Raw genomic sequence first — 288,358 nt, 5'->3', positions numbered from 1 at the left:
CGTTAATTACAATATATAGTATGACTGTAAACCAACACTGTGAATAATGATATAAAGTTATGTTATTAGCCAATGATATGGTTATAATATCTAGTATGACCATAACACACACTGCGAATAATGATATATACTTATGTGTGTGTATGTTTTCTTATAGCAAAGCCAAATCGGGCTATCTGCTGAGCCCACCGAGGGGAATCAAACCCCTAATTTTAGCGTTGTAAATCCGTAGACATACCGCTGTTCTAGGGGAGGCAGATATTTATGTTATTAGCGAATAATCTTAATTATAATATCAAGTATGACAAAAACTCGCACTGTGGATAATGATATGCACATATGTTATTACCTATTAATAATAATTGTAATATATAGAATAACCCTAACCCACAATGTGAATAATGATATGAGGTTCGTTAGTAGGTAATAATTTTAAATATAATACCGAGTAAGACCGTAACCCACAATATAAATTATGATATCTATTTACGTAAGTAGCCAATAATGTTAATTATAATATCTGGTATGACCGTAACACAAACTGCGAATAATAATAACTAGTTATAATACTAGCCAATAATGTTAAATATAATATCTACTATAACAGTAAACCATACTAGGAATAATGACATATAGTTATGTTAGTAGTCTATGACGTGAAGTATAATATCAGGTATGACCTTAACCCACACTGTGAATGATGATACCCAGTTATGTTAGTAACTGATAATATTAATTATAATATCTGGTATGACCCAAACTGACACTACTAATAATGATATATATTTATGTCAGGAACCAATCCTGTTAAATATAATATCTAGTATTATCGCAACACGCACTGTGAATAATGACATTTAGATATACTAGAAGTCAATGATGTTAATTATAATACCTAGAATGACCGAAACCAACACTGTGAATAATGATATCTAGTTATGTTACTAGCAAATGAAGTTAATTGTAATATCTAATATGACCATTACCCACTCTTTGAATAATGATATCTAGTTATGTTATTAACCAATATGGTCAATTATAATACCTAGCATCATCATAGCCCATACTATGAATAATGAGATATAGTTATATTAGAAGCCAATAACGTTAATTATAAACTCTATAATGATCGTAACACCCACTGTTAATAATGGTATATAGTTATGTTAGTAGCCTATGATATAACAACACCTATTATGACTGTAAACCACACTGTGAATAATGATATGCAGTTATGTTAGTAGCCATTAATGCTAACTATAATAGCTAGTATTACAGTAACCAACACTTTGAATAATTATAAATAACTATATTAGTAGTCAATAATATTAATTATAATATCTACTATGACCACAATATAAATTATGTATAATAATATACAGTTATATTATTGGCCAGTAATGTTAATTATAATATCTAGTATGAGAAAAACCCACACTGTTAATAATGATATATAGTTATGTTAGTCGACAATAATTCTAATTTTAATATCTAGTATGTCCGTAACACACACTGTGAATAATGAAATGTAGTTATCTTAATAATCTATGATGTTAATTATAATATCAAGTATCACCGTAACCCCCACAGTATATAGTGATATATAGTTATGTTAGTAGCCTATAATGTAGCACACACTTCAATAATGTTATATATATTGTTATGTTACTAGCCAATAATGTTGATTATAATATGTAGTATGACCGTAACTCACACTGTGAATAGTGACATATAGTTATGTTATTAGCCAATGATGTGAATTATAGTACTAGTATATTCGTTACCCACACTGTGAATAATGATGTAAAGTTATGTTAGTAGCCAATGATGTTAATTACAATACCTAGAATTATCGTAACCCACACTGTGAAAATATCTAGTTTTGTTAATAGAAAAGGGTGTTAATTATAATATCTAGTGTAACCGTAATTATAATATCTAATATGACAAACACCCACATATTGATTAATGATATATTGTTGTGTTGGTAGCCAATGATGTGAATTATAATACCTATTATGGCGGTAACTCACATTTTCAATAATGATATATAGTTATGTTAGTCTTTAATGATATTAATTATAATATCTAGTATGTCCGTAACCCACACTGTGAATAATATCTATATATGTGACTAGCCAATAATGTTAATTATAATATGCAGTATAGCCGTAAACCACATTGTGAATAAAGATAACTAAGTATGTTAGTAGCCAGTGATGTAACTTATAATATCTAGTATGAACGTTACCCACACTGTGAACAATTATATATAATTATGTTAGTAGCCAATATTGTGAATTAAAATATCTAATACTGTGGTCACCGACACTGTGAACAATGATGTATAGTTATGATAGTAGCCAATGATGTTAATTATAATATTTTGTATGACCATAACCAGCAATCTGAATAATGATATATAGTTATATTTGTTGTTAACAACGTTAATTACAATATCTAGTATGACCATAACCCACACTAAAAATAATCATGTATAGTTATGTTATTAGCCAATAATGTTAATTATTGTATGTAATATTACAAAAACACACACTGTGAATAATAATAGGTATATATAATAGTAGCTATTAATATTAAATATAATATCTGGTATGACCGTAACCCACGCAGTGAATAATGATATATAGTTATGTTAGTTACCCATGATGTTAATTAGAATACATAGTATAAACGTAACTCCCACTTTTAATAATGATATATAGCTCTGTTAGTAGCCAATAATGTTAATTATAATGTCTAGTATGACTGTTACATACACTGTGAATAATGATATCTAGTTACGTGTGTAGCCAATTATGTTATTTGTAAAATCATATATGACCATAACCCACCCTAGGAAAAATGATATGCAGTTATGTGAGTAGCCAATAATGTATTTGTAAAGTGTTGTACGAGCGTAACCCTCATTATGAATAATGATATACAGATATGTTAGTAGCCAATGATGTGAATTATAGTACTAGTATATTCGTCACCCACACTGCGAATAATGATGTAAAATTATGTTAGTAGCCAATGATGTTAATTACAATACCTAGAATTATCGTAACCCACACTGTGAAAATATCTAGTTTTGTTAGTAGAAGAGGGTGTTAATTATAATATCTAGTGTAATTGTGATATATAATTACATTATTAGCTAATAATGTTAAGTATAATATCAGTATGACCGTAACCCACACTGTGAATAATGATATATATTTATGTTAGTAGTCAATAATGTTGATTATAATATCTTGTGTGACCGTAACCCACACGATGAATAATGATAACTAGTTATAATACTAGCCAATAATGTTAATTATAATATCTACTATAACAGTAAACCATGCTGGGAATAATGATATATAGTTATGTTAGTCACCGAGAATGTTAATTATAATATTTAGTACGGCCTTAACCCACACTATGAATAACAATATATAGCTACATTAGTAGCCAATAATGTTAATTATAATATCTAATATGACTGTAACCCACCCTATGATTAATAATATGCTGTTTTGTTAGTAACCAGTAATGCTTGGTCACTGGATACGTTATTGACTGATAAAGAATAGTCTGAAACTGTTGAATAGTAGCACGTACGATAATGAAGACCAACAGCGTGAAACAGTGGTAATGATATTAATCATGTGATAACTGACAACATGAACCTATTAAGTAAGGATATGAAACCAGGTGATAGTGGCATCTTTCGTTGGTAATAAATAAAGTACTTGCGTGAAATTATTATTTTCTTGCATGAAGTTTCAAATGACATGTGATATTTAAATTTCAGTTTTTACTTTTCTCTGTATATTTTTTTTTTAATGTGACGTTTAATATAGGTAGTTTGAACTTAAACAGGTATATGACGGTTTATGACTGTATATCTTGATATTAGCATCACATTTTCATCTGAATTGTCCCATATTTGTTCCATCTACAAAATTTTTCATTTATTGACCTTACGTGTTCACATGTAGTAACCTGCTTTTACCAACGTCTGGTTATCAAATGAAATTGCCTACATTTACTGACTTTAAGTAGTTACTCGTGCTTTGAGTTTTCAGAAATTATCTTGTCTTTTAAGATGTTTGCAATCTACTTTCACTTACTGTAATAAAAAAATCTTACAAGTCAGTTAAAAGCAACGAACAAAATAGAAGTTGCAAAAGACATGACAATATCTTAAACCCTTCATGTCACGTAAGGCAACTAGAAAAAAACAGCACTAAATTATATATTGATAGTTGTTGTTTTGAATTAAGCACATAGCTACTTAATGGGCTATCTGTGCTCTGTCCACCACGGGTATCGAAACTCGGTTATTAGCATTGTAAGTCCGCTGACATACCGCTGAGCCACTGGGGAGCTTATATATTGAACAATTTCTTTTACATTTCACACGATATTACGATGTAAATTTTGTGTCGTATTTATTATTGTTGCTGGTTTTTTAAATTCCAATTTGTTCAGTATTGGTCGTTTTCTTTATTTTCTGCTCCATAGTGGCACAGTGTTATGTCTGCGGAATTACACACTAAAAACCGGGTTTCGATACCCGTGGTGGGCGGAGCACAGATAGCCCATTGTGTAGCTTTGTGCTTAATTCAAAACAAACAAACAAACTTTATTTTCTTCCTTATTTTGGCAAGGGGAATGAAAAAAAGTTCATTGTGTATTACTTAAGTATGTGTACGCTTCGTATCACGGTGTCAGAACATTCGTATTAATACTCATACAATTTTTCATTACTCCGGTATTTCCATAACTGGTGAACTTACTCTAAATACGTGTAGAGGGTGTACGTTAGACAAGTTATAAATAGCTACTCAGGTAACGGATATTAAAAACAGATGCGATGTGAGTGCAGTTATAAAAACATATTTTTTATATTTATACTCAAGAATGTAACGGGTGTAAGCTTTAAAGTTGCATTATTAATCATTAGAGCGTTACCTGTACGTACTATTAGGTTCTGATAATTAGAGCGTTGCTTCCAACTCGCAATCACAACGTTAGTAAAATATGTACACAAATATCTAAAATTGTTAATAACTTTTATACTAAGGTGATTGCTTCTCATGTTTTATACAACAACCTAAACATAATTTTTCATTTTTCGTTTAGAAATTTGAATAAGAAAATAGTTTTCTATTCCCATGAAACGTTTAATAAATAAAAGTAATCGTTATCTAACTATTTAAATTTACTAACACAAAACATTATTCTATTGCTATGAGAAGTGCATGTCGTGGTTTACATTTTAATTTTGCTAATTAGGCCTATTTCACTTACACGATTGATAATAAGGCATAATTTATTACGTACGCAGTCGATAATAAGACCTAATCCACTAATTTACACTTTGCTAATTCGGCTTATTTCACTGCTTATTAATATATTACTATTAATTAATTATTACTATTAATTCACTAGAAATTTGCGTTTTAATTTCCATATTATTTATTTTACTGAACCATTATGTTCAAGTATTTCTTATCGTCTTGTTTTTGGCATTTTGCAATAACCAGGAATGTTTTATTTTAGAAACAGCTACTTGAAGTGCTCTAGTATTTTTGTTTTTTACAGACTGTAATCATATGTAATACTCTGTTTAGCACGAATCGGTTCAGTGCTGTTTCACTAAATCTTTTCTTTTAATCATATAAGCCCGAGAGTTCTGTCCTCACAGTATGTCATCACAGTTGGGAAGTTACCTCTCTGCAAAACTGTGTGTTTCTACAAAGAAAGAAAGAAATCCTCATTTGAAGTTGGTATGGACAAACGTATGGATATTTGTCGTGTTACATGTTGCTGCGTTGGTTGGTTTAGTACTATCTTTGACTGCACCGTGGAAAGCTTGGATTCTAGGTAAGTTCTGTATATAAAATCTAACCAATTACAACTACTGTAAGTAATAGTAATAAACAGCAGTAAACTATGATGATAAAATAATCTCCGATAGTAAACGACAGTAATGTCTAATATGACAGTAAACCACAGTAATCTCTGATATAGTAAATCACTGAAACCTGTAATAGTAAACCACGTAGTCTCAGGTGGTAAATCACAGTTATTTCTGGTAGTAAACAATAGTTTACTTTCTATACTTGTTTAAAATGTGTCTTTTTGTAAGAAATCTTTCGCTGAACTCTACAGATGTCGCTGTTTCTTCCAGGTGTGGTGAGTTCCTATTGCTCCGGACTAGGGGTAACAGCAGGCGCTCATCGCCTCTGGTGTCACAGAACCTACAAGGCCAAACTTCCCCTGAGAATTCTTTTAATGATTTTCAACTCTTTAGCTTGCCAGGTGCATAAACATGAATAGCAACACTTTCAATTGATACCTTACAAGGGTCTGTCGTATCTTGTAATAAAATGAAACAATTATTGATCTGTTATTCTTGTATCGATTAGTTATTGTAAGGGATTGATTTAAGTAATAGTCTTCAAGTATGCGGTTTATATTATTGTAAGAAATATATTTAAGTAATGGTCTCCAATTTGGCGGTTTATATTATTGTCACGGATAGATTTAAGTAACGGTCTTCTAGTTGGTGGTTTATATTATTGTAAGGGATAGATTTAAATTATGGTCTTGAAATTAATTGTTATAAATGTCCCCAGTATCGTTGCGTCATAGTAGATGTATTCCGTAAACACTTTTAAATGAACCAACTTCATAATTATTAATTAGAATTGAAGATAACCTGTTTTTGCTCTTCTTTACAGCATTCTTAAGCAACTTTTTTTCGGTGTGAACTGGAGGCTACAGTGTGAATCATCGCAATTTGTGAAACATACATTATCGGGCTTGTGCTCTATTTTATTATTTTAGAAACCCGAGCCGAAGGGTTTTCAAGGGTCGTATATTAACGTAATTCAGCTCATATGTTTGAGAGAAATTTAGTTCACGTTTTATTGCTGATAAAAAGACATTTTAAACGTAAGATTGGAAGAAAGATCGAGTAACTCGTGCGAACAACCTACTAAGTGATAATTTGGAGTTTATTTACTCATAAAGTAGTTCTTATTACAATTTACGGTAAGATTAGTTTTTAAAACGTCTTGATCTCTGGTGCGATGATTATAAAGTACACCAATTTTTAAGTAAGGAACATTTTAGTATTTAACTGTAGAATTGATTGTATCAGGCTGTTTCTTATGAAATGTCTGATTTTCATGTGGAAATTTAAAATTCGAGTTTTAGTGGCTGAAAAGAGACATTATCGTAAAAGTGTTTGAATAATACAGTTTACTGTCTGGTTCATTTCAAGTTTAATTTACTTTTCTTATTGCGAGAACTAATTCATGTTTTTATTGATTTTTGTCAACATGGATGAATCTGATATTTATGTACTTTTATTGTACGAGTTCAAGCAGCTCTGATATCAATCATACATCTGGTGTTGGTACAGCTAATGAACATACAGCACAGTATTGGTTTAGGTGATCTCGTTCTGTTGATATAAGCCTTCAAAATGAGCCCTGGAGTTACCCCTCAGATAGCCATTAATGAGGAATAATTAAAGACTTTAATTGAATGAGATTCCCAACAAATCATGACAGAACTTGTTGACAAACTTAATGTTCATTATTCAACAGTTTTCCAACATTTTGAAGCAATTCGTAAGGTGAAAAAGCTCGATAAATGGGTATTTCAAGAATTGACTGAAAACCATCAAAGGAAACGAGTTGAAATTTCTTCCTCACTCCTTACTGGCCGTAATAACGACCATGCTTCTTCATAGAATTGCCAACTGTGATGAAAAATGGATTCTTTATGACAATCAACGACGAGTCAGACAGTGGCTTGACTATGAAGAAGCACCAAAACCAGCTCTTGACCCTCACGGTCAGTGTTTGGTGGTCATCAGCAGGTGTGATCCATTATTGATTCTTAAACCCAGGATAAACAATCACAACAGAGAAATACTGTTGTAAACTTGAAATTATGCATCAAACGTTATCATGAAAACATCCAATAGTTAATTGCAAAGGACCCATACTGCTTCGTGATAATGCCTAGCCTCATATTTCACGTGTTACTGTCCAATAGCTAAACGAATTTCAGTTTCAAACTTTACATTATCCACCATATTCACCATGTATTTCCCCAACAGATTATCAATTTTTTAAAATATTTGGACATTTATTGAAGGAAAGAAAACACTTGCAAACCAAAAGTCAATTAAAAGTTACTTCAAAGACGTCATCCTATTAAAGGATGCCCGTTACTTAAAGATGGCATGTATAAACTTACAATTCGTTGACAGAGTCTAAATGAGCTTATTTTGATTAATTAAATTAAACATCAAAAAGACGTGCTTGTTTCACATTTCATTTAAAAATCTGACATTTCAAATGCAACAGTTTGGTAGTTACTTATTCATGTAAATATCACTCCTGAGTGAATTTTCTAGCTAAACCATTTATAATAATATAATCATTGTTCCTAGCCTCGCTAGTATGGTTTAAGTTTTCAAACATAGTAGAAAATTGCTGGTTATACCATTAAATTAGGACATTATCACAAAGTCTCTAAACTTATCACTTTAATATATCTGTCATTTTAATAACGTGTCGTGTATTAAATAAAAAAGTTATTTGTTGACCATAATACACTTATATCGTGTCTACGTAGTCGGCTGAGTTAACATTTGACCTTGACACACTTGTATCGAGTCTACGTAGTCTATTAACTTAACTGTTGACCTTGGCACACTTGTCTGTGTAATTTACTGAGCTAACTCTTGACTATGACAAACTTATATCATGTCTACGTAGTCTCCTATGTTAACTGTTGACATGACAAACTTATATCATGTCTACGTAGACTCCTGTGTTAACTGTTGACTATGACACACTTATATCATGTCAATGTAGTCTATTGTGTTAACTACTGACTATCACAAACTTATGTCTCTGTAGTCTACTGTGTTATCGGTTCATCATCACAAACTTCTACCGTTTCTATGTAGTCTATTGTGTTAACTGTTCATCATCACAAACTTATGTCTATGTAGTCTATTGTGTTAACTGTTGACTATGAAAAACTTATGTCTGTATAGTCTACTGTGTTATTTGTTCATCATGACAAACTTATCTCTATGTAGTCTACTGTGTTTACTGTTCATCATGACAAATGTATGTCGATGTAGTCTACTGTGTTATCTGTTCATCATGACAAACGTATGTCTATGTAGTCTACTGTGTTAACTCTTGATTATGATAAACTTGCATCATGTCTATGCAGTCTATTATGTTTACTGTTGACTGTGACAAACTCATATCGTGTCTATGTAGTCTACTGTGTTAACTGTTCATCATCACAAACTTATATCATGTCCATGTAATCTACTGTGATAACTGTCTATTGTGAGAAACTTATGTCATGTCAGTGTAGTTACTGTGTTAACTCTTCATCATGACAAACTTATATACTGTCTGTGTAGTCTACTGTGTTTACTGTTGACTCTGACAAGCTTACATCGTGTCTAATTAGTCTACTCTGTTAACTGTTCATCATGACAAACTTATATCATATGTATGTAGTGTACTGTGTTAACTGTTCATCATCACAAATTTATGTCTATGTAATTTATTGTGTTAACTGTTCATCATCATAAACTTATGTCTATGTAGTCTATTGTGTCAACTGTTCATCATTACAAACTTATGTCTGTGTTGTCTAGTGTATTAACTGTTGACTGTGAAAAACTTATATCATGCCAATGTAGTCCACTGTGTTAACTCTTGACTATGGCAAACTTATATCATGTCTATGTAGTCTCCTGTGATAACTGTCTGTTGTGAGAAACTTATGTCATGTCAGTGTAGTTACTGTGTTAACTCTTCATCATGACAAACTTATATACTGTCTGTGTAGTCTACTGTGTTTACTGTTGACTCTGACAAGCTCACATCATGTCTAATTACTCTACTCTGTTAACTGTTCATCATGACAAACTTATATCATATGTATGTAGTGTACTGTGTTAACTGTTCATCATCACAAATTTCTGTCTATGTAGTCTACTGTGTTAATTGTTGACTATGAAAAACTTATGTCTGTGTAGTCTACTGTGTTATCTGTTCATCATGTCAAACTTATATCATGTCTACGTATTCTCCTGTGTTAACTGTTGACTATAACAAACTTATATCATGCCAATGTAGTCTACTGTGTTAACTGTTGACTATGGCAAACTTATATCATGTCTATGTAGTCCACTCTGTTAACTGTTCATAATGACAAACTTATGTCTATGTAGTCTACTGTCTTAACTGTTTATTATGAGAAAGTTATATCATGTCTGTGTAGTTTAGTGTGTTATCTGTTCATCATGACCAACTTATGTGTTGTTACGTAGTATTATTTGGTAACTGTTGACTGTGACAAACTTATATCATGTCTGTGTAGTTTACTGTGTTAACTCTTCATCATGACAAACTTATATAATGTCTGTGTAGTATACTGTGTTTTCTGTTGACTATGACAAAATTATATCATGTCTGTGTAGTCTATTGTGTTTACTGTTGGCTATGACAAGCTTAAATCATGTCTAATTAGTCTACTCTGTTAACTGTTCATAATGACAAACTTATATCACGCCTGTGTAGTCTACCGTGTTAACTCTTCAGCATTACAAATTTATATAATGTCTGTGTAGTCTACTGTGTTTACTGTTGACTATGACAAGCTTACATCATGTCCAATTAGTCTACTCTGTTAACTGTTCATCATGGCAAACCTTTATCATGTCTATGCAGTCTACTGTGTTTACTTTTGACTATGACAAATTTATATCATGTCTATGTAGTCTACTGTGTTATCTGTTCATAATGACAGACTGATGTCATATCTACATAGTCTACTGTGTTAATTGTTGCCAATGCAAACTTAAATCATTTCTATGTGGTCTTCTGTGTTAACTGTTCATCACGACAAACTTATGTCTATGTAGTCTACTTTGTTAACTGTTGATTACGACAAACTTATGTCTATCTAGTCTATTTTGTTAATTGTTGATTATGACAAACTTATATTATGTCTATGTAGTCTACTGTGATAACTGTTGACTATGACAAACTTATATCATGTCAGTGTTGTTCACTGTGTTAACCCTTAATCATGACAAACGTATATCATGTTTATGTAGTGTACTGTGTTAACTGATGACTATGAGAACGTTATATCATGTCTGTGCAGTCTACTGTAACTGTTGATTTTGACAAACTTATATTATGTCAATGCATTTTACTCTGTTAACTGTTCATCGTGACAAACTTATGTCTGTGTAGTATGCTGTGTTAACTGTTGACTGTCAGACATGTGTATCCTGTCTAATAATCTACTTTATTATAATCATCGTGTTGGAGGGAATTACTTTCATTTACTTCCATTAACCTCAATTAGAAGTTCACATGTATTCCTCGTGTATTCAAATATTTTAGAGTAGACTCTTCTGTACAAACCTGTTAGGTTAATTATGAAACCTGTGTGAAATACCCATTGTGATCTACACTTATTACTTCATTCCAGATAGAAAATTCAATTAAAAAGATTTCCTGTGCAGACTTTCTTTGTTAACCTAAAGAAGACATAAGAAGGTGGAAACGTTCTTTTGTACTCTATTATAATTAAAGTTTCATATCATCATCCTGAGAATACATTTCGTGTCTTCAACAGAACGATCTTTACGAGTGGTCAAGAGATCATCGTGTGCACCACAAGTTTTCGGAGACTGATGCAGACCCTCACAACGTCAACCGAGGTTTTTTTTTTGCACATATGGGCTGGCTCATGTGTAAAAAGCACCCTGACGTACGAGAAAAAGGACGTACGGTTGACTGTAGCGACCTCTTACGGGATCCAGTAGTGAGATTTCAGAAAAGGTAGAAAACATAAACAGTAATTATTTTCATGTTATCAACAATAATTAGCCAACGTTTAAAGTTATTTGTTTTTATATAGTACGAAGCTACTCTGTTTCTCACAGGGATCAATCACTACATTCTAATTAATCCATTAGGCTTAACGCTGAGCCACCCAGTTTCAGTTAAATATTATACTACTGTGGTATAATGGTAATAACAGTATAAACAGAACAATATTTTAGTAAACAACATGACTAGCTATGATAAATATTACATACACGAATATGTATATATAATCTGTTATTCAGGATTGGTGACTTACTCTAAGAACTTTGTTTCCTTTACTGTGTTGAAGTTAATTAAATAACATTTCTTTATGTTACTGTTTAGTGATATGTATTTTGTTGATGTTACGTCATTATATGTATGTTGTAGATGCTATGTCATGGTATGTACTTTATTGATGTTATATCATGGTATGTACTTTGGTGATATTTTACCAGGTGATATGTAGTTTCCCTTACTTTGTTAATGTTATATCAAATGATAACTAATCAAAAACACTTTAGGTGCGAAATAAAAAGGTACGGCCAAAAAAAGATTAACTGTGCAACTTAACGTAAATTATAGTTGGCATCAAACCGGTAGTTACAGAATTGATAAGAATTATTACAGCAAGTGAGACCGCGTATGTTGTTCGAACTGGGACATGATGGTGGGTGAAAAAAGATACTTAGCCTGGCTAACTAATAGGACGTGATAGTGGGTATAACAAGATACACCGTCTGGCTAACTAATGGGACGTGATGGTGGGTACAAGATGACACACAGTCTGACTAACTGATGGGACACGATGGTGAGTATAACAAGACACACAGCCTGGTTAACTAATAGGACATGACGGTGGGTATAACAAGACACACAGCCTGGTTAACTAATAGGACATGATGGTGGGTATAACAAAATACACAGCCTGGTTAAGTAATAGGACATGATGGTGGGTATAACAAGATACACAGCCTGGTTAACTAATAGGACATGATGGTGAGTATAACAAGATACACAGTTTGGCTAATTAATAGGACATGATGGTGGGTATAACAAGATACACAGCCTGGTTAACTAATAGGACATGGTGGTGGGTATAACAAGATACACAGTTTGGCTAACTAATAGGACATGATGGTGGGTATAACAAGATACACAGCCTGGTTAACTAGTAGGACATGATGGTGGGTATAACAAGATACACAGCCTGGTTAACTAATAGGACATGATGGTGAGTATAACAAGATACACAGTTTGGCTAATTAATAGGACATGATGGTGGGTATAACAAGATACACAGCCTGGTTAACTAATAGGACATGATGGTGGGTATAACAAGATACACAGCCTGGTTAACTAATAGGACATGATGGTGAGTATAACAAGATACACAGCCTGGTTAACTAATAGGACATGATGGTGGGTATAACAAGATACACAGCCTGGTTAACTAATAGGACATGATGGTGGGTATGACAAGATACACAGCCTGGTTAACTAATAGGACATGATGGTGGGTATAACAAGATACACAGTTTGGCTAATTAATAGGACATGATGGTGGGTATAACAAGATACACAGCCTGGTTAACTAATAGGACATGATGGTGGGTATAACAAGATACACAGTTTGGCTAACTAATAGGATATGATGGTGGGTATAACAAGATACACAGCCTGGTTAACTAATAGGACATGATGGTGGGTATAACAAGATACACAGCCTGGTTAACTAATAGGACATGATGGTGAGTATAACAAGATACACAGCCTGGTTAACTAATAGGACATGATGGTAGGTATAACAAGATACACAGTTTGGCTAACTAATAAAACATGATGGTGGGTATAACAAGATACACAGTTTGGCTAACTAGCTGAAACTAATATCAGGAAACACGAAACAATTTTTTATTAGGAGAATATTATAAAATTTAACAAATTTAAGCTGAACAGTTTGCAACAAATAATTTATAATAATTGTTTACTTGTGTGATTATTTTGAAACTTAGAGCTAGAAACTGTTTATCTAGTTTGCTTGGCCTAACCAGTACTTATGTATCCGCACATGCTTTCACTCTATAATTTTGCTGTTCCATATCAAAGTCTTTTATTCGAGTAACGATAAACTAAAAATGGTCTACTTCTACTCTTAGGTAAAGCTGTAGTAAGTATTTCACACCGGTAGCTCACGTAAACGTGTGCAACTATTTAGATCCAAAGTGAGATGGATTTATTCAATAACTATGCATGTGTGGTTTATATTTAGACTAGATGTGACATGTAATTGTGGTTTATAAATATATATCAATATACCAATTTTGATAAATCTCCGTAAAAACTACTTCTGTTTTTCTGCCAGATAAAGGTTTCATACTCCTGTTAATAAGACACAGTGTCCTGCAGGTTATTTTGGCAGCACAACATACTTTACTTACTTTCCTGTGTTATTTCATTTTAACAACAGATTCTACATTCCTCTGGTCATTCTCTTCTGCTTCTGCATTCCGACCATGATACCAGTGTGGTTTTGGAAAGAACGTATTTGGTTCGCCTTTCTCACCAACGGGATCCTACGTTACGTTGTAACCCTACACTTCACGTGGTTGGTGAACAGTGCCGCCCACTACTGGGGAAATAGACCATACAATCGATTCATGAATGCGCGTGAAAACAAGCACGTGGCATGGTGGGCTCTAGGTGAGGGCTTCCATAACTACCACCACACTTTTCCATACGATTACTCCACCAGTGAGTACGGCTGGAAGCTCAATATTTCCACCATATTCATCGACTTGATGGCGGTGTTTGGCCAAGCTTATGATATGAAGACGGTGCCAGTTGACGTAATTCAGAAAACTAAGCTAAAAACTGGAGACGGAACACATACGTTTCAGTCTTAAATGCAAATGTAATAATAACATTAGTAATAAATGACTCTTGTTTATGAAATTGTCGAATAACAACGAATAAGATCCTTTCTTTAAATATATGGAGGGTTTTAGTTCAAACCAACTTTCAACTGTCTGCTACGTCCAAACTTTGATGTTGCAAGTCAATAAACATATATCTGAACCATGATTAAATAATATCCGACATAAAGAAAACAACAGAATTACACAGTAAGAAATACCATGTAACAACTATGACAGTAAAGGTGACCATATGACAACTACGACAGTAAAGATGACCATATGACAAGTACGATAGTAAAGATGACAACTATAACAATAAAGATGACCATATGACAACTGTGACAGTAAAGAGAGCCATGTGACGGCAATAACATTAAAAAGAACCATGTAACAACAATGACATTAAAGATTACCATCTGACAACTATGACAGTAAAGATGACCACGTAACAACTGACAGTAAGGGGATTATATGAAAACTATAACAGTAAAGAGGACCATGTGACAACTATGACAATAGAGATGACCACATAAAACTATGAAAGTAAAGTAGACCATGTGAAAACTATGACAGTAAAGAGGACCATGAGACAGTCACGATAATAAAGAACACCATTTTACAACTATGACACTAATGATGACATCTGATAGCAATGACAGTAAAGAAGACCATATGAGAACTACTACACAAACTATAATAGTAAAGATGGTTCTGTGATAACTATGACAGTAAAGATGACTAGCTGAGAACTGTAACAGTATAGATGACCATATGACAACTATGTCAGTGAACAGAACCATGTAACAACTATGACAAAAAAAGATGACCTGACAAAACATCTCTTGTGAAACTATAATATCCAAATCGTACACTCTTATTTCTAGGTTTCCAATATAGACCTAGTGTACGACGAAAACGGTTTCGACAAGATCATTTCTCACGAATCCACACTGATAGCGAAAAACCGATTAATTGCTCGAACAGAGAATATTGTTCATTCTACAACAAATCGTAGTATTTGCTGACAATCTTTTGAAATGCAAAATTGGCAGAGGTGGGATTCGAACCCACGCCTCCGAAGAGACTGGTGCCTTAAACCAGCGCCTTAGACCGCTCGGCCACTCTACCTATTTAACTTTCTTTTCTTACATCATATATTGTACTACTTTTCGCTCTACTACAATTTCTTTTGTTGTTTTTCAAAAACGCTAGTCATTTTATTCCTCTTTGTGTAAGGTAACTCCACACCCACTTTTTCCTAAAGATTTGCTTAATATGGCAAATCTTTTTACAATTTTGTGAAGTTTAAACTTAATGCATCTACATATTTTAAAGTTTCACTTCCTCAATTTGGTCAGGTTTTCTCTATGAATGTTTCTAAACTATTTATTTACATCTTGCACAGAATTACTTGACGTCAAGAAAGCTTGTATTACGCAACCATTGTTGTGAGCTTTTCTTAGGTAGGCAGAATTCATAAAAATTATTACGTAAGATAAGGCCAAGTCCAGCACACGAGACAAAACCCAATTACTTTACATCGTCTATACAGGATAACGTCTATTTCCATTACTAAATTCAAAAGTAATATATCAAAAACACTTCTTCGGTAATGAGACAATAAGTAACTTGTAAATAAACTTACTTACACAATTGCACAAATCGAATAAGTGAATACATCGGCGATACCTCTCTCTGCTCTCAGTGATAAGACATTTCTGACACTTATTGAATAATCCGAATAATACGCCATTACCTGAAATGATCCAGTTCTCATGACTCGTGTTTATATCGTAAACTTATTTCCAGATATATCACAAACTGTCTACATCATAAGAAACTTTCTAGATATTGTGTCGTAATTACTTGTAGCTACCCGTAAGGATAATCTAAAGTGAAATATGTAGTTTACGGCACTGTGTTTCTTTCAATTCTGTCATTTAACTATTTCTCATTTTTCTATTTCACTGACCATTTTCCTCATCGAAATCTTTCTTCTGGGTTGGCTGTTTACAGAATCTTCATACATTGCGTCTACCACACTTCTTAAGTACAAGCATCTACTTTAACACGACTATAACGTTTATTAAGTACAAAGTATTAGTACAAACGACTGTCAAGCCTCCTTATCTGTATAATATTTGTAACGACCACTGTCTTGTCTACTTTCGTATGAAGACTTAGTAAATAAGAGCGTCACACCTAGTTTTCTAGGTAATTTTAATAAAGACGCCTATAACGTAACCTTACGTAAAAGGTCCTACTATAGAATAATGATTCTCGTAAGTCTTCTTAGAATCGAATGTCTCACCTACATAATGTCAATAACCGAATCGTTTTCGCATCTGTGTTTTGAACATAGATTAAACTGTTTCAGAAAGAACCTACTAGTTCTAAAGTTGTTCTTACATTTGATAAATCACTTAGTGATGAATCGATATTTATATCAAATAATAACTAGAAGAGCGAAATGTTTTTGATTAATTACTGACCACTAATTCCTTTGACGACGTTTCTAGCAACTCATTCTGATCACAGCAACAGGGTAAGTGTGTATCGTCATGTAAATTGAAAGGTCAGATGAAGTATTATACAGTGGTAAGAAGAATATTTTCAACCTCCACGTCGACACACAATTTTGGGAATATTTAACCAAACAATGGAAATGAGTGTTACGCAGCTAAATTGGAAAGTGCGTTCTAGAGATTAATAGTATATCAAATTCTCCAACGGCCGACCTCTCGATCACCAGACAGGCATTATCATCACTACGACGTCCCCAACCTAAGATACAAAAAATGACATAATACCAAGCCTTAAATATGTTATACGTAGAAACAACAAGCTATAAAATCCAGCCTTTAAAAATCAATCACGTATGACAACAGTAGTATAAAACCAAAGGAACTATAGACCAACCACGATAACGAACTACCGTTCAGCAATTATTTCACCACGTCTCTTAAGAATTTAACTAAACACACCGGATGTTGTCTTTGTATTACACGTTAGACACCACGATTTATTGGGTTTTTTTTTGTACTATATAGTGTTATGTGTGAAGGTCAGGAAATAATATTTTGTGACGAAAGAAATTTGTACAACACAAGTACCTTCCATTTGATTTGATCTCAGATTGAAGCATTATTCTATATAGTAGCATATCTTCCAAATGATAAAAGTGTTTTCAAGCCGTTAATTTGTATTCGTCTTTAGTAAGTTATATCAAACCAATCTTAGAGCCTCACTAAGTCTTTAAAAAACAGGTCGTCACTTTTAATGGTGATGTATTCTAACATTAAACGTGCAGTGTAGTTTGCAGAGCTAAAATATTTCTTGTGAAACTATAATATCCAAACCGTGCACTCTTATTTCTAGGTTTCTAATTTTAAATTAGCGTAGGAAACAATCGGTTTCGCCACATTCAACTCTTTTAAAATCACAGCGGTTTGACCAGTAATGCTACGTACGTAAAAAGTATTAAGCAGTTGAAGTGAAATATGTTGTTTTCTGTCTAGGTGTATGCGTATAATGTTTTCTACGGTTTGTGGAGGAAATTTATTGATGTTGATGAAGTATTGTTTTATTTTGTCTAATTCATCGTTAATTTTATCTGGTGAGAATAGTTTAATGGCTGTGTTTATTTGGTTTCTTAGTATGTTGAGTTTTTGTTTGTTTCATATGCTGAGTCCCAAGGAATGTATAGTCCAGTATGGGTGATTTTTCGGTGGATTTCTGTTTTAAATTGTATGTCGGTTCTTGTAGTTTTGAGGTTAAGAAATGATATTTGATTGCTTTCTTCCTGTTCACATGTGAAGTTGATGTTGGGATATATAGCGTTCATGTGATTGAAAAAATTAAGTGTGTGTTCTGTAGATGTGAATCCCGCAACCGTGCCATCTACATATCTGTACCAGTATAGATGTGGATGTAATCCTGTGTTAATTGCTTGTGTTTCATCTTGTGTCATAAAAATATTGGCTAGAACTGGTGATACTGGGTTGCCCATGCTTAGGCCATTTTTCTTTCTTTGTGAACCTGACGATGACCGAAGAAGGTCGAAACGTTGTTCGCTCTTCTACGTAAAATATTTTTTCAACCCTAAACGAGCCGTTTTTGCATATATAGTTCTTTGCAAGTGGGTTTTCTCGACATCACTGATTAAGGAAACAAATATTTTATCATTACTTATAAAGCATTTTTAGACTGTTATCTATAGTTCTAGACTATCTCGTTCAACACAATTTTTTTCAGTGTGAAATCCTGAGATTTCGTTTAATTAAATAATAAGTATCTAAACATAGTCTCTGTGTTTGGAATTTGTAGATATTGTTTATGTAAAAAGTAGTAACTCCTCCATTATAAGTACAATATGGTTAATATTAAACGAGAAGCAAGAAAAGCCCGACTGAGATTGCTTTTATAGAATTTTGAGTAAAGATGGTAGCTGAACTGAATACTTATTGTTTATTCTTTTATAAAAATATTTATAATCCTCTGACACTGTTAAATCTGTAAAAAAGTGACCAAACTCACGCTAGTTTTAAAAAAAGCGTTACCAACTTACATGAAACTTAACTATGACCACACAGAAGGCAAGAGTGGAACATATAACCTCATACATGCAGGAGAATAACTACATTTAGTTTCGGCTCGGCATAGCCAAGCGTGTTAAGGCGTGCGACCCGTAATCCGAGGGTCGCGGGTTTGCATCCCGGTCGCGCCAAATATGCCCGCCCTTTTAGCCGTGGGGGCGTTATAATGTGACGGTCAATCCCATTATTCGTTGGTAAAAGAACAGCCCAAGAGTTGACGGCGAGTGGTGATGACTAGCTGTCTTCCCTCTAGTCTTACACTACTAAATTAAGGACGGCTAGCACAGATAGCCCTCGAGTAGCTTTGTGCGAAATTCAAAAACAAACAAACATTTAGTTTCTTAGTACTTGATTTGTCTTTGTAATGAAGTAAATACAGCTAGATTAAAAAAACAAACAATTTGTTAATATGTAACAACAGAAATCCAATATAAAAATTTCCAACAAGTATAATACAAATTTTATTCATTTTAAAAAAACAATTAGTAAACCAAGGCTTGGCCAGGATTAGGTACAAATATTAATAAACAACACAACATAAATATAAATGTTAATAACTTTACTAAATATTAAACGAATTAGGAAAAAGAACTAGTACAAGAAAACACACAGAATAACACAACGTTATAAAATTAAACCACTTCTCAAGATTGGGAAAACTATCGAACAATAATTAGCAATAATTCTTTCCAACTAATATTTGAAAATTAATTCCTTTTCGTAGGCGAAAAGGGCTTTTTATTTATCGGTTAGACCACGAGTTTACATCTTTTATGACGAGTTAATAACCATAAATCTACATAATATTTCATATACTGATATATGTAGGTCACCACTAGGGAAAGCTGGTGTCAGTTTCTTGTCCCAAACGTACATTACAAAATCAGCGTGTTTTATCTAGGTAGAAGGTAAGTTAGCACTTTAATACATTTAAAAATTCTTAGATGAGTTAAATGATAGAAGGAATAATAAATGGAATAATAAGCAAAATCATCACAAAATAAAATAATTCGCAATCAAACGTTAATATTATATAGCAATTAAGCACGTCTTTTGTGATAAAAATAAGTTCTAAAATTAACAATAAACCATTTATATACCTCATAATTTATTAATTTTTATATTTTTTGTAATTACATTTATCGTTACTGAACATTAACCATGTAGTACAACTACAAGTACTATGGAGATGTATTTCATGAGTTTCTCACCTCCTTGTATTGCGGTTACTGAAAACCATCAGATGTTGAATTTCAATAACCTTTGGCAACTAGAGAAAGAATGTAACCCCCTCTTACGTTTAGTTATACAGGGGAAACGATAAAGCAGTAACGTTGTTGTCTAATGTGTGCTTAAAAAAAAAACTGTAATTATTTTCTTAGTTTTGCTTGCCACAGATTTCAGTTAACACTAACAGTAGGCTAGATTATTTGACAAAGAATTTTAATATCTTTCTCTAATGTAAAACATTTTAAAAAGTATTTGAAACCTGCATCGCAATATTTCCTGTAAGCTAATTCTCAGTAGTTTTATTAAATGCTCTTAACAACAGTAACGTTTTACAGTTTATTGCTTTCTATTACTTACAAGTAACTGGCTCGCCATGGCCAGGTGGTTAAGGCACTCGACTCGTAATCCAATGGTCACAGGTTTGAATCCCCATCACACCAAACGTGTGACAGTCAGTCCCACTATTCGTTGGTGTAGCCCAAGAGTTGGAAGTAGGTGGTGATGACTAGCTAGCTGCCTTCCCTTTAGTGTTACACTGCTAAATTAGGGATGGCTAGTGCAGTCAGCCCTGGTGTATCTTTGTACAAAATTCAAAAACAAGTAACAGAATATTCAGTATTGTTAAAAAAATAATCCTAAGAAAATATTTTGCAACATGAACATTCTATTTAGTGAATTACGTTGAGTCAGAAATACCTTAATTTTTATTTACAGTTACTTACAAGTAATTTTGTGAAATTAATTATATTCTTTGAGACACTTAACCTGAAACTTTTTCATATAATTTCCTGTCTTGAACGTAATCCAAAAACAATGAAAACATTCATTTTGATATTAAGTCTACTTGAGATTGTTTTAAAGAATCGCATGAAGTGAAATAAAACCTTTCGAGCACTGTTTACATATAATAATGTGTTTTGATATTTTACTAACCATTAGATACAATTTACTTGAGTGATTCATAGGTTTTCTGCATTATTATAATAAATTTTCTTAGTTTACTGAATTGTAATTTATGCTCTATTAAATCGAGGTTTATAAACATTTGTTGTACAACATCTGAATTTTATATAATGTAAATTCAAAGCATTCATATTTATTTCTTTTCAACCAGGAAACTTTAATTTGTGTAGAAAATGGAACAATCCATGATTCTTAAGTCTTCACAAAGCTAATCCTGATAACATTCAAATTTCAGATCTAAATTAATGTTCATGTCTTACAATAAATGCTACAGTTTTAGAAAATAAACTTATCAGTGGCATTAACATATGTCACTCATCATAAGTCCAAACTCAATGCTGTTTCTCTCTATCTTATGTATACCAGGTATTTCTTTACTTTTATTGATTTAAAATACTGAAGAAAGCTAAGTTTTTGGACACAAATAAAACAGTTGTTGTAAGTGCAGATTTCCTTCACCAGTAATCCTGTCCTGTGTGCTACTGTTGCATTTTCTCCAGGACAAAAATATTTCCTCATCTCTTGACTCAAAGAACTGAAAACTCTTTCTCTCAGTTTTTATTTTCTATTGAACCAGTGAATTCTTTGATCTTCTTATTTGTGTTGTTAAGTTTGAAAATATGTCAAAATATCACTCAATGAAATCATCATAGTTGTGTTTAATACTAGTTTTTGCCAAATGTTGGTTATTTTTCTGCTGATGTTGGGAATATATGGTCTGCAGCAGTATATGGTTTTGTGATTTTTTAATTCATGGGATATATTTACTGGACTATACATTCCTTGGGTCTCAGCACATGGAACAAACCAAAACTCAACACACTAAGAAACCAAATAAACACAGCCATAAAACTATGCTCACCAGATAAAATTAACAGTGAATTAGACAAAATAAAAAGTAATATGTTTAATACTGTTATTTTACATGTTTTTATTGCTGAGACACTTTTATTTATCATAGTTCTTGTTATTTGTACTTAATGGTGAGATGTTAGGGTAGGATAGTTTATTATAGTAACAGGATCATTAGTCTATTGAATAAGATGCCTTAAGATTTAATGGAAAGTTTAAGTATTTCAATAATAAGGGGTAGATTTGAATATTCTTTTATGTATAGTTGCTTAGCAACAGGCCTATTGTCTTAAATTATAAATACACTTGTTAGTGAACATAACTAATTATCTCAAGAACATTCAGTTCCTTCCCTCCTCTTTGTAATGAGACAATACTTGAAATATTAAACTTTTCTGGGATGGAAATTTTCAACTGTTTGTGTTTGAACTCATTACTACTTTGATCAATAGAAATCTTTTAGGATTCATCAGTTACTTGTTTAATGCTTTTTCCAATTAAACTTTCATTACATTTTCATTTGACAAGCCAAACTACCTTCTTCTATCATACTAGTATTCTGTGTATCAATCACTTACAATTGTGGTACAGGTTATCACAGTCATATACTGCTCTTTCAGTAATTGTTTTGTCTTTCTTTTCTTCAAACTGTTCTCGTTTCCTTTTGTCAAAGTGCATTCTGACTGTTAAGTTATGTTAGATCCACACTTTGAAGGAATAAATCATTATTCTTATCTCATTACTGTTGTCAGATTTCCTATAACTTATTAATCATTAGGCCTTTCCTTCCTCTGCCAGTTAATTTTACTTTGGCCTAGATCATTCTCAAAAATTTTTCTCATCTTCTCTTTCTTTTCCCACTCATCTAACACCATTTATATGATTATTACTAAATCATCTGCTTGCTGTATTCTCTACATCAATGAGTTACAAACATAACTCAATAATCAACAGTTTTTAACTCTCTCATAATAAAAAAGACTAAACAATCATAACATAAACTGACTTATAATATCTACACTAAACAATCTTTTACATCATGATAATTTCTAAATGTCTTGTTTCCTCATTTCTTTAGCTGTCTAATCATCTGGTTATATGTAGGTACTTGTGAACTTGATGTTGAACCATTTCTTCTACTACATCATTGAAGAAATTTGAATTGGTGAATTCACCAATATTAAATGTACGTAACTTAATGTAAGTTGACAGAAGACATGCCAGAAAATTGATACAAGTATGTGTAACCATTAAAATTGAGTTTATCTTATAACAAAGAAATTCTGTTAACTAGTATTAATATAATTCTGCAATAAAGAATATGTTGAGAAATCTCACTTCAGCTTGTGTGAACCTATATTCTTGTATTAATGGTGTACTTTCAGTATAAATGTAACTTCTAATTAAGGTTGGAAGGATTTCATTGATACTATGTGTTCTTCATTACAGTTTGGTGTGAGTGGATTACACCATGAGTACTAGAAATGTACATCAGGAGATACTTTTGATCGAGCCGTTTTATGGTGGTTCTCATAAACAACTTGTTGATACCCTAGTCAATGATCTTGGAAGTAAAGCTGCATTATTTACACTTCCTGCAAAAAAGTGGCACTGGCGAGCTAGAACATCAGCTTTATATTTTTCTCGTGATGATTCCAAAAGGACACAGTTTTAGGTATAGCATTATCTTATAAACATAATCACCTAAATTAATCATGTAGTTGTGTGTTATTGATTGTACATTTCTTATGAAAAGTAATGGTAAAACACTGTGATGCCTATATGTTAGAGTGGTGTCTACTTGCAGGTAAAGTCATTTTCAGGCTATAAATTATAAAGCTAGTTTGATTCCACTGTAGAGAAATACATTGCATATCAAACTTCATCCTTTTAAATCATGTTTAAAGTTTCCTAAATAAGGTTAAAGTTCTAGACTGCAGTGGCTTGGTAGTGTATGTACTATGTGCTATAAAAATAATTGCTATGCATTGTAAATGACTAGATTATAGACCATAAAAAATAACAAGTCATGTACTGGTATCCCCACATTGTAATATACCCTAACCTCGAATTTCATAGCTGACTGAATTAAAATAAATTAGTGAAATCAACCTTAACCAGCAAAGAGGCAGTAAAGTGCAGTTTAACCAGTTAATTTCCTTTTTTAGCAAATCAAAATTAAGATGAAATGAATCTGTGGAGTATTCATAGAATAATTATTGGTGAAAATCAATTATATCAACACATTTAATATATGCAAAAGCCAGTGCTATTTTGTGACACTACATTCCAGCAATGTGTTTTATGTCATGTTGCTTACCAGTAAACATATAACCTGATATTTTTGTTAGCTTATATACTAAAAGTTTAAAATGAAATGTATAGACCAGAAAACTGGATAAATATATGTTAATTTCAAAATTTAGGTTTCTCAAATGTCATACTTTTACAAAACAATTCGGTACTCTTGTATCAAATGTCATACCTTAACACAAACAACAACTCTGTACTCTTACATCAAATATCATACCTTCATAAAACCAACAATTCTGTACTTTTTCATTAAACATCATACCTTTACACAACTAACAACTGTGTACTCTTCCATCAAATGTCATACCTTTACACAATCAACAACTTTGTATACTTACATCAAATGGTATACCTTTACACAATCAACAACTTTGTACTCTGACATCAAATGTCATACCTTTCCACAATCAACAACTCTGTACTCTTCCATCATACATCATAATTTATATACCTTTATGTCATACCTTTACACATCTAACAACTCTGTGTTCTTTCATCAAATGTCATACATTTATGCAATTAACAACTGTGTTCTTCCATCAAATGTCATACCTTTACACAGTCAACAGCTGAGTTAACTTCCATTGAATATCATACCTTTACACAACCAACAACTCTTTACTTTTCTGTCAAATATGCCCCAGAAGAAGCTCAAATCTTGTTAGAAATCAGTTTTGTAACTTCTAGGAGTTACTTTACTCCTGCTTTAGACAGGATCACTGAGCAGAGATTATCCAGATTGTCTCTCTCTGTGAGACCAACAAAGCAGTTTTGTATCTCAGTGAGTTGTTGGCTGCTGCTGTTGTTTAAGTTGGAGAAAAGATATTCCTAGAAAATGTTGATATTTTCATGGTTACCTACAGAACATCATGTGTTGGAGTTGAGACAGAAACATGAAATATTCTCTTTCTGTCTTCATCATCATTACTGTTATTGTATACACCAACATAACCATCACTGTTATCATTAGTATCCACCAACCTAACCATGACTATTATTGTTAGTATTCACCAACCTAACCATTACTGTTATTGTTATTTTATCTACCAACCAAACTGTTATTGTATGTTCAAGCTATGTCTATAATTGACATTAAAATGTTATTTGTGTTACTGACAGAATCTGTCTCATAAGCCCACTGTTTCTCTTTGTAAATCTCTATAACTTTTACAAAAACTTCTTCAATTTGATTATGTCATGATGTTTTGGGTAAATTGGAATTGATTCATTATTCCAAAAAGCTGTGGTCTCTAATCACAACCTTTGAATTTTCATGAATTGTCTTCTTTATTGTTTTGTGATGATAACAACAGTATAGTTCAGCATATTTTGACCAAGCAGCCAAACATTACAGTTTTAAATAATACACCATTACAGCATCAATTTGTGACAATACACGATTAAAGCATCAGCTTGTAACAGTACTCTATTACAGTATCACTATGTAATAATACACCATTACAGCATCAATTTGTAACAATACACCATTACAGCATCAGTTTGTAACAATATGCTATTACAGTATCACTATGTACAATTACAACAGAAAGTGTTCATACCCCTGCGACATGAGTAGTTTTTTTCCTCATAACTTAAAAAGTATCATGATTAGGATAATGACAGTATGGTGTATTATAAATATTATACTAACACACATCTACATAAATTTTTATGTAAATTGATGACAAATAAACTGTTTATAAACAAATAACCAAACATAGGAGGGGCAGAAAGTGTTCATGCGTCTACTTTAATGGTCACTTGTGTAGCCTTTCAGGTGAATTACTTGGCGCAATCTCTCCTAATAACTGTCCATGATTGTTTGACAGTACTCGACTGGTATTTTCTTCCATTCTTCTTTACAGAAGGCTCCAACTCTTGCAAGTATTTTGGATGATGCTGATGAACTCTGGTCTTCAACTCATGCCAAACGTTTTCAATTGGGTTGAGATGTGGTAACTGCGATGGCCACTCCAGAATGCTTATATGGTTCCTCTGCAACCAGGATTGCACATATTTTGATGTATGCTCATGGTCATTGTTGTGCTGGAAGATCCAACAATGCCCAAGCCTCAGGTTCCGAGCATCATTCTTGATATAAGTGCTTAATATATCAATGTACACTTCTTTTTTCATGATTCTGTTGACACAGTGAAGGCTGCCTACACCAGAATAGCTGAAGGAACCCCATAGCATAATTAAACCACCTCCGTGTTTAACTGTAGGGACAGTGTTCTTTGGAAAATTTCATTCCCCCTTCTTACAGAAAATATAGCGAAAATCATTGTGGCCAAAAAGCTCGATTTTAGTCTTGTCTGACCAAAGAATACTCTTCCAATAGGTAAAAGGTTTATCTACATGCTTTCTTGCATACCACAATCATGCTTCTAAATGAACAGGCTTTAAATATGGAGTCCTACGAGAATGGCATGCTTTGAACCCAGAAGAGCATAACATGTTCGTAACTGTAGAGGTGCTTACTTCAACCCCAGTTTCTCTTACAAGTTTCTGTATGTCATTATGTGTTAAACGAGGGTTCCAACTAACTTCTATAAAAACCTTCCTCTCGGTTCTCTCTGGAATTTTGGTGGGGTGTCCAGAACAAGGGAGGTTAGCAGTTGACCCTGTGAGCTTAAACTTGGCAATTATGCTTTGAACAGTAGATTTTGGCACATTAAGTTATGTAGCAATACCGGAAAGAGACACATGAGACTTGTATTTTACAATAATTCAGTTTTTTAAATCACTGGACAGTTGTTTCCTGTTCACCATGATGGCCAAGCAAATAATGATGGAAATGGCTCTAAATTGCCAGAAGTAAATTTTTTGCTGGCTAAATTCCAATAATTATGAACCCAGTGTCTAGTTCTGGAATGGTATAATGTAGTTTGTTCTCCAAACTGAAAATTTTTATGGGAATATCAGTTTTTTTCACATGTTCTGAAATGTATGAACACTTTCTGCTCCTCCTATTTTTGGTTATTTGTCTATAAACTGCTTATTTGTTGTATAATTTACAAAAAATTTATGTAGATGTGTGTTAGTATAATATTTATAATATATTATACGTCTATTATTCTAATCATGATACTTTTTAATTTATGAGCAAAAAACAACTTGGGACGCAGGGGTACGAACACTTTCTGTTGTAACTGTAATAATACACTATTACAGTATCACTTTGTAATAATATGCTATTGCAGCATTCACTTGTAGTAATGTGCTATTACAGTATCACTATGTAATAATACACCATCACACTATCTGTTAGTAATAATATGCTATTACAGTATCACTTTGTAAAAATACACATTACAGCAACACTTTGTAACAATACACCATTACAGCATCACTTTGTAACAATACACCATTACAGTATCAGTTTCTAATAATACACCATTATGGTTTCAAGTGAAATGAAATAGAAGAATTCACTTAAGTGCTTATGTACCCTTACAGAAAGTTTAGAATCTATTATGCAGAATATTCCAGAAATTGGGATGTTTGTATAAAAAGTGAAATCATAGAAGATTTACATTGGGATGTTTTTAAATATTCTGATTAAGGTACATATACATATTTTTTTAACTTTCCTTTGTTTAGAATGTTTCTCACTGTCTTTGCCTTTAACTGATTTATTTACTTATGCTGGCTTTATCCAATGAAAATGCATTATGCTGTCATGTAGTACCTGTATTATTTTTGTTACATTGTGCTATAAAGATTTTCAAAACATTAGACCAAAGCTTTCTTTTTTGTTGCTGTTGTTTTTTTTAATGTGGTTTTCTGTGATATTTGTTCTTTCTACTATTTAAAGAAGATACAACCTGGTGTTTGTGACCTTTAAGAGTTTTGGATATAAAACTGAATTTTCTTTATCATTTTCTGCTTATAATTATTCATACAGTGTAGTAATTAGACAATACCTAATTGTAGCATACTTTGAAACAACTTTTATAATCAAGAAACATATTTAGATTTAAAAATTTATTGTGTTTCACAGTAAAGTCTCCAGTATATGTCTGTCAGTAACTTGTGTGCTTTAATTACTTCAGAGTGCTGTTTGCGAGTTCGGTGCTCAATCTAGCAGAACTGGTGGCTCTGCGACCTGATCTTCTGCCACTAAAGAAAATACTTTATTTCCACGAAAACCAGCTGCTGTATCCAGTTCAGAAGGAAAAAGAGAGGGATTTCCAGTATGGATATAATCAGATTGTTTCTAGGTAGGAAACATGTTTTGGTTTGAGTAAAAACTAATGGAATTTTTTGTGGCTAGTTTGTTTCTATATACAAGTAAAAGTAGCAGTAGTGAAAAAATACAACAGTGAGGTTTACCAATTCATGTGTCAAGACTGCATTAGTGTATACATAGGGCAAACAGGACATTCTTAAGATATGGAGAGGTCAATTCCATCCCACCTTAGAAACAACACTAGTTTCATCCAGAATATGCTACAAATCTGTGAAAAAGGTAAAAAAATAAATAGCAGAAGTCTAAAAGAAAATCCAGAAAAAGTTCTAAATGACCAAACCAACTGAAGGTCCTCCCCACTTTACTTGAAGTTACTTCTGGTTCTTCGGTTGAACTTATATAAACCTGTTTATAAACCATTTCAGAATGCACTTTATGATGTCTTTACTGGGGAACCTGTGATTGGGAATAAATGAAGTTTTTGAAACTACAGTTGTCTTGATATATAGCTCAGGATGGTTGGTATGGATATTAACAAACTTTCTTTGTTAACCTGAAGATGATCTAAGAAGGTAGAAATGTTGTTCTCTGCTTTATTAGTAAAAGTGTTAATACCTTACCAAACTAGCCATCCTGAGATATGTTTTTACTTCAAGTGGGTTTATCATCATCACAAATTACAATTGTTTTGTTTTTCTTCAATTCTGTAAAATGTTATAGCATTATTATAAAAACTAGGATATCTAACTTTAATGCACTAATACTATTAAAATCATGGCAGTGCAAAAATTTTAATTACCAATATCTTGCAGTGTCTTTCTAAATCTGTCAACTTGAAAAACTTGAATGATTAATAATTTTGTAAACATACAAAATATTATAAATCACTGACATAAATGGCAGTTTAGAAGTAACACATTAAAATGACTAGTATGTTTACATAGTACAGTACAGGCTTAAAACAATTGTGAAAATACACAGACATGCTGAAAACCTAATAAATAAAAGAACTCGCTGTAATGGGTGTTGTTTAAATGGCACATGATAATCAACAGCTGTTTGTTTTCTGTTTTAGTGCTTCCTAACTGGGAAGATCTGGTAATAATTAAACAGGTGTTCTATTTGTATAAATACTTAAACAACTAAAAGTGTTGCATATTGTTAGACTGTTATTGGTCCTTGTTTATAGCTAAACAATTAAAGGTATCACACATTGTTGAACTGTTATTGGTCCATGTCTATAGTTAAATAATTAAAAGTATTGCATATTGTTACTATTGGTGGTGAAGTCTAGTAAAATCTGATACACACTGTTAAATAAACAGACTATTCAGCAATAGAAATTAGTGAATTTTTCTGATTGTTTAATCATAAGGCTCATAAATTAATTACATCAATTATTTGTATGCGACATATATAATTGGAATTATTTCAAAATAATAATCATAAACACTAATTTCTATTAACTGGTTACTTTCATGATATCGGTTTAATCATAATTTTAATTCATAATTATTATATGACACTTAAGTGATGTAACTGGTGTCAATAGGTAATTGATTAGTTAACTTTATCATAAAGTTCTAATTAATAATTAATATTTTCTTTGAGTAAATGACAAATATTAACTTGTGACATTTTTCCTATTAAAACAATCTCTCCTTAAGTTATGCATGTAATTAAGAGTTTTTTAAGGACTTACTTACTTAACTGTAAATAGAAAGATAGGAATACAACCAATAAGAAAATAGTGTAAGCTATTTATATTTTACAGTACAATACTTAATTTTAAAATTTATCATATAACATGACACATCTCTAAGTCTGTACCCTATTTGTAGATACTTGAAATTTCTCGAATAACAAATGTTTAACTTCTACAGGAGTTTTAGTTTTACTAAACCTTCACAAATGTAATAAATATAAACCATAATTAACCTTTCTGGAGTTTTACAGTTACATTAAAGCAAAATTTCCCAAAAACTTGTATGTTTGGCACACTATCACTGTGAATTAATTTTGTGATTTTACTTTTATTTTTTTGAAGTAACTTGAGAGAAAAAGATGATGTTATACTTGTTGTTCAAAGTTTGAATAGTTAATTTATTATTTAGCTTTTGTTTGTATTTAGTTTTAAAATTAAGATAAATTTTGTATTTGATCTATTGTTAATAGACTATAAGGTAGTTCTAACAGTGATATATAAGTTGTCTGTTACAGTGGTTACAAATACTTGTGTGAAACTTATAACCTTGGTGGTGGGTGCATGTGTCTAATACAGATCATAAATCATTTAAACTTTAATCAATACAAAATAAAAATAGTGAGATAGATGTTAAAAACATCTTTCTTCATAGCTTCCTGTCATACAATTGTTGTCATAAGACATAACTACAGGAGGCTTTACTTGTAACAAGTTATACAAATGTTGGAGAAGATAAAGTATAATTTAGGCCTAGTTCCAGCTTTCTAAATATGGGATATTTTAGTAATTAACATTTGAAATTAGGCTGAAAGGATATCTCATCTTAAAAATGTGAGTAGCCTATGAACTCCAAAGTTACACAAAATGATTAAAAGTGTATGCATGATAATGTGGAATAAAGAAGTTTAAAAAAAACCATTGTTTTCACATGTAGAATTATCTCATAAAAATAAAACATGGGTGTATTTGTTATTTTAATTGTATATAGACAGCCAAGAAGATCATTTATTTGTTCTTTGTTTGACTAAAAGTTGTTGTAATGGTTGATGTTTGTTGTGTGCAGCAAACAGTGTGTTACTTGTGCAACAATACTATAATTGTGTAAAGTGAACAACTATTTTTCCATTTAATTGCTGAAGATATAGTTAATTACAATTTAACCAAACAATTAATGTTACTTATAATATAGCTGATGTAGTACCAAACCCAAACTACACAGACTGGTTTTTCTCAAAGGAATATGTCAGTCGCTAAAAAATCTCATTAAGCTTATTACAACGTAGGTTCTTAACTGGGGAGGCTATAAGGGCAAAACTTGTTATGTGCTATAATTTTATGGGATTGTGTCTGGATTTGAAGATAATGAAACAATGTTAAGGTAGACATTGAAATGGTATGTGAAGAATGTACAATGTAACTTCTCATTTTAGATTGTAATAGTATTCACTGTTATTTTATCCGTTACAAATAACACTGTCACTTTATCAACATTAGAATATATTTTGTGTTGAATATTTTTAACAGTGTTTCATTTAACATTGTCTGTAAAATATTTTGATCATAGTTACTTGTTATAATTATATAATAATTACTTGTTATATTTGACAAGAAGACAACTGGATTGTGTTTATTTTAGATAACATTTGACCATTATTGTTATGATGAATACATCAAAATCATCTGCAAAAAATATAAATTTTTGAGCTCTAGTTTAAAAGGTACATGTTAGTAGTCAATGCCAGTCTTAAATATGTTAAAAGTGTTATCAAATTTTCATTACTGGTCAGTGCTTCTCTTAGATATATTAGAAGTGTCACCATGTATACACCAGTTGTATTAAGTATATTAGAAGTGTCACCATGTATACACTAGTGGTCGTTGTTAGATATGTATTAGGAGTGTCACCAGGTACACACTAGTGATTATATTTTACTTTTTGGTTAAAGATCATTACATATATAACACTAAATTAAGAAACTTTAGTAAAGAGTGAAAGTTTACTTACATCACTCATCAAAAAACCTATTCCTTAAATAAAATATTAGAATCCAACAGACACTTTAGAATAATCATATTAACATGTTTGTAAAGAAAGATTATAACATATTACTTGTGTATATAGACTGTGTACATATACAGATACTTCATGCTAGCATTGTAAATTTTATACTTAAGATTTTATTCAAAAAATATCTAATATTTTCTAATGACTATTGAAATAAGTATTTGGAAATTCTTATATTTAAACTTATTAATGTAAATCATTTATGTGATATTTTTTGCAGTCTTGTTGCAGACACTATTGTTTTTAATTCTAAATTCAACCAAGACTCATTTCTAGCCACCATCTCTTCATTCTTCAATAAAATGCCTGATTATCGACCTAAAGGGATACCTGAGGAACTGAAGTACAAATGTCGAGTGATTTACTTTCCTCTAATGTCCACTAATATGCTTTATGGTAGTGAAGGATCTACATGTGTTTGTAAAAAACACATACCTTATAATGACTCTGAAGTTATTGACACAGGTACTGTCTGTCTACCAGAAGAAAATCCTAACTTTGAATGTTGTTCAGATAGAAAAGAATGTTGTTCAAAGAAACAAAAAGTAGACACAGTTGAAACTGTGCTGGATGATTTTCACGCTAACACATCAATAAACGAGAATCTTTTTTTCCAGTATGCTAACAAATGGGGATCTTTTCTCTGAAACACCAAACAATGAGGACTGCTCTAAAACAACAAATAATGTGGCCCTTCACATTAACACACCTGTTAGTGTGAGCCCTTGTTCCAACACGCCTGTAGTTACAAGTCCTGGCGTGCAAACTGTTAGTTGCAGAAAACTCCATATTGTATGGCCACACAGATGGTGAGTTTTGATACACTTCAAACACTGTATTTTGTATTATATAGTCATACAGGAGACAAGATTGTTTGAATGTATAGGATATAATTTAAGCAGTGAACTTTGTATTATATAGTCATGGAGAATATAGGTTTTGGTACATGTGAAACACTTTGAACAATGAACTTTATATTAAATGGCCACACATAAGGTAGGTTTAGATACATTTGATGCACTTTAAAAGTGAACGTTGTATTATATAACACAGAGGACATAAGTTTTGAGGACATCCAAACTTTAAACTGAGTAACGGAGGATATCAAGAATGTTTTAAACTGCCTGGGTTACTACGTTTGTTCGTATGTTTTGCTGCATAATAAAAATAAAAATTTATCATTGTCTTCATCCCAGTGTAAATAAATAATTATTGTTCTTGCTCACTGTGAAAGAGTTATATGATGTTGTATAATTATAAAAGGTACAGTAACAATACTGACAGGAGGCTTATAAACACTTCTAAATTGTGTTATTTATATAAAGAAGAGTCTCCTTATATTTATATACATATATAATAGAAAATTAGTGTTCTCTCTGGTTGTATAATTATAAATGGTATAGTAACAATACTGACACGAGGCTCATAAACATCTCTAAATAGTATTATCTATACAAAGAACAGTCTCTTTCTTATACATATATTTATATATATATAAATAATAGATACCACTATGTAACAAAATTTTTACTTTTTCTTGTTCTTGGGCAGAAAGTGTTATTTCCCAATTGCTTATACCTAAAGTAAATGGAAAAGACCTATTTTTCTCTTCAAACTTTGCTTTTCTGACCTGGGAGCATATAATAAAAACATGATGTGAGACTATATTTGGGGGCTGATACGTGAAAGTGATTTACATTACAGTCACAAATCTCGAAAAACTACTCACTTCTCAACATTTTTGTATAACTTTAGTATAAACACATGTAAATCTTGATTCATATGTTGTTTTATTCAGACCTTATGTAAATGAAAATGTGCAAATTTACCCGTTTTTACATACAAAATAGGTTAATTTCTAAATTTCATTATCCAGATCACAAAAGCAAAGTTTAAAGGGAATAATGGCCATTTTCTGTACTTTTACAACATAAGCAATTAAGAAATAACACATTCTATCTAGGAACAAAATTTGTGTTACATAGTGTAATTAGTGTTCTCTCTCATTCTGAAAGTGTTAATATAATATAATATTGTTATATAATTATCAAAGATATAGTAATAATACTGATACGAGGCTCATAAGCACTTCTAAATAGTATTATTTATATAAAGAAAGTCTCCTTATATTTATATATATATATATAAATAATATTAGGTTAAGGAATAATTTGTGAGCGTTTTTAAATAATTTCATTCAAGCATTACATGCAAGACTATACAATACTTCAATGCATGAACACATTACACCCAAAACATTTATTATGATACTTTCTTTCATGTAATACCTAGGTATATAGTATGCATTGTTTTAAACGAAATTGCAAGAAATTAAATGCGAAAAGCAGATGGTGTCGAAAATGCTTGATTTTGTCCATTTGACATTCCATTTAATGAGCTGAAAATGAAAGCAAAAATTAAAGACATATGAAAATCAAACACACCATCTATTAGAGCAAAAAATTATCTACCAAATGACATGAAATATTTTGCTAAAGCGTTTCATTTATGAATATATTTTGTTAAGTTGAAAAAACGCTCACGAATTATTCCTCAACCCAATAGATAATTACTGTTTACTCTAATTGTGAAAGAGTCGATATAATATGATGTATAATTATAAAAGGTATATTAACAGTACTGACAGGAGACTCATAAACATTTCTAAATAGTATTACTAATATAAAGAATAGCCTCTTTCTTATATTTATATATATAAATGTTATGTATATATCAGTTTACAATGGCTGACTCAGTAATGTGTCACTTGAATCTACTATTGTGTTTATTGTAACAACATATGTTTATATGTCTACAAAGTGATCATTCAGACTATGTTATTTTCTAGGGAACATGACAAAGGACCAGAAGAATTTTTTGATGTAATTTTCCAACTCCACAAGGATAATTTGCCATTCGTACTATCAGTCATTGGTGAACAGTTCTCTAGTGTACCAGGTATTACATTGTTGAACAGTTTTGTAGTGTCCCAGGTATTATATTGAACAGTTTTGTAGTGTCCCAGGTGTGACCTAGTTGAACAGTTTTGTAGTGTCCCAGGTATTACCTTGTTGAACAGTTTTATAGTGTCCCAGTATTATATTGAACAGATTTGTAGTGTCCCAGGTGTGACCTAGTTGAACAGTTTTGTAGTGTCCCAGGTATGACGTTGTTGAACAGTTTTGTAGTGTCCCAGGTATGACCTTGTTGAACAGTTTTGTAGTGTCCCAGGTATGACCTTGTTGAACAGTTTTGTAGTGTCCCAAGTATTACATTGTTGAACAGTTTTGTAGTGTCCTAGGTATTACATTGCTGAGCATTTCTGTAGCGTCCCAGGTATTACCTTGTTGAACAGTTTTCTGTTTTATTGTCTTTAGTAGTTTTTTCTGGACATTACCTGTTTTATATTATTTAGTAATGATTTTCATTGATGATGATTGCCTTCTGTTTTGTGTTATTTAGTTCTGATCCTCAGTGAGTAACTCTTACATTTTGATGATGAGGTATTTACTGCTTGTTCATATGAAGATCAAAACAAGTTAGAATTATTTTTGCTGTTGCTACTCCATGATTAACAAAGTGACACTACAGTTGAATTTCCAGACTGTAGACTTGTCTAATGCTTTTGAAACAACCTCACTGAATGTGTAAACTAAATTATTAACATAACTTGTTTTGTTTCTGTCAATCATTCTACTTAATAACACAAAGTATGAATATTTTATAACAACTTATAGCAACTTATTTCTACAAATACACAATATTTTAAGTTAATATGTAGTATACAGTTTTTTTTCTAATAATTATTAAAAACTAGTATAAAGTTGAAAAACTAAAAGGATTGAAATTTGTTTTGAAAGATTCTAAACCTTTAAGAATCTATATAAAATTAGTCTATCATTACTACTTTCAAAATATGTTACCTAAAGAAGATAAACTAACATTTTCAGATATCTTCCAAGTAGCACAGGATTCTCTAAAGGACAACATCAAGCACTGGGGTCACCAGGATTCTAAAGATGCTTATTTCTCAGTTCTGAGATCTGCAGATGTTGTCATCTCGACAGCTCGACATGAATTTTTTGGAGTAGCCATGTATGGCAATAAGCTATTTTTCAGTTTTTAAGAATAGTTCCAACTTATGAATATGTTTAGCTGGAACAAGTAAACAGACAGGTAGTATTGAATAGAAGACTTGTTAATTCTCTCTAGATATTCTGTTTAATTAACCATGAAACTATATGTAAGTGTTTATTTTAGTAAAGTATACCTTCATGAAAGCTAGAATGACAGCCTTTCTGAATCAGACAAGTTTTTTGTTTGTTTACACATTAATACATATTGTTAAGTTGATCATAGTTTCAGATATAGTGACATAACTAATTGATTGTTCAGGTTAGGTTCTTGGTTAACAATTACGAGTGCTTCCATTTTTCTTTCACTGAGCCTGTTATTCTGAAGAAAGTCATGTAATAAGTTGTTTTGAAATGTTAGCATTTTTATATAATTTTGTTCTGTGGATACCATAAGTTTACTACAATAGTAGTGGCAGTTTGATATTTCTTTCTTAGAAACTATACATTAGTACATGGTATTGTTATTGTGATGATTCTTTGTTTAATACCAGTATCTGACACTACATGGTATTGTTACTGTGAGGATTCTTTGTTAATTCCTGTATTTGACAGTACATGATATTGTGTGATTTGTTTGTTTTCCAGGCTTGAGGCTGCTTTCTGTGGTTGCTATCCTTTAGCTCCTCGACAACTTGTGTATCCTGAAATTTTTCCAGGTAAGTAGTACCATGATAATTCTCATACACTTGTTGACATGTATAAGAAAAATTATCATGTACTGGATGGTTGTTGGATGAACTGACTCATCTTAAGAAATGTTGGTACATTTATTTTTCTACCTAAAACTAAATATTAACCACCAGCTGCATCCTGTTTTATAAAACTGTACTGTGTCTAGGATAAACCTCTGTCTGGATTTCTTTAATATAGATATAAATAATAGAAATGTGGGGTTTTTAACTTTACACACTAATTTTCTTTTTCACATTTCATGCTCTTTGGACTGCATTCTGTTGGTAAATTGTAACATTCCTTACTTATCAGAAAGCTCTAGTATCAGTTCTTTGCTTATGTGTACATTTAGTTTAAGTAAAATATATTTTTTTTCAGTGTTGGTTATGATATTTAGCAGATATTTTAATGCCAGTCACAATGTTTGTTGATTTCTTTCACATATTCTGACATTTATTAGCTGGTGGTGTAGCTGTTGTGTTTAGTAAACTAGAACTATATAAAGGAATTATCAAAATCAATGAGGAGGAGTTCATACTAATGGAATACATGAGTTTTAACATTTTATATTTTTCAACACCAACTTATCCTGTTAATTATTCAGAGAAAACAGTGAATGAGCAAGTTATTCTTGTTAGAACAAGATGTTTTGTGTACAGTTTTTGTTAAATATTTGAAGTGATTTTATCTTCTTAGACAAGTGCCTGTATAACACAAAGAACCAACTACTTAAGAAGCTCCGAGATTTTTGTTGCCACCCAGACATCCCTAAAACAAAAATGCAACAGCTAATGGTGGGTATTGCCAGTTGTGTACATAATACAGACATGTTTAATAAACTCCAGAATCACTGGAAATATGAAGCAGGTAAGTAATTTTTTGACACAGTTCTACTGAAGGACAGACTGTTGTAGTTACCTGTTAAAACTAATGGGCTTCTGTTGAAAGTGATTTACACATCTTTTCTTGAGGTGATTCTGACAGAAACCTGTAAATGTACACAGTTTTAGTAATGATGATTAGACAACTAAACAGAAATGCCAACTTTGGAATGTTGTAACTTCGTCTTAATTTTAGTTCCATTATCCACTGCATTTCATTGTCAAATTTTCCAGCTTTTTGTGTGCAAGTCAAAAAAACCATTCATTAGTCATCTTTGTGTAATACATTAAAAAAGTATTCTAATATATTGTTTGTTTTTCACCATTACTCAGGTTAGTGTAACATATTAAAAGTGTTTTAATATTAGGTTGTCCAGAAATAAATGTTGTTCTTGGACTGTGAAGTTTGGAAAAATATAAACCAGTGTTGTACAACGTGCTTTAATCAAAGTAAGCATCATTTGCTTCAACATATTTTTGCCAGTGTATAATGATGCTGTTTATGCACCTGCTGTGGAAATCAGTTTCTATGGTCAGTGAACCTCCTGAAAACTTCTGCAGCTGCTTGGTTTTGAAAGTGTTTATTGTTCAAAAGGTTTTCTAAGTGCTTGCAAAAATGAAAATCTGTTGAGGAAAGGTTTGGGGAATTAAGATGAATGAGACAGAACCTCAAATCTCAATTCATTCAATTTTTGGAGTGTCACCCTTGACAGGTCTGTCTCATAATGCCAATTTTGTTGATCTTCAATCAACTAATGCATAACCTACTTATCCACATTTTTTATCTTCTCAATTGCACTCAAGTGATTGGCAATGCTTGATTTGCTTGTGCCTAGCTTTTCTGCAAGCAAGGGTCTGTCTAAACTGCTTTCCTTAATGTGTTTTCATCTACAGATGGCTTCTGTCCATGACCTTAGTGATCTTCAAGACTTTCATCTCCATGTCAAAACCTTTGGAACCAATACTGAACTGTATGTTCAGCAACAGATCCATGAACAAATGCTTGGTTGATGTTCCACATAGTTTTGGTAGCTTTTTGTCCACGTTTGAAGTCGTAGAGGAAAATGAGATGAAAGTTCTTATTGTCCATGCAGTCTTGGGGGTGAAAAACTTACTCTGAGTAGAGTTGAAACAGTAGACAATTAAGATTCCTTGTAAGCAACAAACATTGGATTAAATCAACCAGTGATAACTTACTCAATATTCATCTTCTAAATGTCATCGTGAGAATTCAGACCTTTATTTCTAGACAACCTAATATATTGTTTTTTCCACCATTAGTCATCTTTGTGTAATATGATGGTTAGTGATGAGGCTGTTTAATAACTACTGAATTATTATTTCTTTCATGTATATCTGTTGAGACACAGCTTTCAGATGTCTTTTGTCTTGATCTTGAAGTAAACTCTTCCCTCAGCAACCTAGGCATATACTGAATGAAACCACACAGATCAAGTTGTATTTGAATAACATGATGGTGTAGAGATATAGTGGATTAATGTTGTTTAACCCTTTCGGTGCAGTTTGCAACTGCAGTCGACTTGAAGGCTCAGCACGGCAGGCGACCTTCCTTTATTCCTGTTATGCTTATGTATTGAATTTAACATGTATAGTATTGGGTATAATCACTGAATATTTCAGGGACTCTTGTTGAGTTATTGCCGAGCTATCATGCTTTTAGTACTGATACTGTACTTAGTTGAAGTATCAACCATACATATTCAGTGCCATGCCAAACATTAAAAGTTGTTATTCAGTGCTGAAAGGGTTAATTTCTCAATAACTTTCTTACCAAGTTCTGAGCTCCATCCAACTGCTGATTTTGATTTACCAGAATACTTGCTGCCACTGTTCTTCACTTTCTTTTTCTTAATTGGTTGTAAAATTTGTGTTGAATCTGCCCAATCCTGATGTAACAAACAAAGTACTAGTACATGATACAGGTGTAAGCAAAGAGAGGTTACATTATCTGTGAAATAGCTCACTGCACAATCTTATAGAATTTAAATGTTTTTCTTCTGAAAAAAATTGTTAGAAAAGTAGTTTTGGGTTTACTGCAAGTTTATCAGAAAGTGAGGATTCCATGTATTATTTAGCTTGTCCAATATTCTGTTTTTTGTTTAGTAAAGAAAGTATGGAATCAGCATTGAAACGTTTGAATAGACGTTGGAACTGTCTTTAAATAAAATGTTTATTGATTGCAGACTTATGTATGGTAAAGTTTATATTTTGTTTGTCTTTATTAAAAAGGGAGGCATAATTATCAGCATTTATATTTCAGGTGCAGTTGAACAGATTTACGTGGTCGCATTTGAAGAATCAGTACCATGACCTGTTTAATGTGTAAATAGAATATATTCTCTTAATATGTGTTGGTCTTAAGCAGTAAAACAAAGGGAAGTGTTGAAGTTCTAACTAGAAAAGTATTTACTGTGTCAGTTTTATTTTGATGATATCATGGACTTGTACACTTTCTAATCATCTTTAGTGATAAATTGTTCACAACTGTATGAATATCCAGGAAAATTGCACGTTAAGAATTAGCACATTGGATAAGGATCCACCAAAATGTCAACTGTTCTCTACCATTTCAAGAGCATGTTCTTTAATAGTTTAACTTTACTCCCGAGTCTAGAAATGAAATAATTATTTGTATAACTGGTACATCTGAAACGTACTTCCAGAAAGACCATGTAAAACTTACTTTCACTGTTATTTTACATCAAACCATTATGATAAAACACTGATTGTCTTCAATATAAATGTTGCCTCAGCTATCATGGACCCATCTCCTTCAAAGGATGACATGATATTGTTTTCAATATGTTTTTTAAATCAAGTTACTTACAGGCACCTATGCTGTAAAATGGCCACACCAACCACAGGTAGACCTGATGATGAACTATATTTGTCTCTACATGCTGTGATGGATACCATACTGTTCAAACAGTTTTAAAATTAGTCAGACAGACATTTGAACTACAATCATGTAAAAACTTTATTTATAATATTCTTTTGAAGGGAAACCTTCTCAGTGCAGCAATTCAAAAAATTTTCACGTTCGATATACTTTTTGGGGCTGTGTAATTTCATTTATGAAATACCCTCATTTAATGACTATACATTAAGGATGGATAAAAAAAACACTGTATGAACTTGTTCTGTAAGTAAACTTGTACAACTGTTTTACTTCAATAAATAAATAAATTTATATAGATAACATCACCTGTTAAAACATAAATATACATATTTCTAAATAAAGCAAAGGGATAAGAAGAGTTTCTTCAATAAATATGGTATTTTTTCCTCCACCCCCCCAGTTGTGTTGGTTAGTAAAATATTGATGTACACCTTTATATAGCCTTACACCTACTCACCAACAAATGGCTTAAGAAATGCCTTAATTTATTAGATCAATCACAACCTTCATCACATATTGAATTACAAATCCTTGTTGTAAGCCTGTAATCTCACAACAGTCACCAGGAAGTACAGATAATTTCAATCTTTGAGGGAACAAGTTGTATCAGAGAAACCAAAATATTGATGTAATAAACTGTTAAGGTATTCTCTCTTAATCTCTGCTTCAGATCACAACTGTACGTATTTTTCCATGATGAACCAAACATGACCCTATTAGTTTTTTTACAAAAAGGTAAAAAAATTACTTAATAAATGTATGTAATGGCTTAGCTGCTTAATCATGCACATGGTGGTTAGAGAGAGACAATCAATGATCTCTATGACACTTGTTAGAGGTATTTAAACAAAGAAAGAAAGCTTCTTTTTATACATAACATTAAGTCTAGTCCTCATTTTGAAGATTTGGTATCCAGAAGTAAAGAATCAGGGGACACTCACTGACCCTGAGGCAGTGGCTAATGGTGAAACAGAACATCCCATGTCATGGCTTTGTCATTCTCACAGATAACCATTCTCAGATGTTCACCAAGACTAATCTTCTTCACTCCCACACACAGTCCAGCTGCGACACTGTAGAGAACAGTGTGTACCTGTTAAAATAAACCAGTTTGTTTAACAGCCATAAAGGGGGAAACCTACTTTTGGAGATGGATCTGCTCAAACCACAATTATTCTCCATACATTACCCATTATTATGTTTCACATAAAATACATTATTCTACTCACATCACCAGAACGTTTCCAGTCTTGTGAACCACCCATTTCATGGCACTTTGCCAAACGGGGATATCTATCTCCTGCATCTAAACACAGCTGCCCACTTAGCCTAAGATCACCCTTCTCCGTCTCTTCCCACAACTGAAATAAAATAACATGAATGTTCAGTTTATAATAATGAAGATATTTACATATATTCTATCTTTAAGGTGATGAATCAACAGACCAACAGTATGTTGCATAACTTTAATCTACACAGGTTTAATAAATTAATAAACTAAAATAGTATACTTTCAGATTACAGCAGATTAAATTCAATATATGGTTTTCACTGTTTACGACTAAGTAAATGTAAATCAACACATTGGCTATGCTTACCTGTCTCTTTATGTGGGTACATTTCTGTAAAATTAATAAAGTTCCTTTTGTAGTCACATCTTCTTCTGACTCAATACACAGATCTGTTCCTGTCAGTTGGATCTAATGGAAAAACTTGAGTGAGTTTCACACATGGTGACTGAGAAAGGGTGTGTTCATAAAGCATTCAATACTGCTACAAGACTTCAAGTACATATGTAATATAGACTGAGTTATAAAACATATGAACTTATGGGGAAGGTCAAGTAAAGAGTCGTAAGTGCAACAAACAGATTAGCTACCTCGAGGAAATATTTTAAAGTATATCTGGAGTGTCAGAAAATATTTATGGTGGTAGTTGTAACCAGTCATGAGTCAAAGGCCATGTCACCACATTTATAATTTTAGGAATATACATAAAAACTGGTATTAAACTAAAGATTGTGTTTAAATTAAAGATTAAAATATCTACTTTTGTAAGTCATGTACTATGTTGACTGCAACACTGGTTCAAATTCCATGTTTGTAATGTCAAAACAGAAAGGATACAGCTTTGTCTGAATTAGGATATCAATACTGATACCCTGTCTTTTCTACATGCTGAGCTATCACTTTATTTAATGAATCAGACAGTTGCCCCAAATCCATTATATACATGATGTGAATAACCATTTAGTAATTTTCTCAGCTGTTTTTAAACATTACAGCATCCCTCTTTCTAGATAAACCACTGAGCTGTTAAGTTGATTATTTTGTTGTATTTTTAAATATAGATACAGTTTATTATTAAACTTGATAAGTTATAATAAAATTTTATGGTATAGACTGTGTATATAAAACCTGAAAAAATTTTGTTTCACATCCTCCATGTGCAAAAGTTTTTAAGGCTTAGCAAGCTGCAATCAGCAGCAACCAAGTACAAAGGTCATAACTAGAAGAGATAATTGTATGCTTTATATCTTAATTTACTGTTCTATGTTTTAAGAAAAACAAGTTTAATAACTTATTAGTAAACAGTAATGTATAATAATTGAAATTTGACTGTATATTGCAAAATACTAGATCAGTTTTATATATTCTTGGATATGTAATACGAGGGCACATGCACTGCATCATTGTAACTGTATAATGTTAATCAAGTCAATATAAAAAAAAATGTGTATAAAGTTAAGACATTGAAGCTAAACATCTGTGTTTCAGTTATAATTTCTAGTCATTCTAGAACAAAAAAGCCTAATTTTGTTATGGTTATTACATCTTTCAGATCTGCTCAACACACAAGTTATGACAATAGACAAAATATAAATTTTCTTAAACAAACAAACTTAGCTGGAGATTATAAAGATTTTAAATGTGGAAGCTGAAAATTTTCTGATGTCAAAGTATTTTTAATCTTAAAATAAAAGTTACTCAAGTAATATCTGTATGATATATATATAATAGAAAAATTAACATGGTTGGAAAAACTGATTCTAAACTCATTACATACAGTATTAGATCAAACCAAATGTCAGAAAATTTTTTTCCTAGTCTCTCCATAAACTATCAAATTATGTTCAAAACAAACCATCCTGCAACTAGAAGAATTTCAAACATATGTTTTCATTTCAACATCTACAGCAAGCCAGTTAGTCCATAAATATTTCTTTAAATTTCACTTCTCACCTGGTACGTAGAAATAGTTACAGGTTTTGCTCTTCCCCTCAATATCTTTTGTTTTTTTAAGTTTTGTTAGTTCTACTAGCTTCATTCTTTCTTGTTCTTTCTTCGATGGTGGAGGGCCCAACTCAGGGTACACATTTTTCATGTACCAGTCAAATGACTTACAGTGAAGGTTTTCTCTAAGTTTCTTTCTCTTGCTTACATCACCATAATCCTTATTTTTTGCATCTGTTCTAGTCTGTAAGTAATACTCCTACAAAGGGAAGAGAGAACATCAACACGGTGAGCTACATCTGGTAATAACAAATTTTTAAAACTCCAAGCTACTCACTGATTATATGTTATGAAGTAAAGTACACTCTCTTACTTTGTAATCATCCATCCATACATGGGCAACACGCAGAGAATTTTTGGTTAATGTGTCTTCCCCACTTGGAGCGCCATATGGTCGTCTCCTTCGAAACACGTGACCCACTCGAGAGCAAGGTACGATTTCTAGCTTTCCTCCACACATCCAGATCTAATAGGAAGGATGAATCAGATCAAAATATTAGCTAGAAGCCATCTCCACATAACCACAGTATCAGCACTCAAAACCACACATACAGAAGATTGTGTGTTTGTTTTCTTAATTTCATGCAAAATTCCTAAAGGGTACCCGCACTATTCGTCCCTAATTTAGCAGTATAAGACTAGACGGAACGTACCTAGTCATTACCACCCACCACCAAATTGTGGGATTGCCCATCATGTTGTAATGCCTCCACCGTTAAAAAGGGGAGCATGTTTGATGTGATGGGGGGATTCAAACCCATGTGCCTTAATCACCTGGCCATGCCAGGCCTACAGAAGACTAATTACATGATCAGAAATGGGGCATGAACTACCTACAACACACACACAGATCTTAAGTTACCATAACAAGAGAAATGTTACCCTGAAGGAAATTTCCAGGTTTTCACCTCCCCAGATGTCCATGCCACCATCATAGTCACCTAGTTCATGAAAATACTTTCTATCAATAGCAAAAAGACCACCAGCCATTGTAGGAGATCTAAACAAATATAAAAAATGTTCCTTGAACTTAACTATCTGCACATGTCACAAGGTTTTAAAAACTGATATTCAAAATAAGTACTTTTTATTTAGCAAATAGTAAAGCATGAAGTCTTACTTAGTAATGCATATTTTATTGGTACACAAGTTTTTAAATTTATAAGGAAATACCAAAGGAAATTCTGAATTTCAGCTAGTGTGAAAACTGACATTTTATCTTTTATTCATCACCCCTCCAATAAGTACAAAACTCAACGTAAAACCATCGTTACTCAGACAAACTACAACTTTTAAAGCTTTCAATTCTGTTTGGTTGTAAGGCCATAAAATAGAAAAATCTGACTTCCTACCACACAAACCTGTTGCATTCTCTCTTGCAAAACTTGTTAATAGTTCTCTCTTATGTTTAATCCTATATTAAGTATAACTAGCAGAAAGCCACAAATGAAAAAATGCTTTATTATATTATATTACTTTCTGAACAGGGAATTGTTATTTTCCTGTTAGTATAAACTTCATTCCCATGAGAAAGATAACTAGCATGGATGAATTTGTAATACTTCATCCCACAGTTGTGATAGTTAGAGTAAATTGTCTTCTGTGTTTTTTGGGACATCATTTAATTGAATAAGTTTAGTGCATTACTATGATTAATATAAAAAAAGGTTAAACATTATCAAAAAAAGAGTCCCAAGTATTTAATTTCTTGTTTTTCAGGTATATTCTTTATTAAAAGTAACTTAAATGTTAAAATAGCAATTTCTTTAAGTTAATTAAGGTAAAATAAATGTTTCACACAGCACATGTGCAAGCAGCTTGTACTTAGTGTAAGATGAACTCCACTCTCTTCAAGTGATCAACAAATTACAATGGTGCTAATAGCAGTAGTTAAATATGGTTCAAAGATCAATAAAACAATTACTTAAATATAAATAGATATATGTTGTTACAAGTCAATTTTTTTTTACCAACTTTGTATAATTAGAGTAGAGAATTGTTTCGTTGGTTTGGAGTTTTATGGTGCAAAGCAACTAGGCTCTCTGTGCCAAACATTTGGTAAAAAGTTAAAATTATTACATTTGTAAAAAGGAATCAGGATAAAACAAAACAAAGTTTAATTTGTGAACTAAAAACATAAAAAGCATCAAATCCAATTTTTATATTTAGTCAACAGCAGTAAGAGAAAAACTACAGTAATACAAGTTGTAAAGGACTTTCTGTACCATAATTTTAATTATCATAACTCGCCAGAATGACTAACGGGTAAGTTCAAACATCAGTATTAGACACCTGAAGTTGGCCTTTCCAGTCCTGGTTAAGTTATTTGATGTTACGACCATTTTCTAATTTCAAATTGAACAATACTTTAATTCATAAAAGGGAATCACATTAAAAAAGATCTAATTTATAAATTAAAAACTTAAATAGCATTAAAAATTAATGGCCTTTAAAAGAACTAACAACAATTGTAAGGTGGAAAGTGTCACCATTGCCAATAACACTGTCTAACGTTATGGATAATCCTTGGTTCAAGACACGTTTAAAATGGCACTGTCGTTGAAAGTCGAAACAACAGCAAGACAGTAAAATGTGGCTTATTATGACCTGACTGTTACACAGACAACACATTGGAGCATAAATCCCAGACAAAAGAAAATGATGAGTAAAAAAACTGTGGCTAATGCATAGTCAAGTTAGAGCAACTTCCTCTTTCCGATCCTTACGGAAGCAAGATAGCCAAAATCCAGTGGAGAGTTTTATCTGTAAAAGCTTGTTTTCACATTGTTCACTCTAGGTATACTGCCAACTGGCATGTAGCTGAGCCATGAATAAAGAACCATAGTTCATGTATGGAACAGGCACAGTGATGATAGTGCCAGAGCAGACAGATTTAGCTGCAGTGTCAGTGAGCCTGGATAGAAGTAGATGATAAAGAGAAATGGGCGTATAATTCGGCAGAGAACACAGAAACTAGAGGGGATTCTGTGAGCAACCATTGAACCACAACAAACCATAGCAGAGCCCACAAAATCACCTGATTTTGAATCATCTGTATAAATAGGAATGGAAGGATGATTTGGAAGATGTTCAACAAATAACAGACAGTATTTCCAATTAGGAGTGTCTACTTTTCTCAGATGACTTAAAAAAGGTCACATTTTGGGATTTTAATAAGCCATGGTTGGATGGGCTGACCAATGGATACAGCAGTGGTATCCAAGGACAGACCCAATTCACCCAACTGCATCTGGATACAAAGGCCAAAAGAAACAATGGCTGATTATTTCTTGTGAAAAAGCATGGCCCACCGAGGAAGGAAAATACAACCCCAGGTTGGATGCTGTGGTAAGGATCAAAGTTTCAAATCATACATTAAAGACAATTGCAAGTGGCAGAGGAGGTCCATGAGATTCTGTGTATAAGCTCTGAACTAGGGAAGTGCGAAAGCCCTGGTGCAGTGTTGAAGTCCCTGATGAAGAATGGGGTCCAGCATCTTCGAAGCTGAGGCCCTGGCAGAACCATAGACCAGTGACCCATACTCTAGCTTTGATCGAATAAGAGCACAGAACATCAATCTGCTCCGCAAGTGTTGTCAGAGAGGACACATGGAGGATTGTCAATGCTCTTGCACATTTGACTCATAGCTGCTTGATCTGTGGTACAAAGGTCAGCTTATGATTAAAGATAAGCCACAAAAACTTGTGACAGAACTTCACCAATATGGAGTTCGGGATCAAGTTGAATACCTCGTTGGCAGCAAAAGTGCAAGCAAATGGTTTTAGAGAGAGAGAAATTAAAGCCGTTCGCCATGGTCCGCTTCAGTACACGATTGAGGGCAGTTTGTAGCTGCCGCTCAATATATCTCATGTTCAACGACTGACATGAGATGTGAAAGTCGTCGACATAGAGCCCGTTTGCAACAGTGAGAGAGAGTTGTTTAGAGATGGCATTAATCTTTACTCTGAAAAGCATGACACTCAAAACACAGACCTGAGGGACTCCAAGTTCCTGTAGAAAAGAACAGAAAAGTGTCAAACCTACACCAACTTGGAATTGCCTGTCCATTAAAAAATTTTGAATAAAAAAGAGCAAATGACCATGTAACATATGAATGGAGGCATAAAATGCCATATCTTCATGTAGTATCATTATCCTTCTCAAGGTCAAAGAATATTTATACAAGATGTTGTTTGAGAAAAACTTCTCTGATTGACGTTTCAAGTTGAATCAGGTGGTCCATAGTGAAGCACTGTCATTGGAACACACTCTGGGTGGCTAAGAGGAGGTTGTTTGATTCAAGGAACCATATAAGATGAGCATAAACCCTCCTCTCTAAGGTCTTATCTAGACAACTTGTCAAAGCAATTGGATGGTAGTTTGAAGGAATTTTGGGATCCTTCCCAGGCTTAGAGAAAGGTAGGACAATAGCCTGTTGCTAGGCATCAGGGAAAACATCCTCCTGCCAGATCCAGTTACAAACAATCAGAAGAATAGCAAGAGAAGCAGGAGATAGATGGTCTGATCGATGTACTGCCAGACCAATGAAGTGCCAGTTTCAGTTCCACCAGTGTAAAGGGGTGATTACAATCATAGAGACAATCAACTCAAAATAAGTGGTGATCGCTCTGCCTGAGTCTTGATGGCGAAGAAGGTGGAAGATGAAGCAGAAGTGCTAGATACCTGGCAAAAGCTTTCTCCTAGAGTATTGGTAATGCTCCAGGTATCAGCTACTTCCTGGCCACCAGAGAGCAGGTTGAGAGGTGGACAGAATTATACTGCTCACTAAACATTTGATACTTGTCCCATATGACTTTGGAAATGGTGGTAGATGATATGCTGGTTGTGAACTTAATCCAAAATTTCTTCTGGTTTTGATGTCTTACCTGCTGAGTACATGGACAGGCCTGAGAAAAATTGATGTGGTTCAAGTGTGTAATACCTACAAAAAGTATCCCAGACCCATTTCTGAGCCCTACTGTGGCATGCATGATTCCATCACAGACGAGGATATCGTAGAAAACATGTCAAGGCTTTAGGAATATATTGAGCAGTTGCCTGTATAATAGTCAGTCTCTGCTGCCATGCAGTCATCTGTTGATGGCTTACAGATGACGATAGGATTAAATTCTCTGAGAGCAGTGAAAGAGGGCCAGCTGGCTTAATCCAGCTTCACCAGGGCATGCTAGTCTGGTAGCATCGACCACGGCCAGTCTGTCTCAAAATTATAGGAAAATGATCACTGCCTCATGGGTTATTGTCAACCCTCCATAAAAATTGTGAGAATAGTGAAGGGGAGCAAATTCAGAGTTTAGTAGCAGTAAAGGACTGACTAGGTACATGAAAATAAGTATAAGAACCAGTATTGAAAAGAAAAAGGTTGTGATCAGAGAATATACACTCTGAGGTGCAACCCCTCCCATCAATATCAGTACATCCCCAGAAGGGATTATGTCCATTAAAGTCTCCCAGGATTAAAAATGGACATGACAACTGTTCAAGGAGAACATCAAGGTCTGATTGATCATAGGTCTCTTCAGGAGAGAGGAAGAGAGAACAGTGATGGCTATGGCTTCCAAGAGTGTGTTGAGTGGAAGGACAGCGTGGGCATATGCTGATCAACCAGCAGTGCCACCCCTCTTTGCACTCATCCATCACACAGTTTGTCATATCTATTCAAATAAAACTGCTGAAAAGTGACTGTAGCAGCAGGTTTCAGAAATGTTTCCAGTAATGAAAGACGTACATGATGGAAGGAGGCAATCAATGCTTTGATGTCATCCAGATCAGAAAGTATACCTCTACCATTCTATTGTATCAAGGTAGCAATTTTTATTTATGTATAGATGAATTGGGTGGAAAGCCAATGTTTTTGACCATGTCTTTTTTATTTATTCAAGTGAGGTCTGTTGACTTCCATGGATCCTGCCACAGGTTGATTGAGCAGGTCTTGGTCGTTGGAAGAGGATTCCAACGACTGAGGATGTGAACAAATGATCATTTTTGAATCTAGCGGCAGGAGAAGATGTACCTGAGGAAATGCCCATACTCAGAACCAAAGGAAGTGGATCTTGGAGTTTGCTGGAATGAATATAAGAGACAGAGATTGGTGTTGATGTTGATTTATCAACTGTTTTAACCATGAAGGTCAAAAGACTTTTCAGATGGTTTGAGAACGATTCTTTTGGAGGTACAGAGAAATCCATCTACGCTCCCACTGTAGTAGTGAAATGAAGTGCAGCAACTTTCGAGCCTCAGGGTAAGTAATGTTTTGAATCATTTTCAAATGCTGCTCCTCATTTTCTTCCAACTACTTGGGGCAAAATTCGAAAATAGGATGGGTGAGAGCCATTGCAATTGATGCAACGAGGGTCTGTTTCACACTTGTTAAGCATTGTGGTCCTTACCACTGCAATGAGCACACATCAAGGAACATCAAGGAACCATGACATGATGTCTTTGAGTGACCAAACTGCTGACAATGGAAACATCTGAGGGTTTGGAATGTATGGCCTACCTTACAATTTAGGTTACCTGCCTTGACAGTGGCAGGTGGACATGACGATGTAAAAATTAAAATGAGAACATTGGTTGGCATCATAATCCCATATTTGCAAGTGGAGATATGCCTCACTGCAGAAACTCCTTGGGTGGAGAAACCAGCAAGAATCTCAGACTCGGGGATATTCTTCAAATCCCTCTCAACAATAACTCCTCCTGACAAATTCAAGTTAGCATGAGGCGTAACCTCAATGAGTATATTTTCAATCGCCCTTGATTATAACAGAAGCCCAAAGTCACCAAAGCAATACTTTGCAACTGACTTTGGAAAGCCATAAGTCCCTTTGGTCCCTTCTGAATAAAAAAGGGAGACATTTGCCCTAAAGGTTTGTCTGAAAAATGTAATATGAGAAAATGAGGTACAGATGTTGAAATTGCTGCTCAGAATCATCAAAATGTGGTCATTTACTTATGGACTGTTTTTTTCACTATTTTATATGGAGGATCCAGTATAAAAAAAAAGGAAAGTTTGGGCACCCACAGACCCCACCCACCATTTAGCCCTATGAGGAGACACGTGACAATGCCATGGTTTCATGAGTACTATACCCAACCAGCAGCATCAGATGCAACGTCCACAGCACCTGTTGAGAACATCCAACATTGGTACTTGGTTGACCCTAGGGGGGCCACCCCAAGGCCACCCATCTACAGGAATTCAAGGCCAAAATGGTGCATTAGGGTTGGACCCTTCAACCACCCCTTCAAGGGTCATCATGCACGGAAAACACATGGATGGATGTTTAGATCCCAGAGGAGGTAAACTGAAAGAACAGAACCTTCCCAGGGAGGTCCTCTCACCAAGGGGTAGAGTAGAGAAAATAAAAAGATAGTTTTACTAAAAAAAAAATTAAATATATTCAGGAGGTTTCATGAGAGGAAGGTAAGTAAAGTATTTTTAATCTCAACATGAACATTACTTTGTATAATGACTATTTAAGACAAATACTCAACATATTTATGTATAGATGTTTAAGTTTACTAAAAATACTTCACTACAAAATACATTTTTTTGTATGTTAACTGAAAGACTGCCAAACTTCATAAAGATATACACACTCCTTTGACACAACTCTAGGTTATGACTGGCTAGTTCTCAAGAACAACTCATACTGAACATCCGGTTTGTGCGACATCAACATCTGAGCCTATGTATTTCACACTTATTAAACATAACCCTTTATTTTCCCAAAAAAGAACAATCAACTATGCAAAAGTGCTTGAGTTTTGAAAATATTACAAATTTTGTAGGTGAACCTGTGTACTAACTACTTAACCTGAATTCACACTACACTGAAAATCGTATCAAAATTATAGAATTAACAAGTACAAGGTCACATAGTTGGTCAAGTTGACCAAACCATGTTGGTGGGAATTATTAACTCTCTCAACATGGTTTATAATTCCCACCAACAGTAAGACTGTACAGATATGACTAAGAAATGAGTAAACCAATGTACTGAACTAAATTATGTCAAATTAATACCTAGAAATCTATAGCCTAGAACACACTGAACTGTTATTTTCAGTCTTAATTGAAGTAATATCTTGTAATCTTAAGTTCCAGAGATTCAAGTTAGTCCTAAACCCATATATTGAAATGAAAATGCAAAATAACCTATACAAGTTAATTCAGTAAACACTGCACTGTGATCTACAAACAGCATTACCTTAGAAATGTTATTAGGACTACAAATTATCATACATAAAAACATCTGTATGGCTATATTCAGAATCATGCTTCTAGCTACCTTCAGTGAGAAAAACTTTATTTGCCACCAATCTTCATAAAGAACAGACTGGTGGCAAGAAGTTCTATTACTCACCACCCATTTATGGAAGGTTCATCATACAAATTGTAGTCAATCACCCATTTAGTTATAAATAATCATCCAAGTTTATTTGAGAACCACAAGTAGGATGTAACATCATATGAACTATTTAAACAATAAGTTGTGGCAGGAATCTAGGTTTAAAATTTTCAGGCCTGAAAGACAACCTGGTGTGGAAAAATGTTTGTTTCTAAATCTTAACATCACACTCCCACCAAAATGAAGTTTATAAAGAAGTCTAAGTTATTACTTCATTAAAAATTACTCACTTAATAGGTTTAATAAAATCTTCTTTATTTTTCAGTAAAGACAAGGGTACCGAGTCCCACTTGAAGTGGAGACCCCAGTTAAATCCTCCACGAACTAATGGTGATGCAGAATACTCAAAAGTGTCAGCATTAATAATGTCAATGATTGGACAGACAACTGTTGTACGATTGTTGTCAATACGTTCAAGAAGAGGTTCCAGCCAGTCCTTGTTGACTTCACAGTGACTGTCGAGGAAAACAACTACCTAAGAATAAAACAGTACAGTTACAGAAGTACAAAACTGTGTCTAAATACCGATAGAAACTCACCCAATGACTACAAAATGAATCAGTCGAAGAAAAAAAAATGTTGGTATTAATCCACCCCTGTTAGTAGACATTTTGTTGATTTAAAATGACATGAATGACACTGGAACTGGTAAATGTCGTATTTACTTAGAAAAATTCAGTTAATACATTTTTTGCTGATATTTTGTGAACATATTAAACATCACACTAAAGGACTTATCTGATTATAAACAAATTAAACAGGTATTTCAATTGGTTCTAATCTTTTTTTTTTCTTTTCCATAAATATCAATTCTCCATAAAGTGTAGCTTCAAAGATATCTTCTTTCACACACTTGCCCAACGTTCCAACACTAAGGACTAAAATGTAATAGAAAAATTGTCACAAAAAAAACAACTTATTCAGCTGAATAAAGAGTTAGTAGCACATGGACAATGATGAAAAGCATGCGATTCTTAAAAATAATTCAATTACTTTTTGTGTAAACTTTAATGTAGCCTTAGTTTCCATACAGCACTGTATATATTACTGTTAGACAATTTAACTAGTAAAAAAACTAAATCAAACCTGTATGAAGGACATGAAAATTATTATTGTAAAATCATACTTCAGTGTAACTCATTTATCCCAAACAAAAATATTCATATATTCTTCAGCTTCCACAATATACAACATGCTGAGCATTGTATACATGGAAGTTCTATTACATCTTACAAGTCTGATGGCAACATGTTAAGTGTCGTTTTACATACTTCTACATCATCCAGTAAGCCTATGACAATATTCCAAGTATTGTTGCACACAGTACTACATTATCCAGTAAGCCTGATGACAATATTCCAAGTATTGTTGTACACAGTTCTACATCATTCAATAAGCCTGATAATAATAATATTCCAAGTATTGTTGTACACAGTTTTACATTATCCAGTAAATATGATAAAACAATGGATAATTGAATTGAGGCAAAAGTTTATATACTAATTAGTCCATTGTTTAATCAGAAGTGTTTTTCACTATATTTATTTCTTCTTTTCACAACCTTTTTTTTGTCATTTAATCACTTTATGATGAAGAATTATAAAAGTCCCCAAAATTGTAAAAGTTAGTCAGTCTGTCAGCTACAGTCAATTTCACCAAATTTCCTGATACAGCAATTTAGTTCCACTTTTTCTCCTATAGAACTTCCTCTTATGTTTGCTTGTGCTGATTTTAGTTGAATTTAATCACTACCATAGGCATAACTAGCTCAAAGTTTAGCACTTTTACTGCTACAGACATAAACTGCATTTGCACATTATCAATCAATGCCTATGAAAGAAATAGTACAAATCTATGCTTTGGAATTATTATAAAAAAAACCTTTGTTAAAACAGACTAATCAAGTAAAGTTAAGCAAAGAACAAATATTTTGTATTCCTGTCTTAACAGCTAAAATTAAAATGGGCAATGCTAGGTTTCACACAACCATGTAAAAATCCTGCACATCATGCAACACCTGAACTGTAGCAACCAATATTAATTGATGAACAACAATTTGCCCAAAATGTGAATTATTGTCTAGAATTGTTGCAGTATAATTACTTTGAAAAAAATGTGGAGGAGCATAGAAAACCACAAACAACTGAAGATAAAGGAGCCACAAATAATTGAGTCACTAGTGTGAGAGAAAGAAAAAAACTAAAAAACAAATCAGAACATAAAGGGTTACACAATTCAAAGAAGTGATGACTGATAATTAACTTAAATATTATCTTTGAAATTAAGAAATTAAGGCTAAGATAATTATAAATTAATTATACTGTAAATTCAACTCTTAAAAAGGTTGTAGCCTGTACACTTTGACCTACTCAAAATGTGTATCAACTACTTGTTCTACAACTGTTTAAAATTACCATTTTCTAAGTCTCTATGCAAATCACTTACATCGCCTGTTGCTTGGTATGTCCCATATGTTCGAGCCCTTATCAATCCTTCTCTCGATCGGGTTTTCAAAAGTCTTACCTTGGAGAAAAGATTAGTCTTGATGTATTTCTCCAACTCCATGTTTAAAGTAACTACAAATAATAGATGAATATTAGAAACAATTAATAGTAATAAATTTATTTAACTACAACTTGATCTGGCAAAGAATGGATGATTTTTGGTGTTCAATTACATTTGTCAAGTTTGATCTAATAAGAAATACAACAATGGCTAGCTTTTTCATAACAGTGAACCTGACAATGACTGAAGAAGGTCTAAACGTTGTTTACTCCTCTACATAAAAAATTTCTCAACCAAAACCAGCCGTTTTTACATATAAATAAATGTATTGCTTTTCCATACATACTTGTGAACTGTTACATAGTTTATATACCCACTAATGTTTTTTCTTTGTACATCCATTATGTATCTGGTTCAATTCTAATGTTATTTTTTAATCAAGTCTTGTTAATGAGTTGATTAACGTTTCACTTCTATCCACTATGCAAGCTAGAATGGTTTCTCAACCTGACTATTAGTTAGGTAAATGTCAGTAGAGTGTATTATATAATAATTCTGTTTTGTATCTGTATTCTTGCAGATACTTCTTTATTCTGAAGAAAAACAATCAGTAACTGTTCCAGTTAGGCTTGAAAAGCATTTATAAAATTAACAATGTTGTAATAGAACAAAGTGAACTAAACGATACATACAAGTGTTGAATATCTTATATTAGAGAATATGTTATTCTCTATTTGCCATACCTATGCTTCTTTACTCTCCACACTTTAAGTGAAATAAACAGTTCAAGTGCTTCCAAACAACATTCAATAAAAATAACCAATAGTAGTTTAAATAAAGAAATTAAACAGCCACAAAAAATTAAATTAATAATTTTCAAATATATACAAACATTTAATAACTTCAACACAGTACATACACCATTAACCTCACTAAACATATATATATATATATATACACACACACACACACAAACATTAATAACTTCAACACAGTGTTACACTAGCCTCACTGAATACATACATACAAACAACTTCAACACAGTATTACACTAACCTCACTGAATATATACTGGGCTTCCACTAGAAAAATAACTCTCTTAGCTACTGTGGCTAAACAAAGTAATTTTCTTTTAGCCACAGTGACAGTTGTTTAGCCACAATTTTAGGTCACCAAAAACTGTGTGGTGCGTGACTTTTAATATGCATCAATTCCATCCAGTAAAAAATAGTTGTAATTATGTGAAAATCTACAAAACATTAAGTTTTGTACTATTTTTTTATTCCCTAGCAATCTTCCCTGCCAAAAAACAAACAAACAAAATAAACATGATAAAGAGAAAAACAAAGAGATACATTTCTCAAAATAACACAGAAACAAAAAAAATGACTTAAAACTAGAATACGTGTGCATTTTCTTATAGCAAAGCCACATCGAGCTATCTGCTAAGCCCACCAAGGGGAATCAAACCCCTGATTTTGCATTGTAAATCCATAGACATACCACTGTACTAGCAGGGGGCACTAGAATACGATAGCATGACTAGTAAGTAGATAAATCCAATGGCAGCTCTTCAGCCAAATCATTCTCAACAGAAGATGTGGTAGAAGTTGACACCTAAGGTTCCAAAGCACATTTTTTCATCAGGGAATGGTACTCATGCCTGTCTTTGTGAGTGACCCAGTATCTGAATGCAGAGTAGAAGTTAAAATGATCTAAAAGATTGGACTCCATGGATAAGTTCAGTAACATTTCTGTCTTGGCCACCGACAGACTGCTCCTGGCATCTGTTTTGATGCTGTTGTACCTGCTAATTCCTCGATCACAGTCAACAGATGTAACTGGAATTATTAATCCAATTGCTACAAGCTGAGACAGATTTGGAAAAGTTTGATGGGTCTGGTGGATGTATTCCTTGTGGAAGTTCTTCATGTTTCTGTTTTTGTGAGCATCCTGTTCCATTATGTTCCTTAGTAGCAGCCATTCAGTCAGTGCCTCATCCTCATTAACAAAAGAAGAGAAGTGCTGTATGAGTGTCTTCAGATCATACTCATCAGATACTGCTCTGATGGGCTAAATATTGAAAAAAATGACATGATGTTAGTGTCTAGGAATGCTACTTGTGACCACCTCTTCAACAAATGACTCAGCAGCTGATCTGTACTTTTCATGTTATCAATATCTTTGATGTCATGGCCTCTGTAAGAAGTGTAACCACTGACATCAGGAGCTTGTGGGAGTTCCTTCAGTGCAGTCTGTGTATAAAGATCAGGGATGTGTACCAGCGACTGAATTGACCCATCAATACTTGCTTCAGCCTGATCATAAGATAAATCAGCTCTCTGTAGAGATGTTAAAAAAATTCCAAGAATACCAACAGGGTCAGCCAAAAAAATGTGTCATCAAGACAAAGCTCTAACATGACATTTGCTGGACTAGACTATGTAGCAAGGCTAGGCCTGGAGTACCATGTTCCATTACTAGGACCTGCAGGCAGCTTATCACAGGTGTAATACAGTTGATTAGTGCTTAGACAGAATCATTAAAAGAGAGCCATCGTGTGAAGAACACTTGCTTGATTTTGTTGCTTTTCTCTCCATGCAATGCTTTGCTCTCTTCCAAAACCCGACAAAACTTGGGAGAATATTTCAGGCTTTTTGCAAACTGGTTCAAAACTGAAATGTACTTCACAAGGTATGGCACCTGGTTTGCTGCCTTTTCAGCTGCCACTGTAATCTGTGTGCCAAACAATGAATTGTTATTATCCAGGGGCATTCCTCCTTAAATTTTGTAGCAATACCTGTTTTAATTCCCACCATGACATTTTGCACCATCAGTGGCAAGTCCAACCAAGTCAACATCAAACAATCCTCAATCTGTCATGACTGAGTGCATTGTGTTGTAGATAGAATCAGCCCCAGTGTTGGTCAGCTCATGCACAGCAAGGTATTGACTTATATCAGGTATCTTTCATCATTAGGTGAGGTTACAAATTATCAGTATAGAGGTGTTTCCTGAATCAGTTGCTTCATCTGCTTCAAGAGCAAAAAATGGGAAAGGCGATGCCCGAAAGTCTGCCTTGATTTCATCCTGAAAAACATGATTTAGGGCATTGTACATATCATCCAGAGACTGGCTGTGGGTGTATATGTAGTTCTCTGTTCCACTTTGTGACTGAGTCTGTAGCTTCTTTAGAGAGGTCACTCCTTGTTAAAAAATATATAAGAACTTGTGTTTTGAAATAAGACCACCAATTAAAGTAATAAACAAAGATATTTGGAAGAGTTGGCTAGCTACTTAATTTTTGAGATATTTTCAAAATGTTTCACTTTTAGAATATTGTCAAATTGCCTTTTGTTTTAAGAAAATACTGTAAAAAACTAAAAGTATCTTATTAACACTAGAATGAAGAATATTCTTACACTGAATACTTGTAGTGAAAGGAGGGAATGAAACTTCACAGTTGGGATGGCTTACTTTGTTTGTACAAGTAATGTGGCCATCTGTGTCTGAGTGCCACCTTTACACCCCACATACACATTCACAGCAGCAGTTGTGATGCTACTGCACTGCGATGATCTTCTGACCATACATGCTTCACAAAATCGTCTTTTTTAGGCTTAGTAGCAGTTTTCCCAGTGGTAGCATAAATATTTGTCTTGTTGTTGTTGTCCCTGCATAATTTGAATGAAATGTCTTTTGTCAGGAAACATGTTCCAGCCAAGGAAACTGTGAAAACCAAGTTTCTTTAACAATTTTGTGAAAATTGAGGGTATATTTTTTTTTCACACAGAAAGTCTGATCATTGCTGCAAGCTTCAGTTTCTTCAAAGCTGTCTTTTCTTTTGGAAGTGAATTTCCCACCATTAGCTGATGTTGTTGCTTCGATCTTCTTTTGAAAAAAACTTGATATATCTAACTGTTTAGACATCTTTTTATCTGATCTATTGGGTTGAGGAATAATTCGTGAGTGTTTTTTCAAGTTAAAAAAATATATTCATAAATGAAATGCTTTCGCAAAATATTTCATGTCATTTGGTAGATAATTTTTTGCTCTAATAGATGGTGTGTTTGATTTTCATATGTCTTTAATTTTTGCTTTCATTTTCAGCTCATTAAATGGAATGTCAAGTGGACAAAATCGAGCATTTTCGACACCATCTGCTTTTCGCATTTAATTTCTGGCAATTTTGTTTAAAACAATGCATACTATATACCTAGGTATTACATGAAATAAAGTATCATAATAAATGTTTTGGGTGTAATGTGTTCATGCATTGAAGTATTGTATAGTCTTGCATGTAATGCTTGAATGAAATTATTTAAAAATGCTCACGAATTATTCCTTAACCTAATAGAAGTTGTCATGATCTCAATTCAAACACATGTCATACGAAACTTGGGATTTCCACTTTGATACAGACCATATGTTGGTTTGACAAAAGTCAGGTTTTCTCTGATTACTGTTTGTGTACCATGGGCAGAATCAAACATGTAGCATAAGAAATGAAAATAAAAGAAATCATTAGCACAGCTGAGTAATAATTTTTTTTTTTAATTTAATTTGTTAGTTGTCATATCCCTGAAATCATAAAAATACACACATAAAGAAAATATAGATTACAGTCAGTGGTAGTTTTTAAAAACGTTTCTTGTTTCTTCAACTCACTGAGGGGCGCCTCTGGTCATGTGTCATCATTAATGGCATGGGTGGCGATAAAAACCACGAAAAGGTGTTAAGACTGAAACTTGAGTAGAATAAATAAAGGAAAACCATCCAAGACTAAAAAATTATCACCTTTTGCCACTGTGGTGAAACCAACACTAGATTTGTTTTGCCACAGGCTGTTTCTTTTCACCAATGGCGATGTGGCTAATGGCTAACGGAAGCCTAGATATATATACAAACAACTTCAACACAGCATTACACTAACCTCACTGTGTATCTATACACACACACACACAAACATAACTTCAACACAGTATGTACACCATTAACCTCACTGAATAAAGATTTTACTAGAACACAGACAATCCTGGTATAATATAATGTTGTTACACTTGATTTAAAACCTGCTTCATATGGGATCTTGAAATCACATTAAAAAAGTATTAAAAAATAGAAAAATTATGTTTAATCATTTTGCCATAGCACATATATAATAACAACTAATGCCAAAACACTAGTTCAAAGGAACATTAAACAGTCATTCAAAGAAAGGTGAACTATCTGCTAATTGTGATTTGTACATAGCATACAGAAGATAAGCTTTCCTTCTGAATCTTCTCCTTTGTTTAATATTAATCTTAAAAAGGAAACTGGTGTGCAATAATGTCCTAAGATTTGGTAAACAGGAATACTTACTGTTGCTACTGTTATCATCTAGAAGGATGACTTCATGAAGAAGGTCTGGTGGAGACCTGTCAAGTACACTGTGGACTGTACGAAGTAGTGTAGACAATGCTTCATTGTAAAAACATATTATAACACTAGCAGAAGGAAGATTTGGTGAATATGACTTGGATTTACATCTGCAAAAAACAGCATAAAGAATCTCTGAAAATTAAAAATAACATTTCTTATTTGTAATTAGAACTTTGTTGTTTTTTTATGTTTATTATTTATATAATTTACAAAAGCTTTTGCTACAACTTTGTTACACATATTCTATCTTATAGCACTCAACTTTACAAATATTACTTACAAGAAATGCCTTGTATCTGGTATATCCCGGTGGTAACCTAGACGATTACTGATGAGAACATTGAAGGCATGATGACGATATCCTTCTTCTTTAACCTGCTCATCTTCCTGATTTCTCACAACACCAAACTGCAACAAGTTTACCAACTTCAAACCATCAACACTCCCAATCTTCAAGTCTTTGTTAAGTTGCCTTTTATCATGGTGATCCTCAAACAAGGGATTTTTATAATGAGGCACTAACCTCTTTTTAAATTGTTGCCTTGACAATGAAATGCTTGGTCTTTTACTTTGTCCAAAATCAGAATATAAATAAACTATCACAGCCCAGATAAAAGAGGTAAGTAAGATACCCAAAAAGAAAGACCTATAACGTAAAGCTCCCATATGGCAATAAAAGAATCAACATATGATTATAAAAAATAAAAACTGGATCACAGATAATAGTCATCTAAAACAGCCCCTCTGAACACATTCACAGCTGAAGTTACTGCCAGCCATCTAGAACTGCATTTATCATGCACGTTTCTTTCACATAGACACTTCACACCTTCCTTTGTACTTTTAAAGTTCCAGGTCTTGATGTTGTTATACACAGAACAAAATTCATGCTGCTGTAAAAGCAAACAAAAAGGACAAATGTCACATAATCTTTATAAAGATTTGAAATCTACTCAAAATAACTACACAGAACAATAATCCAGGTTCATGTTCTGGTAATATTCTCAAGATAATAAAAATTTAAAACATAAATTACAAGAATCTATTAAAAATACACCTTTAAAAGAAACAAAAGCTTATAATTGGAATTTCTTGTGCTGACATAGTTTAGAATATAAAACAAACTGTGCATAGTTACTGTTAAAGTTAAGCACCACAAACTTTTGCACAGGTTAACATCTAAATTTAACATCTAAATTACTATTACCACCACAAACATCATTTGTCTTTCACATTAAAGCTTAATAACGTGTTTCTCAGATAATAAGACCTAGTGTGATTTTTGGAAATAGTTTTAATATAAGCCCTACCCTTAAAATAAGCCCTAGTTAAGAGTGGCAGGAAGAGGAAAGAAATAAAAAAAATTAATTTATTAATTAGTTTAATAGTTAGTTAATTAGTTTGTTTAAGTATTAATCAGTTAGTTTAATAGTTTAATAATAGTTTATTTTAAATGGTTAGTTTAATAATTTTACTTTGTAACTTCATTTTTTTAATATATCAAAATAAGACATCCCCCGAAAATAAGCCCTAGTGTCATATTTTGGAGTGAAAATTAATATAAGCCCTGTCTTATTTTCGGAGAAACACGGTACACTAAAAGAACCTGATCAGGTTACTACTTTCACATCAGAGCTTATATTATCTCATTTTTATTGAATTTAGCCACCAATACTTATCTCTCTCCCTCTCTAAAAGCTTGCAACATATTAGTTAGTTTTGGATACAAATAGACATGCTAAATCTTTTTTATTAATATACATTGTTTATTGTTGAACATAAAGCTACACCATCAAGAACCTGTGTTTTACCTACCATGGATATCAATACCCAATTTTAACCATTACAAGCCTTCAGACATACTGATGAGCTACATAGTATGTATTCATCAACCATTTAAATTTACAATGTATGAGAAAACTAAGTCTAAATGGGTGAGATTTCAAACAAGGATTCTCCATATTTCCATGAAGTACAAAAATGATTTTTGTTTGCCTTAAGAAACATTTTTAAAGGTTATTTTCTAAAAATTCCTTCCAAAAATACACTTAAAAATAAGTACACGTTTATTTTTCTTGGAAGTGAAATGATGGCTAATGTCACTTGTGTATAAAGAACTTTAAAATTAGACTCTGAATTTTATAGCTTTTATATGATCTCACAAAAAATTTGAAATGTAGTTGGACAACGTTAAATTTTTTACAGATTTTACAAGAAAGTTATTTGATACATTAAAAAAAGTAACTTGTGTACTTTCCCCATATAATTGTACAAACACAACTAACAAATGTTGAATTGGTTTCATTAATTTCATGTATAGAATCTCACGTCAAATCTCTATGCATAAACTGGTATGTAAATTACCAGCGTAAATGCAAAACGTAAAAGAAAATGGATGTAATTTATGCAGTGTGTACTAATATTAATTTTTAAAAAGTTCCAATACACTAACGTTACTAGTCGTTAAGCTAGTCAGACTCATTGACCTTGCTTGCCATAACACTAGTTATTTCTCATTTTAATAATCAGGATCAGAGCTGTACTAGTACTACCAAGATTAAAGCTACGTTCCTGTTACTAATGTTACTGTTTGAGAATAGCACGAGCATCTATTAATCTAATATTCGTGCTAAGGCTCTATCTCACTTACAATTGTACTCAATCAGTAACGACTTATTTTTTGTATCTGTATCCTTTGTTCAACTATGATTAACCAATACAGTAAATTTCTGCATCGGAGAATAAACTCACACAATCTTTAGTACTTACATTACAATTCCTAACATTTTCCAAACATCAATTTTTAAGTACTCACATCATATTATCACGCCACTCAGCGCTTTGAGCGCTCTCTCAAATAATTAACTTGTAATTGGCGAAATATGAATAAGTAATTACAATCAGTTCTTGAATATAAATACATTGTTGGATTTTCAATGTTGATTTGTACTAAAATGTTCTTTATTTTAAATATTTGTGTACTTGATAAATTGATAATTACTATTTTTATGTTGGTACATAGGTGTACATCACTTGACAGAATTGATAGCTAACTTTATGCTTGTCTGTGAATCACCACTATTACGTGCACACCTCGTACATTATTGATTCTTACACTCAAGAATCGTCTACACATCTTAAAAACACATGGAACTTGCGCAATATACAGGCAAATAGAAAACTACACTGAAACAAACGCAGGCACTAAAATAAATGTACAGCAGAAAATCTGTTATAAGATTTACAACGCTAAAATCCACAGCTCGATTCCTAGCTTTGCATTAAGAAAAACAGTCAGTAGTTTAAAAAGGTTAAAAAATGAAAACTGTTGATTAGCTGTTAATTAGTTAGTTAGTTATCACCATTAGATTCCATCTAGGAACATAGGGCCGCAATCGCTTGTGGATTCTTCAACAAGTATTTAAGTGAGTAGGTTGTTAGCCCACTGCACCGAGCCGTCCCTAATTTAGTAGTGTAAGACTAGAGGGAAGGCAGCTAGTCATCACCACCCACCGCCAACTCTTGAGCTACTCTTTTACCAACGAATAGTGGAATTGACCGTAACATTTTAACGCCCCCACGGCCGGGAGGGCGAGCATGTTTGGCGACCCTAGGATTACGAGTCGCACGCCTTACGCGCTTGGCCATGCCAGGCCCGTTGATTAGCTGTACCATATTAAATATATTTAACAAGTATATTAGCTTGGAAATGGAGGGTCACGGTTCGAGTCCCTATATTACCAAACATGCTCGCCCTTTTATCCGTGAGGGTGTTATTATATGACTGTCAATCCGACTATTTATTTGTAAAAGAGTTGGCAGTGGGTGGTGATAACAAACTGTTTTCCCTCTAGTCTTTTACTACTGAATTAGACTTTACGCGATATTCAAAGCAAACGAAACAATACAAAGGAAGTGTTTCTAAAATAGTTATTCACGGTTAAGATATTACACTTTCTATGCTTTTTCGTAAATCTATGATGAAATGCACAGATAACAACATGTCATAACATGTGATCACACGAGTTTCATCCTAGTACAAGCTCTACATAATTACAGCAAATATTCCGAGCATTTTAAATTGAGTGTATTCAAAACAAGAAATGTAAGTAAATTTGAAATGTTATACAAAGAGATCTATATATTTGAGTATGATTATTTCCGTTAGATTTTATTAAAAATACACTCTTTATATATTACGTTACCAAATTATTCACTCTTTTATCTGCTTGTTGTCAAGCGTAAAGTTAAACAATAGATTATATTTGCTGTGCTTAACATAGATATCGAAACAAGGTTTTATCGCTTTAAAAGTTTAGATTCACCATTCAACCACAAGGGGAAATATCCACTCTGTGTGCTCGAAGTTTCTAGAAACGTTGTACGAAAATATCAAGTCAGATCACGTGGTAAACATATATACAAAACAGTTATATAATATATTTGTCCTGGGAAATAATAGATCACTACAAAGATATTTATCATATTATTATTATGTTCTAAAGTTTTGGCTTGTTTATTTTGAGAAAATGTGATTTTATACTTATTTATGGATATAAAACATTACGCATGCGTAAAATTAATTTAACCATGTGGTAGCACATTATTGGTAATAGTGGGTAGAAGAGAAGGCTTGCTAGAAAGAAGTATAGCTAGATTTTAAAAAGAAGAGTTGTAGGTATTTTCACATTTCAATTTTAAACCGTTTGGTTTTATTGTTTCAGAAATTTCGTTAATACCGCAGTTACTCGAGATATCCAACATGGTAAGAGTTACATTTTTAAAAATATTCACCTTTACTTAAAATGCTAAGATATTTCAGTGGTGCAGAGAAAAATTAAAGTGGAAAATGACGTGAGAAATTATTATCTTTAGACTTGAGTACTGAATGTTGTATACATACATTTACAACAAAATGTTTTAGATGAAATGTATATCACTGACACGTGCTTCCTCAAAATTAGAAATGTGATGCCATTTTCCAAACGGAAACTGAATGTTGATTAATTGTAAGGTTTTGGATGGTACTGGTATTTCTCTCTCTCTCTACGTGTTTAGGTATATAAATTTGTATACCCAGAAGGGTCAGGTACACTAGACCTCTTCCTCCTTACTTTACATTGTTTGAGTGGACTTACTGATATATTTAAAGTAAATACAGAGGTCCAGAGTGATGAGCATAATTCAGGCCCTATTCAGGGCCATTGGTATATTCATTGGTAAGGCCCTATAATTGAAAAAAGGCGGGGTCTTCTTTAATGTGTGGTGGCGTTGAAGATATTTTTAATCTGATTTTAGGTTCAGAAATATAAGGTGCACGAACTGAGCTTGTTAAAATGTATTTCTACTAATATTGTTACTAAATCAGTGTTAGTAATAATAATTTCAAATTTACTTGAAACTCAAGTACTGTGAATATGATATACTTTTATTAATCTTATTTTGGAGTGAAATGTAAAAACAGACATGAGTGCATGCATTAGTTAATTATATCAGTAACAGTTTTATATATGTTAATGTACACAAATATGATTTCAAATGTTCACTACTTGTAGAGATCTTAGATTAACTGGACTTCAGAACATGTACATTAAAATACATGTCAATTTTTTTATTGTACCTTTTTTTAACAGGCAGGTATTGGCAGGCGTCTTATTCCATTAATGGATAGGATTTTAGTTCAAAGGTTTGAACCAGAACTGAAAACAAAGGGAGGCATCATGATTCCAGAAAAAGCTCAAGGAAAAGTACAGAGTGCAAAAGTAATAGCAGTTGGTCCAGGTGCTCATAATGAGGTCAGTGTTATTTGTTACTGTTAACAAGAAATGTTAATGAGAAATAATAATTGTAGCTAACAAATGGGTTTTAACAAACTTTTAATTTGAAGTGATACTCACCAACACTTTACATTTAAATGTGGAATTAAAGTTTTAGTTTTAAGAGAAGTAAAAATTAAGACTGTTTGAACCATTGAGGTCTTTCATGAACTTAAGAAATATTTAAACTTGTTTTAATTCCAGTTGCAACTTACCTGACTTGAGGTATAAATAAGTGAATGTAAAAAAAAAAAAAACCATATCTTGACTCTTGGAGCACTGGGAAGGTAACTCCTTAATAACTAAAGAACAGTAAATTCATAAATGTTACAAAGTATCTTATTCAAGCCAAATATCCAATGGTTATCTTTTTAGCCCTCTTGTGGCAAACTGAGAGCAGGTTAAAACAAACTTCTTTTAAAAGCTTGTAGAAGTATATTAATTTTTCAGTACTGAAAATGGCAGGTCACTAGTTTCATTAAATCTTGAATATTGCTCGAGGATAAGAACAACTGGTCCACTACGGCAACATCAGTCATGAAATTAACAGCAATTAAATCTCGTACCCATTTCTTGTCTTCAAAGTTCATGTGTAAATCTGGTTCCCTGTGGCTGTATCGGTTATGGAATTCACAGTTGCTGAGCCTAATATCTGATTACTGTCTTCATGGCACACGTGTAATAGACCAAGAAAATGCTGCAACAAACTATATGTTTATAAATATCTTCATATAGAACTGAAGTGGAGAATTGTGTGTAAATTAGTTTTAAAGAATGAATCTCTTTAAACTGATATTTAAGTTAACTATATTTACATTTTTATACAGCAACTGTTGAGAAAACAAGTGTAACTGATCATGTTTTATTATTTAAGTAGACATTTTAACTTGTTTTGCAGAAAGGAGAAACAACTCCAGTTAGTGTTAAACCTGGAGATAACATACTTTTGCCTGAATATGGTGGTACTAAAGTGGAAATTGAAGAAAAGGTGTGTGTTTAGTTATGTTTTGATCGACTTAAGTAGATCTATATTAATAACACTACTAGGTCTATAATTACTGACACAATTTCTGTTATCTCCCTTAAAGATAGAAGGGACATTAGCTAGTTTCCAGTCTGTCAGTACTTGTCCATTATTCAAGGACTTCAAAAACAATTGTGGCAAGTGTCTCAAACATCTAGTTCTTGACCTCCTTTAAAACCCTTAGGAAAGTATCTTGCCCAAGGGCTTTATGATTCTTTAAAATTCCCAATTTTATGTTAACAAACTCAGAATTTATGCAGATGTCTTCTTTCCATCTATCAAATGAAAACTGAAGTAAAAACAGAGTTTAATAACTCAGCCATTTCATTATTATAAGATACAAGCCTTTCTGTATCGTCCTTCAAAGATACTGACCCTATCCTAACATTTTGTTTACTCTTAATTTACTTAAACAAATCCTTACTATTAATTTTTGTTTGTAGCAAAGTTTTTCATATATTCTTTTGGGTGTCGTAATTTCCTGTTTGACCAACTTCCATAATCTTCTATAATACCAGTCAATATACATTTCTTAAATGTGTGATGCTTTTTCTTTCATTTCATCTCTCACATTCTTTGTGAGCCAACCTGTTTTATTTTCCTTGCAGATATCCTAATCTTTCTATAAGGAATTTTTGTTAATAACATGGAAAAAAATATTATTGTTGCTATTATCCTTAATATTCTCAACTTCAACAGGACGTAACTCACACTTTACGTATAGAGCTGCTCTTATTCGCTTTCATTACTACTCTGTCTCTATTAAATAGCTGGTAACCATGTATTTCAAAGAAGTTTCTGTCATCAAAGTCATATACATTTAACTATGCTTCAGATATTGCCATTATATCAAGATCTATTCCTACCAGTGCCTTTAGTTATATTTTATTTCTTCTATCATTTCAGTAGTATACAGTGTTCATATTTGTTTCTGTCTAACTAGTTTAATACTTATTTCCTATGCTGAACTTTCCTTTACATTATGATTTTGTTTCATTTAATTTCTTTTCCTTCATTGCTATCTAGTCCTTGTTTAAAACTTCCCTTACAGCTGATTTAATAGCTCTTACAAATACGTGTAAACCATCCATTTCGAAAAGTTTCCTCCCCTGACTGAACAAACTGATCCCACAAGTCGAACCAGCTACCTTGCTCATCCTTGCATATTAATTGCAGCCTGACGTTTACATCTAGTGACCTACTCAAAATTTCATCTCCACAAATAATTCATGGCAGTATCCCTGACACAGTTAATTTATGGCCTTCGTTTTTTTCAATGCTTTTATCAACATATTTTAGTTGTTAATTAGCTCCTCTTACTTTATCTTCCCTATATGATTAACTGCTAAGTGCACAACAAAAACTGTATTGTTGCCAGTTCCCTTCATTGTTATATCTTCCATTTGTGCACTGAGGTAGTATAGTCTGTCTTTTTCTCCCCATTTACCCCACATACTGTGTCAAGGAATCACTTAAAACTGTAACCTCTTAAGTTCATAATCCATATCCTTGTCTATTCCTTTTTTTTTTCTCTTCCTCTAATAGTTCCTTGTCTACATCAGCCAAAAGCTGAAATCCATTACTCAACAGAATAGGGTCTTTACAATTAAGTTCACTACTTTTAAACCTAGTACTGTCATTTATAACTTCCTGAATGCCACTGTTAATCTTAGCTGATGTTTGCCTTGCATGTAAAAACTTAAGCTCCTCTTTTAGTCCTGCTACCATTTCCCACAGTCTACACTTCTCTTTACTTCCTCCCATCAGTGTGGATTCCTGTGCATGGTGAGGGGATCTCCAAGGGAAGGTTCTGTTTTTTCAGTTTACCTTCTCTGGGATCTAAACATCCACTCACATGTTTACTGTGCATGGCAATCCATGAAGGGGAGGAGAGGATCCTGGTGGTTGAGGGGTCCAACCCTAGCACACCACTTTGGCCTTGAATTCCTGTGGACAGGTGGCCCCCTTGGGTCAGTTGGCTGATCCACTTGGGCTAGGGTCAAACAAGTACCAGTGTTGGATGTTCTCAACAGGTGTTGTGGACATTGTATCTGATGCTGGTGTTAGGGTATAGTGCTCACGAATCCTGGCGTTGCTGCAGTGTCCTTGTTTGACATTGTAGTGTGCCCCTCGTAGTGCTGCATTGTGGGTGGGGTCAGTGGGCATCAAAATTTCCCTTTCTTTATTATGGATACTCCAATTAAAAATCTTAATAAAATAGTGCAAAAACAGTATAGGTAAATGACAGTGTTTTGAAGATTCTGAGCAGCAATCCTCACAACTTGTTGTACCTCATTTTCTTATATTGCATTCACTTTCAGACAAATCTTTAGGGCAGATGTCTCCCTTTTTCATTCAGTAGGGACTAGAGGGACTTGCTGGCTCTCCAAAGTCAGTAAAGAAGCTTTGGTGACATATTGGTGGAAACATCCACATCTCAACACAGTGAACTCCTCTTGTATTCAAAGGCAATTGGGGATATACCTATTGAGGTTACACATCATGATACTTTGCATTCATCAAGAGGAGATTCTTGCTGGTTTCTCCACCCAAGGAGTTTCTGGAGTGAGGCATATATCCACTCTCAAAGATGGAATTATGATGCTGACCAATGTGCTCATTATTACATTTACATCACATCTGCCTGCCACCATCAAGGCAGGTTATCTTAATTGCAGAGTATGGCCATACGTTCCAAACTCTCTCTGATGTTTGTTGTCAGTGTCAGTCACTCAAGGACATCATGTCATGGTTCCTTGACGTGTGCTTGTTGCAGTAGCAAGGACTATGATGCCTACCAGTGTGAAACTGACCCTCATTGTATCCATTGCAATAGCTCTCACCCATCCTACTTTTGTTCTTGCCCTAAATTCTTGGAAGAAAAAGAGGTGCAGTGTTTGAAAACGATTCATAACATTACTTATCCTGAGGCTCGAAAATTGCTGTCCACCAACTCATCTCAAACTAATGCTGCTGCACTTCGTTCCACAACTACAGTGGGAGTGCAGACAGATCTCTCTGCCTCCAAAACAATTATTTTCCAAACAAATGAAAGTTCGTTGACCTCCATGGTTAAAAAAGTTGAATTAACTTCAACACCCAGCTCTGTTTTTTACATATATTCCAACAAATCCCAAGACCCACATCCTTTGGTTCCAGGTACAGGCATTTCCTCAAATACATCATCTTCTCCCACCCCAAGATGCAAAACATTTGTTCACGTCCTCAGTCATTGGAATCCCCTTCCAACAGCAAAGACCTGCCCAATCGACTCAGGGCAGGATCCATGGAGGTCGAGAGACCTCCCTCGAATAAGGACAGTAAAGAAAAACGATGTGGTTGTAAACAGAAGAGTTCTCCACCAAATTCACCTACACGTCATTAAAAATGGCCACCTTGATACAATGGAACTGTCGAGGTTTACGTTGTAATCTAGATGACATCAAAACACTAATTGCTTCCTACCATCCTGTATGTCTTTTCTTACAGGAAACATTTCTGAAACCTGCTGATACAATCACCTTTTGGTAGTTTTCTTTGTACAGAAATGACAGGCTGTCTGATGGATGAGTGCATGGAGGGGTGGCACTGTTGGTTGATCAGCATGTGCCCACTCTGTCTTTGCCACTCGACACACTCTTGGAGGCCGTAGCCATTCATGTTTCCTTGGATCATGCCATCACTGTTTGTTCTTTCTACCTGTCACCTGGATACACATATGATCAATCAGACTTTGATGCTCTCATTGAACAGTTGCCATCTCCCTTTGTAATTCTGGGGGACTTTAATGGACATCATCCCCTCTGTGGAAGTGCAGATATTGATAGGAGAGGTCACTTTGTAGAGCGTATGCTCTCTGATCACAACCTTTCTTTTTTCAGTACTGGTTCTTCTACCTAGTCAGTCCTTTACTGCTGTTGATCTCTCAGTTTACTCCCCTTTATTATTCTCCAATTTTTCATGGAAGGATGACAATAATCCATGAGGCAGTGATCATTTTCCTATAATTTTGAGAGAGAGTGGCCATGGCCAATGCCACTCAACCCAAGTGCCCCGGTGGAAGCTGGATCAGGCAGACTGGCCTACTTTCACTGCTCTCACAAAACTTGATCCTGCCATCGTCTGTCACCCATCAATAAACGACTGTGTGGCAGCAGTAACTGACTGTATTATACAAGCAGCTGCTCAATGTATTTTTAAAACTTTGACACTTTTTCCACTATATTCTCTATGGTGGTGGAATTCTGTCTGCCACATGGCACGGAAGGCTCAAAAATGGACCTGGGATACTTTCTGTAGATGTCCCACACACTCAAACCACATCGCTTTCCAGCGGGCACATGCTCGGTGGGTAAGACATCAAAGCCAGAATGAATCTTGGATTAAGTTCACAACTGGCATATCTTCTACCACCAGTTCCAACATCATATAGGACAAGATTTAAAAGGTCAGTGGGCAATACAATTCTGTCCCCATCTTGATCTTACTCCCTGATGGCCAGGAAGTAGCTAATACCCAGAGCATCATCCATACTCTAGGTGAAAGCTTTTGCCAGGTATCTAGCACTTCTGCTTATTCTTCCACCTTTTTAGCTATCAAGACTCGGGCAGAGCAATCACCTCTTTCCTTTTGAGCTGATTGTCTCTATGACTGTAATCCTCCCTTTAAACTGGAGGAACTCAAACTGGCCCTTCATTGGTCTGGCACTGCATCTGTTGGACCAGATGATGTACACTATGACATGCTGCACCATTTTTCTCCTGCTTCTCTTGATATTCTTCTAATTGTTTTTAACTGGATCTGCAGGAGTATGTTTAACCTGATGCTGTGCCAGGCTTTTGTCTTACCTTTCTCTAAGCCTGGGAAGGATCTCAAGATTCCTTCAAACTACTGTCCAATTGCTTTGACGAGGTGTCTCTGTAAGACCTTAGAGAAGAAGGTCAACACTCATCTTGTTTGGTTCCTCAAATCAAGCAACCTCCTTTCTCCCACCAGGTGTGGGTTCCGATGACAATACTCCACTGTGGACCACCTGATTTCACTTGAAGCATCAATTAGAGAAGCCTTTCTCAAACAACATCTTGTATCAGTATTCTTTGACATTGGGAATGCTTATGATACAACATGGAGGAATGGCATTTTGAGAGACCTCCATATATATGGGTATGTGGCCATTTGCCCAATTTTATTAATTTTTAAAGGACAGGAGATTCCAAGTTCATGTGGGTTTGACACTTCCTGCTCTTTTCTGCAGGAACTTAGAGTCCCTCAGGGCTGTGTTCTGAATGCCACACTTTTCAGTATAAAAATTAATGCCATCACTAAACAAATCCCTCCCACTGTTGCAAATGGGCTCTACGTCGAAGACTTTCACATCTCGTGTCAGTCATCGAACATGAGGTACATTGAACAGCAGCTACCGACTGCTCTCAATCATTTACTGAAGTGAACCACAAGAAATGGCTTTAACTTCTCTCTCTATAGAACTGTTTGCATGCACTTTTACTGCCAATGGGGTATTCACTCTGATCCTGAATTCCATATCGGTGAAGTTGTGCTGCCTATGATTCCTGAGACAAAGTTCTTGGGGCTAATCTTTGACCATAAGCTGACCTTTATTCTACACGTCAAGCAGCAATGTGTAAAATGTCCAAGAGCACTGAATGTTCTCTGTGTCCTCTTTTCCACCACTTGGGGAGCATATCGATGTTCTGTGCTAAAGATATATCATGCTCTTATTTGATCGAAACTCGACTCTGGCTCTGCACTTCCACTATTCAGAGCTTATACATAGTCTCATGAACCTTCTTTGCATTTCCACTATTTGCAACTGTCTTCACTACATGCTTCGAAACTTCGTTCCTTACCAAAGCTTCCCACCTGGGGTTGTGTTTTTCTTCCTCAGTAGATCATACTTTTTCACAACAAATGATCAGCCATTGTTTCTATTGGCCTTCGTATCCAGGTATAGTTGGCTTGGCATGCCCAAGCGTGTTAAGGCGTGTGGCTCGTAATCTGAGGGTCATGGGTTCGCATCCCCGTTGTGCCAAACATGCTCGCCCTTTCAGCCATGGGGATGTTATAATGTGACAGCTAATCACACTATTCGTTGATAAAAGAGTAGCCTAAGAGTTGGCAGTGGGTGGTGATGACTAGCTGCCTTCCCTCTGGTCTTACAATATTAAATTTGGGACGGCTGACACATATAGCCCTCGAGTAGCTTTGTGCGAAATTCAAAAGCAAACAAACAAAACGAACCAGGTGCAGTTGGATGAATTGGCTTCTTACAATCCCCAAATGTGACCTATCTTTAAGTCACCTGAGAAAAGTAGATACTCCCAATTGGAAATCCTGTCTGTTATTTGCTGAACATCTTTCGAACCATCCTTCCATACCTATTTCTACAGATGGTTTGAAATCAGTGACTGTGTGGGTTCTGCCAAGGTTTGTTGTGGTTCGGTGGTTGCTCACAGAATTCCCTCTACAGCTTCTGTGTTCACTGCTGAACTGTATGCCATTTCTCTTTCCCTGGGATCACATAGAAGCTAAGCAATACTCAAACTACACTATTTTTACTGACACACTTAGTTTTCTAATAGCCCTGGAATTGCTTCACATTAGTTCTCACCCTGTTTTCACTGATATTTAAAACCGACTGGCCCATTTCTCTTTAACATTTACTTCTTTCCAGTTTTTCTTGATACCCCCTCGGTGTGGATTCCTGTACGTGGTGAGGGGACCTCCCAGGGAAGGTTCTATTCTATCTGGTTACCTTCTCTGGGATCTAAACATCCACCCACATGTTTGCCGTGCGTGGCGACCCGTGAAGGGGAGGAGAGGATCCTGGTGGTTGAGGGGTCCAACCCTAACACACCACTTTGGCCTTGAATTCCTGTAGACGGGCGGCCTTTGGGTGGCCCCCCTTGGGTCAGTCGGCTGGTCCACTTGGGCTAGAGTCAACCAGTACCAGTGTTGGAAGTTCTCAACGGGTGTTGTGGACATTGTGTCTGATGCTGGTGTTTGGGTATAGTGCTCAGGAAAACCCTGGCGTTGCTGCATTGTCCTTGCATGGCTTTGTAGTGCGTCCCCTTGTAGGGCTCCATGGTTGGTGGGGTCAGTGGGTACCGAAAATTTTTTTTTTTCCTATGGATTCTCCTCCAAAAAATTTAAATAAAATTGTAAAAAAACAGTCAATGGGTAAGCAACCACATCTTGAATACTCGGAACAGCAATCTTCAACATCAGTAACACACGTACCTCATTTTCTTATATTACATTCTCTTTCAGAAAAACCTTTAGGGCAAATGTCCCCTTTTTTTATTCAAAAGGGACTAGAGGGACTTGCTGGCTCTCCAAAGTCAGTAAAGAAACTTCCGATCTGGTGACATATTGGTGGAAACATCCACATCCCAACACAGTGAACTCTTCTTGAATTCAAAGGCAATTGGGGATATACCTATTGCGGTTACACCCCATGCTACCTTGAATTCTTCATGAGGAGTTATTGTTGAAAGGGATTTGAAGAACGTTCCCGAGTCAGAGATTCTCGCTGGTCTCTCCACTCAAAGAGTTTCTGCAGTGAGGCGCATCTCCACTCGCAAAGATGGAGTTACACTGCCAACAAATACCCTCGTTTTAACATTTACTTCACCACGTGCACCTGCCACCATCAAGGCAGGTTATCTCATTTGCAGGGTTAGGCCACACATACCAAACCCTCTTCGATGTTTCCAATGTCAGAGATTCGGCCACTCAAAGACATCTTGTCGTGGTTCCCTGACATGTGCTCGTTGTGGAGGCAAGGACCACGATGCCTATGACTGTGACATGAACCCACATTGCGTAAACTGCAATGGTTCCCACCCTTCCTATTTTCGTTCTTGCCCAAAATGTTTGGAGGAAAGAGAGGTGCAGCGTTTGAAAATAATCATAACATTAGTTATCCTGGGGCTCGGAAATTGCTCTCCGCCACTCCATCTCAGACATATGCTGCTGCAATTCATTCCACACCTACAGTGTGAGTGCAGACAGATCTCTCTGTACCTCCAAGAGAATCATTTTCAAAACAAATGAAAAGCCTTTTGAACTCCATGGTTAAAAAGGTTGATGAATTGACTTCTACACCCATCTCTGTTCTTTCCATATATTCCAATAAACCTCAAGATCCACGTCCTTCAGTTTCAACTACAGGCATTTCTTCTGATACATCTTTTTCTCCCACCACAAGAGACAAAACAATTATTTGTTCTCATCCTCAGTCACTGGATTCCCCTTCCAATAACAAAAACCTGCCCACCCGACCCAGAGCAAGATCCATGGAGGTTGATAGACCTCCTCCGACTAAAGACAGTAAAGAAAAAAGACGTGGTCGGAAACCGAAGGGTTCTCCAGCCACTTCACCTACCCGTTCTTAAAAATGGCCACCTTGATACAATGGAACTGTCGAGGTTTACGTTCTAATCTGGATGATATCAAAACGCTGATTGCTCCCTCCCATCCTGTTTGTCTTTTTTTACAAGAAACATTTCTCAAAACTGCTGATACTGTCTCCATTCGGCAGTTTTCTCTGTACAGAAATGACAGGTTGTGTGATGGTCGAGTACGTGGAGGGGTGGCACTGTTGGTTGATCAGTATGTGCCCACCCTGTCTTTGTCACTCAACACACCCTTGGAGGCTGTAGCCATCTGTGTTTCCTTGGGTCATACCATCACTGTTTGTTCTCTGTACCTGTTCCCTGGAGAGACATATGATCAATCAGATTTTGATGCTCTCGTTGAACAGTTGCCATCTCTATTTCTAATCCTAGGGGATTTTAATGGACATCATCCCCTCTGGGGAAGTGCTATTATTGATGGGAGGGGCCGATCTGTAGAGCGGATGCTCTCTGATCACAATCTTTCTCTTTTCAATACTGGTTCTTCCACTTACTTTCATGCACCTAGTCAGTCCTTTACTGCTATTGATCTCTTAGTTTGCTCCCCTTCATTATTCTCCCATTTTTCATGGAGGGTTGACAGTAATCCACTAGGCAGTGATCATTTTCTGATCCTTTTGAGAGAGACTGGCCGTGGTCGATGCCACCCTACCCGCGTGCCCCGGTGGAAGCTGGATCAGGCAGACTGGTCCACTTTCACTGCTCTCGCAGAACTTGATCCTGCCATCGTAAATCAGCCATCAATAGACGACTGTGTGGCAGCTGTAACTGGCTGTATTATACAAGCAGCTGCTCAGTGTATTCCTAAAACCTTGACACGTTTTCCACAATATCCTCATCCGTGGTGGAATCCTGCTTGCCACTTAGCACAGAAGGCTCAAAAGCGGGCCTGAGATACTTTTTGTAGATATCCCACACTTTCAAACCGGGTTGCTTTCCAACGGGCCCGTGCACATGCTAGGTGGGTAAGATGTCACAGCCAGAAGGAATCTTGGATTAAGTTCACAACCAGTATATCTTCTACCATCAGTTCCAAGATCATATGGGACAGGATTCGAAAGGTTAGTGGGCACTACAATTCTGTCCCCCTCTTGATCTTACTCTCTGATGGTCAGGAGGTGACTGATGTTCAGAACACAGCTAACACTCTAGGTGAAAGCTTTTGCCGGGTATCTAGCACTTCTGCTTGTTCCTCCACCTTTCTGGCCATCAAGACTCGGGCAGAGTGATCACCTCTTTCCTTTCGAACTGACTGTTTCTTTGACTATAATTGTCCCTTTACCCTGGTGGAACTAAAAATGGCCCTTCATCGGTCTGCCAGTACGTCTGTTGGACCTGATGATATTCATTATGACATGCTGCACCATCTATCTCCTGCTTCTCTTGATGTCCTTCTGATTGTTTTCAACTGGATCTGGCAGGAGAATGTTTTTCCTGATGCCTGGTGCCAGGCTATTATTTTACCTTTCTCTTAGTCAGGGAAAGATCCCAAGATTCCTTCAAACTACCGTCCAATTGCTTTGACGAGCTGTCTCTGTAAGACATTAGAAAGTATGGTTAATGCTCGTCTTGTTTGGTTCCTTGAATCAAACAACCTCCTCTCGCCCACCCAGTGTGGGTTCCGTCGACAGCACTCCACCACAGACCACCTAATTCGTCTTGAAACATCTGTCAGAGAAGCCTTTCTCAACCGCCAACATCTTGTATCAATATTCTTTGACATAGAGAAGGCTTACAACACAACATGGAGGTATGGCGTTTTGTGAGACCTCCATACATATGGGTTACGTGGCCATAACATAACCACGTTATAAATATGGATCATGTTTATCAAAAATTTTTTATTGGACAGGAGATTCAAAGTTCGTGTGGGTTCGACACTTTCTCGTTCTTTTGTACAGGAACTTGGAGCCCTCAAGGCTGTGTATTGAGTGTTAAACTCTTCAGTATAAAGATAAATGCCATCACTGAACAACTCCCTCTCACTGTTGCGAATGGGCTGTATGTCGACGACTTTCACATCTCATGTCAGTCGTCAAACATGAGATATATTGAGCGGCAACTACAAACCGCCCTCAATTGTGTACGGAAGTGGACTCTGGCGAACGGCTTTAATTTCTCTCTTTCCAAAACTGTATGCATGCACTTTTGCCGTCGACGGGGTATTCACCCTGATCCTGAACTTCATATCGGTAAAGTTTTCCTGCCAGTGGTACCTGAGACCAAGTTCTTGGGGCTTATCTTTGATCGTAAACTGACCTTTATACCACACTTAAAGCAGCTTCGGGTCAAATGCACAAGAGCACTGAACATCCTCCATGTTCTCTCTTCTACCAGTTGGGGAGCAGATCGCTGTTCAATGATAAAGGTATATCGTGCTCTTATTAGATCGAAACTCGATTATGGATCAATGGTCTATGGCTCTGCCAAACCCTCGGCTTTAAAGATGCTGGACCCCATTCATCACCAAGGACTTCGACTCTGCACTGGGGCTTTCCGTACCTCTCCAGTTCAAAGTATATACATTGAATCTCATGAACCTTCTCTACACCTTCGCCGTTTGCAACTATCTTTACAATATACTTCAAAACTTCATTCCTTACCAAAGCATCCCACCTGAAAATGTGTTTTCCTTCCTCAGTGGGCAGTACTTTTTCAGAACAGACGATCTGTCATTGCTCCGTTTGGCCTTCGCATCTGGGCGCAATTGGATGAATTGGGTCTGTCCTTGGATAACATTGCAGATTCCACAGGTTGGCCCATCCCACCATGGCTTATTACAGCCCCCAAATGTGACCTTTCTTTCAGTCACCTAAAAAAGGCAGATACTCCAGATTGGAAGTACCGTCTTTTATTCAATGAATATCTTTCAAACAATCATTCAGTTCCCATTTATACAGATGGTTCCAAATCAGGTAATTCAGTGGGCTCTGCTATGGTTTGCTATGGGTCAGTAGTTGCGTGCAGAATCCCTTCTACAGCTTCTGTGTTCACTGCTGAACTGTATGCCATATCTCTTGCCCTAGATCATATTGCAGCTGAGCAGTACTCCAACTGCACTATTTATACTGATTCGCTTAGTTCTAAACTTGTCTTCGAATCGCTACACATTAGCTCACATCCTATTCTCACTGATATTCGAAACCGACTGGGACATTTCTCATTAGCAGCTACTTCAATCCAGTTTTTCTGGATACCAGGCCATGTTGGTATTCACGGGAATGAGCTTGCAGACATGGCAGCTAAATATGTCTGCTTCAGCACCATCACTCCTATGCCTATTCTGTACATGGACTATGGTGTTGTCTTCAAGGCTCGGCTCCGTGCCAGCTGGCAGTCCACTTGGAGTGAGTAACGCGACAACAAACTTTTTCAAATCAAACCCAAAATTGGACTTTGGCCATCGAGCTTCTGTAAAGTTCGGAAGGAGGAAGTTGTTCTCACTAGGCTACGCATTGGTCACAGTTTTTTAACTCATCATTTTCTTTTATCTGGAACTGATGCACCAATGTGTAGTTTGTGTAACACTCAAATCACTATCAGCCATGTTTTACTTTCTTGCCACCGTTACAATTCTTAACGACAGCAATATTTTAAACATATTTTTTCCCAGGGTCAGTCTGTAACATTGGACAGAGTTATTGGTGATGGTGACTCTGTCCACCTTGATAATGTTTTTAATTTTTTAATGGCCATTAATCTTTTTTAATCTCATTTAAGTGTTGCATATTTATTCATTACACCTTTTTAATTGTGGTTCCTTTTTTACGGTTTTAATCTCTCTCATTCAATTTGACATTGGACAGTGGCCAGAACATTAAATAACTTGACACCAGGACTGGAAATGCCAACTTCAGGTGACTAACGCTCCTGTTTGAACTACTCGTTAGTCATCCTGGCGAGTTGTTATTATACTTTTGCTGCATATCATTTCACACTTTTACTACTTAACTTTTTAGTACTGGCCATATTGACTCATAACCCAGAATCAGGACTGGAAAGACCAACTTCAGGTGACTGACGGTGGTTTTTATACTTACCTGTTAGTCTTCCTGGCGGGTTACGATCATTACCATTCTGCTACAGGTAGTTCTTTACAACTTTGTTGACTGGATGTCAACATTGGTTTTTACGCCATTTTCTGTTTTAATTGCCGTTTTGCTTTTAACTTCAATTACTTTTACAAATTTTACTCCATTTACTTGACTTTTATCTTTTTACTGGACATTTGGCTACTCATTATTACGATTTTGCTATGTGTCTTTTAAAACTTTTATTCTTTTACATTTTGATAATAGCTGCTATGACACATAACCCGGGAACCAGGACTGGAAAGGCCAACTTCAGGTGATTGATGGTGGTTCGTGAACTTACCTGTTAGTCTTCCTGGCGGGTTATGATCATTACCATTTTGCTAGAGTAAATATCTTACAATTTCTTATACTCTGCCTTCTATCTTAACATTGTAGACTAGGTGTCAACATTGGTTTTATACTTTTTTGTTTTACCTTCATTTCCATTTATGTCTATTACTACATTTATTTATTTATTTTTTTACATTTTTACCGAATGTGTGGCGCAGATAGCCTCGCTGCTTTGTGCCATAAAACACTAAATCAATCAATCAACATGGATACCAGGCCATGTTGGTATTCGCAGGAACAAGCTCGCCAACACTGCAGCTAAATCTATCTGCTCTGGCACTATCACTGCTGTGGCTGTTCCATACATGGACTATAGTCCTGTATTCAAGGCTCTGCTCTGTGTCAGCTGACAGTTGACTTGGAGTGAGCAACATGAAAAAAAAACTTTTCCAAATAAAACACTATATTGGACTTTGGCCATTTTACTTCCATAAGAATCGGAAAGAGGAAGTTTTTCTAATTAGACTACGCATTTGTCATAGTTTTTTAACTCATCGTTTTCCTTTATCTCAAACTGATGCACCAGTATGTTGTTTGTGTGACACTCAGATCACAATAAGTCACATTTTACTTTCTTGCTCTCATTATGTTTCTTGTCAACGGTACCATTTTAAACATGTTCTGTCACAAGGTTTTTCCATAATGTTAAGACAGTGTTATTGGTGATGGTGACTCTGTCCACTGTGGTAATGTTTTTAGTTTTTTAAAGGCCATTAATCTTTTGAATGCCATTTAAGTTTTTAATTTATATATTATGTCTTTTTTAATGTGGCTCCCTTTTAAAAATCACAGTTCATCTAGTTCAATTTGAAATTGGAAACTGGCCGTAGCATTAAATAACTCAACCAGGACTGGAAAGGCCAACTTCAGGTGACTGACGGTGGTTTTTGTACTTACCTGTTAGTCTTCCTGGCGAGTTATAACTAGTTTTGCTACAGAAAATCCTTTTCAACTTGAATTACTGTAGTTTTTCTCTTAATGTTGTAGACTAGATGTAAACATTGGTTTTATGCTGTTTGTTTTTTTTAACTTTATTTTGGTTTACCTTAATTTCCTTTTATGAATTTTACTAAATTTACTTTTTAACTTTTTACTGGATGTTTGGTGCAGATAGCTGTAGCTGCTTTGTGCCATAACACTAAATCAATCAACCAACCATCCAACTTTTATTTCCTCAATGTCAGTTAGGATAGTCTCCAATCTGCAACCTATGCATATAAAATGGACATCCTCACTATTAGCTTCCTTAAAATTACATAGAAATCCAGATTTCCCAAATAAAATCCATTCATTGGACCTATTGTACTTAATAAACTGCAGATGCTCAACCCCCAATCTAGTCTTAATCCCTGTATTTGCAGAATTTCTATAAACACTCAATACTGTGATTAAATACCGGTAGTCTGTTGTCAACAATTTATTTATTAAATAAAAAAAATTATTTAATTTGTCTCACAATCTCACTGCAAATTGAATTATAACTAAGCCTAAACACCCATTATCTGTTCCTAGCCTAATTTAAAGTTATACTAAATGTTACACCACTGAAATCTAACTTAAAAGCTTATACCTACTATTTTAGTTCCCTGTTTTACTAAATCTAGTTTTTATTTTGCTATTGAACTCTAATTTCTAAAGATAAAAATAATAAATAACATTAAAAAATCTACAATGTTATAAGAACTTAGCTTTCTAATGTTTAATTATAAGTCTAAACTGTCATTACACATCCTGTGCTGTATATAGTCCAAGTCTTGTAATATGGCTCACCCCTCATGCTTCTCATTTAGTGTTGTCCTGTCTTCTTGTGTATTACAAAATTTACTGAGTTTGTAATGGGACTCGAATCTCTTCAAGTTAATTTTTCCATTATGTATGGCTACTTGCAGTTGTTTCTGATATTATTTCTCACTACTTTCTCAAGATCATTTTACTCATTTTGGATTAATTCTTCAAACAAGGTTGTCATGTTAATACAAATTGATTGTTGTGACTTGTGTATCTTTTTCTTTCTGAACTGTTTCACCTCAGATAAAGAATTTTTGTAATTTATTATTATTGTAAATTATTTGGATTTGTACCTTGACAGGTTTTATCTCTCTATCATATGGACTGTTCAAAAAGGGAATAAGGTATTCCTTTCTAAGATTTGCTAAATTATATCTCATAGTTGTATTTGTTTGAAGCTGAACTCGATTGTGATCGATGTTATGTAATTTGAGAATATTTTGAAACTTATTTTTTGTGATGGCTCAAGATGAATTTTGTTTTTTTTTATAAAATTGATCATTCTCAGTCAGTGTTGTTACTTGGAGAGCAGTAACGTACAATTTTCCCATTTTACTCTTTTAGTTGTAGCCTTTAGTTTTATCTTTGAGGTAGTTTGTTGATTTCTGTTGGAAAATGTCTGTGTTGTCCTTTATTGAATTAAGTTGAATATTTTCCAAAGAGAACTAATTTAAAAGTTCTCTCCATTCTGTTTTAGTTTTCCTACCCAAACATGACAAGTCACACCTATGTCAGTGAATATACCTATTAAGAGAGAAATCTTAAATTGTGTACTATGTCTATTCACCTCTGATTTGAAATCAATAATGGGTAAATTAATAAGAATATGAGGGAAAATTGGGGTTCCCATTGTCAAGTATGTTTTAATGCTAAGTGTGTGAAGTGAAGCAGATATTTGCTTTAACGGGGTTGCTATGATATGCTTATTCTAAAAATAACTAATTTTGTTTTGGTCTCTTATGCATAACAGGATGAATATTCTAGTTGCAGCTATATATGTTTTTTTGAAATGTTGAATGTTTATATTTGTATTTTGTTATTACCACGTCAAGCGTTGGCAGTCAAAAAAAAATGAACAATTATTTATGGAAGTAGTAGATTAATAAATAAGTATATTTAAGGTTGGTTAATAAATACATTTAGGTTGATGTACTGTTGTTGAAGGCCATTGGCAATTTAAACTATTTTAATAGAAAAATCCTTAACACTGGGTATATTCAATATAAAGGACCATAAAGCAGAAATTAAATTTAAGAAAAGTGTTTCCAAACCCCTTGTGAACATTGAATCCAGAATTTATAATGATGTCAATGTTATTTTAAAATATCCATATAGAATTATATTTAAGGATAAGTGTCTTTTTTTCTTTGAGTATTGTTAGGAGAGAAATGTGCATCCAAGGGATGCATATAAGAACATTTTATACGTCCTAAAGCACATGGGTACGAAGTTCACATTAAAATAAATTATAAATTAATTCCTTTTCATCTGTTTAGCTATATTTGGAATTTGGTTTTAGAAAAGTGTCAAAACTGTTCAAATTTGATATGGATCAACAAAGAAATGAGTTGTTTTTTTATTTGTTTGTGGCCAGTCTTACCTATCTAATTTTTCATTTCACTTGAGTATTGAGTATTACTTCCATGAATTCATGTTGCAGGGTTTATCAACTTTTAAATTAAATGTCACTTTAACTTGTTTTTATAATGCAAACTGTGATTAAGTGCTTGCTTGTAAAAACAAAAACTTGTTTAATGATAAATAATTTATTTGATATTGAACACAACTTGTATCTAATTACAGAATTACATACATTTTTAAATAATTGTCATTTTGCACATACAGTTTAAATGTTCAGGTTAGAGTATTAGCAGTCTATTTTATATTACAAATTATTTTTGTGTTTATTTCTTGTCAGATAATTGATTACAATACTTTCAGTCTTCTTTGTTTACATATGTAAATATGTATTTCTAGTGTTTCTGTAATAGTTCTATCATTTTTCAGGAATTCTACTTGTTTCGAGATGGTGACATTCTTGGGAAATGGGAGAGCTGAGAGGGAAATTGTTTATTTTTGTGTTTAGGGAATCATTTTGTAGTGAATATGTTACATTATAGTGTTGCTGGTTTTTCCTAAACTTGAGAAATGATAGTAAAACTTCCATTGTCCACTTTATAAACCAGATTCATAGAATGCTTTTCTTTTTGGACCATAAATTGTATTTTTTTCCACTATGTACAATATAGAATAAATGAGCAATGAATAAAAACTAATTATCTTTGTCAATAATATTAAAAGGATGACAACAATTTAATGTAATGTTTAACATACTGGGATCTTGAATACATTTAAAAATGATCTAAATCACTTAATTAAAACTAAGAGTCTAGAGTGCTATAAGCAACACCTTCTCCAAACTCCATCATAATTTAAAGTTTTGAATGTCCAACCTACTATAAACCTGAAGTGCTCCAACCATTGCTTTACCAACGTTTGTCGCTGGTTAGGGTATAATCCAATTATTATATGCAAGATTTACTACAGTATCCATGTGGTATACTGTATAAGACAAGGACATATTGGAGTTTATAATATTTTAAGTGTGATAATGTATAATGTTCCAAAATGTTAGCTGCTTCTGTCAATTTTTATCTAAATACAACATCTCTTGACTGATCACATTGGCCTGAAATTTTCTGATGTTCATGATATTTTGCTTTTATATGGGTTGTGGTCACCAGAGGAGAACATGACACTTGTTTCATGCTTTAAATCAGAGTTTATATATGGTTCTAAGGTATTCCTGACCAATGATCTTTAAATGTTATTTCTAGAGTATCTTTATTGCCTAGAGTTGCATAATATTTAGTGCACTTCCCAGATTCTTTCAGTGAATTTCAAAGCAGGACAGACCAATCTATTCTGTAAGTACTTTCAAACATATTTATCAAATAACTGGTTCCATTTTTTTTATATCAACCAGTTTAACACTTGAGGGGCTACTTACTGTTTTTAGGCAGGACTTGTTTCTAACTGCATGTAGCTAGAGTATGTGGTTCTTATAAGATTTAAATTAATTGAATGTTGCATTCAGTGTTAACTGTACATAACATGCAGGTACAGACTGGTTCTTATAAGGTTTTACATTAATTGAATGGGGACTTTAAAACATCTATTAATGTTTATTCCTGCCAATGTCATATTTCTACCATATATGTCACCTTATATTAAACTGTGGTTGACTTAAAAATATTCTCTACAAATAAACTGACAAACTATCTTTCTTCATGGTGAACTTATCTGTAAATATATCATGTGTGACTTGTGATCAGAGTACATCTCACTGAGTGTGTAACCATTCATAACTGATGCATCATTCAGTTCACCTTTGTACAGTCTGGTCCTAACCATCTGTATACTGACACGGGATCCAGTTTCAGCCATGTCTAGCTTATGGAATAGCATTGTGAAGGCTAGTTCTGACGAGTTGTGTCTGGTTATTGTTGTTGGTCATAAAAATTTACAGATACTGGTCATCTGTTTGTGTTGTGATTGACCTTGTCCAGATGTGTGACATTGATTTGGAAGTAGTGCCACATTTATGCTAACTGTACTTGTAACCAAATTGTAATAACCTGCTCTGATTGGCTATTTTTCATTCATTAAAACATTATTTCTTTACTAAGGTCTAGACATTGTCAACAAACAATTTGAAGTACTTTAAATTCTGTGATTGACTTTAAAAGAGACAAGTGAGAGAAACTCGTACAAGTCCACTGAATATAGTGTAGGCTTAGAAGACCAGTTTTACATACAAGTCCAATCATCACATCTGGTTTGGATAACAATAAATACAGGAGAGTTGATTAAAACATTAGTTTTGTTACCATGTTGAAATTACATATTGGTAATGAAATAAGAAACATTTGAACCAAATACTCTTGTAATGGTTGATATTATCAAGTGTATGTTTTGGATTTTTCGTTAAAGATTATTAAGCCATATCGTTCCACATAATGATATAAACAGTTATTTCTTCCACTTTATTAGCTCATTGGTTACTGATATCAGCAGTGTAAGTACTGAAGGGCTGATCAAATAAGTGACTTGCATCAGTGTAAGATCTTGTTTTAAAGACAATTTCCATTTTTAATCTTTTTTAAAGAATGTTTTTGACATTAGTTATTTGATACTGCTTATGTTCATAGTACAGAAACACAATTATTTAAATTAGTCACCAAGGAAAAGATAAAAACAACTAGGAACGATCTAAAACCATATTCAAGTTTTAAATATATTTTGTTAATTTGTTATATTTCAAACTCTTATCGAGTTTTAAACATTTTATTAAAAATACTACGATATTCTAACTGAATTTCAGACATTTTTCAAACTATTAAATGCATGAGACTGACGCACTGTCATAACTGACGATTGGTTAGCCAGTTTCAGTAATGTGTTGGATTAGATGTAACCTAAATTTTTACTATACGATGAACGTTCTTGAATTATTTAATGCATTCCAAACTAATTGAGTTAATGTGTGGCACCTTAACCCGATTTCTAATGTAATAAATATTGATGAATAGTATGAGAGTTAATATTTGCATCTGAATGAAACATATTTATCTCAGCTGAATTCAAACACAAACACCTGAAATAAACATGAAAAAGGAAGAAATCACCATGATATATTCATCGGCCAAAGAATTCACAGGTCAGACATATTTTTGTTACTCATAAATGACCTTCCTCGAAATGAAGATCTTTATCTTTTTACAAATCCATCATAGATTAATTTGCGATAACAAAACGGCTCACAATCGTGTAAACTTTGAAGATTATAAAAGTAGAGTTTGTGGAACGTGGTAATTTCTTTCCAAAATCATGAAATATAAGTAAAATGCTAGTTTCTCATACAATCATAAACGGTTTTACTGTGTTTAGACTTGTTAATACTTTTAATAAAGTTTTCTTAGAAGCATACTCTGCGTATTATCTACTTACTAATTATATAACTGCAGTGACATCAAAAATTACATTTCATATACGATTCATTGAACGTGAACTCTACATACAAAACGACCTTTGTTCCCTGAAATAGTTACGAAAGAAGAATGTCGAATTCTTCAATTTATGATCAACACATCATTCTGAAAAGCTATTTCAGAATTTCTGAGATATTTATTGCTTTTCCTGTTTTATAGCTTAGCAGTTTCAGGGAAAAGTATGTAAAATAGGGACATTTCACGAATTTACCAAAAACTATTCTTCAGTTTGACTTTGAAAATTGCAAATACTAATTCTAATTAAGTATAGATTGAAATATTAAAATCTGTTTTAAACTGCCTATGAATTCGAATTTGTTCATACTTCAAAAGAGATATATGAGCATCTGATTGTAAATGGAGTACTAAGGCCAATGATTTTGAGGCATAATGATCATCGCAGATGTTTAGTAGAAATTATCACTATTACGTAGACAACTCATAATGTACCAAAAAGAATCTCATTTCAGATATTTATTATTCATCTGTCTTTAATGTAGGTAAATAGTGCGTTTCATAAAATTCTTCGTGATCTTGGATTGGCCAATGAGTATGGACAGACAAATCTTAATCAACAGAACTGTTTCGATCGATCCTTCAAAGTTCTAGTAAGATCTTAGCTGTGCTTGCGAGACAGAAATATGAGCGTATTAAACCCGTTCTCAGTTCGTTTCTCTGAAGCTGAGGTTGCTATTAGAATATTCAGGAAGAAAAAATACGACAATAACTTTAATCATCTTACTCAAACATCAATTGAATTTAAATAGTACTGGTACACGTGAAACTTTACAATAATAAGGCGTCCATTTTTACACGAAGTTTCCTAAGAATTGGTATACATCTTTCTCTCAATAAACCATCACCTCGACCAGTAATTAGGAAATTGTTCATGCTTAATTTGCACACAAAAGAGCTATTAGTAGAAGTAATTTTTCAATGTTTCAATTGTGTTTATAACCCCGTTTGTCTTTATTGTAGTTTTTCTATTTCCATCGTTTAATCATTTGTCATCTCTTTCTTCTTAATGGTGAGTATGCATCTTCTCAATATGACCAACCGCTTGTTTTCTATGATATAAATTTTTGAAATAGCTCGAGAAGAGAAATATTTATTTTTTCCGGTTTTCTCTTACTTTACTTGTGTAATTGAATTAAAACAAATCGTGCTGTATCAAAACAGGATTCACGAATAACTTATGTAACAATGAAGTGGCTAAAGAAACTTACTGAAATTATGTAATGGGAGTAAGAAGGAATGTAGAACACTTACTCTTCTTCTAGCGTGCGATAAATATTGATCCACGGCTGGCAACTTCACTGTAAAGAATTCTCATTATTCTTACAAAGATAAGCTAAAACTTTAATGTACGTGTATGAGATAATGATAAATTAAATGTCAATAAACCGTCTTCTTCATTTGCATATATGATTACAACTTTTTCACGTAGATGTGTGAGGTATCTTGACGCTTCGTAACTAGGTTTTCTAGGAGAGCTGCTCTCAAATGTCAAAAAAATATTATGGCATGTTCGTTATTAGTTTCTCTGCAATGTCGTGTATGAGCTTTTTATGTTTTTTTCATTTTCAGTGTAAAGTTCTAGGGAAGACCTTTCACAATTCTCATTTCTCTTTTGCAGTGCTTATTTTATATTATGTTTTACTGGAGAGAAGTGTATGATGTGAATAATTTTTCTCTTGTTATATTCGTAGACTGCAAGGTCAAAATCTGACGTTTTTAGAAACTTGATACAAAATTTTATGTTGATGAGTTTAGGGACTAAATTCGTAAAGTATGAGAAAAGTAGGGGGCGTAGCTCAAGTGGTAGAGCGCTCGCTTAGCATGCGACAAGTACAGGGATCGATTCCCAGGGATTTCAAACGTCACTTTGCTACTAACTTACAAAAATGCATGAAGGAAGATCAAGAATCTTTGAATGATTCTCCCCTTCAAAATTATATAGCACATGAGTGACAAAGAAATTGCAAAATATGACTTTCTAGAGTAAAAATTATTTTCCTATATGTTAAAATAAATAGGTCATTCGAGAGAATACATCGAATTAAAGAAATATTTTGAAAATTAACTCTTGCGATTGAAAGTAAAAGGACGATTTCCTTTTCTTTTACTTTCAATGATGTCATTAAAATGTACACCATTTTTCTAAACACGAGCAAAAACATTTAACAAGGCAATAAGAATAACACATCACTGATTAAACAATTTTTCTCTTACACCTGAAACGATGTTTTCAGTGGTACTAACTACCTGGTACTCTGTTGATAATACAGTGTAAGTCGTGAAGAAAACTTAAAAACATAATATATCTCTATCAAAGAAATCTGTAATGTTATTTAGTAGTATCAGTGAATCATCAAATGCGAGTACTAGTGACATAGAAAAATAAGTCTTCACCGAAAACAATGGGAATCCAACATTTAAATACTTTTTAGACCATATTTTTTCTTTACTCATTAGTAACATTTTCGAAATGAAGATTTTTATCTTTTTACAAATACAAAATAGATTAATTTGCGATAACAAAACGGCTCACAATCGTGTAAACTTTGAAGATTATAAAAGTAGAGTTTGTGGAACGTGGTAATTTCTTTCCAACATCACGAAATATAAGTAAAACGCTTGTTTCTCAAACAATCATAAACGGTTTCACTGTGTTTAGACTTGTCAATACTTTTAATAAAGTTTTCTTAAAAGCATAGTTTGCGTTTTACCTACGTACTAATTATATAACTGCATTTATATCAACAATCACATTTCATAGGCAAATCATTTACAGTGAACTTTAGATACAAACGATCTTTGTTCTCTGAAATAATTACGAAAAAAAAGGTTAAATTCTTTACTTTATGATCGAGACGTCATTATGAAAAGATATTTGAGAATTTCTAAATTATTTATTACTTTTACTGCTTTATAACTTAGCAGTTTCAGAGAAAATTAAATAAAACACGGGACCTTTCACAAATTTACCAAAAAATTATTCTTCTCTTTGACTTTGAAATTTGCAAATACCTATACTAATTAAGTACGGTTTCAAATATTAAAATTTGTTCTAATTTGCCTCTAAATTCTCATTTTTCATACTTCTAAAGAGATATACGAGCATTTGATTGTAAATGGAGAACTAACGCCCATAATTTTGAGGCATAATGATCATCGCAGATGTTTAGTAGAAATTCTCACTATTACGTAGGCAACTGATAATGTTCCAAAAAAAAATCCCATCTCAGATAGCTATTGTTCATCTGTCTTTAATGTAGGTAAAGAGTACGTTTTATAAAATTCTTTGTGATCTTGGAAGGTGGTCTCAATTTAACAGACATCAAGATAAAAATGCGACGTTTACGTTAAAATGGTTCTTCAGATCAACCGATTACAACACGTCTCCATTTCTGTTTATCATCTTTGCTCATCTTTTAGACAAGTATGGCGATTTAAATCTTGGGTATGACGTGCGATATTGTGACATTTACCCACAACATATGTGAAACTGTTTTCCGGTAACCACTGTTCTCAATGTTTTTGTTCCCAATATGGAATTAAGTACATTCTATAGTAAAAATTTGACTCGCGCGGGACTGATTCGCTTAAAGGACTTCACTTACGAATTTGTCCCTCGTTGGCTTCCTTAAAAGCTATTATCGAGTTATGTCAGGATGTATCTGAAAGTGTTCTACCTGTTAAAGTCAAACGGTATTACAAAACGTTATATGATGCTATTCCAGAAGAATAGAAATACTTAGTTGAAAGAAAGATTCCCCCCAATTACAAGTACGACACAATTTACTTTTGAGGTGTTCGATTCAGATGGCGAAAATGTTATTCACTTGATCTACCTGTTAAAAATAATTATTATATCAGAATTTCAGCCCCGTCACAGAAGAAATTACTGCTTGGAAATATATTTTAACAGACACTAACTTGGAAAAAATACATAAATATACTTGTTACCAATTTAAGGGTTTTTGTCTTTGCTGATGTAGATTATTTGTTTTGTTACAATGTTTTAATGACGAACAATAAACTTGTTCATATTCAAAAACACGATACCAGTTTATGTTCATTATGTGGTAAACACACCGAAACAAACACTTATATTGCCTGTGTCCAATGGTTTATCCCTTATGGACATTAGTTTTTGATACTATTTTCTTTATCACTCAAAAATCAGTACCAATTAATCAGAAACGGTGAACTGTTGTACAGGGCTCCCTAAACGGAGTGCGAAAAGATGAAAACCTACAATGTATGTTTTTGATTAGCTAGATATTGTATTGTGACTGTCAGTTAAATTTGTTTAGCCAAAAATTATTCATTTAAATCTGTTATCCTTTTACAAGGCTCAGTTAAGAAAGTAAATAAGTTTGGATTATTCGAAATATTCGTAATAATATCGATGTTTTATTTAAATTTTATTCTAGACTTGCTTGTCCTTGTTCAGAACGCTGTGTGAACTATGTCCTTTGCTGTGAACTATTACAGGTAGTGTGAGGTGCATCTAATTATACAGAAGTTTATTTGATCTTTGTACATGTCTCGTTTGTAATGTATGTGATTATGAAGCCTCTTCAAGAGGATTCTTAATAAAAAAAAACAAAGGCAGTGTCGGTAAAGTTAACTCTCTCCATAATGTGTCAATTCAATAGATCAACCACAGGCCTATTTTTACTTGTATGTAGTTTTAATATTATAACTTTTAATATAATATGCATTTCTTCTCAACTTTTGCAGTCTTTTCAGTTGAATATTTTTACTAAAGATTTTTCCGTGAATATATCAAGTATATGTTTTGAATGGTCTGTATGCAGAGTTAATTTTATGTTAACTTTAAAATACTTTTCTCTTAAAATACTGTTTTATGTAATTTTTAGAGGGCCTGGCATGGCCTAACGCGTTAATGCGTGCGCTTCGTAATCCGAGGGTCGCGGGTTCGCGACCGCGTCGCACCAAACATGCTCGCCCTCCCAGCCGTGGGGGCGTTATAATGTGATGGTCATTCCCACTTTTTGTTGGTAAAAGAGTAGCTCAAGAGTTGGCGGTGGATGGTGATGACTAGCTGCCTTCCCTCTAGTCTTACACTGCTAAATTAGGGACGGCTAGCACAGATAGCCCTCGAGTAGCTTTGTGCGAAATTCCAAACCAAACAAACAAAAACAATGTAATTTCTAAAACCTCCTAAATACATTTCAAATGTTTGTTTTCAATAAAACTGTATATATTATCTGTTATTTTCTCTACCCTAACTCGTAACTGACTTTTTAACGACGAAACAAAATTGAAATAAATCTGATTTACTCATTTTTACTTCAGAAAATAATCTGAAACTGTGACATGAAACTATCTTCGTTTATCCTAAGTAGTTTTAAACCCATAACAGTATATTACCTTTTAAACCATATATAACAACTATTGGTGCGATTATAAGTTATAAATCACTTGGGAAACACGAAGGTTATACTGTGCTATCGACTTACATTGCTGAAGAGATACTATTATGTATTAGGTAAGATTTGGTGATAAGCAAATGCACCATTTTATGTTAGCTTTATGATTTTGGTTTCGCTTAACTGTTAGTCACTACGTGGCGCTCAAGTCAAGGAGGAGAAATTTCAGAGCAAGCATGTCGTTCTCGGTGTAAAACATCCATTTGTCAACAGCAGTGTCGGTTTATACCAGTTAAAACGATAACATCGAATGAATATCAATATAAGGGACATAAGTTCGTGAACATCGATAAAGTGTTTGGTTGATTAACTCTGTGTTGGTGTGCATATCTCATTACTGTGATAAACTAAGCCAGACGTCGCCAACGCGGCCTGGAAGTGGGGAGTAATCGACAGGATCTACTGAATGTTATGTGACATTCAACACGTTCATTACTCTGGGGCCCGGCATGGCCAAGCGTGTTAAGGCATGCGACTCGTAATCTGAGGGTCGTGGGTTCGAATCTCCGTCGCACCAAACATGCTAGCCCTTTCAACCGTGGGAGCGTTATAATGTAACGGTCAATCCCACTATTCGTTGGTAATAAAAGAGTAGATCAAAGGTTGGCGGTGGGTGGTGATGACTAGTTGCCTTCCCTCTAGTCTTACACTGCTAAATTAGGGACGGCTAGCACATATAACCCTCGTGCAGTTTTGCGCGAACTTCAAAAATAAACAATCATTACTCAATCATTGTCGCCAATCCACATAATGTAACCATCAACTCATCCGTTCTAACGAGAAATTATCATATGTCCAGCTGTACTGAACTATCAGTCCATTGTTATATAGGTTTACCGTGTTCTGTGAGAAACAGTCAATGCGTGGGAGGTATGAAGCTCGTCTAATCGGAGCCGACTGTCGTACAAGTACAAAATATCTGATTAAGAGTGATCACTCTGGAGACATATAAGTTTAATATGTATCTATTATTTGCATGCCTTTGTTAAGGTAATAATAAAAGGTATTAGTGTGTTTTTATAATCTGTTGTTCTAGTCCACTGGTTCTTAACCTTGTTGGAGGTACTGAACTCCGGCAGTTTCGTACCTGCATTCACTAAACCTTTCGTAATTAAAAAATAAAATTGATTTTTTTCAAATTCAAAACATAAGTAGATATTTTATTAGTGCACAGAGTGAACAATGCATCAGTTGCACACAATATCACTGTGTTCAAAGAACAAAACTAACAAAACATGCATTTCACACAAAAACAAAAACATAACTCAATGAATATTTACTGCAAATCATTGTGACTTTTGCTGTTGCCTTTCAGAGACAAGTTCAGAAATGCGCGGCTTCACCTTGGCAAGTGCCACTCTCATATCATTTTCGCAACAAAGTCTGTTCCTTTTCTTCGTTTTTACGTCTACCATCTCGAAAAGGATTGCTCGCAAAGGTACGTTGTAACAAACGGTATAAGCATCTCAAGGACTTTCTTAGCAATAAGAGGGTACGCTACGATTTGGTGATACCAACACGTTGAGAGAGTTGTTGTTCTGAAAAGTTGCTGTTGAACCTGGCTCTGCTGAAGTTCAATGATTTCGGCAAGGTATTCATCATTGACATCTGCTGTTGCAGCACTAAAAGTGAACGGCTGTCTCACCATGCTGGATATGACTCTCTGGTGGGGAAGTATCCGTCGAGAGACTTTGCGAGCTCATCTAAGTGCATGGCAATTGCTTGCTTCAGTTCCCCGGGTACAGAAATGTCTCTGATTTCAGACACATCTTCGATCTTACTTACACTGGCGTCCAGCAGGGGAAAGTTTGCCAAGTTATCATTCTCTGTTCGTCGTTTGTTGACCCTACTGCCCCGCATCTGTTGATTGACAGCATTGAAGATATCGGCCATGTACAATAAAATGAGAATGAACTCAGATTTTTCGAAGCAATCTGGATGACAATGTTGGTGCTTTCACAAAAACAGGACTAATTCCACACGCATGGCAAAAACACGATTCAGCACCTTTCCCCGGGATAACCACCGAACGTTAGAATGGTACAGAAGTACCTCGAATTCAGAGCCCATTTCATTACACAGCTCTTTGAAGATGCGGTGCTTCAGGGCACTATTTCGCACAAAGTTCACACATTCCACTACAATTTTTAATACTTCTGCCAGTTTTGAAGGCAAGGTGTTTGTTGCCAACACATGCTTCTCAACAATGATGTGTGGTGCATCGGCTTTTTACTAGCGCACCAAAACCAGAGTTTCGTCCCAGCATGACTGGAGCTCCGTCAGAACAAACTGCAGAAACCATATCCCATGAAACATCGTTGTCTCTGAAGAAGTCATCCACAAGTTTTTTCACGCCGGCTGCCTTAGTTGTTGTTGTAAGAGGCTTACAAAATAGAAAATCTTCTTTTATCTCGTCATTCTTTACATAGCGCACGAATACAACAAGCTGGCTTAGATTGGAAACGTTGATGGTTTCGTCGAGTTGAAGGCTGAATTTTGCTGGGCTTGAAATAAGATCTGCAACTACTTGAGCCAAGATGTCATCGCTCATGTAATCTATTCTGCTGCTGATGGTGTCATTTGAAAGAGGGGTTTGGGATAACTTATTTTCAGCAGCTTTTCCCAGCATAATATTCGCCATCTTCAATGCAGCTGGTTTTACAAGTGCTTCAGCAATGGTGTGTAGTTTGCTCTGCTTTGCGATCAAGTACGCAACTTTGTACGATGCTGTTAGGATCGGTTTGTCGATGGGTACAAAGCCGAGAACAAGCAAAGTAGCCTTTTCATCGAACCTGGCTCTCTTTACCTTGAATTCAGCAGGCGTTGTGTTTATTGTATTTTCCATCTTTACGCAGCTTTAGGGAGTGTTCTCTTAGTTTCGCAGGTGCTAGACAAGAATTGCTCAACTTGGCATTGCAAATCATGCATTGAGGACGCTGACTCCCATCATGTTCGGTTATACACGTGAATCCATATTGTACGTATTCGTCCGACCACTTTCTGTTTTTGATCGACATAGTTAGTATGAAGGGATTGAAAGATTAGGAAAAAAATCACGAATGACGCACGATTACTACAGTCACAAGTCGACTGCTAAGCGCGCGAAGTTTCCTGCAGCACATATATTAAGACCAAGTGATGTGACATGATCAGCTGCAGCCAATGATGGTCAAGTGGAGCATGACGTCACGAATCATACGAGTGGGGTGAACGGAACAGACACACACACAGTGTGCGTGTCTTAATCTCCGCCGAACCGCTGAGACTGACTCACTGAACCCCTGGGGTTCGATTGAATCCATGTTAAGAACCACTGTTCTAGTCCTAAGTACAAAATTTACATACATCACGAACAGATACATGTGTTCCTCATGGAATATTTTTTTATATTACTATTTATTTCACTTTAACTAACCTAAAGAGGGCTCTACTTTCATATTTCAGTTACTTTTGTAATTATAGATAAAGAATAAACATGAAATAAAGTACTTACTTGAATATTCATTTCTATTAATTATAGATAGTATAGAATTAAACATGAGAGACCTATTAACAAATTCTGAAAAAGAGGGTGTGACAGGTGGGTGTGGAAAGAAAGATGTGATTTTCTGTTTGATGTAACCAAAAAATAAATAAAAATAGAAGGCTATAAATGTTATGATTTGTCTGAGCAATGACGATTTTATAGTGAGCAATTTGTATTTAGTATCATACTTATTGGAGGGTTGGTGGATCAAGCACAGAAGAGAAGATACACAGGTAAAATGTCTCGTGACACACTAGAGCTAATTTGTGATTTTTTAAAATATTGTTGTACAAAATGAAATACTTTAAACTTGTTTACTGTTGAAGTATGGATTATTTGCTAAGGTTTTATTCTATATTTATTGAAATAATTTAGACAAAAAGTAGATAAAACGTCATGACATGCGCAGTACGAGATGCTCGTGAAATTAGATTAAAACATATATCACTCGTGAACTGTTTTATTCCATATACGACCGCATCAAAATATTTGTTTTCTCTCTTCCACTTCCTTGAAATTTCATTTATTTCATTTGTAACTGAGTTCACACTTTCATAACATCTTAATAATTAATTAGATTAATTATCGGTTCAGTTAGTGATACCTAAAGAACGGCATTGCCCGTAGCGTTGTATCGACAATAGTATATATATATATTAAAATATATATACATGGTGTCCCGAAACTGTATAAACATTTTGAATAATTATAAATACAGTGTTTAGTAAGATGTATCTAGGTTTTATAATCCAAGTTTAAGAAGACAAGTGTAGAATCTTTTGAGTTATCGCAGGTATTCGAACTGACGACCGTTCTGATCCAGGCACTACTGATAACGCGGACAGATGTAATTGCAAACTTCCCGAATCATTTCATTTGGAATTTGGGTGCATTTTCTTTCAATTGCTGCTCTCAGCTCATTAATTATTGCAGGTTTTGTGCTATGAACCTTATTTATGACGTATCCCCATAAAAAAAAGTCCAGAGGTGTGAGGTTTGTTGAACATGGGGAAATTCAGTGCTATCTCTTTGCTCAATTCATCTGTTTGGCAAATTTTAGTCAAGATAGGCCCTCACATTACGATGGTACTGGGGAGGTGCTCCATCTTGCTGGAAATAAAACTCCTCATCTCCAAATTGTTCTCGAATGTGTGGAATGACAGATTCTTGCAGCAAGTTCAGATAAACGAAACCAGTGACTGTGTTATCGAAAAATAATGGATCAATTACGCCCAAAGCTGATAATCCACACCACACTGTAACCCCTGGTAAGTTTACGTGGTATTCAACCGTAACATGCGGTTTCTGATGTGCCCAGTAGGTACAATTGTGGCGATTAACTGAGTCATTTAACTTAAATGTGGCCTCATCACTCCAGACAATCTTGTTTGGAAACTGTGCATTCTCTGCAGGTTGTGCCTAGTACTACTCACAAAATTCAACTCTCCAGTCAGAATCATCTTCACTAAAGATGTGGACTAATGCCGGAGTAAAACTTTTCCAATGACGCGCTTCAACATGCGATGGACGCTCGATTTGGGGATTCTTATCTCACGGGGTGTTTGCCGAACTGAATTTCTTGGAGATTGGTGGAGACTTTCCAACAGCTCTGCTTCTCGTATGAGACTGGTGGACGACCGCGGTCTTCCAGAACGCCCTTTATGGACATCTTAAACAGTTTCATTTGTTTCTAACTTATCTCTGATGCAAGTAATGGTTGGTAACGTTGGTGGATCTGTTTGAAACTCCCTTCTAAACTGTCTTTACACTTCAGATACGTTCTCACAATTCCAGTAACACTTTAAAATAAATTTCCTTTTCTCAAAGCTTAGTCTTTTTTCCACCATTACTTCATATCAGTTGCGCCTGTAAAAAAATAAAGTTTGAGTGAATTATAATAATTCAAATTGTGTATACATGTGTTTGGGACACCCTGTAGTTAACTTTTTGGTGATTTTACCTTCAACACTTTTGAGTTACCCTATACCCGCCACCAGTATCATGGTTCGTGAATCTAGTAGAATAGAGACAAGAGTGAATTATTGTTGTTAGTATTACATTAAAATATTACCCAATCCCTACTATACCTTAATCCAGCACTGTAAACCACGGGTGTTAAAATCTGATATTTATCGTATTAAGCCCACAGACTTATGGTGGATATTGTGCTTTATAATTTATCTTTCTTTCTGACTATAAGGTTTCAGAAAAGAATTACAGATATGATGAAAACGAGGCTGCTGTTCTATACGTACGTGTGTGTGTGTGTGTTTAACATTATTTGAATGTTTAATACATAGTACAGAAATAGCAGGGACTATCGACACAGGGTATACAACAAAGCACTTTCGCCATCTGTAGATGTTTTAAAAACTACAGAATAACTATTTTTCTTAGATGAAATAAATTATAGCGAAATATCTTAAAACAGTTAATTCTTTACTCGCTAAAAGAGAAAGATGTTAATACATATAGAGAACTTGATAAAACAAACATAGGAATACATCAAGATGTCTTCTGTAGTTTATGATTTTATTTGATATCTCTCTCTTGTTTTTGTTTCTCTATTATATTTGGTTGGATTTATATAAAGTTTCGTCTAAAGTATCATGTTATAGTTTGTTTTCAGTGGTGTGAGTGTGCAGACATACCGCTGTACCACTGGGGGTCTCACTGACTGGTTAATACATCAGAAACATTTTGACGTATTAACTATTACTAGTGTTTGAGGAGAGACCTCTTCAACACCTGAGATGACATATGTAATGTGGCTAACATATATTCTCCTTTACTTTCAATTACGGGTTATTATCATTACCATAACATGAAAAGTATCCAAACATTGATATACTAACTGGAAATAACCAGTCTTGGGATACAAGAAATTCTATGAACTGATTTCCCGGTTTTGTTAAACTGAAATCAGTTTTCAAGAACTTAGAATTCATTATTTACATTTGCCATTGTCACTTTTCATATAAATTTTTTTCTACTGTTACTATGTCCACTACGATACAAACATTGATGTTTAGAGATACAAGATGTCAAACAACATGTTAACAAGTATTTGTGTATATGTTCATTATATATTTGTACATCAGTTCCAAGAAAACATTATTTTAGTTTCACAAAAAATAACATTTCACAAAACTATTATAAGCGTCTGCCATTTTTAAAACAAAATTTATAAGCTAGTAAACTTTCTATATAAAATGTTATATATTTATAAATATTTTAATTCCACAACAAGTCTATTTTGTCATGTTTTCAGCTTCAAGGTACCAGGGTATTTGTTCCCATAAAGATGATTCAATATGTAAACAATTTAAAATATCATGCAGTAACATAAAATTAATTACTAAACCAATCTTGATTCGCAACTGCCTGTGATTTGTATGATTGGTCAGTAACAATCAGTGTTTTCTTTTTACTATGAATTAATCTGTTCATTATTTTGAGAATGTTGTCACCTAATTATATTTATTATTGAAACTTCACGGTATAATGTTATAGGTATCTTTAAGTGTTTTAAAAATAGACACTGGACAAATAAAACAACAAACATGGTTTTAATTTCATTGTTCATCCAGAATATCAACAAAAAATATCCACAAGTTGCGTAGCCCACAGTCAGTATTACATATCAAGACATGAGTGTTTAAGTTACATCAAAAAGGTTCTATTGTTGAGTATCGTGTATTATAAACTTATATACCTTGTTTTCTTCTCTGTAACCCGTAAGTGTAACCGTAAAACAAAAGCTTCAAGAACTGGAAACAATTTTTGATACAGACCCAACCAACCCCATCTAAAACAATACTCTATCCCAGCCCACAGTTATTATTATGTATATAAGCTAGTATGTGAAACATAATATTAATATATAAACTATTGTTAATGTGTGAACTACTGGTAATTTAATAACCGTGTTTGTCAAAATGTTTTTATCATTTCATTGTCAAACAGGATCAGTAGTTCACTAATATAATATAACTTTTGTTATAACTTGTTAGTGTTGAGTAATTTTAACATATTAATTCCACTTATATCATCAACATATTATCTCAGAAACTGTACGTATACTTAGCAGCTTGTAGGTGGTACTTGTTTGATAAGAAATGTGAATATTTGGATAGAATCATACATTAAAAACTTTACTATAATATGGTCTATAAAAGAGAAATGTAGATGTAACGTCACGTTAGAATATAACCGTTGTGTAGGTAAACAATTAGATCTAAGGTATTCGACTTGTAATCTGAGGATTACGGGTTCGAATCCCTGTCACAGAAAACATGTTCACCTTTTCAGTCGTGGGCGTTATAATGTGAGTGAATCCCTGTACTTGTTAGTAAAATAATAGCCCAAGAGTTGGCAGAGAGTGATGATGTTGTCTTCCTTAAACTACTAAATTAGGGATGGATATGCTAATTTTGCAGATTTACAACGCTAAAATCAGTGATTCGATTACCTTCGGTGGGCTGATGAGATAGCCCAATGTGGCTTTGCTATAAGAAAACACACATTCATATAAGGACGGCTAGCTCAGATAGTCTTCGTGTAGCTTTACGCGACATTTGCAAAACAAACAATCTAGGTCTAACACCAATAGATGTGGTAAAACGTTATCAAACAACCTAACAAACAAGTTGATTCTCGTCAGGTAAAGAACGATATGATGTCACTGTGACTGAGGCGAAGCTATTATTGGTGTGAGTTTCGTACAAACGGTATTTTTACAGTAGCTTACAGTAAACACCCACTTCAACTATACCGAAATAAAGGTAGAATATATGCTTTACAGATTAAGGTATACCAGTGATATTGCGGTAATCGATTTGGAGAAGTTTGAACTTTGCTCAAAGTTACACGAGGGTCATTTCAATAGCCATCTCTTATTTAGCAGTGAAAGACTAGAGGAAAGGCTGCTTGTCATCACCATCCACCGCCAACTCTTAAGCATCGCTTTTAGTGATGAATAGCTGGATTGACCATAATTTTATAAGGCCTAAATGGCTGAAAGGGCAAGTATGTTCGGTGGGACGGGGATTTAACCCGCCCCCCTCAAATTGGTAGTCAAGCTCCTACTCATCTGGCCATGCAGGACTAATATAGTGTTAATGAAGGTATACCAGTGATATAGTGTTAATGAAAGTTGTTGAAATTGTAAAATAACACATAACAACAATATAACTGAAAGTAATATATATCATGGCCCGGCATGGCCAAGCGCGTAAGGCGTGCGACTCGTAATCTGAGGGTCGCGAATTCGCGCCCGCGTCGCGCCAAACATACTCGCCCTCCCAGCCGTGGGGGCGTTATAATGTTACGGTCAATCCCACTATTCGTTGGTACAAGAGTAGCCCAAGTGTTGGCGGTGGGTGGTGATGACTAGCTGCCTTCCCTCTAGTCTTACACTACTAAATTAGGGACGGCTCGGTGCAGTGGGCTAACAACCTACTCACTTAAAATACCTGTTGAAGAATCCGCAAGCGATTGCGGCCCTATGTTCCTTGATGGAATCAAGTGGTGAATGAATGAATATATATCATATAAAACAATAAGTGATAATTATTAACTGAAAGTGAGGGTAATAGTTGATATAGAAACAACTTTAATAATGGTTTTGATGTTGATGTATGTTGTTTTGTTTCTTAATTCAACTACATTTAAGAACTATCTCCATCTTAAAAAGTCCTTCATCTGAACACATCATCATAATCCACGTACATGATTAGTTTCCATAACAATCACACACTTTACCAAATGTAACAAAGTCCTGGTGACATCAAACTACATACTAAATACCAAATAATGTTGAAATATAGCTTTGTTCTTACTGTAAAACTCTAACCTTATATTCAAGATGCTGATTTGGTTATTCAAAATTATTTTAATATAACATTCTAAACCCTGTGTATATTACTAATAAATATAAAATGTGATCATATTAAATTATCACACGTGAACAATTTTCAATATTTCAGTAAATGTAGAAATGTTTTTTCTTGTTCAGTTTCTGTTAAATAATAATAATTGAATATTGAATGAATGAGGTAGGATCGACATGTTGCGAAGATTTAAAAGCTTGTTTGTTAGAATCTTTTAAAAAAGCCTATCTAATAAAAGTAAAACTATACAAAGATACGATCAAATGTAAGTTATTTAGTACTTTATACATTTAGTACATGGTTGTATTTAACTTAGCAAATATAAAGATATTCATCATATTGGTTAAGAACATTGTAATGAAAATATATCAGACAAATTTCAGACAATTTTTTTAAACAAAATCCTTACCATAATTGATGTTTTATACTACATTGAATCAGATATTACTGTTACATCTTTTAAATGTGTCATTATATATGTGATCTGCCTTTACAGGTAAAACATACAGATAAGTTATGACGGTAAATATTTTGCATAAAGAAAGCTAAATAATTCTACTTTGGAACAAACAAACAGAAGGACCTAAATATAAGTTTATTTATAGTTATTTATATATACACAAGATTACACACATAAAATTTTAATACATTTTTGGTTATCTCGATTTTCATCTTTGTCTCACATCTGTAGTGAAACAAAAGGCTGTTGCAGGTTGATTGTGAACTTATTAAAACTTAATATTTTCATACACGGTAAATATATTTCTGATAGATACCTCTTCTCATATGATGTTTTTTTTTCGTTCTGTTTGTGCCCGCCACCACTTCTGAAAGTCCCACCCCTTACTTCTTCTGTCGCAGCTGCTTCCTAGAAAAGAAGTACCAGAAGTGGGAAGGAAGGGTGGGAAGTGTGAGTCGAGGTATCAGTGTAAGAAATTATTACGATATCTTACTTAAACTCACAGTGATTTGGTTGAGGAAACAGTGTATAATTTACCCAGATGAGCACCCTTCGAAAAGTGTTCAAATTCATCTCTGTGGAGTGTGACATCTCTAGTCAGAGGAACACACAATGGAAGGACACAATACTCATGAACCAGGTACAGTCTTCGCCCATTTTGACAGTATGTCTCACTCAACTGGGTGTTAAAAAGAGAATGACATCCTTAATTGTAGATACGATGGTTGGTTCACCAAAATTAATCAGCATCTCTATGAAGTACTTCTGACATGAGATGAAGACATAAAATGTAAGGAAGTAAACAAAGAAGGATCAGTAAAAGACAGGGTAATTGTGTGCTGGATAGTTGAACTGAACTAAATGGATCAGCTTTTTAGGCATTCAAAAGATATGCCACAGTTTGTGAATCTAGACGAGAACAAGACATATGGTCGTGGAATTTTAGTTGGTTTAAAAAAGAAATCAGTATGTATGCAAATATAAGTAAAAGAGCAAAAACAAGAAATGCATCAGGAATAGATCAATACAAAAGGGACTGAGAAAGAGGGAAAAGAGTTTGCATGGAACATACATGAGACATTTTGCCTGCATAATGAGAGGATGGTCGAATACTGTTCTCAATGGGAAGTTCACAAAGCCAAAGAAGTAGATGGACATAAACAAACAAGCTGACTTACTGCTAAATTTCCTATTGAAATCGAAGGGATGAAAGAGAGTAAAATAGATGGAAGTGAAGTCGCAGACTACATAATGGTGTTCACTGATATATGAGAAGTGGCTGTCATGTCATCAACACGTAACTTTCCTTTCCTCGCCACTGTTGAAATTTCACTTATGTGAGGAAATTCTTCTCTCACAAAATATAGAGAAATAGTAATATTAACTTGTAAAAAATATAAGTTGAAAAACAAAGCACAATTTTTTAAGTTTCAAGAGCGCAAAATTATAGAGGGAGCTAGAAATAGGAAGTTGGTGTCTTCTCAAATTATTGGAAGACATACGCTGTATTATAAGAAATTTCCTAAGTTAAGATGGCAATTGCCTAAAGAGCAAATATCTAAGGCAAACGAACAGAGAAGATGGCTCATCTGTATTAAAAGGTTTGTCTTGTTTCAGAAGGAGCTGTACCAGCCAAAGAATATCCGAGTCAGCTGAAAACTCCCTTCATACCATCTCCTGCGAGTTGGTTCTTTGGAGATCTGGTATGGAAATTAGGTGGACCAGTTTAGATGTATTGTATTAGCTAGGGTACTCCCCACTCAATCATGGGAAAGAAGGTGAACCACTTTAGATGTAATATTTTAGCTAGGATGTTTCCGATCCTACAATGGGAAAAAATGGACCTATTTAGATGTATTGTGTTGAAAAGGATGCTCCCCACCCTATCATTGGAAAGAAGGTGGGCCAGTTTAGATGTATTGTGTTGAGAAAGATGCTCCCCGCCATATCCTGGGAAAGAAGGTGGACTAGTTTATATGTATTGTGTTTGCTAAGATATTCCCCTAAGATATATAGGAAAAAAGGTGGGCCTGTTTAGAGGTATTGTGTTAGCAAGGATGTTCCCCACCTTATCCTGGGAACGAAGGTGGACTAATTTATATGTACTGTGTTTCCTAAGATGTCCCTTCCACCAACATGGGAAAGAAGGTGGACCGACCACCATATCTACAGTTAAGAATGTCATTTTTACACCCAACTTAGTGACCCGTACTTTCAAGATTGGAGAAGAAAATACCTAGTTTGTGCGTTATCTCACTAGTGTGTTCCTCCAAGAAGAGAAGTCACACTCCAAACACATCCTGAGGACACTTTCCTAGAAGTGCTCGTCTAAGTTCCTCCACCAAGTCAATATGAGATTCTCAATGTGATTCCTGTTATCATGTGTATTTTGGTAAGATATCGTATCAATGTTAATATTTCCTTACACTGAAAACATATTTCCGATAAATACTTTACTCTCCTCACACTTCCTGTTTCTGGTGCTTCTTTTCTGTCAACTTTGAAGACTGTGTTCTACTTTAAATAGGAAACCAGCTGTCAGCTGTGACAGTAGAGTATGTTTTAGTGAAGCGTTGTGCTTGGTTCTTTACATGCTACAACGCAGCAGAACCAAGTTGAAACATGGGTGAGAGTTTCAAGGCTTGTACGAGCAAAAATATTTTTACATATTGAACAAGAATAGCTGTTACGTGAGAACAAAAACATATTCTATCGAAAATATTATGAAACTAGATATTTTTTTACTATATACAATAATCTGGTATAACTTTCCATGTGTGTATAGTTTTAATTTTGTTTCAAAACAGTGCCTAACAAACAATTTTGAGAATCTTATTACATTATTTTTTCAAAATAAAGTTTCTGTCAGCTAATCAAACATTTCCAATATTCTGAATTCATCCAGTTAAATTAGCAGACGAACAAAAATCCGTTTTCTCCTTCGTCTCTTGTTATAGTTTCCACTAACACTTCAGCAGGTAAATTTGAAGTTAATTATGTTGTAGTATATTGGTAGAATTCTGTAAATCAAAACAAACCATTAAATATAAATATAACTATGCAAATAAATCTCAACATTTAACATGGAAAATTGTAATGTACGTAATATTTAAAATAAATCGGGAATAACAACTTTATATCAAGTACAAAATATCTGAATAAAAATGTCAATAAATAATTTATTGAAAAATATATTGAGATATAAACATTTTGCAGGTATAACATCGAATAAAATAAATGATACGTGTGTTATTTTTGTAGTAAAAACAAATATAGTTTCCTTTTTACAAAACTTAACAGAATTCCGTAAATATCAGTTTGAATAACTAGTATATTTTGTTGTTATTTATCAAACTGTCTAAACCTATATTCCTTATTTAAAGTGGCCCGGCATGGCCAGGTAGGTTAAGGCGTTCGACTCGTAAACTGGGAGTCGCGAGTTCGCATCCCCGTCGCACCAACCATGCTCGCCTTTTCTGCCGTGGGGCGTTATAAAGTTACGGTCAATCCCACTATTTACTGATAAAAGAGTAGCCCAAGAGTTGGCGGTAGGTGGTAATGACTAGCTGCCTTTCCCTCTAGTCTTACACTGCTAAATTAGGGACGGCTAACGCAGATAGCCATGGAGTAGCTTTCTGCAAAATTCAAAAACAAATTCCTTATTTAATTTCTTAATATAGAAGAACATTCATTTCTCATAACGGGAAAGGTTTATATGTTAATCAAACAAATTAAATTATTTATATTATTAATTATGTTTCTCTCAGACACAAACCTACTTATAACAACCACTACAAGAAGTAATAATTCAGTATTACAGTCATACTAAGAACCACTCAACAATAACATATCGTTACGTCACATGTTCATGTGTGAATGATAGTGTAATTAATTCATAACAAGTTAGTGTTGAATATCTTGTTTGTTGTCAACATTATTCGTACCTGTTCTTCTATTATTTAAATAGTTAATGTTGAACTTTGACTTCATCCGTAGCTCTTCAGACTGAATACGAGAAGTGGCCGTCATAAACAGGAAACAGGTGAACGGACGGACAAACACTACGGTTTACGATATATGTAAAACAAGTAGTAAATAATGTTCTCTGTTTAATCTGGATTGAATTTCATTTTCTTTATGATTTAACACTAAATGAATGTCACAAAATTATAAATTACAAAATATTTCTGAGTAAAGCTGTTGATATACATTTAGAGTCATGCTTTACTTAATGTTTAATATTTAATGTAAAAGGTGTGCACTAAAACTCTGAAAGTTACTCACAAGTCGTGGTCGTTGTTCAGATCAAATTCTGTAATATAATAAAAGAAAAAGAAAAAATATTATTGTGAGTAAACCAGTAAGAAAATTGAGAACGAGACATGAGTAATTAGTATGTGAAGAAATGCTAATTAGTTAACAAGTACAATCATAGGATTTGGTCAGGTGTTAAATATCAATAGGTAGATTGTCTACTGGAGAAACTCGTCAGAGTTCACATGTAAACAAACATGAAAGTATTGATTGGTTTTCATTCTTATTTGTGACAGACACTGAATGAACATTACAAAATTATAAAGTCTAAAGTATTTCTGAGTAAAACTATTCGTATACATTTAGAATTATGTTTTACTTTTAAAGTTTAAAATATGATTTGTGTGTGTGCACTCAACATCTGAAAGGTGTCACAAGTTGCAGTAAGATAAAAAACAGGTAAGCGGAAAGATAAGTTTAAAAAAGCACAGATCAATACGGTGACAGGTAATTGCTTTTTTTATAACTCACAAATTATGTTTTAGTTCCAGATTAGTTTTCACCCCATGCCATGCACATGGGATTTCTTCTGACCATTAACATCCGAATTTATCTTTCTTTGTTCGTGGCTTCCCCATATTTTCACGTATGAAGACTGTCAGGCCTGTTATTGACAAAACCAAACGCCATCTAGTAGTAAGAGATAATAAAATATGGAATTGTTCATGAAAATAGACAGAATAGTTGAGTAACTCATAGTTTACATTTATAAACCAACATTGTAAAGAAATAGGACACAAACTTTAAAATATAAATATTCTTTATAAAGCTAACACTGATATGGCTTGTATATTAGTTTTAATTATTTCGAGACACCTTGTACTTTAGATTTAATAATTTCTAATCTTCTTTGTACTTTGATTTTATTTTATTTCTAGTCAATAATGTACTATTCTTTTAATTATTTCTACTGATTCTTGTACTTTAGTTTTAATTATTTCTAGTAATCCGTGTACTTTAGCTTTAATTATTATTAGTGATCCTTGTACTGTGGTTTTAATTAACATTTGTTTAATTAACATTATGTCACAAATCGGTATTCACTTTTGTTGTTAATAAGAACTATGTGCCGCATATCGGGACTCACGTTTGTTTTTTATAAGATCGCTATGTCAAACATCGGTATTTACGTTTGTCCTTAATAAGAACGTCTTGTTACTTTTCGGGATTGATGTTTGTTTGTAATAAGAACGCTATGACACATCTGTATTCACGCTTGTTTTTAGTAACAACGTTATTTCACCCATCCGTATTTACGATTTGTTTTTATTAACAATACCGTGTTATATATCGAGATTGATGTTTGTGTTTAATAAGAACGCTATGTCACACATCGGAAATCACGTTTGTTTTTTATAAGATCGTTATGTAACACAATAGTATTTACTTTTGTCCTATATAAGAACATTGTGTTACAAATCAAGATTAATGTTTGTATTTAATAAGAACGCTATGTCACACATCGATATTTACGTTTGTTTCTGATAAAAACACAGTTACATATCGGTATATTCGTTTGTTTTTAATAAAACGCTATGTCTCACGTTTGTTTTTAATAAAACGCTATGTCTCAAGTTTGTTTTTAATAATAACACTGTGATGGACATCGGGATTTACGTTTGTTTTTAATAAGAAGTCTTTGTTACATAATGGGATTAACGTTTGTTTTTCATAAGAATGCTATTTCACCCATCCGTATTCACGTTTGTTTTTAATAAGAATGCTATGTCACACATCGGAATTCACGATTGTTTTTGGTAAGAACACTATGTTACACATCGGGATAACCGTTTATTTTTAGTGAGAACGCTATGTCATACATCGGTATTCTCGTTTGTTTTTAAGAAGTACACCTTGTTACAGATCGGTATTCTCGTTTGTTTTTAAGAAGTACACCTTGTTACAGATCGGAATTCACGTTTGTTTTTGATAAAGCGCTATGTCTCACATCGATATTCACTTTTTTTTTAAAATAAGAACACCGTGTTACATACTGGGGTTTACGATATTTTTCAATAAGAACGCTATGTACAAATTAGTATTTACGTTTGTTTTTAATAAGAACACTGTATTAGTTTTCGGGATTGGCGCTTGTTTTTGATAAGAACATCATGTTATATATCCTGTTCACGTTTGCTTTTAATAAGAACACCGTACTACACTATTCGGGATTGATCTTTGTTTGTAATGAAAACGCTATGACTCATCTGTACTCACGTTTGTTTTTAATAAGAACGCTATGTCACACATGGGTTTCACGTTTGTTTTAATAAGAGTGTGTGTTTTTGAATTTCGCGCAAAGCTACTCGAGGGCTATCTGCGCTAGCCGTCCCTAATTTAGCAGTGTAAAACTGGAGTGAAGGCAGCTCGTCATCACCACCCACCGCCAACTCTTGGGCTACTCTTTTACCAACGAATAGTGGGATTGACAAAACTATGGGATTGAGCGTCACATTATAACGCCCCCACGGCTGGGAGGGCGAGCATGTTTGGTGCGACCGGGATTCGAACCCGCGACCCTCGGATTACGAGTCGAACGCCTTGACACGCTTGGCCAGTTTTAATAAGAACACCGTACTGCATGTCGAGATTGATGGGCTTTTTTTAAACAATAAAGCTATGTGACACATCGGTATTTACGTTTGTTTTTGATAAAAACTCTGTTACATATCAGGATGCAGGTTTTTTTTAATAAGAACGCTATTTCACATACAAGTATTCACGTTTGTTTTTAATAAGAAGTCTTTGTTACGTAATGGGATTGACGTGTTTTTTGTTTTTTTAAATAAGACTGCTATGTCAAACATCGGTATTCACGTTTGTTTTTAATAAGAACACCATGTTATATATCGATATTGATATTTGTTTTTAATAAAAAAGCTATGTAACACACTTGGATTCAAGTTTGTTTTCATAAGAAGGCTATTTCATCGGTATTCACGTTTGTTTTTAATCAGAACCTCATGCTATATATCGATATTGATACTTATTTTTAATAAGAAAGTTATGTGACACATCGGGATTCACGTTTGTTTTTAATTAGAACTTCATGTTATATATCGATATTGATACTTATTTTTAATAAGAAAGTTATGTGACACATCGGGATTCACGTTTGTTTTCAATAAGAACGCTATTTCATCGGTATTCACGTTCGTTTTTAATAAGAACGCTACGTCACACATCCGTATTCACGTTTGTTTTTAATAAAAATACTGTGTTACATATTGGGATTATATTTGCATAAGAACGCTGTGTTACAAATCGGTACTTACGTTTGTTTTTAATAAGAACTCGATGTTATATATCGGGATTAATGTTTGTTTTTAAGAAGAATACTTTATTACAGATCGGAATTCATGTTTGTTTTTAATAAGAACACTGTGTTACTCTTCGGGATTAATGTTTGGTTTTAATAAGAATGCTATGTCACTTATGGGTCTCACGTTTGTTTTCATAAGAACGCTGTGTTACATAAGAACATTATGTTATGTTTTAAATTTACATGACGTTTTATTCGTGGTATTCTGTTAATACTGGTCATTCATTAACCAAAGTCAATAAGTCATATAGACAAAATAAAATAAAAGTAACAACGAAAACTTAACTGAAAAACAGAAAAGAAAATAGACGACATATTGTGTATTCGGGTGCTGTGGAAGTATAATACTGTGAGTGTATTTGTGAAACAGAAATAAAACATCTTTGAATTATGTCACTAATCGGCATAACTCACACCCCTTTGTCAACGGTAATATTTGATATAATTATCGAAAGTATAAATCCCCTGTAGAATGTGTAAACACGAAAAGTGAAATTACATCCAAACATCGAGGCATTACATAAATTAGCACAACTTAGTCATTTCGCTCTTTCTTGGTAACAGGTACACAGTAAACTAATATATACGCGCACTCACACTCCAATACACCGTGGGAGGTAGATTAAACATCCTCGTGAAATTGTCATTGACGTATCGTCTACAACGTATTTAAATTCAGCATAACAAACCACCCGTGTCGTTCTAATTGAAGGAGCCTTAACCGTAACGATGTAGAGTAAAACACTTTCACCAACTTTTATAGGTTAGATGGAATATAATTAGGTGTTTGTGTCAGCAGCGATCTACAAATGGGAGCTATTTTCATAATTAGAAATGTGCTTCAATTGCTACAAAGTGTTCCCCGTAGTGTATTTGTTCCCGTGATCAATGCTTCGTACCTGCAGCACGTGACATCTCGCCAAAGCACTAGACCAAAGACAAATAAAAATCGCTTTATAATCTTGCCAGGGAATATTCATATGATCACCAGCGTATTTAGATTCACGATGTAATAAAACAAGTCCTCTTTAAATATTATACTTAACATACCTTCGGAGCTATGTCTATTTTAAATTCATACTTCCCAGACAACGCTAACAATAAACAACAACAAAACTAGTTTGTTTTGCACCGATTTTATTCACTATAGTACTCTAATTTCATTATTTCTATTCCTCTCTGCCAGTACACTTGTGTTGATTGTAGGGGGCTCTTTATCGTGCAGCCAGTGTCAATTGTAGTATTATGTAATCTGACCATAGATTTGTTGCGTTTTTTTTACCATTTACGGAGTATATTTCACTCCAATAATTTTAATGTTTACTTTCTTCTAACTTGATTTCTTGTTCTGATTGAAATATTTCTCTTTTTTCTGCTTTGAATTTTCTTCAATAGCGACATTTTTTAGGTTGATTTAAACTACTTGTTTATAAGTTTAAATTGATTTTTTTCGACTGTTCTTGTTCCGTTTGTTGATTTAACTTTTGAATAACTATGTTTCTTGAATCTGTATTGTTTCCTAGTTTTCCTCAAATGACTATGTTGTTTCCCAGTTTTTCCTCAAATGACTATGTTGTTTCCCAGTTTTTCCTCAAATGACTATGTTGTTTCCTAGTTTTCCTCAAATGACTATGTTGTTTCCTACCTAGTTTTCCTCAAATGACTATGTTGTTTCCTAGTTTTCATCAAATGACTATGTTGTTTCCTAGTTTTCCTCAAATGAATATGTTGTTTCCCAGTTTTTCCTCAAATGAATATGTTGTTTCCCAGTTTTTCCTCAAATGACTATGTTGTTTTCTAGTTTTTCCTCAAATGACTAAGTTGTTTCCTAGTTTCTTCTCAGATAGTTACATTGCTTCCCATTTTTTCTTAGATGACTATATTATTTTCCAATTTTTCTCAGACGACTACAGGCCCGGCATGGCCTGCGTGTTAAGGCGTGCGACTCGTAATCCGAGGGTCGCGGGTGCGAATCCTGGTCGCATCAAACATGCTCGCCCCTTAATCCGTGAGGGCGTTATATAGTGACGGTCAATCCCACTATTCACTGGTAAAAGAGTAGCCCAAGAGTTCACGGTGGGTGGTGATGACTAGCTGCCTTTCCTCTAGTCTTACACTCCTAAATTAAGGACGGCTAGCACAGATAGCCCTCGTGTAGCTTTGCGCAAAATTCAAAAACAAACAAACAAACAATTGTACCAGATTACGAACCATAAGGAACAACGTTTTAGTCTGTGACTATCCTGCTTCAGTTGCGAATATTTGATTCCAGTTTTACGGTTAACAGTAGCCATTTAAGCGGCGGGAGCTACGGACTAGTTACTCTCCCTCTGATCAGCAATAGTAAATTATAAAAGGCTCTGGCTGACCTCTGATGTCACATAAGGAGGGGTTTTTCACACCTGGTAGTCTAGCCCTTATCGCATAAGGTGTGGTTTACGATAAACATACCAATCTAAACGTCAACAAGATATTATAGTGTGAGGCTAAAGTTACGATATATTTGGTACTATAGACGCATCACGAAGACAACTAAAATCAATTTAATTATTGTTTGCATCTGAGTAAGAAACAAAAGTAAATTATTGTTTTGTTTAAATTTCGAGCAAAGTTACACGAGAGCTATCTGCGTTAGCCGTTCTTAATTTAGAATTGTAGGACAAACAAACATATTCGTTCTTTCAGCCGTGCGGGCGTTATAATATGACGACCAATCACACTATTGGTTGGTAAAAGAGTAGCCGAAGAGTTGGCAGTGGGTGGTAATGACTAGATGTCATCCCTCTTGTCTTACACTGCTAAATTCACGCTACATGTTACAAGAAGCAAAATAAAAGAAAACGAATTCTTTAAAACTGTTTGTAGGAGGACACAACGATCAAAGTAACTAATAATGAATGGAAATTGAAAATAAAAGGTTTGTAGCCAAGTAATTTACGTTATTGACTCCCCGGGTCTAAGTAATAGTACTAAGAGTCCATTGAGGTTGATAAACACTCATTTGCTCTCATTAGACCCCCTTCACTTTACACACTAAGTGTACAGAAGCCAACCTAACTCCACTATCGACACTTAGTGGTAATGATGAACAAGATATGATAACGAAATCCGAACAAAAGGACGACAAAGCAAGAAACGGGAATACTTATACGTTAAAGTGAAGGTCCCTAATATTTACTGATTCCAGCAGCGCGATACGAAACAGATGTGAAGCATTTTTTGGCGTCGGAAACAATCGAAAACCGAATACCAGGTGAGATTGGCTGTCAGCGGCTCCGTCTAGACTCAGCGTGTAGCGGGAACTTATTTTCTCACGCACTTTTACTTAGATTTCAAAAGTTCAGAGTTGACTTTTACTTACTTATGTATTAATCTTTTGCACTTATCAAGCGCTAACTAATTTCCAAGCAAACCTTTTAAACTTATTTTATGTATGGATCGAAAAGGTGTTTCATTCCTGGAGGATTTGGACTAGTATTTGTCGAACCCAAACTTCCAACTTCGCTAATACAGAAAGTCAGCTGAAGCGCGCACGCCGACGTACTAGAGGCAAACTCAAGAGCGCCCTCAACATTCGCGATAAAGGTCCTTCCATCAAACAGTTATCACAGCCAACCATCTGGTACTAAAGTTATCTCTCGCGCCAGCGGTGTATGCTTGGTCTTTGTTCGAGATGATCTCTAACGCAGTAATGTTAGCGTTGGAACAGTCGTAAAGACAGAAAACATAATAGGCCAGGTACCAACGATGTCAATGAGCGATAACGCACCCAGGGAAGACACGGTAATTAAATAGGGGCGAAATCTATACAGCAATAAAAGCAATCATGTAAATTGATAGGCCATCTGCAGGGAAAAGCCTGACCTATCGTTCGATCGCATAGGATATAACTAGTTCCCAGATCTATTGTGAAGTTTTATGATTTACACTTCCAAGACCACAGACCTCTAAAACTCTGTAAACAGCTCAATCCGTTTTGTTTGTAAAACGTAAAGAGTCTCTGTAAATATTTTCCATGAGAAATAAGTAAACCCACTGTTAAACCTTGTCTGTCATATAACCCACAACTGACGCTACACTGAGTTATTAACGACACCAAATTTACACAAAGTGGGATCTTTACACCTAACTGTATAAGTTGTGTACCACTTTTACGAAATAAGCACACATTATGTGGTTAACAAATTAAACTTAGGCCTAACAGTCGTATAAATTCCATCAACATTTATTACTAGTTGTTTGAGCTATAACAGTTTTATACCTCAAAAACATAAGGATTGAAAATAGCCTAATAGTTTGCGTGTTCGGACTGTAAATCCGAATGTTCATATCACTGAATCACGCTCTATAGTTTTGGCTGTTGATGTGCCATAAGAGTGACAGTCAGATTTCACTATTCCGTCATACAAAAGTAATTCAGTTTGTGAGCTGCCTTTTCTCTCGTCGATTAGAACCAAATTACGAACAGCTATGCGCAGGTAGTTTAGCGCGAACTTTCCGGATTAAAAACACCAATAATTTAAAAATAGATAAAGCCAAAACGAGCTACTTTAGTGTACTACAATCATTGATTCTTTTTATAGGCACTATTACTGTTTCTTAACATAAAAATTCAAAGTAATGTAGACACAAACCCAGTAGTTTCAAAAACAATTTAAAAGTTACACTTAGAAAAGCCATATTTTTAGTCCTTATAAGGATTTGTGTATATGTATAAATTATAACTATTTGGCCAGTATTATTACATATACATTCTTTTTTACAAGCAGGGGTCATTCCTACAAGAAACACGAGCATGAAAAAATAAATTATTTCGATCGAAAGCGTAAAAACTTTAATCGTTTATAAAGTTTATTTATTAGTAATTTGAACTTATTCGAAAAGAGTTAATACAACTGTGTCGTATAAAATAAAATGTGTATTAGTATGTTCATTACACATTGATGGATTTTGTTCAGATCAATCAATGAAACCATCTGGAATTGTATTTGACTTAATGTTTGTTATCGTACCATTTATTCTGTTTGAAAAACGTTTCGTTCAAAAACCAAATGAAACAATACCGGGTCATTACCGTGTAAACTGGCACAGATAATACACACCATACCAATAAACAAAGAACATTTTATAACAATAAGTTTATGGTGGTTAAGGCTTCGATTGACAAGGGCCGTGCTGGTAGTTATTGTTATTTCTTAGTAATCAAATAGAACACTGTAGGTCGCTCCCTTTTGGGTGGCAACGGCATCTGTCGGAAGCTTTTGTCTGTCTTGTCGCCAAATAGGCTTTTGTTTGACCTGAAAATGACCCAAAACAACAAAACACTGCCTCATATATATTCTTTCTCTTTCACTTATATTCATTACTGTTACATGTCATGTTGTGATTTTTCTTAAAAATTGGTCCTTAATTACATAAATGCACAGATTTTGTTAATTCGTTAAAAAGACAAAACAAACGCCAAATGAACAATATCTCATTGTAAAGAAACAGAGTCTATTACCCGAAAGTTTAAACATATAGTATTGAGCCGTGATTTACAGTTCCTTGAGAAAAAAAAATCAAGAATATGCCAAACAATATTTTAGGCGCAAATCTACCCAATAGGCTATTTGCATTTTGTCCACCAAGGAAAAGCGAAATTTGGAATTTAGCATTTTAAGTCCTTAAACTTATACTGACTCACTGGGGATAGGGATAAGAGGAAAGCAACCGAAGTCGCGAAAAATATTACATCAGTAAATATTTTAGTGTTACTTAAAGATACCTTTCTCTTGGTAACTATTGCAATTACTCAAGACGTGTCAACCAGTGAGTCAGAGTAAGTTTATGGATTTACTATTTGAAATACAGGGTGCGATTCCCTATGGAGGACAAATTACAAATAACCTGTTATATACTTTTGCACTAAAATAAACAAACTGAAGACTCGTTAATTAAGAAAAGCTGGCATAGGATAGAGAAAGGGGAGAATTTAGATATTTAATATCCGCTATATTATTTCTTTATTTCAACCACGTTCAAAGCTTGGATTCTTTAAAAGGAATACCGTAAGTAGTTCTGATACATTGATTTTGTTACAATTTGTTTTTAGTTTCTAATAAGCACCTTGAGAATATTTGTTAGTTTTGTTGAATTTCGCGCAAAACTAACCTATGCCTATCTACGATAGCCGTCCCTAATTTAGGAAGAACAGACCAGAGGGGAAGTAGCTAGTAAACATCACCCACCGCCAACTCTTGGGGTTACTCTTTGCCAACGAACAGTGGTATAGATTGTCACAATATAATGATTGGAAGTGCAAGCAAGGTCTGTGAGAGTATTCATACCTTCGACCCACAGATCGCGGATCGAGCGTCCTAACCACCAGTCCGTGCCAGCGCCTCCATAACATATTGATAAATCTATGCATAACAGACAAAAACGTTTCTATTTAAAATTTTTGTTCATTGCTTGTAAAACAAAGTACGTAACAGAACTTTGAATTACGTCGTCGGCTTCTATAACTTTTTCTTTTCTTTCAGACCACCTCTTTTTTTAAAAAAAAACAAAACAAAGCAACACCTTCATGGTTGGCTCTTTTCTCTGGTTGTGGAATAGGATGAAACACTTCGGAGCTGAACGTGTGAATATCCACTGTAACGCTGCAGCCATTTGCAGCAGAAGTGTCATCTGTCCACTCTAGCTGGCAGGTTGAGAGGTTATGCACATGATTGTCAAGTATACTTCAACAACCTGATCTATAATTCTTTTCGGTTTAGTTTTATGCAACTGACGCCATCAGAATCACGTGTCCATGTTGTGGCAATTAAATCCTCATGAGAACGTGACCGATATCCAGGTTTTAACACTCATCCTGGTTTTGGCTGTTGAGACTATGAAAAGTAAACAGAGAACCTAGTTTGGTCTCCGTACACGTTCAGAACAGCTGACTGTCAGAACTTTTCTCTCATAATCTAGGTTATAACTTCAATTTCAGTGTAAAGAAAAAAAAGAAATGAAAATACTCGAGTGAAGCTGTAGAACTTATATTTTCTCTTTTCTTTGTTTTTAGGGCTTTAGTTTAATTTGAGAATGAACACAGAAGTAAAGAGAACAACGCATGTTTTTGTCACATGTTATCCAATAAGGCAGTTTGACAAGGTAGCAGTTAATCAAATTTATTCTTGCTCAGAAATAAAATTTAAACCTTTAAGTTTTTTCTACTTCATTTAAGTGCGTATCGAACTTCTTGTTCTAAAGGAAACAGTCGACGTGTTGGTAAGAATATCATATTCTTGTTACAGTTCACAAGCACATGAAACATACTCATGTAACTGTGGACGTTACTTGAATAATTCTGTATCAACATCTAGACTTTCATCTTATAAGTTTAGGAAAATCCACGACAAAACATATACGTTACTATGGGTGTTACTTGAATAATTCTAATTAAAGAGGGCGGTTGAAAATTGAATGACGACTTTTTGTTTAGTAAAGGCCTCTGTGGTGAGGATTTTTTTCAGTTTGATTTATCAAGAAGACTTTGAAAGTAACTCTTGAGAGATGCAAGGATTATGAAAAACGTATTCGTATTTTTTTCTTAAATGATAAGAGTTTTTAGTGATTATTATTAGAATATATCTATTTCAATAATGACGAAACTGAAAATAATGCTTTTAATTTTAAACAATACAAAACTCTAAGTGTAATCAAGCCCAAAATATCTGCTCTCTTAAATTTTGACTTTACCTTTTACTGTCGAAACGTGCATGTTAAATACGTTGACATGCCACCAGCTACTAATAACTTAATGTTAAACCACTATGGTTACGTTCATTATTGTCCTCCGTTAGAACTGGTATTTTTTGTAGGTCAATAACTTTAGCATCCGGGTGCTGGCATGTTTAGTTACGGGCATTAAACTCGCGATCCTCAGGTTGCGAGACGAGCGCCTAATTTACTGAACCATACTAGGCCCAGTCTCTGACTTAAGCACTGGCCACGAAAATATAACGTATAAAAATGAAGAAATGTTAGCGCAATCTATGCAGTCGGTCCTTTCTTCTTTAGGGGTAGGCCCGGCATGGCCAGGTGAGTTAAGGCGTGCGACTCGTAATCCAAGGGTCGCGGGTTTGCATCCCCGTCGCACCAAACATGCTTGCCCTTTTAGCCGTGGGGGCGTTATACTGTGACGGTCAATCCTACTATTCGTTGGTAAAAGAGTAGCCTAAGAGTTGGCGGTGAGTGGTGATGACTAGCTGCCTTCCCTCTAGTCTTACACTGCTAAATTAGGAACGGCTAGTGTAGATAGCTCTCGAGTAGCTTTGCGCGAAATTCAAAACAAACAAACATCTTTAGAGGTAATTTATAAGGTGTTTTAGTTTTCTGCTGAACCAAAAACTAAAAACACAGCTACAGCTGTCGAAATATTTACGGTTTTTGCTTTTTTAATATGATTTATCATATTTCTTTACTATCTCAAACATCAAACATTGATTATTTTAAGCCTACTTTTTTTCATTGCGCTTGAAAATCGTATCACAGATATCGCAATATAGTTGAAGAAATGCAAGAGTTGCTAATAGACAACTAAGATTTAAAGTATCTCACCCTAACCAGAGAAACTTTCGTTATCTTCTCCCTGCTTTCAAGTACGTTTCACTTTATCTTTTCCCCTCTCTCTCTACTCAAGCCTTGTACACAAGAGACAAACCTTGGTACAGTCATTTGATCCCCCCTACGCGGATCTCTTCCAAGACACCTAACCCTGATCAAACATACTAGTAATGGACAAAGTGCATCCGAACGGTGTGTCAACATCGTCTGCACCACACTGATGGACCACTCTGCGTGATGGCAAGTCACGTGATTAAGGTAAGTTTACCAAGGCAAGAGAGAGATATGTTCAATATCTCCCTTTTCGTTCTTGACACTCTAAGCGACCATGGAACGTAACAATAGTTTTATATGGAGTCTAAATAGAAGAAATATTATGAATCTGTTCTCTTGAGAAGCAGTTGGACAGAAGAAAAATAGAACATTTGCTACGAATGTTTTCTGCTCCTCATAAGTAGAGAATTATTCCCCAAAAATAAAAGTTAGAACTTCAGGCATTGTTTAAAAAATCTGTCACGCAGTATTAAGATATAACACGCTCATTTATTGAAGAAGACGGCTTTTATAATATTACATTTAAATGTTAACATTACTGTTGTGAATGTTGAAACTTACAAGTGAAAAGAAAGAAGCACAGAATGTGTAATTGCGTTGAATGTTTGCATACTGTGCAGTATCTGTATTATAACACGTTTTTACTAATTAAATATCTCCATGGTGTCCATAAAATCTGGAAGCATGGGTAATTAAAACAAGAAGTTATGTATTGGAACTACAATCCTTTGACGTGTTTTCCTCCAAATTTAGGTGAAAATAAATATAATAAATAAATGTAATAAATAAGTATATTAAGGTCATAATAAAAAAAACAACAAAATTATTTCATTTTCCTACGTCTCCAGACCTTATGCACACCATGTAGTACCGTCTGTGAAACAACGGGCAAGGAAACGGTCTTTAATAACGATGCTACTGATGAACGTTATTTCAGCAGACTAAATATAACATGAGGCTTAACTTAGATATCCCAGGATATATTCGTAAGGATACGAATAAAAGCAACTTAAACAACTAATTAAAAACAACATACTTTATTATTATTACTTTCGTTATTTATATTAGTGACACGTATTGCTTGAAACTGTTTCCACCCAAAGTCCAGCACTTTAAACCAGTATGGACACGATAACGTGAGGTTGTTTTTTTTTACCGATATTTTTACCTCATAAAATAAGGAAACCTACAACTTCAGTCAGTGTTTTATTTTATTACACTTGTTTGCACTTCTTTCAAGAAAACAAATAATTCTTGTTGCACTAAAGTGACTAAACGAAAAAACGTTATTCTAAATGTAAGTAAAATCGTCAATGGAAAATATTTATCAAATTCTACCTACAAGTTACACAGGTAAGTTTTCGGTCCTTCTAATTATAGCAGAGGAAAAGCACAGTAATAATAATAATAACTTTGAATTAAGCTTTACTAAACAAATTTAATGTAACATTATTAACGTTGACTAAAACCTTATCGAGTATTCTAATTAGAATATTTTTAGCAACATTACGTGTTATAATTAACACTGACTAAAACGTTATCACGCATTATAAATAGAATGTTACGTGTTCTTTATGGATTGTTTGATTTGGTTTGGTTTGAATTTCGCACAAAGATACAGAAAGGATATTTGCGCTAGTCATCCCTTATTTAGCAGCGAAAGACTAAAGGTGAAGGTAGCTAGCGATCACCACCCCTCGCCAACTCTTGGGCTACTCCTTTACCAGTGGGATTGACTGATACATTACAACGCCCCCACAACTGAAAGGGCGAGCATGTTTGATGGGACGGAGATTTGAACCCGCGACCTTCAGATTGAGAGTCAAAAGCTCTAACTACCTGGCCATGCCAGGCTTTGTAGATTGTGATAAACCTTGATTAAATTACAATTAAACCAGCAGTTGGGTATTACCAACATTAGCTAAGAAATGTCAATTTTTATCAACTTTGACTATGGGCTTTTCATAGAAAACTGTAGAAAAGATTAGTTTATTGTTAAGCCTAAAACCATACAACAGACTATATGTGCTGTGTCAACCACGTATGTCTGAATCCGATTTTTAGTATTATTAGTTTTCAGAATTAGCGCTGATCCACTGTGGGAAGCGCAAAAAGGCAAGCTAAAGTGTGTGTGTGTGTGTGTGTGTGTGTGTGAAGGGGGGGCAAGATTTATTTGACTGAACGATGTTTATTTGAAGCCAATCATAAAGCTGCAGAATGGGCTATTTGTGCTTTGCTCATCACGAATATTGAAACCCGGTTTCTAGCGTTTTAAGTCACCGAACGAAGAGAAGAAAGATCCAACATGGTCCCATTATAGCCGGGTTATAGGACTTGCCTTAGAGCTAAAAAGCTTTGGGTTGAATTTTATCCATTATTTTGTTATTTCTTAGATTAAAGTTTTTAATTGTTATGCATTTATAATAAAACAGACTTAAAAGTTGAGGCCCGTAAACCCCCGGTCCCCACTTCCTACGCCACTGTATTTCTAAAATATAAAAAAATTAATTATGTACGTATTTAGAACTAATACAATATCTCGGTTTTCACATGTTTTGTTTTTAAATACTTACATATGCATATTTTTGTCAAACTTACCACGTTCAAACGTTTAATATATATTTTTAAACTCGGGAAAATTAATAACTATACGTCCTGGGTTAGAAATACATTCCTGTTATTTGTGTACATTAAATATCTTGCCCACCTATATGGCCAGGTTTTTAGACCGTTTGATTCTGAGGCTCGCGGGTTCGAACCCTCGACGCATGTCACATGTTCGCACTTTTAGCCGTGGAACATATTATTACATTAAGGTCAATCCCATTATTCGTTAGTAAAAGAGTAGCACAAAAGCTGGAGTGGGTGGTTGTGACTAATTGCCTTCCCTCTAGTATTTTATTGTTAAATGAGGGACGGCTAGCACAAACCCCACCCGTGTAGCTTTGCAAGGAGATCAAAACAAAACCAATTTGCGTATCTAAATGCATAACAGTGAGACATAGTCAGTAGGTCGCTTCGAAAACATCAGCCTGTGTTCCATTCACACAGAAATGGTAATCATCATGGCCGCAGAATCCAAGAGGAATTATATGACCTAACAACAACGACAAAAAAGGAAAGTAGTAACGGAAACTGATGGTCATCCAAACCAGCTGACCAAACTCCAAGTTCTAGAGCAAGAAAGAGACCCTGTTGATTTTCCCAGGTCGTTACGACCTACACCTGATGATTGGATGATAGCGGCAAAGATCGTTAGCTAAATCTAATTCTTCCTTCAATTCCTTGACGGTTTAGATTTGTTTTAAGCAACATGCTGTCAACTCTAGGATTTTTTTTTGTTTCACCATCGCTTTTATAACAATCCCTAAATAGAAAGAAAGCGTATTTGACAGAAAATAGAACTCACAGTCCTGGCACTCTAACCACCAAATCAAACTAGGTTACAGATTTCTAGTAGTGCTGTGACTCCTTCACTACAGAAAAAAGATAGATATTACTGTAATAGATATTCGAAATATAATTTCTTTATATTTCTACTGGATATAATTATTCTTACTTTTCTACATTTGTACTACAAAACGAGAAAGCTTGTAAGACTGTTATTACTTTTTATGTTGTTTTCTTTATTAATTGCCAGTTTTCTCATTTCGAACGTGTTCCAATCCCTATGTGTTGGTAAAAGAGGTGTAATTAATCTCTTATACGTCCCTGATTTTATATCTTAGCTCTAGATAAAGAGGTTTAATTAATCACTTATAAATCTCTGATTTTAAACCTCAACTGTGGGTATGGAAGATCAATATGTCCCTAAATTTACCAAACATTCCATCAAGTAAAAAAAAAAAACTTGATGGTTAATCATATTATATAATTATAATTTTTTTACCATCACTGACTAACCCTTATCAAACATGATCAAATTTCATATACAGTTACGACAGAAAGTGTTCGTACCCCTGCGTCGTGAGTAGTTTTTTCCTCAAAAGTATCACGATTGGGATAATGAAAGTATAGTATTTTATAAATATTAAACTAACACACATCTACATAATTTTTTATGTAAATTGAACGACAAATAAACTGTTTAAAAACAAATAACCAAACATAGGAGGGGCAGAAAGTGTTAGTGCGTCTACTTTAATGGTCAGTTTTGTAGCCTTTCAGGTGAATTACTTAGCGCAATCTCTCCTCATAGCTCTCCATGATCGTTTGACAGTACTCGACTGGTATTTTCTTCCATTCTTCTTTACAGAAGGTCTCCAACTCTTGCAAGTTTTTTTCGGATGACGTTGATGAACCCTGGTCTTCAATTCATGCCAAACGTTTTCAATTGGGTTGAGATCGGGTGACTGCGATGGCCACTCCAGAACGCTTATATGGTTCCTCTGCAACCAGGATTGCATAGATTTCGATGTGTGCTTATGGTTATTGTCGTGCTTTCCCTTGCCAGTTTCTGTGTGTCAATACGTGTTAAACGAGGGTTCCTACTAACTTCTCTGAGAACCTTCCTCTTGGTTTTCTCTGTAATTTTGGTGGTGCGTCCGGAACGAGGGAGGATAGCAGTTGATCCCGTGAGCTTAAACTTGGCAATTATACTTTGAACAGTAGATTTTGGCACATTAAGTTGTGTAGCAATACCGGAAAGAGACACACGAGACTTGTATTTTACAATAATTCGATTTTTTAAATCACTGGACAGTTGTTTCCTATTCGCCATGATGACCAAACAGATAATGACGGAGACGGCGCTAAATTGCCGGAAGTACATTTTTTGCTGGCTAAATTCCAATAATTATGAACCCAGTGTCTGGTTCTGAAATGGTATAATGTTGTTTATTCGCCAAACTAAACAAAATTTTTACGGGAATATCAGTTTTTTTCACACGTTCTGAAATGTATGAACACTTTCTGCTTCTCCTATGTTTGGTTATTTGTTTATAAACAGTTTATTTGTCGTTTTATTTACATAGAAATTTATGTAGATGTGCGTTAGTATAATATTTATAATACAGTATACGTCTATTAGCCTACTCATGATACTTTTTAACTTATGAGCAAAAAAACCACTCGGGACGCAGGGGTACGAACACTTTCTGTCGTAACTGTAATAAACCTAAACGTCTTCATTAGCAAGGAAAACGCTTAAGTTGATTAAAGTATCACCTGGCTTGCAAAAACTACTGTTACATAGTTCATTAAATTGATGTTTTAAGTGACATCCAGCTTTGAAATGTTATCAAAAATTAATACATGGTATTTATTTTGGCGACCAAATGTACGTGTAAAAGCAAAGTTTTCTAACTAAGTATCATACTATATTTGTGAAGACCACATAATCACGTCATCATAATCAAGAGTAAATATAACACTAATATGAGATGATACAAAATTAAAAAATATAAGTTTAATAAATTAACACATCTACGTTAGACCTGTAACTATGATTTAGTCTCTGATTATCAAACTTTGATTGTAATGCGTATAGAAAAAATATATATATCGATTTAGTGGTTAAAATGTCCAGATATTTTTCCGAGCGTTTTTCCAGAAAGTGCTCTAAAACGTCTGCCCTATCTAGAAGAAACGTTTGTAACTTTACACTGCGCTTGTCATTTTTTCTATTATGTAAAAAAATTATGTCAAATGGTTTTCAAGTGCAAGAGCTGTATTTGACTGTTTAGAATCAGTTTACTCGACAGGTCTAATGCCGACATAGATATTTATATATATGAGTTTAAACAGCATGATATACACATCAACTATTCAAACTTTTATTATTATTATTGAGCGAAGCACTTATATCAAAGCGTGTGTACCTGAAGTTATACGGTACAGTACACTTGCCTAGTAGGGCAGTTTGCTTATAGCAAACAGAGTGAATAAAAATTGAACTCTAGACGAAAACCATTCGTATTTGTCTGGATAGGGCTAGATATCAACCACCTGGATGAAGCGTAAATACGAGCAACAATGACATCAAGCGTCTCTGGAGCAGACGAGAAAAATCAACATAAATGAAAAGGCTGTATGGAAGTCATACTTCAATAATATGTCTACATTTACCTTCTTGTAAGTTGAAGTATTTCTCCCAGTTTTCAATAGCCTTCTGATTCTTTAAATAATCATTTTCGGCTATTTTAGATACAAAGCTACTGTACATGTTCTTTAAAAGAAAACAGTTTATGTTTATAGATTTTATTGTAAGTAGAAACTTATTGATAACTTCTGGAGAGAGCAAATCTAAAAACATTGTCAGACTAAAAAATAGCTTAGTGAATAATGTATGTAATTCTTATACACGAGCCTCACTGCGAGTATAAACTGTCATGGAACAAAGACTTACAATGAATACAATGCATTAAACTATTAGTTGTGTACTTTTGTTGTTATCGTGTTTCCGGGCGTAATCCCAAAACATCTTAAGAGATTCAACAAGCTTAAAAACTTTAGATTAGCCTTAAAATGATATTCTATAGATTAAATAACATTAGTCGTTTGTCATCAGTTAACTGGAATGTCTTAGTGAAATATGAATGGAAACCATTGTTAACGTGAATGAAATTCATTGGTGATTCACCAGAGGTAAGTCATGGTTTACTAATCTGTTTACTCTCTTCTGTCATGGTACAGGTTATCAGGACGAAGGAAACGGTGAGGACTTGATATATTAGGTTTTCAAAGTATATTTTGATACGATTCCACATAAAATGTTAATTAAGTATATTATATTACACGTTACAGGTTTTAAACTAATTAAGCAAAGATAATGGAGGCAGAAATACTAGAGGTGGAATTGGGGAATGAAGATTGCCACCAGGTGCTTTCACATCAACAGGTTAGTCGATGGGTAAGGGACGTATGCTCCTTGTAGATTAGAATGGCGCGTGCCTACAGAAAATTTTAAAAATAAATAAATAAACGTAAAGTAATGAATTAATATATGTTTGTATACCTTAATTAACTTATGGTTATATTCATTATGGGAGTGTGCCCACACGTATTTTTTGTTTCAAATATCGCCCATTGGAAAGTGATTAGGTATCATATAAAAGCTGTAACTTGTAATAAAATAAAAATTAGTTAATGAAATCAGACCAGTGCATGTGAGAGAGCAAAATGAAATCTGGTCAAACTAAATTTTTGGTGTGTACAAAGGTTATTGCTTAAGCTTTTTTTTATTAATATTAATAACATTCATAAGGGGTGTAATTAGTAAATTAGTGAAGTTGTCTGATGATATTACACCCCTGTGTATTGAGGTGTTGCAAAGTCATTTGGAACGATTGATAAGTAAGGAAAAATAATTTGCAAATAACCTTCAGTTACAACAAATGTTGCCCCCGCTAGTACAGCGGTATGTCTTCGGATTTACAACGCTACAATCAGGGGTTCGATTCCTCTCGGTGGGCTGAGCAGATAGCCCGATGTGGCTTTGTTATAAGAAAACACACAACAAATGTAAGGTAATTCATTTGGAAATCAGAATTTAGATTACATATCTATTATAGGTGACAGCAACTCCGTACGAAAACTGAACACGCAGCGGTGTTACCAGTAATAGTAGAAAACCAATTAAAAGTTACTGTATTTATAATACAAGGTAAAGGACTAGAAAATATGGTTTAAAAAACAGAACAACAGATAAAATAATGGGACTAAAAGAATAGTTAAGGTCGTGTGAGAACAGGATAAAGCATGTTTTTTTTATTGGAATGTTTGCTGTCAACTCTAGCGGCTGAAAAACATTTGTCTGGTGTTTTTTCTATAAATCGCCAGAAGGAGGTTTTTTCAAGTGTAACGTTAAGATTTCTTTGAACTATTTCAACGTTCTCAAGTTGTAATGATTCAGCATTGTATGCGAAAATTGATTCGGATGACTATTCGGATGAACTATTTCAACGTTCTCAAGTTGTAATGATTCAGCATTGTATGCGAAAAGTGATTCGGATGACGTGAAAATGTTAATATGGCACATTTCAAGGAGACGGAGTGAGATTAACTGTTCATTCCATTATTTTGTACCTTGTAATAATAAAAGTGTCTGTAAAGCTCATACGCATACTACACAATGGTTTTAAATATTAGTGAAACTTCTAATTTGACCTGTATCAGTCATGATCTTTAGAGAGAACTAAAATTTGAAGTTTGTTTGATACTAAGCTTATTGTGTCTGTGTGTTTTCTTATAGCAAAGTCACACTGGGCTATCTGCTGAGTCCACCGAGGGGAATCGAAACTAAGCTCAGCAGTGGACTATCTGTAACCTGCTTATCACGGGTATCGAAACCCAATTTTTAACGTTAAAACTCAAACTTACCGTCTAGTCACTGTGGGCGTCTCCGTTTGACTTTACTAAAATGTGTCTGTTTGTGTGGGTATTTAGAAGTAAACACAAAGGGCTATCTATGATCTGCCCACCACGATATCGAAACCCGGTTTCTAGCGGTGTGAATTCACAGACATACCGTTGTGCCATTTAATAAAAGATACAATTTCGTATCCTTAACTTTTGTACTAACTCTACACGTGTTTTAGTCCTTCCCTGAATAGTCAGTGGTCAGTTGTCAAACTTACAATGCCAAAAATTCGTGTTTTAGTTTCCCGCGATGAACAAATCGCACTTGGTCCATTGTATACCTTAGCCTTAAGACAATCATCACCAATACGCATATTAATTTTATTATTATAAAACATAGACAAACTTTAGCTTTAGAAAACAAACAAGTGCGGTACCTAACTTTATGCGTATGACGTTCATAGCTACTATCGCAAAACTCTAACAGCCGAACGAAAAGGTTCAAAAAAATTTCTGCAACATTAAAATTGTCTCCATCAGGATAAAGAACGTTTTTCAACACAAATCTTATAATGACATTAACTCTACCTATTCCTGGCGGTGCCGAAGTTACGGCATCTGTACACACACAGAGCGAGGAACCGCGGCTCCGGCGAGCAAATATCAAATCAATCAACATCAGCTATGAAATGATGAAACGTTCCGTAATGTTTGCCTAAGCTGATGAAGTCCTTCGGGTAGGCGGCTCCAGGACTGGCGAGCAAACAAAGGAATATCGTAGAATCTGCTCGCTGGAGTATACAATGTAACATCGAATTACTGCCGCTTCGCTAGTCTTCTCGGTAAATGGAGTTGGGTGTCTACTGAGACAGCATTAAACTTACCTTATACAAGTCGCTACAGCTACAGCACGAATCTTCAGAGTCCTAAGTCGAAGGAGAATGCTAGTTTCTCAAAAATCAGAAAAGTGTGCTACAGCTTAGGTTTTCAAACTCACGTACTTTCGTAGTCAAATGGACTAACAGCTTATTACTGGTCTGTTGGCTGTAAATGAAATGCGAGCATTTTCCTAAGGCACTGTAATAAGTAATTTCAATACGAAAGACCTCTTAATGGGAAGGCTATTTTGAAAGCATTTTTCTTGTTCCCTTTCGCGCATATTTTACTGGAGAGAATTGTACATAAAATGATATTTTTCTCATCAGTTTCTCTAGTTCTTTATTTTAGCCATAAAAAGAAATGTTCCTAATCATATAGACCGAGTTAAATAATGTAATAAATACAGTTAATAAAACATATAATTAATAGCTATGTATGGACATGCACTTATTCTTCAGACATTCCTTCTGTACATTTTATGTAAACCCAGCACTTAATGGCATTTACCTACTTGAAGGCCAAACCAATCATTGTTATTATACATTGATTATTAGTTATATATGTAGAAGGCTTTACTAACTGCCAATGAAACATAAAGCAAGTTTGTCTTAAACATTACAGTAAGACCCAATTATGCCAGTTCACCAGTAGGTACAGAAACACCAAGACAGCTTCTTCACAAAATGATGTACAACAATTTGATTATACCAGTTCACTAGTACCTACAGAAACACTAGAACTGTTTCTTCTGAAAATGATACACAATCACTTAATTATACCAGTACACCAGAAGTTACAGAAACACCAGAACAGTTTCTTCACAAAATGATGTACAACAACCTAATTACAGCAGTTCACCATCAGCTACAGAATCACCAAAACCGTTTCTTCTCAAAATGAGATACAATGCCTTAACGCAAAATTTATTAAAAATTGGGCTGAAAACTACAAATAAACTGCAACAGTATCTGTTGGCAATAATTTCAAAACTAAAATCTTATATTTGAGGGCAAAATACAACAATTTTAGCTTGCATTCCTTTCCTTAAAAATTAAAAAAAAATTCTATTATAGGTCGTTGGAGACTTCAAAGGTAGTATTTTAAATCACTTAATACACACAATACAAAAATGTAGTATTTATACATCGTTTAATAACACAATACAGAATATGAAGTATTTTTCATCCCATAGTACATGCAAAAGAGAATGTGTAGTATTTTTGCATCACTTAATATTCACAATAAAGAATATGTGGTACCTTTACATTTACTAGTACACACAGTACAGAATATGTAGTATTTTACCTCACTTAGTACACAAAATACATAATATATAGTATTTTAGCCCACTTAGTACACACAATACAGAATATCTAGTATTTTTACATTATACACACAATGCAGAATATGAAGTATTTCACATCAAGTAATACACATATTTGGTATTTTCACAACACTTAGTATACAAAATACAGAAAATTCAGTATTTCACATCATTTCGTAAACATTACACAGAATAAGTAGCATTTTTCCATCATTCAGTGCACACAATACAGAATATGTAGTATTTTTACATGTACACACAATAGCGAATATATACTATGTTTAAATCACTTAGTGCACACAATGCAGCATATGTAGTGTTTTTATATCACTCAAGACACACAAAACAGAATATATATTGTGTTTATGTCACTTAGTACTCACAATAAAGAATATGTAGTATTATTACATCACAATACAAAGTATGTAGTATTTTACATCACTTAGCACACACAATACAGAATAAGTATTATTTTCAAATCACTAAGTACAAACAATACAAAACTTTTGTATATTTATATCACCTTGTTCATACAATACAGCACATGTAGTACTTTAGGTTATTCAGTACACACAATACAGAATACATAGTTTGTTTAATTTACCTAGCACTCACAACACAAAATGTGTAGTAATTTTACCAATCTTAATATACACAATTTAGAATTTGTAGTACTTTTACATCACTTGGTATACACATACAGAATATGTAATATGTTTACTTTACGTCGTACACAGAATAAAAAAATATTTAAGGTTTTTACATCACTTACTACATACAATACAGAGTATATTCTACTTTTACTTCATTTTGTATACACAATAAAAAATATGTTGTATGTTTATACTGCCTAGTACACCGAGTATAGATTATGTAGTATTTTTAGATAACTTAGTATACACAAAACAGAATATGTAGTATCTTTAGATTACTTAGAACACACAAAGAAAACATGTAGTACTTTTATATCACTTAGTACACACAATACAAAATATGTAGTGTTTTTAAATTACGTACCACACAAAATATAGAAATTTTAGGATGTTTATATCATTTAGTGCACACAATACAGCATATATTGTATTTTTAGGTCACTTAGTAAACACAACACAGAATAAGCAGTATTTTTGCATCATTTTGTACACAGAAAAATATATGTAGCATTTTTACATCAATTAGTACACACAATACAGAATATGCAGTATTCTTCATCACTCAATACATACAATATAGAATATGTACAGTATTTACATTACCTAGAACTCACAATACAGCATACGAAGTATTTTAGTTCACTAAGTAAACACAATACAGAATATGTAGTATGTTTTATTTACCTAGTACTCAAAATACAAAATATGCAGTATTTTTACATATCTTAATACACACGATACAGAATATATAGTATTTATATGCTGTATATATTTTTACACACTTAGTACACACAATTCAGAATATGTAATGTTTTTATACATAATACATACAATACAAAATATTTACTATGTTTATATCACTTAGTACACACATTAAATAATATGTAGTATTTTTGCACTACTTAGTACACATAATACAGAATACCTAGTATTTTTACATCACACAATACATACAGTACAAAATGTTTACTATGTTTATATCAGCTAGTTTCCACAATAGAGAATAAGTAGCATTTTTCCATCATTCAGTACACACAATACAGAATATGTAGTATTTTCAAATCACGTTGTGCACAGAATACAGAATACGAAGTATTTTAGACCACTTAGTACAAATATTACAGAATACGTTGTATTTTCCATCACTTAGTACACATAATACATAATATGTTGTATTTTTAGATCACTTATTACACAGATTACAGAATATATAGTATTTTTACATCAGTTAGTACATGCATTTCAAAATATATTGTATTTTTACATCACTTAATAAACACAATACAGAATATGTAGTATTGTAGATCACTTAGAACACAAATTATAAAATATGTAGCATTTTTAATAACTTGGTACACACAGTACAGAACATGTAATATTTTTATATTAGCTAGTACACACAATACATAATATGTAGTATTTTTACATATCTTAATATACACAACATGGAATATGCAGTATCTTTATATCACCTAGTACACAATATATGAATATGTAGTATTTTTAGATCTCTTAGTCCATACAATACAGAATATGTGATATTTTTACGTCACTTACTACACACTACACAGAATATGTAGTGATTTTCATCACTTTGTACACACAATAGAGAATGTGTAGTATTTTTACATTATTTAGTACACACAATACAGAATATGTAGTGTTTTACATTACCTAGCACACACAATATAGAATATGTTGTATCTTTACTTCAGTTAGTTAACACAACACAGAATATGTAGTATTTTTTATCACTCAATACGCAGAATACAGGATATGTAGAATTTTTAGATCACTTAGCACATCCTTCAGAGAATATGTAGTATGTTTACATAATCCGGTACACACAATACAGAATATGTGTTATTTTCACATCATTTAATACACACAATACAAAATATGCAGTATATATATATATCACTTAGTACAGAATATGTAATATTTTTAGATCATTTAATACACACAACGCAGAATATGTAGTGTTTTGCATCACTTAGTACATAAAATACAAAATGTCTAGTATGTTTACAATACCTAGTACACACAGTACAGAATATGTAATATTTTTACATCACTTAGTACACACAATACACAATATGTAATATTCTACCTTACCTGGTACACAGTACAGAATATGTAGTATGTTTACTTCACTTAGTCCACACAATACAGAATATGTGGTATTTTTTACTTACAGAATATAAAGTATGTACACACACACAGAAATGTCAGAATATGTGGTAGTTTAGATCACTCCATACGCACAATACATAATATGTAGCATTTTTAGATAACTTAGTATATGCATTAGATAATATGTAGTATTTGTACATCGTTTAGTATACACAATACAGAACATGTAGTATGTTTACATACTCTGATAAAGACATTACATAATATGTAGCATTTTTACATCCCTTCGTACATACATTACAGAATAAGTAGTATTCATATATTATATAAAACACACAATAAAGAATATTTGTTATTTTCACATCACTTAGAACACACAATATAGAATATATAGCATTTTTACATCGCTTCGTTCACCTAATACAAAACATCTGGTATTATTAAATAACTTAGTGCACTCCATACAGAATATTTTGTATTTTTACAACACTTCGTACCCACTATATAGAATATGTTGTATTTTTCATCACTTAGTACACACAATACAGAATATATAGTACTTTTACACAACATAGTGCATGCATTTCAGAATATATAGTATTTTTATATCATTTGGTAATCACCATACAGAATATGTAGCGTTTTTTATCACTTAGTACATACAGTAAACAATGTTTAGTACTTTCACATCACGTAGTACACACAAAACAGAATATATAGCATTTTTACATGACTTGGTATACACAATGCAGAATATATAGTTTTTATTTCACTTAGTACACACAATACAGAATATTTATTATTATCACATTAATAAGTACACACAATACACAATTTGTAGTACGTTTATATCACTCAGTACTCGTAATACAGCATTTGTTGTGTTTTTGAGCACTTAGTACAGAAATTACAGAATATGTGGTATTTTTACAACACATAATACACACAATACGGAATATTTACTATGTTTATATCACTCAGTACTCGTAATACAGCATTTGTTGTGTTTTTGAGCACTTAGTACAGAAATTACAGAATATGTGGTATTTTTACTATACATAATACACACAATACGAAATATTTACTATGTTTATATCACTTACTTCGCACTATACAGAATATGTAGTTTCTTTGCATCACTTAGTACACACGACACAGAATATTTAGTATTTTTATATCACTTATTGCACTCAATAGAGATTATTGATTATTTTAACCTTACTTAATACACATAATACAGCATATCAAGTATTTTTAGATCACTTAGTACAGAAATTACAGAATACTTAGTGTTTTTCATCACATATTATATACAATACACAATATGTAGTAGTTTTACATCTCATAATACATACAATACAATATATGTAGTATGTTTATATCACTAAGTTCACACAATACAGAATAAGTCACACAATACATCAATACAAAATATATAGTATTTTTGCATCATTTAGTACAGATAATACAAAATATGCAGTATGTTTATGTCACGTAGTTCACACAATACAGAATATATAGTATTTTTAGATAACTTAGTACACACAATACAGAATATGTAGTATTTTTAGATCACCTAGTACACACTATACAGAATATGTAGTGCTTTTCATCATTTAGTATACACAATACAGAATATGTGATATTTTTAGATCTCTTAGTACACGTAATATAGAATATATAGTATTAGCCTTGAAAATAAGTTTGTCTTACTCTAAAGTTAAAACATAATTTAATCTATACTAAATAACTTTTTCTTTCCTTTTCGAAGCAGTTAGTTTTCTTAATAAAAAGTAGGAATTATAAGCATAGAGTAATACCGAGACAATAAGCTATGGTTATCTTTCCTACCGTCATTCTTTTCTTCACATGCACTATTTTAATTGGTTTCATTATCCAAATATTTCTTACCAGTTTCCCTCAACTTCTACCAACCTCTTACGAACTTTCACATTCATTTGTTATGGTAGCTGTATTATCAAAAACACTGCTTGAACTTTATCCACAGCAAATTGAAAGTTGTGCAAACATTGAGTGTATATATCCTCATGTCTGATACCTCTAACAACATACTTTTAAAGTTGTAACTTTTTATATTACCCGATATAAGATAAAAAAGGTATTACATTATAATAACAGGTAAGTAAACTAGTCGTTGAGAGACTGAGTAAGTTACAATAAATAGATTTTGAAGTATCACCATGAAAGAAAGAGAACAATTCATGTCGTCACGTTCAGTCGTTATCTATACAACGACTTTGCATGCTAACATTATCCTATTGTATAGTTTCAGTTGCAAACGGCTCCTGGTTAGGATTTCATGTATAAAGCACGAAACTTTTCTCTGCACGCCTTTCATAATCAACATAATATACGAGGGCGACAAATTCTCAGGTTTAATTTCAACAGTGGGATCACACAAAAATCCATAGATGCTGTGTCTCAATACCCCCTTCATTCTCCAACTGTTTGAGGTATGTGATAATTGAATGGATCTTTCGTGAAAGAAACTTCTCTGTAGGTGGCTATTGTATCTGTATTCATATAGTGATTCTTCTTCAATGTGTTTTATACTGTTGGCTGGGGCACTTAGATGACTTTTGCCATTGATGTTTGGGTTTCTGGTCCTCTCCAGTTACAATATGATGTTTTATCCTTACCACGATTGAGGTGTGACTTATTGCACGTCTTTTTTCTCGATGGTTTTGGTATATCTAGTTGATCTATATTTCTTTGTTTTCCAATGTCATTAAGTACAGCAGATGTATACACTTTGGAAATTCTAAATTTTTAACGCTATCATTATTTTGCTTGGAAAAGGGCTGCTACACATCCTACCCAAAAGTGTTAAATTTTTGGGAGTATTACACTATCAAACTGATACCAGACAATGTCATAATATATTTCTAATTACAATGCATTCCATGGTAACCTTATATCAGGTGTGGATGTTAGATGACTTGCTAATTTTCACATTCCAGATAGTTTTACTATTTCGTACTCGCAATTCATAACTTTTATTACTTTTTATTAATCAGTTACTAGTCTTGTTTCATTATTAAGTGAATCGGGGTTTAAAAGTATAATATGTTAGCTTCAGACACATATTCATAATACGCTCAACCACTGCCTAAGTTATATTTCGCAATGGTTGATAACTGCTTATTTCACCCTTCTGTAACTAGTATAGAATATATATTTTTTTAAATATGTTCGAGTAATTTTCATAAATTTTCATGCAAGTGTTATACTTTAAATATGACATTCTCGTAAATTTAATGTACGAACGTCATTGATATGCACTTTACTAGTTCTTTTGCTTAGTTGCATACTTCAATAATTAACCTACCCGAAGTTTTTACCGTTTTGACCTTATATCTGTGTCTGAAATATGGGGTGGGGTATGCCCATGTCAAGGTGTGACATGAATAATTTTATAGCTCAGTATCAGTTAGAACTCTCCCTTTTGTATATGTTATTTAGAATTTTTATTGATGTAGGAGATCTAAGTATTGTGGGATATCACATTAAGAGGCCAATCAAATTGTGCCTAAACAATAACGTAAATTGCGGTGTCCAGCAACAGTTAAATAACCATGGCCAACGCTGACAACGGAAACAGTTCCAAGGATAGCGCAGGACCTGTAATATTGTGATAGAACATGATTAACTTCACGAGAAGTTAATAAGTTGAATAATTGAGAGTTACATCTAACGCCATCAAACTTTACATTTGACTTTTATTTTAGCGCGTTATTCACATGAATTTTGAGCAGATATATTATGAAGAACGTTTTGCAGTTAAATGGCATAATATCTCATAAACGGTATCACAAAGAAAGATAAACTTGTACAAGGATGTCAAACATATCACGCGGACGCAAATGCCTAAAATTGTCAGGTATTGACATTATGGACGTCAGTGTGATTTATTAGCCGATCAATCTCAACAGTGTCGAGGAGATTACAGCAACAATACGCATCTCATCTGGTATGCGAGGTACTTCTTAGATCCATGAGGAATTGAATTGTACAAAACTTCCCACGGAACAAGCATGAATTCAGGTATGGTCACAACTAGGGATCCACTGGTGTTAGGTCCAATAAAAGAGGTGACCACTCACAATTACGGTTACAGATATATTACTTCTATCTGAAACTGCTCTTGCAATAGATTTCACCTGGCTAGTATTATGTAGAGAGAACACTAACAATTGTGGATGGAAAATCATGGTGTTTATCGCATTTCTTTGGTGCAGTGAGGGAATCAAATTGTTTGTGAACATTGTATGGCACTATGAACGTTTGCAGCAGTCCATGAGCTGATGAATGTCCAAGAAAGTACGATCCAATAACAAAGTCACCTGTAAAATCACACCACATTACTACCTTAACATCGTGGAAGTATGTGGGAAATGTTACATGTGGACTAGTTTCCAACTATATAATGCAGTTGAACATGCTGACACTTCAGAAAAGGTGAAGTGTACTTCATCAGTCTACAGGATTTTGGCAGGCCATTGGTCATCTTTTTTCAGTCTCGCCAAGAGCAAAGTAAACACGTCGGGTTAAATCCGTTTTATTCAGTACTTGGACACGATGCAGCTTTAACGGAATGAGCAACATAACGTGAACTGTTCTTCTCGTGATGGCAAGTGTAGCCTTTCTTCTCAAGTGTTATTTATTATGTGGTATTCCCTGAGAGCTCTCTCGATGTTGCATCTTTTGGTGTAAAAACATTTCACTATTTTCCCCCTTTACACACACGCTTGTCAGTTTCATGTTGGACGAGTTAGCTACACTGCAGTCGACAGATGCATTTATACCCTTAGAAAATATGTGAAAGAAACCATTGTGGCATTCCTAGTGGCAACATATGACAACCGTAGTGTTTGCATTTTCATAATTGTCCTAATAATCGTGTGCAACACAAGCATCCTCTGATAAACCGTTTGTAAGATATAAAGAGTTGAACTTAGAAAATTTCTTTATAGTTATCCTGTAGCGAAAAAATAAAACGTTGTTATGTATTGATAAGACGGCTGGTATGGGGATTAAAACTTAAATTAAAATAAAGTACAGAATAACGTTTCGACCTTCTTAGGTCATCATCAGGTTAACAAAGTTTGCATCTGATAGTTGCTGGGAACAAGAGTGTAAAGAGGTACGAGATTGTAGGGGGCGTTGCAGTATATGTTAGGTTATTAATTAATATAGGTATAAAGGTGTTCTTTCATATTGGTTCACTTTTAGTTTGAGTTGTTGTATAAGTAAGGCTTTTTTGATTTTGCGTTTGTTTGTACTTGTTTTCCTACTTAGTATCTGGGTATTTTCTATGGTTATGTTGTGCTTATTTGGTTTGCAGTGTTCAAAAACGTATGAAGGTGTTTTCTTGTGTTCTTTGAATCTTTGAGTCTGGTTTACATCTTTTTGTTGTCTCTCCAATATAAAAGTTGTGGCAGTTCTTACATTGTATTTTACAAATAATGTTAGTATTACGTTTGTCAGTGTGGTTTTTGCATAGTAGAGACATTAGTTTGTACCCGGTTTTTGAACAAATGTAGTGTTTACTGGCATGTTACTTCTTGATGCAAGTGTTTTTCGAAACGGTGGCTATTTTTCGCTAATATCGGAAATATATGATATGTAGCAGTTTTATAGTTTATTGTCTCTTTGAATTTATTATCGTTTGTTTGTTGTTGACTGTGTTCTTGGTCTAGGTGAGTATGTATAATTTTTCAACGGTTTTTGAAGGAAATTTGTTGACGTTAATGAAGTTGTGTTTTATTTGGTTGATTTCATCATTAATTTTATCGGGTGAGCATAGTTTTGTGGCTGTGCTTATTTGTTTTCTTAAAATATTGTGTTTTTGTCTTGTTTCATATGCTGAATTCCAGGGAATGTATATTCCGGTATGGGTGATTTCTGTGGATGTCTGTTTTGAACTGTGCATCGATTCTTGTAATCTAGAGGTTGAGAAATGCTATTTAGTTAGTTTTTGTTTTGTTTTTTCATGTTCACAGGTGAATTTAATGTTGGAGTGTAAAGAATTAATACTGTTGAAAAGCACTAACTGTGTGCTCTGTAAACGTGAATTCAGCAGTTGTACCCTCAATATATCTGTACCAGTATAGTTATGGAAGTAAGGCTGAATTGATGGCTTGAGATTCAATCTTTGTAATGAAAATGTTGGCTAGAACTGGTGACATGGGATTGCCCATTATCAAGGTATTTATTTGTAAGTAGTTTTGGTCATTGAATATAAAGGTAGTTTTGATGGTGATGAATTCTATAAGAGTTGTTAATTGGTTGCTGATAATGTATATTAATGATGATGTTTATCTTACAGGCTTCGGTAGTTGAGACTTCTGTGAAGAGGAAGATTACATCAAAACTGGCCAATGAGGCTTTATGGTTCAGTTGATCAAGGATTTGGATTTGGATTTGTTTGGAAATTTCGCACAAAGCTACTCGAGGGCTATCTGTGCTAGCCGTCCCTAATTTAGCAGTGTAAGACTAGAGGGAAGGCAGCTAGTCATCACCACCCACCGCCAACTCTTGGGCTACTCTTTACCAACGAATAGTGGGATTGACCGTCACATTATACACCACCACGGCTGGGAGGGCGAGCATGTTTAGCGCGACGCGGGCGCGAACCCGCGACCCTCGGATTACGAGTCGCACGCCTTACGCGCTAGGCCATGCCGGGCCTAGTTGATCAAGAATAGACTTAAAGTTAAAAGTGAGCCGGCTGATGATACATAGTAGAAAAGAGCCATGCTATGTATTTACCAAGATTGTAGTTCAATGATTCATAGGTTGACATTATGGGTCGTAATGGACAATTGGGTTTGTTCGAGGTGTCGTATAGTCCTGGTGTGCATGGGTCAGTCTTGCGTAGGTAAAAATAAAAGTTTTCTGAACTTTTTTGTTTATTTTTTCATGTGTAGTAGCATTTTGTTTAATTGGTTTCGTGTGTTTTTGTTGGATTTGTGTGTATTAGTTTAAATTTGTTTGTATCTGATAAGATGTTATTCATTTTTTAATGTACTTATTTGTGTTCATTATAACTATTGCATTGGCGTTAGCTGCTTTTAGAATTTTGATGTTGTCGTCTTGTTTTAGGTTGTTTTTAGAATTAATATCTTTCTGTGTAAGGTTTCTTTTTAGCTTTCTTTTCTGTGAAATTATGTTGATGGTTTTGTGTGAGAATTCTTTGAAAAAGTTGTTTAAGATACTGTTTTGGGACGTTTCGGGGAAATAAATACTTTCAGTTCTACCTTTGAAGATAGAATGTTGGTTATCGATGGAATTGCTGTCAAAGTTACCTTCTTTCTGGTGACTGTTTTCCATTGTTTAGTTTGTGTTTTCGATTTGTGTATAATGGATCACTCGTCTTCTGGCCAAGTTTTCCAGACAGTCTTTAATTTCGATTGATGGAGTACTTCTTAGTATTACGGCGAACTTGAGTCCTTTGTTGAGTAGATGTATCTCTCCAGTGCTTAATTGTTCATCGCATCTGTTAATTATGAGATTGGTTGATGGTTCATCGTGTTGGAGTCGTTTTCATTGTTGGCACCTAAGTTTATCTAGTTTAGTTTTGTTGTGGCGGATCTTATTTTCCTTGTCGTTCTTGCTGTCGATTCGATTAGTGTTACATTGTATGAGTGCATAAATGTCTGATTGAATGCAGAAAACCAGATGATGGTCGAGAATCTTTTTGTTGTTGTTGTTTTTATAAGTCATTCAGTTCTTTGTATTTTGAGCTTAATATAGCTTTCAGCAGTTTTTCCTGTAAGTTATGAATAACGTTTGTACACTGATTAAAATTCTTGGATACTTTTATTTTCGTAAAACAAAACATAATAATACTGACCAGAAATTTGTAGTCCTACAAACACCATAATAGAAATACACGCAGAAACGTCTTCCATATCAATTATCGGTAAGAAAGATCATTTAAATAAATATATATTTCAAAAAGTATGTTGTTGTTGATTATAAGAAATTGATTGTTTCGTTATCGACAGCTATAAATAACTTTACCCTTCTTTTGATCAAAAGTCAGACGAAAATATTTTGTTTATAAAGTATAATTTTGTGAATGATACCGGAATAAGTTATTCAAAGCTGAAGAAATTTTGTTTTCATTGTTTCCAAATATTTGTGTATAGAATGACATACGTGTTGTTATTCCTTTATAATGAAGCACATTCACCTTTAAGATATCATTGACAGAAAAAAAAAAACTTTAATTTTGTTTTAGTATATGATCTGATAAGAGTGAAATTTAACTTTGGAACAAAGTGTTAACAAAAAGTCTACAGATTTACAATTTACAGGATATACAAGGCATCCTATATATCTCAGTCGGAGAAGGAAAATTCCTCTCAGTTATTGTCAAGAGCTTGAATAACTACATATATAACATATTTTGTATGCAAACAAAATAGAATTAGGTCAGAAATTTCGATGAAACGTAAATAACAGAGTAAATAATTGAAAAGTCCAGTACATTTAACAAAAAAGGAAAACATTTTATTTCTTTTATCAAAAGTCCTACAAGCTTACCGAGCCTAACTCACAAATAACACCAAACTATCACTTATTTGATTTCCTGTTAAATTTAAGATACAAACTCAAAGCTGACATAACTCACTTTTTCAGTAGTTGATCAACAATAGTGTAACAGATTAATCGGCTGACAGATTAACTAACAGCAATTTTGTATTATTAAAATATTTTTTACCAATTTTCAAGAAAATTTGAGGTGTCACGTCAAGTCCAGATACTCAAGAAACGAATTTTCCCTCCTTATGGATTTGATATAAGAAAACACACACACAAACGTCTTCCCTTTAGTCTATTAATTCAACTTTTGGGGAGAGAAGGCTAGAACAGATAACCCTCGTACAGCTTTGCACGAAATTCAACAAAGCAAATCCTTCGATCAGACTGGAAATTATTATTGTAAAACACAACAAAAAAGACTATGTGTGTTCTTATTTGACAGTTATCTAGGTGATGTTTTCACCTCTGTGTGTGTGTGTGTGTGTGTGTGGATGTTTCTTTGTCTGTTTTCCAGCAAGATTTCTCTAAAACGGCCTAATAGATTTTAAGGAAAGTTGGTATACGCTTGTATAATGATCCAGCTTAGAATTGGTTAGATTTAGTAGGATCATAATGACAGCAATGTCACGAATATGTAGAAAAAATAGACCTTATTAGTTAACATAGGGACCGTTTTTCACTCTGTTTTTATTCTATAACTCAGTCAAAAATGATTAGATTTGATTAAAATTGGTAGACATATGCAGAATATTATTACTTATTGTCCTACCAAAAATAACCTGCGTCCATTCATTATCACGTATTTCTTTTCGCATTGTTAATGTTTTTACTTGATCTTCTCAGGGGTTTTCCGCTAGTACAACGGTAAGTATACGGACTTACAACGCTAAAATCAGGGGTTCGATTCCCCTCGGTGGACTCAACCCCATGTGGTTTGTATATAAGAAAACACACATATCTTCTCAGGGACGTGGTTTCGGTTCTTTCTGGTGAAATAACCTTTAAAAATGACAATAGTCTTAACTTCTAGATTGCTTGCTTTAGTGTAAAATTATAAATAAACTATCTGTGTTCTTTGCAATCTACAAATTCTAACCATCAGTGTTTTAAGTCTGTGAGCTTACCGTTGAACTTAAATTTATGATATATGACTACGAAATATTCATATATAATTGATAAATCTATAAGAGTTATTTATAAAATCTGTGTATATATATATAACGAAAATTATAACTACAAATTACTCATCTGACTTTGGCTTTGTTTTTTCAGTCTTACTTGTTGCATTGTTTATACGTTTTCATTGTAAGGACACCAATTTTATGAAAAACTTGTCGAGATATTGTAATTTATATGCAACATACTTTTTTTCTATTTACTACTCAAGTTCACTGACAAAAAAAGTTGTTTAACTTAGCTACAAACAGCGTTACCCGTGATGTCAAAAAAAGACGGCGGTTTGTGGTTCTACCTCCATCAACAAGTGAAACACACTCTCCTAACTTGATTACTTAAAGGACATAATGACCCCCTGACCCAGCAAGGCCATGCATCAGGTAACAGGCTTACTTTGACACCAATTTTGTAATGAAAACTGGTCACCCAGAGTTTAGTTACCTTTACAAAAAATACGATTTATCTATACTTTCAACCAGAAAAGCAAAAACAAATATATTAAAATGTTTGTTTTTGGTGCTTGATAGCGGGCTATTTTTTTATATTTTTCCAGAATACCTTGAAAATTCATCTCGGAACATTCATATTTTAATATTCTTCAGGAGGAGACACACACAACGGTACATGCATTATACAATATACAATTATACACTAATCGCTCATATTTACTAAACGGATTTCAAAAATTTGAATAGTTATCAACTACGCCACTCCTACCGATACATAACTGGTAAAATATCTAGTTAAATGCTATTAAACAATCTTAGCAGGCATCTAGCTATTTATTTATGTGTTCGTTTTGGTAACTGTTAGTTCCTGTCTGGTATTTGTTACTAAATAACCTTTACGTTACGATAAATAGTTGGTACATGTTAACGTATGCGAGTACTTTTGTTAAAAGTGTTTAAATTGTTGGTATATGACAGCTACATACCAGTTTAACTGATAAGTAACGGAAATTTAATACATGTCTGATATTTTATGGTACTTTCATGCTGTAATTTGGTAAGTGCCCAACTTACGGATTGTTTGTTTGTTTTAACACAAAATTACGTTGTCAGCGTCCTGTCCACTTGAACGAAAAGTATTCAAAATTTTAACGTTCTAAGTTTATAATCTTACCGCTGACATAGTGGGGGACTTGAATTTATATTATATGTTCGTTTACAGTGCTGTAAGAAGGAGTTGCAATATGGGACTAGACATGCAAGTTTTACAATGAGATATTCAAAGTATAATTAGTATAATAATACTGTTTACAGTTGCTATACAAGTCAAATATGTAAAGGTTCCGATGTCTCTGGTATATGATTACTAACTTTTTAATAACGTGACTTTCTGCTACAAATCATTCGTCTCAGTTAGATTTTTGTTTCGGTGTAGAAACAGTCAATAGTTTACAAATTGATTATTTGAAAAACAAAACAAAAACTCCTTTCTCGCATTTCTCTGATTTATATTGGATGAACTCTTGGTGCAACTCCGTTTAAACCACAGTATATAAAAATAGTTTAGACTTACTTCAGTTCATTAAGCCTTTTCTTGCGTGAAACAAAACATATAGAGGCATACATCTGAATGAAGTAATGATATAAACGTGCCTTACTAAAGAAAAAAGAAAAATCCTCGTATACGTTGCACGTAGGATTTGGTTTTGTTTTTTGATGGTCCTGCTTATGTGATTATCGGCTCGTGCCATCTGTCGCCTTTTTTTCACGTGCGAAAAATTAACATTTATGTACGTAGCTCTGCCTTGCTCTCGGTGTCAACTCGAAAAGTCCTACTGCCTTTACACACGTTCGAAGCTAGGAAACGATGAATAAACCACGACAATAAGGGACAATAGTATAAATGACAGGGGAGGGACAAGAGATTTTTGTAAGGGTAATAAAATACCAGGAAAGGGGCAAAATCCTCTCTCGAATAGCCTGCAAGTTGTTCTGAATGTCTGTTTAACTGTGCATGTGCTGGAGAAGAAGTTTCTATTATCTTATTAACAGCATTAGACAAAATTTAAATATCTGGATAAAGTACTTAATTAGCTTAAGAACTAATCAGTTTCTTCTGCTCTAGTATTCAATGTTCATTATTTCTGCAAAACGTCCAAGGAGGGAAAAAATCACTACGAACAGCTTATGACGTATACTTCTGATCAGATTTAAAATAGAAATATTCATTATAAATTAAATGCTACTGTTAGTAATTCAATGGCATACAGATATCCCAGTAAAGGAGACATTTAAATGATTCATATATATCGCAAAAGTACTATAATATTTAAAATATCTTCGAAATATCACTTGATAAAAAATAAATGTTTCCACATTTGTATTTCTGTATTTACAGCGAAGATAAACGTTATATACTGCTGCCCATAAATTTTGCACTACTGATTAGAAGGAAGGCAACCAGACAACATTACTTTACCATCCATCATCCATGCTAAGGGTTTGCCCGTCACGTCGCTATCATGACAGATGCACAATATAAAATGAGGGGAATATATTTCATGACATCGCGAGGATTCAAACCAGGTTTGCGAGATTCGAAACCTCTACCCTAGGAACAGTGCGCGAACAAAAATAAATATATGTAAAAGATAAACATTGTGTTTTAGTTGTTGAGCAAATTTATGAATAATAGTTTCTTTCTTCCCCCATATACTTTAATTTCTTTGTAGGGTGTGTGTTTCCTTATGGCAAAGCTACATTAAGCTATCTGCTGTGTCCTCCGAGAAAACTTAGACCCCTGATTTTAACGTTGTGAATCCGAAGACTTACCGCTGTCTAAGCGGGAGACTTCTTTGTAGAGTTATATTTCTGAAACTATTAGCACAGTGGTGTACATAAGGTAAAGGCAGTGTTTCCCATACTTTTAACATCCACGCTCCCTTTAATAAATATGGTTCTTTGCTCTCCCCTCTTTTGTTTTTTAAATGAGAAAAGAGTGAGTTAAGTGATGAGATGTAACACATGGATACTAAGGGCGTAGCGATACAGCGATACGATACGATTAACGTATCGTGAAACTGTGATACGATTGTACTGACACTTTGTCCGATGTAATTTGTGTATCTTCACAACATTTGACAGTCTCTCAGTAAACATATTATATATTTTACAGAAAAAATCAGAATTTGTAATAAAGTGTTTTTACTAAAACAAATTAATGTTTTACAAAATGGAGGCAAAGTACTCATCGCTTCGAGGGAAAAGCGATTTTAATGATAAAATTATAAGCACTTTTTTCCATCTAAAAATTCACGAATTTATTTTATAAAATCTCTAAAACCTCCGAAACAAATTTCTAACCTTTTCTTTTTCTCGAATCTCCATGTTTTCCACTACCCTAATTTTATGTGAAACTGGTCAATTTGACCAGTCTTGTAACCATCTTAAATATACAAAATAAATTACAATTATCTTTTTTTCTCTTTCTAACTATTCAGATTGAAGCAAGAAAATAACTTAGAGCACATAATATTATACACCTGTTTCGTATTAAAGTTTATTGTCAAGACTGTCAAACTTTATAACAAACTGTTGGTAAAACTTTTATCTAGGTACGTATCGTATTAGCTCCAATGAATACCCATTAAAATGCTATACCTGTTATAATAACTACTTGTTAATTTCATTAATAAAATTATATCAAAATGCTATTCACTTTACTATAATCGCTCTTGCACTTCTTCCAAGATATCATTTGCGCCCTACACTTTGGAAAGTATATACTTTAAAACAAGGACTTTTGATTACTCTACCAGAAATATTTCCAGCAGTATAGAAGCACTGCATTCAAAAATAAGATTCACATATAGTTTGAATTTCACGCAAAGCTCTACGAGGGCTACCTGCGCTAGCCGTCCCTAATTTAGCAGTGTAAGACTAGAGGGAAGGCAGCTAGTCATCACTACCCACCGCCGACTCTTGAGTTACTACTTTACCAAGGAACAGTAACATTATAACGCCCCCGCGAATGAAAGAGCGAGCATGTTTGGTGCGACAAGGATTCACTAAGATTGTAAGTCAAGTGCCCCAACCACCTCCCCAAACTAGATTACATGATGCATACGACATAAACTATGCAAGTATATGTTTCATAAACATGGGCATTATTATCCTTTATTATTTCATGTTTTATATGTATTTTTGTCAAGTCAATGTAAAACTAAAAAATTTGTTTGTTGGTTTTTTTAATTTCGCGCAAAGCTACAAAAAGGCTATCTGCGCTAACCGTCCCTAATTTAGCAGTGTAAGACTAGAGGGAAGGCACATAGTCATTACCAACCACCGCCAATTCTTGGGCTACTCTTTTACCAAATAATAATGGGATTGACCGTCACATTATAACATCCCCAAGTCTGAAAGGGCAAGCATGTTTGGTGTGACGGGGATTCGAACCCGCGACCCTCAGATTAGGAGTCGACTGCCTTAACCACCTGGCCATGCCGGCTCTAGTAACAAACTAATAAAAGCTGTTTAACACACATGTATTGCACGTGACGTTTGCAAAATTTGATGTTTCAATCAACGTCGCCATAGTGGACGTCAAGCATTCCATTCAAGACTCTTAAAAATAGACAGAATACATACGTGTACAATATTTTACAAACCTTGACTTCACCTGCAGCGAAAGATACAGATCCAAAACTATTCAGTTTCTGGGTATACATGAGTTACAGTGGCAGACAAGACGACGTTAGAAGACAAACTGACGTACAATATAGCGAGTAAACTGCAAGCCATATGACACGTAACTGTTTATTTTTATTTTTTACATCAGTGTAATACCAATATATTATACAGGAGTGTGTTGTTGTTTTTATTTGTTATTAAGCATAAAACTATACAAAGGGCTATCTGAGCTCTTCCTGCTACATCTATGGAAGTCCGGTTTCTAGCAATATATGTCTGTGGGCCGAGAGTGTATTTTAGGTATACTTTTACAAAGTCTTCCAATCATGCATGTCCAACAAGAACAAGCTTGTCTACCATGGAAATGACATAATCTCTTCACTTACATTTATATCTCCACTCCCTGATTAATTATTATTATACACAGGCCTGCGAATTTAAACTTCATAAAAGATGTTTTGATTTTAATAACTGGTTTTCCATAATTCAGCAACACAGATTTTAAATTTTTTTTTTTCTTATAACGTAAGGATTCTTTATAAATCAGGAAGAAGAAAAACTTATTTAGATCAAGTTATTATTTTGTTAACCGTAATGAACATTTGTTATTGTTATGTTTGGGGTATGGAATGATCGATAAGGGTATTCACGTCGCGATTGATTTGGAGAAATTAATAGCCAGTGGTTGTCAACATTTTAAAGTATAACAAAATGCGATCCGATTTCAATAAAAGTGATTCACTTATGTAAAAGTGCATATGAACTTTTGTGAAAAATCTGTACGTGATGGAGAAAATTTGATATCGTTTTCTGATTCATGGTACAGTAATTACTGTAGGACATATAGATATTTGAGGGCAATAAAACAATCGCGGACCTGTGTTATCAGAGTGAGGATATCTGATTTAGGTTCTCACATACATTGAAATTGATCGAATCATAACGGGAGTGGCAGCTATTAATTATACAACTTCAAGCAAGTTATGAAATTTCCTCGATAAAAACAGCAACGAAACCTTTTTTTTTTTTACGTTTATCGACATCGATAGAATTAGTGTGAAGGTAAAAGCAGTCAGTCATCTTTCCTCAGTCAAGGCCATGGTGGCCCTCTTTAGTCACACCATGTATGAAAGTTGTAAACAACAAAATACCTACCGTCTTACAACGATGGTGAATGTGTTGATTGATTTAAAGCAAAACCTCGTAGAATAATCTGCTCTTTTTACCGCGGGGAATCAAACCCCGAATTTAAATGTAAACTCACCGCTGTTCCACCTGGGGACAGGTGTAATTGTCCTAGTTTAAAATCCACATTTATGATGCATCATTCAAGGCATTGCAGTATATTAATACTAACTAATAGGGAAGGTCAGTGACATTGAAGGCTTGGCATGGCCAAGCGCGTAAGGCGTGCGACTCGTAATTCGAGGGTCGCGGGTTCGAGCCCGCGTCGCGCTAAATATGCTCGCCCTCCCAGCCGTGGGGGCGATATAATGTGACGGTCAATCCCACTATTCGTTGGTAAAAGAGTAGCCCAAGAGTTGGCGGTGGGTGGTGATGACTAGCTGCCTTCCCTCTAGTCTTACACTGCTAAATTAGGGACGGCTAGCACAGATAGCCCTTGTGTAGCTTTGTGCGAAATTCCAAAACAAACAAACAAAACAAACAGTGACATTGAAAACAAGGTTATTTCATTGCTAACACAAACTACTCTAGAATGTCCATTAGTCATTTGCACAAAGACCCCGAACCAATGGTTAGAAAAAGATGTGCTGTAAAGGTCGACAGATTGTACTTATAAACCAACTAAAATAATAAAATACACTTATTGCAATGTTTCGAGAAAAGTCTGTTTATTGGGTGGTGGCCTATATTACCTTGTGTTAGGGCGCTCGGCTCACAACTTGAGGTTCGCGGGATCGAATGCCAGTCACATCAGACATACTTGCCGTTTCAGCCGTGGAAACGTTATAATATGACGGTCATTCCTACTATTTGTTGGTAAAAGAGTAGCCCAGGAGTAGGTGCTGGGTGGTGATAACTAGCTGCCTCCCTTCTAGTTCTACACTGCAAAATTAGGGACGGCTAGCGCAGATAGCCCTCATATAGCTTTGCGCGAAATTAGAAAAGAACCTAAAAACAACAAAATTATGGGACGATAGTATTACTGTTGTGACACCACATCTAATCCGAGGTTAAAGGCTAAAAAGGTCGTGAGGTTTCTAGTAAACACTCTTCATTCGTTAGTAACTTAATACTGTTCTAACATCTAACCCAGTCCGTAGTTAAAGATTAAGAGTAGACTGTTGTTACATTTAATCTAGTCTGTAGTTAACGGTTAACAATAGACTATTGTTATATTTAACATAGTCCATAGTTAAAGTTTAACAGTAGTACTGTTGTAACATTTAACACAGTCTATAATTAAAGGTTAATATTAGTACTGTTGTTACATCTAACCTAGTCTGCAGTTAAATGTTAACAGTAGTCTTTTGTTACCTTTAACCTATTTAGTAGTTAAACGTCAACAGAAGTAGTGTTGTGACATCTAACCTACTCAGTAGTTAAGCTTAACAGTAGAATTGTTGTAAAATGTAAAGTAGTGTCTAGTTAAATGTTAACAGTTGTACTGTTCTAACATCTCACCTAGTTTGTAGTTAAAGATTAGCATTAGTACAGTTGTTAAATCTAACGTAGTCTGTAGATAAAGCTTAACAGTAGTACTGTTGTAATATCTAACCTCCTCTGTATTTAAAGGATAACAGAAGACTGTCGTTACATCTAACCTAGTCTGTAGTTAAAGGTTAACAGTATTACTGTTGTTAAATCTAACCTAGTCTGTAGTGCAATGGTTCCCAAACGTTTTATGCCTCGCACCCCTAAAACAAATTTAATATGTTCTCGCACCCCTCACAGTAATTATTTATTTAAGAATAAAGGTGAAGGTGGCCAAAATAAATTTTTATAATTAGTTTTAATGATATATAAACGAAACATTTGGAAAAGATAAAAACATTACAACCCAACTAAAAGTTGCATAAACCCTACATGGCCTACAAAAAATAGATTTTCATCCATTAATGAAATGAAATTTCTTTGAATTTGAAATGTTCAAATGTTCATAAACCAATTTAAGTTTAATGACTGTTTTGTTCCTGTTTATTTCTTACGAGGTTTTCAAAGCGTGGCACTTTGTTGCTGATAGCAATATATTTTTGAATATATAGGACAGTAACCTTAATATAAACAAAAACAAACAACTGGAACGCTATCTCCAAGCCCGTTCCATAGCCTGTTGTTACATTTAATGAAGTCTCTATGTAAAATTTAACAGTACTACTGTTGTAACATAAAACCTTGTCTGTAGTTGAAGATTAACAATAGACTGTTCTTATGTTAATCTATTCTGTGGTTCAAGATTAACGGTACACTGTTGTTACATCTAACGTAGTCTGTAATTAAAGATTAACAGTAGTACTGTTGTGGCATCTAGCCTAGTCTGTAGTTAAAGGTTAACAGCAGACTGTTGTTACATGTAACTTAGTCAGTAGTTAAACGTTAACAGAAGTACTGTTGTAACATCTAACCGAGTCGATAGTTAAAAGTAAATAGTAGTACTGTTGTAACATCTAACCTAATCAGTATTTAAAGATTAAACCGTAGACTGTTGTTACATTTAACCTCATCTGGAGTCCAAAGGTTAACACTATTACTGTTGTTACATCTAGCCTAGTCTGTAGTTAAAGTTATCAGTTGTACTGTGTCTACATCTTACCTGTCCGTAGTTTAATTTTAACAGTAACACTTTTGTCACATTTATCCTGGTCTGAAGATGAAGGTTAACAGTTGTACTTTTGTAAAATATAAATAAGTCAATAGTTAAAGTTTAACAGTAGTACTGTTGGAATATCTAACCTATTCTGTAATTAAAGATTAACAGTAGACTGTTGTTACACTTAACCTAGTCTATAGTAAAAAGGTAAACAGTAAACTGTCATTACATCTAACCCAATGTGTAGTTAAAGGTTAACAGTTGTATTATTTTTACATCTCACATAGTTTTTAGTTAAAGGTTAACAGTCGTACTGTTGTAAAATTTAACTTATTATTTAGTTAAAGGTTAACCATAGACTGTTGTGACATCTAACCTAATATGGAATTGTAGGTTAACAGTAGACTGTTGTTACATTTGAACTAGTCTGTAGTTAAAGGTTAATAGTAGACCGTTGTAACATCTATCCTAGTCTGTAGTTAAAGGATATCAGTAGTACTGTTGCAACATATAACCTAGTCTGTAGTTAAAGGTTAATAGTAGACCGTTGTAACATCTATCCTGGTCTGTAGTTAAAGGATATCAGTAGTACTGTTGCAACATATAACCTAGTCTGTAGTTAAAGGTTAATAGTAGACCGTTGTAACATCTATCCTAGTCTGTAGTTAAAGGATATCAGTAGTACTGTTGCAACATATAACCTAGTCTGTAGTTAAAGGTTAATAGTACTACTGTTGCAACTCCTAACCTAGTGTATAGCTAAGGGTTAACAGTTGTGCTATTTTTACATCTCATCTAGTTTTTAGTGAAAGATTAACAGTAGACTGTTGTTACATTTAACCTAATCTGTAGTTAAAGATTAACTGTAGACTATTGTTACTTTTAACCTACTCTGTAGTTAAAGGTTAACAGTAGACTGTTGTTACATGTAACATTGTCTGTAGTTAAAGGATAAGTTTAGTACTGTCGTAACATCTTACCTACTCTGTATTTAATGATTAACAGTAAACTGTTGTTACATTTAATGAAGTCTCTGTAAAATTTAACAGTACTACTGTTGTTACATTTAACATAGTCTGTATTTAAAGCTTAACAGTAGTACTATTGTTACATTTATCCTAGTCTGTAGTTAACGTTTAACAATAGTATTGTTGTTACATCTAACCCAGTCTGTAGTTAAAGGTTAACAGTAGACTGTTTTTACACTTAACTTAGAGTATAGTTAAAGGTAAACAGTAGTCCTGTTGTAACATCTAACCTAGTCTGTAATTAAAGGTTAACTGTACACTGTTGTTACATTTAACTTAGTCTGTAGTTAAAGGTTTATAGTAGTACGGTTGTAACATCTAACCTAGTCTGTAGTTGAATCTTAACAGTAGTACTGTTCTTACATTTTACTTAGTCTGTAGTTAAAAATTGACAGAAGACTATTGTTGCATTTATTTTAGTCTATAGTTAAAAGTTAACAGACAACTGTTGTTACATCTAGCCTTTTACTGTACTTAAAGTTTAACAGTAGACTGTTGTTACGTCTAACCTAGTCTGTAGTTAAAGGTTAAAAGAAATACTGTTGTAAAATCTAACCTAGTCTGTAGCTAAACAGGGTCGCGAGTTCGCATCCCCGTCGCGCCAATCATGCTCGCCCTTTCAGCCGTGGAGGCGTTATAATGTTACGGTCAATCCCACTATTCGTTGGTAAAAGAGTAGCTCAAGAGTTGGCGGTGGGTGGTGATGACTAGCTGCCTTCCCTCTAGTCTTACACTGCTAAATTAGGGACGGCTAGTACAGATAGCCCTCGAGTAGCTTTGTGCGAAATTCAAAAAACAAACAAACTGTAGCTAAACGTTAAGAATAGATTATTGTAATATCTAACCTAGTCTTTAGTTAAAGGTTAACCGAAGACTGTTGTTCCATCTAACCTTGTCTGTTGATATAAGTTAACAGTAGTAATGTTGTAACATTTAACCTAGTCTGTAGTTAAAGGTTAACAGTAGGCTGTTGTTACATCTTACCTAGTGTAGTTAAATGTTAACAGTAGTACTGTTGTTACATTTAACAGTCTACAGATATAGGTTAACAGTAGTACTGTTGCTACGTCTAACCTAATTTGTAGTGAAAGATTAACAGTAGACTGTCGTTATTTACCCTATTCTGTAGTTAAAGGTTAACAGTAGACTGTTGTTCCATCTAACCTTGTCTGTTGATATAAGTTAACAGTAGTAATGTTGTAACATTTAACCTAGTCTGTAGTTAAAGGTTAACAGTAGACTGTTGTTACATCTTACCTAGTGTAGTTAAATGTTAACAGTAGTACTGTTGTTACATTTAACAGTCTACAGATATAGGTTAACAGTAGTACTGTTGCAACGTCTAACCTAATTTGTAGTGAAAGATTAACAGTAGACTGTCGTTATTTACCCTATTCTGTAGTTAAAGGTTAACAGTGAACTGTTGTTACACTTAACCAGTCTGTAGTTAAAGGTTAACAGTAGACTTTTGTTACATCTAACCTAATCTGTAGTTGAAGTTTAACAGTAGTACTGATGTAACATCTAGCCTAGTCAGTAGTTAAAGGTTAAAAGTTGTGCTGTTGTAACATCTAACATGTAGTTAAAGGTTGTAATGTTTTTACATCTCACCTAGTCTGTAGTTAAAGATTAACAGATGTATTACTGTTATATGTAGAGTAAAATTGTAACAAATCACTGCTGTTATAACGTGTAAATGGAAATAAGAACTTGTGCTCAAGAAGAATAGTTATTTTATTTCATTGTTGTTGTTGTTTTACATTAAATGCAGTCTTGGAAAAGAAACTATAATTTACTTCCAGAATAAAGAGAAATATTTTGAACAATTGGTATGCCAAACATAAATAGTTCTATAATAAACATTTTACAAGCGTATCGTGCAGACTGGTAGATATCACAAATTAAAATATAAACATAGATGCTATAAAATTGTCCTAATACTAGTATTTAAAACAATCTATGCATCATAAATTTTAAAAAGATCCTAAATGTCGATAAACAAATCAAAGATACAATTTTCAACTTATTCCGTCTTTTTTTCTTCATAATTCACCGTATTCTGCAACTGAATTCACCTTACTCTGGAACTGCTTCTCACCTTCATTTCATACACCCTTGTGCAAATTAATTGAAACAAATGGTCATTTTACAATATTTTCAGCATGGAGGCCGATGTAAGCTCGCTGGACCCGCTGATTTCCTTTAATAGTCATTTTTTCACACAGACGGCGTCATTAGCTGTGTTTTGCAGTACGGTCGATCTATTTTTGGAACATATGAAAAAAATTTGAGGAATACTACGTCATTTGAAATTACGTTAGAAGGGCAAGGTGACCAGTCAAAAAAACAACTACTTACCAACTCAATGAAGAAAAAACGGTATCAGTGGGGTCTGAAATACAAAAACTGGACGCAAGAACAATGGAGGAAGGTGTTATTCAGTGACGAGACTCATTGCTTCGTAAGGGTCAAAGAAGTCTGCATGTTCGCAGATCTCCAGGTGAGAAACTTCGAGAACCTCACATTAATCAGTTCGTAAAACATCCCTTGAAGAAGATGTTTCAAAGCTTTTTCAGCTACTATGGAGTCGGAGGCTTACATATCGTAGAAGATATAATGCAAGGACCACAGTACATCGAAGTTTTGCAGAGAAGAGTCGTTCCAGAATTGAAAAAGTGATTTCCAGATGGATCAGGTATTTTTCAGCAAGATCTGGCTCCGTGCCACACATCGAAGCTTGTGAAGAATTTTATGACTACAACGCGAATAAAGGTGCTGGACTGGCCTGGAAACTCTCTGGACTTAAATCCTATTGAAAATCTTTGGGCGATTTGTAAAGAAAAACTTCGGCGAAAAGACTGTACTACGAAAGATAAGCTAATTGAGGCCATAATTGAGGTGTGGTACCGCGATCCAAAAATTAGTAAAGATTGCAGTCAATTAGTGGACTCGATGCCAAGGCGGATTAATGATCTTCTGAAAAATAAAGGCGGTCATATCATGTATTAAATTGTGAGTAATTTTTGGATTCTCAGAAATAAAACGCAAAAAATTGAAAAAATCGTAATTTTCCATCTTGTTTCAATTAATTTGCACAAGGGTGTAGTGAAACTGGATTTTTTTTTTGTCATTCTCTGATAATCCTCTATCATATTTCAGGGCCTCCACAAACGATCTAAAACTGTAAAAAAATTGCAAGCGATTTCTTGTAATAACGTAGAGTGGAAAGCAATTGCTTCGTGCACAGGGTTCCGTTAGTTACAAGTACATTACCATAGTATTTAAGCCTATTTGTAATTCAATAGCGTATCTACAACAAAATAACATTCAATAAAGTGCAAAGAGATATGCTGCGTTAGTGGTAGCGGGCACCCTATAGACATGGATCAGAAACATATGTTAGCGCCATCTACGGGTCACTGAAGTTATTTATCCATTGATTTATTATGGTCGTACAGTCAAGTTTTTATTAATGGATTAGCTTGGCATCGTTACAACCATTTTATATCATCTCATTAAGCCGCCTAGAAATAAGATATTGCAGTTTTCTGAAATTGCGTGTGCTCGAAAGTGGACGTAAACATTATCATGTGATTCGTTTACACGTTCGATGGTCATCTATAAATTTAATGAAAACAGCGAAAATGGTAATACTACCAACGTTCAGAGAAAAGCTTACATTTTAGCTCTTAATGACATTGGTCTAAGTAATTGTTAGAAAAAATATAACCGTTCATGCTGCTACTATTATTACTTAGAAAGAGCTTAAAAATACTTAAATTAGGTCTTCGATTATTCTCACAAAACAAACTAATGTCTTCGTAACTAACGTGTTTTGATTTTTTACCTATTTGTTCGGTAAGTATTTGACTTGGATGGCGAAACCTGTTTGTGATCTAATATTAATACGCATCAATTTATTTTCTCGCGTAATTCGTTTTCCTTTTTGACGTAGTGATGTCAACAAATTCTATATCCGTGTAATATACTTGCTTGACTTGGGTTTTGATTTATATACATTTTCAACTGAGAAAGACGTTGTAATAATTAGCACCCAAAATCTTAAAGAACAAGTGGAAGCAAGATGTCGTGCCTTGTTTGAAAGTTGAAAAGTAAGCTACGTGGCTCAGCGGTATGTCTGCGGACTTACAACGCTGAAACCGGGTTTTGATACCGTGGTGGGCAGAGCACAGATAGCCCATTGTGTAGCTTTGTGCTTAATACAAAACAACAGTAAGCTACGTTCTTAGTGCATTTATGGTATTCTGACTAAATAATAAACAACAGATCTGGAAAGATTATTTCTTATAACAGAAACTTGGAAAAGTTTCAGAAAAAGTTGGTGATTTTGAAACCAAAAGATGAGAGAACACCATAATCTTAACCATAGAAAGCCATACATCCAAGACACCGATAATCATACATTTTAGACATATCGTTCAAACATTAGTAGATTTAAATAAATGATATCGTATTGCATCGTATATTCTTTCAAGTTGTGAAAACACACGTCAAAGAGAAGGTTGCGTCTCTAATCTACCTTACCTGGAGTTGCAACTGTATTGTTTGTCTCCTATCCTGTTAAAACTCCTGGACAGTATGATAATCGAAGCCCTGTTAATTCTCTAGAGTACAGACACGTCTGATGACAATGCTCAAGCTGTGCACATGCACACAGGTGCTTCACTTTCTTTCCCTATCCAAGACATCATTGTGGTCGCCTCCTTTCTGTATTAATAGTCTAACTGGTATCCATGATCAATGTATTATGTCATTTTGGGTTGTATGGGACTTTGCAAAATTACAATTTCTGATAATACTTGAAGAAGTCCGACTCTCGGGCTATTCTGAACCTACCAAATAGTGGAAAATTTGGTAAGACATTGAGTCTATCTAAGACTGCCTTGAAGTGAATTACACAGCCTCAGATTGAGTTGCTATGTTTATGGTTACCTTGTGATTCCTCGTTGGCTCACCAAAAACAAACAATTCTATATTTAATTGTTGAGGTTTGTAGCGGTCATTCTTGAATATGCTTGCTGCTACGTGTCTAATTCCTATGTAGTATCTCACTGATTCACACAGAGAAAACCTTTAGATTCGTGTGAAAGATCTGTCACAAACATGTCTGGATATACTTGGCCATGAAGGTTAAGAAAATCATTTCCATCTGCAAGTACTGTGCAGTAATATTATATTTTCATTGATCCGTGTTGTACATATTTGAAATTGCCTCTACGAGTTACTCTGTTTTTCACTGGGTCAGATGCTCTGATAGATTTTCAATCACAAAGACGTTAACTTTAAGGATTATCAAGAATTATCAAGAGTCATTGTGCTGCTTTACTTGGAAGTAAAGTGTTCCACACTACTTCATATTACATTTTTTTAACTTTACATCGTTTCATCTTTACATCACACACTTGAGGTACCAAGGAGATCCTTTCATGAACAACGGGTCTGCTAGGTAGGTAAAAGAAACCATTGTCTGTAAAAGTGCAGACATAGTCCTTCGTCTGGTTGAATGCAGGAAGTTATCTCGGGGAAAACAGAATGACAAAAAAAACTCTTAATAAACGTTATTTACTGTCCATTTTGATTCTTAATGATTCATGATATTCCTAGTCAGTCGCTACTCTCAACAGTGTTTACTGCAGCACCTTGGTTCGTTCCAGATAGAACATCAACCACTCTTTTTGGCGAAACAATGGTACCAACATAGTAGATGGACCTCATTGATTCAGTCTTATCCAGACATGTTTCACAGTACCTCTGTCAAGCTCTGGGAATCATTATTGATAAATATCAGTAACCAGGATGTTACATGAAAACCTTCTAAAGGAGTTTTATTATCCATCTTGAAGACTTGAGATAACGGCCTCTTGTTGACACCTTTCTTTCAAAAATGAAAGGCTCAAAGTAGCTGATGTGATAAACAATTCGTACAATGCATATGGTATAACATCATTTTACACGAGAGAGAATATAATGATTCCTTAGAATGACTGACTCTCCGTATCTAGCAGGAAAGGATCTATCAGGTTCATTTGGAGGTTCTTCATCTGTTACATTAATCTCTTCACTCAGACCAAAAGTACGTGTATAATTGCATTTAATAAAGAAATCAAACACTGAAAATATACCAACTTTGTGAGCCTAATAACTATAAAATAATAAAATATTACGAATTATAAGCTTTAAACTTAATGTATTATATTGTCAAATATAGGCTTAAAACACAATATAGGACGTTGTCTAACGTAGACTTCAAACACTGGTAGTATATTATCGAATATGAGCTTAAAACACAGTATAGTATGTTATCAGTTATATATTTGAGGCAAATGGCACTACAATGATGCTAGCTTAAAGTAAGTTTAACTTCCTAACTTTTTTGGTGCAGATAGCCTAGTTGCTTTGCGCCGTAAAACACCAAACCAACCGACCAGCCTAGCTTTGTTATATATGAGACAGAATTAAAAGCTCGATGAACGAAGAGCATGTTCTTATTTTCCATATTCAATAGTCATGGAAGAAACCAACAAAACCAATTCCACGTTGGTATACCAGCAAGTTAGAACAGAACAAAACCAACACATCGTTAAAATGCAAATAAATCAAAATAACAAAAATCAACTTATCATTAATACGAAAAGAAACTCAGCATTCAGGGAAATGGTATTTAATACACAGAAATGGCAACCAGAGCACACGTTAGGGCAAAAGTTGTATTAAGTTAGTGTGTACAGAGACATGAAACAAACAATTTATAACAGTGTGCACAAGAAGTTAGTACATTGTTTGAAACCAACATATTGTGAACAGCAGTATTTTAAATTATTCGCCTATTTTCGCCTAATTCCACCTGAGTGCCCGTTCATTTTTTCAGTTGTTATTACTAACTCGTGTTTTTAATGCTTTCTTGTACGGTAATTATTCAGGGTTTCTAATGTTTTGTTGTAATTATCTCGTCACATTAAATTCCTAATCGATTTTTTTTTCAGGTAACGTTCATATAGTTTTTCGTGATTATTAGCTGTATCCAAAAAGATATGAATCTTTAACAGGTTTTGGTTTAGTGTTTATTAACATTTACATTTGTAGAAAACATTTACCGAAGTGTTAGAAGCTAGGTATCAGTCCGATAAAGAAAATACAAAGTATTTTTGCCTATCAGACGTCTGCAGATGTAAAAGTAAATTTAATAATTGTGCACATTTGTACGGTTTATTATAGTGTCTACTGTATTACACTTTTGTGTAAATCGAATACACTGATACCCAACTATAAATTACTTAATGCGTTGTTAGACTACTAATCTGTATTTTCTAATATGAAATAAGTTTAAAATCTGCCTGGTTAGGAAAAAAACATGGTGATTTTTTTTGTTTTTTTTTTTTACAGGGCTTCTATGGTGCATTTTCTTGTATGTAGGTGGAGCCTTTCGTTTAAGCAACCAATCACACCGCACATCACAAATAGTATAACGAGAAAAACATCATGCTCTGAAATATCCAATAATATTCCCTTTAGATGTATCATATACAACTCTTACGAGTTGTTACAATTATTTGTGACGCAAACTTCCTAAATGTTCTTTTCTACTGAAGTTATACTTTACGTTCTTTTGAAAAGTTAAACATTGTAAATGTACTTTATACGACATAATTACTTGCATCCTCAGTGAAAATAACCTATATCTCTTTATATACAAATACAGCAAATACCTCATGACGAAGGAATATCAGTAACATACATTATACAATTTATATTATTTACAAAACGTAAAAATAACTAATGTATGAAATAATATTTATTGTGAGATAAGAATGTTACAATTCTACTTATATGGTTTCAGAAGCATACTAAATGTACAAATAATGATGTAATTAAGACAGTAATATACTAAATGTACAAGTAATGATGTAATTAAGACAGAAATATACTAAATGTACAAGTAATGATGTAATGTAAGGCAGTAATATACTAAATGTACAAGTACTGATGTAATGTAAGGCAGTAATATACTAAATGTACAAATAATGATGTAATTAAGACAGTAATATACTAAATGTACAAGTAATGATGTAATTAAAACAGTAATGTACTAAATGTGGAAGTCAAGACATAAGTGGGACAGTAAAATACTAAATGATACAGTGTTTTAAGTAAGGTACCAATGCTGAATATTAAAATAACAGACTAATATATTTCAAAGTTTGTAAATATATATAAAAGAAAAATGTAGCCCATATCCTGTTTTAAAATGTAGCCCATATCCTGTTTTAATAGGTGAAACTTGCTGTCATTCACGTGATATATTATACTAAACTAAAGAGTATTTGTAAAATGGTAAAATTGTAACTGCAAGCTTGTGTTCATTGTATGCCTCGTTTTGTTGTTGTCCCTATAGTGACGTCATCTGTTTATTTCATGCTAGTTTCATCGGGTTATTCATTATACGAGTGAAGACTGTGTGTTCCAGATGATGTACAAGGTGTTCAGAAACTGATGGAGTTAACAGAAAAAAGGATTCCGTTCACTGTGTACATGTGCTAAAGAAAGAAAACATATAAAAAGAGATAAGCTACTTTCGTATTTCTGATATTTTTGTAAATTGAAATTAGTTCAATCATATATTCATTAAAATCGAAAAATATGATACCAGTGCTATAAATATGTTACACAATGGGTTATCTGTACTCTGCTCACTACGGGTTGCACAGCCGAATTTTTATCATCGTAAGCCTGAAGACCTACTGCCGCTGAGCCATGGAAAAATTTCTTATTAGATATAGCACACGCTTTTTATGGGTTTTTTTCTTCCAGTAAGTACCAGATATCCTGGTCCTATATTAGTGAGAACGCCATCACGTATTATGTGATTTACAAATAATAATACGTAGTTTCAAAATTGCCTTATCTTCAGTAACTGCTGCCTTTGTGATAAAATACAAGTTACGTCTATGGTTCTCTAGGAGTACCATGAAATTTCACGGAGCTTCTGCGGTACATCTTCTTGTTCATGGACGGAGCCTTCTAACAGAAACATTGTTCGTCAGATTTTTTAATAACCAATTACAGCTCGCGAGACAAATCGCATTAGGAAGAAATACCACGTAGACATGCTATCCTAGTCAAGCTTTAGTTTGTATCGCGTTATGCTACTTGCTGTACAATGCGCGTTTCAAAATTAAAATTAGCCGATTGTGTTGTTCGGAGAAAAAACTACTGATACAAGCCGTGACATTTTGATATGGAATAGAGCATTTCCATCTCAGAAGAAATCCTACAAAGTCACCTGTTTTTAGGTCTCGTGTTTAGAAATGTATATATTTGCTGGAATGTTTTATAATCTTTGTTTTCAGGAATTTCTTGTACTTCTTTTTCTCTCACATATATTGAGGAATAAGAAAAAAGTTATATTTTCAAGTTAGTGATTGTATTTTTTTTTTTATCACATCGCTATCTTGACAGATTCTTCCCTGGCCTACTACAAGATTCTATGTCAGGAAATCGATAATCAATGAAAGACTAATGCAGATGTTAGTGGCTCGTGCATATAACAGACCGTCTCTTTTCACCTTCTTACCATTCTCTTTGTTAACCCTGGATATATAGGGGCGTGTTAAATATAGTCCGAAGTCCATGAGCAGGGACGGACTATTAATGAACGTGAGAAAAGAATTAGTACTTTAAACGAATTTCTATTCCAAACCCACACATTTGTTCAGTATTATTCTTTTTTTTTTTTCACTTCTGTGCGTAGCATTTAATTTCATACCCTTTGTTTGTATACCAAAGACAAACAGTTTGGCCGTGAACGGATATTCGGAAGAATAGAGATAGCCATACAGCTCAAAGGTCATGTATAAACAGAGAGCTATATCATAGTCAAACCTTGATGAACCTCACGAATGCAACTCGTTCGTGCTGCATTTCACGTGCAATTGAAGTGCTTTGGTTTATCAACGAAGGCAAAAATGAAAACGTTTGTACCAGAAACATCTGAATGGGATGGAATCAGATGTAAATACGAATTATTCAGAGTGTTTACTTGGGTATTTAAATGTACATAGGACTTTATTGTTTATTATTATATTTTTTATTATAAATAGTGTTTTACACAGTTAACTTAACATACATGTATCAGGTCATCCCTTAGGTAATGTCCGATTTTAGGTTCTGAAAAAGAGATAGGATTTCAAACACTTTTAATGTTACTTAATCAGTAATGTGTGTTCCATTATTATTAATTATTTCCTGCCAACGATTCACAAGCTTCTAAATATCACTTCTATAAAATTCTTGTACTTTGGAGGAAAATAATGTATAGAGGGTAGTTTTGATATCTTCATGTGTTCCAAGCTCTTTTCCAACAAGATAGTTCTGAAAACTTCAGCATAGAAGATAATCAGATGGGGCAAGGTCTGTAGAATAAGGAGGATGTGGAAGTTTTTCCCAGGATAATGCACGGCCCCATGCAGCAAGGATCACATCTGCAAAGACTGAAGAGCTAGACTTCTATTGTCAACAGTTAGAGCGCTTGAATGTTGCACTGAAAGAAAAAAAGTGTTTTGTAATCGTTACATTGAATGGCAGCAACTCAAAGTGGATCACACCAACAGTATCCTGCCAAACGCTTAACAAGACTTTCCTAGGGAGGAGGTCCATTTTGGGCTGTGCTATAGCCAGGTTATCTGCACTGAGCCATTGTCTACGGCGCTTAACATTTTTATAAAATATCCATTTTTCATCTCCAGTCAGTAACTTGTCCAAAAAAGGTGAGTTGCTTTCACGAGGTTGCAGAGAAGTGCAAATGTCCACTCTTGCTCTAAGGTTGGCTTCTGTCAAATCATGGAGGACCCATTTTCCACGTTTTGACATCTTTCCAAGCTGTTGCAGATGACAGTGAACTGTTAAATGGGTTGTATCAAGCTTCTGTACTAGTTATTCAACTGTTACAGCACAATCTTCATCAAGTGCAGCCAGCAGCAAGTCAGCATTAAACTCAACAGGATGACCTGAACGTGGCGCATCACTTAAGCTGTAGTCAGCTGATATGAACTTCTGAAACCACCTTCGACATCTTCTTTCATTGAGAGACTCTGACCCATAAACACCTTGAATGTTTTGTGTAGTTTCTGCTGCAATATTGCCGTTTTTAAACTCATAAAGCATAATATGCCTAATGTGCTCCTCAGACACATCCATCTTAAAAAGGGTTTATTTGATTCATGATCTAAAAAAGTGGAATTAGATTAGTTTCTTTTATTTGTCTGAACATTTTTATATACGTCTTACTACATATTTTGGTCATTAAAGTCTTCTACAAAGATAGAAATGATGATGCACTTTCTGTAATAAATTTCCGGACATTATTTATAGGATGACCTGATGTTTAGGACTAACCTAAATATCCTGAGCTGATATGTTATTCGAATTAAGGATGAGCACTGAAACCATCTTTAACTGACGAAATAATGCATTATATCTTTTATAATTAGAACTGTAATAAGGGTATACATACTCATTTCAAAGTTTATTTTTAATTGCGTTTTAGATATACAGTTTTCTCTGACCAGATGCTAATATTCATTTGCTAGTGATATAGAATCAGCTAAAGGTCTTCAGTTTTGAGCCCAAACCATTGCAGAATAAAAAGTTTAGCATAGGACTCATTTCTACTTAAACTGTTACAAAATGTTCCTAATCAAAAACAAGTAATCCAGCGTGGCCAGGTAGTTAGGGCGCTCGACTGGTAATCTGAGGGTCACGGCTTCGAATCCCCGTCACACCAAACATGTTCGCCCTTTCAGCCGTGGGAGTGTTATAATGTTACGGTCAATTTCACTATTCGTTGGTAAGAAAGTAGCCTAAAAGTTGGCGGTGGGTGGGGATGACTAGCTGCCTTTCCTCTAGTCTTACAGTGCTAAATTACGGACGGCTAGCGCAGATAGCCCTCGAGTAGCTATGCGCGAAATTAAAAAAAAAACAACAAAAAGAAAACAAGTACCGCTTACACTAAATTTTGTTAAGAACCTAAGATCAGCGTGTTGAAAATCGAAAAGAAAAAACTTAACGCTTGCGCACTAACAACTTGTATTTCTATATAAGTTGAATCGACTTCTTCTAGACCTGGAAATAAATGGATACAATACAAAAGTATTATTTTATTTAAGAGCGTATACTATTTCATACCTTTGTGTGTTAGCCATCTATGTGCCATCTCTAATGAAACGAATTATTCCTATAGTATGTCAAGGCCCGGCATGGCCTAGCGCGTAAGGCGTGCGACTCGTAATCCGAGGGTCGCGGGTTCGCGCCCGCGTCGCGCTAAACATGCTCGCCCTCCCAGCCGTGGGGGTGTATAATGTGACGGTCAATCCCACTTTTCGTTGGTAAAAGAGTATCCCAAGAGTTGGCGGTGGGTGGTGATGACTAGCTGCCTTCCCTCTAGTCTTACACTGCTAAATTAGGGACGGCTAGCACAGGTAGCCCTCGAGTAGCTTTGTGCGAAATTTCCAAACAAACCAAAAAAACCTATAGTATGTCACTACGTATACCTACATGTAAACCGCCCCTGGTGGCTTAGCAGTAAACCTGAGGGCTGACATACGTTCTCATACGTAGCTTTGTGATTATTTAGAGTATTTATTTGGGTATTTAACTGTACATAGGACTTTATTATAAAGATTGTTTTACACAGTTAACTTAATATACATGTATTAGGTCATCCCTTAACTAATATCCGATTTTAGGTTCAGAAAAAGATATAGGATTTCAAACGATTTAATGTTACTTAAACAATAATGTATGTTCCATTATTATTAATGACTTCCTGCCAACGATTCGCAAGCTTCTGAATGCCACTTCTATAAAATTCGTGCAGTTTGGAGTGCTGATATACGTTATCATACATTGCTTTGTGATTTACAAACAAACCAATAAGATATCACCGAACACATTAACATTTAAAATAATAGGTTTGTATGTTCGTTTTTTAGCGCAAAACTACCCAGTGACCTAACTGTGTTATTACTCACAGAGAAGAATCGAACCCTGGATTTTAGTGTTGTAAGTCCGTAAACTTACTGCTGACTCAATGGAAGGGATTACAGTAATAATAACGATGAATTAAAGTTATAATACTAATTGTGAAGACGAATGTACTAGTGGGATAAACTGATTTAAAAGAGTGATTTATAAAAACAGACTGAATCATACAAATGGAGTCTTACTGAACTATTTTAACCCAAGTTAACCTCTAGAACAAAATTTATTATTTCTTCAATTTCTCAATATCTTCATATTAAGTTGTTCGTTGATATAAATAATCATGCATGTTGGACTTTTAAAAGTTTCGTTTTAATTACGTATCTTTAGCAATACAAATCAATGTGAAATATATTAAATAAATTAAGAAGCCGAAACCAAGAATACAGGCAGCAAATAACTAAGTAAAATAATATTCATAACAAAACTCAATATAGAAGTGATGTTGAATATGTTAATTGAACTATACAATAAACAAGAAATAGAGTGATAATTAAAATATATCTTTTATTCCCCTTGTTCACAGATATAAGAGCAGCTTGGTTGAAAAGATAATGAAACGGCATAATTATATGTAGTGTAATAGCTAAAGATAAGACGTTAGTGTTGTATTAAAAAGGTTTAAAATGCAGGGTACCTGTATCAGTGAACAATTTCTAGTTGACACACTGGCTAGTTAAGAAAACCAGGAAAAGTTTCACAAGTTGATATAACCTTTCAATTTTAATGCTTTGTTCGAATCCTTTGATAAAGCTATTTCGTATTATAGTTAGTGAGAGAGCAGTTAATTTGAATACCATAAACTCTGTTTCAACCCGTTATAACAAGGAGGCAGATAAGAACCCACATAGTTATAATCATCACAGATAGAACCCACACGGCTAGAACCCTCACATATATAACCATCAGAGATAGAAACCACATATCTAGAATCCACTCACTTATAACCATCACAAATATAACAAATATGCCACACAGATAGGACTCATCTTAAAATATAACACACTTGTCCATAAGTATTTGTTCTTACATTAAAGTATGATAACAGATGTCAGTCCCCTGGTTCTTGTTCTTACCTTAAAGTATGATAAATGATGTTCCAACCCTAAAATCTTCAGGTGTGTCTCTAACAGGCAGTTATCACCCATTTGACACCAAAATCAACTCCTCCCACGCAGCCTAGTTGCTTCCTGATATCTTTAGGTTCGAAACAGAATATATATATATACATGTACCCCAATGAACTCTGATTCTTTGTTAAACCGGAGGATCCCTTTGAATCACAACCTCTACAAAATATTAATAATAAAACTTGGCAATGTATTAAGGGTAACATCGAGCAATATAATTAATGATAACACCAGGCAACATATTGTTTGTATTCTAGCAAAGGCACAATGAGCTATCTTCTGTGTTAACCGGTGGAAATCGAGCCCCAAATCTCAGCCCTAAGTCCGTAGACTTACTGCCTTTCCATGGTGGATAACAACAGGCAAAGTATAGCATTAGATTCATTTACCTCACAACTTATTAGTTTGACAAAAAGCACTTACTCAGTCGCGTAAAGACTGAGTCCTGAAAACTCGTTACATAGTGACAAAATAACATAAAATCAATACCGTTACAGGATACATTACAATACACTTAAATATTTCTCTAAGTACCGCTGACAAAACTCTTATCATAATGACAATTCATTTTTGGAACTATATAATAAAAAAAATATATTTATATAAGTATTTTTTGTTGTTGTTTTTACTGTTTCCTCTACTAGTTATGTCAAGTGTTTGTACGTGCTTTTACTGGTGTGTTTTGTTATTTACACCTACTGGTTATGTCAAGTGTCTATGAGTGTTTTTCTTGTTTTTACTGTTTCCTCTACTGGTTATCTCAAGTGTTTGTACGTGCTTTTACTGGTGTGTTTTGTTATTTACATCTACTGGTTATCTCAAGTGTTTGTACGTGCTTTTACTGGTGTGTTTTGTTATTTACATCTACTGGTTATCTCAAGTGTTTGTACGTGCTTTTACTGGTGTGTTTTGTTATTTACATCTACTGGTTATCTCAAGTGTTTGTACGTGCTTTTACTGGTGTGTTTTGTTATTTACATCTACTGGTTATCTCAAGTGATTGTACGTGCTTTTACTGGTGTGTTTTGTTATTTACATCTACTGGTTATCTCAAGTGCCTATGAATATTTTTGGATAACACGTCCCCTGCACGGAAGTTATACAAATTCGTGATTAGTGAAATGTTATCTTAGAATATAAAGAAGTTGGATTTAAATAACTATAAAAACCGTAAAACTCAAAATTAAATCTTTGCGTGAACCTTCCCATGTCAAGTAGGATGAAAATCAATCAACAAAAAAAAACACAAAAAACACTAACACACAAAATTCAAAACTGAAAATCTCTACATATCTCCACATGGACGTAATGAACCTCCATACCAATTTGGGTGAAGATAAATCCAAATTCTGCGAAAGAACTCGACACTACCGACCTACAAAATTTTACCATATACAAAAACAACGCAACACTACCGACCTACAAAACTTAACAATCTACAAAAACAACTCAACACTACCGACCTACAGAACTTAACAATGTACAAAAACAACTCAATACATAAGATCTACATAACTGAATTATATACGGGAACAACTCAACACTACCGACCCATAAAACTTTACTATATACAGAAACAACTAAAAATATCGATATACACAACATTAGCATATACAGAAACAACTCAACACTACCGACTTACACAACTTTACGATAGGAAAAGACAACAAAACGCTGTGGACATGCACAATTTTACCACATACAGAAAACATTCAGCACTACCCACCAACACAGCTTTACTACATATAGAAACAGTTAAACACTACAGACCCACACATCCATAGCATATAAAAAATAACTCAACAATAACGACACACACAACTTTACTATGTTACAGAAACAACTGAACACTACCAACCTACACAACTTATCCATATACATAAAGACGCAACACTACCTACTCAAATACCTTTACCATATACAGAAATAAATTGACACTACCGACTCACACTATTTTACCATATACAAAAACAATTCAGTAAATATGACCAACACAACTTTACCATATATAGGAAAAACTCAACACAAGATCCACAACACAACTTTACCATAAACAGAAAAAGCTCAACAAATCCGACCCACACAACTTTATACAGAAACCACTCAACACTATCGACCTACCCAACTTTATCATATACAGAAACATCTCAACACTACCGACCTACACAACTTTATCATATACAAAAACAACTCAGCAACTCCGATGTACACAACCTAACCACTTACAAAAATAACGTAACACAGTTGACTTACAGAACTTAACCATATAAAAAAAACACAATGCTGCGGACTTAAAACATTTATCATAAATATATACAACTCAACATCTCCGACCCACAAAACTTTGCCACATAAAAAACAAAATAATACTGCGGACCTAAACAACTTTGCCATGTAAAAATAAACCTGACAACTTACGACCCACACAACTTAACTGTATACAAAAACAACTCAACAAATAAGACCCACACAACGTTAACATTTACTGAAACAACTCACCACTTCCGACCCATATAACGTTATTATATACAGAAACAACTAACCGCTACGACCCACACAACTTTACCATGTATAGAAACGATTCAACAACACAGGCCCACACAAAATTACCATATAGAGACATATCTGAACTAATCCATATTACCCAACTTTACCATACACAGAAACAACTCAACACACTGACACAACTTTACAAAAAAACAGAAACAACTCTACAAATCTGACCTATACAATTTCACCATATATAGAAAAACAAATCTATACTAAATAACCAATCAACTTTACCATATACAGAAATACACTGACAACACCGACCTACACAAGTTTAAAATATACAGAAACAACTAACCACTTAAGACCCACACAACTTTACCATGTATAGAAACAACTCAAGAAATTGGACCTACACAAACTTACCATATGTAGACATAACACTACCGAATCACCCTTCTTTTTCATACACAGAAAGAACGAATCACTACCGACCCACACAACTTTACCATACAACAGAAACAACACAACAAATCCGACAAAAATAAATTTATAATATACAAATTTACAATATACAAAACCAACGTGACACTACCGACCTACACAACTTTACCATATATAGAAACAACTCAAAAAAGCAGAGTTACAAAACGTTACCTTATGGAGAAACAACTCAACAAAACAAACCCACAGAAGGTTACCATATTCAGAAACATCTCAACAAATCCAAACCACCAAACGTTAACATAAACAACTCAACATTACTGACTCACACTACTTTACCATATACAGAAACAACTCAAGAAATCCGACCTACACAACTTTCACATGTACAGAAACGACTTAACTCTACTAGCCTACACAACTTAACCATGTGCAAAAATAACATAACACTAAGAATCCATAAAACGTAACTATATACAGAAACAAATCAACACTGCAGACCCACATAACTTTACCAGATACAAAACAACTCAACAAATCCGAACAACACAACTTTACCATACATAGAGACAAATCAAGAAATCCGACATACCCACTTCAATATATAAAGAAAGAACTAACCATTCCCAAACGTCACAACTTTACCATATAGATAAATAACATAATACAACCGAACCAATAAAATTTGCCATGTACAGAAACAACTACATTCTTCCGACCCACACAACTTTCCCAAATACAAAAACAAATAAAGAAATTTTACCCACATAACTTTACCATATAGAGAAATAACTCAACACTTTCCACGTACAGAACTTAACCATATACAAAAACAATTCAACACTACATACCCACGAAACTTTAGTATATATAGAAAGTAATGAAACAAATCAACCTACAAAACATTATATATACACAAACAGCTCAACACTATCCATATATACAACTTTACGATCATGCACAGCTTTATCATATTCAAAAAAACACTGCCGAAAAACATAACTTTACCATATACAGAAACAACTCGACACTACCGACCTACACAACTTAACCATGCACAAAAATAACTCAACACTACCGACCCACTCAACTTTACCGCATACAAAAAAAACTCAACACTACTTAACCACACAATTCTACTATATACAGAAACAATTAACCACTTCTGACCCAAAAAGCTTTACCATATAAAGAAACAACTCAACATATTCAACCCACAACATTAGCATGTACGGAAACAACTCAAGACTACCGACCTACACAACTATACCATATACAGGAAAAAACTGAACAAATCCGACCAACACAGTTTTCCATATTGAGAAACAATTCAACACGACCAACCCACATAAACATAGCATATACAGATACAACTAAAAAAAATTCGACTTACACAACTTTATTATACAACGAAATACATAAACATAACTGACCCACACTGCTTTACCATATACAGAAACAACTCAACATTACCGTCGCTGACAAATTTACCATGTACAGAAACAACTCAGTAACTCCGACCTATGCAACTTAACCATATAGAAAAATAACTAAACACTATTGACCTACACAATGTAACCATCTACGAAAGCGAACGTAACATCACCGACCTGCAGAACTGAACCACATACAAACACAAAACAACACTACCAACCGACAAAACATTACTATATACAAAAACAACTCAACGTTACCGACTCACACAACTTTATCATATAAAGAAACAACTCAAGAAATCCTACCTGCACTACTTTACCGTATAAAGAAACAACTCAACATTAACGACCCACACAACATTACCATATACGGAAGAGCTCCACACTACGACCCATACAACTATACCATAAACAGAAACAACTTAATATTTCCGAACTACTAAACTTGACCAAGTATAACAATAACATAACACTACAGCCATACATAGCTGAATCACATACAGAAACAGCTAAACGCTACCGATCCACACAATTTTGCCATATACAGAAACATCTCAACATATCTGACCTATACAACTTTACCACATAGTAATTCAATATTATCAACATAAGTAATTTAATCACATACAGAAACAACATTACTCTACCGACGTACACAACTTTACTATATCCAGAAACAACATTACTCTACCGACGTACACAACTTTACTATATCCAGAAACAACATTACTCTTCCGACGTACACAACTTTACTATATCCAGAAACAACATTACTCTACCGACGTAAACAACTTTACTATATCCAGAAACAACATTATTCTACCGACGTACACAACTTTACTATATCCAGAAACAACATTACTCTACCGACGTACACAACTTTACTATATCCAGAAACAACATTACTCTGCCGACGTACATAACTTTACTATATCCAGAAACAACATTACTCTACCGACGTACACAACTTTACTATATCCAGAAACAACATTACTCTACCGCCGTACACAACTTTACTATATCCAGAAACAACTCAACAAATCTGTCCTACACAATTTAACCATGTAGAAAAACAGCTTAACCTTACCAATCTACACAACTTTACCATTTTCAGAAACAACATAACACTACCGACATACATATTATCATCATATACAGAAACAGCTAAACACTACTGACCCACACAACTTTACCCTATAGAGAAACAACCCAAGAAATCCGACCGACACAAATTTCCTATATACAGGAATACATGAACAATACCCACCTACATAGCTTTACTACATTCAAAAACAATTCAACACTACCTACATAAATAACTTTATCATACAAAAATAATTTGACGATACCGACGTACCTAACTACACCACATACAGAAAGATATGAACGATAGCTCTTGTGCTAAGATAGTTCTAGATGAGTGAAAACTGTTCACCGTATGTCACATTTTATTCTCCTTAGTGAAAGGATGGGCTGATACGACAAATACAAGCTTAGGAATCGCCTAGAAATGGAAAAAATGTTACGTTTTAAACAATCCAGTCAATAAAACAACCCTAATTTCATACCTTGCAATACAATATTCTATCAAATAACAATGTGTTCTAGAAAACAGGTTGTAACATTTTTTTTGACTTTTGTCTTTCAAGTACATTTAATATTTTCAGACAGTCCACAATTATATATAGAAAAATACTATCTCTGCCAATTTATAAACAAAATCCTTTGCTTGTAAGTATATTTCTTTACGCAGGGCTGTCGATTGAATAGGTTTATATTTGTGAAGTATCAAATAAACTGATAGTTTAAACCATGGTTAAGTTAGAAGATTCGACGTTTTTGTTTTCGTAATTAATATTCAATAAACAGAAGTATTGATGATATTTTATAAAATGTGTTTATTGTAATATGAAATATGAAGTTAATGTTTCATCTCACTCCTGCAATCTAAAGTTTCCAGTATGGCGGTTTGTGTTCTTTGGATATAATGAAGGGGGGCGGGGGTCACGTGATGTCGCATAACCAACACTTGCCACGCCTAGAGGTTGCGCAAACTCATTTTAAAATGCGTAATAGTACGCATGCGTAACTTTGGCTTCGACAATGTCCTTAGCCATTTATTTAGGTGGGCGTAGATGTGTGTATGCATGAGCACAGGTAAGAAAGGCTGTTAAATTAGGCTATCATGTTGAGAAGTTTTATTACTTTTTCTCACTAATCACTGACACACAACCAGACACTTAAAATATTCCGTTTCACTCAAAGTTAAGCATCTTAAATATCGAAAACTATTTTTCTGATATTATAGCTATGTTTGTGATTGTGATTACCGATGAATGAAATCAAAATACATGTTCACAAGACATCCACTTAAAGTAAAAATGTGTTTTCAAGACTGCTGATTTTATACAACCTAAAAACAACAACTTACCATAGAAATAACCATGGAACGATTAAATACACAGGAACTTGTTTACTCAGCCCTCACTACCGGGAAATCCACGTATTGACTAATTCTATGTTTACCTGTTTCCGTTTTAAACATACAACCAATAAAGCTGAGTGGAGTCATTGACAAACACAGCAGTAGTTAGCAGGACTAATAACAATATTTCTTTACGCTTATGCTGTGCATATTGCGTGACTTGTATATTACTGGGGATGCTTTGTGGCTGGCATGATATTGGGAATATTGTTGTGGCATGCATGTTATTGTGAATCTTATTGTGACTTGTATGCTATTAAGAATCTTGTTGTAACTTGTACGTCATAGGAATCTTATGGTGACATACATATTACTGGGGATCTTACTGCGACTTTATGTTATAATTATTATCAAAGATCTTATTGTCACTTATGTTATTAGTGTTCTTATGTCGTAAAGGATCTTATTGTCACTTTTATGTTATTAGAATTCTTAGAGTAACTTGTATTTTTATTAAGGATCTTATTGTAGCTTGTATGATCAACAATTTGGACCTACAAGTAACTGGGCACATAAACTGTTTAAAAACCTTGGCTTAGATACCTTATGGACGGAAAGTCTTCTAATGATAAAAAGTATCTAATTATTTTTCACTATTTTCATATTGCAGTCCTATAATACATATAGTTGAAAATCAATATATATCAGTATATTTCTATATTGTATATGCTCAGAGTCTTTACGTATATCAAATGAATTTCCTCGGCTTTGCCATACATGAACTGCCATATTTACGATATATTTAGGAGCTATGATGAAACAAGCCAACAGCGGTTTTTCATTGGCTTGCACTGAAACTTATCAATATATATTGTTTTCTAATTACTTTGCAAAAGTTAAGTGAGTTTCAGTGCTAGATATTTTTTTATTAAATCGGGTTTTAAACACTCTGTAGACTGAAGAAATAGATTTCATATCAGAAGTGAACGTTAAACTCTCCAGATTCAAAAACGAAAAATGCGTAGCTGAAAGATGTACTTTAAATAACAATATATATTAATTGTAGGAATACTTGTCTTTGAAAAACATAAAAACTGTTATTTTTATACATACAAAAGTACAAGATTTATTTTATATTTCAAGAAATTAACAGAGGAAACTCTTATAATATTCTACCAGTATGAAAAAAGACAAGTATAGAATTAAGGGATATTTTAACGTATAGATACAGTTAAATTAACAATCAATTATGCAGCGTGTGTATAACATGTGCTATACTCGATTACTGATTATATACTAAAATGTGTTAATCAAATCTTAACCATGATTCCTGTTGTTTTAGTAAGAAGATAAAAATAACATCATCGGATGAAAAGTAATAAAAACAAAAATTTACAAATAGAGAGAGAAGATAGCCAGTGACGAATGCCACACACATCGAAATTGATGGACACTAATCAACACATACTTCAGTTTAAGCGCTGTATTTACCGCCTGTGTATGGTGAATAGCGCTTAGCATCGTCCACACTAATCTCTTTATCTATCAAACTGAAGTGGCTCTTTCACTGGGTTTGCTTCTGTCACGGAATCAAGTTCTGTAAAATATTTGCTACAAAAATCGTACTTTCTGTGCCTATACGTTGCGCACGTGGCTCGCATGTGTGTGAAAGCCTTTTCAGAATTGTGTGGTTTAGTTTTGGTGAGGTTTGATCCTCACTGAGTGAACAAAATGGGCTTTTTAGTACACTCGAATAGACGCCCACCTGTGAAGGCCTGCATTGTCGACTGAGATTTAAAACGCGGATAAATTAGGTAAAAAACTGAGATTATTGGAAAGGTCTTGTATTCGGGAAACTTCAGTAAAAAACAAGTTGGTGTAAATATATATATATATAAGCAGTTCGGCGTGGAAAACCCGAAGAACTATGGATTCGTTAAGCATTCTAAGAGAACGGCAGAGTAAGCTCGTGAGCGACGCCGTTACAAACGGATTTAAAGCCTCGGTTGCAATCTGTTAACAGCTCGTCAAGAGTCCCTGTGCGGATTCATTAAGATCAGTGAAAATATCCTCTAGAAAGCCGTGAACTCTCAACCGTTTCAGAGAAACATGAATGTAATTTATTTAGGTCTAAATCTGTCAAGCCACGGTTCCCAGGACAACGTGCAGAGAAACAAAAGGGGAAATCACGGTGTTTCTAACCACATTTTCACTCATTAATTAAGCACAATTAGATGTTATTCGGGAGCAGCAACGGTTGTTATGTGGGAAATACATAGCGAAAAGGACTCGTTAAACACTCAGTAAAACAACTCACACACACATATATAATATTAACAAAGCTATTCTACTTATTGAATGACAATAAACAGACAAAAACACAAGCAGTTTTGATAAACACGAAATAAACAGATGAGACAAATAACAAAGAGGAGACACTCAGTTACTATCAATGTACTGTAAGAAAATCTGGATAAAAATAAAGCGTTTAATAATACAAGAACCACAATATGTCTAGTGCAGCGTGGTCTTAATCATACAAGCGCATGTTTAACCTGAAACACCTCAGTCACATACACATGTACACAATAACAATAAACTCTTAGCCTTAAATACATATGTACACAATAGTAATAAACTCTTATCCTGAAATACACACATATGTACACAATAACAATAAACTCTTATCCTGAAATACACACATATGTACACAATAGTAATAAACTCTTATCCTGAAACACACACATATGTACACAATAACAATAAACTCTTATCCTGAAATACACACATATGTACACAATAGTAATAAACTCTTATCCTGAAACACACACATATGTACACAATAACAATAAACTCTTATCCTGAAACACACACGTGTACAGAATAACAATAAACTCTTAACCTGAAACACATATATATACAAAATAACAATAAATTCTTAACCTGAAACACACACATATGTACACAATAACAATAAACTCTTATCCTGAAACACACACATATGTACACAATAACAATAAACTCTTATCCTGAAATACACACATATGTACACAATAACAACAAACTCTTAGCCTTAAACACACACAGATGTACACAATAACAATAAACTTTTAGCCTTAAACACACACAGATGTACACAATACCAATAACTCTTAACTTGAAATACACACATATATACACAACAACAGTAAAGTTTTCGCCTGAAGCGCCTCAATCACACACACGTGTACACAATAACAATACGACATGTGATTAAAAACCAAGTACCAGCTGGCAGTTTGATTTCCTAATAAAAAAATAAAGAAAAAATCATATTATTTGTCAGTCGTAATTGGTGCAATTTCATGTTTGTCTTTACATATGTTTGATTGTACAACGTCAACTAGAAACATACGTCGCATGCAATATTTTATAGAAATTACCATAATAATGAAGAAAGATAGATGAATATATAACATATGTATTGAATAGTTGCACTCAATATTAAATTATTTGTATTGTTCACGAAGGGTCTCTTTGATAATGGTTTAAATTTCTAACCTAGAACTTGGGGATTTGCAGTAGAGGCATCACATCTTTTAGTAAGTTGTACTACATAGACGCTATGTATTTGTTCTGGCCTGTATAGTTAACTCAGACATAGACTCTAATTTTCTAAAATTCAGTTATCTCATTTCAATCCCGTTTCAGATAAAGACTTCCAGTCTCTGTTGTCGTATCGAAAGAAAAAAGTCTACTCAATAGATCCGAACACACCAGCATCTCCCATATGTCGTCTCACGGGATGAGGGACGTTAGCATTGAAGGGGAGGCTATCTTCAATTAATCAGCTCAATTTTCTGCCCCACGGGTCATTGTGACATCTATTCATTGTGGCTATGTGGGCAATCAGCAAGTAATTTGCTCAACAATCGATCGGGCGTGAATCAAATTACTTACGTACATTGTATCATAGGCAGACATGTTTATAAACATGTGCTAGTTTAGCTAAGGACAGACTACCATGTATAGTACAACTTTGTGTAGTAGATATTCAATACACTATATAGCTGATGCAAAAGGCTTTGGTGGGTTTTGTACTCGTACGACATAAGTAGTGTATGAACACCTGACGTATATCTATAAGAGTTTTTCACACTGACGGTATATAAATTAATTATGTGCACAAAACAGTACAATTCGTAAGCTTATAAACGTTTACTGTCGATGTGAAGACGACTTAAAGTAACAAGTCTTCACATTTCCACATTTTCGTTTTTACCAATAACGCTACATTGTAGTCTTCCATTGCAAAAGTCTACGTCGTGAGGTTTTTTCACATAATATTCAAAGCACGTCATTCTTTCCCGCTTACTTTCCATTATCCATATAGTTTTTACGAAAACGATTTCCCAACCCCAATTTCAATAGTTTAATTGTACAGAAATCCATAGGTGTTGCGCCTGGCGTCTTCACCAAAAGCAATCGTTTCATCCTCCAAATGCTTGAGGTAGACAATGGGTGAAGAAATATGAAAACAGCTCTAGTACACCTAACCTACACATGTTACTTTTCTAGCTTTTCTTATTATGTTGCATACTGTTACCAAGGGCAGCTTTGTGACTGATCTTTGTATTCGTTTCTCACTCATTTGTAATACATCACAACTTGCTTACCACAAATTTCGGGGTAGCACATGTTCTGGAAGTTATTTTTTTCGTTTTTTTAATAATGCCATTAAGTCCAATTTTTACTTCTGTATTTGGAATTATGAATCCCAAACTTAAACTTATTTTTGCGATCCCATTGTATTAATTTTTTGCGTCGGAAAATGCTGTTACACATCCTTCCTAAAAGTGATGGATCTTCCGTAGTGATAACACACCACCAGAACGCCAAACCATGTCAAAATGTACTCCTTATACATTCCGTTTCCTCGTAACTTTATATCGGCTGTGTTTGTCAGTCTTGTGTACTTGTATACTTAAAAATGTTTTAGTGTAACGAGAGCTCAACCCTGTGTATCTTGAAATACAAAGAATCATGTACAGTAGACAGTACTTATAAATGTATAATGCCTATCTCAACATTGCTGAGTATTAATAAAATATCGCTATAACTTTTAAACGAATAATACCTGCATAATGTTTACAAATGTGTTTTCTTTTTTCAACCACAATATCGAGAACTTATCAGATTTCACGATGTGTTCAAGGACAATTATAGGTATAACTGGATAGAAATGGACGATCTAATAGTTAATGTTTTAATAAGACAAAAGTGTTCTAATTTGAGCAGACATTAAACATTATTTAATTTTTCTGTTTACTTTTAGAGCAGACCCACATTAGACTACCTGATTTGACCAGCGTAGGGTAGTAAATCCTGGACTTTAGCGTTGTAAGTCCATAATCTACCGAGATAGGCCGTTAAATATGATTGTGTATGTTTTTTCTTTGTACGTACAACAGTTTTATATATATATATAGTTAATAGTTTTATATTAAGTAGTTAACCACATATTTAAAGGTTTATCAAATTTCACTATTAACATTTATATTCGCTAATTATATATACACCTCTCATTAATCCAAACTACTTAATATATTACGGGTGAAAAACCAAAACTACCTGTTTTAGCGCAATGAAAAGTAAAATATTTACCATCGACTAGTTTCGGTAACACACTGTTATGATTATGGTAATTGTGTTTCCGACTGAAGTATCTAATAAAGACTTTATTTTTTATTGTGCTAATACACGTCTTTTTTATTTTTCTACCTTAATACACAAATTATATAATAGAGATTGGCGTTCATTGCCTTACATTAGATTTTTTTATTTAAAACACTATATTAAAACTTTGTAATATACCATAGTTTATTTCAATATAGGCCTAAAACGTCCTGACAGACACGTGACAATAATAATAAATAAACATACCTCTGTATATATACTGCTCAATACTCCAGAGATGCATTTACGGAGAAGTAAATTAGGGCTAGTTTGTTTTTTCTAGTTAAGCACAAAGCACTCTATGCGCTATCCTGTAATCCGGTAATCGAAATCCGGTTTTTAGTGTTATAAGCCTTCAGACGTACCGTTAAGCCACTGTTTGTTTGTTTCTTTTTAGAGCAAAGCTATACTATGTTTATCTGCTGTGTATATTACAGGGAATTGAATCCCGTATTTTAGCGTTAAACGTTCGTAGACTTATCGCTGTCCCACCGTAGGACACTGAGCCACTGGGTTATAATAAGTATAATATGTTAATCTCAATATATATATATATATATAGCACATCCAGTGCTAACGAGGCCTTTCGACTATTTCCAAGGCTCATCCGGCCGGCTAGAATACGACAGACGTAATGCAAATAATTGTTAAAAGCAAAGTTACCCAGCTGATGAAACGAGGTACAATATTTGTTAAAAAGCATATTTAATTGAATATACCCATTTACAGTTATTTTTGTGTTATGTAATTAAATAGGTTGCTCTGAGTGGACGTTGATACCAATTAAAGAAGGTCAAATTATCTTGACTTTCATTATAAACTACTCAGGTGAATTGTTTGTTAGATAAGTCGTTTCAGAGCACGTGAGAAACTGTCAGTGACAGTGACAGTGAAGCATATGAAAGTTATAATGAATAAAACTCATATCACCTTGGAAACCAACATTTGATATCTTTATCAGATGTCATATATCTTACACGACAACACGATTTATCTTACATCAAGATGTCAAATTGGATGATATTTCCAGCATGATATCACCAAGAAAACCCTTGAAAACGGCTAAAACAACCAATCAGGAGCCAGCGTGTAGTTTTTTTATTACGCGAAATTCTTTGTTTAACAGTTCTTAAACGTAACGCTATTTTCTCTGTTCGCTCGCCTTCCTGGTATACATATATCATTATGGTGTACTGTGTATGCGTGAACATAAACTGTGTTCTGGTGGTTTCGAATGCTGTCTAATAAAATTGGGGTGATTTGATGAAACTTTGTAGCTCTATCAACGAAGTGGGGTGATTTATTTTTAACAAACTGCAAACGTTGATAGAGGAAAAAGTGAGTGTACGGAGCAACTGTTCACCCGTTTTTCTAAAATAAATTGGAAACTGAGAAGTATCTATGGGTAATCAGAATAGATGGGGAAGTAGTTTCATATACGTTATCAACATCCCCACTCCTACCATATGCATAATGTTTTGAATCAGTTTGTATGATTTGAAAATTCTTTCAGGGAGGTATTGCCCAGATACCATCAAGTTCCCAAAATAAAATTCTGGATCAGCCCCTTAAGTGGTTTAGGCCAAAAGTGTATTTGACACTCACGTAACCTTGGTCTTCCTGCAGAGTTCGTGTTTGAGCTCGGAAAACGAATACATATACGTTTATCTCGCACGCACGTGTCGCCTGTTGTAAATCAAGGTCTACTGCAACATCCGTTCCACCACCACGATTTATACAGGTATAATGATGGTAATTTAGAGTTATTGACATTGGCATTGTCAGAATCATTTGTAGAAACTAGCTCCATATATTTGATCAAATAACAACCTATCTTCCAAAAAGATCCTATAAAATTGGAGCAACTGGAGGAAATTGAGGTGCAAAGTTCAAATAGTTTTATATGATGAATGGTACTAGCATGATGAAAATGGTCGCTTGTTTCATCTTGTAAACATACAGCGCTTTAGATTAAAAACATCTTAGAACTTGCTTCTTAGCTCTGTCATCATAAAATAATCTTGTTTTGTTTTTGTTTTTTTAAAGTTGTCGCTTTCTTATCACAGCAAACATTGTGGTTGTTATAAAGTATTTGATGTTGTTATAAAATATGTGATGTGGTTATAAAGTATTTGATATTGTTATAAAATATGTGATGTGGTTATAAAGTATTTGATATTGTTATAAAATATGTGATGTGGTTATAAAGTATTTGACATTGTTATAAATTATTTGATATTATAATAAAGTATTTAATATTGTTATAAATTATTTGATGTTGTTATAAATTATTTGATATTGTAATAAAGTATTTAATGTTGTTATAAATTATTCGATATTGTTATAAAGTATTTGATATTGTTATAAATTATTTGATGTTGTTATACAGTATTTGATATCATTATAAAGTATTTGATGTTGTTATCAAATATTTCATATTATTATAAAATTGATATGGTTATAAAGTATTTCATATTTTTATAAAGTATTTGTTAAATAGTTGATTACAGCCTGATGTACTCTCTGTCTTTTACTGTTTAATACGACGTAAACTGTAGCTGTCCTTAAGCCTCAACACTGGAACAAAGAATGAAGTAAAAACTGAATCAGAATGGTAATGAGTGCATTTTACAAAATTTACTACTTGAATTGGTTTACAATTTTTACTGAATTTTCCAACACACACGTAGACGACACCGCAAAAATAAAGGTGTAAAATAAGAACAAAATACATCAATAAACGTATTTTCTCTCAAGTGATTGTATTTGTCAGGTTACTTTATCTATATGAAGTAAGAGATAGTCGTGTCTTGTATTTTGAGGAATAAATTTACATCTGATGAACAATTTAACCAAGGTAATTCCTATTAAACAGTCTTCCCATGTATATGTGACTTCCAAGAAACATGTGTTAAAAGAATGTAATCTCTATAGCATTTAAAAAATAAAGCGACACAGGAGGTGTCAAGCTTGGCGTAGAGATTAACGTACTTAGACTGGTTGGCATATTACTGTTGAAAAAAATGTACTCTACATAATGGGTCTGGGATGCGTTATAAGCATGACAGTCAAATCCCACTATTCTGCCATACAAGAGTATCCCAACGGTAAGTGTTGTTAACTGGATTGCCTTTCCTCTTGTCTATCAGTTCAAAAGTAGGAATTCCTATGCGCAGATAGCCTTTTCTGTAGGTTTACACATTGATTCTAAATTCGATACGAACGGTTATTTATACAGATCTTCTCTATACATTTATCTCTCTAAGGAAGCTCTAACATAAAAAAAATGAAGAACATCCTATAAACTTTCCCGCTATTCAAGCCAGATCTAATTATATATGTATATTAACAAAACATATTCAAGCCAGGCCCTAATCATGTATGTATATTAACAAAACATATTCAAGCCAGGCCCTAACCATGTATATCTATTTAAAAAAATACATTCAAGTCAGGCCTTAATCATGTATGAACATTAACAAAAGGTATTCAAGCCGGGCCCTACTCACTTCTGTATATACATTAACAAAAGATATTCAAGCCAGGCCCTAACCCTGTATGTATATTAACAAAAAAAATGCAAGCCAGACCCTAATCATGTATATCTATTTAAAAAATACATTCAAGCCAGGCCTTAACCATGTAAAAACATTAACAAAGGGTATTCAAGCCGGGCTCTAACCCTGTATGTATATTAACAAAACATATTCAAACGAGGCCCAAACCCTGTATGTGTATTAACAAAACATATTCAAACGAGGCCCAAACCCTGTATGTGTATTAACAAAAGAATATTCAAGCCAGGCCCTAATCATGTGTACGTTTTAACAAAATATATTCAAGCCAAGCCTAAACCATGTGTGAACATTAACAAATGGTGTTCAAGCCGGGCCCTAACCCTGTATATATATTAACAAAAATATATTTAGGCCAGGCCTTAACCATATATAAACGTTGACAAAACGTATTCAAGTCAGGCCCTACTCACTTCTGTATGTGCATTAACAAAACATATTCAGTGCATGCCCTTACCCTGTATGTATATTAACAAAGCATATTCAAGCCAGACCCTAATCACGTATATGTATTAACAAAATATATCCAAGCCCCAATCGTGTTCATATAAAGAATGTTTCAGTTGTCTTACTTAAGGGTCTCACATAGATTGTTTATATAAAAAACATCACATTTGTCTTCAAGGTATCACGTAGACTGTTTTCATAGTTGTATTAGAACCACCAACAGAATATTCATATGAAGAAAACAATAAAATAAAATGACCACTTCCTCAGGATTTCCTCTTATTATCCAGTTGAATCCTATTTCTCCGCTTGAACAAAACATGGCACAAGGGTTCATGGAATATCGGAAGATGTCTGGTGTCTCGTCCTACAGTTTTGTCCAAGTTTGTGATGATAATGGGTCACATAATATTATGAGCGAGCGGGTTCTCAATGGTTAGCCATTATTTACCTTGGAAACAGTATTATCGCTTTATTAAAGTTTATATATATTAATTAATTGGAAAGTAACGGACATTAAATATTACAAATGAGCCTCAGGAACACTAAAATAAATAATTTGTATTTTCAGTTTCATTTTATATTTAATTATTTTACATTTTTCCTGTTCATTGACAGACCACCCGCAATAGCTTTACTATAAGGTCCACGACCACCAGTTGGATAATCCAGGTATAACCTATTTGTAGGAGAGCATTTTTGGATCAGGCACATAAATATAATAACAATACAATATATTTGTGGGAAAACATTGTTTTTATGTGGTACATAGATGTAACAATACAACCTATTCGTCGAATAGCATTATTTGTTTTTCGTTGTAAAGCATTAACTTCGGAACAGCCCGACATGGCCAGTTGGTTAGGGCGATCAACTCGTAATCTGAGGGTCTCGGGTTCGAATCCTCCTCCCATCAAACGTGCTCGCCCTTTCAGCCGTGGAAGTGTTATAACGTGATGGTCAATCCCACTAATCGTTGGTGAAAGAGTAGTCCAACAGTTGGTGGTGGGTGGTGGTGACTAACTGCCTTCCCTCTAGTGTTACACCACTAAAACGGCTAGCGCAGATAGTTGTCTGTAGCTTTGCTCGAAATTAAAAAAGAACAAACAACCTAACTAACTTCGGTACGTAGGTTATATCGGAGAGTTACAATAAAACGTTGAAAATCATGCCAAAGATGTCAAGCAGGTGGGAACTTTTGGTCAAAGTAGATGACTAAAATTACTGCCATGATTCTTGAAGCAACTTCAGATACTAATAGCCTTTCTAAAGAACCTCCTCCCGGTGTGAGATTAATAACACCCAAAGGGTAAGGTGGGGTCAAAATAACCCACTTCGATCTTTCAAGTCTATATTCCCATATAGATCCTCAATCAGTTCTTGAGGTGTTGAGCAGAGCGGATGTGCTGTTTCAACTCTATTTCTTACAATCTTAATATTTTTGTTCTTGTTTTGCTCTTTATGACCACACTGCCTAACAAGGATGATATTTCAGAAGTTTATTACACATGAATCATTTTTGCTCTTTTTACTGCTTATGATACAAATATTTTACCCTACCAGTTGAGGGTTAACTTCCCTCATTACAAAACCTCATGAGGTTTCCTTCAATATTGAAATGCCGTGAATTTTTTTTAACAATTTAATGAATTACAAAAAAACGAAACGTTTCTTTATAATGTCCACTTTTACATGTATATATGTAAAAGTTGTCTTATTTTAACTTTCAAGGTTAACTATGATTGTATTAATCACGCTATTGTAGTTTGTTTGTGCTTGGCAGTCCTTTAAAGGTAAAAGAAAAGAGCATTACATTTAAATATACCTATAAAATTCTTCAAAGAAAATTTTCCCTTGCTTATTTAAAGTTTATTTTGTAAAGTAAATTGTTTTGGCGAGGAAACTGTTTAAGTATGTAAGAAACGAACACCGACCATTAGTAATTCCTCTAAAGTTTTATACCGTAAGTAAACAAGACTTGGTTTGGTTGGCATGGTGATATGACGTGACGTGTGGTGTGGAGGCAATCAGGTACAACTTAACACATTGTTTTTAATAGTAGATGTTCCAGAACGCACGATTCAACTCTACACTTGCATGTATTAGCTTCCTTTTTTCTAAAAGCAAGGCTATCAGGAGGTCAGCTAGCAGCGGAGTCAGGTTGCCTAGTCAACGTGATGTAACTTGAGGCATAGCATGCCTTGACAAACAGAAAGAAGGCCAACATGACTCGATTGGTTACATGTAGGTTTATACAGATTTCATATTCTGTAAAACTTTATACAATAGATTTTCTATTAAATTCCAAGATATGCAATACTACTGCAGAATAAGATGTGAATTAAGATGAATCAGGCCACATGACATGCTTCTAGCCACTCGTTGCCCATTTTCTGTGTTACCGAAACTCTGTCGTCCAGTTGGGGTTCGAGTTTGTTTTATTAAGCACAATTCTACACAATGGGCTCGGTATCTGTGCTCAGTCCACCACAAAAATCGAAACCCGATTTCTAGCGTTTTTAAGTCCGTAGACATACCACTATGCCATTGGAGATGGGGCTGCCGTCCAGTGTGTATGTGACTTTTGGTAGTTTTTGACGATTTTTGTCACGTTCTCTTTGACGACTTAAAATACTGAGACACACTTTCTGCTGGTTTTAGTTTATATACCTGCCATGTCGGTTTTTCTCTTGTAATGTGACGTAATCGTAGATTGTCAGCTGTAGTTTTCATGATGTTCGCTTTTGATTGGTATTGTCTTTCTATTTTAATGACATTACGTACTTGAACAGCCGTACAAAAGGCCAGATGGTTACGACGCTCGACTCCTAACCTGGGAGTCGCGGGTTAGAATACAATTACTGAATTTACTCACCCTTTCAGCTGTGGGGACGTTATAATGTAATGATCACTCTCACTTTACGTTGGTGAACAGTAGCTAAAAAGTTAACAGTGACTGGTATTCACTAGCTGCCTTCCCTCTATTACATCACCTCTAAATTAAGAACAGCTAGAACAGATGGCTTTCGAGTAACTTTGTGCGAAACTTCAAAAACAAATAAACCAACAAGTTGTTGGTGACAACGCTTTTGCTAGGACTATTGTGATATTTTGAAAGTTTGAGAATTCTCACTTTTAGCAGTTCTCTGTATTTTATTTTTGACCCAAATTCTTGTTTGGATTTTTTTTAATAACCGCGATAACGTTGACAAGGATTAGATATCTTTTTTTTCTAAATCTTAAACGCTGCTCCTTAACTTACAGATATCCCACAACGGGTCAACGACAAGCCTACGGACTCATAACACTAAAATCTGGAGTTTGCCTTGCAATCTAATCACGAATAAAGTCAAGTCTCTATATTTACATAACTTGAGATTCTATATAAACAGACCAGAAAATTTTGTGTAGTTACACAGTCAGCTGTTCTTCCTTTGTTCACCGCAGATAACGAAACCCACTTTTTAATGTTATAACCCCCAAACTTACAGCTAAGTCACTCGGGGGTAGTAGAGCAGTCAGTTAATGTACAACATGAAAATATGAAAGTTATATCTTGGAACTTTCTTTGATACACCAGAAAGTTTAGCATATAACTCCTGTTATTATCATCAAAATAACTCTTTTAGCCGTTTGTTTCACAGATAAGTTTCTGTTTTTTGTTAAGGTTTCTTTGTCGTTTTTTCTTAATATTTAATATTATTTCTAAGCATCGTTTTTATCATTCAAACCGGAAATGTTTAAAATTTTCTCTGGTTTATTAGCCTACTATTAAATGATAATTATCTGTCTGTTTGCTAAGTGAACTAATTTCTCATAATAATCAAGAAACAACAACAAAATTATTATAGGATTTATGAACTTATATTTGGATTTTGCATATTGTTTCGGTCCAATATATTTTATTTCCTCATATAATATTTGAAATTTTCACGTTCGCACGAAAATTGTTTCAAAAAATAAAACCGTAAAGTGTGGCTTAACGGTTGCTTGAACTGTGACGTTATTTTAACCTTAACTACCAGTAGTATTTGGAGTATTAGCAAAGTGTACGTTCTTTGCTGTTGTTTTTGTAATTAGATTTCTGTAAAGTATTGTCGAACTTAATTTATTACTAAATGATTTCAGAACAGCGGTGAGTCTATGGACTTACAAAGCTAAAATCTGGGGTTTGATTTTTTCCCGCGGTAGACACGCCAAATAAACCAATTTGGATTTGATTTACAACAAACAAACAAACGAGTTGGTCTATCGGTTCTACGCCCGGAGATCCAAGGGCTGTTATACAGGGTAAGGTCAGGCCTGGCATGGCCAAGCGCGTAAGGCGTGCGACTCGTAATCCGAGGGTCGCGGGTTCGCGACGCGTAAACATGCTCACCTCCCAGCCGTGGGGGCGTATAATGTGACGGTCAATCCCACTATTCGTTGGTAAAAGAGTAGCCCAAGAGTTGGCGATGGGTGGTGATGACTAGCTGCCTTTCCTCTAGTCTTACACTGCTAAATTAGGGACGGCTAGCACAGATAGCCCTCGAGTCGCTTTGTGCGAAATTCCAAAAAACAAACAAAAACAAAACAAACAGGGTAGGGTCAGATCCGAATATAGAAACCACGGATCATTTCCACGGGGATACTAAGTTTATACTCTGTATTGGTGACAATCAGTCTAGCGGTTTGCCAGTTATGAGAAAACACGACACACACAAAATATATACGAGGTCTGTTCAAAAAATACGCGGACTGTTTGAATTGCGCGGCTCCAGTTGGTTCCAGGGGAATCCGCTTGGTGTCGCTAGGTTCGCACAGATCAGCTGGTTACGACGCCATTTCCCGATTGCAGATATCTTCATTTGTGTATTAGCTACGCGGTTTTAAGTGAAGTGCGATTTTTTCGTTTGGCGGATTTCAGAATGAATGACCTGAAGGAGCAACGACTTGCTGTGAAATTTTGTGTTAAACTTGGAAAATCTGCGACTGAAACTTTTGCTGTGCTTAACACGGCTTACGGTGATGTTGCTATGAAGCGTACGGCATGTTTCAAGTGGCATGAACGTTTTAAAAAATGGTCGACAGTCCATTGAAGATGATGAGCGTCCTGGACGTCCTTCCACGTCAACTGACGACCCACACGTCGACAACATCAACACCCTGGTGCGGGCAAATCGACGTCTGACTGTCAGGGAGCTTGCTGAAGAGTGTGGGATATCAGTTGGATCTTGTTACGAGATTTTGACCGAAAAATTGAAGATGCACCGCGTTGCTGCGAAATTCAGCCCTCAGAACTCGTGAGTTTTTGGCCAAACACTCGATCACTGTTCTTCCCCACACCCCCTACTCACCTGACCTTGCTCCTTGCGATTTTTTCTTGTCCCCCAAACTCAAAAGACCCTTGAAAGGAAGAAGATTTGAGACGATTCCCGAGATTAAGGCAAATGCGACGAAGGAGCTGGAGGACATTACAAAAGAAGCGTACCAGGACTGTTTCAACAAGTGGAAACACCATTGAAATAAGTGTGTGCGTTGGGGAGGAGAGTACTTTGAAGGGGTCCCAGACCTATAACTTCTAAATAAAGTACATTTTGTTTTATGACGTCAGTCCGCGTATTTTTTTGAACAGCCCTCGTATAAGGACCATCGCGACTTGGGAGAAAGATAAGTTGAGAGATGAATGCTAACGTCAATATGTCAGTCTTCTGAGATCCCTGTATATAAGAGTAAAAGTGAAACTTGGTGAAACGATCCAACGAGTTACTGATTATTAATGAACAGACATGTTAAATAATGGTTTAGACCATCTTTCGATCTTTTAAAACAAATAAAGTAAAATGCTGTATGAAAGTAAAAGTTACTACCGGAGGACCTCAACAATGTTGAAGATAAGTAACAAGTGACTACAGGAAGGCCTCAACAATGCTGTAGACATCATTAGATGAGCATAAACAAAATGAAAGGTTTCCTCCACAAACCGTACAAAACATTATAAGCACACACCTAGACAGAAAGCAAAATCAACCAACAAAAGTAAATATATCTGACAAATCAAAAAATCACGAAACCATATACTGCTGCATTCCATATATTCCCGACATCAACAGAAAAATTACCAACATTTTGGAAAAAATTAGTAACAAAATATGACTTTTCCAGTTATTACCAAATTTATTCAAAAACCAGGCACAAAACTGAGGCCTATACTATGCAAAAACTACACTGACAAAGATAATACAAACATTATTAATAAAATACAATATAATAACTGCCATGAATTCTATATTAGAGAAACAAGTAGAAAAATGGAAACCAGATTCAAAGAACATAAAAAGTCACCTTCACACGTTTTCGAACACTGCAAGTCAAATAAACACAATATCACCATAAAAAATACCCAAATACTAAATAAAGAAACAAACATAAACAAACGCAAAATTAAAGAAGCCTTGCTTATACAACAACTTAAACCCAAAATAAACCAATACAAAGGAACACCTTTATACCCATATTAAAAATAATAAAATAAATAATATAAAATTATGTATTCAAACATCTAACACCGCCCTCTACATTCCGACACTCAGTTACACAACCCCTTTCAAACATGTGGTCAGCTTCCGGTCAGTTACCTCTTTCTTTCTTTATGAACCTGACGATGACCGAAGAAGGTCGAAACATTGTTCGCTCCTCTACGTAAAATATTTTCTCAACCCAAACGAGCCGTTTTTACATATATAAAATGAAAGGATATTCACAATGTATATTTCGTATTTCTGCGTTTCAACCAACAGGTCCTAGAGAGAAAGGAAGAAGTGTTTTGTCAGTCAGTTATTGTGTTTGTTAAGCAAGCAGAATAATTTTTCCTCCTATAAAGCTCAAACAGCTGGTACTTTGTTTCAAGCTATCTATATCGAGAATGGCCTGTCCAAATCTAAGAGTTTAAACATATAAATCTTTGCTGATTTTTTTTTCTTAGACATTTGTAGGGGGAGTAACTCAAAAGATTCGATTTTCTAATCGTCATCAACTAGGTGAGATTTTGAAACGATACACATTCGCGAGACACTTCTCGGAAGTTAGTATAGAGCATTTTCCCAGAGTGGAAGTAGTTATTTAGGCACACTTCTCCACAAGAGAGCAATGTTCATAAGGATGTCCCAGTATTTTAGTACATTATGTACCAATATGGCCGACCACTAATGTTCGAAAGAGACAGTGGATACGCACTCATTTAGTCAAAACTGATTCCAAATACACACCTTTTAAACACCGATGAAAATGCATATTAGATGATTTACTAATTTGATCACAATCATCAATAAGAACTTACGACCGTGAATAAAAATACAACGATCACGTGTTAAATTTTCTCTCGTGTCACGTCACAGAGACTAAGATTAAAACTGCAAAAAATTTTACTCAAACTAGCAGAATTTGAAAAATGTGATACCTTTTAATAACGGAAAAATTGAACTTAAATAGTTTTTCATCGGATTTTATTTTTAACGGGAATGATGTGTTTTGAAAAACAAAATACAAATTCTTTGGTAAACCGAAATAGTTTTGATCGATTGATTGTTTGGAATTAAGCACAAAGCTACACAATTTGTGGTCTGTGTTCTGCCCACCAGGGGTATTGAAACTCGGTTTCTAGCAGTGTCCAAAGTAATTTCCTCGATTTCTTTATATAACATAGCAGTGAGCCAAACTTTCTTGGTAGGAATTAAATTTTTTTGTGAGTCAAGATGTTAGTTATGCAACAATGAGTATAGTTTAAAGAATAACAGCAACGACAAAAAGAAAGAGAAGAAACGGAAGTGGGCCCCGGCATGGCCTGGTGGTTAAGGCGTTCGACTCGTAATCCGAGGGTCGCGGGTTCGAATCCCTTTCAGCCGTGGGGGCTTTATAATGTGACAGTCAATCCCACTATTCGTTGGTAAAAGAGTAGCCCAAGAGTTGACGGTGGGTGGTGATGTCTAGCTGCCTTCCCTCTAGTCGTACACTGCTAAATTAGGGACGGCTAGCGCAGATAGCACTCGAGTAGCTTTGCGCGAAATTCGAAATTCAAATTCAGAAACGGAAGTAGGAACGGCTTATATATCAGAGTGCTTAGTAAAATAACTGAAAATCACTGGTTTTGAAACATTGCGATTCTCAAGACATAAAGTAACTTTGGAAAATAGTTTACTCTACAGAGATTTTGGATAATGGGAAACTCGTAAGAAGATAGAATGAATATGCTTGGGATTATTGAAAGCTAAGAAAAGAAGGGAGCTTTTATATCTTATATTCTCGAAAGTTCCGGAGAGCAGAATGTTGGAATTATCTTAACGGTCTAAAATCGAATTCTTGCGGGTCCATACGTAAGATATTGTATGGCATATATGTTTTGAAAGCTACATTGTCCCCAATTTTGGAAGATGTAGTAATACACAGATGACATGGTTTCGCGGTGTCTGTAGTGTGATTCTAATATTTATTTTTCTCTCGTGTAGAAAATATTGATAACAAAATCAATAACAACCAAAATATTAGAGCTACATTTTCCTTCAGTTGATACAGACGAAGCAACGTGAACAAATGTTAAATGTTTTTCAAATAACTAGTTGATATATCTAAACCGTATCTAAGATGAATATCTGATGCGGTAAAACCGTTAATACGTGTTTGACGTGACATAACTAAGGCTAGGATGGCTGATCTGGTAAAATTGTTACTATACATTAACAAAACAAACTCGAATATACGTTATCATTAGTGTGTTTTTCTTTCGGTGTCACAGACTTCAATATACACACGTATAATACCTGTTGACTTTCCCTGGTACAATCGTAAAGGCTAATATAGACGAACTTGACATCTACAAACATCTACTCAATCAAAGCGAGGCAAGATCAACCAATTAGAAATCACGCGTTGTATATACAGAAAAATATTGAGTACACGCTTATACACAGAGTAGCAGTGATTGGTTTGGTGCTTGTTATTAAGTACAGAACTATCTGTGCTCTGCCAACCACGGTTATCGAAACCCGGTTTCTAGGAGCATACGTCTGTAGATATATCGCTGTGCCATTAAGGGCAGGTGATTGGTAAAGAAATCCAACTGCTATATTTTACTTCAATAAAAATGGAGTGTCTTTGATTTAAAATTTGCGAATATTGTGTAATAAAATTGCTAGTTTATTAAACGTAAACTTAGGCAGATAAACCTACAATAGTTCCATAAACAGGCATATTGTACCAACTTCTATTTACATGCATCGTTTGATTTATGTTGTTGTTGCTTTTGTTTTGTTTTGTTTGTGAGGCTACAATATACATTTAAGTACTGCCAAGATTAAACTATATTTTCCTATCTCGTTATTTGCCTGTACAACATCTTAGATAATTAATTCAACCTCCTATCGATCCTGAGTTCTCCTTGTTTATTTTGTTCTCCAGTCCTGCTGCACAACCCGGGAGGTAATTACTCGTGTGGAGGACAGCTCACTGTTTATTTAGTCCTCGTGCGCACGTGCTGATAAAGAGTTAAGCTGAGCACAGTACAACTTCTTGTTCCTAGTTCTTGATGTGGAAATCTGTTTCTTACTGCTACACATGCTAAATAAAGTTTTAACGCTGTAGTTATTATAGACACTAGAAATTTCTTAAAATTAACTACATGTGTGTTGCCCTCTGGCGGCATACTTTATATGTTTATTAATAGTTATAGGTAGCAAAGTAATTTTAAATTTCTACTGTTTGTTTATAGTTAAGCACAAAGATGTACGAGGGACTATCTGTGCTCTGCCCACCACGGGTGTCGAAGTCCAGTTTATAGCGTTGTAAGTCCGCAAACATACTAATGACTTACAAAAGGAATATGGTGGTGAACATGGTCTTCTGAAAGCAGGACAGTATCGACACACTTAATAGTTGTTTTTTTTTTGCCAAACAATAGAGACCAGTGCACAACATATGTTCTACAAGACAACATACGTCTATCGAACAACATGTTTGTAGTATATGTTGTCTATAAAGAAATACGTATCGAAATTTAAGCATCGTAACTGGAAGGTACTACGTCACTAACTTATCGTAAATCTTATTTATAAGATTTGATTTGATTCACAGCCCACCATTTTAGACACTATGCAACAACATTCATCATGACCGTAATAATAAGGAATGCATGTCTAAGAAAATTTGACGCAATACACTGAGGCCTTGCATAGCCTGGTGGCTCGTGCGCTCGACCCACAATCTGCGGTCACGAGTTTGAATCCTGTCACCAAGCGTGCTTTCCCTTTCGACTGTGGGTTCATTGTAATGTGTTGATCAAACTAACTTTTCGTTGGTAAAGAGAAGAGCATTGATGGTATTAAATAACTTCCGTCACTTCTAAATCATGGATGACCCATCCAACCCTCGAATACAGATAGCTTTATTACAAAATTCAACAAGTGAATAAACAGTATACAACAGACAACATTACATGTCTTTCTGTATACTTTCAACATTTGAAGTATCAACAGTAAATGATTGTTTCTACTCTAATATGGTTAGTGTATTTTGTGCAAACCCAAGGGTTAAAAATAAAACGAGATTGAGTTTTCAACGCTGGCATCTGCTTCTGTCAACCAGGATAGCGATAAAGGTGAACTAATAAAACTTTTGTAACTTCGTGGTATACGGTCTCCTAATCCTTTTTTCTTCTTCTATTTTATATTCTTTTATTGGATATATACGCAAGTCAAGAACTTTGCTTACTGAAAGATGTGCATCACGATATAACAGGGAATAAAAAAACCCATTACAAAGCTTTCTTCTAGACTCTAGTGTTCTTTCTATTCAATCCCCTGTCTCTCCTTTTCCACCAGCTTCACCATCATCGCCCAGATCCGCGTGCTCTCGTGCTCACGAGTCAGCAGAACACAACAATGGAAGCGTGCAGCGATCGATGAAGCCCAGCACGAGAAGAGCACGCCAAGTAGGTCGCCAGCATATTCCTAGAGCTCATGTTTGCCTTCTACTTAGGTCCCGCTTGGCAACACTATCTTATTGGATTTCTCAGTGTTTTTACACATTTGTGCTGCGTGCTCTTCGTCCACTTTCGCTTCAGTGCTTTGCGACGGAGTCTCATCCGAGCATTCCCTCTTGTTTGAAATAAAACCTCTCTTCGAGACCTAAAAAAAAAGTGGGGGGATTTTTCCGAAGTAAACAGCAACTTTCAGAAAGATTTGCAAAACGACTGCACCTTACGATTTAATAATTTGCTGTTTTCAGTAAGCTTTTGTAAGATTCGCACACACACACACCACGAAGTATCTGGCTTCTGGCAACTGCCCATATTGCGGAAATGTTTGTTTCTTATTAAGTAAATACATCGGGAATAGAAAGAATTAAACAAGTGTAATTTCTGTTTTGCGTTTGATTTCCGTGTAACTAAGTCCAGTTTCTGACTAGTATGGATTAAGTGTGTACGTTTCGATAATTATTATTAACTTATTTCATGTTGCACATTTAGATGGACTTCAAAAACGACCATTCGTTGAACCTCACTTTTTCTTCATGGTTTTAAGCTTGCAGCTCGTGAAATTCTTTAAAATTTTTTTTTTTTCATGTTTATAAAACTTATGAAAAACGTGGAAACTTGTTCTTACTGAATAAAAGTATACAGTGCATCACTAGAGTCATCAAGTGTTAATTACAACATACTCATAAAACTGACTAGGTTGGAGAAATTTTTAATATAATCCCGTTTTTATTGTTTATTTACAATTGAGTTCAGCTCTCATAAATATATGTATATATACTAATATACGTAACATTTTGTAAAAGCGAGTAAAGTTAAATGCGTTCAATTACGACTTTCCAAAATATAAGAAAACGAAACGATTTATTTAGAGATTTTTCAGGCTAGCTTCTCCAAGCTGGGGCAGTGTGGCCAGGTGATTAGGGCATTTGACTCGCAATCTGAGGATCTCGGGTTCGAATCCCTGTCCTACCAAACATGCTCACCCTTTCAGCCGTGGGGGCATAACAAAGTGAGAGTAAATCCCTCTGTGTGTTAGTAAAAAGAGTAGCCCAAGAACTGGCAGTTGGCGGTTATGATTAGCCCCTTCCCTTAAGTCTTATACTGCTAAATTAGGAACGGCTGGCGCAGATAGCCCTCGTGTACTTTTGCGCAAAGTTCAAAACAAACAAAATCAAATTATCCAAGATTACCATCTTTTTCGGTATTCAATATGACGAGTTGCGCAGTAGAAGCATCAATGTATATGAAGATTATTATAAAATCTATCGAGTGCAGTGTGTCATAAAAAATAGTGTAGGATTCGAAGCAAGGATGAGAGTAAATATACCGTGTGTTTGTTGCTGACCGTAGGCTCGTCAGTTAAATGTATTTGTTAATAAAAAACAACACAAAAGAAAACGATCGAAATCATTCACGTTTTGCTTTCCGCAGCCGCTGATGAGAGTAGAAAACGCCGAAAAGTTTGCCAATTAATTAAGGTTAATCTTTCTCTATGTTCAACAGACACGAGCGAAGCCGACATGACACGTAGTCGCCTTCTTCTAATACACCTACTCCAATGGTTAATCTGTGCTGCTGTGCCGGAAAGCCTGGAATATAAGCGAGAGAAAAGTTTTTGTGTATGGGGTTCTGTTATTCATGTCCTCGACTGTGCTTCACGGAGATTTTCCACCCTTACTAACCGGAGCTGTTTGAAACGTCTCCGTTGTCTAGAGGATTAGGCCCCCGGCAGTGGCGGTTAAGTCGTTGAATAGGGCTAAAGTCTGCAGCTAAACGGTGGGGAGGAATACATTAAACATAATACTGAGGCAAATCGTCCGTGTACCGAATTCATAGAAGATATTTAGCTGCCTTCAATACGGCTGTTGGTAGAGGATTTGTCTGGAACTGTAACAATAGAGTTTCTGACAGAAGTGGAAAACACTGTACATATGGAAATTGTTCACTTTATTGCCAGCCCTGCAATACACTAAATTACAAACCAGTTAAGCAGATATTAACTTCTAAATTAGTGCTCTTTAGTGCGGAAAGTTTCTAGGGGGAGCTCAGGTCGAAATATTTCCATAGCAAGTAATGCCAACAACGGAAAACACTGAAATACTAACGTCAATAGAACTTATTTCGAGATTAAAACGTGTTGAATTTTTCATATACAAATGCAAGTGTGTTACATGCCATAACACTGGAATAAGGTTATAACTTTATTGACGCCAGTATTAATATTTTATCATTATTTTAACAACGACATGCGATCTTAAGAGTCAGCAGTCAGCGACAGAACGAAAATCACTAAAAAATATGTTTCTGGAAATATATATTGCAAACGTTCTTGTCATAAAGCTATCTTGTTTGCAAAGCTCTAAGTGCCCTCAGTTATTAGACTTGTTTTGTTTAATAAAACCATCAAACAATTAACTATCTATCTACGATTGGTTGGTTTCCTGTGAAGTTTGCGCGAAGTTATACGAGCCATCCTTAATTTAGGAGTCACAGGCAAGAGAGGAGACAGCTAATGAACATTACCTAATGCCATCTTTTGGGCTACTGTCTTACCAATAAATAGTGGGAATGACTTTAACATTATTATTTCTCAAGAGGACGGGAATGTTTGGTGACGGGGATTTGAACCCATGACCCTCAGGTTGCGAGACATGCCAGATAGTCGTCAAGGGATCATAAAACACTTATTTGCATACGTAACAGCAAGTTACGTACCTATTCAATATATGTTTCCATACCAGTTTACTTAACAAACATATTGAACATATCGTTGGCATTGAATACTGTTAGACCAATCATAACATAATGTTTTGTGATATTGTAGTACAAGAGAAATTCTCAACACGACTGAAATGTTATCACTGCTAACAGTTGATTAATAAATTATGAATATGGTGCTGAAAATGTCCCTTCTGACGAGTTCGTAACATCCGACTCGTACGTTGGTCCTTTTAAGATAATTGTCATATTTGCAACTTTAAGTACGACACGAATGCCCGTTCCGCAAGGAATTCACAAGTTCCATCACCTAGACTTATGTTTAAGACTGTCATATTGATCTTGGGAGGTGACTATTTTTCACACTGCACGCACTGACAAAGAGGCGAACACGAGGAATTTTACACCCTGACTTGTAAAGGTGATTGTTAGAGTACAGACATGCCGGGTTAAAACATTATAGTTTTTTAGTGCGCTATCAGTGTCACATAAAAACAAACATTCTTTGTTGCTGGTGTGACGGTATAAGAAGGAATTCGTGAGCATTCGCTGCGTCATGCTTGTGCAAATTGATTACAATCAAAGGAAACATGCGAACATCTAATTATGTATTAAACTTTTAACATTAAGTAAACTACTTATATAATCCCCCTTGTGGCCGAGTTTTGGCATTAACAGTATTAATATACACCATTTTATAGCCAAGTTGACATTCACGAATCCATATATGTAGTAATCTGTCCGTTACAAACTATAAAACAAGTTAAAATATAAAACAAGGTTCGTCAGAACAGTACGTACTTTACAGCCTTATTTGGAACAAGAAGTGAAACAATTCCACAAAATGGAGGTATTCAGTAAGATAAACGAATTATTAGCATTAACCTTTGAACTGTATTGAGTATCTACTAAACCAACTCTGTCAAGACCCCAAACAATTCAACACTTCATATGGTCATCTAACTGGCGGGTTAACCTTTCACTTACTATCTGGTAAGATCCTCTTTAACAATTCAAACCACTTCTTTAGCACAAGTCATTGAAAAGTTGCTCTAACCCATGCTTTTGTTGTTCAACAGTACAGATACACAATTCCCTGTACTGATGTGCTAACTACAACACATACACAATTCCCTGTACTGATGTGCTAACTACTACACATACACAATTCCCTGTATTGATGTGTTGTTATTGTTTTGAATTAAGTACAAAGCTACACAATGGGCTATCTGTGATCTGCCCACCACGGGTATCGAAACCCGGTTTTTAGCGTTGTGAGTCCGCAGACATACCGCTGAGCCACTGGAGGGCATTATTAATAGTGGGATTGACCGTCACATTATAACGCCACCACGACTGAAAGGGCGAGCATGTTTGATGCGACCGGGATTCGAACCCGCGACCCTTAGATTACGAGTCGAACGCCTTAACCCACCTGGCCATGCCGGGTCTATATTGATGTGTTAACTACTCCAGATACACAGTTTTCTGTATTGGTGTTAACTACAACTGCTACAGAGTTCCCTGTATTGATGTGTTTACTACTACCGATACACGATTCCCTGTATTGGTGTGTTAATTACAACAGATACACAATTCCATGTACTGATGTGTTAAGTACAACAGATACACGATTCTCTGTATTAGTGTGTCCAATACACACAATAGTGTGATCTGTTTAATGTAAATTAAGTTAAAATATGTAGATATGTTTATGTCTGTTGTGAAAACACATAAAAGATATCCGAATACGAGTAAATCGTGTTTCAAAGCCTATTGCCTTTCGAGCTTTCTTTGGAAACATTGTGTTTGAGACCATGTGGGATCAACTAATCCAGTAAATATGATTAATGTGAGATTATTGTTTGTTTATTTCTTACAATATTCCCTCAAGAGTACACAAACGTTTCTGTACAAGTAACCGTTCGTAATTTTGAACAGGTAAACTGCAGGAAAGACTGCCACCAGTATTTAACAGCTGATTCTTGGGCGATTCTTGTTTCGCCCATTAGTGATATTTGACAGTCACTCTTAACACGCAACCAAGGGAAATGAGCCAGGAATCTTCGGATTCATAATCATAAAACGCTAAAGACTTGACTATGTGCGGTCCAAAGCGAGATTAACATATATATTTTGAAATTATAGTTTATACTTGCAAAAAATGAAATAAAAATATCAGGGTATATTTTCTCTACCTTCGTACTTTCGAAGACGAGTTAACTGTACAAAGTTTGAGATTTATTGAAACATAAAAAAATATCTTATTTGATCAGTGACCTTTAATTACACTTACGTTTATGTTATGTACACTGGTACAAAGCTGATTATTCACTAACTGTGCTTGCAGCTTAGTAAAACGAGGATATAAATGAACTACACTGAACTGAAACATTCACAGTTTTAGAGGAATGGAAAAATTGAGAATTTTTCAAGTTACCAGATTCCCTTTACCTTCTGTTCACCTTCTGTTCTACCGATTGTAACAACATAGTTAACTGTTATAACATTTTTACACTAAGCTATTGTGTACTGAGTAATGCATGAAAGTAGCCCTGGGTCTTCATGGAGTTTATAACCGCTTAGTAGCGAAACCTGCATATTTTTCTGCCTATCAAAGACATTAGAACATTGAAACAGCAGATCTTACTTCAAAGCTATACAATGGACTATCTGTACTGTACCCATCACAGTATCAAAACCCGGTTTTTCGCATTATTGGCCTTCAGACTTACTGCTGAGCCACAAGGGGTAACTAATATTGTAAACGGTCTTCCTAAACAAGGGTTTTCCAACTTAACACCTTTAGTCGTTAAGAAATTACTTTTATGTTTATTGGATTTTCTTATTATCACATTAATGGAGTTAATATTATAAGGCATAAAGTTACATGTGCTAAAACTAACTTACTTGTACTACGCCGAATCGAGTGACCATTCTCGAATTGCTACAGTCTACCGTTTCAAAAATAAAATTATTGCACCGAGAGTTAATCCTAATTAATAGGAATGACGTTCTAGGTCCATTGCTGCTCTTGGAGCTATGTATCATATCATTGACCATACTAACTTTGATAGCTATAATACCACCCGACACCTAATTTTTCATTGTAATAGACCACGAGAAACAATAAACGTAACTGAAACTATTACTTCTTACAACAATTCCCACAGTCTTCCAAATTTACTACAATGTCAGCTTTTAAGATCACTTTTAAGTAAAGCCAAGACCTAAGAGTTCATCCAATAATTTTTGGGTAGAAAGGTTTTATTTCACATAACCAAGCCATAATTTTTTAAATGAGTGTTGCTCTGCTAGAAACCGGGTTTCGATACCAGAGTTGGACAAAGCATAAATACCCCACTTTATAGCTTTGTGCTCAACTTCAAACAAACAAACACGTGTACCAGATCTTTAGAATTGATAATATTTCTTAACAGCAATGCCTGTTTTTATATAAATGTATTATAGTCCTTATAAAACAACTAAAAATGATAATTTCCACATGATATATTACTTGCGAATATAAAATCTATTAGACATAAGCTTGTAGGGTGTCCACATTTCTAGGCATTGTACAGCACCTCCTTTTTGAGTTTGTGACGAAATTCCGACATTCAACAGTGAGATGTCGCCACAAATGAGACTCGTGGTGCCACGAACATTATCTTTAGTACCTACATATTCAATTTCCGGTCACTCTCAGGCGTTCAACAGTGCAATAGACCGATACAGATTCATAGCTGACGAGAGAAGAAAATCCTTTCTGAAGTAAATTATTTACACAGCGAAATTGTTACACAATACACAGTTAAAAGTTAAAACACTTTGACGAAGGAAGCCTTCAGTGATCTAGATGGAAGCGTGAACAAATTACAAAGAAAAACATTTGATACAAGAAATGGCTCCAAAGAAACATCCCAGTCAAATTCGGAGAAATAGACTCCTTCTCATAGTAAATACCATTGTTACTATAGAGAAACCTTTGACCACAAAACCTGTTGTAACGAAGATAGGCATATCTCCTGGTATGTAAGCCCTCCTCTCCCAGTAGCACAGAATTATGTCTGCGGACTCACAACGCTAGAAACCAGGTTTCGATACCCGTGGTGGACAGAGCGCGGATAGCCTATTGTGTAGAATTGTGCTTACGTCCAAACAATAAATCAATCAATCAACCCGCTATGTAAACAGGGTAATAAACAAAGGTTTGAAATTGGTTAAGACTCGCAAGTCATGAGTTCACAGGCTTCTATTCACACCATGAAATCAAAGACTGTTTTCATGAGAAATAAGCCTTCAGAAACTTAAAACATGGAAGTTTAATTCGATTACACAGCTGCAAAGTTCCTCATTGTAATGTGGATAATGTTTTATTCCATTGTTCTGTTTAAATATGGTCTTGGAAGCTGACGTCTGTGCATAGTGGAAGGTCTATCGAAAAGTTGTAAAAATGTGTGACTTATGATTAACTTCACCGAAACTTGTTACAAAGGAAATTGTATTGGGTAGCATTACACAATCATGACCATCAGATGAGGACGATGTGTTTCCAAGGGCAACAACGGGCCTGAAATATTGTGTTGTTTAAATATGATAAACCTCAGTAAACTTTTATGAACTATTTGATACATAAATCAAATATTAAAACAGGGTATTACTTTGAAGTAATTAATATTAGTTAAACCTTTTAATATGTCGTATCTGTTATTTTATATCAGATGCACTGACCACAGGATTAAACCTAGCATGACCTGATGTGGGGGTTAGGGCGATCCAATCGCAAGTTGTATGTCGCAAGTTTGAATCCCTGTCACCAAACACGCTTGCCCTTTCTCAGCAATAGGGTGTTATAACATAACGGTCAGTCCCACTGTTCGTTGGTAAAAGAGTAGCCCAAGGGCTGGTGTGGGTGGTGTTGGCTAGTTACCTCCCCTCTTTTCTATCACTTACAAATTAGGGGCGGCTAGAACAGATACCACCCGAGTAGCATTGCGTGAAATTCGAAAGCAACGTTCACAGCGGATTTACTGCTGTACTCACAATGTGACTATTTTACACTCGCTAAAACCGCATTCGTTCTTCGTGGTATTGTTATTCAGTAGTTATAACAACACTCTTTCATTCTGAGACTGATTCATACATATAACTAGGGTACCTATGCACTTTGAGACTGATTTATAATATATTTAAACAGTATTCCTGGATTTATAAGTATTCAAAAGGTATTAGTATACATTGAAACTGAATTATGCGTATCGAAACATTTTTTTGTATTGTAATACTGTTTCATGCTTATTAAAATAAAATTTTGTGTTTTTTAGTTATGTCTTGACGGTAAGACTAAGTTATACGTATTAATATTTGTAGCGTTACTTAATTATTGTTTACCTGGGTAGAATTCGTATGAAACAAACAGCATAATTCTTCAATACCTGGTATATTGCATACACGGATTAACTGAGCTTTTATATTGTAAGTTTCTATGTATTAAATTTAATTCACCTGTCGGTTGATAAAACGTTACGATGTATTTGATTATTGGAGCTTAGTCATTGTTGATCTGTGATAGTAATACGTCCAGAATACTGTTTAGTTAAACAGCTGCCTATTGTTCCGAGTCCTATTCGTCAGTTCCTGCAGATGGGGCTACGTACACATTAAGTTGGCACGTGCTTGTGGTGAGACTGTAGAAGATTGGCCAACATTTCTTAACCCCACCCATTTACCCGCTTTTTTTAAATTTAAATTTCATTTAATTTGAGAAAACTGAAAAAACAGAACTTACAATACGGAGGGCTACTTTAATACCAACACTTTCATTATGACATTTTTTTCTGAATTCAACCTCTCTCAGAAATGTTTGATTTTACCCTTTTAATTCACCTTATTAGTTTTTTGTTGTTTTCTTTTGTAGCTATAACTTTTAAACCTTCCGTACATCAAGCATATATGTTATCTACTATTATCAATGCTATTAACACAGTATGACCACTATCAGGAAAATTACCTTCCCGCCCAATAACTGCCTCATGGAAAATTTTACCTTAGTAAAATTGCCCCCCAAAATTTAAAAGGTTGTATTTATTATAATCACTAAACACTAGCTCAGCTAACCAACGTTTCTATAAAATTGCTTCATTGTTATGCATTGGTAAAATTCAGTGTCATGCATTATGTGTTGTGACTATTCAATGCTGAAAAATACATATGAATATTAATGAAATAAACGATTTATAAAAAATTCAACAGTAGTTTACAGGTTTTAAAATATTGAAGAACATTATTTGATGTATGTTTGTTTGGTTTATAGTTTAGAACGTTCACAAAGGAGATAGCTGTTTTCATAACGTTGAAGCAATGTTGTATGTACAACTTTTATGGAAACACAAATTGTAGCGTAAGTAATATGATTCTACTGTATAAATATCTATTATTTCAATTATTTTATGAGCAAGAAATATATCTGTTATATTTGATTTTACTGTTTTTAATTAATTACATGTAAATGATACTGAAAGAAATACATTAACTTGTATTTTTTGAGAGGAGGCAATTTTCCACGAATCAGTGTGAATATATGAAATTTAGTCCAGAACTTATCAAAAAAAGTCTTAACATATGAAGGTAAAAGTGATAGGTATACTGTGATAGTAATACATCCTGGATACTGTTTAGTTAAGCAGCTGCCTTTAAAAGTTATAGATTTTATGAACAAAATATTAACATATGAAGGTAAAATTCATAGATCTTATGCACAATATGTTAACTTATGAAGGCAAAAGTCATAGATCTTATGAACAAAGTGTTAACATATGAAGTTAAAAGTAATATGTCTTATAAATAAAGTGTTACCATATAAATTAAAAGTTAATATAGCTATCACAAAACGATGCAGAATAATTTTAAAGATGAATTTTAAACATTGTTTTCAAAAGTTGAAGAAAAAAGTAGAAAAATCTTAAAAAGAAACAAGCACGTGTCGCTCGTGATGCTTGAAAAACAACAATCTGGTTTTATTAAAGTCTCGGGTAAAGACCGATCTAGAAACAACTCGCCCCCATTATAAACTACTTTGTGACGACCATATTATATATATATACTTGAAGGTGTTTTGAGCGTAGCGTAAAGACTGACTCTTACTTGATCTAGCAAAAGCCCCTTCTCCCAACCACTTCTCATATTGTAAGTTACTAAGTGACGACCACATTATTCATACTTGGAGGTGTTTTGGTCATAATGATAATCACACAATTCTCATAACTTGTAATAATTTGAAATGTTTTTTCTTTCATGTATGATTTTATCACACAGTAGCTACGTTCGTTTTTTATTCAGGTGACCTCTACAAATATGCACACTGTGTGCGTGGGCAATATTCAACATTTATTTTGTGTGTTTCAAAATAATAAAACGGTTTTATATCCATTTGCTTTAGAGCTAGGAATCGAAACAAAGTTTTACACTTTCGCTTTCATATCCTAACGACTTTGTCCCCCGCTGGTACAGCGGTAAGTCTACGGATTTACAACGCTAAAATCAAGGGTTCGATTCCCCTCGATGGATTCAGCAGCTATCCCAACGTAGCTTTACTGTAAGAAAACACACACATACCTAACGAATTTTACTAACCTGCGCAGTTTCTTATTCGTTGACTTCAGTAAATTAATGTAAATAGAAGATGAAACTTCTTTTAATGTTACGAACACGGTTCATTTTGTTGATATGTTTTACTATGATTACCATAATATTGATGCTTTGAATTGCAATGAGACTTTAAACACCATCAAATATCTATTTTCATTCTACCTAGCGTTAAAAACCTGGCATATGGATTCAGATTCCCTTTGTTATCCTGTTCCCACTTGTAGCTGTTGTTACCACAACCTTAAAAATGGCGTTCTAAAATATTACAAAATTTCGTTCTTATATCCTTAAAATATAATTTACATATGTGGAAGACAAAATTTTAGAGAAAACAGCATATGTGTGGATAAACTACAGTTTTACGTTATTTAGAACTTCGTATACAATTGTTTCACACACCAGTAATTAGCGCATCCCGATCACCAGCTCTGTTCTCCACCAGATAAGGGAAGCTTTTGCTGACCTTAGAAGATAGTGAGATAATAGACCATTTTTGATTTTTCTTTCAAAAAGTTTAGGATGCTTAACTGACGTATTTCTTTTCTTTTTCAAAACGTACAGAAATATAAGATTATATATCAGTGTTGAAATTATAAATGACAAAAATTTGATGTTTAAGGATTATTAATTCATATTTTTAAATTACATTATTGCAACACAGACAACCAAAAATACACAATTCATGTCTTAGGATGGTGCATTTTGAAACATCGCTTTTAATTATTCATGAGGTTAATTAAATTCATCGTTGTTTTTTTAAAGAACATACAACAGAATTCTTAATATTCATTGCCTCTTTCATTCTCTAAGACAAATAAGTGAGGTAAAAAATAATAATAAAGCTAGCTGGCTAATATCTCGCGCGTCCTTATGCTATTTTTTAACACTGCTGGAAATATATGAAAGAATGTAGCAATAACTAAAAATTTACTCGCGAAGCAGAGCTTGTCAAATTATCAATAATTTATTTTTATTAACCATCATGTTTATTTTCTGTTCAGTAACCGTCTTTTGATATAACTCTTCTAACCATCAACTAAGTAAGATAAACCTCAATTTTATAAACGTGCACAGGGTCTATTTAGACATAAACTAGTTTTACATTCTTTATCTGTTTCTTCTACATTGGTTTCTTATTGCTCTGTGATAGATTAAGTTAACAATTATTTAAGAAGGTTTATTTATAAGGAAAAACACTCCATTAGTGTGCACGTTATTATTTTCTATATTAACTTAAGTGTTTTCATTTATTTATCAGTTTTTAAGATTAGGTTTTATGTGGTTGACTGAATAATCGTTTCTGAACTGAAAAAGACCACGAAGAGTGCAGTGTGTTAAAAATTTTTCTGTGAAAAACCTTACAATAAATAAAGTTTGTAAAGACTTATACTATGAAAGCTCTTGCAATGATCGAAGTGTTAGTGTTTTTCCAGTACCTTGTAGTATTACTTCCATTTTGTTTTACACTTTTAATGTACAAATATAATGAATGTATTTGCAATAAAAAGTTGAAAATAACACTTACCCACATAAATTTTGCGGGCACATCATGTGTTGTGAGAGTAGTTAGGCCTACCATATTCATGATGAGAAGCCCACGTAAAGCAAAACTTTGTTTATAAGATGGCTTGGTATGGATATTAAATCTTTAATTAAGATAAAGTGCAGGACAATCTTTTGACCTTCGAAACACTGTTCTTTACTTTATTTTAATTAAAGTTTTATTACTTCTACTAGCCGTCTTATGGATATATTCTTAGGCCTACCATAGTTTATTCTTGTTCTCCAGTTTAGTATTTACACTTTCAGCAGCTAGTAGAAAAATTATAAGGAAAACAATGATTAAAAAATGAATTATTTTACCTGTCAAACTAACATTAGTAGTCTAGCCGTTTTGTCCAAGGCAAAAACCTTTACAGAAAAACTAACCTATTCAACCACTGCTAATCTCAGCCAAATATAAAATAACAACTGTGAGTAATACTGTCAAAATCAGCCTGGGACAAAGGCGTGACTTTTTAAAGAAATTTTCTAAACGAGAAAAACAACAAACATAAGATGAGATAAATTGTGGACAACGTTGTGTTACAATCATTTAACTAACATATGAAAGTCTTCTCATATTATACTGTTCATAAATTAATGTCTCGAACATAAATTATTTGTTTTACAATGTTACTCGCCTAAAATGTTATTTTCGTATTTAACAAGCCACATTTTTTCCAAGAATGTAACAATGTTATTTCTTTATTGCTGTTTTTAATCTAGTTATATTTGTAAAAACATAACAATGTTATTAGTCTATTGCTGTTTTTAATCCAGTTTTCTTTGATAGAATATAACAATGTTATACATCTATTGCTGTTTTCAATCCAGTTTTCTCTGTTTGAATGTGACAATGTTATTTGTCTATTGGTGTTTTTAATCCAGTTATTATTGTAAACATGTGATAATGTTATTAGCCTATCGCTGTTTATCAATCCAATTTTATTTGTAGGAAAATAACAACGTTATTAGTCTATTGCTGTTTTTAATCTAGTTATTTTTGTTAGAATGTGACAATGATGTTGGTCTATTGATGTTTTTAATCCAGTTATCTTTCTCAGAATGTGACAAGCTTGTTAGTTAATTATTGTTTTTAATCCAGTTATGTTTGTAAGAATATAACAATATTATTAGTCTATTAGTTATTTTAATCAAGTTATCTTTGTTAGAATGTGAAAATGTTATTTGTCTATTGCTGTTTTAATCCAATAAAGTTTGTTAGAATGTGACAATGTTATTAGTCTATTTCTGTTTTTAATCCAGTTATCTTTGTAAGAATATGACAGAAGTATTCTTCTATAGTTGTTTTATTGATCAAGTATTCTTCGTAAGAATATAACAATGTTATTAGCCTATTGCTGTTTTTTAAAAAAGTTATCTTTGTAACAATATAAAAGTGTTATTAGTCTAATGCTGTTTTTAATTAATTTATCTTTGTAAGAAAATGACAATGTTATAAGTCTGTTGCTCTTTATCAATTCAATTATCTTTGTAACAATATGCAAATATTATTAGTCTTATCCTGTTTTTAATCCAGTGATCTTTGTAACAATATAAAAATGTTATTAGATCATCGCTGTTTCTAAACCAGTTATCTTTGGAAGAACATAACAATGTTATTAGTCTATTGCTGTTTTAATCCAGTAATCTCTGTTAGAATATAACAATGTCATTCATCTATTGCGGGTTTTAATCCAGTTATCTTTGTAAGAATATAAAACTGTTATTAGTCTATTGTTGTTCGTAATCCAGTTATCTTCGTTAGAATGTAAAATGTTATTAGTCTATCGCTGTTTTTAATCCAGTTATCTTTCTAACAATATAAAAATGTCATTAATCTATTGCTGTTGTAATCCATATATCTCTGTTAGAAAATAAGAATGCCATACATCTATTGCTGTTCTTATTCCAGTTATCTTTGTTAGAATGTGATAATATCATTAATATATTGCTCTTTTCAATCCAGTTATCTTTGTAAGAATGTAACAATGTTATTAGTCTTTTGGTATTTGATCTCGTTTACCTTTTTTAGAATGTGACAATGTTATTAGTCTATAACTGTTTTTAATCCATTTAACTTTATAAGAATATGACAATGTCATTAGCTTTTTGCGGTTTATCAATCCAGTTATCTCTGTTAGAATATAACAATGTTATTCGACTATTACTCTTTTTAATCCAGTTATCTTTGTTAGAATATGACAACGTTATTTGTCTATTGCTGTTTTTAATCCAGTTATCTTTGTTAGAATACGACAATGATATAAGTATATTGTTGTTTTTAATGCAGTTATATATTCTAAAAATATACTATTGGTATTTGTCTATTGCTCTTTACGAGTCCCGTTATCTTTGTTAGAATATAACAATGTTATTAGTGTACTGCTGTTTTTAATCCATTTATCTTTGTAAGAATATGACAGCGTTACCCATCTAATAATTTATATTGTTGTTCTTTAATCCACTTATTTATTTAAGAATATGCGGACATTTTTTATGTTACAACTAAGCGTAAAAATCATAAATACTATGATGTATAAAATTCCAATGACAACTTTAATCTTATTAAGCTCAAGTCTGCCGTGAAATGTAACTAAAATGGAGTTCCGTTATTTGTTCCATATTTACTTCACAGTTTATGTTTGTATAGAGTTCGTGAGAAACTTTTAAATACCTCAAACTTTTTAGAAAGTCCTTACGTTCAACAGTGATACGTACCTTGCCCTGTGTGGCATCTTTCACGATGATGACAGCGCGTGCCGAAATCAACATATCTTATATACCAGCATAGGAATCCTTCCTCGTAACTTCACATATTTAATGTTTCTTATCTTAAAACCTTAACCGAAAATTGTACACTTATATAGAGTTTAGGGTTTATAACACCGATACAGTATTCAACACTTTAAGATCCATAACAAACTTTGGTGTACACACAAGTTCCCGGATTTGGCTCTCAACAGTTTCCCGGATAACTTCCCGCTGGGTCTGAGCTATAGCCGGTTGCTTAGTCTACGTACACGATGGCCAGGATGGTGTAGATCCAGGAGTTGGCTAACACGTTTTTTTTTTATTTAACAGGTAGCTTTCGAAGTTGAAACTATACAGCAGGCTAGATAAGAAGTGCTGATGATTTAAACTTTTTAGCTTCGTTCTGCTGTATCTATAGGAGCTCTGGTATGGTTGATACGTTTCTCCCCACTGATACTCAAGATCTGAGGGTTTCTCTACACAGCACCGAATGTATTTGGCCAAGAAATATTTACATATTTACTTAAAGGTAAACGTGTGCACTGCTATCGGAACTTTGAATATAAACGTTTCATATGCAAGAGAGCCATGGTATTAGCTCAGACCAATCCAAACATTGAAAGCCTGGCAATATTTGGTTTAGAAATAAATGACGTAAGTCAACTCTGTTAAGACAAGAGAGAGAAAATCGTTCGACCAATAGAAAGAGCCGACGACTATGTAAACTGTTGATATTAAACAAACTTGCTAGACTGGGGCCGATTTTTGAGAATCATGGCAAATATTTGATGCAGTTTTAAGCCAGCGAGCGATCTCAGCAGAGGCCTGGTTTATGTCTATATAGCTAATTATGACACAGTAGATTTGCAGCCGACTCAGTTCTAGGCCGATATTAGCTCGTAATGAACTGGTGTTTACCTGTTGGAGTGAAACGTGTCTATCCTTCAATATTCACTATACATATTTACATAGGTCTATATATAAAGTCCTTTAAAGGTTAGTGATTAATATACAGAGTTTAGTGATTTAGTAACGATCGTTAACAACTAACGCTGTACACCCGTTACCATTATTATTAAACCTACAAAGCTCTTTGATAATCCAACGAGCAGTTAAATATGCAAGATAATGACAGATAATGTAATCGGACAGTTTTACTTATAACGTTATGCATAAAAACAGTCGCTTTCTGTTGGACTTTCACACTTTAATTTTGCAAACAAAACGTTAAAGTACAAAAAACGTCGTTTACATCTGTTGTTTAAAATGTATTCTTTTGTTAGCGTTTTGTATTTGAATAGCTAGTCATTCCGAAACTTTTAACAAAAAAATTACAATTTCTAAACTTGGTTGTCGATTTCTTTCCTATGTTCATTTTTACTTTCAAAACGTCTCTTCCCCCCGCTCAGATACCCTGTTTTCGATAGCCATCGTTTAGATTTGTGCTTAACAACAAATAAACAAACAAACAAAATACTCTCAAACTTGGTAAATTCGGTTGTTATCTAGAGTTTTGTATCAACATGGATGTTTGAATCAAATTTTCCAAGTGGGAAACGATCTAGCTGAACATGTACCTACGTTACATTTGTCGTATTTTTGGTTAAGATAAATTATATTACAAAGAGCTAATTACAAACAAAACATCAGTGTGTATGTTGGACAATAAGAACAGAATTTGAAGTTTACGGTTAACCTAAAGCTACAAATCCTACGATTAGAGCTTTACCTCTATCTCTTGTGACACATCTGCAGACGATACTTAAAAGTATTTGCTACTTTTTGAAAAAACCTATACCGTGCTAGACTCTGGACTGTAAACAGGCACAAAGAACTTGTTAATAACCTTCAACACAAACACTTCTCTTTTCATCAATATGTCGGCTGACTTTACTAGGCTAAGACTAGAAGTAGAAATACGCTGAGACTGACTAAAACAAAAGCATACATGTAATATACGAGGTCTGTTCAAAAAAAATACGCGGACTGACGTCCTAAAACAAAATGTACTTTATTTAGAAGTTACAGGTCTGGGACCCCTTCAAAGTACTCTCCTCCCCAACGCACACACTTATTTCAATGGTGTTTCCACTTGTTGAAACAGTACTGGTACGCTTCTTTTGTAATGTCCTCCAGCTCCTTCGTCGCATTTTCCTTAATCTCGGGAATCGTCTCAAATCTTCTTCCTTTCAAGGGTCTTTTGAGTTTGGGGAACAAGAAAAAATCGCAAGGAGCAAGGCCAGATGAGTAGGAGGGGTGGGGAAGAACAGTGATCGAGTGTTTGGCCAAAAACGCACGAGTTCTGAGGCACAAATTTCGCAGCAACGCGGTGCATCTTCAATTTTTCGGTCAAAATCTCGTAATAAGATCCAACTGATATCCCACACTCTTCAGCAAGCTCCCCTGACAGTCAGACGTCGATTTGCCCGCACCAGGGTGTTGATTTTGTCGACGTGTGGGTCGTCAGTTGACGTGGAAGGACGTCCAGGATGCTCATCATCTTCAATGGACTGTCGACCATCCTTAAAACGTTCATGCCACTTGAAACATGCCGTACGCTTCATAGCAACATCACCGTAAGCCGTGTTAAGCACAGCAAAAGTTTCAGTCGCAGATTTTCCAAGTTTAACACAAAATTTCACAGCAAGTCGTTGCTCCTTCAGGTCATTCATTCTGAAATCCGCCAAACGAAAAAATCGCACTTCACTTAAAACCGCGTAGCTAATACACAAATGAAGATATCTGCAATCGAGAAATGGCGTCGTAATCAGCTGATCTGTGCGAACCTAGCGACACCAAGCGAATTCCCCTGGAACCAACTGGAGCCGCGCAATTCAAACAGTCCGCGTATTGTTTGAACAGCCCTCGTATATATATATAAAGCAAATGTAGTTTTTCCCAGAACCACCAGTTCTATAAGTTGTTACAAAATAATCATTCTATATTTCTATGGGGATGTTGGGATAACAGTCCAAAGAGGTCAACTTTCAAGTTGCTAAAGTCAAACGTTCCAAAAAAGAACACAAAGATATTCTACGATTGTAGTAGTTTAGCAAGCGTGACATCACAAAGGTACTATTGAAATACGGCCAGAAGAAATCTAATAAAGACAACCAAAATCTATAAACACAAACAAATTTTAAATAACACAGTATCAAACCTATATAAACGTAGACTTGATATTTAAGAACACCTCGTACAATTTATTGATAAACGACTGTTACCGTTTAAACTTATAAATTTACAATAAACGTAAAGATTAAATTTATTTGTTTAAAAGCGGCTCAATTTTGCTAGTCTTTCGGATCCTCGTTTACTGGTGTCGGTTTAAACAAGAGAAGTCTACAGTTTTTGCTCTTCTCGTATTGTAAACTAAAAAAACACACACACACACAAAGCCATTTGTCTTAAGTTAATAGACAAATCTGACTCACAAACAATAACATCGAATACGAGTAGAATATAAAAGTTTATTAGGGTAAGAATATTCTAGTGTATGTGACACGTGCGATAATTTTACTTGGGTTTCCATCCTTACTTATAAAGTGGATTACTTCCACAATCTTGCAACATACACGCACTGGATATATGTATTCACAGATACTGCCTAACATAGAGAACCTGCCAGAACCTTACAGTCCATCACCTCATCTCAATATTGATGACTGTGATTTCGTTGGAAAGAGCAAACATTTTATTTGTTTTGTTCTTACGTTTCCCAACGCCTGCGTCATCTCGGTGATAACAGTCCCAGCGGAAAACGCCCGCTGGCGGGCAGGCCATATACGGACACCGGTAATATCAATCCCTGTGTAAATATCTAGTAACTTTACTTGGTTTGTTGTATAGAGAAAATTGTAAAAAAAGGAAGAATTTGATGTTCTATATTGTTTATCCTAAAACTATATCTTTGTAGTCTAAACCGTCTGGAGACCTAGGTAGTAACATTACACAGTGCGTGCATGATTTACAAGGTTTTCCACTGTTATTGATAAGTGAAAGTATCTGAATATCGAGGAATTGAACCATTAACACTCCTACGAAAAGTGGGGCCTAATAGGCCCCAGAGCAACTTGAAAGGTTATTAATATTAAGCTAATAATTTTGTATTTAAATGAAATTGCCATTTAAATCCATTAATGAATGGATTAACGAGATTCCCACTGTCCCTATCTGCTATCTAGCGAAACCACAGCCAGGGGAACGGGCTTGGAGAAACCAGGACTAGAAACGTCTTTTCGTAGGAGTGTTAACTAATAACAAACATAATGTAGTTTCTGTATCTGACTATATTACTGACATTTTTCAAAGCAGCAATATATTTGAAATTCCTCTTACATTCTCCCATAATGTTCACCACTAGTTCATTTTTTAGCGATAAAACTCGTCTGGTAATGCGCATGTTCAACAGAATCGAGGTCGGTGTATATTGCTAAAAAAGAAACAAATATAAATTATTTTCGCCAGCAAATAGTTTTCTTTGCATTACCAGTGATTAATGCCATGAAAACGTACAGAACATTCGACAAAATTTTGACGATTATTTTCATGTGTTTATTGCGATGAAATTTCCGATTCATTCGATTCTAACACATCTTTAAATGCTATCTTAAGACTTAGCTATCTTAACCCTAGAATCACCGACTGAGATTCTAGAGTCTATTCGATCGTAAACACACTTTTCTAAACTGTTTGTACACTTACATCTGAATTGGTCCATAACATTCTTGTTTAATGGATCTCTTTACCAGTTACACAAAAACTAAAGAAAGAAAATAATATTACTGTACATAGTCACAATAAACACTGGTTGCTAGGATACCCTACATATTTATACATAAAATTTCTGTAAAACCCAATTTCTTTGATCGGGATTTTCCACTCAGCACTATGAAAGTATGTATCTCCGTATGGTGTGATATGTGTCGTTTACACTGGTAAAATATGGTACGTAGCTTTATATGATGTGAAATATGTGGTTTACGCTGGTAGAGTATAGTATGTGACTTAATATGATGCAATATGTGTGGTTTCCACTGTAACTCAATGGGGGGATAATAAAATTGATTTAGAGATTAAAAATCTTAAATGTGACAGTTAAATTGGTATTATGCAGTTAATGTTGTTTTGAATTAAGCATAAAGCTACACAATGGGCTATTTGTGCTCTGCCCACCACGGGTATCGAAACCAGGTGTTTAACGTTGTAAGTCCGCAGACATACCGCTGAGCCACTGGGGGGGGCTATGCAATTAATTAAAGACCATTAAAACAGTTATCGTTGTTTTTAAATGAATGAAATAATATATTTTGTATTGTACCAATATATTCCTACTATTCTCGCCGTTAAGTAAGAGAAAAGATGATGCATCGCCACTATCTTACACACTTTACAACCTAAAATACTCCAATCAGATCTCCTCTGACTCTTCTTCTTCCAAAAGGAACAGTTTCAAAGATCTTATACTCTCCTCATATGACAATCCTTCCATCTCAGACACCATTCTAGTGACCTTCCCCTGAATCATTTCCAAGAATTCAATGTGCTTCCTTAGGTTAAAAACCCAAGACCCAACACAATACACAAAATGTGGCTTAATAGAATTATAGCCTCATTTTAGACTTGTCTTCAATATTTCTGTAGATACAAACTATTTGCACAACACATTGCCTGGATGATTTTAGAGATTGATCCCTTTTCTTTGTGACATTGTAAGTGTTACTTCCATCCAAATTATACTTATAATTCAAATTATAATAACCCACATGCATTATATTGTATTTGTTATAGCCAAAGCCCATCTGCCATTTATTTTCCAAACTCACTAAATAATCTAAATCATTTTGTAAATCAACAACTTCCTCTTCACAGCCAGCAACATCGAAAACCTTAACGTTATTTGCAAATTTAAGTAATTTATTGAACATTTCTTCATCTGTGTCATTTATGTAAATCAAAAAGAGCAAAAGTCCTAAGACTGAGCCCTGAGGTACCCCACTTGTGGCACTAATATATTTTTTTTAACTCTATAACAACTTTGCTTTCTATCATGTAGCCACTGTTCCATCCAGTTTTCTAATTTATGCCCAGACCTATAGCGATATCAACAAATCTTATATGTGGCACATTATCAAATGTTTTACGAAAATCCAGATAAACCAAAGCTACACCCTTACTCTCATCAAAATAAGTAATGGCCTTTCAAAGAATGTCAAAACGGTTTTAAAGTAAGATTTTCCCTCAGTGAAATCATGTTGAAACCAATAAAATAAATCTTGTTAAATTACTTTGCAAAGCATCTTTTCTTTTTCAGACTTTCCAAAACTTTTCCTGGAACTCATGTAAGACTAATGAGTCTATAATTACTGGGACCGGTTTTATTATCTACTTTGAAAAAAGGAGTTACACTAGCTAACTTACAATCTTCTGGTACCTGCCCACTATTAAAGTACTGACAAAAATAATATCTATTGTCTCAGATAGCCAGTCCGTAACTTCCTAATCCACTGAATGTTCTTAAGGAACTAAATAAAGCATTGAATCTTTAGATATTTCCATTGGCCTTTGGATCAGACGGTGCACTTAATGCTCACAAGAGCGCGAATAATGCATTCATTAACATTTATATCTTAGTAACAACAAATTTTATCTAGAAACAAATTTGTCACTTACAAAAGTATTTTGTGCTTGAGTCACTAACACACATAAAATCTGGTAGTATTTGTTTGTTTTTAATTTCGCGCAAAACTACACGAGGGCTATCTACGCTAGCCGTCCCTAATTTTGCATGTAAGACTAGAGGAAAGGCGACTGTTGATCACCACCCACCGACAACTCTTGGGCTACTCTTTTACCAACGAATAGTGGGATTGACGTCACATTAAACTCTCCCACGGTTGAAAGGACGAACATGTTTGGTTTGACGGGGATTCAAACCCATGATTCACACATTAAGAGTCGAGCGCCCTAACCACCTGGCCATGCCAGGCTCTTTGATAAAGAATGCCATTTAAATTATTATTTTAATACAATTTCTGTAACCATCATTTTAATCGCGTCCTAAAAATAAGAATTCCGAAATTTCGTTCATTTAAACTCTTTTTATTAACATAAATTTTCCAAATTAGTGCAGAAAGACAGCTGTCTTTTGTTAAGAACAAAGCTACACAAAAAGGTATTTGTGTACCACCTACCTTAGGCATCGAAACCTTGACTTTAGCTTTACAACTTCTCAGCCTAAATTTTAAGCTGAGTGAGAGAGGAGAATATACCTGTAAAAAGTGATAAAATATACTTACATTCAAATTAACCAAATTCAAACAACAATTTCATTTATCAACCCTATAAGTTTGTATTATTCATTTGGTTGTTGGTTTCAGACACTGTCGATTTTAATTCTAAACAAGTAACCATTGAGGGAGGGGGAGAGGCAGTATCTGACACCACAAGGGATTGAATGTCATAGGCGAAAATGACGATCGTCTCTAGTAGCACCATGACGAGAGTATTTGACCCTCCGACCCGGCACACTGAACATTGGGCCACGCGTGACATAAAATGGGAAGAGCTGAAGATATATATATCGGCAAAACAATCTAAAAATCGTTCTTATTAAATATACAAAACAATTCTGGCTCGGATTTCTTCAGAAGTTCAATAATGAAAAATAATTTAAATAAATCTTAGCCTAGAGAACGCACTTTCAGAAGTTTAAAGAAGCGTTCCTGAGGAACATTGTGAGGAGGACACTGGTTACGAGTGCGTTACTTTATACCTGGAAGGACTAGTCATGAGTGCGCCTCTGTAAACCTGGGACACTCATCACGAGTGAACGTCTTTAAATGTGGAGGTAACAGGTTATAAGTGCGCTACTTTAAACCTCATCTGAGCAGCCACGAGTCCCTTTCCTTAAATCTGGGAAGACTAGTCACAAGTGCGCTACTTTAAAACTGGGAGAACTTGTCACCAGTGAGCTACTTTAAACTAATTGTATAGAATATACAAATATACATTTAAACGAAGAAACAACTTAAGGAACTAAATATCTTTCAACTGAAAGATGATTTTGTAAATGTTTGACACTTCAGTAAAACGTATTTCTGACGTATAATCAAACTTTAAAATATTTTTAATCTATTATTTTCAAAATTTTCGCGCAAAGTCACGATGACTCAGCGGTAAGTCTCATGACTTATAACGCTAAACTCAGCTTTTGATACTTTGAGAAGAATACAAATATTTATTTCCTAACAATGAACAAACACAGCTGACTGCGTATAGCCATACCTATTTGCGATCTGCTAGATTAGAGGGAAAGTAGCTAGTCAATAGCCCCCCCCTTTCTACCAACTAGTGAACTACGCTTTTCTGATCGAGTATTAGACATTGACTGTTACACTTATAGCGCACTCACGTCTCCTTATGTGCAGCAGGGTTTTGGGGTAATAGCTCGCGAATCATAAGTCCTCTTTTTTGTATCAATACTTTATTATTACACTCGAGTTGTAGTATTACGTGTTGAATATTTGTTATAGCAAACAAATAATCGAAGCGTAAAATAAAAAGAACAAAAATTATTCATGTGAAGAAAATTCTAGTGTAAACAATGGATAAGTGTAAGAGTAAAATTACAAACTGTTTATTATTATTATTATTTTACCCTTCTCATTCTTCCCTGGCAATCATTCTGTATAGAAGGGCAGTGGGTAACCATTAATAAAAACTGTATTCTATACTAGCTGGAATACCCTTCCCCTGGACGGAAGTTATATAAATTCACGATTATTGAAAGGTTATTTTATGAAATGAAATGTTGTTTCCCTTATACATGTGATAAGCTAGATGGAAGGGAGCTAGTCATCACCACCCACCGCCAACTCTTGGTTGGGTTACTCCTTTACCAGCGAATAGTAGAATTAACCGTTACAATATCACCTCGACCCTAAGATTGCGGTTGGAGCGCTCTAACTACCGCGCCATGACAGGCTCAAATAATAGAACCGACTATATTTGAGATATAAAATATGATTATCCTTTTATATATGTTACCAAAATAGAGATTTTTAGTTAAAAATCAGGTAAAAAAACAGCTTCAAAAAGATCAACATTTCTCTAAAATATGCACGAAACTTTGCATTCTGTCCAGATTTTGGTATTTTATAAGCATAGTATTAGGATAAAGCAAGTTATAAATAAATTTTATGGTTTTGTCATATGATATTTGTCAAGATAAATATATTTTGTTTTTTTGTTGTTGTAAACGTAATGATGATTAAATAAAGTATACTAATTTAACAGTTTTTATCCATACTACATACATAATTTATAAATAGAACATTTTTCATTAGTTTCACGAACTTTAAATTTGCCAAACCTGACAAATATAAAAAAATCTCAAGAGACATCTGTCGAATTGGATAATGGCAATAACCTCGGATAACAGCTACAGTATGAAATAATGACAACAACCTGGTCTAACGGCTACAGTTTGAGATAATGACAATAACCTCGGATAACGGCTACAGTCTGAGATAATGACAACAACTTTGGCTAAGGGTAACAACCTGAAATGTCGAAATGGTCTTTGTTATTATTTATATTTTTTGTTATCTTTAATGAGTGACGTCTGTATTTGTATTTATGGTCAAATTGTTAAGCTTATCTGCTGCTTCTGAATCTCTGAATAAAGAGAAGGCAGCACCCTACCATTCACACTAATAGAATGACTCTCACTTTTATAACGAATATACAGCTTAAAGTGTGGGGAATATTTTATGGTATTACATGAAATAAACCTCTCTAATGAGTTCCGAAATCCAGACCTCTGTCGAAAAGCCAACTCGCGGCCTTGAACAGGTTCAAAGGTCTTTCTTTCGTACAGAATTTGCACCCTAACTCCCAACTTTAATATTGTGATTGCGACAACTGTTACGTGGCCTTGCTGTCAGTAATTTATTTGTAACAACTTTATTTATTATACATTGGGCAGTATGTTCAAGAATAACTTTGTTACAAGGTGATGACAAATGTGGGCACCGTCATGATATTTACTGGTCCTGCTTTTGACTTTTTTTCTTCCTAAGGCCTTTTTTTAGTCTATGTTTAACTTTCTGTATGTTTTTATTTTGTCACAATAACTAGTTAAGCCATCATTAACACGTAAAAACGACGTGCTTACCACACTATGTCGTGATATCAACAGTGCACATTTGAAACAGTTTTAGAGAAAGTTTGTCTTAACGTAACTCACAGTAATGCACGACTTTCTACCACACCCTTTATAGTTCTTCCATTCGAACTTCATACGCGTCTTGTAAATAATAAGAAAGAGCATCCAAACGAACCTAATGAAATGCTTTAAAAGACAGGAAATACTAAATCCTCATTAAGAAAATGATTGAAATCCAAAGGGGATTGATAACACTTAGAAACATCAAATTTAAAGATACATTTCACATTAAATAGAATAGGATGGTTGTAAAATATCGTTTAATACTTAGAACATACACTATATTAGTTTCTAGTAAATTGTGAGCAGAGCAGTAGGAGAACTGGTTTGGTTTTCGCGGAAAGCTACACGAGGGCTATCTGCACTAGTCGTCCTTAAGTTAGAAGTGATAAACTAGAGGGAAGACAGCTAGTAATCATCCCCCCCACGTCAACTTTTGGGCTACACTTTTACCAATGAACAATGGAATTAACCATCAAATTTAAATCCCATCATGGCTAACAGGGTGAGCATGTTTGGTGGTACAAGGGTTCGAAGCTTGACTGTCCTGATGCAACACGTGTAGTACTACATATTAGTATGTTTGTGGTTTCCTTATTTCGACATAATTCATTTGTTCAGATGCAAATTATCATTATTCTTTTATATTACTTTTAAAATGAGCCTCCAGGTGGCCAAAGGGCAAATATGAGGGCTTACAACGCTACATATTGAATTTCGATACCTGTGGTGGGCACAGCTCGGATAACCCACTGTGTTGCTTTGTGTTTAACATAAAACTAACAACATTCATAAAATGATAACATTATACATTATATAAATTGTCCATGTGTTTATAATTCATAGGTAAGCACTACACTCATTTTAATCTACATATTTAAGGTTTATTCACAGCTCATGATCATGAATGTATTACATATATATGTCTCGAATAACAAATAGTTCAATATGAAATTAGTATAAATTAAGTTAAAAAATCAAATTCCCTGCAATTAAAACATTTAGAAAATAAAATTTTTGAAAACCTTATAGTATTCTGAAACCGGATAAAATTTATCTCGACATGGTCCCAGTTTTGTTGTTCTTGTTGGACACATAACTAACCTGATTCCAGTTGTGCTTTCTTGTTGGACAAGTAATGCCAACTCGATCCCAGTTTTGTTTTCCTTATAGACAAGTAACATTAACATGATCCTAGTTTTGTTTTTCTTGTTAGAGAAGTAACGTTAACCTGATCTCCATTTTGTTTTTCCTGTTGGACAACTTACGTCAATATGATCCCAGTTTTGTTCTTCTTGTTGGACAAGTAAACTCAATATGATGACCGCAGTTTTGTTTTTCTTGTTTGACAAGTAACATCAATATGATCCCAGATTTGTTTCTCTTGTTGAACAAGCAACATTAACATGATCCCAGTTTTGTTTTTATTGTTAGAGAAGTAATGTTAACATATTTCCTTTTTTGTTTTTCCTGTTGGACAAGTAACGTCAATATGATCCCAGTTTTGTTTTTCCTGTTGGACACGTAACATTAACACGTTCGAAGTATTTCCACCACTTTTAGAAGATTTTCTGTATTAACTCCAAATTGATATAAAGAAAAAAATCAAACCACAGAATCTCTGCAAGTAGTATTCACAGCTCAAAAGCCATTTGCCCGCGCTGCCCATATGTCACAGATAACTTAATTTGATTTTGGATTGCTATAATATAATTTTTCCAAAAACAATTGAATTACGTCCCAGCTGGTGTTGAGTCGCCCTTATTTCATTTCTGGTGTCGAGATTGTACAATCTCTCCGCAGGCAACTTACAAATCATATCACTAGTATATCATGTCAGTCAAGCACGTGACTTATATAACAAAGCAGCAAGAATACTCCAGCCTAACCCGAAATATTATGGAGAGCTACCATAAAAGAGGGAACATACAGACAACTTCTGAATTTTAGTTTAAGCTTTAAATTTAAATTTAGCATAGAATATATATTTGCAAACGAAAGCCAAGTAAAATAACTTTATAATAAAACTTTTTTTTCTTAATTTCTAAGACGGAGCACATATAAGTTAAAACTATTACTCAAGGATGTAATGTTTTAAGGCTAATAAATACTAGATACACAAATACACATAAAATTAAATTCATACACGGTTTTTAAAAGGCTCTCACATAAAAGGTTTTATGTGTGTGATAAAACTTATTGTCTATACAAAAAAGTTCTAAAGCCTGAAGTACGAAACTGTTCGCTAATACAAAAAGTGGGTCTTTTATTAAATGAGTTAAACAGGGGTAAATACAAATAACAAGTAACAGGTGAAAAAAAACATTTACTTTATTTATAGTTAATATTTAGATGAAATTATATACACATATATTTTGACCATTTTGGAAATACATGGTTGTCTAGTGGATGGATATTTCTTGAATTGTATTCATCGAAATATTCTAATCATAAATAAAGAAAGGATATTTTTAATATTTACATTTGATTTCCAAGAGCGCCAGAATTTACGAAATGAATTTCAGAGGAACTTGAGAATCAAAATAAAAATTTAATACTGCGGTGCTGGTTAAACTTTGGAACTTCAGAATCAGAACAGTAACAATTTATTGGTTCGGTGCCGGTTAACCTGTGGAACTTCAGAATCAAGACAGCAATAATTTAATGGTTCCGTGCTGGTTATCCTATGGACCTTCAAAATCAAGAGAGTAACAATTTAAGGGTTCGGTACTGGTTAACCTGTGGAACTTCAAAATCAAGACATAAAATCATAATGGATTGATGTTGGTTAAGTTTTGAAGCTTGAGAATCAAGACAGTAACAATTTAATGGTTCGGTGCTCGTTAACCTGTGGAACTTAAGAATCAAAACAGAAAAATTAAATGGTTCGGTGCTGGTTAACCTTTGGAAACCACAAAAAAAGACAGAAACAATTTTATTATTCGGTGTTGGTTAACCTTTGGAATTTGAGAATCAAGACAGTAACAATTTAATGGTTCTATGATGGTTAATCTGTGGAGCCTCAGAATTTGGACAGTAACAATTTAATGGTTCGGTGCTAATTAACCTGTGGAACCCAAGATTAAGACATCAACAATTTAATTGTTCTGTACGAGTTAACCTATGGAACTTCAGAATCAAGACAGCAACAATTTAACGGTTCAGTGGTGGTCAAACTATGGAACACAAAATCAAGACAGCAACAATTAGTTCGTGCTGGTAGTTGTGGAACATCAGAATATAGACAATAACAATATAAAAGTTCGTTGTTGGTTAACCTGTGGAACTTCAGAATCAAGACATCAACAACTTACTGGTTTGGTGCTGGTTAAACTATGGACCTTCAAAATCAAGAAAAATTAATGATACGGTACTAGTTAACCTGTGAAACTTGAGAATTAAAAAGATATCAAATTAATGATTGTTATCAAAAGATATCAAATTAATGGTTGTTGGTGGTTAACCTGTGGTACTTGAGAATAGAGACACTGACAATTTAATGGTTCGGTGCTAGTTATTCTTCGGGATTTCAGGATCAAGGCATTAACAATTTATTCGTTTAGTGCTGATTAACCTGCGGAACATTATAATAAAAATATTAACATTTTTTATTATTCGATGCTCGTTAAACTATGGAACTTTAGAATCACAACAGCAACAAGTTAATGGTTCGGTGGTGGTTAACCTGTGGAATGTAGACTTCAGACAGTAACAATTTAATTTTTTGGTCCTGGTCAAAATTTGGAACTCCAGAATTTAGACAATAAGAAATTAATTTTTCGGTCCTATTCAAAATTTAATGCTTCGGTGCTAGTTAACATTTGGAACTTCAGGATCAAGACAGTAACAATTTAACAGTTCGGAGCTGGTTAACCTGTGAAAGTTAGGATCCAGACAGTAAAAATTTAATTGTTCTGTGCTGGTTAACATTTGGAACTTTGCGATCAAGAAAATAATATTTAATCATTCGGTGCTGGTTAACATGTGGAACTTCAGAATCAAAACTATAGCAACTTAATGGTTCGGTGCTGGTTAAACTATGAAACTTCAGAATCAAAACAGCAATTTAATGATTCGGGGGTTGATAATTTGTGGAACTTGAGAATGAAGGCAGTAACAATTTTATGGTTAGGTGCTGGTTAACATGTGGAGCTTCAGAATTAAGACGGTAACAATTTAATGGTTTGGTGCTGGTTAACCTGTGCAACCCAGAATCAAGATGGTAAGAATTTAATGGTTCGGTACTGTTAATCTGTGGAACTTCAGAATCCAGTCAGTAGCAATTTTATGGTTTGGTGGTGGTTAACCTGTAAAAATTAGATTCCAGAGAGTAACAATTTAATGTTTCGGTGATGGTTAATGTGTGAAACTTCAGAATACAGACAATAACAATTTCATTGTTCCGTGCTGGTTAACCTTTGGAACTTCAGAATAAAGACAATAATATTCAATCGTTCGGAGCTGGTTAACCTGTGTAACTTTATTGTCAATGTAATAATAATTTAATTATTCGGTGCTGGCCATCCTGTGGAACTTCAGAATCAAGGCAGTACCAATTTAATGGTTCGGTACTGGTTAATCTGTAGAAATTCAGAATCCAGACAGTAAGAATTCAATGGTTCGATGCTCCTAAACTATGGAATTTCAAAATCAAGACAGAGAAATGTAATGGTACGGTGCTGGTTAACCTGTAGAACTTCAGAATCTAGACAGAAAAAGTTAATGGTTAAGTGCTAGTTAACCTTCGGAACTTGAGAATCAGGACAGTTACAATTTAATGGTTCGGTGCTGGCTAACCTGTAAAAATTCAGAATCAAAACAAAAATTTTAATATTTCGATGCTGATTAACCTGACGAACTTCAAAATTAAGGCAGTAACAAATTCATGGTTCGGTGCTGGTGAACTTGTGGAACCCAGAATTAAGACAGTAACACCTTAACAGTACGATAGTGATTAATCTGTGGAATCAAGAATCAAAACAGTAACAGTTTAATGGTTCCATGCTGGTTAATCTGTGGAACCTCAGAATTCAGAGAGTAACAATTTAATGGATCAGTGCATATTAACCTGTGGAATTTCAAAATCAAAACAGAAAAAATGTAATGTCTCGGTGCATGTTAACCTGTAGAACGTAAGAATCTAGACAGTAATCATTTAATTATTTGGTACCGGTTAACCTGTGGAACTTCAGAGTCAAAACAGTAACAATTTAATGGTTCGGTGTTGGACAAATTATAGAACTTCAGAATGAAGATGGCCCGGCATGGCCAGGTGGGTTAAGGCGTGCGACTCGTAATCTGAGGTTTGGCGCTGGTTAAACTATGGAACTTCAAAATTAAAACAATAAGAATTTAATGGTTCAGTGTTGTTTAACACGTGTAACTTCAGAATTAAGACAATAACGATTTAATTATTTGAAGCTGGTTAACCTGTAGAACCTAAAATTAAGACAGTAACAAATTAATGGTACGATTCTGGTTAATCTGCTGAACCCAGAATCAAGAAAGTAACAATTTATTGGTTCGGTGCTGATTAATTTGGAACTTCAGAATCTGGACAGTAACAATTTAATGGTTCAGTGCTAGTTATCCTTTGGAACTTGAGAATCAAGATCCTAACAACTTAATGGTATAGTGCCGGTTAACCTAAGGAACTTCATAATCAAGACAATAATAGTTTAAAGAATCAGTGCTGGCTAACCTGTGGAAGTTCAAAATCAAGATTAAAAATCTCAATTGTAGAGCATTGGTTAACCTGTGGAACTTCAGAATCAAAACAGCAACAGTTTAATGGTTAGATGATGGTTAAACTATGGAACTTCACCATCAAGACAATAAGAATTTAATGGTTCAGTGCAGGTTAACCTGTAGAATTTAAAAATTAAAACAGATAAATTTTTGGTTCAGTGCTGGTTAACCTTAGGAACGTCAGAAATAAGGCAGTAACAATATCATGGTTCGTGGATGATTAACCTGTGGAACCACAGAATGAAAGCATTAACAATTAAATGCTTTTCTGTTTGATAATATGTGATACTTCAGAATCAAAATAATAACAATTTATTCATTCGGTGCTGGTTGAACTATGGAACTTCAGAATCCAGAAATTAACAATTTAATGGTCGGTGCATGTTAACCTGTGGAACTTCAGGTTCAATACAGTAAAAATTTAATTGTTCGGTGCTGCATAACTTGTGAAACTTCAGAATCAAACCAATATGATTAATTAAAAGGTTCGGTGCTGGTTAACCTGTGGAGCTTGAGAACCAAGACAGCAACAATTTAATGGGTCTTTGATGGTTAAACTATGGAACTTCAGAATCATGAAAGTAACAGTTTAATGCTTCGGAGCTGGTTAGCCAATGTAACTTCAGAATATACTTAATAACAATTTAATCGTTCGGTGCTCGTTAACCAGTGAAGCTTCAGAATCTAGACAGTAACAATTTAATGGTTTGTTGCTGATTAATCTATGCAGCTTCAGAATCAAGACAGTAACAATTTAATGGTTTAGTGCCGGTTAACATGTGGAACTTCAAAATCAACACAATAATAATTTAATCATTCGATGCTGGTTACCTGTGGAACCAACATTCAAGACGGTAACAATTTAATTTTTATTTGCTGGTTAACCTGTGGAACTTTATAATCAAGACAGTTACAATTTAATGGTTCTGTGCTAATTAAGGTGTGGAACTTCAGAATCAAGACAGTAACAAATTAATGGTTCTGTGCCGATTAACCTGTGGAACTCAGGATCAAGACCATAAAAAGTTAATGGTTCGGTCTTGATTAACGTTTGAAACTTCATGATCAACACAGCAACAATTGATTGGTTTTGTGCCAGTTAATTTATCGAACATCATAATAACAAAATAATAATTTAATCCTTCGTTGCTGGTTAACCTGTAAAACTTCTGAATCAAGACAATAACAATATAATGGTTATGGGCTAGTTAAACTATGAAGCTTTAGAATCAAGACCATAATAGTTTAATGGTATGGTGCTGATTAACCTGCAGACCTTCCTGATCAAGACAACAGCAATTTAATGGTTCGGTGATGGTTAACCTGGGGATCACAGAATCAAAACAATAACATTTTAATGGTACGAGGCTGTTTCACATGTGGGACCCAGAATCAAGATAGAAACAAGATAATGGTTCGGTGGTGGTTAATCTGTGGAACTTCTGAATCCAGACAATAGCAACTTTATGTTTTTGTGCTTGTTAACCTGTGGAACTTCAGGTTCAAAACAGTAAAAATTTAATGGTTCGGTGCTGGATAAACTATGGACCTTCAGAATCAAGACAATAACAATTTAAAGGTTCGTTTCTGGTTTGCATGTGGAACTCAGAATCAAGAGAGTGACATTTTAATGGTTCGCTGCTGGCTTAACTGTGGAACTTCATAATCTAAACTATTACAATTTAATTATTCGGTTCTGGTCAACCTGTTGGACTTCAGAATCTAGCTTGTAACAGTTTAATGGTTCGTTGCTGGATAAACTATGGAACTTCAGAATCAAGACAGTAACAGTTTAATGGTTTGGTGCTGGTTAACCTGTGGAACTTCAGAATCAAAACAGTAAAAATTTAATGGTTCTGTGCCATATCTACACTTGTATAATTAGGATTGTTATAAATCATTCTAATTACATTTGATGTAATTTAAGATTTCACTAAATGATGTTCACACTGGTTTTATTCTTCTTCAACTATATGAGGCCCGGCATGGCCAGGTGTGTTAAGGTGTTCGAATCGTAATTCGAGGGTAACGAGTTCGAACCCCGATCGCACCAAACATGCTCGCCCTTTCAGCCGTGGAGGCGTTATAATGTTTCGATCAATCCCACTTCATTGGTACAAGAGTAGCCCAAGAGTTGGCGGTGGGTGGTGATGACTTACTGACTTCTCTCTAGTCTTACACTGCTAAATTAGGGACAGCTAGCGCAGATAGCCCTCGAGTAGCTTTGCGCGAAATTCAAAACAAACAAACAAACAACTGTTTGGTTACAAAGAATAAGAAAGAAGTGTCAAACAAAAAACCATGATTACATGTCTCGTGCTTGTCACAATGTTTTTGTAGCTTATCATGATTGTCTTTGAGATAATTAATGACTGATTTTTTTATTCACATTCTTTTGTTGATAATATAAAAGAAAGTGTGCATTTTTTGCTGTATTAGAACAACCAGGCGTTCTTGTCAAAAAACGTGACATGTGTTTACCCAAAGAAAGATTGTCGATTTAGACGCCTTTAAATCCTAAACATTCCAAGCAGCAGATTTGTTCAATCAAAGAGCGCGTGCTGGAGCTCACGTTGTATTTTAGTGGGGAGACAAATAGTTGTGCACGAGGCTGTCCATCTCCCAATGTCTTAATGAAAACCTGACACTTAGTTCAAATATGCGCTTAGTTTCTTGATGACGTCCGTTGTTGCAATACGATGAATGGAGATGTTGTTCTTGCCCAGCATAAGATTAGACTAAAGAAAGGAAGGTCAAAATGACTTGCTTGTAGGCGATGCATAAGCAGCTAATGCAGACAGGTAAAGAAAGACGGACAGAGTTCCTCTGTACAGGTGTGAACTGCACGCATCATGGGGTCTTGTATGCGCGTAATAAAAAAACCTTTAGTTGCCACAACCGGTAGCCAGACACCGTGGCCGACCCCTTTGAGGGAATGTTGTCGTCATATGTGAATTTTTCACCACTTGAGTCACAAGTTATTGCACATATCCGGAGGACAAAGAAGGCTCGAAAAGAGTACCGCGACTATCTGATGTTAGTGTAGGCCAAGGCCAGTCCACAATATGCACTGAACATTAAAGTAACATTAAGGAAGTATTAGCAGCAGGTTCCCAGATCCACTAAAGGTGTGTGTGCTAACTGCAACATTCAAACTCACCTGGTGAATTTATTTATTTTTATGTTAAGACTAAACTAGAGATGAAAGAAAAATCACAGTTAGGCGCACTGTCATAAAAGTATGGTTGAAAAAGATTTTTTAAATGAAATTTAAAATATTAATATCTCTCTCTCCTCATGAACTCAGGATATTAACTGTTTTAACTTTTATTTTGCACATGCCTCTTCTCATGAAATCATGGGATTAGCTGTTTTAACTTATATTTTACATGTCTTTCTCTCTCCTCATGAATTCATGATATTAACTGTTTCAACTTTTATTTTACATGTCTCTCTGTCTTCATGAACTCATGAGATTAGCTGTTTTAACTTTTATTTTGCATGTCTCTCTCTCTCTTCATAAACTCGTCATATTATCCGTCTCTTCTAATGAGTTCTAATGCAGTCTGGAATAGGAATAGGAATAATTTCCGCACAAGTGAGATGGTCCGCAGAACATGAAGTTCAAGGATTTGATTTGAAAAAATAAATGTGAAAAGTTAATGAAAAAAAAACAGACATACAATATTTGGAATGAATACGACATTAATCGTTATCCAACAGCGTGAAGCAGCTTAACACAGTTGGAAATTAAAGTACCAATAATAAACATGTCAAAGATGTACGATCTTTAAGATGTAACAGTTTCGATATCAGTTTTGACCTCTAAACTTCAAATTTTTAGTTTTTGCAACTCAATTTGGAAATTAGCATAACTTAGGTTAGTTCAACCAATCAGAAACAAGCAAAACAAGTACTGAAACTGCTATGCCCAATGAGAAAGCAAAGGAAAGGAACTCTATAGTAAGGTATAGAGTGCGATACACACACACCACTGTTTTCTCTTCTGATTTCGCTTATTTCATCCTCAAGCAGAGTTAGAATTAAACCTTTCAATCTAAATATAATTTAACTTAGCCCACATGTTATAAAATTTAATTAAAACATCACATAAATACTGAAAAATCCACTTTCAAATTCAAACTACATACATACGAGGATGGACAGTGCACGTCAAAATATTATTTCTGTTGTATGAAATCAAAATTATCCTTTCTGACTGGAGTGAAATACGATAAAATAAAATTAAATTAAAGTAGCTGACGAGAAACTATGTTGGAAAAACATGACATAACACAACTGAATCAACATGCAGTGCAGAGTTCAGAGTTTCAACTAAAACTTTGCGAGAAAATTCAAAACTTGATAAAATAAAACATACGAAACTAAATTTACAAGTTAAAAAATGGAAACTACACCAGTTTCTGTATGTACTCTGATATAATCATTGTTAAAAAGAAGGAAGCTACATCAGTTTCTGTATGGACTCTGATGTAATCGTTGTTAAAAAGAAGGAAGATACACCAGGCTCTGTATGGACTTTCAACAGATGAGCACGTTAAAAGGGGTTAATACATTTCACTCCTCTGGAGAAATAAACAAATGGATATCTGGGAGGTTCAAATTGACTCAGCTCCATAAGCTTGAAATAAAGTTACTGGAAGACTGAACACGTTGAAGAAACTTAAACTAATGTTTATTTCTACATGTGATGTTCTTTATGAGATGTGAGTAATACCATTCAGACTAATTTATGTTTGTAGCATGCTGGTGTTTAAAGAAACTGTTAGAAATTTGCATCTGGTGCCCTGTCGGCGCATTTAAAGTGTGCATAATCACCTAGAAACCCTGTATCAGAACACACGACACAGACTACATGTCAGCCTGGGAACTGTATATCGTAACACAGATCACGGACAACATGGTGGCGTTGAAACTGTATGTCAGAACACATATGTCGAACTACATGTTGTCCTGGAAACTATGTATCAGAGCACAGATCACAGACACGGAAAACTGAGAAAGTGAAAATCATACAGGCTTTGGCCTTGTATTAATAGCATTTTATATCTAACGTCTAAACTGTTGCACCAATGTTGCTTGTACTGACTAAAGTAGCCATAACTCTGATCTCGAATAATTAATGGGAACATGCTCATTAGACATTAAAGTATGCTTTACTTAGCATATTTTTATTCGTTTATCCAATACAAGGCTAGAAGTAATTTATTTATCCTGATATCGGTATTTTAGCTATAAGTAAACAAGTGCTGGATGGTGAAGAACGAGTAGTAACTTACTTGAACTGTGGACTGACTCTTAATGAGTAAGAGTTCTGCACCGCCAAGAAGAGGTGGCGAAGAGATTTCATTGTTTGGTGATAGAGAAACGGAAGGTGCAATTTCATTCTGGATTTTAAGAATACCAGTTCATAATATTACAGCGTCTGGGCAAGCTACACGATGGATTCCGGGAATATCAGTTCATATATTTCATCATCTGTGAAAGCTACACTATAGATTCCAGGAATACCACTTCATACTTTACATCATCTGGACAGAATACACAATGGATTCCAGCAGTACCAGCTCATAATTATTTTACGTCATCTGAACAGGCTATACGATAGATTCCAGGAATACCACTTCATACTTTACATTATCTGGACAGACTGCACGATGGATTCCAGCAATACCAGCTCATAATTTTACATCATCTGAACATGTTACACGATGGATTCCAGGAATACCACTACATTCTTTATATCATCTGGACAGGCTATACGATGGATTCCAGGAATACCACTTCATACTTTACATCTGGGCAAGTTACACAAAAACAAAGATGGAATCTGAAGATGCACATAATACCTTGTTCTTTTACTCAGTATCTTTATCTACGTCACGATTTTTACAGCAGGCAGTGTCCTTTTCTACCTCACTATGTTTTTTATACTAACTGCAATATTGAAAAATGTTTCAAGAAATTACAGAAATTCCGGTACTGTAACTCATGAAAATCTCGTGCATAACCAGCCTTAGATATTTGTATTGGTTGTAGTATTATCAATAGCAGTTGAAGACATTTATCAAGATTAACGCAACAGTCAAATCCTACTATTGAATTCTAATAGGTCCAGAATTAAAGGTAGGCTGCTTTCCCTCTTGTCTGAAATAAAACAAAACATTTACTGTTATGTATTCTGATTTTGAAGATTAATGACTGTTGTATACATTTCGGTCCGTAATTTTTGCAAAGTTTCTAAGTTTTTAAACTATATCTATGTAGTATTTGTTTGTTTGTTTAGAATTAAGCACAAAGCTACACAATGGGCTATCTGTGCTCAGCCCACCACGCCTATCGAAACACGGTTTTTAGTAGTGTGAGTCCGCAGATATACCACTGTACCACTGATATATATGGTGTGAATCCTCTAATGTTGAATAACGAATCTTATCACTGTGGTTCCTTTGCTGAAGTTGCATGCAAGATATATTATGTTAGATTTCGTAAAGGGCTTCTATGTTATTAAATGGTTATGTTTTAGTAATTTTTTAGTAATTCACACGAATGTTGAATTGTGTGATGTTTAGTTTGGTGTGGTTTGTTTTGCGCAAAGCTACTCATGGGTTATCTGCGCTAGCCATCCCTAATTTAGCAGTGAAAGGTAGATAATCAACGTCACCCACTACCAACTCTTTTACCAACAAAGATTGAAATTGACCGTGACATTATAACACCCCCACGGTGGAAAGAATTGCGAGTCGTTCGTCTTATCATTGAGGCCATGCTAGGCCTGTAATTTTTTTATTTAGTATGTTTGATTAAAAAGAGTTTGTTTTTTTCCTCTTTTCAATGTTAAAAAGGCCCAGCATGGCGCGATGACTAAGGCGCTTGACTAGAAATCTGAGGGTCATGGGTTTGAATTCCTGTCCCATGCTCGCCCTTCAGCCTTCGGGACGTCATAATGATACGGTTAATCCAACTCTTCGTTGGCTCTAAAAGACTAGCCAAAGAGTTGACGTGTGGGATGATGATTAGCTGCCTTCCTTCTAGTATTTCACTAATAAATTAGAGAAGGCTAGCACAGAGAACCCTTGTGTAGCTATGCGCAAATTCACAACATACCAAACCCATGATGGAATTTTATTTAGATAAAAGCTTATAAGAGTTGCTATGACCTACAACTTCTGTTCTAAATTATTTACTTTTTGTTTAAGAAAGGTTTTCATTTGTACTTACTCTCTGAGATTGGCATCTGATTATTATAAAGGAATTGACTGTTTGTGTGTGTTTTTGTTGTGGCACTTGTACTTACATAATAAAACTTAGGATCTTTAAGCCAAGTAAGATGTACGTTAAACTTATGTTTAATTACTGATGTTGCTAGAGAGAAGCTAAAAGAAAAATAGATGGCGCTTACAAATCATAATTCCAGACCGTGCTCACCTACGATTCTTATTCAATATATCTAAACACGTGTATTTCTTTGGTTTAGATTACTGCTAGAAACCTACTGCTGACAACGTCTAAACCTGCACTTGAAGATTATGGCCCCTGACTAACCACCACCTGCATTTTAAAGAAGTTAATATCACTATTTTCTAGAGTTATGAGTTCACTATTCTCATGAATATATAAAATTTTTAAGTCCTTTTGTTTAGATAGGCAAAATTTGTTAGATGGGATTTTTCTGTTTGTGTTATTGAGAAATAGTTTTGGTTGTAAACACGTATTTTATTTGGAGCTTGTTTTATGTATTTCTTTTTAGTTAGGGTTTGTGGTATAAAAATTTTATGTCATTTTGTACTGTGTGTTTGTTTTATGGAGGTTTTTTGAAGGCCAACCCATGGCTAATGTCTGATGTTGTTGTTTTTTATTTTCCTTAAAGTTGAACTTGAAAATAAAACAAAATAGAAGTCAGAAGGCAATTCTTTCAGTAGAGAAATTATAATTAACTCTAAAATCAAAGAGTCTCAAATTTGAACTGGTAACCAGGAGAGTCAAAAGTAAAAAGTATATGTATGACGCGGTTGAAGTAATGTTGACCTCCTCAACCCCACGCTGTACGCAGGTTTAGTAAAAAGTAGAATACGCAGACACGTGTGCGCTATCATTTCCCCGATATTCTTTTAAATTTTGGACTTCAGTGTCAATCAACCTCTTCATGCAGTGCTGGATCTGAGCAGATTGTGGTTGGTCATGTTAAGTTAGTTAAACAATTCTGTTTATATTCTAGTAAAGGTCCTTTTCACATGCATGCACAGCACGTTGAACTCAAGACATGGCGTCTATCCATTTAGGATTTAGAAATATATTTCTTTACTTTCAGTTATTTTTTGTAAACTGATTCAGATAATGCGAGTATTAAAGAATATGAACCATATTTAGATATTCAAAAATACAGTAATTTAGAAATACTAACATCATTTCGATATGAGACATTATCGTATACGTGTACGCTGGTAAAAAGGTCCAGAAAAGTGTTAATTGATATCTGATAGATGTAATCGATTCATGCATTACTGTCCATATGGTGGTATTTCACAGCAATTTCATGAAACAGAGTTCAGAAAATCTGATAACAAGGACCATTTTAATGAAAATCTTTTTGCTGTCATTTTCACAACTAGGACTGAATTAGACATAAAAGGGTTGAATGAAATTTGGGAAAAATCTGGTAACTAACTTGCAGTTTCATTTTTGTAAATAAATTGTTTAATTTCATTATTTCGTGGTGAAATAAATATTCAGATATTTATTATAAATTTCTATACAAATCTTGTGCAATTAATCACAATTTATTTTTAACTGATTATAAACATATATTAATCCTTTAGTTTTGGTGAATGCTTCATACTGCAACCTTTATTTTTGAATTTCAATCCAGTATATATGCTTTTCTATGTCACTTTTACGATGATTATCTGCTCAAACAAGAGGTACAGAAACTTGTACAAACTGGTTTTCGCCGGTTAACACTAATGCTTGAAGTATGTTACCTGTTATATTAGGGGCTATCACACTAACTATGTCTTTGGTTCAACTATAAAAGTAATAATTTCAACAGTTTTGGTAATTGGTTCACTTCCTATATTATATGATGTTTTGGAAAGCTTCTGTTCAGCCTAAGCGAACAGTTTGAGTTCAAAGCTGTAAATAAATACACTGAACAATGTTTGCGAAGAAAGATTTGTTCTATCCTTTCATTTTATATATTTGTTTCCTTTGTTGTCTGTCCGTTACCTCCTCGCACTCTATTGGACCATCACCACCAAACTTGGCATGGGGACTTTTACGTCCCTAGAAGTAACATGAAGTGCCAAGATTCCCGGTAGGTTTCCCACAAAAATTAATTTTTTGATTTAATTCAGTTTCTATACCTCGTCGCTTAGCAATAAAACTATCACGATATTGCCGTTTATGTGGAATGCATGATGTAGGTGTTAATTTGTGGTTTATTTTCTCTGTTTCTAATAACTTCGGTGAAAGAAAAGCAAACAAATTATCTTAGAAACTTCTTTTATGTTAGATTTAGAAAGTTTTCAATCAATCAAACAACTACATTATTATTCCAGAAGAATGTAGTAACTTAGTTAAGGATGCAGAAGAGCTAAAAACAAAACAAAAAAAACGTTCCCTAGTGTTTGTCAAAGTTATTAATTGTTGTGTACAAGAACAATTGTTACATCTCGAAATGATATGGTTAATGACATCAATGATCAATTATTGAAAAAGATATCTGGACAGGTTTTACTCACATATCAATTGTCAATGTTCCAGTTACAGTTGATATTGTGAGCTACCCAACTGAAATCCTAAATTCTTTTCAACCACCAGGGATGCCAGGACACATTCTGAAACTAGATTGGTTCACCAATAACGTTGTTAATAAATATTGATCCTCTAGAATCATGCAATGACACAAGTTTAGTTGTTAAGACTTTAACCACATGTTATTGAAGCAACAGTTACAACTCGTCGTACCAAAGGTGAAGATGTCTTCACTCCAAGAATTCCTTTGCTAGCAAGTGATTATCCCTTTTAATTTAGAAGACTCTAGTTCCAAGTAACAATTTGTTTTACGTTGTCAATTAATAAGCCACAAGGTCAAAGTTTAAAGGTTACTGGATTGTTCTTAAAGCAACCTTGCTTTTAACATGGTCAGTTCTATGTTGCAAGTCCAAGGGCTGAATCTCATCAAGACCTGTTTATATTGTCAGAAGAAAGAACAACAGACAGTGTGGTGTATTAAGAAGCTTTGACATAGATTGTGTACTTTTTGTTTTAAAACTCAAAGGTTTAATTTTTTAATGCTATGAAAATTTAATTATTCTAGATAAATATTCTTAAAATAACTTCATTGTGTTTTTAAATACTTATTTCAAATATTTTGGACACCTGTGTTGGGAATGGGTAATTCAGTTAAAGAGTGTGTATATTTGGTGTGGGACAATGATATATTTTTCTTTTGGTTCACTTTATCAGAGGTGTCACGAAAAAGAATTGAGGTGAAACGCCGATAAACGTACTAAAGTATTTTAAATTTATTACAGTAGTATTACTAAACACAAAGCTGCATAATATCTATATAAATATCTCTAGGTTTCCTACTCCTGGTTTTCCAAGATCCTTCTTCCATTTACAAGAACTTTATTCTTTAGAATCAGCATCACATAAAAATAATAACATGTTAAAGTAAGCCCATAGTTAAGAGGTTAAGGATTCTAGGTATTTAATCTTTCTTACCATAAGCAAGAACTAAAATATTATCTTTGTTGAAAAATGTGATGGCAATGTTTATGGCCAGTTTTCCATAATAATCATAATCTTAGCTGTGTTCTTTAAACTTCTCATACGACTATAAAGTCTGGCTGGTCCCACGGTTAGGCAGCGAAAAGTTTACATCACTAAAATACAGGGTTCGATTCCTCCCAGTGGACGCAGCAAATAGCCTAAAAAGGTTTCACTGTAAGACAAGGAAACATTTTTTGGACAAAAAAACATTTCAAAACTTTGTTCTTACTGTATGCTTTCTTCTGTTTTCTAACCGAACAATCAGGGGTTTGATTGGGAGGCTCAGCAGATAGCCCGATGTGGCTTTGCTATAATAAAACACACACAAACTAACCGAGCCTGGTTCTTCTGTGATAAAAAATGTATACAGGCGATAACTTAATGTTATGCGTTAAAGAAACTGTGGGTAGTTTTCATACGAGTAAATTCTTAGTTTATTTGTTTCTTCTTTTCAAAGTTCATCCATTTCTTATTCGAGAAAATGAAATTAAGATATCTGTACTTATTTTGTTTAAAATTTATAAACTAAAACAAATGTTTAAGAACGAAAATAAATCGCATACATAAATGAACAAATTAACTATTTGTATAGAATATTTCATGTCTCATCAAAAAACGTTTCAGGTCTCCAACTCCAGTTGATCTACTTAGTCAAACAATAAGAAAAGGAACAACTTAATAACTTTGTAGATGTAGTAAAACCTGTGTTTTGTTTCATAAAATATTAAATTTAATGAACACTGTCTGTACTCGATTTATTTGTTTCATTTTGTTGTCGTAACTCACAAGAAATGTTGAAATTTAATCTTTTCCAAGAAGATTCATACTCATGAGAAACCCTGAGAATAATTGTGTCTGTAAGACATTAACTTTGACAGGCATACCGCATCAACAGGGAAAGTCCCAGATAAACAACAAACTTAGAGTCAGCACCAGTCTACTAGACGATGAAGGAAATGTACACGTATATCTTTATGATTCCAATAAAATACCTTGCCAGAAATCGAAGGATGTTTCCATCATTCTAGAAAAATCAATAGATAATATGAGAAACTTGTATATCCCTGTAATTCCGAAAATCGAGAAATAGCTTATATTCTTGCTACCATTGGTTCAAGTGGGAAAAGCAGCCTGTATCATTAGTACCACTGATTCAAATGTAAAAAATGGCCTGTATCATTAGTACCACTTGTTCAAGTGAAAGAAGCAGCCTGTGTCATTGAGTACCACTGCTTTAAATCATTACTTGATTCATGTGGAGAAGAAAATCATGGATGGGAAAGTGGGTAAGAAGACACTGTTCTTGCTTAATCCGAGCGTGAAGAAATGTTTCAGGAAACTGATAGAGAGAGAAAGTGAAGACCTATTATTTTGGGTAATTGTGATTGTTCTTAAAAAATACATTTCTATCCTCGGGCAATATCGAAATTTTTACACGAATTTTGTTCTCGTTGATGTAAGGATATTGAGAGTTCAGAGTGAAATATAAAGACCAAAATGTCATAAAAATAAATGTAATCTAGGTAGTGTTCTTCCTTTCTTCGCATAAAATGCGCTTAAAAATGGGAAATAATTATAGCACGAATGGCGTGACCTAAACTTTAGATGTTACCAGTGTAGTTATCACTACAAGGATGGACTCGAATCACCTGCTATTGTAAGAGAAATTCACTGTTGTTGACTGATTTACAAGAGTTTACATGTTGTAATAAAACTTACTATGAAGCTGACAGAGATGAATGAAGACACATTGTTGGACAAACTAATCATTATGTAAACAAACAATTGTTATAACACACAAACACATACACAATTGAAAAAACTAAATATCCGTTAGATAACCACAAATCAATAGTAATTTTGTCAATGAAACAAACTCAATATTTAGTGATCGATGCTTAAACAAGACACGTAATCATGGGAACTTGTTATTTATTGGACGAAATTTTTCTAGTGTACATGTTTTCATGAAGTCTGATTTTATCTACGAACTATTACAGATGGCACACGTTACCGCGAAGAAAATTCATGGAACATCTGATAGAAATCTTCAAGCGTTTTGAAAAACTTTTGTTTTCTCATGCACAGAATCACATTGGACCTCCCAAAAGACTACATAGGACTAAATTTAGTCACAGTAGAACAAAAAGTGTTATTATTTTTGATAAACTTATCAAGTTCCCCTGAAAATAGCTCGTGCTACTGTGAGCTGCTGTTGAAATCACATAAGTAATACCTCAAAGTAAAATTAAGTCAAACTATATATTCAGAAAATTTTATTTTTTACAATATCCAGCGGAACTCGAAGTGATAAATCTATAAATTGATATCATCAAAATATCCAGAGTTCTATTCCCACGGTGGACATAATGGATAGCTCAAAGTGGCTTCACAAGGGAACAAATAAGCAAGTTCACAAATTCGCCAATATGACATGCCATAAGTTATATATCAATATATAAGCATCTATTAAGACTGTAAAAACCTATAAGATGGTGATTTACATAACAACTGCATCGTATTGTTTATGTCCATAAATAACAATTAGTCCAAAGCGTAACGTATATGTATATATATATATATATATATATATATTTATTTACTACCCTTAGTCCCATGTATTACTGTATGAATATAGATATATATTTATTCAATTATATATATATATACACACACACACACACATTTGGCTATATCTTTTGACCAGTTTTTAATACATGTTTGTTTTTAACCCTCGTTGTCTGTTGCAATGTTGTATATTACCCATTCACGGAAGTAACAGTAACGTACACCTGTTTACTTGTTTGTTTTTAAATTTTGCGCAAAGCTACACAAGGGCTTTCTGCGCTAGCCGTCCCTAAGTTAGTAGTGTAAAACTAGAAGGAAGGCCATTAGTCATCACCACCCACCATCAACTCTTCGGCTACTCTTTCACCAACAAATAGTGGGATTGCCCGTAACATTATAATATCCCCACGGCTGAAAGGGCGAGCATGTTTCGTGCAACGAAGATTCGAACCCGCGACCCTCAGATTACGAGTCGAACGTCTTAACCCACCTGGCCATGCTGGGCCCTTTTTAATACCTATGGTCCTACATAGTAATATATGGATTCTATGCATTGACTATGACAGCAATTCACGTTATCAGCGTTTCTGTAATTCCTATTTTTGGAGAATTTTAATAAGTTTGTTATAAATGGTAATACTATTTGCTGTATTATGACTGAATTTTCAGTATTGCGTGTATTTTTATCTACGCTGTGCTAAGTATAACCAATGTTAACGCCGTTTCCTGATACTTTTGTATTTTAACAGAATGTTTGAACTGCAAGTGGGCGTAGTGGATTTTACGCACGAGCTAAGGTTACAGGCGCACTCTGTTGTGGAGATATACTTTGCTGTAAAACGATAGGTTGGAAATAACATATGAATCCATCGTTTTCATGTTTTTACATGATACTCACTTACTGGATTTTCGCGTATCTTAATTTTATTTAACAAAATTTTATCTGCGTACCAATGACCTTCTTCACTTATTTACACATAATTTGTGAAAAAGTGAATTTTCTAAAAATATAATGGTTAAGACTAGTGCAGGGAGGGGTTAAGCGTTCACAGTTTTTTAAGTGTAATGGATGAAATGAGTGAGCTTTATTTGGGAATTATGGATCGGTATGTAATTTAAAGAAGGCTAGCAGTGAAGATTTGCAACTTGTATGTTAACTTTGTAGGTTGGAAGCGAAATTGGAGGCTATCATAATTAAAGTACAGACAACAGATAAATAAAAGTGTACATATAAGAAATGGTAGCAATACTTCGGGAAGAGCTTCAGGTTTTACATGCAAGGGATACATCAGCTAACAGTGACTTTCATGAGGTTAGAAAGAGTAATTTTAGGGTTAAAATTTAAAATATTGGTTTCATTGTAATGAGCCTATTCCACTTAGAAACAAATTTCAGTCCTTGTCTTCTGCAGACAAGGAATTATTGGAGTAAAACAAAACAAAGGGGACAGAGAAAAACATTAAGGTTATAATTATAGGCGATTCTTTGATAAGACGTGTGAATAGAATTGTCTGTGAGGAAACAAGGTGTCTGAAAACTGTTTAAAATGGTTTTCTTCACCAATTGGTCAAGAAACCTTCTAGAAACAATTTTATTTTAGATTTAACATTAACTTCTAATATAACCATTTTTGAGAGGATAGGAAATGGAGAACATCTGGTCACAAATGATCGTTACTCTGCTAGGTTTGGCCTCCCGTTTGTACAGCGATAAGTCTATGGATTTACAACGCTAAAATCAGGGGTTCGATTCCCCTCGGTGGGCTCAGCAGATAGCCTGATATGGCTTTGCTATAAGAAAAATACGCACCCAAATACACATTCTACTAGGTTCACTGTTTTGTTGCATATGGAAATTGCGATGAATGCTATTTTGTGACAAATAATGGACAATCTTGCCTTACAAATTTTTCAAAATTATTTGAAAAGATTACTACTTACGTAGTTCATGGTAAGGGTGTAAATTTGGTGTATCTAGATTTCCAAAAAGGATTTGACAAGGTACCACATAAAAGGCTTGTAAAACTTATCTTTGTGAATTTGGGGGATAAGTTGGATAGAACAGTAGCTGCATGGAAGAAAACAGAGAGTTGTCGTAAGAGAAGTGTCACAGGTGTAGTACCTCAGGGCTCAGACTTAGTACCCTTGCTCATTTTGATTTGCACCAATGACATAGATGAAGGAATGGTTAATACATTACTTAATTTAGCAAATGATATTAAGGTCTTGGGTGTTGCTAGCTGTGAAGAGGGTGCTGCTGATTTACAAATCGATTTAGATCATTTACTGGGTTATAATTTCATTGTAAAGGTTACTGGTCAGATCACATTTGGAGTATTGTGGTCATTCTTGGATGTCTAACCTTATGAAGGGCATTGAATTGTTGGAAATAAGTTCCTTCTTGTCCTTAAAAATATGTTTTGTTGAATGTGATACATGACTGTTCTGTCTTTATCACGATGAATTTTTAAAAGAATAAACATTTTCTTGAAGTACATTTAAATGATTGATTAAACATACCAAAATAATTCCTCGGATATATATATATACGAGAGATAACAGATGGAAATACATGTACGTACTAATATTTTATTGTGTAGAATGATGAGTTGGGTCAACTGTGGTCTAATGGTTAATGTGTTGGGCTCCATATCGTAGGTCAGGGGTAAGATGCCGCTATCCACTTTTAATTGTGAGTGCGTTATAAAAGTAACAAAGAATCGTTTCAGTGGGTTCAAAAGTTGGACGAATGTTGTCGGTTGGTTACCTTCCTTCAAGTCAGTAGTTCGATGTTAGAGCAGCTATAATCTAAATGCCCTCTAACCTAATCATTTATATCGTGCACGCATAAGCTGTTGAATGGATTGATAATTCCAATATCAAAGTGCTTAATAATTTCTGTACAAGAAACAAATTTCTTATTGCTCTTTGGTTAGATGTTGCGTGTGCCTACCAAGAATTTTAATAATACAACAAATTAAGTTCACACAAGAAACTGCAGGATCATTGTTGTATACGAGGTCTGTTCAAAAAATACGCGGACTGTTTGAATTGCGCGGCTCCAGTTGGTTCCAGGGGAATCCGCTTGGTGTCGCTAGGTTCGCACAGATCAGCGAATTACGACGCCATTTCCCGATTGCAGATATCTTTATTTGTGTATTAGCTACGCGGTTTTAAGTGAAGTGCGATTTTTTCGTTTGGCGGATTTCAGAATGAATGACCTGAAGGAGCAACGACTTGCTGTGAAATTTTGTGTTAAACTTGAAAAATCTGCGACTGAAACTTTTGCTGTGCTTAACACGGCTTACGGTGACGTTGCTATGAAGCGTACGGCATGTTTCAAGTGGCATGCACGTTTTAAGGATGGTCGACAGTTCATTGAAGATGATGAGCGTCCTGGACGTCCTTCCACGTCAACTGCCGGCCCACACGTCGACAAAATCAACACCCTTGTGCGGGCAAATCGACGTCTGACTGTCAGGGAGCTTGCTGAAGAGTGTGGGATATCAGTTGGATCTTGTTACGAGATATTGACCGAAAAATTGAAGATGCACCGCGTTGCTGCGAAATTCAGCCCTCAGAACTCGTGAGTTTTTGGCCAAACACTCGATCACTGTTCTTCCCCACCCCCCTACTCACCTGACCTTGCTCCTTGCGATTTTTTCTTGTTCCCCAAACTCAAAAGACCCTTGAAAGGAAGAAGATTTGAGATGATTCCCGAGATTAAGGCAAATGCGACGAAGGAGCTGGAGGACATTACAAAAGAAGCGTACCAGGACTGTTTCAACAAGTGGAAACACCGTTGGAATAAGTGTGTGCGTTGGGGAGGAGAGTACTTTGAAGGGGTCCCAGACCTGTAACTTCTAAATAAAGTACATTTTGTTTTATGACGTCAGTCCGCGTATTTTTTTAACAGCCCTCGTATTCTTTGTTGTTTGTAATTAAGCAGAAAACTACAAAATGAGCTACCTGTGCTCTGCACAACACGGGTATCAAAACCCAATTACTAGCGTTGTAGGTCCGCTGTGCTACTGGGGGATTATTGTTGAAGAGAACCAGTAATTTCATATTTATATCAAAACATTTAGTACTATAATATTATCCTAGGACAGGTTTCTCGTGTACATCAATCAACAGATTGGCCCTAATTACGTAACTCGAACGTACATATTAAAGGAAGTGATTAATAAAAATGAAACAATATAAGAATGAATTTAATTTTTTAAACCTATTTATTTATTACTGCTAACGTAAAATAAATAAATAAAGCCAGAAATACTTTGTATTACAATGCCAGTTTCGTATCATCCAGGATACTGTTTAGTTTTTTAGATTCCGCAATAAAACTTTCTCGAACAAGTGCTACTTACCAATGTAAAGCTTCCCTCAATTTTGTGTTAAAAGATGTAACATATAAATTTATTAATTAAATAATTTTAATAACATAATGTTTTATTTTCTCACAAGAATACCAAAATGAAATATTAGGAAAAAATTATTTTAGTGTAAAGTACGATATTTTCTATAATACACTAATTAATGTGTTTGTGAACAGGTAATGGTCTATTATTTGCATTTCTGACATGAGAATTGTGTAACTTTATTCTCAGACGTAAATTTTCTTTTTCAACGACGTATATTTGCTTTCAACAAATAAAGATAAAATATATATAACAGTATGTGAAATACAACTAAATCTTGTGTTTATAAAAAAATGTCCCCATTAGGACCTGTAACACATTTAGTGTATGTAATATAACCTTTCCCACAAATATAACAATTTGGTTTACTGCATATTTATCTTCTCTTCTACTATTATATAAGTATTTCCTTTCACTTATTTCGTTCTCACCGTTCACCTATCTTTTTCTTCTGTATTTATTGTATTTTCTTATATTCATTCCCAATCTTCTGGACCAGGCATGGCCAAGCGTGTTAAGGCGTGCGACTCGTCTTCTGAGGGTCGCGGGTTCGTATCCCCATCGCGCCAAACATGCTCGCCCTTTCAGCCGTGAGGGCGTTATAATGTTACGGTCAATCCCCCTATTCGTTGGTAAAAGAGTAGCCCAAGAGTTGGCGGTGGGTGGTGATGACTAGCTGCCTTCCTTCTAGTCTTACACTGCTAAATTAGGGACGGCTAGCACAGTTAGCCCTCGAGTAGCTTTGTGTGAAATTCAAAACAAACCCAATCTTCTTTCAATATTATCATATTTTCCAAAAACTAAAATATCTTTCTTCTCGCATTTCCTTAAATTTTATTTCTCATATTTTCTTCTCCACATGAATTTGACGTTTCTGCATGTCGCCTTCCTATTTTGCCGCCTTCCTCTTTCTGACCCTTGGCCATCCATCTAAATCCATTTGTTTACGAAATCGATTTTATTTCTCTCAGATTTTCTCACTAATTTTCCCCTCTTCAGTCCGAATATTTCGCCAGTATTTTATTAGAGATTCATACAGATGGTCATTGTTCGTTAAATATCTCAAAAATTCTATAACTGAAGAATCCACTTTCGTATACTTAATTAACTGGCCTACTTCTCTTAATTATAAAGCTTCTGTTTCAATTATTGTCATTTCTACTTCTAGGTCGCTACTTATTATGATTATTTTTGTAATTAATATGAAAATTAAAATTTAAGTAACTTATTCTACTTAATTCAATTATTCGTTTTGTATGCCAAATATGATAAGTAGATCTACTCTAAATATATTGCATAAGCTAACATATTATAAGAACACTTATATGTCGGCTACGAACTTCGTTCGACCTTTAACTTCCAAAGTATTACAAATTAAACACACGTAAGATAATCGGTGTGGTGTGCTTGGTAACTGTATACTTAACTTTTTCCTGTAGTAATGCCAATGATGTTGACCTGAAGACCAGTTGTTAACCCATTTTCATGTGATGTTAGAGGAAGTATACGATCTAGGATTGATATGTATATATATTTTAGTCCTTAGGCTGAATTACTATATACAAATAAACTCTCCAATGAGCGTCCTCATATGAAGAGACTATGACGTATAATTTACGTTTCGATAGCCATTATGAGTTAACTGTATTTTGCATAGTTCTAATCAACTGTTGATCAGGTTATATTATATAGTGACAGTTAAGCCTAACCCTTTCTTTATGGTTAAGCCTTGTTATTTCTTTTCTCAATACCCTCAATTATTTTATGAAAAGCTGCCTATCTTCCTAACTTGAAAATTTCAAACTTTAGAGGGTCCAGCATGGCCAAGCGTATTAAGGCGTGCGACTCGTAATCTGAGGATCGCGGGTTCGCATCCCCGTCGCGTCAAACATGCTCGCCCTTTTAGCCGTGGGGGCGTTATAATGTGACGGTCAATCCCACTATTCGTTGGTAAAAGAGTAGCCCAATAGTTGGCGGTGGGTGGTGATGACTAGTTGCCTTCCCTCTAGTCTTACACTGCTAAATTAAGGATGGCTAGCGCAGATAGCCCTCGAGTAGCTTTGCGCGAAATTAAAAAAAAAGCAAAAAAAAAAAAACAAGTACCGCTTACTCTAAATTTAGTTAAGAACCTAAGATCAGCGTGTTGAAAATCGAAAAGAAAAAAACTTAACGCTTGCGCACTAACAACTTGTATTTCTATATAAGTTGAATCGACTTCTTCTAGACCTGGAAATAAATGGATACAATACAAAAGTATTATTTTATTTAAGAGCGTATACTATTTCATACCATATTCAAACTTTAGGAATAATGGAACTTTTAGGAATTTTAGTTATTATGTTTTTAGTGGGAGTTTTTTGGTTGCGTGACTTATCAGTCACTTGCCAGCACGAAAATACTCTTCGAGTCTCATGATGTTGATACAAATGAAGTATAGACGTGTCCAAATATTACAAAGACGAAACTTAACTCTTTAATACCTAAATTTCCGCCAGTTTATGTCTTCTCTGTTCCCCAATGTAGCTTAGGGTAGATTTGCTGGAACTTACCTAACTACATTTCAAATAAACTTTAAAAAAAAAGGTATACTAAAGAACCTAGTTCTTTCAGATAAAAATGTGAAGTAAACGTATTACAAAAAATTCAGCTAATCATAAATATGGAAATAAAAATACCCTTCAATGGCGCTCATTTAAATTATATTGATGTTTAAGTTGTTTCGTTTTAGTATAAAATAAGGAATAGATTTCCTGTGTTGCACCCATCACAGGATTTGACACCCAGATTTTATCGTTATACGCCCTAAAGCTTAATGCTGAGTTATCAGTGTGTGTGGATCTAGGGAATGGGTGTTAAACACATCTAGTTTGTTTTAAAGTTTCTCTCTCAACTACACAAAGGCTATCTCTGTTATTCGTCCTTAATATAGCAGTAAAAGATCAGATGGAACGCAACTATTCACCACCACCCACTGTAAACTCTTTGACTACTCTTTTATCAACAAATATGTGGAGATTGACTATACAATTCTAACGTCCTCGCCGATGAAAGAGTGGGCATATCTGGAAGGATTGGGATTCGATCCCCGGACCTTCAGTTTGCGAGTTAAGTGCTCTAACCAAGTGGCCAAGCTTGAGTATATCCATACTCTTAGTTTCTTAGTTGAAACTAAAACATTTTGGTTAATATTTTTGATATCTGTGATTAAACAAACTTTCACATCTTGTTATTATTTCCATTTGTAGCGAAAGAATAACGACACCTACGAACGTTATTGTCAGAAACCCGTGAACTACACTTCCAACGTGTGTACGCAAAATATTTCGCCCTTATGGTACATGGTTCATCCCACAGTATGCCTTAACTACCCATACTAACTTTATAGGTACACAATATGTTATTGGTTACCCTGCAAGTTTTGGGTTAAATTGCTCTAGAATGTCTTATATATATAGTGAAATTAAATAATTACATATAAATGAAGTTAAATAAGAAAAAATCATGAGGAAGGACTGCGTTATAAACAGCAAATCCCAACCTCTGATTAATTATATTATAACTATAATTTTTTTAAGCCATGAACAACAAAAAACAATAAAATTAAACAAAATACGCTCCATATTTTTAAAAAGATCCAATGCTACAAGCTACAAAATGGGATTATAAAATGTATCCTGGGTTTTGGAGGCGACTACGGAAGTAGGAACCACATTGCATTGAGGATAAACCGTCTACCAGTCTTAACTATACCTACGCAGTATGTTCCTGCCCCATATATTTACTTGGGATGTACCTACATAATATCTTTGCGTTCTTTATATTTACTTGGGATGTACCTACATAACATCTTTGTGTTTTTTTTTTTTAGATTTACTGGGATAAACCTATGCTGTATGTTTCTGTTCCTTACGTTTAACTGGGATGTACGTACATAGTATGTTTATGTTCCTTATATTTACTCGATACCCTTGGTGGAAAACAACAAAGATAGCCCATTGTGTGTATTGTTTGTTTAAAAACAAACAACTAAACTTCTAGTTATTAAAACGTAGAGATATTGTGGTATATGATAATAATAATATTACTTCAAATCAACAGAAACCATAATACAAACACTTTTCAGGTCCCCACAGTTCATTTAAGCTTTAGCGACTGTCTAAGAAAATTTATCTAGTTTTTACTTAATCGCTAAAGCTTAAATGAACTGTTTATTGATTTTATAACAAAAATTTAAGTGTTTTTTAATACAGAATAATTTATTTTCTCTTATTCAAAACTTTAAATAAATCTTGCACATTGCCTTTATCTACAATCATTAATTAATTCAAACTGGAACCGAATAATTCCTTTATCTTATTCCTGGAAAGTGTTTAGTGCGCTTTAAAACAAATACTTTCAGTGCCATTTTAGGAAACATTTAATCAGTAGAATTTATTTCTTATTTGCATTTATAAAACTAGGGTTTCCTTTGAAAATTTAGTTAACCTCATTCGTGTTTCCAACAGTACATTTTGTTTTTAATCGCGTAAAATTAGAAGCACAAATTAAAACGTTTCTAAACAGTGGAACATTTATTGATTTTTTCTATCGACTGATAACAAATAGTTGGCCTCTAGTTCAGAGATTAATAATAGTGAAAAGGAAACAGACCTAAATAATCTGAATTTTTCTTTAAGAAAAATATAGTTCAGTTTTACTCACTTCCCTCGCCCCCGAAAGAAGAGATGGTGGGATTGCAATTGGGTCCAAGTGCGTCTGTTTCTTTCCGGTCACGTATCTCATAAACTAATGAACTGATTTATACGAAATTTGTCCGTAAGATAGGAAGTCAGTATAGGACAGTCATTCCCAAATTTGTTTCGGATCCAAATCCGAAGCATTTTGAAGCATTTTTATAATGGGTAGATGGGGTATTTTCGCGGCTTTCGATTAATAACCCTGTAACGTGTCGTCAGATTTGTACCAAATTTCATGGATGCGTTAAAGTTGAGAGTTCTCACCACACTAGAAAAAATATCTGAATCGCTCATTATTCTGGATTTGAGAAGGACTTTCTGAGTTTTCGAAAGTGAAATTTGAGGTTATCCAATATAAAAGAATGCAAGATCCAAAATCAGAGGGGGCGAGACTATGCAATCCCTCTGATTGTTTTTGTTATTTATCTGTAATCGTAATTTCTAGTGGTACAAGGGTATGTCTGAGGATTTAGCAAGCTAAGAAACGTGTTTCAAAACCCATGGTGGGCAAATCACAGATAGCCCATTGTGTAGCTTTGTGCTTATCTTCAAAGAAACAAAACGCTACATCTTGGAGCGACTGACAGTCTGTTTATCTGTCTGTTTTATAGCAAAGTTACATTGGGCTATCTGGCATGTCCACCGAGGAGAATCAAACTCCAGGTCTTAGCGTTACAAGACCGTAGATTTACTGCTGTTTCACCGGGGAAAGAGAACAACTAGATTTTGAGATTGTTAAGAAAACAAACTAATCCAAAACTGGTTCCGGAAAGATCTGGATGTCTATGTCTTTTGCTGTGCGGAATTGGAAGTACTTGTAGATTAAATGGAAACATAAGACTATTTTAATCATTGCACATAAAATAGAAAGATATGTGTATTTAGCTAAACACACTAAAGTGAAGCGTTGTTGAACTGTACCCTTCCAGATAAAAATTTGAAGGTATATGTGAGTTCACTTGGAGCCAACCAGTTAAAATATGATATTCTATTTCTGAAAGATAGCTTGGATAGAATATTGAGTTGACTCTGAAGACAAAAGGTGGAAACTTTCGAGATGTTGTCCTATACACTTGAGCAGCACAAGTGGATTGTATAGACAACCAACTATTTCTATAAGCTTCTCAAATATGAATTTGCTACCCATTTCGCAGTCAACTCAAAGAGTATTTTGCTGTTGTTTCAAGAGAAAAAAATAATTTCGAAAGGGAGCTAAAATGATTTGAGATATAAAAGTTGAAAATTTGTATATCTTTCCTCACAAAAAAGTTCAACTTAACATGTCACACACATTTAATATTGTTCGTCTGTTTGTTTCTTAGCAAATCCTTGTTGGGTTATCTGTTTAGAAAATATTGAGAAATCGAATCCTGAATTTTAGGGTTGTAAATACGGGGAGGAATATATTTTATACCGAAGTATAATTTTATAACTATTAAAGTACGGATTATCTGAGTAACTGAGTATCAGAATGTAGAGGGCGTGCTTAGATGTTTGAATATATAATTTATATTTATTTTATTATTCAGCTACACAACCCCTTTCAAACATGTGGTCAGCTTCCGGTCAGTTACCTCTCCCTTTCTTTGTGAACCTGATGATGACCGAAGAAGGCCTAAACGTTGTTCGCTCCTCTACGTAAAATTTTTCTCAACCCAAACGAGCCGTTTTTACGTATATATATTTTCTCTACAAGTGGGTTTTCTCGATATCATTGATTACAGCTTAATTGTCGAATGTGGGGGGGGGGACGCGTTTGCAGTTAACATAATTTTAATAATTGTTATAGAACCGTTTCAATTACTGCTTAGAAAAATCGTTCGTTTATTTAATCACATTACTTGTATATTTGTTTAATTCAGAGCCTTTGTTTGAATACATTGAGTGTTTTTTGCAATCATCAAAGTTGCCACTGTTAACAGCTTACTAGCCTCTTGACAAATACAATGCTAACATCACATTCTCTTAGCGTTTAGCAAAAAAAAAAAGTTCCCATTTCTTTACTTTTTACTACTTCAGCGCTAATAACATCTAAACTTAAACAGGTGTAGCTTTACAAGATCCAAAAATATCAAGTAATATATTTTGCATATAAAACACTTATTTCACTTCTCTCATTCCCCCTCGGTGTATTCAGCAGATAGCTCGATGTGGCTTTGCTATAAGAAAACACATATACATACTCCCTCATCCCAAAACGAACTTTACAAGTTTAATTAGGTTTAACTTACCACACTGTATATTTACTATTCATATAACGAAACTTTATTTTTTGCTTCGGTCTTTGCTAAACAAAGTAACGCTCATCAGCTTGGCAATGTGCCAACGGTACCATGGTAACCAATTAAACTGTATAAGCATGTAAAGAAAGTTTAACATTGTGTGGGAGTGTTAGGGTAGAACCCGACAAGACACAGTACCAATGTGAATATATCTTCCCTCCCCATGTTTTTACAGCCAGGGACCCCTGTGAACAATGACAGCTCCACAAGAGGTCACGGTAGTTTAACAATTAGTTCTGCTAGGATGGAGGTAGAAACGTACTAATCGAACGACCGGCCGTCCACTAGTCAGGTGTCCAACTGAAATAATAGTCCTACCTTCCTTCGTAGATGTTGACTTTCACGTTCTTGTACTAAGGTAGATTATGTCGAATCTCTGTATTTTGTGTTTCTTATAACCGCAGGAATTCGCTTACGAGTTTTAAATAAATGTTTCTGTATAAAAACACATTTCAACTTTGTTAACAACAGGTCATTGAATGAATTAGAATAAAAACTGACGAACATATAGATATGTACATTTTTTAAAACAGATGAAGAAACTAGGACACGGAAAAAAATCTATGCGAAGAAGCTATTTATAACTTTATTTTAATATGTATTTATAATTTCATCTTTGTTAATGTTAATTGTCAATTTTTGTTTGAAAGTAAGCATAAAACTACACAAAGGGCTACTTATGTTGTGCCTACCATGGGTATCAAAACTCGATTTTTAGCATATAAGTCCACAGTGTAATATGTAACAAGATGACCCATTATAACAAACACATGTTATTGGTTATCCTCATTCTTGACGATATTTTCGGACCGTTATCCAAACACTTTATTGTCAACATTTCATTTCTTAACCTGACGCGATAAGTGTCGGTTTTATTAATTGACCTTTATTTTCTAAACATGAGATGGATTTTAAGAAAATTCTTTGTAGAGCGAAAATTGCATGACAGGTCTTTAAAAATGTATTGAAGTTTTTCAATACTTGCTGTTAAACTTTGTCTCCTATTTATATTGCTGTTTCACTAGCTGTACTATAGACATTTTACTTTCTTCTAATTAGTAAGTATTATTATATGTTCCTTTTTTTATATATTTATTGTTTTCTAGGTGGTGTGTTTGACCTCACTCAAAGCAACACGAAAGCTATTTGTGCTAGCCGCCCCTAATTTTGACATGACAGAATAGTGGGAAGCCAGTTATTTAACACTGCACACTGTCAATTTTTGATCTATTCTTGCCAGAAAAAAATATTCAAGTTTGACAGATGCTCCTATGACACTCCAACAGTATTAAAGTTCAAAGTGTTTTTTGTTTCTTTGCTGTAACGGGGAGTGAACCTTGGACTCTTGAGTAATCGGCCTTTTAGTTTACGTAACTCTTCCACCACTGAAAAGGGAAAATCGGAAGTACAACTGAAAATTAAAATAATACTTCATATTTCAATTGGTTTGCTAGCATGTTTAAAGTTTACCTATGTTTTGTTTTCTGATTGATTTGCGAGGACGTTGGTAGGAAAACACTGATAACTTTGATAAAGATAGGAACTACCAGGCGCGCGTGGATGTATTCACCGCTGTTGTTAAACGAGTTATTTCCAGAGGCAATATCATTTGTTATTCGAAGAGCACATAATGTATTTACAAAATTATGTCGTTATGTCACCAATCTGTATGCATCCAATCCCCCAGCGATCTAAGAAGTTTTGTGTTTTTCAAGATCGTTATTTTAACTGAATTAGACATCCTTTCATCTTAAAAAAGAACTTTCGCTCTTATTTTTCAAACCAAGCAGAGTTAAAACCAAGTTAAATCTCGCTCCTGTTAATCTATATACGCGTTGTTAGTACCGCTTAACATTTCGTTGAATATTTAATATTTCATCGTGCTACTGCTGTAGCAATCTATATTTCTTTCTTTCTTTCTATTTTCATCAAAATTAAATATTCTGTGCCATATTTCAAAACTTTCAATGATTTTGCCTTTTATTTTCAAAGCAGTTCGATTAGTAAAATCAAGGCAATAACTAGATATTAAAAAACGAAAAAAATGTTTTATAAAAAAAATAGTAAAATATTCGTGTATGTTTGTTTTTAGAACAAAGTCGCATTGGGCTATCTTTTGTGTCTACCGCAGCACATCAAACCTTGGACTCTAGCGTTTGTAAGTCTATGGACTTACTGCTGTTCCAATGGGCAGAGGGAGAGCAATCTGGTATGAACCACATTATTTTCTTTGACGAAATATGTACACTTACCGTTGATCCACTGGGGTAACAATCTGGTGTGAACAGAATTATTTTCTAGGATAAAATCTGTAGAGTTACCTTTTTTCTACTGGGGGGGAAATCTGAAGAAAGTCCTTCTAAGATACAATAGGTGTATAATGAATGGGTAAAGAGAGATATAAAACATAGTTTTGATCCTTGTCCTCTCTTTGACTATTGTTTATACTTTAATATAAAACAAACTTTAACTCTCAACAAAGAATGGCCGCGAAAGTTACAAAAACTGATCTTGTGAACGGCCACCTTGAACGGATTTTATCTTGATAAATGTACAAATGTTGCATATTCAGAGTATTAACTCGTATATATCAAGATACCGTAATTACGGCTCCTTTATAGCCAGTCGTATACAAAACACGAGTCACTCTCCAAATTAGTTGTATTACCGGAAACAGAAATGATAGAGAAAGTGATCGCCTTTCCCAAGCCACGTACAACACGTGCGCTGACTACACAGTCGTGAGAACAGGTAAAACAGTAACCCTGGGTATAGTAGCGTCGGTCACCAAACTGCTTTTAATCAGCAGAAATTATTATAATATCATGAACGAAATCTCGTTAATGTATTGTTTATTTTTCGTGTATGACCCCATCCGTTTAATGACTTAAAAAAATTAGTATAATATTATTATATATTTTCCGTATACGGCCATCATATCTTTAATTAAGTCAAAATCACTTCATAAAATTATCCCCCCTCTTGTAATATTCGTTGCAAACTTTTACTTGGTTATAACACGCATACTTCTGAGTTTGTATTTCATACTTATGTCCTAAAACTATCTGATCAGGTAGAAGGAAGACATCCGTACTAAGTGATTAACTGTTAGCTCTTAAAACGCACACACAGATTAAATTGCGGGGCACATTTTGTGATGCGACACAGATTCTAAACTGGCTCTACGAAAGTCACAGGGACAGCCCGCGCCCCACACATTTTTGTGCCGTTTAAATCTGTTATTATTATTATAATGAAAAAGGACAACCGGCTCTGTCTTTTGCATAAGCAGTAATACCTTCTACCAGAGGATGTTACGCGGTTCACTTCTCATTATCAAACTAAGTTGATACTTTGAAGGTTCTTTCAGTTTACAGAGTCCACATATAACAACAACAAAACACTCTGGGTAAAAATATGTATTTCAAGACTGACCGAAAGTACAAGGATACAGAATTAGATTTATTCACCTGAGTGTGTTAACTTATAGAAAAACCACAGCGGGCTATCTTCTGAGTCCACCGAGGGGAATCGAACTCCTGATTTTAGTGTTTTAAATATATATACTTGCTGGTATATGGTCAAACTTTGTGGTCAAAGAGTGGGTTAAAAATTAATTAATACGTTATTGCTGGTAGTGTGGTGAACAACGAAGGTAGGCTGGTGGCAGTCTCAGCTTGTCTTAGGCTATCTTCAAGAACCATTTCTGACTACTTTTCAGAACTTATTTGAAGTTCTAGTAACACGATGAAAATTTGTGTTTAAAGAGTTTTGACGTACTTCTAGATTTTTAAGAATATTTTCGTTTTCACCATACTTTAATCAAGTCACAGGAACGTAGACATAGAAAAGAACAAAAACAATGTTTGAATGTTTCACAGAAGTTAACGTGTTTTAGAGATGTTGGAAGCAAAGGCTCCAAACTAATTCGTTTACATGAAAAGAAGAAAAAATGTTCAATTGCATATTGAACAAAATGGAAACTCCGTATATTTTATAATACTTACTTAAATATATTTGTAATATTCCTTGGTAATAAGATACCATAAATGAAAGAAATTCATACACACACAAAAACAACAGGAGATACTAAGATAAAAATTCAAGTGACTTACAAACACACAGGTCCAATACACAGAAGTTACACCGTTTTCATTCACAGGGAAGAAAGAAATAAAACAGGAAATAATTGCAGGCGTAAATTACTAAAAAAAAATGTACGAATAAATGTGTTTAAAACGTGGTAATCTACTCATTGAAGAAATTACATATTAAAAAATTACAGTAATTTAAATTAAACAAAACGAATAACTATCAAAAATGAAAGCAAAATCTTAATGCATCGACTTAAACCTTTCAAGTATCGAACATTTGTAGAATTCTGCAAGTTGATCCGAAAAGTTGTATGTCTCCTGCAAGATTAACCAATCACAAACAGGAAACATAACTTATGACGTCTCTATCTTCTCACTCGCTTAGTGATCACCCAAATCCCAACAGACCAATGAGAAGACAGAACCAACCTAAATTGGTAATAATTACAGAGGGACAAACCCTTGGGAAATTAATGGTTGAGAAACATGATTAAAGTATTTGGGAATTCATAGTAGAACCATAGACAAAGCTACAATATTCTGAAATAATTTGAAACTAAACTATAGAAAAGTTTAAAAGAATATCTCGTTTGTACTACCACGCAATAACGGAATTTAAATAACTGATGCTTTCTACCCTCTCTTTAATTGCACTAAATTGTAAGGTTTATGGCATATACAGTGATATTTTGAACAGACTGTGTGTGTATTCTTTTTGTACGTTTTTACAGTAGAAGATTCCTTAAACTACAGCTCAGCCATTATTGTACAATGCTCTAAAGTCTCAACTCTGATGGTTGTACTTTTGTTTCGTTAGTACTGTTTGTCTTGTTAATAATATACTGAAGAAAAAAACACACAAAAATACTTGGGGCGTGGCTTGAACATATCATGGACCAATGAACATTACTTTCGGACTAAATGTCTTAAAGTTGACGTTTAAGCCAATTTTATTTAATTAAAACAAATTTAAACAGTTATTAGTACTTTAAATACACTTCCTTTGCTTGACGTAATCGTTAATACCAGCAAAATACACGTTGAACTTGAAGAACCTTAGCACCAGTAGTGAAGTACTAAATTTTGTAGTATCGGATACCTGTCAAAATGTTTTAAATGTTTGAAATCAACATCGTGATAAAGATATCTTATTCAAAACCCAATTTCCATTTTTGAGGGTCCCTTTTAATGACTATTAAGATTGTTTTCAAAAACATTGTCAAGACATTTTTCATTATAAGAATAAACTTTGTTTCTCATCGATTCTTGAGTTGCTGAAGTAGTGGTGTTTCGTTTTGTTTGTTTAGTTCTACTATACTTTTGACCTGTTAACTTTAAAGCCCTCACTATCAGTCATTGCCTTTTTGGGTGTAGTAACCTTCCTGTATCTCAGTCCTAGCAAGATCTCTAAACAATCACGTGATAGTTAAAATGTTAACAACAGGGAATGTTTGTGTTTTCTTATAGCAAAGCCACATTGAGCTATCTGCTGAGCCCACCGAGGGGAATCGAACTCCTAATTTTAACGTTGTAAATCCGTAGACATACCGCTGTACTAGCGGGGGGCAACAGGGAATGTATAGACCTTATGAAAATCATTTTTCTCTAAAGAATAACAAACTTTTATTGAGATTTTTTAAATGTTCAATGGTGTATGAATGTCGCAGACCTATAAAGTATAAGGTGTATAAAAAGTAGTACAATATAATTTATAAACGTGACAATCAATATTTTCTAACTTTATGTGTACATATTTTAAGATCGCATTATTCATACTAATAAATAAATATATACCAAATTTTAAAAAAAATCGTCAAAATGTTCTTATTTCGGGAAGTGGTATAAATGTGAAATGTTTATTATATCGTATTATAAAATTAAGTTTGCATAAGGCTGTTTTATAAATTTCAAAAATATTTGTTCCACTTTTGATACTAATGGCTTAACATAGCACCAAACGATAAATTGTTAGCTCGTTATTAGACATTAATATTTATAAAGTTATATATCTCATATCTTGTCCGAAAAACAAAGTTGCTACTCTGTGAAGTAAAAATTAATATCTCATACCAGAAAAAAAAATTGAACAATTGTACGTTATTACAGAGAAGGCAGTTTATTTTGATTTTGTAAGTAAAACAAGTAATCTTTGTTGCTGTGTGGTTGTCGTAAATAATCGAAATAAACATTACAGGTGAAAAATCAATATGCGTATATTTATAAACTTATAGTAAGATAACATATATGTACAATAAGTATATACAATGGTCCACTGGGTACACGTTCCGACTAATATTATGATATTAGAAAGTCGACTGTAAAAAAAAAAAAAAAAAAAGCCCAAGGCTCAGGTTTGTGTTATGAAGAGACTTTACAGCTATAGATATGACATAACATATAGCTCCTATAATCGTAATTTTATAACATGTAAATTGGAATAGTAAGAACTAAACATGACGTAAAATTTTTGATATATCAAGCATAAAATCTTTAGCTGTTTACTAAAGACAAAGTCTGCAAATTTTCTTTATTACTGTTGCCTTTCTCCTTTTCATTACGGTTTGTCATCTGATTATTTAATAAACAAGGGCTTGAATGTGTACAAATAGTAGTGTTAGCCCGTCTCAACAGAGTATTAAATGTATTTATTGTTAAAGTGGTATATTTGTTTTACGACGTCTCAACACAGCAGTAAATATATTTATTGTTGAGGTAGAATAGTTATGTTAGCATGTCTCAGCATAGCAGTAGACGTGTTTATTGTTAAGATAGTGTATTTATGTTAGTACGCCTCAACACAGCAGTAAACATGTTTATTGTTGGTATACTTGTGTTAACCCAAAAAGTTAAAAGATTCGCCATTAGTTACATAAGCTGAATACTAACTTTTTTTAGTATTTACATAAAACAGTAAGACGTAGAGACAGCCTCTTCAACCTTCTAATACGCATTGTAAGGTAAAGGTAACAAATCAACCATAGTTGTTTAATACACAAACAAATGCTTCAGTTCTGTAGTTGAATACTCTTACTTCCAGGTAACAGTTTAGTAAAAAATTAACTATTTTAGTTGGTTCTACAATAGAACAAAGTTTATAGGTAACTTACCTATTTATAATTTGTCAAAATATACGTTACGAAACATTTTTGTGTAATATAAACACGTATAAGTAAAAATAAAATGAAATAAAACATATTTCCATCGTGTTTTTTATCATGCATGGAAGAGAGGGTTAACTCTCTTGGCTCAGCTCTATAGATACAGCTCCAACAGTCACACTATTAGAATTTCGTAATGACAAATATGATATTAATTTGGTAGCAAAGTGCTCGGTTATGACCTTAGATTAACACAGAAAACTACCGAAACTATTTTTTGTTTGTTTTCATAAGCTGAAATCTTTCTATTTGTTATTTACTCAAAATGTAATAAATGTTTGTTGTTTTTACAATTTTTCGAGGGCAGACTAAAATTGAAACTTTGTCAACAATTAGTAAAACAACGCATGTTTATATTTATTAATCTTGAAATTACTTAAAACTGATTAGGCCTAACTCATAATGATGGAGACTTGGCAAACAATAGTATCACTGCTGTGGTTCAGCTCTGCAGTACCTAAATATGTCTTTTCTGTAGGGCGAGTGTCGCAGGGTTTTATAGACGTTATACATTACTCATACTTAATGTGTGTTCATTTGGAGAAGGAACACTGTGAATTTTATTTCAACTCTGCGAGTTACGTAAGCTTTTTGTTCATCGAGAACAAGTTTTCAAATTAAGCGTTTTAGATTACTTCCCCCTCAGACAAGTGACCATTAAAAAAAAAAAAAGAAGAGGCGTTGTGGGTGTGTTTTAACCTTATATTTATTGATAATAATATATTGTTGTGGGTATGTTTTAACCTTATATTTATTGATAATAATATATTGTTGTGGGTATGTTCTAACCTTATATTTATTGATAATAATATCTTGTTGTGGTATGTTTTAACCTTATATTTATTGATAATAATATATTGTTGTGGTATGTTTTAACCTTATATTTATTGATAATAATATATTGTTGTGGTATGTTTTAACCTTATATTTACTGATAATAATATATTGTTGTAGGTATGTTTTAACCTTATATTTATTGATAATAATATATTGAGGATTTTGTTTTATTTGTTTAATATATGAAAGTTAAGTTTTTTGTTATTAAACGCAGATCTACGCAATGGGTCATCTCTGCTGTGCTCGATATGATTATCGAAACCCGGTTTTTAGCGATATAAGCTCTCAGACGCACTACTAAGCTGAACCACTGGAGAACGGAGGGGGAATAACAGTTTAAAAGGCTCCACTTAACTTGAGATAAACTAAGTGTTGAAGTTAAACTGCGTGAAAAGGGAAAGTCTAGTAATGTTTATAAGTTAGGTTTAACGTGTAAAACTACCCGAGAATTAGCTGCTACTCGTTTGTTCACAAATTTGAAATGATAAACTGGAAGGAGGGCAGACGGTCAACACCACCGACCGCCAAATCTTGAGGTACCACTGTCAGGTCGAATAATAGAAATTAACCTTCACTCTTATAACCCACCCACAGCCCCAGAATGTTTAGTGCAGTTTTGTTCTTTTTTATGTTAATGGCACACGAACCTCGGCTCCATAATTCGGCATGCTCATTTTTGGGTAGCTATTGTTCGCGAAGACTAATTTATTATAGTTTGTAACATACAGATGATAGTGGTTTTAGTTGTTGTATCTCTCGTTAAGAATACGATGCTGTCATTAGCGCCGCCACTGTTAACTATAGTTCATGAATCTACGGATCACGTAAAGAGAAAACAAAAGTAGTTACGTAGATAGTTGATCATTCCCGAATTTCATTTATAGCCAGTGTGTTCTTATACTAATAGCCAGGGCCCGACATGTCCAGATGGTTAGGGACGCTCGACCTTTAATCTGAAGGTCGCGGGTTCGAATCCCCGTCACACCAAACATTCTAACCCTTTCAGTCGTGGCGGCGTTATAAGTCACGGTCAATCCTACTATTCGTTGGTAAAAGAATAGCCCAAGAATTGGCGGTGGGTGGTGGTGACTAGTTGCCTTCTCTCTACTCTTACACAGCTAAATTAGGGACAGTTAGCTTTTGGCGAAATTCAAAACAGAAGAACAATTAATAGCCGAATGAATTTGCTTTTTAATAATAATTTAGAACATGCTATTCTATCAGCTAATTAGTTAAGAAACGTATTAACAGGTAGAATATTGTTTTTGTAAACTGACAAATAAATAAAATTTGGAATAATTTCTACAAAGGAACAATGATTTCAAGTATTGCAGTGATAGTAGTTTAATGTAATGAAATGACACGGGTTATCAGCATTATAAGTATTGGTTCCTTATAAAAAGGCTTAGAAAAGGATGTATTTTGAACTAAATCATCTATTCTTTCACCATTTGAGAAACTTTCCATACAGTTTTCATCCATCTTTCCCAGATTTGGTTATCTTTTTTAAAATGTTATTGAAGGTGGGTCAATCTTCTAATAAAATAAAGCCAGCTTCTCTCGGACAACCGAAAATAAACTGAATACAGGTTGGTTTTTAAATTATTTTAACATATACATTCAATTCTCCCATTGGAACGTACTCCCTGTTACCAGCTTCATTGTAAGATAGCCAAATATTCTCGCGTAATTTAAAAATACATAAAACAGAAATATTTAAACCTGATACTCTTGGGTGTCTCCACACCTTTAAGTTATGTTTTCTTCTGTAGTCCTAACAGACGATTAAAATCATAGCAGTTTAAAATGATGTCGATAATGTCCTTGTAATAACCATCAACGTTAGGTTTTATTCAGGCTTAAGGTGCCGAACGTCAAGCTTCGATATTCGTAAGGGGAAGAGCACAGATAGCCAATATGTAGTTCTGTGTTTAAACACTATCAAACCAAAACTTTTATGACGAATATTGTTGAGTACTAGTTACACTTCCATAATTAAAACATGGGTTACAGACTAACAAGACCTGGCTTACTGACAGCGGTTAAACATTGCTTAAAATTCAAATGCCAGGAGTTTCGGTCCCGTCCCTCGCTAGTACAACAGTAAGTTAACGGACTTATAACGCTAAGATCAGGCGTTCGATTCCCCTCAGTGGACTCACCAGATAGCCCGATGTGGCTTTTCTATATGAAAACACACACACACTTGCGGTCCTATTCTTAGAATGTATAATTTATAACGCTACCCTGCGAAGCACGACGTATTAGCTGGTAATAGGCGCGATACACAAAAGCTGTAAGACTCGTATAACGTTAATCACATCCTTTTGTAATGTTTTATTATAACACGACATAAAGAATCCTCCCAGTGGATTATCGGTAAGTTTCCGGACTTATAAGAGGACAGAGCGCATGTAGCCCATAACGTGAAGCTTTGAGCTATAAAACTAATAATAGAAGGATCGTTTTATTAAATGCTCTACAGTCTGTTGATCCTTTGTAAACAGATATTAGAATTTTATTTTGTACAAGTGTAATGATTTCTAATTAACTAAAACCAAATTTGATTCGCCAACGACATAGCAAGTTACTGTTCATTTGTGACGAATTTTAAAACAATCCTTTCTATTAGTAACGATTTATCTTTTTAAGAGTGTTAAAGAATGTAATACGAAGATTTACCAACCAAAGTGTTGCATGTTTGAAGTACTTGAAGTTTTTGGTGATTTGTAGAACATACATGAATTTTATTTGCATTTCGAAAATTTTTAAATTCGTTGTAAACTGATACGTTAATCAAAACAATTCTTTTTAGACCCCTGGTGGTGATATACAAATCCATTTTAATTGTCATTTTGCTTTAGGTGTGTGTGTATTTTGTACTTGGATAACCTCAAAGATTTGCGAAAAACATTCTACAATATGTTTACCTCTAGGACCTGGAAGGATAGAAATATCATACGATTATTTCCAATAAATTGTTCGTACATTACAAACAATATCTTGTAATTGGATATATTAGTAGTGCTGGTGACTCAAATGTTGACAAATTTTTGTCTCAGGTTCTTCGCCCAAAGTTTACGAATGAGTATAGCCATCCCGAATTTTGAATTGACAGACTAGAGGAATACCATAAATAATCGGCAGCATCCATCATCAAATCTTAGGCACCCTTATTTGATCAACTCACGGATCAAGAGAGCGGACTGAGTTATGCAACAACGAGCCATGGACCATGAACCTTCAGGTTTGCTGTCGGAGTACGCTAATCATAGGGCTTCACCCATACTGATAGCACATATTATCTTATCTTACTATGTTATATACATACGCAGCGGTTTTTACAAGGTTTCGAAAGAACACTTGTGGAGATAGCATACTTTATTTTATGAAAGGACGTAAGAAATATCCTTATAAATATATTCCGTTGCCAGGTGTTCTATCTGTAAGAAAGTTCTGGGAAACTTCTATTAAAATAAATACAAAGTCGAGGATTGTTATTATTTCATTTAGTCTACGTGTTTTCAGACTCTGGTGACATTTCACGGAAACTAAAAATACTATGTCAGGGTTATTGGTAATTCTATTTGTCTAATTTTATATTTAAAAACATGTTTCAGTTCTTAAGCAATTAATATTTGTATTTTTTCTAACCTGACATCTATAGTTAAAAACTCCTGGAAAACGACACAATTTCTTCTGGTACTACCATTCAAAAAATGCTTCTCAGTGGCTCAGCAGTAAGTCTGTGGATTTAACTTACAATACTAAAGACCGGGTTTCCAATACCCGTGGTAAGCACGAGACAGAGAGCCTATTGTGTAGGTTTGCGCTTAACCATAAAACAAACCATTCAAAAACAAATTCATGTAAGCAGAGTATAACGTTTGGTTTCGTAATTGCTGATTATTCACCAAGGTTTGGAGATAGGCCTCAAAAACCGCAGTAGGTTTTATCTGAAAAATTTATTTACAACAAATGAACCTTGCTCGAGTTTGATCAGCCAGCGCTCTTTTATCTTGAAACAAAGTACAACATATCAGGTTAAAACTCACCCGGAAAATGGGGTTGGTCAAGTATCCCTGTGATTTATGTTCAAACAATCTGCGTCCTCCAACCTAGACACTGATCGAAAGCTTAATCTTCGACGCTTAGCGAAATGTTGAAATCTTAAAGGCAAATCCCAAAATCCACAAACTTGGGTGGTCCACAAAGGCGATGTGGTACTTGTTTGACTTTTAGCTTCCTGCCTGTCAATACATATAGTTAAGCTAAGAAGTATAGGACCCGCCTTTATTTCTTTCTTTCACGACTTTCCTATCAAAACTTTGACAAGTCGTGACCTTGAGTCGCTAATGTCTATTTGCGAATTTTTGTTCTTCTGTCTACATTCATCTACGAGACAAGCGGTCTCATTCTGGTTCACTCCACAGAACCTGTTAAACATTTGTTGCTGACTAGAGTGACACCAAAATTTACATTTTTATTGTGGTTAACACACTCTTTCCCTTTACACAACAACCTCCTGAGATACAAAAGCAGTGCATATCGTATGAGTTTAACCTGAAGATGACCTAAGAAGGTTGAAACGTTGTTCTCTGCTTTATTAGTAAAAGTGTTAATGCCCACATCAGCTGCCCTGAGATACATTTTCACTTCAAGTGGGTTTCACGTCATCACGGAATGCACTGCTTTTCTTTAGCGACCCTTCTGGATATCTTTTTGTCCGCTGGATACTCTCTCTTGACAACCACACGTGCTGTTGCCCTACGAACTTTGTCCTTTCTTTGAAATTACTACCATACTCAGCACTTTCTTGGTACCCATTTTCAAGCAACACCGAGTTTACTGTTTTTGTTGAAATTCGCGAAAAGCTACTCGAGGGCTATCTGCGCTAGCCGTCCGTAATTTAGCAGTGTAAGACTGGAGGGAGAGCAGCTAGTCATCACCACCCACTGCCAACTTTTGAGCTACTCTTTTACCAACGAATAGTGGAATTGACCGACACATTATAATGCTTCTTGGCTGAAAGGGCGAACATGATTGATGGGAGAGGGATACGAATCCGCGACCCTCAGATTGCCAGTTGAACACCCTAACCACCTGACCGTGCCAGGCCCCGATGTTTCTTTCTGTTCGTTATTTAAAACCGATCATGTTCGAATGATGCAAATATTTGAATACTAAATTCATTATACAGTTTAACGTCAAAATTATAACATACAGCAGGAAATAAGGCTTGTACAATTGTCATGTAATATAAAATAATGTTGCCCGGAAGTAGATACAGTAGGAAATTAGGCTCGTAGAACTGTCGTGTAACATCATAAAATAATGTTGTCCAGATATAGACATAGTAAAAAATAAGGCTTGGCGATGGATCTTGATGACTAGCTGTTCTCCATTTCTTGTATATAGTTTGCTTCTATATTTACTTTACGTAATTGCAGTTAATACAAAATCTGTTTTTGTGGAAAGTATATCCCCGCTTTTTTAGTGTAATTTTAATGTTGTAAGTCTCAACACAGTGCCTTTCACTGCCTGCAGCCAGTTTTCAAATGAGAGTTGAAAATGGAAATAAGATAAAATAAAGTCACCCTAAAAATATCTCTTTTAAACACTACCTGCCATTCTCCGTCCTTAGGAGTTCTAAAAGTTCCTACAGTAAAACAAAAAACACCCTAAAAATTATACTACAAGTCACTCCCAGCCCGTGTATTACGCTGAGAAGTGCGATGAATTTTTATAAAAGAAAATTTTGAAATATTGCTATAGATATGAGTAATTATATATAGTATGGCATTAAGCAACCGATATTTGGTAAATGCTTCCACACAACCAGAAGAATAGTGGTTAATCCATGTAAATTGGCCCGATATGACTTGATGGTTAGGGCGCTCCACCCGCAATCTGTGTGTCGTGAGTTCGAACGTGTTCGCCCTTTCAGCCGTGGAGGTGCTATAATGTAACGGTTAATTGCACTATTAATTAATAAAATAGTAGCCCAAGAGTTGGCGGTGGGTGATAGTGACTAACAGCTTTCCCTCTAGCCTATTACTTCTAAATTAGGAACAACTAGCGCAGATAGCCCTCGAGTAGCTTTGCTCGAAATTTAACAAAACAGACAAAGAAATCATGTGAATTACGTATATAACTCAACCTGGAAACTATTAGTTAAAATAGTCGTTGACGCTGTTAAATATACCATATTTCTGGTGTAATTATTGTCCTCCGGCACAATAACACTCCAGGTTCCTACTTTTTCTTGTATGTAGTTTCGATCTATACAATAATATTCGAATGATACAAAGACTTGAAAACTAAATTCATTACAAAGTTTAACGTCAAAATTATAACGTTGGTCTTTTTATCAGTAAGAAATAAGGCTTGTAGAACTGTCATGTAACATTATAAAATGATGCCTTATTTTCTGATGTATCTTCTTCTATACAACATTATTTTATAATGTTACATGACAGTTATACAAGCCTTATTTCCTACGTTATAAAATAATCTTGCCTAGAAGTAGATACAGCAGGAAATAAGGCTTGCAGAACTTTCATATAACATTATAAAATAATGTTCCCTCGATGTAGATACAGTAGGAAATAAGGCTTGCAGAACTTTCATGTAGATATATAATAACGTTGCCTTAATCTGTACTTTATATTTTTTTTAAAATCTAAATATCACACTTCCTTTCATATTCAAGCTACACAAAGGGTTATGAGTGCATAGCTATCTCTAATTCTTAACTGATAAACTACAGGGAAGGCGCGCGTGTGTGTGTGTGTTTTCTTATAGAAAAGCTATCTACTGAGTCCACCCAGGGGAATCGAACTCTTGATTTTGGCGTTGTAAGTCCGTAGACTTACCGCAGTACCAGCGGGCGACAGAGGGAAGGCAGCTAAGTTAGCAGCAACCTCCGCATATTCACGGACTGTTCTTGTCTGACCAAATAGTGGAATCTGACTGTCACTATTTTAACTCAATCGTGGACGGAACGCGTGTTTTTGTAGCATTGAGACGTGAATCATAGATTCTCTGTTTCAGAGTCCAAGCACGTTAACCACTCGGCCACATCTGGTCGAAGTTAAAATGATACGAAGTATTAAGTGTCAACTACATAATATATATTATATATATATATCAGAAATAGGTTAAATATGAAACAATTATTTTAGAATTATCATGCAACGTCACAAAGTAATATTTTATTGCATGGAAACAAATGTGAATATAAAAACATTCATGTGAAAATCTAATGTCAGTGCTTAATTTTTAGAAAAAAAAGTGATAGATAATAGGTAGAGAGAATTTACAAGTTATGTTTCTCTGTTTGAAGTTAAGCACAAAGCTACACAACGAGCTATCTCTTCTCTGCTCACCACAAATATCGAAACCTGCTTCCTAGCGTTGTAGGTTTGCAGGCACACCGCTGTGGCACTGAGTGGATGTTGGTTATGAAAGATAACAAGATTTATGTTTGTTTTTCTTAGAGTCATGTCAAGCTATCTGTTGTGTCGCATAGAATCGAACCATGGATTTTAGTAAGTCCGTAGACTTATCGCCGTCCAACCGTGGAGAACAGATAATAAAGTAAAAGTTATTGAAGCTATTACTCCCGATTGGACCGGAGAGAAGTAATACAGTTAAGTACAACAGACAGATTCAGAAACTCAGATCCGGAGAAATGCGACTGAAATTAAACATAAAAATCCCTTGCAAATAGAACACAAGGAAATCGGCCAACAGCAAAGTAAACAAAATCATGGAAAACTTAGTACTCTAAGCACTTCACGTACGTTATTATAAAAAAAACCAAAAAGACATTTATCATGTAAGGTAATTTTTTCTTCTTTTAAATTAGAATTATTGTTTAATTAAAGGACTTAAGTAATAATTACATTATTAAATTTGGTTTACTGGTGTAAATACTGATAGAATTTCGTCAAAAATTTATTAATATAGGTAATAAAAATAGCGTTTATAACTTCGAAGAAAGAACGGACATATTACACAGAAATACCAGCAGTGATGTAATAGCGATGCTTACAGTGTAGGTGTGTGTTTTCTTATACCAAAGCCACATCGGAGTTATCTGCTGATCCCACCGAAGGAAATCGAACCCCCTGCTTTTAGGGTTGTAAATCTGTAGACTTACTGCTATACTAGCGGAGGGCGATGCTTACAGACACCACAAATTAAAATCCTTCTAAACCAGAAATACTTGGTTTCGCAGTAAACTTTATATTCAAAAGTATTTTCCATTAACTTAAAAGTATTTCTTTTTGCAAAAAAGAATGAACTTTTAACTCTTTATATTATTACTAGTTTTACAAATTGTGCATGTATATTTAAAATCAAAGGTCATCTTTCTAAAGATACGACGAAATACCAACCACATAGATGGTGACACTGCAAGTCTAATGTAAATAACAAATGGTTCTGGTTATCTACATGTTAATCCCATAGTCATTTCTAAAGTTTGCTTCCTGAGGGGGAAGGGGAATAAGGCCTGACACTTTTAGCAGAATTTCACGTTGTTTCTGTAAGAAATTAAACATAGTTCAACAACACAAACTGAGTTTTAAAATGACTTATTCCAAGGAGATATCACCCCTTGAAATCCTCAACACATCATCTATTTCTAGCGGCCTGACTTTACTTTAAAGACAATTCAACTCACTAAATCTAGAAATGATCGCTTTAGAATACATTTATTTAAAAAAAGTAATATTTTCTACTAAATTTGAGTGATCAAAAAATCACAGTTTAGGAAATTTTTATATTCGTGCTGAATTCGTTCAGTGTGACAAGCCTATGTAAGGATTAGAGATTCTGCTGCCAATGAGGGAATGGCTTGTATTAAGCGTTGTGATTGCTTGTGTCATATAATGACTGTATTGTTAATCTATTGTTATGTAATTGTTTTCACAGTAAATGTTCTATCTCCAGCGGTACGTCTGTAGGCTTACGACATTAAAACTCGGATTTCGATAACTGTGAGAAACTTTGCGCTTGACAACAACTAAAGCCAACTGAGTTAGATTTTTTTTAGGGTTTACATGTGACTCCCAGAGTTACTGAACAATAATATATGTATGTGTCTACTACTAGAAATAATAATGCTGTGAGTTGAGTTGCAGTATTATACTATATGTGTCAACTATTGGAAATAATAATATCGTAAGTTAACTTACAATGTTATAACTGTCTACTATTAGAAATAATACAGCTGCAAGTTCAGTTACAATGTTCGCACAGAAAATGTTTGCTTTTTAGTTTTGAATTTAAGTACAAACCAACACAAGCTGTATGAGCTCTGCCTACCACGAGTATCGAAACTCGAATTCTAGCGCTGGGAGTTCCGCAAACATACTACTGTGACACTACGGGGTGCATCTAGCAAATGAAGCAAGTTATCTATCTGAAAATATCATGTAAAAACATCTTGGGTTTGGTTGAATATAACAAAATTTTGTGTTTTAAACAACACATACACTATGAGCTAACAAAACAGGACACAAATGTTTTGGTTGACGACTTTTACCAAAACCTACATATAAATAATAAAAACATGTTCTCACGATATAATAACCTCTTAAAATAAATAAATACAATTTTAAGTTACAAATTCCCGTCACTCGTGTTGTTAGAAAACACACAAAACGTATGTTATAGTTTGCACAACACTGTGTTCAGGGAATGAAAGTTGTGTTCATTTACTACATAACATTCTCTCGGTGTCCTAGCTTGACTTCGTCTAGTCTAGCTGAACGTGGTAGTAAACGAACTGTCTTGTTTTATGAAGAAAGAGTAAAAATACCTCGCATACTGGTGAAGTTAGAGTCTATTTCTAGAATTTGTTAGACTTTAATAATATTGTATCAGTAACAGCGTTTTAGCCCAAGAAGAGTAGACATTTTCTGTTCTCTGAAAGTCTCTTACTTTCTCTCATACTTTTGACTTGTGTATCGGTTTTTGCTATATAGGATAATAATTACACTATTACATGGGCTAACATAATTATATTATTGTATATGATAAGAGTTATATTGCTATACAGGCAAATATAATTAGTTTTTTTTATATATATACTAAGAGTTAGATTGTTATACAGGCCACTCATTATATTATTAGTTAGGCTAACAGCTACTTGTTGTATATATGAAAATAATTAGATTGTTATATAAACGAACAATGATATTATTGTATAAGTTAACAATTAGATCGCTATTTAAAGTAACAATTAGAATGTTATATAAACGAACAATGATATTATTGTATAAGCTAACAATTAGATCGCTATTTAAAGTAACAATTAGAATGTTATATAAACTAACGAATAGAGTCCACGAGTTATATAATGTTCTTGATCCAGATGGCGTTATTCTTGTTTTTTTTTAACCTCCTGACAGCAAAATGAAACTCCTACTGACCAGAATTACAAGAATGAACGAGTGTATGTGTGTATATATATATATATGTATACATTAAATATAACAAAAATATAGTTAATCTCTTAGAAGGTTTTTCGGTCCTTGAGTTATTTATAGTAGATTTGACTGTGGTAAAGTAGATTTGACTGTGGTAACTAAATGTAAGCTAACTTTTCTAAAACGTAGGCAATGTTGAATAGATTACAGAATTTACATTAAGACAACAATATAACTAATATTTCCTTATTGACTGTTAATGTACCCTCACATAATCCTGTCATAATCTTAGACAGTAGATACAAACAGAGTTGTAATCCATATTCCCGCTTTGTAGAATATAATTTTAGATGGTTTCAAACTCCTACCTCAAGCATTAATCAATACCACAACGTTACAAATGTACCACCAATGCTATATTATACAGCGTTCATGTTTCACTTTCAATCGTATGCCATACTAACAAACGAACACATCAGCTTGCAAATGGACTTCTTTCCTGTCAATGTCCATGTACATTTTTTTGTTGCTAGAACAAACTAAAGTGAACGAGTAAGTCGTTAAATCACACAGTTAGGTTTCTCCTGCTCTAGTTACACGAGCACGGACTCTTCTCTGTGAAACGTACGTGTAGGTACGTTTGTAACCAACGGTAACTGAACTAAATGTAAAGATAATTACATCATGATGTCTTCGACTACACCACTAAAAGTTAACTTAACACTTGCTTCAAAGTGAATGTTACGTGTGTACTCAACACACAGTAATTATTTTGTAACATATACCCCCTCAAAAAAAAACAAAACATGAACTGAACTCGAATGGTTAAGAGTGTTAATAATTTTAACCTCTTTATTATTCCACTTGTAATTTCTTGTCCTCCAGTGTTTTGAAAGTTATGATATAAATTAAGGTATTTAAAAGTCTGAGTTGTTAGCAGTTTTTGTTATTTTATCTTTCTTTTACTTTATTACGTTCCTAATTTGTCACTATATATATAGAAACTGAATTCCTTATTTTTTTTATAATTTAATTAAAATTTCGAGAAGTTTTAGTTCTTTGTTTGATTGGTTTGTCGGATTTTGCACAAAACAACACGAAGGCTTTCTGTGCTAGCTTTCTCTAATTTGAAAGTAACATACTAAGTTAAAAGGCAGCTAGTGAAAAACACCCACTGCCAACACTCGGGCTTACTCTTTCAGACCTTTCGTTATCACATTTTTAACGCATACACAACTCTAGAGTGTGGAACGCAAGTATTTATGTTTGTTTTTAAATTTCGCGCAAAGCTACACAAGGGCTTTCTGCGCTAGCCGTCCCTAATTTAGCAGTGTAAGACTAGAAGGAAGGCATCTAGTTATCACCACCCACCGTCAACTCTTCGGCTACTCTTTTACCAACGAATAGTGGGATTGACTGTAACATTATAACGCCCCCACGGCTGAAAGGACGAGTATATTTGGTGCGACGGGGATTCGAACGCCTTAACTCACCTGGCCATGCCCGGACGTGAAACGCGAGAAATGGGACGCAAACTTGGAACCTAGACGTCACAGTTCGAAATGCTAACCACTGAGCTACGCTCGGAGTGTTGTGTGAAAAAGAAAACAACAAGTTATTTGATATAGCTTCTTTTACATGATTTTTAGCCTTTCTTAACTTCAACTTTTCCCCTTTGAACTGGTAATAAAAAATGATCATTTCAACAAGCTGACATGTTGTCATTTCTACATAAAGGGAACTTTACAAATCTAGTAAAAAATCGATAAATATAAGTTTCTCTTTTGCACAGCCATGACATAGTCTAGTGGTTAAGGCGCTCGACTAGCGCAACCTGCGGGACGTGAGATCGAAAATGCTCGCCCTTTCAGGCGTGGGAGCATCACTGTATTACCGTTAATCCCGCTCTTCATTGATGGATAAAGTGTAGCCTACGACCTCAGTTATAGACGGTTTTGATTATTTGGACCGGGCCCCGTCCGGTGGTTAGTACGCTTGACTCGCAACCTACAGGTTAGAATCCTGATTTTACCAAACATGCTCGCCAGTTCAGTCGCGAGACCGTTATATGACGATCAATCCCACTATTCGTTGGTAAAATAGTTGTCCAAGAAATGGCTCTGCGTGTGTAATTATGACTAGTTGTCTTCAGCGACTGTTTAATAATGCAAAGACGTTAGGCCTGCGATACAAAATTCCGTATAACAACATATCTGTTCTAATATGTTTTAGTGTTCCTAAAACTGAGTATACAGTGCTTCTTGTTTATTATGTGAACTGAACTAAACAGAAATTAACGCCTAGCGATTACAATAGTTGTCTTCATGAGAAACATTAAAAAGTAAAATCCGGACCACGATCACGTGAATTATCTAACAGTTCAGACATTCTTGCCTATTTCTTGAGTTTTTTTAACACATTTCTGTACACACGGTTTTAATGTAAAAGTTCTTATATAATGTAGACTGTAGAGTCTTCACGCATGAGTGTCGACTTATTTTTACACTCGCTTCCTCCCGATGGGTCAGAGTTAAATCTCAGAGCTTATAACGCTAAACATTGGGGTTCAGAACTCACGGTGGGCAAAACACATATAGCCTGTTATGTAAGTTTGTGTTAAAAAAGAAATAAACATTTGTATACTCTAACAGAAAACGTTTAAGACAAAACTCAAGAAACAAATAAAAATGTTTGTACTCTTAACAGAAAACTTTCAAGACAAAACTCAAAACAATTAGATATTTTTTTTTCTAACAGAAAACTTTAAAGACTAAACAAAAAAAACAAATAATCATTTTTTATATTCTAACAGGAACTTTCAAGACAGAACTCAAGAAACAAATAAACATCTTTATATTCTAACAGAAACTTTCAAGACAAAACTCAAAAACAAATAGATATTTTTTCTAACAAAAACCTTTAAAGACTAAACTTAAGAAACAAATAAACATTTTTTTATATTCTAACAGGAACTTTCAAGAGAGAACTCTAGAAACGAATAAACATCTTTATATTCTCACAGAAAACTTTCAAGACAAAACTCAAAAACAAATAGATATTTTTTCTAACAGAAAACTTTCAAGACTAAACTCAAGAGGCAAACATTTTTATATTCTAACAGAAAACTTTCAAGACTAAACTCAAGAAACAAACATTTTTATATTCTAACAGGAACTTTCAAGACAGAACTCAAGAAACAAATAAACATTTTTATATTCTAATAGAAAACTTTCAAGACAAAACTCAAGAAATAGATATTTTTTTTTGTAATTTAACAGGATAACAGAAAACCTTTATGACCGTGCTCAAGTTGTAAATGTTCACGAACATCGTCAGTTTAATATTCAGTCAAGAACATTTAATCATTGAAATTACGATGAAATCAAAACTATTTGCTAGCCACATAACTGGTATGTTTTATACATATATTGAAGATATGAAGAACACGTTTTTATTGTTAACAGTTAACGTGTTTCAAAAACCAAACCTCTCTCTAGTTAACTCTGGTTATTAACAAGTATAAACCGAACCTGCCAAATAACACCTCAACGTAACTGTCAATGTAATGCACATATAAACAACCACAGGCTGGGTTTTGAAACTTAAGGCTAGTCATTTCAACCGAACATCTTTACTTAAAGTTCTTATAAGAGACGATTAACATAAATATTAACTGGATTTCTAACTTTTGTTTAATTAAAAGCATCTTAGATACATAAACAATATACATCATGAATATAAGTCAAAGCTGACAGTAAGCCATATTTGTTTCCTTGTTCCACTAAAAGTTGACGGAAAGCCATGTTTATTTCATTGTTACACTCTATCTACATAAATACTATACTGGTAGAGAAATCCTCAAAATGACATATTATCTTATGAAAGCATTATCAATTTGGCGGTGTGGTTAGAGTTTCTGAAAGATTCATAACTACAAGATAGATGCGATTGTTTGAGTTTCTAAAGAACTCATGATAACAATATAAATGTGATTGTTAGACTGTGTGAAGAACTCATAACAACAATATAGATGCAACTGTTAAGAGTTTTTGAAGGACTCATAATAGCAATATAATTTCAAAAGTTAGAATTCTGGAGGGCATCAAAGCAGCGCCATTCTTTTGGCGGTGGTGTTCCAATTTCGGAAGAAACCGGTATCAGTCTGTCAGTGTAATTAAGATTTTCGAAAGAAATATAAGCAATAATTTTACCTTGAATTTATTTTTGAAAGACTGTAAATAACATACTAATTTCGGTGATGTATTCAGTTTCGAAAATAATTAAACTTTACTTTGTTCATAATTCAGTGTTTAGGATCAGTTAAAACGTCAGCTACTTACTGTGGGAAGATACGAGTTATAATTTATGATTATTAAATGAGTAATGTTTGTAAGTGCTTTATTATAATAAGGCAGAAGTATATTGACTTTTACAAAGAATTGTATAGTACAGCGAGAAAGATATTACACGTGTATATGACTTGAAGGTATCAAACTCAGAAATGTATTTAGTTTCACAAGTTTATGTATATTAAAGATAAATTTTCTTTCCTATGGCACCAACTTTATATATATTTCTATATCATCATAGGTTGGAAGGTCGTTTTAACTTCTACTTACTGCCATATAAGAAAGCTAACTTCTAATAGCGCCAATGTATGTTACATCCAAGCCAGTCTGATGAGTCCTTGTTTTGGGCGAAAGGACTCCTCCCTGGATATAGAAGATATGGTGTAGTTGTGATAACATAATTTTCATCACTCTCGCGCCTAATGTCTTAGAATTGCTGACGTAGTTTTATCCCGCTGACGTCATAGTTGATCGGCTCGCTCAACAAATAGACTAGCTCGCTGGTTCGGCATTTCTTCTGAATTATAGTAAACTTATTTCAAATGGATAATAATAATAAAAAAAAAGTATCGATGTTACAAAAAATAAAAAATGTTGTAAATTACATCATTTATCCTACAGTGGGGTAACTTTTACAATAATTACAGTTCATTTAATCTGGTATACACCGTAACAGTTTTTCTTCAGTGCAACGTCCTTTGTGTCCCAGCCGGCAAACTGAGCTCTGGCATTACGCGAAAGGACTCTTCGGCTCTGGACATCGCAGATGTAATGTGGTAAACATATTATAATAAACTCTTATCTGTTTTCACTTTTACGTTCTTAAAAGAAATAGATTTAAGTATTACAGTCCAGCTAATATAATGCATATAAATATAGATGATATGAACTGTAAGTTTCAAAAGTGAACAACATTCAAAATATTTATTGCTCTAGAACAAACCACTAGAAACCAACATCTTGCACTGCAAGGATTAAAAACTGGTTCCCGCAAGCCAAAAGTGTTCATGCCGAGAATTATACCAGTTTTCCTCATACACGAGGTACAGGTTAGCCTTGTGATAGGAGCTTTGAATTTCGCAAAAGGAAATTAGGCTTCGAATCAGCGTTATATCAAAAATACATTCTTTACTCTCAAAGCTGTAGGTGCATCATAAGAGTGACAGTCAATCTTTTACCATGGAAGGTGGTCAGTAGAATACTGTTAACTACCTCATTATTTCTTGGTCCGTAGCTCAAAATTAAGGACAGCAGCAGATAAATTTAGTTGCTTTTTCCACGAATACAAAATACGAAATCCTTATACACAGTATTAGTTTATATTTATGAATCACAAATTTTGTACTGCTACTTCTCAGAAGCTCTGAAATTCAGAGAGACACACAAACACGGTGTTTTCCTATACACGACATATGCTCACATTGGGAAAAATATTATTTTTTTCTAAACGAATAAGCCTCATTAAATTGATATTGCAATAAGTATAAACTTCTGATGAAGAGCCATTTACCTAGTTTTTAAAAAAAAATAAGTTCTTGTTTTTGTTGTGTGTGTGTTTTTATGTACTCAACAAAACAGAAAAAAAAAAGTGGTAAATATTCTAACCAATCAAGTCTCATCGTATTTCTATGTTGGAATTAAAACTGGTTCTTCAGTAATATAAAAGTGAACAGTTTTAAACAAATTTTAAGGTTCCAGAGAACAACCGGGTATTTGAAACTTGTCATTAAGTTTATAATTTTTTTTCAAAATTTTATTAAGAAAATATATTTAGAGGAGAAACAGGTTAAATATAATAGCCAGTGATATCAAAGCTAATTTCTATAAGTAGTGGTATAATAACAGTTATCAACGTGTATGTTCCAATAAAAACTGTTTCGTATTTAAGTACTTCATTGTTACGTATGTTATATTTAGTTTTAAAAGTACGTTTCAACATGCGTATTCCATTAGATAGCTTTCTGCCACATGTACCGTATTTAGGTAACCTTATCATTTAGATAGTTTTAAAAACAAATATTCTTCGTGTAGGTAGCTTAATAGTTTATGATTTGTGGTTAGCTAGTCTAGCATACCGTCTTCCATATCTATTAAGTGTAAGCTATACGTCTATAATTAACTACTTTAACAGTATGTCTTCCACAGTTAGTTATTGTAACCATAAGTTCTACGGATAACTAGTTTACCAGTATGTCTTCAACAGTTAAAGGGTTTAGTGTAACATAACCTACAGTGATTAATTATAGCAGTACGTCTTATATTATATATTAACAACAAAGTTTCTGACAATAGTACAGTGTTTATAAAATCCACATACAAGAAAGTTACTTTATAAAGATATATAAACTGTAGATCTCTCAATGAAAATATCTCACAAAAACTGAATACATTAGAATACGTTTCTACATCATTGTTCCATGTATATGTCATCTATAACTAAACATTATAACAATGTTTCGTGAATATATTAGAATACTTTTCTATAGTATTGTTCCATGTAAGCATTAAAATACTTTAATTCAATCTAAGAAAGTTTATAAATAAGGACTATTTAGTTAGGTTACGTACATTAATATTTTTCTTTAAGTCATCATAATTCAATAGCACGTTTTAATTTAAACATTTATATTAATATTCCTGTGTAATAAACAATATTGTTTAGTACACAGTGATTTACAATTAGTAACTTTAAAAAAACAACGAAAAAAGCAATAGATAATTATATACGTATATATTTTGTTGAAGGTGTGGCCACTTGCAACTTGGTCCTTCTATTCTTAATGCATATATTAATAATAGGTGGGGACTTTTACCTCAGGATAAAGTACGCGTTTGTCAGTTGTTGTTTTTTTCAGCGTTTATTTTACCATGAAAACTATACATCAAAATTAAAACATGCAGGTATTTCTCCCCCATTCCCCCCCCACACACACACCAATTGAGGAGTTTAATTTTCTTTATTCTGAAAAAGTACAATCATAATAGAAGTTTCTTCGTCTGACAAACCTAGTCACCTTTCATGTTCGATACACGTTTATAAAGAATAGCTAAATCAAACAACTAAATTTTTCTCAGTGAAAAACTTAAGTTAAGCTTGTAATAATATATTCGTCAAACTTTTAAGCACAATATCTGTTTCAATTGAATAAACGAATTAAATAAGTCTTTCATTTTTTCTCTGCATGTTTTGAGAGACACAAAACTTAAAAAGTGCACTTTACAGCATATCACACATTATACCAATAATAAAAATAAAATATTCACAGTCAAAATAATTAATTATTATGAGATATTCGATAGTTGATTTTATTTACTTTATTGTTCGTGATATTTTTCGGTTTTACAATATATATATATATATGTGGGGGTATATATATATATACATAATATTTAAATCTACAGACTTCTCGAGCTCAAGTTGCGATGGAATTTCTGAATATACTGTGATAAAAAATTTTAAACAGAAATGTGGAGTAAACACGAGCTCTTGTATTGTTTAACTGATCGATTAACCAAGCAACACATTAAGATGTACCAGAAATATAGATGAAAACAAATTGTCAACACGATTCTACTTATTATTGTTATAGGTTTTATGTTTTATCGATTACCAGTAAAGACTGATTCCGTTGAAAGGTATGTTACCCATCGTTTAACACATACATATTTACGCAAATGAATACCGCTTTTGTCAGGAATAACAAGCGTTTTACCAATTTCTTAGTCCATCTGTTTATGTGAATGAAAACCGATTGCGTCAGGAGCAGCAGGCGTGTTACCCATTTCTTAGTACCTATATTTACGTGAAAAGAGTTGTATTTTTTTTAAATATTGCGCTGTATGTATCGCCCTTACAGACCTGAAGGCATAGGACAGAGCGTAGTGATAGAATGCTTACTGAGAAATCCGTATTAGTATATCAAAGATCGTTGTAGACATGGTATAGTTGAGATCGGCTATTATAAAAACAAAGTAATGAATGAGCTCACCTTACATAAAACATCACAATGTCTCACCGATTAGATTAGCATCCTTGAATAAAATAATGAATGATGGAACGTAGATATATGTATATAACGTCTACCTTTAACCAAGTTCAAATGCAATATACTCAGTTCTCATATGAATACTCTTTGCCCTGTTTTGTTGTACGTATGCATTTAGACAAAAGAATCGTACAACACAAATGCTTATGTAACCTATAGCTAGCGTTGGTCTGTCGTCAGTGAAGATATACGTGACAGACCACAAGGTAGAAACAGTGTCCAAGTTACCTATTGTTGTACCACTTCTTTTTTTGAGTTACATAACCTTTAAAAACCACATTTAACTATCCTTTTCCTGAGGTCACTGGTCGACTCATATGTTGGAAGCTGCAGAAGGATGTACCGCGTATAAAGACGGGTGGTAGTATGAGGTGTCGTTGGGAATAGACGTTTGTCCTGGTGCAATGGGAGATAAAGGGCCATAACCTCCGTATTGAGACATTTCGTAAAGTTTCATCTCAGCCTTGTTTTCATTCGATATTATATTGTTTATGGAAAATGGATGATTGGAAGGATTGTAATGTGGATCCTGTTTCAGATGACCAGTGTTCAACAGAGGAGTATGGAGAGACACAATGTCAGTTAGACTACGCGGGAAAAGACCTATTTGTTCCTGAGCATGATGATCCATAACAGTCGTATGCTGCGCATGTTGATTCATACTTGTCGACGGACTACAACAAGAACTCTCTGGTTTACAGCTCTGTCCCCCGTCGAGAATGTGACCGTTGTAATTATCGGTGTTGGACACGGAAATCATATGAGGGGGATTATTTGGAAGCGAGGTAGGTGTGCTACTGGGAGACATGAGCTGTTGGTGCGGATGGTGGTACTGTTGCTGACGGGAATTCTGTTGCTGTTGATGGTGTCTCGGCGGGGGAGATGACATGTCCGCAGAAAATGTGGTAGAATCGATTGACTTCGTTCCTGGAGAAGAGGAACTTGAATCTGGACTTTGCTGCTCCCGGTTCCGTGGACCATCCTGGATCATTTTCTGTGCCTTTCTTATGGCTTCTTTCTTCTCGCACTTGAACCTCTTTTGACGACGTAAGTAACAGCCGTTCTCGAACATGTTACCAGAGTCCGGATGAAGCGTCCAGAAGCTACCTTTGCCAGGCTTGTCCGGCGTCCGGGGCACCTTCACAAAGCAGTCATTGAAACTAAGGCTGTGACGAATGGAATTCTGCCAGCGCTGTTGGTTCTGCCTGTAGTAAGGAAACAAGTCCATGATGAACTGGTATATCTCGCTCAACGTCAGCATCTTAGCGTGACTGTTCTGAATGGCCATGGTAATCAGCGAGATGTAAGAGTACGGGGGCTTGGCGTGCGTGTAACCGCGCCGATAAGACTTCTCCGTACGAGCTCGCTGTAGCACCGAGCCTCCTCCTGGTCCGGTACCTTGGTCGGAGCCCGTAGGCGAGGCGGCATGATGGCCCGAAACCGTGAAATCTCGTCCGGGAACCATGGAGTTTATCCCGGGCACAGCCCCCACGCAGGACTGGGCAGACATCCCGTTCATTCCTAGGTTTAAGGAGTTCATACCTGTTCCAAGCGGACAACTCTGGGGAACCTGGCTCATGCAAGGAGATCCTCCACCAATCCCGATCCCCATGGCCGCAGAAGCCCCCATACCTCCCATGGCGTTCGGAGGCATCACGTTAGCACCAAACCCTTGTGAAGAATAAGTCATATTCATGGTCATGGAGCTAGCATTAGGATTATTTATATTGTAATTATTGTTCATTGACGTAATCGACTGCATGGAGTTCATACTACACGATACATCCTGATAGCTCTTCTGCGATAACATCGTCATTGCACGTTAGATTTTCACTTCTTAATTATCGAACGGCATGAAACTCGAACAAGAAACTTCTTTCCTACCTAGAGGTCCACGCCAGACTTAATATGACTAAATTGTTTTATCATTTTCGTCGAGTTATTAGTGGTAACTTTTAGCTGTAGGTCAGCTATATTTCTGTATATAGATACAGTTGTCAGATACTGAGGTAGTTTTGTTTTGTTTTCTTTGGTTAACAGTGTTTGTTTATTTTTTAAACCAAACAGCAGAGGTAAGCGAACACAGACACAGCTAAATGCGATGTGCACCGTTAGTCAAGGGGTCTAGTATACTCACAGAGTCACAGGTAAACACTCGAGTGTCGGGGATATCTTGCCAACCATGCCCGATCTTTCTGCCTACAGATTAACTGGAGTTGTGGGACTCCCAATTGCCTGGCAACAGAACGTTCCGCTACGGATTCACTAGCAATGCTTGAGTACCAGCCCTAAGTAAATATGCCCGAGACAAACTGTGATGCCAAAAGGCCCCGGTAAGCTACGCCCAACTTATTGTTTTTCACGCAAATTTTCGTGGCAACTGCACTAGTCTCGTTAAACCACGCCCCTGTTTCTTAGATTCGTGTTTGACAACTGTGACGTCATACAAACGTAAGCCAATGAGAGATCAGAGCTGTTTTCGACCCACGCATTTAGAGAGCAGAAGAACGATCTAACAAGTATGCGTGTAGACTTGCATCAACCGAGCCACACACACGCACAGCGCCAGCTTTCCGTAGAAAAATAGTGCTGGCTTTTTTTTTTTATATAGAAACTCACTTCCTTGGTTTGCATTCGAGAGGAAAAAACAAAGGCTTGGAAAAGATAACCGCGGAAACCTCGAAGTAAACATATTGGGATGAGGGAGAGAAATTACTCAGTTAAAAGATTTATGGTTGCCCCAGCTTTTCGTAGAATAAAAAAAAATCAAGGCCACGTTTTGCATGTTAGCTCATGCGATTTTTTTACGCCCTGCTCTGTGTGAAATCTCATTTAATTCGTTACCTTTAGTTTTCTGACGAGTAGTCCACAAGGTGATGCTTTTCTTTCTTAGTGTACTTGATTAGTTGTTGAATCCAAGAAAACAAAATCACCGATTTTTGAGTCTTCTGTTATATGCCTTAAAAACTCTTACTTTTTTCTACTATTTTCAAACAAGGAAACAGTTGAAGAATAGAAGAAGTGATTACTTGATATTATAACAAAAAAAATCAAACGATACGGACTTTTTACATTATAAGGAAAATTACTAGAAACATGTTACTAAATCTTTCAGCAAGTTTATTGTTAATTCTTAAATTAGCGTAGAAGATAAGAACTTGAAAAACCAAAGTTCACGTTTATGACTGTTATTCCTAAAAAAATAAAGAGTGGATGCGTTATATGATTTTTAAATAATAAGTCACAGCCTTATTATTGAACTTTTATCATCAATGGAAAATAAATGGCGTCGCTTTGGAAGAAATTCATTTGGACTGGTTTAACTAAATACAAATAAATCAATGGACCCTAGAAAGTGTTTTTTCACGAACCCATTATGATGAATAAGGATCAGATATGACTGTAATGTGTAAAGATGTTTATAAACATCAGGTTCATACTTGTGTACTTTGTATTTTGAGGGTATAGAAAATATTTGTCCTGAAGAAAATTAAGGTACGAGTAACTTATAAAACTAGCATTTCAGTAAACCCGGTAACAGCAATAAATAAATAACACTCTGCACTTATATACATGCGTTCAGCTCTTCATACTTATATTTGAAGAGTTAAATAAAAATTGTGTAGATTTTTAATAATACTTGGCACGTTGAAACTGAAGTATGTATTTTCATAAAATACATAACGCACTGATTCAGAAAACTGTGACTTCACAATAAAAATTGAGACGTTGAACTGGAAGTATGTGACTTTATAATAACACATGACAAGTTGAAACAAAAGTGTGTGACTTCAAAATAACACTTGACACATTGAACTGGAAGTGTGTGGCTTCATAATAATACACGACGGGTTGAACTGGAAGTGTGTGACTTTGTAATAATAATAGTGATTGAGTAATTTTATAACTATCTTCTATACCATATCGAACATAGCTGACACAGTCGTGCTTTAATGGGACGACAAATATCTTTTGAAGATGTAAGATTCTTACCAGTTTATTAATCCAACTGAAGAAAGATAACCGTATTCTCCTCAAAGATATAATTACGTAATATATTTAAGACAACATCACTTAACATTATGATCATATTATAACCAAAACATCCTTCTATCTAAGGTTGTTTTTATGGTACTGTATGCAATGTATCATGTGTCAATAAAATTTGGGCTATTATTGCAATTGATTGAGTAAAACTATAAATTTATATATAACATGACAATTTAATTGAAAAACAATAGTATTATACATAAAATCTGTTATGTTTCGATGAGAAAAACAAAGGATAGAAACATTCGTACGAACGTTTTTATATTTCTAAATGTCATGTGGTGTGTAAAATTTAGAAGCATTATATGAAACCATAAAAGACTGGGAAAGAGTTTGTTGAAAGGTTACAACTAAACAGGAACATTGTACGATAACACTAAACACTAATAAAGACTGTTGAGAGGTTATAACTAAACATTAACATTGTACGATGCTACTAAAAACTAATAAAGATTTTTAACAAGTTATAACAAATAACAGATTAATAAAGATTATTCACAGATTATAACAAAACAGAAACATTATGTGATACCACTGAAGAAAAGTATCATGGCCAAAGATTAATAAAGTACGATACCATGAAAGACTAACAATGATTGTTGAAAGTTTATAAAAAACAATAGCATTGCACGATACCAATGAAGACTAATAAAGATTGTTGAAAGGTTATAACTAAGCAGCAAGATTGTACGATACCACTAAAGAATAATAAAAATTGTTGAAAAAATACAGCCGAACAATACTAATGTACGATACCACCAAAAACTAATCAAAATTTTTGAAAGGTTATATCAAAACAGCAACATTGTACGATACCAATGAAGACTAATAAAGATTGTTAAAAGAATATAACTAAACAGCAACATTCTACGATACAACTAAAGAAAAATAAAGATTGTTGGAAGGTTATAACAAAACATTAACATTGTACGATATCACTTAAGACTAATAAAGTTTATTAAAGGTTATAAATAAAAAGCAACATTGTACGATACCACTAAAAACTAAAAAATATTGTTGAAAGAATATAACCAAACAATAACATTGAACGACATCATTAAACACAAATAAAGATTGTTGAAAGGTTATTACTAAAAATAATCTTTCTCCATACTATTGAAGACTAATAACAATTGTTCAAAGGTTATAACAAAATAGTAACATTGTACGATACTAATAAATATTGTTGAGAGGTTATAACTAAATAGGAACAGTCTACGATATCACTCAAGACTAATAAAGATTTTTGAAAGATTACGGCAAAAGAATCACAATGTACACAACCAGAAAGCCTAATAAATTGTTGAGAATTTATAAAAAACAGTAACATTGTACGATACCACTGACGACTAATAAAGAATGATGAAAGGTTATTACAAAACGTTAACATTGTACAATGCCACTAAAGACTAATACGCATTCTTCAAACGTTAAAACAAAACAGCAACATTGCACGATCCCACTAAAAATTAGCAAAGATTATTGAAATGTTATAACAGCAAATTTGAATGATACCACTGAACACTAATAAAGATTGTCCAAAGGTTATAACTAAACAGAAATATTCTACTGTACCACTGAAGACTAATAAAGGTTACAACAAAACAGTAATATTGTACGATACCAGTGAAGACTAATAAAGATTGTAGAAAGATTGCAAATAAACAGGAACATTGTACGATACCACTGAAGACTAATATAGATTTTGAAAGGTTATGATTAAACAGCAACATTGTAGGACACCACTGAAGACATACAAAGATTGTTGAAAAGTTATATTTAAACAGCAACATTGTACGATACCACTAAAAATTAGCAAAGATTATTGAAATGTTATCAGAGCAAAATTGAACGATACCACTGAACACTAATAAATGTTATAACAAAACAGTAACATTGTACCATACCACTGAAGAATAATAAAAATTGTTGAAAGTTTATTCCAAAACAGCAACATTGTACGACACCACTAAAGTCTAATAAATGTTTTTGAAAGGCTATAACAAAACAGTCAAATTGTACGGTTCTACTGAAGACAAATAAAGATTGTTCAAAGATTATAACTAAACAGTAAACTTTTTCGATACTACTGAAGACTAATAAGCATTGTTCAAAGTTTATAAAAAAATAGTAACATTGTACCAAACCAATGAAAACTAATAAAGATTGTTGAAAGGTTATACATAAACAGCAACATCGTACGATACCATTCAAGGCTAATAAAGATTTTTCAATGGCCATAGCCAAAGATTAATAAAGTACGTTACCATGAAAGACTAACAGCGATTGTTGAAAGTTTATAAAAAACAATATCATTGCACGATACCAATGAAGACTAACAAAGATTGTTGAAAGTTTATAAAAAACAATAGCATTGCACGATACCAATGAAGACTAATAAAGATTGTTGAAAGGTTATAACTAAGCAGCAAGATTGTACGATACCACTAAAGAATAATAAAAATTGTTGAAAAAATACAGCCAAACAATACTAATTTACGATACCACCAAAGACTAATCAACATTTTTGAAAGATTATATAATAAAATAGTAACGATGTACGATACCACTAAAGATTAATAAAGATTGTTCAAATCTAAAAACAAAACAGTACCATTTTACGATACCAATTCATTCATCATTCATTCACCACTCGATTCCATCAAGGAACATAGGGCCGCAATCACTTGCGGATTCTTCAACAGGTTTTTAAGTGAGTAGGTTGTTAGCCCACTGCACCGAGCCGTCCCAAATTTAGTAGTGTAAGACTAGAGGGAAGGCAGCTAGTCATCACCACCCACCGCCAACTCTTGGGCTACTCTTGTACCAACGAATAGTGGGATTGACCGTAACATTATAACGCCCCCACGGCTGGGAGGGCGAGCATGTTTGGCGCGATGCGGGCACGAACCCGCGACTCTCGGATTACGGGTCGCACGCCTTAACGCGCTTGGCCATGCCGGGCCTTACGATACCAATGAAGACAAATAAATATTGTTGGAAGTTATAACAAAACAGTAACATTCCACGTACTACTGAAGTTGAATAAAGATTGTTGAAAGTTTCTAACTAAACAGCAACATTGTACGATACCACTGAAGATTAATAAAAATTCTTGAAAGGTGATAACAAAACAGAAGCATTGTATGGTATCACTGAAGACTAATATTGACTGTTGAAAGGTTATAATTAAACAGCAACTTTGTACACAATCACTAAAATCTAATAAAGAGTTCTGAAAGGTTGTAGCAGAACAGTAACATTTTACGATACCACTGAAGACTAATAAAGATTGTTGAAAGTTTATAACAAAACATTATTCGATATTACAAAAGGCTGACAGAGACTGTTGAAAGATTAGAACAAAACAATTACATTGTACGATACCACTTACGAGTAATATAGGTCGTTGAAAGATTATGACAAAACAGTAACATTTTACGATACCATTAAAGACTACAAAAGAGTGTTCAAAGGTTATAACTTAACGGTAAAATTGTCCGATACCGCTGAAGACTAATAAACATTGTTAAAACGTATAACAAAACAATAACATTGTACGATAACACTGAAAACTAATAAAGATTGTTGAAAGGTTATGAGAAAACAGTAGCACTTTACGATACTACTGAAGACCAAAAAAATTGTTGAAAGGTTATAAATAAACAGGGCCCGGCATGGCCAGGTGTGTTAAGGCGTTCGACTCGTAATCTGAATGTCGCGGGTTCGAATTCCGGTCGCACCAAACATGATTGCCCTTTCAGCTATGGGGGCGTTATAATGTGACGATCAATATCACTATTAGTTGGTAAAAGAGTAGTCCCAGTTGGCAGTTGGCGGTGAGTGGTGATAACTAGCTCCCTTCCCTCTAGTTTTACACTGCCAATTTATGGACGGCTAGCGCAGATAGCCCTCGAGTAGCTTTGTGCGAAATTCAAAAACAAACAAACAATAAATAAACAGTAATATTGTTCGATATCACTGAAGACTAATAAGGATTGTTGAAAGGTCATAACTAAACAGCAACATTGTACGATACAATTGAAGACTAATATAGATTGTTGAAAGGTTTTAACTAAACAGCAACATTGTATGATAACATTACAAACTAGCAAAGGTTATTGAAATATTATAACAGCAAAATTGAACGATACCAGTGATGTACATTAAAGATTGTTGAAAGGTCATAACATAACAATAACATTCTACGATACAATTGAAGACTAATATAGATTGTTGAATGGTTATAACTAAACAGCAACATTGTACGATACTACTAAAGACTGATAAAAGTTATTGAAAGGTTATGACAAACAGTAACATTGTACGATACAACTCAAGTCTAATAAATATTTTTGAAAGATTATGGTCAAAGAGTTACAATGTACGTTGCCAGAAACTTTAATAAAATTATTGAAAGTTTATAACTAAAGAGCAACCTTCTACGATACAACTAAAGATTAATCAGCATTGTTGAAAGGCTGTAACAAAACTGTAACATTGTACAATTCTTCTGGACACTAATAAACATTATTCAAAGGTTACAACTAAGTAGCAACATTGAACGATACCATTCAAGGCTAATAAAGAGTTTCGAAAGGTTATGGCCAAAGAGTCAAAATGTACGATACCAGAAAGACTAACAAAGATTGATTAAAGACTATCAAAAAACAGTAACATTGCGCGAAACTACTGACGACTAATAAAGATTGATAAAAGGTTATAACAAAACGGTAACATTGTACGATGCCACTAAAGACTAATATAGACTGTTAAAAGGTTATAGCAAAACAGTAACATTGTACGATGCTGATGAAGACTAATAAAGATTATTCAAAGGTTATAACCAAAGACCAAAATTTTACGATACAACTAAAGATTAATAAAGATTGTTGAAAAGCTATAACAAAACAGTAACATTGTACGATTCTACTGAAGCCTAATATAGGTTTTTGAAAGGTTATAACCAAGCAGTAACATTATACAATACCACTGAGGACTTATAAAGATTGGTGAAAAGTTATAACTGAACAGCAACATTGTACGATACTACTGAAGACTAATGTAGGTTATTGAAAGGTTATAACCAAACAGTAACATTATACAATGCTACTGAGGATTAATAAAGATTGGTGAAAAATTATAACTAAACAGCGACATTGTTCGATATCCACTGAAGAATAATAAAACTGTTTAAAGGTTATAACTAAAGAGTAACGTTGTACGATACCACTGAGGACTAATAAAGGTTTTAACAAAACAGTAACATTGTACGATGCCACCGGAGACTAATAAAGATTGTTGAAAGGTTGTAAGAAAGCTGTAACATTGGTCGGTTCCACTTTAGACTAATAAAGATTGTTTAAACGTTATAACTAAACAGCAACATTGTTCAACACCACTAAAGACTAATAAAGATTATTGAGAGGTTATAACAAAATAATAATCTTGTACGATACCACTGAAGACTGATATAGATTGTTGAAAGTTATACGTGAACAGCAACATTGTGCAATACCACTTAAGATTAATAAACAATTGTTTGTGGCTATTATAGAGTAGTTACTGCAAACGTCAAAACTTTGTTGGTTGAGGATTTAACTGTAGAAGAACCTTATTCAGAAACAACAATTATTGCATTGATAAAATTTTCATTAATGCTTTTTTTGCGAAGGGCAGATTTTGTTCGTTTCTGATCAAAAGGCATCTTAGAGTGTATAACAATCTCAAGTTCCTCCGACCTCTCGAGCTGTGTTGAAGTAGCAGGAAATCCTAAAAGAGAGGGTTCCCTTCTATTTGTTCCCCTGTGGCACAGGGGTATGTATGCGCACTTACAACATTAGGAGTAGGGTTTTGATACCCTTGGCGGGCAGATCACATATAACCCATTGTGTAGCTTTTTGTTCAATAATAAACATCAACAAACATTACATTTTTTTATATTATGATATTTGTAACTAAAGATTACCATACTTTAAGTTGATTACCATAAATTGAAACTTTATACTACTGTTTTAATAAAACAAGATATTTCAACCAGTTTAAGGTAGTTTTATTTTATATTTTAAGTGTCTTAGCAGTACTCAACATAATATCTATTACCTAAGTCGTTTAGAAAGAAGCTAACCTTAATCTAATTCAGATCCCAAATTGTGAGAAGCTATTATTTTTATAGATATACATTCGATTGATCGATTAGAGTTATACAATGTTTTGTTTCTTTTTCAAATCTAAGAAGATTTAATAGCAACAACTCACTGTCAAAGAAGAATAAAAAAATCAACTAATCCGTTTATTAGCTGAAGCACATGGCATCAAGTTCGGTTTAGTAGCACTTACTTTATAATACAATAAAAAAGTAAACTCAACAAACCTATTAAATATATTGAGGTATTTCAAACTGGATAATTAACGATAATTGTAAAATATCCAATTGATCCAGTTATAATGGAGAGACAGTCATAATGAAATGCGGTTATTTGTATTGTTTCGTACAATGAAACTAATGACTTTAATTTATATCAACCTAGGTTTCATATGTACCCCCATTATACCAGAAAAAAAAGTAGTCTCAGATGGGGTCCTTATGATTACTGACCTTAATATGGTTTAACATCGCCCTTGGCCTAAATAATTGCTGACAATACGCAAACATGCAAGAAACTAGGTCTTGACTGTATTCACTGGTATTCAACAATGTGATTTGTCTCAATTTTATTTTGTTGTTGTTGTTTCAAATGTTTTGTTAGTTATTAAAAACAACAAATAAAAGGATATAGACTTACTGTTGGATTAACCCTACTACTCTTTGAAAACTAGTCGTCCCAGATTCTGATATTGATACTTCGATTATGGTCTGGCCATTTGAAATGTTGACTGATATTTCTATTACAGTATGACCATTCCAAATCTTGATATCGAAGATACGTGATTTGTGGCAGGGAAAACTATTATGTTAAAATGACGCATACCTACTGGCAAAAAATAACAACAAAAACTATATCTTTTAAAACATGTTGAGTTGCATTAATCTTAATACAGCAACACCACCAGCTATAAAAGGCTAATTCCTCCTGTCATTCTATCGGGAACAATTTTCACACTCCTTTTTTTATTTGGTAATTAATGCTCGTCAATAGTTTATCAACTAAACTATCACCTGAATGTTTATAGGCGGACTATGGTGTTTACGTTGAATGCTTAGTATTCATATTGATTTATTATAAAGGATTGTTTTTATTCTTTATATTTCTTAATTCTTCGATGATACGACAGCAAAATAGTTTAATTCAAAAGTTTTATGGCACTGAGTTGTAGCCAAAATCAAAATAAAATTTGCCAAGTAGTGTTTCAGCTAAGCCTTACGCTATGTTTATGTATTAGGCCTAATGCTAAATTTAGACCACAAACAGGCTTTCCATTGTTAACATTATAAAGTCAGTCTTTAAAAAAAATTAAATGGTGAATATATGTTAATTTACAATTATTCTTTTCATTTGTTTTTGAATTTCGCCCAAAGCTACTTGATGGCTATCTGCCCTAGCTGTCCCTAATTTAGTAGTATAAGACTAGAGGAAAAGGCAGCTCGTCATCACCATCCACCGACACCTCTTGGGCTACAAATAAATAGTGGGATTGACCGTAACATTATACCGCTCACACGGTTGAAAGGGCGAGTATGTTTCATGTGAAGGGGATTGGAACCTGCGACCCTAAAATTACGAGTCGAGTGCCTTAACCATCTGGCCATGCCGGATTTATTCTTTCCGTCTTTTAACACTTGGCCTTAAACATAAAGAAAAATGTGGTGAATTAAAGAATTACTTCGAGACTGATGAAATAAGTGAAGAGTAGGTAACTAAAATGAATTTATACTTCCAAATACAAATTCATTTTAGTTAAATTCTATAATTTTAATTTATCCTTCAACAGTGATTTTTCATCATTTTTAACGGGTTTTTTACACCAGTCTAGAATAATAAAAACCTTACCTAGAGATTGCAGCTTCGCAATGAATAAATAAAGTATTAACATATTTGTAAAGCGTAACACCATGTCATATTTCTTCTTTGAATCGAGTTATTTTTTTCAATATCAAATAAGAATAGCAAAATTAAAAACAAAATAACTTCGCACAGAAAAGTCTTACAAATAAAACTAGGATACAAAAAAACCTTTCACGCTTACCCTTTCTTTAATTAAATTTCCATATTATTTCAAATTATAGTAACCGTTCCAGATGTGGCTTTCTTTAACAGTTCATTCTTGATAGTTTAAGCAAAGTACTTTAAATTTCGACATTTTCTTAGTAAATGCCATTTAAAGATAAATGTTTTGGTCATAAAAATGTGAGAACTGTCATTTAATCTAACTTTCTTCTGGAAACAAAGAAGGATCATTTTGTAATATCTTTCATACGATTAGTGGAGATGAGCGTTGACTTAACGTGAGTACCTTGCCCTTTGTTTCAACTTTGAATTAATAGCCAGGAAGGGCGAGAGCCCAGCTTTAGTCACATATTTATTAAATACCGTTCAACACGTTAAAGCAA

At 34.2% G+C, this 288,358-nt stretch overlaps 5 protein-coding genes, 2 long non-coding RNA genes and 1 other non-coding gene across 12 annotated transcripts; 4 read left to right on the top strand and 4 right to left on the bottom strand.

Moving 5' to 3' along the window:
* Positions 1–5,488: 5,488 nt before the first annotated feature.
* Positions 5,489–14,866, top strand: LOC143252415 (acyl-CoA desaturase 1-like). Its single transcript, XM_076504494.1, has 4 exons — positions 5,489–5,883; positions 6,191–6,321; positions 11,704–11,909; positions 14,407–14,866. Exons 1-4 carry the CDS (start codon positions 5,706–5,708, stop codon positions 14,840–14,842), a joined length of 951 nt encoding a protein of 316 aa, XP_076360609.1. The 5' UTR covers positions 5,489–5,705; the 3' UTR covers positions 14,843–14,866.
* Positions 14,867–15,900: 1,034 nt separating this feature from the next.
* TRNAL-AAG (transfer RNA leucine (anticodon AAG)) lies at positions 15,901–15,982 on the bottom strand. Its single transcript has one exon. It is a non-coding gene; the product is annotated as a tRNA-Leu (tRNA).
* Positions 15,983–20,276: 4,294 nt separating this feature from the next.
* On the top strand, positions 20,277–40,881 carry LOC143252413 (tRNA-queuosine alpha-mannosyltransferase). Its single transcript, XM_076504493.1, is given in 11 exon segments — positions 20,277–20,357; positions 23,944–24,142; positions 24,144–24,169; positions 28,863–29,030; positions 32,990–33,168; positions 33,515–33,578; positions 35,618–35,727; positions 36,720–36,864; positions 37,491–37,561; positions 38,274–38,444; positions 40,740–40,881. Coding segments are annotated over 10 exon segments (1,161 nt in total). The 5' UTR covers positions 20,277–20,357; positions 23,944–23,965; the 3' UTR covers positions 40,790–40,881.
* On the top strand, positions 38,451–40,661 carry LOC143252414 (uncharacterized). The gene is made up of 2 exons (XR_013028984.1): positions 38,451–38,994; positions 39,585–40,661. It is a non-coding gene; the product is annotated as an uncharacterized LOC143252414 (long non-coding RNA).
* Positions 40,882–41,438: 557 nt separating the features above from the next.
* LOC143252412 (polypeptide N-acetylgalactosaminyltransferase 11-like) lies at positions 41,439–63,887 on the bottom strand. 4 transcript variants are annotated; one of them, XR_013028982.1, is made up of 11 exons: positions 63,848–63,887; positions 61,313–61,925; positions 60,973–61,139; positions 55,549–55,679; positions 53,334–53,578; positions 45,554–45,671; positions 44,985–45,137; positions 44,621–44,870; positions 42,977–43,078; positions 42,608–42,739; positions 41,439–42,471 (listed from the first exon to the last, which is right to left on the bottom strand). XR_013028982.1 is itself a non-coding variant. In XM_076504492.1 (11 exons), exons 2-11 carry the CDS (start codon positions 61,696–61,698, stop codon positions 42,337–42,339), a joined length of 1,812 nt encoding a protein of 603 aa, XP_076360607.1. In that variant the 5' UTR covers positions 61,699–61,925; positions 63,802–63,881; the 3' UTR covers positions 41,439–42,336. The 4 variants fall into 4 exon arrangements, 1 of the variants encoding a protein (XP_076360607.1); XR_013028981.1 differs by having other exon boundaries at positions 63,802–63,881; XR_013028983.1 differs by lacking the exon at positions 63,848–63,887 and adding an exon at positions 63,683–63,795.
* Positions 63,888–65,323: 1,436 nt separating this feature from the next.
* LOC143252411 (10 kDa heat shock protein, mitochondrial-like) lies at positions 65,324–84,791 on the top strand. The gene is made up of 5 exons (XM_076504491.1): positions 65,324–65,441; positions 65,757–65,797; positions 66,666–66,827; positions 67,747–67,836; positions 84,527–84,791. Exons 2-5 carry the CDS (start codon positions 65,795–65,797, stop codon positions 84,575–84,577), a joined length of 306 nt encoding a protein of 101 aa, XP_076360606.1. The 5' UTR covers positions 65,324–65,441; positions 65,757–65,794; the 3' UTR covers positions 84,578–84,791.
* A 21,339-nt stretch (positions 84,792–106,130) lies between these two features.
* Positions 106,131–208,671, bottom strand: LOC143252410 (uncharacterized). Of its 2 annotated transcripts, none has more exons than XR_013028980.1 (4): positions 208,023–208,671; positions 107,695–107,853; positions 107,194–107,221; positions 106,131–106,970 (listed from the first exon to the last, which is right to left on the bottom strand). It is a non-coding gene; the product is annotated as an uncharacterized LOC143252410 (long non-coding RNA). The 2 variants fall into 2 exon arrangements; XR_013028979.1 differs by lacking the exon at positions 208,023–208,671 and adding an exon at positions 134,396–134,925.
* A 65,963-nt stretch (positions 208,672–274,634) lies between these two features.
* LOC143252409 (forkhead box protein A1-like) lies at positions 274,635–278,120 on the bottom strand. The gene has a single exon (XM_076504489.1). It carries the CDS (start codon positions 277,571–277,573, stop codon positions 276,071–276,073), a length of 1,503 nt encoding a protein of 500 aa, XP_076360604.1. The 5' UTR covers positions 277,574–278,120; the 3' UTR covers positions 274,635–276,070.
* Between the last annotated feature and the right edge of the window lie 10,238 nt (positions 278,121–288,358).

Source organism: Tachypleus tridentatus, chromosome 6 (assembly GCF_004210375.1).
Source record: "Tachypleus tridentatus isolate NWPU-2018 chromosome 6, ASM421037v1, whole genome shotgun sequence".
Taxonomy (NCBI): Eukaryota; Metazoa; Arthropoda; class Merostomata; order Xiphosura; family Limulidae; genus Tachypleus; species Tachypleus tridentatus.
The sequence above is the reverse complement of the archived record's forward strand: the minus strand, read 5'-3'. Positions and strand labels throughout refer to the sequence as shown.

Bases quoted from the DNA above. Each gene is read 5' to 3' on its own strand.
- LOC143252415 (XM_076504494.1), top strand. From the start codon at position 5,706: ATGTCATCACAGTTGGGAAGTTACCTCTCTGCAAAACTGTGTGTTTCT. The intron at 5,884-6,190 runs GTAAGTTCTGTA...TGTTTCTTCCAG, and splicing joins GTGGAAAGCTTGGATTCTAG to GTGTGGTGAGTTCCTATTGC. The intron at 11,910-14,406 runs GTAGAAAACATA...TTTTAACAACAG, and splicing joins GTAGTGAGATTTCAGAAAAG to ATTCTACATTCCTCTGGTCA.
- LOC143252412 (XM_076504492.1), bottom strand. From the start codon at position 61,698: ATGGGAGCTTTACGTTATAGGTCTTTCTTTTTGGGTATCTTACTTACC. The intron at 45,672-53,333 runs GTGAGTAATTTT...ATATTTGTTTAG, and splicing joins GATTTTATTAAACCTATTAA to ATCTCCTACAATGGCTGGTG. The intron at 43,079-44,627 runs GTACCAGGTGAG...TTTTTCCATTAG, and splicing joins AAACCTGTAACTATTTCTAC to ATCCAACTGACAGGAACAGA.
- LOC143252411 (XM_076504491.1), top strand. The intron at 66,828-67,746 runs GTCAGTGTTATT...CTTGTTTTGCAG, and splicing joins GTCCAGGTGCTCATAATGAG to AAAGGAGAAACAACTCCAGT. The intron at 67,837-84,526 runs GTGTGTGTTTAG...ATCATTTTTCAG, and splicing joins AAGTGGAAATTGAAGAAAAG to GAATTCTACTTGTTTCGAGA.
- LOC143252409 (XM_076504489.1), bottom strand. From the start codon at position 277,573: ATGACGATGTTATCGCAGAAGAGCTATCAGGATGTATCGTGTAGTATG.